The sequence below is a fragment of the Armigeres subalbatus genome, chromosome 3 (assembly GCF_024139115.2).
Source record: "Armigeres subalbatus isolate Guangzhou_Male chromosome 3, GZ_Asu_2, whole genome shotgun sequence".
NCBI classification, from domain to species: Eukaryota; Metazoa; Arthropoda; class Insecta; order Diptera; family Culicidae; genus Armigeres; species Armigeres subalbatus.
This window is the reverse complement of record NC_085141.1, coordinates 72,582,411-72,815,545: the sequence shown is the minus strand read 5'-3', so window position 1 is coordinate 72,815,545 and position 233,135 is coordinate 72,582,411. Positions and strand designations below refer to the sequence as shown.

Sequence of the window (233,135 nt, the reverse complement as noted above, 5' to 3'; positions counted from 1 at the left end):
TGCTATTACAATCATTTATATTTTGTTTAAATAAAGCTGTGTAATTGTAAAATTATTATACCTTGTTTAATGAATTCGAAATATCTGTTTTAAAAAAGTTTGATAACATTTTTCATTTAACGAATGCATTAAAAAATATTTCTGAAGCATCCAGTGCAATAGACCGTTCTCCACGGTAACGGCAGGATTTCACAGAAAATGTATGGGCTATCTGTCAAATCGTGCCATATCCTATCTTACTGCCTGGAAATTATTTTCACTTCCAGAAGCACAGCAATTTACCCTCCGACACGTCGCGTCGCCCAGCCAAAATTCACGACTACGAAGGTCAATGCTTCACGCACAGTCTGACAGTTCCTAATAAGATTTTACTGTGGAGGAACAAGAAGGGGTGATTGACGGCCATGTCTGACAGATTGCAATGAGATTTTGACATAAGAGTGAATTAGTTCGAATTCGCGAAGTTGGCAGCAAAAGCACGTGAGTAAGCTGTCAAAATGAAACAAAAAAACACCGATGAAAGTGCGAAAACAGTGCGAGGATCTTTCACACTCTACACGCTTAGTTAGAATAATCTAAAAGTCGGTAAAAAATACCGATAATCGAACTAAAGTGCACATACCTAAGATTTAGGTAATCATCGATTACCTAAAGTTAGGTAATGGTTGTAAACAAGAACTATCGTTAAAAATTACCGATTTTTGGACGTTACTTTTTACCGATAAATAGGTATATGTTGTTTGTTTTGGTTTCGTGAAAACGTTAAAAATTACCTATTATTAGGTTTTTATTCAGTGTTTTGTTAATAAGAAAAACAGTTCTTCCAAGCATTTCTTTTATTTTTAAATATGATGAATATGAGAGCTAGAGATGTACCAGTGCCAATGCTGGCGGCACATAGTTTCAGGAATGATATATTTGTTACATTATTATTTGTCTTAGAAAGCTTTCCTTACTTCGGAACTTATCACAACCATGGGCAAAGAAAATTCACAATCATATCAAATGTACCATATAGAAAAACACTTTGTAGTCCTTTACGTATAGAATCTTTTAGAATATTGGAGAATGATAAACACTCGTAGTATTCGAGAAAGATGTGTGCCGATGAAACGACGAGCTCGCAGGAAACGTTACAATAATTATGTACGCAGCAATCCTGCATAGATGGTGTTCGCATCAGATCCGGGTGGTACAACGGGAGATGCAGCGAGCTACGTGGGTATAAGATGCAAAAAACTTGGCGAGCGTGGTGCGCAACCGAGGATAAATGGATGTCCGCGAGCCGAATTTTTTGACATCAAATTGTTGATTCAGTGTTATCTGTAGAAATGGAAGTTCAATAAGTAATAAGTAATAAAAATCAATGCAAATTGCGCTATTAAAACAGACCTTATTGGGTTCGAATCCTGCTGCAGTCTAGGAGTTTTTCGGGTGGGAAATTTTCATGACTTTCCAGGGCCTTAGTGTTTTCGTGCTCACAGCTATAGATGTGCGCATGCTTGAACGGCCAACTAGAGGAACATGATGCCAGGAAACCATTCTCCGGATTCCTGCAAATATACGAAAGTTCCTGTATTAGCCTCGGAAATTGGCGCTTAACAATCGACCACTTACCGTCAATTTTCGATCTTAAATAAATTAGCCTGGCGAATACAGTAGCAGGAACGAGAAGTAGCGATTGCAGGAGATTTTATGGATCTGCACAACAAAGAGGCAGCAGAAAACAAAGGAAACACTTTTTTGACAAAGTCCAGAATTATTAAATTTTAGGTAAAAACTAACGTCATAATCTGAAATCGTCAAATACTCAAAAGTCGATAAAAACCAACGATTATTATCGTTAATTTTTATCGACATTTTCAGTAAACATCCACTACCTAATTTTAGGTAAAATAAAAATCTATTTTTAGGTAATCTCATCTAAGCGTGTAACTTTCACCTACACGGTTGGAAAAAAGTACCTAATTTTTGGTATTTTTTTCTCTTGCATCTCCCTCCCTGGTTATTTTTCTCTGCTATATCTTTCTTTCTGCTGGAAAATTCACCCATTTTGGGAGATTAAGTGGATCTACTCATTTAATTTTTCAGCAGAGAGAAAGAAATAGCAAAGAAAAAGTACCCATTAATGAGTAAACGAGTTTCTCCGCGAAATGCGTTATGCCAATGCGAGCAGTGAACAAAGTTCAAAATGCATACCGTGCGTAGCTCTCTCATTCTTTTATCGATCGACAATTTCAACGTCGATTAGAGGGATCGGCGATTCCAAACAAAAGATATTTTAATTAACAGATAAAGATTGTCGCTTCGGTTCCCTTTGTTCTGCTGTCCGAAAGATGTGTGGTACCTAACTGTCAAATCGTATGTATTTTTTCTTCATTGACATTTAGATGCCTTATCCTCGACAGCAAAACTTGTTCTGGACAGCGACGATAGCGACAATCTTTATCTGGTATCTTTTTTCCAAACCGACGTACAAAATGTTCGTTAAAACACAAACATTGCTAAAAAGTTCTTGTTTTGGGTAAAAGTACGATAGAGTAATGTTCCCGATAGTATGTTTTTAAACTGGTGCTTTCATAGATGGCAAAACGCTTCATCAAGATTCTTCTAATAGTAGTATTATAGCAGTTACGTTTACAAATCTAATTAAACGTCAAAAATAGGCTGAATAAATCGCAAGAATCGAATCGAAGAACATACGGGTTTATTAACATACGGATATTACGGAGAAAAAGAAAAATTTGGATAGCTCCGCGGAAATAACGCGCAGAGGGCAATCCCCGCATAGAACAAATCATGCATAGTGTGCGTTGTATTGAGCTCAAATTATTAAAACAAATCAATTGTCAATCCAATTATTTGAATGGCGTGCCCATAAACATGGAAAGACCATTTACCTATCAGTTCTCTGCCTAGCTGTAAACTAATTCAAAATACAAAGGACATCAATATCAATTTTAGAGTAGTTTAGTTCTTTATTGATGTTTTCTTCACAGACATTTTATTTCCAATGGTTCAGTTACTTATGGTTAGGAAATCAATGAAATATTTTACATAATCTCGAATTCATATCAAATTTGAAAGAATGTTCATATTACACATTCCAAAACGCTTACAGCGTTCGTAATAAATGGTTTGATCGGTGGCTTATTGGACCTGAGCTGACCTTCCATGTAGCCCAAAGGTGTCGTGTCGGCTCTGTTAAGAGACCCACCAATACCAAGATTTGGACTAGTGCGTTCTCAGCGAAATGCTATCGCTTTAGTTGAACCAGTTTTCAGATACATACAGAAACACATCCGAAGAGGTTTCCAGAGTCTAATTCTGCCACAAATCGCAGTGCTTATTCTGCTGACCCCTGAGACACACAAAATTACAAAGCTTTTCAACATTTCATTAGAATGTGTGTTTTCTGTTCAGTAAAGCATATTTTCTAGAAATGCCATAATTATAAATATAAACAAAACATCTCAAATATAGCATTAGTTGCTTTGATCACTAGCCTGGAAAATATTCATTGGAGGCGCTTTGGATTTTCCAGGATTCAAAATTTTTCTTGCAATGCGTAATTTCATTTCATTTATTTAGTCTACATCTATACAGATAACACTGAATCAACAATTTGACGCCACAATACACGGTTCGAGGCCGCATCTCTCCATCCTCGAATACGCCCCACGCTCGCCAAGTCGTTCTGCACCTGGTCTGCCCATCTCGCTCGCTGCGCTCCACGTCGTCTCGTACCTGCCGGATCGGAAGCGAACACCATCTTTGCAGGGTTGCTGTCCGGCATTCTTGCAGCATGCCCTGCCCATCGTACCCTTCCGGCTTTAGCTACCTTCTGGATACTGGGTTCGCCGTAGAGCTGGGCGAGCTCATGGTTCATTCTTCGCCGCCACACACCGTCTTCTTGCACACCGCCAAAGATGGTCCTAAGCACCGTCTCGAATACTCCAGTGCTTGCAAGTCCTCCTCGAGCATTGTCCATGTTTCATGTCCGTAGAGGGACTACCGGTCTTATTAACGTCTTGTACGCGGCACATTTGGTGCGGTGGCGAATCTTTTTCGACCGCAGTTTCTTCTGGAGCCCGTAGTAGGCCCGACTTCCACAGATGATGCGCCTTCGTATTTCACGACTAACGTTGTTGTCAGCCGTTAGCAGGATCGAGGTAGACGAATTCCTCGACCACCTCGAAGGTATCCCCGTCTATCATGCTTAACACTGCTTCCCAGGCGGACCCTGTCGCGCTCGGTTCCACCCACAAGCATGTACTTTGTCTTTGACGCATTCACCACCAGTCCAACTTTTGTTGCTTCACGTTTCAGGCGGGTGTACAGTTCTGCCACCTTTTGCAAATGTTCGGCCGACAATGTCCATGTCATCCGCGAAGCAAATAAATTGACTGGATCTGTTGAAAATCGTTCCCCAGCTGTTACGCAGCTCTCGCATTACACCTTCTAACGCAATGTTGAACAACAGGCACGAAAGTCCATCACCTTGTCTTAGTCCCCGGCGCGATTCGAACGAACTGGAGTGTTCGCCCGAGATCTTCACACAGTTTTGCACACCATCCACCGTTGCTTTGATCAGTCTGGTAAGCTTTCCAGGAAGCTGTTCTCGTCCATAATTTTCCATAGCTCTACGCGGTCTATACTGTCGTATGCCGCCTTGAAATCAACGAACAGATGGTGCGTTGGGACCTGGTATTCACGGCATTTTGAAGGATTTTGCCGCACAGTAAAGATCTGGTCCGTTGTCGAGGCGGCCGTCAACGAAGCCGGCTTGAGTAACTTCCACGAACTCGTTCACTAATGGTGACAGACGACGGAAGATGATCTGGGATATCACTTTGTAGGCGGTATTGGGATGGTGATCGCTCGAAAGTTCTCACACTCCAGTTTGTCGCCTTTCTTGTAGATGGGGCGCATATAACCCCTTCCTTCCACTCCTCCGGTAGCTGTTCGTTTTCCCAGATTCTGACTATCAGTTTGTGCAGGCAAGTGGCCAGCTTTTTCCGGGCCCATCTTGATGAGCTCAGCTCCGATACCATCCTTACCAGCTGCTTTATTGGTCTTTGGCTGTTGAATGGCATCCTGTAACTTCCCCTCAAGGTGGGGGCTGGTTGGCTTCCATCGTCCACAGAACTGACGTAGTCATCTCCTCCGCTGCCTTGACTTTGACTGCCTGTACTCTCAGCGCTATTCAGATGTTCCTCGTAGTGCTGCTTCCACCTTTCGATCACTACACGTTCGTCCGTCAAGATGCTCCCATCCTTATCCGGCACATTTCGGCTCGCGGCACGAAGCCTTTGCGGGATGCGTTGAGCTTCTGATAGAACTTGCGTGTATCTTGAGAACAAGCTGTTCCATCTCCTCGCACTCCGCTTCTTCCAGGCGGCGTTTCTTCTCCTGAAAAAGGCGGGTCTGCTGTCTCCGCTTCCGTCTATAACGTTCCACGTTCTGCCGGGTACCTTGCTGCAGCGCGACCGCCCGCGCTGCGTCCTTCTCCTCAGAATCTGTCTGCACTCTTCGTCAGACCAATCGTTCCGTCGACTTCGACCCATATACCCGACGTTGTTCTCCGCTGCGTCGTTAATGGCTGCTGACTGTATTCAGCAGTCCTCAAGAGGGAGCCCCATCAGGCTCACCCTCTTCCGGCAACGCTGCCTCGAGATGCTGCGCGTATGCAGTGGCGACATCAGGTTGCTTCAGTCGCTCTAGGTCGTACCGCGGCGGTCGTCGGTACCGAACATTGTTGATGACGGATAGTTTTGGAGCGCAGTTTAACCATCACCAGATAGTGGTCAGAGTCGATGTTTAGCGCCACGATATGTCCTGACGTCGATAATGTCGGAGAAGTGCCGTCCATCAATCAGAACGTGGTCGATTTGTGATTCTGTCTGCAGTGGCGATCTCCATGTGTACCGATACGGGAGGCTGTGTTGGAAGTAGGTGCTGCGAATGGCCACCATATTCTTGGAGGCGGCGAAATCAATTAGTCGTAGGCCGTTTTCGTTCGTCAGCCGGTGAGCGCTGAACTTTCCAATAGTCGGTCTAAACTCCTCCTCTTGGCCAACCTGAGCGTTCGTCTCCTGATGATTTTGACGTCGTGGCTTGAGCAGCTGTCATCGTACTCACGTTCAGCTGCGCGTAGAATGCGTCCTTATCATCATCAGTGCTTCCGGGTGTGGGCTATGGACGTTGATTATGCTGAAGTTGAAGAACCGGCCTTTGATCCTCAACCTGCACATTCTCTCGTTGATCGGCCACCACCCGATCACGCGCCTTTGCATGTCGCCCATCACTGCTGGCTGTTCCCAGCTCATGTGTGCTGCCGCAGCTCTGGTAGATGGTATGATTACCTCTAAACGTTCGCACCATTGATCCTTCAACAAACCTCCTGCAGCGCTACGATGCCGAATCCACGGTCCGCCAGGCACATCGGCGGTATGCGTGTGCTCCCGATGAAGTTGAGAGTTTGCAGTTCCACGAACCGGTTTCCAATCGCTAGTCCCTTTTCGTCGCGATGGTCTTCGCCGATGGTTCCGGTCCGTACTCTCTTGTTGATTGTTCGTTGCTTATGATTTTTTAAAGGCTGGCTTGCGGGCCTGACACAAACCCCTAAATTTCCGGAGGACCATTCCTCCTTATTTCCGGTGGACCATGGTGCACAGTTTCATAGGAGTCCCTCGCTGGCACTCGGACGATGATCAGCCGCCCCTAACATGGAGAACAGACGCTGTTGTGGGCCGATCCTGACATGGAGAACAGACGCTCAATAAGATTTGCACCTCCGGAAGGAGCAAACCCCCCTTCCCTGTCAGCCTTACGACCATAGTTCCACCGGGGTTGGTTACCCGATCTTCCCTAAGGTTGCTCATTATCCCGGCCAGCACCGCGAGAGGTAGGGATAAGGAGTTGCTGGGTAAGAGGCTAAGGACCGCGAGATGGGGTCTATTTTATTCCTTCAGGTACCCGAAGTACCAATGGTACGCTTTACCCAGCATTTGCCGTGCCTTGCAATGCGTAATACCATTACCTAATCTTATCTTCCGTACCTGTGTCACAGACTTGTTTACTCAAATTCATTCAAAAACATGTTTGTACAAATCTTTTCACTGGACTGGGTGTTTTTTTTAATTCAAAATTGAATAGAAACAGATTATAGTGTACTTTACTGACTATTTTTTTTCACAGTGCATCAAGCTTGACAGTTCAAGAATTGAAATTTTACAGTGTACTAGTTCGATTTTTGCTCGCTAGTAAGCGCTTATCGTGTCTCCGCAATATCAAAAGAGTCGGGTATCTTGTTGCTTATAGTCATCTTTGGCTTCATACTAACAAAAAAATAGCAGAAAAACCTGCCACTGTCGCCAAATGTGTAACTTGCTACTGCGCCAGGAAATCACCCGTTACGCGTCACTGCACTCGGCGGACGGTACGCCTTGCTCGGGTCACTGTTGAACTCTGACTGAGGGAGAGCGATGCTTGGCTGCTTGCTCATCATCAACACCAAGACGGTATATGATATAGCGTGGTATATAACAGGGCTGCCTCGCCCCACACAAAATCGACGCTTGAAACTTTGTTTACAAAATCACATACGTCCTTTTGAATAAGTACCCGAGAATAGACGTTGAAGCTGCACTCGCCATGTTGTGATAACTTTTTACTGTTATTTAATATAAAATAACTTTGGAACCGCGCCGTTATCACGTGCATAATCAGCGCTAGCGTCATAAAAAAATGCCACTGTGCGCTAGTGTCGTTATGCATGCAAGACCAAGAACATACCAGCGCCATCGTGTTGTCAAAATGAGATTGTGAGTTGCAATGTCGACGTCGATGGCGTTGAGGTTCGGTGTGCTTGGTTACACATGCTTTGCAAGAAATTTCAAGCCTCCATGTCTGTTCTCTGTGGTATATAGGGCACTGCACGGAAACATCTCTTTCTCTTTCTTTCTTCATAAATTTTGACGTTTACTGGCCTTGTTGTTTTCTATAATTTCTTTGCAGCGAGAAAGGGACAAAGCAGTCCGTGCAGTGCCCTATAGGGTGACTATCATCAAGTACAGAATGACAAAAAAAGCGCCCTCTTATTTCATACATATTCGCAGACCCACCGGCAGCTCTCCCGCTGACGACTGCATGCTGTGTAGGTAAACACAGCGAACGAACAAACGAAACGGAAAATGCGCGAGCCAAAATCACGTCAGTACGCGCTGCTATCACGAATTGTATAATGACTCGCACACTGCAGGCACTGCTTCTTTTATACACATAGAACATCTTGCGGTGGATCCGAAGGCCCGTGGCATCCCGCATAGTGAAAAACAGTTTGTTATACTGTTGTAAGTATTTAATTGATTTAAGAGATATTTTCACCATTTCTGTGATTGTTTATATATAGCTTGACAATAATGATTCTGAACGTGAGTACTATATATAACGCTGTCTTCACATCATAACTTACTGTCAATGTATAGCATAGTGTTGCAGATATGTTACTTATATTCGAAACATTCGTAATTTTGAAAAAAATACGATAATAAACCGTGTATCGACAATCTTACAGATAATGACATTATGAAATGTACAGTGCTTTGAACGCAAAAACCAGCAAACCAAAATCTAGCGTAACTGGTGGAAAAGTCCACCTTTATACATATTTATGGATCGATTTAGGTGAATAACTCATTTTGTACTCACAGCGTAAAATGTATATGTATATTTGAGAGGTTTTGACAAAACGCCATCTACGCAGTTCCAAGCGATAGTTTTTGTTTAAAATACCAATATTATACCAATATACCAATAAATACCATATGTTATTCGATATTCAATTTACCTGTTACGAATCATAGTGAGAACATTTTGTTATCATGATCCTTTGTTTCTGAAAACATGCAATGTGCAAAAAAAAAAAAATTGAATTTATTTTTTTCAATTCGTAATTTATGATGCGCACTTTCTATTTGTTACTCTAGACATATTAAACCCCTGACGTTGATAACTCTTCGGCTCTGTCTCATTTGGAGAATTAAACTTAAAAGTGACAGTTCGAAAATTAGCAAATAACCCAGTCATAAGAATGGCTGGTGCTACCCAGCAATTCCAATAAGACATCGATGCAAAATGATTCGATATCTGTCAAAAGTAATCTTGCTCTGCGAGCAGGGTTATTTGATAATTATTGAAATGTCACTTTTAAGTTTAATTTCAGTTTAATTCTCCAAATGAGACAGACCCTTCGTCATATAATCATAACAATGTCCAATGATACAAGTGATATACAAATACATCTGCTATCAATTAATGTAGACATTACCTAGCATATTTAAAACCTCAACTCAAAAGTATGACAAAAGGTGCAATAAAATAGTATGCGTGAATTGATGCAAACTGAAGTGCATCTGCAGCTAAATATGTTTCGTTTGTGAAAAACGGTCGCTTCGACGCCTCATCCAACGTTGGAAAACTTTGCGCAAAATCCTTAAAATGCCACCGAAAAGGACAAAGGAGCTTCCTACAAAGCGGGAGAATAGTAAGATCTATATTTATTTGTGTTTATGTTTTTATGAAAAACTTGTTACTTTGTTGTATTTAGGATCCCGTGGAAGCCAAAAACATGATATAAACAAAATGACGGCATACGAACTGAATTCTTCCGATTTGCGTTATTTGGTGAGTTAATTTTATTCAATTAAATATTCCTAGAACTACTGCAATTATTCCGCCTGCGTTATAACCCCGGTTATAGGCTCGAAAAACAAAGAAAGTCACTACAGATTCTTGCTATAATTTCCTTGTGCCACGAGAAACGTTCTGATATGGTAAAATTATGTCAAAGGGATGTTTGTTTAGAACCTATAACGGGAAATAAATATCCACCGTTCTATGCTTGATACAATGTCACTATCTGACATTCTAAAATATCGCAATTTTTACCATGATAAAGTCCCACTGTTCCGTAATATATTTCCATACCCTATCAAAGTAACTCATTTTTTAATTAACAATTATCGTATTATCAAAAATTTACAGCTACGAACAGCATTAGAGCGAGAAGGAGACAGATTCGACCCAAGTGGATATGCATACGTCACGGTGGGTGAGGGGTCAAATCCTGCAGCGCTAGAGTCTCAAGATCCCCTTGCATCCGAACATCCACCATTCGACGATAGGAAGAGTGCAGAAAAAGAAAAACAAGCAGCACATGGAGCAGGTACATCTGGACTAAGAGGATCTCAGAAAGGAAAAGATTTTCTTCAGTCGTCACTGCGCAATCATGACGAATGGATTGAAAACACGTATGCGACCGGTGAATCGATTCCTAAAAAAGAGGGAGGAACCTGCACATTTCTCGATGATCTTTCGCAACATATTTCCATTCCTATTGAGGACGAATCTGTTCCATGCAAACGCCTGAAGAGTAAGAAGGAGATCATACAAGAAGTGCCAATAACACCGAATCAAGATCCGTTAAAATTGGTGGCCCAGCCGCTTGGCGTTGATGAGTTACGTGCAATGGTGAGTAGAGAAAATCCAGACATTTTATTCTGTATATTATTTTCGAATAATTTCTTGTTTTAGTTGCAAGCTGCCCTGCAGCATCAAGAGGAAGTTTCAAAATCTGCGGAAAGACATACCCCTCCTTTCCCCATCGAAGCTGGTCATACACGATCCTTGGAAATAGTGCACCAGATGGACAAGGAGAACAGCAGTGTCATTGAACGAGAAACAGCTGACGCTTCGGCATCGAAACCCAATCCAGTCATTGATGAGTTCGGCGAACCAAACGCCGTAATCTTCAACATTGAAGAAGAGCACCTTGAAGATGACGATTCGCAAAACATCGCGGACGACCATGCTGAACATTCTGGTCAAATCAACACTCCGCTGGGGAGTCCAGCCGATCGATCTCCTTTGTCCGTGAGAAAGATATCTTCTGCCGGTGCTGCGACGAATGTACTGAATAAGTCACCAAACATCGATTATCCGTTTGCAGCGAGTGTTGAGGATGACAATTCTTGGAAAGTGAAATACAAAAAACTGGAAGGAAATTATAAAGAGCTATCAGATAAACATAAAAAATGTAAGCAAAAAATAGCAAAACTTGAGCAAGATAAGCTCACATCGGATGACTACGCTTTGCGAATTGGAAAGGAGCTTATGTTCATCAAGGACAAGCAGAAGATTCCCCAGGTATGTGAATAAGATTTTAAACTATTATTTGTTTTCTATAGCAGGAAATCCGAGTATGACGTTATATCTAGACCAACATTTGAAAAGGAAGTAATAGCCAAAATGTAAATATTCCAGTATTAGCCAAATTTGCAGACAAAACCTGAAATGACTACATTTTGGCAGTTACGCCCAGCTTTCAAATGTTGGTCCAAATACATTATATATTTAGGGTCTAAATTGTTTTGACAGAAAATACAATGGGCTTTTTCCCCTTAGGCTCGATGCCCACGTAGCGTCATTTCAACGCAGAGTGCACGTGGCGTCAAAAAGACGCAGGTGTGCACCGGGAAAAAGCGGTAACGCAGCGTCACCACGCCGATGCACACCAGCGTTATTTTAACGCTGCGTGCACGTGGCGTTGAAAAACCGCTACGTGGGCATCGGCCCTTAAAGGCACAATTTACCGAAGAAAACGGAATCCCGATCACGGTTAATGAACTGGATGAGATTAACAACCGTGCAGACACCGACAGCTTCTTTGTGGCTCTGCTGGTAACAAGACTGGTTGGTTCCGAAAAGCTCATAAAAATGAGTGCTACGGGTCAAGCAAGCCACCGATTCTCCAAACTCAAAAATATGGACGGTACCCCAATGTATCCCGCACAAGAGCGCATTGATCCTAAACTCGTTGAGTTCATCTGCAGTAAGTAGTTTCAATTATTGCTTATCGTGCTTATACGAATATGCATCTATGCAAATCTTTAAGCGATATTTTAAACAACTTTGCGTTTTTTTTTATATCGATCACTACTTTTTATCACTTGAAGTCAGATACTTTTCCAAGCGTTGATGAAACTTAAGTATTACCGTATTACACCATACACCGCAGGCTGAAATTTTAAACGCATATATAAATTTTATTTGTATTTCTTCTAAGAGTAGAGTCAATATAGATTAATCGATAAAGATGACTGTAATCGCATATTTGTCCCATCTTTGCTGGGTTTTCTATCCAATGGGACAAATATGCGATTACAAACTGATGTAATAGTAGAATAAGTATAATTTCGTAGCGGCTTTTCGCAAAGACATAAAAATTAAAATATTTTGATAATTTCAATAATATTGACGTTATTTTCAGATGAAGTTGCTGAGCGCACGGCGTTGAGAGTTGGTTCGGAAAATATTGCCACAACGTTCAGAGATGACTGTGGTTAAAAGGTACATTGCCCAGAAAATTGGTAATTTAAAAAAAGCTGCCGAAGTGCGCAGAGCTAGAAGTGACCATGGCCAACAAGAAGCGGCAAATATTCGGGTATAAGGTACAATTATTTACTTCTACTTCTTGAATTTTAATAACTGGCGTCTTGTTTTTGAGCCGGTGAGTTTTCTTTTTTACATGAGTTTATATGTAAATGAACTTCGTACGAAAATTTAATCTATCTTCTCTGAAGAGCAAAGAAAATCGTTCATTTTTTTGTAATGAGGATATTGAAATAAAAATAAATATGAAACTAAAACATAGAGTTATTTATCCAATGATCGACATAAGTATTAATTCCAAAATTTGTATATTTCAGGTACTTAGATGGTATATATAACATGATTTTCCCTTAAATAAAGTGATAATATAGCCTTGTCCCTTTATCTAAAGGATATGCTATGCAAACATGTTATATTTGCCAATCTTTAAGAAAAACCTTGTTTCTATGGCAAAATTATATAAAATGTACAAACATAACATAATAGCATCAGATATAGTTTTCAAATATATGAAAATAATACATAATATTGTTATTTTACCATAACTTGCCATTAATCAACTATTTCATATGAAGTCACGAATGTTGATTCATATTTATTGTTTAATTATTCCACAACTATCAGAGTTGAAGTAGCAGTCAAAAAATAATGATTTTAAACTGACTTTATCATATAGAGTCCAAGGAAAAATTTGTTCGCGAAAATGGCTATTTTTTATGGTAACCTAACTTAACAACCCGGATAAAAAATATCATTAAAATATCATAAATTTTATTGTTACAACACCATTTAAAACATAATTTTTACCATTGAATATAATGGAATTTTGACAATAAAATCACATGAGAAATAATGGTTTTCCACGATAAAATGAATGGTAAATGGGACTTTTACAATTAAAAAGGGGGGTTGTTATGTATCTTTACAATAAAAAAATCGAAAATTTTCCATACAAAATTCGGAGCAAAACAATTGATTTTACGGTTCTTCAATGGGATGATTTCGAGCGACAAAACAATAGAAAACATTGTGTTTTAAATGTTTTCAATTACTGTTTCTATTGTTTTACAATAGAAATACAACAGGATTTAGAATACATTATACTCCAATATTACACTGCCAAAAATATGTATATAAGATATATGTGTCGCCGTTATAAATTTTTGCAATAGCTCCACCCTAATATAATCGATATAGATCCACACATAAATTAAATAATTGCTAATTCGAGACCACACATAGAGTTTATTTGGATATATATTATTAGTAGTTCGCGTGGAGAATGATTATGTGTGCGCTGATATACATCATAAGTTAAATCTATGGATTTTTGCCAATAAATATGTGTGGATTTTTAGTAGTGTACAATAAAAATACAATACAATTAATTGTTTTACAAATTATTTTATTTTCCTCCGGTTGTTTAGCATATCTTTAGACGAATCCAGCGCACTACTTCCAAAGTTAAGTGGGTTGCCTGTATCTGGAGAAAAATCCAACATCGGTTTAAAAGGCGTACTAACTTTGTTCCGAATAGACAATACACATAGATATAAACCTGTGAAAAATGTAAATTATAAAAGAATGTCAGTTTTATTAGAAAAAAATACGTCGAGAAGAAAAGAAAAAATTACCTGCATCAGTTCTTATTATATCCCATTGGTGAGATTGGCCAATGGTAGCCACTGAACGATCTTCAATCAGTGACCAGCAAGCAGCAGTATTTTATTTATCATAAGCTTCATTTCTGTAAAGGAACAAGGATACATGTTACCAGGCATGTCATCAGATATTATGATGATAAAATTTTCATTTATTTTTTATTCGGGATGAACCACTGCGTTCATTATGTACATTGAACTTTTGTAGTATAAGATTACGATTACCGGTGGTGAGTATAAACCGTTTGTCAGCGCAGTATCATTACTTCCCAAGCAACCAGAAGTTCAGATTTTACTTAAATTTACTCTTAACCGAACTAATTGGTTCACTATGGTTCACATCAAGTTCCAAGCATCCTTAACGGAACTTTAAAGTTCACTTAAAGTTCCGTTACATACAAAAAAATACTTAAAATGAGAGCTGATTAAGCCAAAATAGCCCTTCTTATCCGAACTTCTGGTTGCTTGGGTTGACACTTTACCGGTCGCTACTAAACGCGCTGCTAAAACAGTAGCGCAGCTGACAGGTGACCAAATTGACCAAATAACAGCGCTACTATTTGATGAACTATCAAACGTCGAACGTCACCGATACGGAATGCAGCCACCGAAATGATAACCGAAAATACCGAAAATAGGGACCGATGCGAAAAAGAGTGACTAATCTAAAATGACAGTACAGTGAGAGTGATCAAAATACTCGCGCCCAGTAATGATGCTCTAACGCGCTTCAACACTTTAGATACTCACCACGGTACAGAAGCCATAGTGATCTACCGCTTTCCCAGCAGCAGAAACTGCAACGAAAAAAACACTTTCTGCACCATACTGTTCCATTATTTTCATCTCTTCACTAATTATAAACAAAACTGTACACGCTCAAATGAATCCAGCCATTCTCCGAGTAAAATTATAAGCAAAAGTTTTTGTTCCCTTTCATTTTTTTGAAATCAAATTTTTATTGCAAAACATTTCTAGACCTGCAACAAGACCTGCAATATGAAAATATATACTTGAGAATCGGTATAACATTTTTATTTATTTAACAAACAAAGCTATTGTAATTTTATTGTTTTCAATTGTTATTTCATCAATATAATAAATCCATGAAATATTCCAAAATTATATTAATTCAACAACATTAGACGGATTTCCAGATCATCCAAACCGAATACTTTTAAAAATTGTTTAGTTTTTGGATGAGCAATACTAAACATAAGCGAATAATAAAAATATAATAGAATATATCGGAAACATTTAAATATATTGTTATTTTAATGTGCGTACAATAAAGATCTTTTACAACCGTGAACATTTTACAATAAGCATACAATAGTTTGTATTGTTTGCCATACAATCTATAGGCGAATTTGAGTAAAGCTCATCGATCATTTCGACATCTGGTGGTCGTCACAAGAACCACGAAAAAAGTGTCGTTGGCCAAAAAAGTGCATTGGCAGCATACGGAGGGAGAACGATTTTCGCGTTTTCTGGTTAATACAACCATTTATGAAAGCTGAAATAGTCGCAAATTGGAAGAAAATTTTGTTTTCTTTGGGATGAGCTTTCATCCGGTGGGTGCTTGCATATGATTTTTCCGATTAAATAGCACATCTCTTGCAGTGCCTCCACCGCACTATCTTGGTTATGAATTCCCGGATTTTTAATTCGCGGCTTATTTGGGTGGGATTTGTCTTTAATAACTGCTTAAAGAATGTAAGAAGCCATTGCCAGTGGAAAACATGTGACAATATACCAAAAAGTGAAGTAAATTTTATGGAGAAATTTTGATTTTGAATGTAAATAAAGGCTTTTGACGACTTTTCTCTCAAACTCTCGCAGCGCACTCTAACACTGGATCCTTCTCGAATCCGCCTATTGTATTTCAATGGGTTATGTCATACAAGTTACTGTAAATTTTTATCCGGGAACCCCTTACCCATATGGTTATTGGGCCAATAATTATTTCTCTTAATGTCAAAACCATTCGTAGTAGTGTGGACATATGGTTAAGATTAACAATATAGGGATGGTTAAGACACATTTTCAAATGATTTTGGATATTATGGAATATAGCTCACATACCGTTCATGTTTATGCGGGATACTGCATTCTGATGTCCGTGTTATAAATAAATAAATAAAATAATATATAACCAATAACACCGAATGCACGGGATTCCTATAGGAATCCCGTGCATTCGGTGTTATTGGTTATATATTATTTTTTTATTGGCTTTGACAAGAATTGAAAATTTCAATAGCTTATCGTTGATAATCATTAATGATATTAGTGCTGTCCAATGAGCAGCTCGAAGTAGCTCGAAGTTGTTCCCGTCCTGCTCGTTCTTTTTTGTCAGCAAATGGGCAAGAGCAGGACAGGGAGAAAGTTCGAGCTACTTCAAGCTCTCATTGGACAGCACTATTGATGATTGATATCATTAATGACACCCAGTATAGTAAAGAAAGACGTAAGTCCTACGTCAAAAAAAAAATCGAACATAATTCAGGGGGGTAATATGCGGTGCATCGCGCCTCCTCTGCATGTAGTATGAAGCTGTATGAAGCAAATGAAAATAAACAATCCCACAACTTTTTCGTTAGTCAGCAGTAGTGTAGGTTAACCAATATCCTACAAGATTCCAGTTCGAAAAATGTTACACTTGCCAAGCGGGGTGGCCCAGGGTGGCCCGCCTTTCCCAAGCGGCGAGGCCCGGATAATACATCTTGGGTAGGCTTGATTTGTTCGTGGATGACAGGCTTACTCCCCCCCTGACATAATTGCCTAAATTACGGCTTTTGCAAATGCTTCATAGCGAATCAACCAACCACAACAAACTTACCTTATATGGTTCGATACACCATTTTTTTCCAAAAAACTTCTGAACGCAATGGTCGATTGTACTTTAAATTCAATAGTCATCAACTAGCAGAGCTTCCCAAACCTTTGGGTATGCGACCCACCTAGCAAAATTCTATATGTCTCGCGACCCACCTATGAAAAAATGCATTTTACCAAGTAGTATTAAGCGTTAATTGAATCAGAATGTCATCTGTTTCGGGTTCTTCCACATATAAAATATTTACGTTACCTTACATGTACAAATGCAAAACATGACGAACATGGTATTGTTTGTCAAAATGTTTGATATTTGACAGATATTTGTTAAGTTTGACGAGATGATTCGATTGGGTTCACCATGAGTCTCCGAGCCTTCTATAAAAAGTTCGATTTTGGAGTGAAATGGTAGCCTTTCTGGACAACTTTGTTGTGTAATACGAGATGACCGGGGTTCTGTCAAATCGCACCAGGCGCCAACAAAAAAAATCCAATTTTCTGCCCACACTGAAAACCAAAACTACCCAAAAGTGGGTTGTTTGCACACAAAACCGTGGTTTGGGCCAATAACCCAAATTTGAGTAAAATGACTTTTCTGGCACTAGGTATAGTTTGCCTTTAATCCCATGTAAACAATTTACCCAAAGCTGAGTTTAATTTATCCAAAGCGGACCTTAATCAACCCAAAATAGAGAATATTGAATATACTCAAATTTGGCTTATTGGGCTGAGCAACCTCGGTGAGGTGTTTGCATCTTGCTCTAGTTTTGATAGCAATCATTAGGTTCTGTAGCATGACGTCACGAATGAATTCGGTCCTCGTCGAATGAACTTTTTTGACAGTTCAGTAGTACTTTCCACTGACTCCGACAAGGGTCGAGTTCGTGATTGGTTGGCTGGCCCTGACTCCAACAAGAAGTACTACTAATCTGTCACCAGATTGAGGTTACGTACAGACGCTGCAGAACCTAATGGGAAAGAAAGGGAAAACTACCCAAATTTGGGTAAATTTTTTCTGCGATATTCTCATCAGTGCGTATATTGAACTCAAAGTTTGGGTTGATTTATCTGTCCGTGCAAGCTTACGTTTAGCAGACTCAATTGACCTTTCCCGTCAATTTTTTTTTCTCTCAATCGATTCTTTGGCTTATTTAAGGTGAACTTTCCCAAAGAACCCATATTTTTTGAAGCCTCTAACTATTTATGAAATCGAAAACAAAAACCGAAAAACCGATAATCTAAAATTTTTCGATAATCGTCTATTTTCCATCAACCTATTTCCTTAAAACATAAAATTGCTAAAACTAAATAACATCTTTTTTTATTTTTCGTTCGAAATTTTAAAACTGCTATGGAAAAGTTGACCTTGAGTAAATAAAAGAATCGATTGACCATTTTTTTTTTGCTGTAAACGATTTTTGATATTTTGGCGCTCGTTTTAAAAATTAAATCCATGTACAATTGTACGATTTGGTTAGATTGTCGCATTTCTTTATATTCGTGGATATATGTTTCGAAAAGTTCAGCTTCCGATCCAGGATAGCACCGAGGTACTGAACGTCATCTGACCAAGGAATTAGTTGAAAATAAAACCAGAAGAAAGGTTACAAAGGTGCGCACGAGACCTTATATATATATTTTTAAATTGATACTAATTTCTGATGACAGTTTCAAACCTTCAACTTTTACGCTCCCTCTGTGTTCAAATGCTCGGGTAGTGTCTGTAGCTCTACCTTTGTTACCTTGAGGGCCACTCCTTCCGGTAGATTTCGCTCAATATACTCTAGAAAGGTCTCCAACGTTGATCCGGTTAGCTTGTGGAAGTGCATAAATCGATAGTAGTTTCGGATTTCGTACTGCACCCGATGTTTCTTATAAACGTGCACAGATTTCAACAGGGTCAATCGATCTTTGACGGATTTTCGCAGCGCCCAGCTAAGAACACAGAATAATAATAACAATCAATAATCTAGCAGCTCCTAACAATATATATATATATATATATATATATATATATATATATATATATATATATATATATATATATATATATATATATATATATATATATATATATATATATATATATATATTCCTTTTCCTTGTCATAAGACGAGTTAGAGCAGTCTTATTTAATTCTACCGCTTATTGTAATTTCCGTCTTCAGTGTCCCGACTATAGACTTTAGAGCAAAAATGGAACCTAATTCGGGAGAATTTTGAACCCGTCAACATCGTGCCTATTCTGCGTCTTGAATGACTCGAGAATTGCCGATTTCGACACGTCTCACATTAGACGACAGTGTATTTAAATGAGAGGTATCGACAATGCTCACTTCATACGAAAATCTCATCCCGTACAAGATGCAGAATAGGCACGTGTTATGTAGTTGCAGAACCAAATAGGTATAATTTGACTACTCAATTAACCTTCTTTGTTTTACCCATAACTCTGTTAAACTATAAACTATTCCCAAGTAACCACCAAGCATCTTCTTCTTCTTATTATTGGCATTACATCCCCACAATGGGACAGAGCCGCCTCACAGCTTAGTGTTCATTAAGCACTTCCACAGTTATTAACTGCGAGGTTTCTGAGCCATTCGTATATCATGAGGCTCAGCATGGTTTTGCTTTGTAGCCGTGCGTCTTACCGCACGGCTAAGGAGGGCCACCAAGCATCTAATCAAACACAAAATACTAAATGCTTATGGCATTAGATCTGTAGTATAATAGTTTATAGTTTAACATAACTACGGGTAAAACAAAGAAGATTAATTGAGTAGTTAAATTATATTTGGTTCTGCAACTATGTACATAAAATAGGTGTGCCTATTCTGCATCATTGTACATACTAACTGATGGTCGTTGAAAATAAATAAACAATTACAACTATAAAACCAGGTATTATCCGTAACCTTATATACCAAATGATACTTACTGCTTTCCGACTTCGATGTCCAAGTGTTCCGCGGCGGTTTTGGCAAAATAGGCGTAGCTTTTCATAACCTCTGGATCTATACCTTTCATTTGAAGTTCCAGCCGACTGTAAAGTTTATCCGGCACCTCGGAATCGCCTGGTGTGGCCAAAGCAGAGCTCGGTGTTTGAACCGGCACCGATGCGGTCACTTGAGTCGAGCATAAGCGGGCTACAGCCGGCCATAAAGGTGCCGAACTCAGCCTCTGGTGCAGATGCAAAAGCTACAAGGCAATTGATTGGGTTATTAAACAATTTAGATTATTGACCATGCAACTTACTTTGAACATCTTAAAAGTAAAAATATTTTAATAATTGGATAGAAATTGATTATTTAACACGACCAGCAGAAAAACACGACTCTTCACGCTCTTCGCACGTCTTTTGAGTGAAAGAAGGAAAATGAATATGTGGAGCAAAATAAAATTATGATGACAGTTCGCATGCGATGTTTCTCCAGTATAAAATCATCGCATGTCACTGTACTGAAAAACGGAATACAGTTCTATTAAGGCCTATAATTAAATAACTACAATTATACAAAAATAGCATACTATTCAGTTCACACCACAAAGTCACCAATTGCACATTAATACCTGTAGATATATGATGTTTTTTTCTTAAAGAATGAAGTCGTAACTTCTATTTCTCATATCGGGATGAAAGTAACAGAGTGTACACATATAAATATACGCGCTTTTTTGCATTGCTCATGAACCGACTTGCATGCCGCGGTGCCAGCGCCAGGCGTGCCCATCATCAGGATGCCGTCAGGCAAAATAAACTTAGGCTGTTCCATTCAAATTCCAGTTGCATAAAATCTGCCACCAAAAATTACTGTGTAAATATGTTTATTTCACTTTTGACGACAACGACAAAGACTTACCCAAAGGTACTGGGTGTCAAATCAGAATCTAACATTGGGGTCCGTCACGAAATCATGCGTGAGATTTTGAACGCTATTAGAGCCTTTAAATTTCATTTATATATCAATCGAAATTATCATCCAACAGAAGTTTGTAGGAAATCGTCAATTCCAGCGTTTAATTAATGAGGTTTTGTTCAGGGGTTTCATTACACGGGACTGACACTTGTATTCCTCCACCACAGTTTGTTTCGTATAGTCAACATTAGAAATTCTGCCCTGACAGCCATAAGGATAATCACGGGGAGGAAAGAGATAGGTGCGTTCCACACTGACAGTTTCATAAACAAAACGCAGAAGAAAAGAGACTGTATACTACGAAAACACAACCAAAACATCAGGGGGGTTCATTACGCATCGGGTCCAAACTATATAAGTAGCACTCCAATTTTAGATCCATAATTTTGTATTACTCAGATCCACCCTAATACTCTGTAGAAGAAAATGCAAACCAATTGGAATTCAAGTGACGGGTCTGCGGTGTGAAAGATTTTGTTTCAAGTGTTTTTCAAGTTTACCGGTCCGAAAAAAAGTTTAAAAAGAACCACATATTCTGTTGGAATGAAGACAATTCGTATACCGTGCGTATGATGTAGGTTTTTCTTCCAAGAACCTTTGCGGAAAATGACCATAGATTGAAAAGTGCAAAGTTCATGTTAAAGAACAAGAAAGCGGCTGTGGAAAAGAACAACAATAACAAAAAATATCCCGAAGTTCTGTAAATGCTGTTTGTGCAATTTTACACAAGATGAAGAAGGTGTTTCCTCCACGATCACCATATTAATATGATCCGTGGCATCAGTGAGAGTGAAGGTATTTTATCTGTGAGCTGCTGGACTAATTTCAATCGAAATAATCGTTGATTGGATAATACTCTAATGATTACAACATGGGGCAAACCATCAGCAATTCTGGTAAGTAGTTTTTTCCGCTATCTAGGTATTCTATAGGTTTTTGTAAGAGCAAACAGCGACAAGATGAGATAGCCTTACATAATATTTTGTTACAGCATCCAGCATCCGATTAAAATTAAATAAGAATGTCACACAAAACCTAATTGCAAAAATGGATCAGGATCTTTCGTTTATCAAAAATCCAGTTGGAATGTTGTTTGAGGTCATTACCCTGCTGCATTGAGCAAACTTTTACGATCGATGCTCTATAGTTGTCATATAATTTTGCACTGTTAGATTTGCATATAACGTTTATCATATATTGAAAAATCTAGATACTATAGTTATATGCACCTCACAAGATACAATATTTTGATCGTCATGTTCATATTATGTGCAATATAGGGGAACTGTTTCATTTTCCATCTCACTGAACATAATATATTATAGTCATCTCATCGCAAAAAAACCCAACTTAATTCACCGAATAATGATATGTAGTGCCTTTCTCTCATTTAGCCAAGACACCAACCTTATATGGTGCTAATATGGTTAGATGTACCATTTTCTTTATAACTTTTGAGCGCAACGGTCGATCGTTATCAAATTCAATAGTGATCAACTAGGCTTTGCCCCCTGTCGAATGAAACTTGTTGCGAGCAAATCGGATAAGGATTACTATATGAAAAGTTGTCTAATGTTTTTCTACGCTTTTGTGCACACACATACACACGGACAGTCAGACATTTGCTCAGCTCGTCAAGCTGAATCAATTGGTATATAACACTATGGGTCACCGAGGCTTATATAAAAAGTTCGTTTCGTAGTGAAATGATAGCCTTTCGGTACAACTTTGTTGTACGAGAAAGGCAAAAAAGTGACAAAAAGAAAAAGAAAATAGTGACCAATACGGAAACGGGTGACGAAATTAAAATGACAGCGCTGCGCGGGTGAATGAAATGCTCGCGACGGATAATGATGCTCTGAGCATGATTGACCATTGACCGCCCAAGGTTGCCACTCCGTAATTGCCAGGTCAGCTGTAATTATACAGAGAACCAACAGATGAAGTTTGGGACAAACATAATCTTCAATGTGTAAGAACTGGTGACCCGAAAATAAGCAATACCAGCGCCGGCCGTGTCCAAATGCAGGTCAATTAAGGAATATAGGTAGGAAACTGTTGACGTGATACTCGCTTTGATAGAAGCCGGCGAGTCATCTGCACTTCCACCAGAAATCACTGGGATTTTGTATATATGGGGTAGGGAGTGTGGCAGATTTCGTTTTGGTAAACGGTCTGCCGTGTACACTTACAAAAAACTCCGCATTATATTCATGAGTTCACACATGGATTTTTGAAATGGGGGTACCGAAATGGATTTCATATTTTCGACACATATATTCCATGCGCCCACATGCATTGCATGAGTGTTCACACATACTATCCATGTGGGCCATAGTATCCATGTGTAAATTTGTATGCAATTAAGTATATGCCAAGCCGACGCATGATATGCAAATTTCAAAATACAAGAATTTTTGCCATGTCGATTTTCCTGAGTGTATAGCGTGTAGTTTTATTTAAAACAAAAAAAACGAACGAACGCTGATTATTTTAATTGTTGACCGCACTACACCACTGGATGCGAACTAAATTCTCTATTTCTGATCAATTTTCTCACCCGCACAATGCAGAACAAAATTTCGGTAACCGGCCGATTGTTTTGCTTTCCGCACAAAGCAGAACTGAATTTCGATGACCGGCTGATCGCTCTGCTAACTGTAGAAACCCGACTGGACAAGAAATAAACTTTCACTTTCTTATTTATTTACTCACCCGCGCAAAGCAGAACAAAATTACGGTGATCGGCCGATCGTTTTGCTTTCCGCACAAAGTAAAACTAAATTTGGACGACTGGCCGATCCGCTTACTGGAAAAACACGACTGGACATGAGCATTATGACCGCACAATTCGTAGTTGCTACTCCGTGATTGACTGAACTTGCGAAATTGTACAGAGAACACAATGAATGGGGCTTGGGATTAGCTACCCATTCTCAATGTACACGTTTCGGGAGCTCAAATATTTAAAGTCAATAACGGCGCCGGCCACGTCCTTACGGTCATATAGGAATGGAGGATTGTTAGTCCGACTCTCGTTGCTACTAGAGTTCGAGTATACCTCTGCATCTCCACGATTGTCTTGGGATAGGATATCGTCTTAGTTACAAAGGATAACTTATCTGGATTCACTTTGGTAAGCGATGCGATCTATGGGATGAGAAATAACACTAATACGAGTTAAAAGTTAACAAACATACACTCCCGGTGGCATATGAAAGCAAAGGAGATTCGCGTTTTGGACGACCGCACGGAAGCGTACTCTCTGTACTCACTTGCTCGATGGCTACAGCAAACTATTGAAGAACTCGCTTTTTTCGACCGCGCGCGATATACGCATGAGCCACTATCAAAAAAATGCACGCCAGAGCCACCCCGCATTCGCATAATCATGGACCATACGTAGACTGCATCTGTTATAATGGAAGAGAATAAGTGTTATTGTAGCGATGGTCTCACTAATAGTAGTTAACTATAAATGGACAGTCTCATATACTGTTTCAACAGTAGCTCAGATGGTAAACGGAAAAAAGAACATATGAGTAATGGGGGGTTAAGTATAATTAACATTAAAATCCGTTCGGTGTTTCGAACAAAATTTTCGATGTATCATACATCAGCTGGTAGATGTACAATTGAAGAACTATATAATTACACAATGTGGGCTCAAATTAGTATGGAAGAAACTTTTTTCAATTTTTTCGATGGGCCGCCCTCTGGTTCGATTCTATTTGATGCCCTGATGCTCTGGACAAAATTTCAGCCAAATCGATCAACGTTAGGGCGTTGCTAAACTTGTTGCAAGTTTATATGCAAAAATGTATGCGGAAACATCCAAACACAATGATTTGCAGTTAGGCGGCACGGTTGATCACTTCTTAAGAATAGCATAACTCATGATATTTTTGTGCAAAATATTGATACTGTCGTCTGATCTTTTATAGCATAGCATAGCATATCTGACCACACACTATCCTGGGTTGGCTGTCGATAGGGACGTTAGATGCGCCAGAAAAACAGCCTAGGCTTGGCATGTTTTTCATTCAAATATCCCTTTGTTCAACACCTGGCCAGATCCTCACGATCAGTGGGGATTCGGGTGAGAAGTGTTGATTAGATACCTACTTAAGAAGATGCGGAGAACTCGCGCGACATTCATAGGTGTCTGGAGTTGGAGTTTGGATATGGGTTATTAAGGGGTACTTTTTTTGGCGAAGAAGCGTAAATATTATAATTTTATTGGTATTGATATTGTAAAAGGTGATGTTTTGTTTTTGAATGTAATATGAATAAATAGATTTGCATTCATTTTGCAATCTGCAGCATATTTCTGAAATAATGAATTAGTAGTAATCTTAGACTTTGTAGTGTGATGCTGCTTCAGAATCTTCGTCCGCACCCAATGTTTCTGAAAGTGAAGATCAATAATTGTCATTTGGTTAGGTAAATCGTTAATGACAAGATGATTGTTTATGAATGCTTATGCGAGATTATTTAAAATATATGGAGCTCCGTGGTAATTTAAGAAAATGTATGGAAATATTAAGAATAAGTAGGGGAAATGACGGCTTTGGCAGGTTTTGTTCTATTATTGTCAGAGTGGTTTTTGTTGACCAAATTTTATGAAATTCGGCCACAATATTCTTTGATATGTAAAGAATGTTTAGGCCAAATTTGAGCATTGTAAAAAACCCCCCTGACAATAATAGAACAAAACCTGCTGAAGCCGTTATTTTCCCTTTAGAAGAAAAAAAAACGTTGAAATTTATGAAAATTAAAGGAGAGCAAATTGAACCTTGGTGTGAAACAAACTTTTCAACTGAAAAAGGAAATATAAACATTTAGATTGGGATTACATTATTTGAAAAATAGTTCACAGTGTCCCTGACCGAAGGACCTCAGCCTCAAGAAATCAGCGTCACCAGATCAGTCTAATTTATAGACGCTATTGAGTTCTCCAAGCGCAGTTTTTCGCACACTAACGTCACTGTATAGAATATATAAAGTAAAAGTGGGTGGTAATCTTGTTGCGGCAAAAATATCACGAATACTTTTGGAGGAAGACAGCACACATTGACAGGAATACAGCGAAGTCACGCACACCTCCATTCATTTGGAGAAGTCAATAGGTTCCATTGACGAGCTGAGGCGAAGGCGAGTGTAGCCAAACGAACTGTCAGTGTAGCCAAACGAGCATGACGTCACGATTGCAATCCAAGCAACGGAGCGTGTGACGTCATATTCACGTGGCACACTGTGAAAAAGTGGAAAAACACACTTAATCGAAATGACCCAACCGTTCCTGCGCTCGTCTATAAAACCTATAGTGTCTATAGTCTAATTTATATCCGCGGAATGAGCAAAGATAATTGAATTAAAAAGCGCTTGAAAAAAATAAAATGATAAAATATGAAGCATTTAATTATAAGGTTATGATAACTATGGATAAATAAAAATATGAAAATATTAGATTATGAGAAAAAAAAATTAAAATATATAAAAATATAAAATTATACATATCTGTGTAATTAAGTCATAGAAAATATAAATATATATAAAAAGGGGAATTCAAAAATTTAAAAAAGAAACAAAACAGAAATTAAAAAGTGTATCCAATCCTTCAGATCTCAAACTTTTGTGCTCTAACCGAAAGCGCGTACGGGCTGCAGCTAGCCAATCTTCTCACACTCCCGATCAACCAGGATTCAGACTGCTAACTACTAGGCTAGTGGAACAAACTTATTTCAAACTTAATTAACTTTCAACACATATTTTTTTAGATCTCTCCAATAAAAAAAATTAAGTGAGCATCAAATAAACGAATAGGTATGTTAAATACATAGTTAAATATAAATATACAAGATATATTTATTGCAGCACTCAGATTCAATGCGAATACTGTCGTCTGATCTTTTATCTTTTATATAAATCATGTCCATATCACATTCAATTCAATATCTCGCTATCTAATCAACATTTGATATTATTAAACTATTTTCGTCTATTCGGGTTCCTATCATCGTTCTACTAACGTCAGATAATATTCCTTATAATCACCGACCGGATGTGGATTTTTTTTTATCTGAGAAAGTTCGATGGTGATATCGGCCATAGGGCTTTTCATAATCCAACTAGGTGTGACATCGGCTCTTATTTTTGACCATATATCTTCAGAATTGAATTCTATTTACCCAACTAGGTCTAGTATTGCGTAGGTTCACGAAAAACCATTTTCCTTTTGATTTGCGTAAGTTTATTCTATCTTTCGGAAATTTATTAAAATTTCAAAAGCTTTCTAGAAATTTTAGGAATATTTGGCAATATATACTTTTACCTTACACGAATATACATTACAGAAATAATTGAGAAATTATTTATAAAGTGCATTACGATCAAACTTTATGATTTTGACCCCTGTCATTCTTCTCAAATCACTTAGCAAGACTCTGCTAAGAACCCAGAATATTTTGTGAATAGTCAAAAAAATACTCGAAGTTTCAAACATTCTTATGAGGATTTCCTGCAATCTACAATTCCTGAAATTCAAACTGTTATCCAAATGTAAAATATTGTACATTTTTTTTCCTAAGTAGAAAAGGGGCGCCCAATGAATATTTCGCCAAGAGCGTTGGGATTCCACGCTACGGCTGTGCCAACAAAACATCTATCTAGAATGATTCAATATCTGTTAAAGTAATGCTCTGCGGGCAGGGTTATTTGGAAATTATTGAACTGTCATTTTTAAGTTTAATTTGATTTTTATTCGCGAATCGGATCAAAGCCTTAGAGTAAAATCAGCAGTGATTCAAATCAAATCAATTCGTGTCAGTTTGAATATGAATCTGAAACATTAATTTTCCCGGCAGCTGTTCTAGATTTATTTTTTATACCAGTCAAATGTCAAAAAATAAAACTGGTATAACGCTCCGTTATATTTTCTGCAGATTCGATTGAATCACGAGATTCAAATATTTTTCAATTGTTTTGGTGTATGAATGCGTCATTTTATCTACGGATCAATCCACTTTGCAATTACGGCGCCTTTCTTGGCAGCAACATAATGATTTCATTTAATTAAAAATTTGAAAAACATGAATAAAACACTGCTGGGGAAACCAGCGAGTTTGTTCTATTTTGCTCGAGATTCAAACTAGAATAGTTGTCGAAAATTTAGAATGAAACTGAATCACTACTGATTTCACTCTTAAAAGCGACAGCACTCATAAGAATGGCGGGTTGGTGCTACTCAGCAATTCCAATAAGGATCTGTCTCATTTGGAGAATTAAACTTAAAAGTGACAGTTCGAAAATTAAAAAAATCATCCGGTCATAAGAATAGCTGGTGCTACCTAGCAATTCAAATAAGACATCGATGGAAAATGATTCGATATCTGTCAAAAGTAATCTTGCTCTGCGAGCAGGGTTATTCGATAATTGTTGAAATGTCACTTTCTAAGTTTAATTTCAATTTAATTCTCCAAATGAGACAGACCCTAAACCATGTTTATAGATTTGAGCAAACAACGATGACTAGTAGATAAAATGATCATATTCACCTGTTATAAGACTAGTTTAGTACTATTCCATTTAATTCCACCACGTTTTAATTTTTACAATGGCGTATTTCGACCTCAACTGCCGTCTTCAGTGTCAATGTACTTGACTTGAAGAAAACAATCGAAATTTACACTATTTATACTACGCGAGGTACCTAATCTAAGCTTATTTAACTACCTTATTGTACCATAATTACATTTACAATAATGTAATTGATGGTATGAGTAAATATCCCAAGTAACTACCAAGCATTAATTATTGCATGTAATCAATCACAGGGACTATGTCCAAGGGCTTGACGATCCCTCCCCAGGCCATCTGCGAGTTGTGGGGCTTGCCTAGGATGTGGTGGGGTTTGACATTGGGCCCTGTTAAACCTCTATAAAAAGCTGCATGTATCCGCAAGTAGGCCCCACCAAAGCGACCGTGTGCCGCTCAAAGCGCACAAGCCAAGTCCTGGTGTTAGGTGGGACGCTAAAAAGCCATGACACGACGGCCCTCCGACGAGACAGGAGGTTTGCACAGGCCCAATAAGCCGCCTGGAAAACCAATAATTACGAACAATATAAGAGATAATGCGACTCGATATAATCGGCAAAGACCTAGGCGACGAATAAAGGATCACGATTGGAAGCTTGGAACTGCAAGTCGCTAGGTTTCGCAGGTTGCGACAGGATAATCTACGATGAATTACATCCCCGCAACTTCGACGTCGTGGCGCTGCAGGAGATTTGCTGGACAGGACAAAAAGTGTGGAAAAGCGGGCATCGAGCGGCTACCTTCTATCAAAGCTGTGGCACCACCAACGAGCTGGGAACCGGCTTCATAGTGCTGGGTAAGATGCGCCAACGTGTGACTGGGTGGCAGCCAAGCAACGCAAGGATGAACAAGCTGAGGATTAAAGGCCGTTTCTTCAACTATAGCATCATCAACGTGCGTGCACTGCCCACACGAAGGGAGACCCGACGACGAGAAAGAAGTGTTCTATGCACAGCTGGAGCAGACATACGATGGATGCCCTGTGCGGGACGTCAAAATCGTCATCGGTGACATGAACGCACAGGTAGGCAGGGAGGAAATGTATAGACCGGTCATCGGACCGGATAGTCTGCACACCGTATCGAAAGACAACGGCCAACGATGCATAAACTTCGCAGCCTCCCGCGGAATGGTAGTCCGAAGTACCTTCTTTCCCCGCAAAAATATCCACAAGGCCACATGGAAATCACCTAACCAAGAAACGGAAAACCAAATCGACCACGTTCTAATCGACGGTAAATTCTTCTCCGACATAACGAACGTCCGCACTTACCGCAGTGCGACTATTGAATCCGACCACTACCTCGTTGCAGTATGCCTGTGCTCAAAACTCTCGACGGTGTACAACACGCGTCGGAGTCGGACGCCGCGGCTGAACATTGGGCGGCTACAAGACGGTAGACTAGCCCAAGAATACGCGCAGCAGCTGGAAGTGGCACTCCCAACGGAAGAGCAGCTAGGCGCAGCGTCTCTTGAAGATGGCTAGAGAGATATTCGATCCGCCATTGGTAGCACCGCAACCGCTGCACTTGGCACGGTGACCCCGGATCAGAGAAACGACTGGTATGAGGGCGAATGTGAGCAGTTAGTAGAAGAGAAGAATGGAGCATGGGCGAGATTACTGCAACACCGCACGAGGGCGAACGAGGCACGATATAAACAGGCGCGGAACAGGCAAAACTCGATTTTCAGGAGAAAAAAGCATCAGGAGGAAGATCGAGACCGTGAAGAGACGGAGCAACTGTACCGCGATAATAACACACGAAAGTTGAACCGTCCACGTAAGGGCCACGTGCCACAGCCTGATATGTGTAAGGACATAAACGGGAACCTTCTTACGAACGAGCGTGAGGTGATCCAAAGGTGGCGGCAGCACTACGAAGAACACCTGAATGGCGATGTGGCAGACGAAGATATCGGTATGGTGATGGACCTGGGGCAACGCGCGCAGGACATAATTCTACCGGCTCCGGATCTCCAGGAAATCCAGAAGGAGATTGGCCGGCTGAAGAACAACAAAGCCCCTGAGGTTGACCAACTACCAGGAGAGCTATTTAAACACGGTGGTGAGGCACTGGCTAGAGCGCTGCACTGGGTCATTACCAAGATTTGGGAGGAGGAAGTTTTGCCGCAGGAGTGGATGGAAGGTGTCGTGTGTCCCATCTACAAAAAGGGCGATAAGCTGGATTGTAGCAACTACCGCGCAATCACATTGCTGAACGCCGCCTACGAGGTACTCTCCCAAATTTTATGCCGTCGACTAGCACCAATTGCAAGGGAGTTCGTGGGGCAGTACCAGGCGGGTTTTATGGGCGAACGCTCCACCACAGACCAGGTGTTCGCCATTCGCCAAGTACTGCAGAAATGCCGCGAATACAACGTGCCCACACATCATCTATTCATCGACTTCATAGCCGCATATGATATAATCGATCGGGACCAGCTATGGCAGCTAATGCACGAGCACGGATTTCCGGATAAACTGACACGGTTGATCAAAGCGACGATGGATCGGGTGATGTGCGTAGTTCGAGTTTCAGGGGCATTCTCGAGTCCCTTCGAAACCCGCAGAGGGTTACGGCAGGGTGATGGTCTTTCGTGTCTGTTATTCAACATCGCTTTGGAAGAAGTAATACGAAGAGCAGGGATTAACACGAGTGGTACCATTTTCAATAAGTCCGTCCAGCTATTTGGCTTCGCCGACGACATAGATATTATGGCACGTAACTTTGAGAAGATGGAGGAAGCCTACATCAGACTGAAGAGGGAAGCCAAGCGGATCGGACTAGTCATCAACACGTCGAAGACGAAGTACATGATAGGAAGAGGCTCAAGAGAAGACAATGTGAGCCACCCACCGCGAGTTTGCATCGGTGGTGACGAAATCGAGGTGGTAGAAGAATTTGTGTACTTGGGCTCACTGGTGACTGCCGAAAATGATACCAGCAGAGAAATTCGGAGACGCATAGTGGCTGGAAACCGTACATACTTTGGACTCCGCAAGACGCTCAAATCGAATAGACTTCGCCGCCGTACCAAACTGACAATCTACAAAACGCTCATTAGACCGCTAGTCCTCTACGGACACGAGACCTGGACGATGCTCGTGGAGGACCAACGCGCACTGGGAGTTTTCGAAAGGAAAGTGCTGCGTACCATCTATGGTGGGGTGCAGATGGCGGACGGTACGTGGAGGAGGCGAATGAACCACGAGTTCTCAGCTGTTGGGAGAACCATCCATCGTTCACACCGCGAAAATCGGACGACTGCGGTGGGCCGGACAGGTAGCCAGAATGTCGGACAGTAACCCGGTGAAAATGGTTCTCGACAACGATCCGACGGGCACAAGAAGGCGAGGTGCGCAGCGGGCAAGGTGGATCGATCAGGTGGAAGATGACTTGCGGACCCTCCGTAGACTGCGTGGTTGGCGACGTGTAGCCATGGACCGAGCCGAATGGAGAAGACTCTTATATACCGCACAGGCCACTTCGGCCTTAGTCTGAATAAATAATAATAAATCAATCACAGATCCGCATATTAATTAATTGCTAATTGCGTTAGATCAGTTTTAACGATGTAAAGATGCATTTATTCATCAACTGTCCAGCAACGATACACTAGTTCAGCATTACGACTGCAGCGATGCACTACTTATGTTTTATTTCAACATGTCAAAGTGATGAAGCATTATTTCGGTCGTAAAAGCGCCCTTTTCCACTTTAAGTCAACTTTAATGGCTGTATTATTTGAAAGCATATATAGCTTCATGGTTACTTGGGTAAGGTGATTAAATAAGATTAGATCAGGTACCTGGCATAGTATAAATAGTTTAAACTGGGATTGTTGTTTTCAATTCAAGTCAAGTACGAGACACTGAAGACGGTTATACAATCAAGGTTGAAATACGTATCTGTAAATATTACAAAAGAGCCTAATAATTTTCCTATGATTATATTGTTCCTGATTTTCGAGTTGAAGGAAGTAAAAATAACATTTTTAAGCAAGGACATCTTGTTTACAATGCTTCAAAACTCTTTCACGAAGTAAAAATCTATGAAGATACGGTAATTGAGGGGGTTGAGGAGTTAGCAAGTGCTTACACTATTGTAGTTCCAGTGACCCGTTTCAGACTGCCTGGTATTTCATGAACAGTCCGAGGTCACTTTTGCACACAGTAAGCCCCTGTTTATGTGGGTCCTAAAATGAAGAATCGATATTCGATTTTCTTTCAGGGAACGATGAAGGTAATCATCCTGAACGCGTCAGTTTTTCTTTCGTCTCAAAAATCGAAATAAACATTGTTTAATTTAAATATAAAAAATAGATGAAAAATCCTTCCTCGATATTTTCGGTCTTGTTTGACGTACGGAATAATATGATTCAAATGCACTAGCAAAACACCGCAGGGCACTTGACTCAACCTTTAACAGTTAATATATGGGCCTGACGTTTTGGGCTGATGGTTCATTCGTTCTGAAATGTTGCACAGCCCAAAATTTGCCTTAAAATGTCTTAAACACAAAAATATTATTTTTACTGATTTAGAATTTTACCAGAATTTTTATAACATTGGTTCAAGTATTCATGACCGATGCACTATCGTTTGCAACCATAAACGAGGTAGGGCTTTAGGACCAATTTGGATAATTGATCCTTAAACAAACTTCCGGATTCTCTGATCCAGCGCGTATTAAGTAAGAAATTATATAATTATAACACTTTGCATTTGTTAAAATGAAAAAGAAGTAGAACCATTATGAAACAATCACACCAAATTTGTCCACTTGCGTAGAACTGTGCACACTCGATCCGTGTTGGGCCTGCGAATCTTGAATTAAAATCCGACGCATTATGACGAACATGGATGATTCTCTGCAATAATTTGAAATTTCACTTAACCCTTTCATGACGGATTTTGTCATATGCCCAGCGTTTTAGATTGGCTATGTAAAACCACAGAATATCTCTTTTCTTCCTCACTTTCTTCAGCAAAGTTGTTTACCATGATGTTGGTTTTGCAAATGTCAATGTTGTCAAAAGTAATCTTGCTCTGCGGGCAGGGTTATTTGGAAACTATTGAACTGTCATTTCTAAGTTTATTTGATTTTAATTCGCGATTTAAATACTAAAGCCTTAGAAATTTCAAACCAAAATCATCATAAGCGCTTGTAATGTGACAGATGACGGGAAGCCCGCTACATTTTATTTGGTCTCTTGAAAATGAAAATGCTTAGCTGTTTTTGCTTTCGCATGACGATTACGAAAACTATCAGTATGTAGCTCCAGTTGAATACCATAATTCTCGGCTACTTATTCAAAAGGACGTATGTGATTTTGTAAACAAAAATTCAAACGTCGATTTGTCCAATCTGATGGCACTCCCACGCAAACCATCACTACAGACAGGCAGGGGAAGCCTTCGGCTACCTGTTGGTGGTGCTGGTTTGCGTGGGAGTGTCATTAGATTGGACAAATCGACGTTTGAATCTTTGTTTACAAAATCACATACGTCCTTTTGAATAAGTACCCGAGAATTATTGTTTAGCTTTGGAATTATTGAACCGGGTATTGCCTACAGAGATGTCCTATACAGTTGGCAAAAAATCTGCTCTTTTATTTTTCACAATCAATTTTTAACAATCAAATAACAATCATTCAATGAGTGCTACTCATATATGGATATTTGAGTTTTCTATATGTCACTTCGATCTGTCAAAATAATAAACGCAAAGCCACGCGGGCGCGTACACAGTAAATACACTGGCGTGTAATACACGCCGGTGTATTTGCTGTGCGCGTGCCCGCGTGTATTTGGCGTGCACCATTTTGTCATATTAAAGTAACATTTTGAAAACTCAAATATTCATCTATTAGTTGCACTCACTGAATGAATGTTATTTGATTGTTAAAAATTGTGAAAAATAAAAGAGAAGATTTTTTGCCAACTGTGTAGGACATCTCTGATTGCCTATGCTAAACCGCGAACGATTTGACTTTCGAAATAATTCCTCAAGAAGGAACCAATCGAAATCCCCTTTGTTATTATCCTGATGATTCCTTCCTACTCTAAAGAGGGTGCACGCAGGTAAAGATATCCTTCGGTTTTATTTGAATCCGCGTCCGGTCGAATCGAGCGTGTGTGCTTTACACCTGTCACGGTGTGCTGTGCAAGAAACGAACTGAAAGCAGTCGGAATCGGAAAGGTTACAGCTTCTAAAGAGAAAATTGAGATAGGCAAAACGTAAACGAGACTGATGAAACAAGTGCACAGCAGTTTATCCTGTTGATGGCAGTAGAAGAGTTTGTTCGAATAAAGAGGAAATTTGTAGCAGATGGTTGTGACTTTCTCGATTTTTTCTCACGGGTTTTTAGTTTTGTAAAATGATTCCAAATTCTTATCCTTAGGGAGAAAATCTATGCACTAGGGCAGCCCCTCTATTTTGGTCCCCAATGTTTGTTAAGATACCAGTACACTCTTTGTCGTGATGGAAAGGTGCGTATGAAAATTACAGACCTCTCTCGATCCGTAAACCCTTACGTACTTAGTGTAAGATGTAAATTTACCAAAGTGGGATGGTACTCACTTAAATCTATACACCGACTTCGGCTGTGCAGATCGTTGTAGATCATTTTCACCGAGCTTCAGCTTATATAATGTGCTATGTTCCCGGGCAGAAGCCATGAACGGAATAACAAAACATGATATGGACTTGATTGATATAAGAGATAAAAGAACAAGCAACAATATCAAGAATTGGCACCGAAATATCATTTAAATATCAAGATATGAACAAGAGTTAACTAATGCCACATGATATTGATCACTTTTTACAAATAGCATTTTACATGATCTCCTCATGATATTGTAGTGCAAAATATTCATATTGTCGTCTGATCTTTTATCTCTTATATCAATGATGTTCATATCTCTTTTTGCAGTCTAATCAACATTTGATATTATTGAACTAGTAGACGTACTCGGGTTGCCCAACATTCAGCTCGGCATTCGATCGCTACCAAATTGCGGTAGGTTGTGCAAACCACTGCTAAGATTAGGCAAATCCACCGGCTTTATAGATTTATTGCCCATTGAATCCATTCGTGATCGGTTAGAAATTATTGAATATGGAAAAAGTAGGTATGTAGCTGACAGACAAGTTGACAGACAATTTCAATGAATCGCCTGCTTTGAGCGTGCTTACAGCGACACACTAGGAGTTAACTGTTTGAAATCAGTATGGCGAAAGGCATCTAAGGTTCGAATTCTCAAAATTAAGCACCTTAATCGAAAAAATATTTGGTAGACGTAGTAGCGGACACCATCCTTCATAACCGGTACCAAATCGTTTTTCATGAAAAGTTCATAATTTTGAGAAAACCCGCGTTAGATGTCTTTCGCCATACAAATTTCTGGCGGTTAACTCATGCTGGCTATTTGCGCATATACGATAGCGCCTGGATGTGAAAGCGGCGAGTAGAAAATCAGCCACTGCCAATAATTCATTAATACTTGATTAGGCGATACGTATTTTCACCCAATCATTAACACCGACCTCAGTGCTTCGTAATTAACTTGACTTCTGCAGATTTTCAGGGAAATTCTTACCCGTTAAGGAATACGGAGACCGGGTTCATTTAGAACACATTTGTTTCACTAAATTAGTGCTTACTTTTGTTGCTATGATTCTAACCTTTTGGTCTATGCGACCATCTGGGAAGAGCTCACCTGCGCGTTTAATTTCCTAAACTCTACTGGACACCACCGGCTGCTATCCTAAACTTGTAGCACGAAGTATAAAAGTGTACCGGCTAACAAAAGCATCGAACTAGATGCAAGCCTTTTGTCTTGCCAATTTCAGGTGTGCTGCTACTGTCGTCGGATCTTATTCCGTCAGGTATGCTGGAGCAAATTTTCTCACGCATTGCACCCTCAAAAGGGAAACCTCTCTAATGGTCATATCCCACGGTGACAGCGCTGGGAAACAATAATATTCTGCACATTCTTCATTAGTTTCGTTGGTCTTGAACAATATGTGTCCTATGGTTTCTTCCTCTTCCCAAGCATCGATAATCTTTTCTTGGCATACTTCGGCCGGGGGTCCAAACGAAGCTGAGCGAATTCGATTTCTTACACTAACTGTTAAGGACATGTGCTACAGGATCAGCGCATTGGTTTTTCAATATTTCGTCGTGTTTGGATGCTCACTTTGTAGCCGTCTTTACTCTTATCCTTGTGCTGCTTGTGCATCCTAAATACTATTGGGAAGAAGTAACATAACGATGGCCAGGTTGTGCCATAATTTGGATGTTTTGTGTTACTCTTGTACCGTGCCAGCTGTCTCTAGGATAACATGTACAGGAGTGGAATAAGATGATGGTGCGCATAGGGAGAAGAAAAATATCGGTCTCCCTGAAGACCGTCCCGTTGTGCAATAGAAACGACATATTGCGTAGGTAAATCGATTTTCCAAGTGTCTTCGGGCGTGATCAAGATGATAGTTTCGTTCCTATGTAGTATTGTAGTTCATATTTGTTGAAAAATAGAGAGAACATGGTAAGGTAATATTTTTGGGAGGATCAATTTAATTGAATCTGTCAAATATTGCTCGTTGAGTATTTACAAGTTGAGTTACAATTCTTAATAATTAAATTGCAGATTTAAAATCATGCACATAAGACGCGTTTTTTCTATTCCATCGTCAGAATTCGGAACTAGTTTGCGATTTGGGTGTAGCTTATTTTGTAAACAAATATTGTTTTATAAATTCCATAGAATGCAAGCGTTTTTCTCCTAAACTAATTTCCTTATCTTTTCTCAGGAAATGCTTGAATCAGCAGAAATTTGCTTTGCAATGTTTGTTTACAAAATCAGATTCGCCCAAATCACAAATACGTCCCGAACATCGTCCATATTTCAAAATGAATATTACGTTTTTTTACGAATCATTACGTTTATCTTCGTTCAAGTATCTTAATGAAGTACTAGATGAACCCTTTCTAGCGCGTCGTCTAGAAATAATTCTTAGAATACGTAGAGAATTCATTATTCTATCCATATGTACTCAAACATCGTTCGCAGTCACGCTTTGTCGGTGGTGCATTACCGAATCGGATGGCTGCCTGACCGACTGATAGCGGTAGGTCTCCTCCGAGACACGCACTTGGTCACGACCGTGACGATGATGTGTTAGGGTGATTTGGATAATGAAACAACACACAAAAAATGCTTGATGAAAAAAGGAAGTAGCCATACTTATGTTGAGTAGCTTCGAACGGCCAGGGGGATGTGGAGCGGAATCTAGGTGCAGTACCGAACTGATCAGATCAGCATAAAAAAGCCTGACATCAGGCACGCTTCTGTTTTGTGGCAATATAGGGGGCTCAATCTGTTGTTCCGGAGCGTCGGCTTTCTCCATATACAAGAGGAAATTAGCGGCTCCGAAGGCAGCCGGGTGAGGACAGACGTATGTGAGTACATAAATGGGCTCAAGAAGATAGCCCAAAACAAAGTGATCGTAAATAAACCGATGGCACGCGCACCGAACGGAAGTTGGCGTTTCCTTTCCATCCTCGTTCGCTTGGCTTATGGTGCGCTTCAAATATCGTCCCCATCACTATGTTGTCTGCATATGCTTGATGTGATCTTTGCTCCGATCGCCGTTCTCAAATGGCGATGGAAACAGGAGGGAGAGAGCATGATGAAAACTCAAAACAGTTTCCAGCCCTATACTGCTCAGGAACAGCATCTATCTGTCGGTAGCACGTATGACGCGTTTTCAGCATATGTTCATTGATCCTGTAAGAGATGACATCAGGACAGGACGTATGAGCGCAGAAGCTCCATTAGGGGAACATCCATTGTTTACGTCACGAAAAAGTGCTCATTTTCAACCCACACTTTTCGAACGAAATCTCCCAAAAAATATCTTCGATAGTCACTATTCTTCAAATTTCTTCCTTCTTCCTAAAACGTAATATGTGTATGTTCCTTGAATGATTAAGGACAAGAAGATTGAAGAACATATCATACATATGATCCGGACTGATGCAGGAGTGAAGCTTTGTGTAATAGCAATACGGTTTAAAAATTTAGCAAAAAATATCCAAATTTTGTTGCCTAATTCTTACATTTAAGAAACAGTTCAGGTGGCTTGTTATCTCTTGTAATATACACTTTGAGCTTAAACTAAATTGTTTATGGAGCCCCTGCCGTGTGAATTGAATTGGGGATTAAAGGTGTCAAAAAATTGTCCGTACAAAATATGCGCAATCAGTTATAAAATACATCATACCGTACCAGAGTTGTTGAACCCTTGATTAATTCCTGGTGAATCAAAGTTTTATACAGAGTGAATTTTATTTATGTCTGCATAGTTACCTTAAATAAAACTGCGGATTTTTATCGATTCCTAAGGGATAGGGAAGATCCATAAAGTACGTCACACAAAAAATGATAATTTTGTATCAATTCTATAAAAAAAATTGGAAGTATCGCCACGCTTCTCGAAAACCAGTCCTCCCCTTAAACGCGTGACGTACTTTGTGGATGAATTCTTATGCTCTCCAGTGGAGTACTTACACAGTACAATAATTTCCTTCTATCTTGAGCTAAGGCTGTATTTTAACCCTGAGGCAAATCCCTGCCAATTTCCCATAATATACTATTCGGAATTTTATCATTCTTTTTGGAATCCTTAAGTTCCGGTTTTAGTAAACAACACTTTCTTTTTTATGGATTATGGATGCGAAACTCTAATACCTCAAAATTCTTCTCGTTGTCTGATGGTTTAGTCATGTGATGTGTATTTATACTTGAAAATCGAAAAAATTCCCAATATTAAATGTAATTCAATGACAACCGTTTATCTCAACAAAAATGAAAAACACGTACATACTACATAGTTTGTCCCCATATTGTTCATCTAGATGTTTTTTTATTACGTAGCCAACGCTGATATCTCTATAGTAATTAAAGTAATTTATGTATTTCTAATATGTGGAAAACAAGTGTTCCAAACATTTTTCATTTCATTCGAATCGGAATAAGTGTGTGGTGATGGAACAAATTTGAATAAAAATCTATGTTCAAAAGAATTTCACTAGTTCCAATTTTGTCTTAAATTTCACCATGGCAGATACACATCTCTCAACTTTAAATACAAACTCATCCTCTGTAAGTATTATAAAACACAATCTGCAGTTCTTTCCGGTAATGCATCGGTTGTACATCGATAACGTGAACATATGGCACTACTTTGAATTCGTATCGATGAATGCCATTTTGACACCTTTTTTTCCTGCAAATCATCTCCCTGGCGCGTGGCATACGGTACTTTTTGTCGATATCCCTTGCATAAGGTAGAGTAGAAATAAAACCGCAAGACTTTTTCTTTCTTTTGCTTTCATTCTATTTTACCTTAGTTACCTGAGCCACACGTACAAAAGGATACGAATACGATCTGCTAGCTAGAGGGATGATACTTATCTTATATGATGAGTTTGCGAGCGCATTGATGCTTTTTCTAGCAATACAGCTTGCTTTCATGCGCGTATACGAAATACATACAAGGGGACCTAAACATACTTCCACAGAGAAGGAACATAATTTTGGACAATTTTATGATTATGTGATCTACCGGTCGGTTAAAAAATATGTCTTGGTTGGAATGGATATGCGTAAATACGTAAATACCCATCTGATTCAAATGTTTTATCAAATTTTGTCTCCTCAAGAAAACTGATCGAATTTCAATATACATTGCCTTATAATAGGAGATTTCTATTTTGAATATAATTAAATGCAGAAGACTGTAGGTTACATCCATAAAATTTGGATTCGAAAGGCTGTTTAAATGGGAATTTGCTTGAAAAGAATTAAATTGTGTTTAGGCTTTCCCACAACTGTCAAATTGTACTAAATTTCAATTTACAACCCTACCCTTTGTTTTTGATACCTATATAAATGGAACCAGTAATGACGCTTAGTTATGATGCATTTCGCGCCAAATCGGTTTTTCGAATTAGATACGATGGTCCCTACGACCAACCTTGGTAGCATGGTAAGTGTCTGGGAGCACGCGCACAGGATAGAAGTTTTCCAACTTCGGGCATCCAGGAAATTCTGGAGGAGAATGGCGGGCTGAAGCAACAAAGCTCCTGAGGGTTGACCAACGACCAGTAAAGCTACTCCAACGTGGTAGTGAGGCACTGCTGGCTAGCACACTGCGCTGAGTAAGGTGTCAGGCCATTAGGCCGAATGGTCATCAGGCCGAACGGTCATTAGGCCGAATGGCCATTAGGCCGAATTAGCAAAAAGAAGCAAGAAGTGAAAAATGAGAAGTTCTTTCTTCACCTTACCCCTTCTTCTTTCTTCCTTTCTTGCATCTTCCTTTTTCTTTCTTCCTTCTTCCTTATTCCTTCTTCGTTATTCCTTCTTCCTTCTTCCTTCTACCTTTTCCTTCTTCCTTCTTCTTTTTTCCTCCTTCCATCTTTCTTCTTCTCCCCTCTTTTCAACCTTTTTTCTTCTTCCTTCTTCTTTATTCTTTCTTCTTTCTTCCTTCTGCCTTCTTTTTCTTCTTTCTTTCTTCTTCCTTCTGCCTTCTTTCTTCTTTCTTCTTCCTCCTTCTCTCATACTTCTTCCTTCTTCTTTCTTCCCTCTTCCTTCTTCTTTCTTCCCTCTTTCTTCTACTTTCTTCTTTCTTCTTCCTTCCTTCTTCTTTCTCCCTTCTTCCTTCTCCCTTCTTTTTTCTTCCGTCTTCCGTCTTTCTTCTTCCTTCTTCCTTTTTCTTTTTCCTTCTTCTTTCTTCCTTCTTTCTTATTTCTTCTTCTTTCTTCCTTATTCCTTCTTCTTTCTTCTTTCTTCGTACTTCCTTCTTCTTTCTTCTTTCTTCCTTCTTCCTTCTTCCTCCTTTCTCTTTCCTTCATCCTTCTTCCTTCTTCGTTTTTCCTACTTCCTTCTTCCTTCTTGCTTTTTCCTTCTTCCGTCTTCCTTCTTCCTTCTTCATTCTTCTTTCTTCCTTCTTCCTTTTTTCTTCTTCCTTCTACCTTTTTCCTTCTTTCTTCTTCCTTCTTCCGTCTTCTTTTTTCTTTTTCCTCCTTTCTTCTTCCTTCTTCCTTCTTCCGTCTTCCTTCTTCCTTTTTCCTTATTCCTGCTTCCTTCTTCTCTCTTCCTTCTTCCTTCTTCCTTTCTACTTCTTCCTCATTGCGCACTACTCACTTCTCACTCCCCAGTTCTCATTCGGCCTAATGGCCATTCGGCCTAATGACCGTTCGGTCTAATGACCTAATTACCCAGCATCGTTGAGTAATACCCTACATTTGGGAGGAGGAGGTTTGGTCGCAGTATTGGATGGAAGGTGTCGTGTCTCTCATCACATTGCTGAACGCCTCCTTCAAGGTACTTTGTTTGCCATTTCAGGGACCACAAGCATTTTCGTCGAATTCAACCTGATTTTTTTGTTTTTTTTTTCAATCGGGATTGTTATTGCTGTCAACAGAGATTTTTGCCCTTTAAATAATAATTTTGGTTATATCAACAATCATGTTTTAAATATCAACTAGCAGTATTGTTAAGGTAACGTTTTGCCTTTCCCGTACAACAAAGTTGTACCGAAAGGCTATCAGACCCATAGTGTAATATACCAATCGACTCAGCTTGACGAACTGAGCAAACGTCTGTCTGGGCTGTCCTTCTGTCCGCACATGTGCCATAAAAACATTAGCCAATATTTAACATAGTAATTCTCAACCGATTCTCTCGCATCAAGTTGAAATCGACACAGAATGAAGCGTAGTTGATTACTATTGAATTTCATAACGATTGCACATTCAGAAAAATTCTAAATATTCAAATAGTTATGATACATAGTCAATAAGTCATAACATGCTATGAAATGCGTTGCCCATGCAAGCTCTTCTACTCGATTTAGTACACGACTTTAGTACAACAAATGAAACAAAAGATTTGATAGCATGCAAGTTACGATGCATAACGCCATAAACTTATTTTTGAAAATACACTCGCAAATAATTCAGCATTGCTATCCCCATTAATTGCTGTTTTGACCTCTCAATCTTTTCGCGATACATTTTATGATGAGTAAGAAAGGCATCATCACCACTACGTTGATTAATCTGGGTTTGTATTTTTAAAGTTAATCCTACAGAGTAGCCTGAGCTAGGTTTTATCTAATTAATAAATTCTGATTAAATCATCTAGCGGTAATATTGCTTTTCTTGCGCATTGTAAAAAAATGTTTTTTGGCCATAACTTTTGAACCTTTAGTCCGATCTGCCCCATTTTCAATAGGAAATTTGGGGACAGAATTCCGCGTCGAATGCAATTTATTGTAATCTGCTAATGATAAGTGCAAAAAAGTGACCTAGACTTCTTATTCGTTGTGCCTTTCTTGTACAACAAAGTTGTACCGAAAGGCTACATGATCACTCCAAAAACGAACTTTTGATAGGAGCCCCTGAGACCCATCATAGTGTTATATACCAATCGACTCAGCTCGACGAACTGAGGTGATGTCTGTATGTGCGTATGTGTTTGTGTATGTGTACAAATTTTGTAGACACACTTTTTAGAACTTTGCATTGCATTTGCATTTTTAGAACGTTGAACAACAAGTGAGCTCAAGAGCTACATAAAAAGTTTATATAGCAAAGTTGATTGGAAAAAGCTGCGCTACAACTTTGTAGAACATTTTATGTCAATATTCCGCAAAATTCAAAAAAAATAAAAATTTCACATTTTTATAAAATGGCCCACCCTATTTTTCGGTAACTCTATAATAAGGGCCCAAGTATCCAGAACAACTTTGTAGAACAAATTTTGTTTCTTAAATGTATGCTTCAGACCGAAAATGCATCTGTTATCGTAAATCTTGCAATACGATGATAATGATAAAACTTATAAAAAGTGTTAAAGCTGTAGATTTTAATTTTTCATGCCTCACGAATGTCATCTTTGACTTTTGGGGCTTTTCAAAACGCGTGTTTTTCTATAAGAATATCGTCTGTATTTTCTTCTGTTGTCGAGTTATTTTTTTTTAACTCTAAAAGTCACCTGAAGACGACTTTTTCGAGAAATCTAAAACAAAAAAAGTAGATCAAAAATACTGTTTTTTGAGGTTCACTCTAAGCCAATTAGGTTCAATTGCTCTAAATCAGCCAACTTAATAGCTACAGAAATTTTTTTTTAGCGAAATTGATTAGAATAAGCTACGCTACAAACTTTGTAGAACATAACATGTCAATATTCCGAGAAATAAAAAAAAAAATATTTTTTATATGATGGGCCACCCTATTTTTTGGTAGAACCATAAGGATTGCCTTACTATTTCAAACAATTTTGTAGAACAACAGTTTTTACTAAAAAATATGGTTTTGGCGTAAAATGCATCTTTCCGCGTAAATCTGCATCCTGGACCATAGTACATTGTTTGCTATTGAAAATTGGCCAGATCAGCCTATGGGATCAGTAGTTATGGCCAAAATACTATTTTTATGCCCAAAACACGCTAAAAAATACTCATTTATATATTTTTCGTATTGGATAACTCGTTTCTTCGGGATGCTGATGCCGGATTGAGGAGAACCCACATCAGCTAACACCTGATAATTATCCAAGCTGTGCTCTTGGTAGACGACTGAACCGATTGGGCGGTTCTGAACTCATGATGTGGGGTGTTGTTGCTCCTGATGAGACAGTTTTAATGTTTGCAAGTTTAGATGTTTGGCATTCAGGTCCCTGTCAGCTTGACGATGTCACCAGCTATGGTTTGAGTTGGGTAGTAAGCTGGGATGAGAGTAATGTTGTCGACAGAAGTGGTAACTACGACACCGATTGTGTCGATGACTTTACACTGGAATCTAGGCAGCTGCTGACAGTTGGTGTTCCTTTAAAAAGCTATGGTTACACCTCCTTTCCTAGTCGGCCATTCAAGTCCACGATTCGGAGTACCGAAATGGTAACATTCACCTCTGGTTTTAGATTTATTCGATAAAGAACGCCATATCGATGTCCTTGTGCTGTGGTGCTCGCGGCTAAACCGATGCAGTTGCCGCAGCGGCTGCGAGTCGCTTATTTGGTTCAAAGTTGCAAATCGCTCATCGGGAACATTGAACAAAGACAAGCCTTATAGATGGAACCCACGACCTCCTGCTTAAAAGGCAGTAGTCACCAAAGCACCGAGCTCTCTCACAAATGTTTTTTTTTTCAATTTTCAGAATTCTACGCTTTTATGCGTTTTTCTCTTTTTATGCGCTTTTTTTACGCAGATTTTAGAATATACGAGGTTTTTTTAAGCGGTCGTTGAGATTTACGCGGATGTGTCAAAAATGTTTTTTACGCAGTTAATGGTGTGCTTTATTTTAGTTGTATATTTTACTTTACATTACTTTTACTAGTAGGAATAGTTCTTATAATACTATACAACCAAGCATATTATTTATACATGTTTAATTCATGATTGTCATCGTCTCGTTAAATTTAAATAAGCTTGTCCCACTGTATTATATTCCTTAAATGCAGATAATAGACACGAATGAAAAGCACATTGATGCATATCTACCCCCAAGCAGCTGTTTATTTTGTCACACTGCGGTTTATTCGCATTTGCACTAACTAATAAAATAAACGAATAATAGCCAGCAGCAGACGGGTTCTTTGCATCTGTCTTTTCTCCCGGATCATTGAATAATAAAAAAATGTGCCTTCTATCTGTGTCGACGACATACCCCCACTAATATTCTCCCGCATACATATGGTAGGCAAGAGTTAACACATGCAGAGAATTTCACATTAATTTTGTCCAAGTCATATTCCATTGGAGGAAGAAAAAACGGCACGAATGCAAACCAACCGCGTCGTGCCACGCGAGTGATACTTTATCAAGAACAAAAGTATGTCGCTATTTTCCGGTATTTTCACTGGCACCATAAATGTGTACATATATACCAATGCAATGTTCGCATGCAGGAAGAGAAACAAGACCAGAACAAACCCAAACCCCATGGAGCGTTAAATGAAAGATTTTATTATTCTTATAGTACTGGCATAGGGAACAGGAACCCATGCAATCTGGAATCCCAAACATTTTGCCAACATGCCAACCCTTAATCTAAGATAAAAATGAAAGAAATGGAAATTTTCGACATTGCTTGGGCTTTTCAAGTCATCCGAATTGTGGACTTTTTGTACATTAATTTTTGGGCCTTTCTTAGTCTCGAGGTAAAATGTGCGGCTACAAAGCAAGACCATGCTGAAAGTGGCAGTTCGATTCCCCGTCCGGAATTGGAATTTTCTCGACTTCCCTGGGCATAAAAGTATCATCGTGTTAGCCTCATGATATACATTAATGCAAAAATGGTAACCAGGCTTAGAAACCTCGCAATTAACAACTGTGGACGTGCTTAATAAACAATAATTTGCGAGGCGGCAATGTCCCAGTGGGGGATGCAATGCCAATGAGAAGAAAAAGAAGAAGCAGTAGATTCTTTTTAGGACTTACACATTTGTATGGCTAGCACAACATGTCAAAGATTCAAATGCACTAGTAGGTTAGTTAGTTAGCATACTTTAATCCGAAAACACCACTAGTCAAAGTGTCCTTTTCCTTGGTTGGATAGATCCAGGATTTAAGTACTACAACTGTTGCACGCTACTCCATGCGCTACTAGTTGCTGTGCGCTATATCAATCTATATTACTCAGCGGACGCGATGGAAGGGCATGAAACTCATGAATAAGTTACTTATTATAGTCCTTTGGTGGATATGGCTGGGCGCATAACATACTTTATGCCCGACGTGGAGGGCGTCATGGTCGAGCGAAGGATGTTAGTAGGTGGTAGAACGCTATCTGAAACAACTTGATCGTAGGCTGATGTCTGTATTCGGGTGTAGGTTGCTGGCTTAGTGCTAATGGTTAAACTTGAATAATTTTGGTTACGTGTTTCTTTTGGAGTTATCTTAAAACCTTTAAAAATCCGACTATGTTATGTTATCCACATGTTAAACAAATAGAAAATAGTAACTTCGTGGTTAGCTTACTGAATATTATACTGCTACTGAGCAATGTGTCAGTTTATGAATTCGAAAATCGTATTAAAATAGAAAGGATGATTTCGATAATCTACTTTCACTTTCTTGTTGTTTATGAAATGAAATTTAATGCAGTGCGGATCTTATTGAAATTGCTTCCCTATTATCGAGGTCCTTAATTGTTTTATGAACAAGGTCTTTAATATTGGGTGCCCTCTTGCCTAGCGATTCGATGCCCAGCTACAAAGCAAGACCATACCGAGGGTGACTAGATTTGATTTCCGATCAATCTAGGAATTTTCGAATTGGAAATTGTCTCAACTTTCCTTGGCATACAATTATCATCGTGTTAGGAATCCAAAAATGGTAAACTTGGGCTCATAATTCTAGCAGTCAATAACTTTAGAATAATGAAGTGGATAATTAGTCCCAGTGGGAGATGTAATGCCAACAAAGAAGAAGAAGAGAAGGTATTTTAGCAAAATTACTTAATCATGTTTTATGTGCGAATCGGTTATTTTTGCGAAATAATATACAACTTACCAGCATTCCTTGTCCAAGGTAACTGAAAGAACACAATCAAGGTTCTTCTTCAGGTCAAACAACCTGATATTATATTAAGATGAAAAATCGTTGTTCAATAAAAGTACATTTGTTATTCCATGACCATTTGTCTACAGGTTCGTAAAATAGCGTGTGAGTGGTTGGTAGTGATTCAATTTCGGTCATCTGCTTCGTCTAGTTGCTCACGCACAACGATGCAGTGTGTATCGAGTTAATTACCATTGGGATCCTCTAATTTTTTTTTCATCTGTTAGGTTGAAAACAAAACCAAAGCGCAAAATAATGCCCAGCTAAAGACGAAACAGCTTGCACTCTTAATAAACCAAATTTCGTCTTTCGCCTTTGTTTCAAACAGTTCCCTTCCCGAACCGAATGACTGCACGCGGGGTGTAAATTTTCTTCAGCTGTTGTCTGCTGATAGTGGTGACGGGTGTTCGCTCGTGGGCAAACCAAAGGGACGAATTCCGAAACAGTAAGAAGAGTAAGAGTATGTAAGTAAGTAAGACAGTAAGAGTAAGAAGGGGAAAATTGTGTTCTGTGTTAAGCAGCAGCAAAGATTTTTTTTAGATAAATTTTTAAAAGAAATTGTTTGTTTATCAGTTTTTACTTTATAAAAAAATAAAATTCACAATAAAGAAAAATACCTACCTCGCTGTCTTTCTCGTATACTAAGTGCACAAATAGGTCAATAAGGAAGAAAGAAAGGCATTGGCCACAATATCAATCCAAAATCTTTTTTTTTTCGCCAGAAAAAGGTTAGGTATTTTTTTTTTGTTGTGTTCAGTATTTAGGATGCACTTTCAAAAAGTTTTTCAAATTTCTGTTCCTAAACTTTTTATTTTATAAATTATGACCCACTGTGCGCTACAGCATAGTGCATTTTGTTTTTGTTGTTTTTTTTTTTCATTTTTAACCCGATCCTGAAATAACTTTGCATATGCTTCCGATCTCTAGAAGGTGATGGCAGAACTTGTTTTTTGATTGGTCATTACCTACTTCGAGACGTGGTGGACAATGTGGCCAGCGAAGATCGTCGGAAGAGTACTCACTGCATATGGTGTTCCGATAAAAGTTGATTGATAAATGGTATCAGCCAGAAAGCGAACGGAGGTCGGAGAAAGAATGGCAATAATTGTCGGAAATTCGCGACAGGATTGAACGCACATGCTTCCGAGAAAACGGAAAGAAAAGATTATGCACTTAATAACTTAAAAAAATGAACAGTTATTTGAGCAAGCTGCTATCCATATATTTTCATGTCTGACAATGTTTCATTAGTTATTCATTTTAGCAGATGCATTCACAACACTGTTGGCCATTTCGTGCTTGTGAAAGCTGCTTGATAAGGTTGCTCGCTTCAAAAAATAAACACTAGTAAGATAATTAAAGAAGCAACCATTGATATGTACATCTAGTCTAAGCTAAATATTAGTAAGATAATGAAAGTAGTAGATCCGTTTGAACAGCACCCTTGTTGCTTCTATGTTGTACTACTAGGCCATATTCAAACTAGGCACTCTTCATCTAGGGTCTCCAGTTATCATTGCGAGCAAAGGCGAAGGATTGCCAATCCGAAGATGGCGAGTTAGATTCTCGGTTCGGTCCACTTCCTGGGTATAGTGTATCCATTGTGCTTGTCACACAAGATACAACCCGAGCAGGAGCGATGACGATAACAGAAAGTGGTACAGGTAATCTTCGATATAACGTACCCCCGATATAACGTACACTCGATATAAAGCCACTCGATATAGCGTACATTTTCCTCCGATATAACGTATACTTCGGAAAATAATTTTAATTTGGGTAGTTATTCCGAAATAATTTACGAAATTGTTATGATCATTTATGTGGGGATGACATCTTCATATGGAGCCTAATATTATCAGCTAGATGCATTATTATTACTGTTTTCTTCAGTTCACACGATCCTCAGAACTCTCCCGAAGTATTGGATAATATCGATAATAATGATGTTTTAAGCATGTTACATGGACCAATGTGTAGTTGATATTGGGCAAAAGTTCTGTCAAATTCAGAACTAATGTCGGGTTGGTTCCCGGTCTAATTCAGCCAATGTCGAGTATTGGTATTGTAGATTCAAGCTTGAAATGTTATTATGTAGATTATTTTTTATTAATCCTAGGGGAATTTTCTGGAGGAGCTCCCAAAAGATTTTCTGGCGAATTTTGTGGAAAAATCTGTGGAAGAATCTGATTGAACTCATGAAGGAATTGAAAAAAAAACTAAAGAAATTTTCGAAACGAATTCGCAAAGTAATTTCTGGAGGATTTTAGGAAGAATCACCAAACAATTTTTGAAGAAATACCTAGATTTCTTCAGGAATTCCTTCAGAAACTTCTTCAGGAACTCCTTCCAGAATTCCTTCTGGAATTGTTCCATCTAGAATTTCTCTTGGATTTCATTCGAAAATAGCCACAGGTAGTTGTTTTTTCGATAAATTCCCCAGTAATTTATTCTAAAATTCCTCCAAAAAATCCTTTGAATATAACTTCAAAATTTCCCGTAAGGATTTCTTCAAAACATCCTCCTGAAATGAATCCAGTAATTCCTTCAACAAATCTTCCGGGAATTTCTTCGAAATTTCCATAACACATTAGGTCAATACTTCCACATCTTCCTTTCTTTAATTTCTTTCAAAAGCATCCTAAGACCTCCGGAAATTGCTGCAAGAATTCCTTCGGCAAATCCTTGAGTAATAATTTCAGAAATTAGCCGAGGAATTCCTTTCAACATTCTAGAATAAAATTCAAAGAAACTCATGGGGAATTTATGTACACTGGATTTTGTTTTTACGCGATTTACATTTTCTCAATTTTCCACTCATCCTAAATGTTAAACGTATATTAATTATCATGTGATTTTTCTTTGATTTATTCTAGATTTTTTGAAACATGTTGCGATGAGTTTGGTGGCAAATTGAAGTCACACGATCAAAAATACGAGCGAAAAAAAATCGTGTATAAACAAAATCCTGTGTACTCCTGAAGGATTTTTAAAACGAACTCCTGGAGGAATTTCCGACATGCTCAGATTCTTCCAAGAATTTCTTTGGGCATTACTTCAATATTTCTTTCAGAAATTCCTCAAGGGATTTCTTAGAAAAATCCTCCCAAAACAACTTCGGAAATAAATCTAAAAATCCTGTTTAAATTCCTCCGGATGTTCCTTTTAAAATTGAAAGAATTAATTTTAAGAATTAGGGTAGAGAACTATTTGGGCAGTACCCCCTATTCCCGTCAGCAACGTTCATTACTCGAGCACATTACAACCGATTTACTTGTTTTTTAGTACGTGGTTAGTTTCCGTGGATATCTAGTGATGTACAAACAATCAAGCCATTTGGTTGGAACGCAGTCGAGTTATTAACGCAGGCCTGGTAGCGAGTCACTTTTCAGTGACTTGGTCACTATTTTGAGTCTAGTCACTAAAAAGTCGCTATTTGCATCCAAAAGTCACTAAAGTAACTATTTTTCGGAAAATGGTTGCATTGCCTATTGTAAAAAAGTTCAAAATAAAAATCCGATTCATGTCGACTATGATCTTTTTCTTCACGAATTAAATCTGTTAAAATGGTTGCGAATGGTTGACCTCAAGTATAGAGTACTGAATTGAGGAGTATTGAAACTAGAATAACGTCTGTTGATGATCGGTTATACCCTCCGGTGACAATAATAATGAACAGCCTCAGTTGCATCACATATGGCAATGATTCATTCATTCATTTATTTAGTTAACATCTAAACAGATAACACTGAATCAACAATTTGACGCCACAATGCACGGTTCGAGGCCGCATCTCTCCATCCTCGGATACGCCCCACGCTCGCCAAGTCGTTCTGCACCTGGTCTGCCCATCTCGCTCGCTGCGCTCCACGCCGTCTCGTACCTGCCGGATCGGAAGCGAACACCATCTTTGCAGGGTTGCTGTCCGGCATTCTTGCAACATGTCCTGCCCATCGTACCCTTCCGGCTTTAGCTACCTTCTGGATACTGGGTTCGCCGTAGAGCTGGGCGAGCTCATGGTTCATTCTTCGCCGCCACACACCGTCTTCTTGTACACCGCCAAAGATGGTCCTAAGCACCCGTCTCTCGAATACTCCGAGTGCTTGCAAGTCCTCCTCGAGCATTGTCCATGTTTCATGTCCGTAGAGGACTACCGGTCTTATTAACGTCTTGTACATGACACATTTGGTGCGGTGGCGAATCTTTTCGACCGCAGTTTCTTCTGGAGCCCGTAGTAGGCCCGACTTCCACAGATGATGCGCCTTCGTATTTCACGACTAACGTTGTTGTCAGCCGTTAGTAAGGATCCGAGGTAGACGAATTCCTCGACCACCTCGAAGGTATCCCCGTCTATCGTAACACTGCTTCCCAGGCGGGCCCTGTCGCGCTCGGTTCCGCCCACAAGCATGTACTTTGTCTTTGACGCATTCACCACCAGTCCAACTTTTGTTGCTTCACGTTTCAGGCGGGTGTACAATTCTGCCACCTTTGCAAATGTTCGGCCGACAATGTCCATGTCATCCGCGAAGCAAATAAATTGACTGGATCTGTTGAAAATCGTACCCCGGCTGCTACACCCGGCTCTCCGCATGACACCTTCTAGCGCAATGTTGAACAACAGGCACGAAAGTCCATCACCTTGTCTTAGTCCCCGGCGCGATTCGAACGAACTGGAGTGTTCGCCCGAAATCTTCACACAGTTTTGCACACCATCCACCGTTGCTTTGATCAGTCTGGTAAGCTTCCCAGGGAAGCTGTTCTCGTCCATAATTTTCCATAGCTCTACGCGGTCTATACTGTCGTATGCCGCCTTGAAATCTACGAACAGATGGTGCGTTGGGACCTGGTATTCACGGCATTTTTGAAGGATTTGCCGTACAGTAAAGATCTGGTCCGTTGTCGAGCGGCCGTCAACGAAGCCGGCTTGATAACTTCCCACGAACTCGTTCACTAATGGTGACAGACGACGGAAGATGATCTGGGATATCACTTTGTAGGCGGCATTAAGGATGGTGATCGCTCGAAAGTTCTCACACTCCAGTTTGTCGCCTTTCTTGTAGATGGGGCATATAACCCCTTCCTTCCACTCCTCCGGTAGCTGTTCGGTTTCCCAGATTCTGACTATCAGTTTGTGCTGGTGGGTGGCCAGCTTTTCCGGGCCTATCTTGATGAGCTCAGCTCCGATACCATCCTTACCAGCTGCTTTATTGGTCTTTAGCTGTTGAATGGCATCCTTAACTTCCCTCAAGGTGGGGGCTGGTTGGCTTCCATCGTCCGCTGAACTGACGTAGTCATCTCCTCTGCTGCCTTGACTTTCACTGCCTGTACTCTCAGCGCCATTCAGATGTTCCTCGTAGTGCTGCTTCCACCTTTCGATCACCACACGTTCGTCCGTCAAGATGCTCCCATCCTTATCCCGGCACATTTCGGCTCGCGGCACGAAGCCTTTGCGGGATGCGTTGAGCTTCTGATAGAACTTGCGTGTATCTTGAGAACGGCACAGCTGTTCCATCTCCTCGCACTCCGCTTCTTCCAGGCGGCGTTTCTTCTCCTGAAAAGGCGGGTCTGCTGTCTCCGCTTCCGTCTATAACGTTCCACGTTCTGCCGGGTACCTTGCTGCAGCGCGACCGCCCGCGCTGCGTCCTTCTCCTCCAGAATCTGTCTGCACTCTTCGTCGAACCAATCGTTCCGTCGACTTCGACCCATATACCCGACGTTGTTCTCCGCTGCGTCGTTAATGGCTGCTTTAACTGTACTCCAGCAGTCCTCAAGAGGGGCCCCATCGAGCTCACCCTCTTCCGGCAACGCTGCCTCGAGATGCTGCGCGTATGCAGTGGCGACATCAGGTTGCTTCAGTCGCTCTAGGTCGTACCGCGGCGGTCGTCGGTACCGAACATTGTTGATGACGGATAGTTTTGGGCGCAGTTTAACCATCACCAGATAGTGGTCAGAGTCGATGTTAGCGCCACGATATGTCCTGACGTCGATAATGTCGGAGAAGTGCCGTCCATCAATCAGAACGTGGTCGATTTGTGATTCTGTCTGCAGTGGTGATCTCCAGGTGTACCGATACGGGAGGCTGTGTTGGAAGTAGGTGCTACGAATGGCCATATTCTTGAAGGCGGCGAAATCAATTAGTCGTAGGCCGTTTTCGTTCGTCAGCCGGTGAGCGCTGAACTTTCCAATAGTCGGTCTAAACTCCTCCTCTTGGCCAACCTGAGCGTTCAAATCTCCTATGATGATTTTGACGTCGTGGCTTGGGCAGCTGTCGTACTCACGTTCCAGCTGCGCGTAGAATGCGTCTTTATCATCATCAGTGCTTCCGGAGTGTGGGCTATGGACGTTGATTATGCTGAAGTTGAAGAACCGGCCTTTGATCCTCAACCTGCACATTCTTTCATTGATCGGCCACCACCCGATCACGCGCCTTTGCATATCGCCCATCACTATGAAAGCTGTTCCCAGCTCGTGTGTGTTGCCGCAGCTCTGGTAGATGGTATGATTACCTCTAAACGTTCGCACCATTGATCCCTTCCAACAAACCTCCTGCAGCGCTACGATGCCGAATCCACGGTCCTTGAGCACATCGGCGAGTATGCGTGTGCTCCCGATGAAGTTGAGAGATTTGCAGTTCCACGAACCGAGTTTCCAATCGCTAGTCCCTTTTCGTCGCAGTGGTCTTCGCCGATGGTTCCGGTCCGTACTCTCTTGTTGATTGTTCGTTGCTTATGATTTTTAAAGGCTGGCTTGCAGGGCCTGACACCAAACCCCCTAAATTTCCGGAGGACCATTCCTCCTTATTTCCGGTGGACCATGGTGCACAGTTTCACTTCCCTCGCTGGCACTCGGACGATGATCAGCCGCTCCTAACATGGAGAACAGACGCTGTTGTGAGCCGATCCTGACATGGAGAACAGACGCTCAATAAGATTTGCACCTCCGGAGAGAAGCAAACCCCCCCTTCCCTGTCAGCATACGACCATAGTTCCCACCGGGGTTGGTTACCCGATCTTCCCTAAGGTTGCTCGTATCCCGGCCAGCACCGCGGGGAGGTAGGGATAGGAGTTGCTGGGTAAGAGGCTAAGGACCGCGAGATGGGGTCTATTTTATTCCTTCAGGTACGCGAAGTACCAATGGTACGCTTTACCCAGCATTTGCCGTGCCATATGGCAATGATATTTAATGTTTCACAACGTTAAGGAGAATAATGAGCGATAATGGCGTCGATGACAGAAAGTAGGTACATTATGATTGTTAAATCCGCCTTACGACCCTTCGGGATAAGTCTCGAAAAATAAATTGTAGAGCAAGTTATGTCAGAAGTAATTCAGGCACAAGTCCATGCTATATGGTGTTTTGACCGTCCATGAAGACAGGCTTTTCGAAAATGAGTTGCAGATCATATGCAGGAAGTCGTGATAGAAAAAAATGCTTGATAAATGGCTTCTTGAAAAAGAACAAGAAAATTAAACAACGCTGCTCATTTTTGCTAACGAAGGTGTTCATTTTTACTATAATTTAGTGCTCCTAACTCCGGTAAGATTTGTAAAGAACATGTGCGAATGAAAAAAGCTCGCGAAAACATCGCCTTAAAAAACTATCGTGGTGTAATTCAAAACTTTTTGATTGAAATTATTTTAGAAATATCACATTTTTATAAAATAGATTCTGTATATAAACAATTAAGAATAGATACCCAAAAACTAGTGTGGAGGTGAATGAATTGGTCGAATTTCTAAAATATCTATATAAATAAAAATGAATTTCTGTCTGTCTGACCCTTATAGCCTCGGAAACTACTGAATTGATCGGCATGAAAATTTGTAGAAGAGGTTTTATAGGCCGGGGAAGGCTCTTAAGATGGCTTGAGACCCCTCCCCCTTTCCAAAGAGGGGCTCCCATACAAACGAAACACCAATTTCTTTTATCACTTGAGAATTAATCAAGCAAATGGAAACACAACTTGCATGTGGTGGTTTTGTAAGGGAAGATATGTTCCTGTGGTGGTTCAAAACCCCTCCCCCTTCTGGAAAGGGGGGCACCCATACCAATGAAACAGGAATTTCTGCATTACTCGAGAACTAATCAGAGAATGAATCAAGTTTAGGCGAACAAAGTTCGTCGGGTGCTAGTCTAAAATAAAATAGGAAAGAAAATAAAGTTAGAATTTCTGGATTTCTAATAAGAGACCTAATAAGAGAGATTTTCAAAAAAAAATCCTCAGAATGCCACGTCGAGCTCAAAATCTTGAAAACTTCATTTAAACTTGCTATTGAACCATAGCTTAATAGCAGGTAAAATTGTATTTTTTTAATTTTTTTCATCAGGCGGGAACAAATTTTAATATCTTCTGTCACCATCCCTCGCTAAATTTTATTTGAGGGGAGGATTTCAAAATTTTACCGGCAAAAGTAGAGGGTTGTATCAAAGATACGATCGTAAATTGAACGTAGAATTACGTATAGTGCGACACTGGATGCGAAATTTGGAATCAACGACTGAGTTATTGGCTCGTACTTCCTGACCTCTTTTCGTGACGGTCCCAAATTTGAAACTTTGGAATGACTCCCCATCTTACCAAAGGACGTAGTTCATCGTCAAACTAATAAAATTTTGAACTTTCATCAAAAAATCTTTAAGAAAACTGATGAGTTTAGTTTTTCAATTTTATCAATTTATGCCTTTATTTTTTATTTCCCACCCCCTTCATTATCGATAGGTCAGTGAGACCTAAAACATAATGTTTATTCCGGCCTTATTGCAATTACTTTAATTTTGTAAAACAGATGGTTCTACCAAAGATTTATAAGCTTTGTGAGTTTAATTAGTTCACCGTCTAGGAATCAATTAGAACATTTTAATCTTTCTTTTGCTGTTATACAGAAAAATTTGAGCTCATATTAAAAAACTTTTTTTTATCAACATTATCTTGTGTAACAACTTGTAATTCACTACCCGTTCCTGTGACGCCGGGTAGATACCTTACGTGCGTTACTTGAGGGTTCTTTCTAAAATAACGCTAAATTTGGTGATTTGGGACCCCCACCCCCCCTCGTAACACTTTTTTTATGAAAGGTTTAATTTTTTGAATGGGTCGTAACACTCGGCTTGACCCCTTCCCTCTCCCTACAGCGTTACGTAATTTGTGAAAGGCCCCTAATATGATGCCTTAATATGATACCATGGTCACATTGCTAGCTTCTGGCTTATCCAACTAATACCATCATCAATATCCAACTCTGTGGTACTTATGAGAGTATCGCAGTCACTGGCCTCTTGCTTCCATCCTCTTCCTCCTCACGGTGAAGATAGGCGTGGCCAATAGCAGTAATATTCATGCTTTTGTTGTGTTTGCCTTTTCTTAATTTCTGATATCATTCCAGATAAGGATTTCAAAAATAAAACACTAGTTTGAAATCTACGAATTATATCATAACAATGCTAATGCAACTTGTAGCTCTATCCATGGTTTAAAACTTCCTGCAAAAGTCACTATTTGGTCACTTTTTCTGCAATTGAAAGTCACTATTTGGTCACTTTTTTGTCATCGTTGGTCATTGAAGTCACTATTTTGAACGGCATTCATCGCTACCATCCCTGTTAACGTTGCGGACGGGAATAGGAGGTGCTGCCCAAATGGTACCGCTCCCTACTTCAGAATCTATCTCAGGAGTTCCTTCGGGATTCAAAACTTCCTCCTGGATATCGGATTTTTTTTTAATCATTTAGAAAAACATTTACGAATTCCTTTAAAATTTTCTCTGGAAATACCTTTTGAAACACCTTCAGAAATATCCACGGAAATTTTTTTTGTAATTCTTTCGGATATTCCCTCGAAAAATCCCTGAGGGCAGCGGTTCTTAACCTTTTTCTTGAGAGGTACTCGTTTGAACTTTTGGATTCATTGAGGTACCCCCTATTTTTATCGTCGTAATGAAAATAAGCATAGCTAATAGTATATATGAAAGACGGACCTGAGAACTAAGTAAAGTGATAAATGGCTCTCCATCATCGAAAAAAGTTTTTTGAAATTGTTCCGTGAAATTTTCCAATTCAAATTGAGTTTATACATCAATCTTCCAAGCCTCTTGAAAGGACGCTTCCGAGTCTCTTGAAAGGAGGTCTTCGACCCTCTTGAAAGGAAGGCTTCTGAGAATCTTTGAAGTTGGCTTACAAGCCCCAAAAAGAGGCTTAGGAGTCTCTCGACATGCTTCTTGAAGTGGGCTTCCGAGCCTCTTGAAAGGAGGCTTCCGAACCCTTTGAAAGGAGGTCTCTAAGGCTCTTGAAAGGAGGCTTCCGAGCCTCTTGAAAGAAGGCTTCTGAGAATCTTGAAAGAAGGCTTCCAAGCCTCTTAAAAAGAGGCTTCCGAGACTCTTGAAAGGAGGCCTCTAAGCCATTCGGAAGAAGGCCTCTAAGACTTTTGAAACCCTAGCAGCAAAAATGATGCACATAGGCCATTGCAACTCATATGTGACCAGATTTAGTCACAATCAAGTTGCTGCAACCATTTCTGTCCAACTTGTGCTGCTTGGAAAAGAAACTTCCGATTATCTGGAAAGGAGGCTTTCGAACCTCCTGAAAGAAGGCTTTCGGCCGGAAAGGATGCTTCTAAGCCTTTCGAAAAAAGGCTTCTGAGGATCTTAAAAGAAGGCTTCCAAGGAGGCATCTGAACTATTTGGAATGGGCCTCTAAGGCTCTTGAAGAAGGCTTCTGAGTCTCTTGAAAGCCTCCTTTTTCGCCTTTCTTGAAAGGATGGTTCCACGCTTCAAGAAAGGGGCTTACGAGCCTATTGAAGGAAGGCTTCTGAAACTCTGGAAAGAAGGCTTCCGAGTCTCTTGAAGGGGGTCTCTGAACCATTTAGAAAGGACCTCTAAGAATCTTGAAAGGAGACCTCTGAGCCTTAATAATGAGAAGCATCCGAGCCTCTTGAAAGAAGGCTCTTTATATTCTTCACAGGAGGCTAAGAATCTTGAATGGAGGCTTCCAAGCCTTTTAAGAAAAGGCGTACGAGTCCATTAAAATGAGACTTCCGAGCGTCTTGAAGGCTTCTGATACTCTTGAAAGGAGGTCTCTAAGGCTCTTGTACAACACAAAGTTTTAGAATCAAAAGTTAAACAAATATAAAAACTTTATCAATAAGTTTTTATTGGAATTGTAATACATCCGCCATTACGAATTTTTGTCCGAGGTACCCTCAGGGGTACATGTATCCCAGTTTGAGAATTGCTGCCTTAGGGGATTCGTTCGGAAATTCCTTCACAGATTCCTATAGATTTTTTTTAGGTTTTGAAAATTCACGTAGGAATTTCTTCGGAAGATACTTGATTTTTTTTTGATTTTTTTTTAAGGAAATCCATTTACATTGACTAGGACATTCCTCAGTTTTACAGCAGGTCTTTCAAAAATTTCTTTGGAAATTCCTCTAGAATTTTCTTCCATTAGAATGTTTTTTTTGATTTTTTTTTTAATTCCTTTGGGAAATAATTTGGAAATACCATTCGGAATTTCTTGGGAAATCCCTTTCGGAAATCTTTGACTAGTTCGTTGAAAATTCCATCAAAAATTTCTTCAAACGTTCGATTTGAAATGCCTTCAAGGAAGTATTGAAATTTCTGGATGAATACTTCCAACAAAATATCGGATAGAATTCAGATATTTTGTATGGTTTTACTAAAGAAAGAAAATATAAAAGGAATTTCCTATGAAAAAATCTTACATTTCTCCAGAAACTTCTCTAGAAATTACTTCGGAAATTTCGCCAAGATCGATCAAAATTGGCGGGATATCAGATTTATTTTTCAGAATAATGTTGGCGTATATAATAAAATTTCGGAGAAAAAATTCAATTTGATGAGTTACATGCCCTATCGTGCCTATTGAAAACAATGATTTTCCTTAATAAAATTGACTCCCTTGCACCTATAGCAGTACAACTGTACCAATAGTGCCAAGTCTCATCAAAAATCAATGGATAGCACCACTATGGGAACCAACATTATTTTTTACCGTCACTTAAGGAACAATATACCCATTAGTGATCAAAGCAATATATAGTAGTTGTTGATGTTAAATAACATCAATCTCATTTTTGTTAGCAAATTTATTAGTTTATCTAATGGCTAAGATGTTAAAGCTGTATATTTCCCATTATTTGTTGGTTTTGAAAAATAAATCTTGTGAATCTGCTAATTCTTATTCTAGTTATTTTTGACATGTGATTGAATAAAGTATGATACGAATAATCAATGTTTAACCCTTTCAGATTCATGGGATCATTTATGACCTAATGCATCTAAACCAGATCCTAAAATATTCATCTTTATGAAGCAACTTCGGTCCGAGTTTTGACAAACATCGCATGATTATTCAAAACATAGAATGGCATAGTCAGGTGACTACTCCATCAACTCATTCATTCAACTGTCACTGAGTGTGCTTACTATGTGCAGAAAAAATACATAATTAGCATTGTTTAAATTGATGTTTACCGTTGTAAGTGCCTCGCGGATGAAAATCGGATTCAGTTCGTGTTCAAATTTCAGATAATTTAACAGTTTTTTTTCGTTGCTCAAAATTTCAATATGTATTGAACCATGTGCGTTATATCTCCTAGAAGTGGTGTAAAATGTCATTGGCATTCATTTGTATAATTTCCACAATTTTTTTTACGGAAGCTGAATATCAATTCATGATGTATGACTGACTTATAGCACTTAAATGTGTCTTCAACTTTGTCTAACAAGACATGTCAAGTGACACGTGACTAAAAAAGTTTTGAACAAATTAGTCAAATGACATGCAGATGACATTTTACAACACTGTCTCCTAGAAGGTCAAAAGACATCGGAAGAAAGTTTTGGGATATTATAGGTTATCCGAACTGCCGTTGAGTTCTGAACTTGCCGTCTTCAGCTGCGCATGCGGCTTATTTCGTTAATCAAAGTTTCGAAATGAATTCAACCGTGTTCATTACATCTCATGGAAGGTAAGATCAACGCTGAAATGTAGTCCCGTGATATTCTAGGTCATTCAAACCATTCTGGAGTCCAGGACTAGAGATCTAAGGTGCCTTTCACAAAATATGTAACGCTGTAGAGGAAGGGAGGGGGTCAAGCCGAGCGTTACGACCCACACAAAAAAAAACAAAAGTGTTACGAGGGGAGGGTGAGGGTTCAAATTTAGCGTTACGTAATTTTAGAAAGAACCCTAAAGCTGTTAAAAAAGCTTTTTTCGTTGCTCAAAGTTTCGATATGTATTCAACCATGGAGTTATCATAACGGTCATCTAAACAATTCTTGAGTTCGGGACTTGCGATCAACAATTGTGACAGTGGCGTTTTTCGTTACTCAATGTATCGGTAAGTCTTAAACCATATCGTAAGATAATTTAAGGATATTCTTGGGTATACAATCTGCTCTTGAATTCGGGACTTGAGATCTACAGCTGCTTATTCATAACTGAAAGTTTCGATATGCGATCAAAAATGTAGAGATAGCTTTTCCCTCTAATCAAATGTTCGATATGTATTCAATTCTTCTTCTTCTTCTTCTTCTTATTGGCATTACATCCCCATACTGGGACAGAGCCGCCTCGCAGCTTAGTGTTCATAAAGCACTTCCACAGTTATTAACTGCGAGGTTTCTAAGCCAAGTTACCATTTTTGCATTCGTATATCATGAGGCTAGCACGATGATACTTTTATGCCCATGGAAGTCGAGACAATTTCCAATCCGAAAATTGCCTAGACCGGCACTGGGAATCGAACTCAGCCACCCTCAGCATGGTCTTGCTTTGTAGCCGCGCGTCTTACCGCACGGCTAAGGAGGGCCCCTATGTATTCAATGTATTCAATTATATCCATTGATTTCCTGAGAGATGATCAGACATCGAAAAACAGTTTTGGAATAACGTCACCCAAACTGTCATTGAGTTCAGGACTTAAGCAGTGGAAGTAGCGTTTTTGTCACGAAAATTATCGAAATATATTCAAGCCTGTTCTTTACATCTTTTGGAAGGTAAAAAAGCACCGCTAGATAGTTCTGGGTCTCCAGTTAGCCTTGCAAGCAAAGGCGTAGGATTTCCGATTCGGAGATGGCGATTTTCGGTCCGGCCTAGGTTTTTTTTTCGGTGGAGATCATTCTCGACTCCGAGTTACGAAGTTAGTTGATCTTCCAGGAGACATAGCGAATGTAATTAAATGAACATCTAAATATTGAGTAACAAAAAAAGGTACTGTATGTGATGTAAATCGCTATGTTGGAACAATTTAAGGAGCACTTTAGTTAAATGGGTTTCATTTTATAATTAATTTACCCATCATTTATATGCATTACAGTCAAACACCCTGAGTAATCACCCTAGCGGCAATAGTGACTTTCTCGCTCATAATAAAAATAATATTTGGCTATAAATTCTTATCCCATTCCATGACACATTTTTAATAGGAAACAATGGGACAGAATTCCTCGTCGAATGCAACTTGTTGCAAGCAAATCGGCCAACGCTTAAATCCAAAAAGTGTGTGTACAATAACTATACATGCCCAACAAAACAAAAATATGGATTAAACTCATCATTTGAACAATTATGCCTAAATTATTATACTGCATAAAACATCATAAAAAAATAAGTTAGAGGATACCTACAGCGATATTGATTGATTTGTCAATAAAATGAGGGTGCCCACAACCGAATTCCGCAGCCTTTTTTGAATATGAAGAAGAACAATTTCGTGCCAAAGTTTTGCCTGGTGTTCATTCAAGCAAGTCAATTTGAATTAGATCCGATATTGTTTGCATACCCAATGTGATTCTGTTAAGTTTAAGTAGTAAGTAAGTAGCCTCCTCCCTTACTTCGTGCAATTTAATTGTATTACCCTTACTCCAGCCATTTGACCTAGCCTCCATCGTGAAAACACAAAGTTATGGTTCGGATTCAATATAGTTAGTGTTTGATTTTTTACAGGCTGATCAGGTATCTTTTTCGCATATGTAACTTGGCGTAACAATCCTGTAGTTGATAACTCGGTTTCGTGCAATACAGGCACAACTCAAAATCTGCAAAATTTAAGAAAAGACGTTTTAAATTTTTGAATCAAAAAATGAAACTTTTATTTTTTTTGTGAATTTTTCGACTTTTGCGGATCTTCCTGCATGTATTGATACAAAGAGTTTAGTTTCGAGTGTTTCAGCGATAAAACATAAAAAAATCGAATAATTCATGAATTTGTATGAACTTTTCGAAAGATGGTAAAGTTTTAAAATATACATAACTTTTGATATAATGTGAATTTCGACCTGGGTGTTTGTCAGGTGAAACATTTACTATTTTCCGAGCTTTGCCATCAAAATGATAAAAATGAAAATTTTTGAGCTGTGCCAATATTGTACGAAGCCGTCGAACTGTGGAAGTGCCTTATTAATGAATACTAAGCAGCAAGGCGACTGTCATCTTTTCATTTCACACTTGCTGCGGCGCAGCAAAGCTAAAATAAAAAGATGTCAGTTATTCGTTGCTTCTTTGTTGAGAATGATGCCTCTGAAAATGCGAGGTAAAAATTTCATCTTATCACAGAACGAATCTAAGTTGGTAAAATCTGGTTTCCAGAAATCTGCCTAAAATTTCAAGACTTATTGATAAAGCTTCGAGAGTGTAATCTCGAATCAATCAACTAACCTATGTATTTACTAACTATGATATTGTATGTCGCCACGACGACGCCTATTACGAATTTACGATTATGTATTTCTTAACACACAAAAAACTGAATTAGAGAAATATATTTAAATTGTTTCGAAAAAATGAATTCAAATTTTGGTTGCTTTGCGACTTGATTGAAAAACAACTTTTATTATTTAACAATTAGTCATCGGCGTGAAGAAATCGACGACGCGTCGACCCAAAATTCATCGGCGGCGGTGCACATGACTTGTTCTAAAAAGGCTTATCATGTGACTTATGTTGTACATCATGTGATTAAATATTTGTATTAAATCAACGCAGGAAGAAGCTAGCACTCAAGAAATTTCAATTTATTTCTACATATCTTGTGCTAATTATTACGATCTCGACCTGATGAAGGACTTTTTCGTACATGGAATTATCGAGTATTCATCATCCACCTTTTAAGGATGGTAAAATTGTTTGGAAAATGCAGAGTGACATTGATATTTTATTCATAGCCAAAACGTTACGTCAACTTAATTTAGTAATATGTATGATGATCTCGATTGATAGTCACAGTCAAGAAGTACAGAAATTCCACTGAATGTATTTGTCTGTCGTTATTCAAAGAGTGGATATTTCAACGTAGAAACTATAATACTGTGAAGTGCCTGATGTGCTTAGTGTTGCTATTTTGAAGCTTTCTTCTGAACTTTGAAAATCTATTTCGGACAACTTATCCATGAACCATGTGTTATTTTCTGTCAGAGTCATCACTTCATCTTTGGCATATCAACTCTAACACTTTATTATTTCTTGTCGTTCATTATGCTTCATGTTGCTGGATGACAGCCATTTTAGCCAATAACACAGTGTTTGAATCACCTATATATGTAAGTAGTAGTGAAAATGGGCTAATTTAATTATCATCTAAAAATGTGTCAATGGTCATGGTAAAAAAAATATTATCTTTTTTTCTTACTATTATCCCACATCTTGGCATGGAAACCTTACTGGTAATGAATAAAAGTTGCCAGCTCGCAGCAACGTCCTAATTGTGGGTTGTCGTACCAGTAAAAGAGAGATGAAGATTGTAGAAAATACATAGCTACCATATCTACATACAGTGCTGATTAGTTATCTAATTTCGCCCAAATTGTGTAAATATTTAAGCTGTTCCTATTTGCTTTAAGCCGCCTGCTCGATAAGAGAACCCACCGAGACAGCGGGTGTGCATTGATCGAACCGACGTAAACTCAGTGCAAGTTGTTAGTTTGAGGATCGCAAACTGTCACTATTCAAATATTTACAACCTCGTGGTAACGGCAGCTGCTCGGTTCCCTTCGCTGCTGATGTTCGTCTTATCTTTACGTAGGCAGTAAGTTGACCCACGCGACAGAATTTCCAATGTACCTTCCCCGTCTCCCAAACACCACTACTCCATTTACTCCACTTTTGAGGAGCCGACATGTGCCAACGCCAAGCTGCAACACTAATTTTGCCGCGACGCAATGTTTGAGTTTACGCCGAAACAAAACAAGTTTCAATCGAGTGGGTAGTTCTTCAATGACGTGGGACCGTTAATAATTTATCATTCCGGGCGCTACCTGCCGCTGCTGATAATAACCTACCAGGATGCGCAAGGTGCTTTCTTGATAGCTCGAACGGAACCTTGATGATCGCTTCACTTTATTTTGCACGATCCCAAAAATGTACCCATACGGGCAGTTGATAGCGCCGCGCTCTCTTCAAAATACGGCACAATCACCATCGTTTTACATGTAAAACATCTGCGGAGTGTATTCTGTCTACCTTCTGAAAGAGTGCAGTGCGCAGTTCGATGATGATTCGGATTTCTTCATAGGTTTTTATATATTCGTAAGACGGCAGTTGTTTTCGAGGAATAAGCTTCCAAACTAATATCAGCATCAACAGCGCTATAGTCACAAATAGTGGCAGCAGACGTGCGACTGCTCGTAAAATGCTGCTTTCTGATTGGTCAAAGTCGCGTGGCTGCCACAGCCAGCATAATTGTTTCGATGCGAAGCGGCCTGCTGCCGGCTGCTACGTCTCCGATGATCCTTTTTAGGTGATCCTCTTTGGGTTTTACGTTCCCTGCTTGCCGTTCCACATTCGCTTCCCATGCTGCATTCAGGTTGAACGATGGGTTCACTGTCGTTCGTGTTTTTAGGGTAATGCTTCGTGCATAGGATTTCTCTCATTGATGCACATTGCGCTATAGGTCGGACAAATTTTGAACATTTCGGCACGAATGCTTCCGTTTCTTAATTTAGCCTATTGAGCAAAATAACGATCGTATGAAGCTTATAGAATGTTTTTATATGTATAAATTTGTTTTTTTTAGCAATATCATTTTTCATAAAAATATGTTTGGCTAAGTTTTGCATTTTCAGTTTAATAAATAGTGGGATAATGGCGTGCGTTTGTGGCAATCAAATAATAAAATGTCTGTTTTTTTCTAATGACGATTGCCTGTGTTGCAATCACTTAACAAGGTGAAATCTGATCCGTGCAACTATTTATCCTGTCCCGTTAACACTCATTCTTACTGTGACGTTTGTTAATATGCAGAAATGATCCCGGTCGTCAGCAACAACGGATGTCTCACTAGTAATTCCTCACTTCCCGTAAGGACGTGGCCATTATTGATTCTTCAATGTTTTGAAGTCTCAATCTGTACAAATTGAGGATGGATAGTAAGGTGGACCACTCTTACATGAAAAAAATTCAAAATTTCAGCCAGATCCGTCAAGTCTTTCCACTTTTGTCTTTCTCGTACAACAAATTTGTACCGAAAGGTTAGTTTACATTAGAAATACATACTAGAATAAGAGATCGGCGAAGACGCCATCTTCTTTCCAATCGAACCGTCAAAAGAGGTCAAAAGCGGTACCAATTCGACTTGTTTACATTTTGCGTCCATAAGAAGCAAGCAAAAAGTTCAAGTGCTGCCAGTATTACTTTCACGATTTCATGCATTTTCATACATTGCCATTTCGGAAGTTTTTAACTCCGCCGGTCTCTGGTTATGGGGTTGCTAGTTTACCTCTAGGTAGTCATTTATTGCCTGATTTTCTCAAAATTGCACGCGGCGTACCCTTCAGGAAAGGTACCGCCGCACTTTGTGCACCCCGTTTACTTGATTCTTATGGGCGAATACCATTGCGGTGTATCGTTTGGCGCGGCCGTACCTTTCGACAGTCATTCGCCGCGTGAAGTTTTGTGCAAGTACCCATTTGGGAACATTACAAACGCCGCGCAGTGTATCATATCCAGAAAATCTGACAATAATTCCGCTCATTAGTGACATTTACTTTTTTAACATTATCACGAACAGGCTCCCGAAAACAGCGAGTTTTTGTCATTACAAACCAAAAAAAAAATACCTAGATGAAAAAAAACAAAAAAAAATTTTCCCACAAGACGAGCCAGCCTTGGGCTGAAAGTCTCGCTAATAAAGACATAAAAAAAATATTCCCCCGAGCCGAGGTAAAACGCCCCATCCAACAAATTCGCATACAAATCGATCGGAGAACGTAGTGAGCCCTAATATAGTTAATTTCAGTCAATTTTAAAACTAGTATCGAACAAACCAAGTAAATCGAAGCACATCGATCCGATTGATTCTGCATGTAGAATAGCTGGATGGCGCGTTTCCCCCAGCTGAAAACCCAACTTTTATTCCACATATTATAACTTTTTTAATATTTGACATAATCACTCGCGGTTTTCGGTAGCCTTTTTAAAATAATGTAAAGATTGTAAATGTCACTAATGAGCGGGATTGAATGACTACAGCGCCACCTAGTCGATTTTTCCCATATAAACTTCGTGCTCGTCGAGCATCCACTTAAGCTTGACGGATCTGGCTGAAATTTTTACAGTTGCAGTAGCTGGGAGCAAAAAGGTTTATTTATTATCAGGGGGTTTACGTCTCGAAATAATGATTTTGTATTTTTTCATATAAGTGTGGCCTAATGACCTTAATGGATAGGGCTAACCATCGATTGATCAAGAGGAGCAATTACAATGTGCAGCCATCAAGCAATTTTGGTATTCAACTTTCAATTATTGTTTGTGGCAGTGAATACACTGTTCAATTATTGTTTAGTGAATACAAATCATCAAGCAATAGCATACAAATGTCTACCAGTTTAGTTTTGTTCGAGTTTTAGGGTAAATATTCATTATTTGTATTATTCTATGTGGCAGAAGACTTAGATTACCAACATTTGGTATTTTACCCATTTCCACCATGATTTTTACAATTCGATCCAACAGAATTGACCATCCATTTTTTTAAGAACCCACAGTACCATAAATAAATTTTGTTATCCTTATTACTTTATTTCGCGAAGATTGAAAGCTGTTCACTTTAGCTTTTCAAAAAGATTCTGAAGGGTGTTACGATCAAAAAATGGTAGAACAAGAATGTGTTTTCCATAACCGAACTTCTGATAAAAGGTTCAGAGATTTTTTTAAACTATCATTTATTTGGAAGGCTCATTTGCCGTGAAGCGTTACGGAGCCGGAGTCATGTTTTTGTATACAGTTTTTCATAATTATTATACATTAATTTTAGTTTTGGGTTTTTCGCGGTTTGGTCGAGGTTAGGGAATACAATTATACAATAGGAAAGGAAGGGAATTTAGGGTGCTTAATTTATTACAATGCTGATTTTTACACAGTTGAAATCCTTGGCATTGTTTCACTTCTGTAACGAGACAAACATTTTTGGGAGACAGCAACGAGAGGAAGACATGCGAATGGGGTTCAACGGTACACAACAAGAGGAAGACATTCTAAAGGGATTACGACAGCTAAAGAGACGGGGGGAGGACGATTACAGTCTAACATCAGCAACTTTCAAAAATTGGTGGACAAGGGACATGTATTCGAGATCAAGACCCGCCAACACTTCCCTAATAGACTTTGGCTGCCTTCCTCGGACCCGAAGATGTTCAGTTAGCGCAGATCTGGGGCCACGAAGGTTCAGAGATCAATTGTGTTAAATTCCTATCGAGTCAACTAGATGTACTGACGTAGGCAGGTGGTGTCTGTCTATATGTATTAGAGTGGACTGAGTTAACTGAGTGTTATTTCAATAATTTTTCAAAATAATTAATCTTTAGGGGCTTTAGAGCTAATGGGAGCTATTCGTAATCATTTCACAAAGAAAAAAAAACTGACAAGAAGGAAGATGGGTTTTGCCCTTCGATAACCATAGGTTGTCCGGTAGTGCTGGCAGAAACATTGGTTTCTTGCGTATGGTTTGAACAATCAATTTTCGAAACGTAATAACATTTTTTGTAGACCTTCCAGCTACGTACCTTCTTCGGCAAAGTTTTTCGGCATCTTCCAGACTATATGCTAACGTATTGAGTCACGTGATTGATGATAAATTGAAACCGCTATGAGCAAAAATGAAAAAAAGTACGTTTTCCCATACTAATCTCCATGTAAATTAAAAACGCGATGCGGCATGCGAGGTCGCAACCAATCGAGCCCATATTTTGCACAGTTGATTGGGGTCCCAAAACGATTCAGAAAAACCTTGATCTCACTTGATGGGACGAAGTTTGCGTTTTTCCATACAACTGCGCTCCACTCTAATATGTATGTGGGTGCAAAAATACTCACTCATTTTTTAGGTACTTGTTCTCAACCAACCTGCTCGCAATTTGCATTATTTTGGTAATCCGTCCAATTGATTGCTTTGTTTTAGTAATTAGCCAGATAGGTCATTGCGTAGTCTTGTTGATCAGATTTCAAACAGAAAATTATGGCGCAAACTACATAGGTTCGTGTCTTGGCTAATTACGAGGAAAACAGATTCTTTACTACAAATCTATAGATCTTCTGAATTAGTTTTAGTTTTTAGTACATTGGAGAATTGTTCCCAATTCGATTTGTCTTGTGTACGTTTGCTCATACGCATGTATTACGCTTTGCTCCGGACGAAATTAGCGCGATCTTCAATAGTTTGCAGTAGCCATCGAGCAAACAAGTGCAGTGCGTGTTTTAGTCGTCGGGAAAATAATAAAATATCAATCTTGTGCTCGGTGGCTCACGCGCATATATTGCGCTATACTCCGGTCGAAACAAGCGCGATCTTCAATAGTTTGCGGTAGCCATCGAGCAAGTAAGTGCAGTGCGTGTTTTAGTCGTCGCGAAGATAGTAAATTATCTGTTTGGTGTTTGGTGGCTCATGCGCATAGTTTGTAGTAGCCATCGAGCAAGTGAGTATAAAGTGCTGCGCTTCCGTTCGGTCGTCCAAAACGCGATTCTCCTTAGTTTTCATATGCCACCGGTTGTGCATGTTTTGACTTTTTACTTGTCGCGATACAGCTTATCAGTGTTATTTCGCATCCCATAGATCTCATCGCTCACCGAAGTGAATCGAGATAAATTATCCTTTGTAACTAAAACGATATCCTATCCCAAAACAATCGTGAAGATGTAGAAGTATACTCGGTCTCTATTAGCAACGAGAGTCGGACTAACAATCCTTCCCTTCCTATATGATTGTGAGGACGTGGTCGGCGCCGTTATTGACTTTAAGTATTTGAGCTCCCGAATCGTGTACATTGAGAAAGGGTAGTTACTCCCAAGCTACATTTATTGTGTTCTCTCTACAATTTCGGTCCTAATGCTCATGCTCATTGGATAATTGTTCCCAATTCCATCATACCAAACATAATAATTTCATCGCGAAAGAAAGAAATACAGTATGTACCAATCTTGACGAATGCTTTTGGAATCATGCGATCAAGGTGGCCAAAAACCGGTACACTTCCCCTATTTGGTTAAAATCTATGGCTTTCAAGTGATCAAGCCATCTAAAAAATCAAGTCAATTTGAAATTCTGCCGAGTAGTACAAATAAGATAAATAAGACTAATAAGATAAATAAGACAAATATAATAAAAACAACAAAAAGACAAATAAGACCGGAAAAATACCGGTACTACAGTATTTGTATTGATGTTGGATTTTGATCTGAATAATTGGCTCCTTTTACCACAAATTTAGAATGACTTAAATGTACGCGAGCGGTAATGACCGCCAATTTACCTGCGGATTAGTTTCGAATTTAACATTCTTTCCAAAGTAGTAAATAAGAAGGTGTTGAGTGTAGACTAGACTAGACTAGTAGTAAATAAGAAGGTGTTGATGAAGTAGGTCCACACGAAAGATATTTTAGATAAAGATTGTCGTTTCGGTTCCCTTTGTTCTGCTGTCCGAAACATGTTTGGTACAGAGTTTTCAGTGGTGAAGTTGATAATAATTGAAAAATCACTATAATAAAGTTAAAAACATGTTGGATACACAGATAGAAAAATCCACTTAAATTTACGCTAAAAATCATGCACATAAATGGAACGCCATTATTAGCGTAATTCCATAAGGGATATAGCCTAAATGTATACAATATTCGACGTGAATTGTCAATATTGCATACAAGTTGTAAGCAATATTGTTAGCAAGAGGACAATTTCAGCGTAGAATAGCGTAAATTTTCACATGTCAAGTTTTACGCGCTGTTTATTTTTCATTACTTTTTTCTGTGTAGATAACTGTCAAATCGTATGGATTTTCCCTTTATTGACATTTAGCGCTTTATCCTCCCCAGAAAAAGATGTTCCGGACAACGACAATCTTTATCTTGTAATTAAAATATCGTTTATCCACACCTTCTTATTTACTTCATTGCTGAGAATACTCGGTACATCATATGTAGTAGACATCCACAAACGCCATATCAGAAATTATCCCACAGTCAAGTTGGTGTCCATTACAGCTCGCAGAAAATTACATTGGAAATTTTCAGAATTTTTAAACATTAATTTTCGACACATCTTTATTTTGAGGGGATGTATTATTTTATAGTAAATAGCGTTTGTAAGAACCATAAGTGTTGTGTCCAGTCTCGCGTCGCGTTTTGTGTATGTGAAATAGCATAACTTGGGAAATCATATGCAAAAGACCGTTGGTTTGAGAAACCGCATATGCGTGCATATTTTGGCCAAAATAATACTTCGAGATGTTTTAAAACTTTGCTGACAAAAGCACAACAAATACTGAGGCACACTAACTATGCATGAGCTAAAACACATACATAAGTAAAAAAAAACTTTGCTCTTGATCCTCTACGACAAACGTCTATCAATCAAATCCCTTAAACGTATCCATCTAAAACTTCATTCTTGGTCAACTGCTGCAGCGCCACTGTATTTATAGCACAAAGTTGGATTGCGATTCTATTTGGGCAAATTTAAATACAATTGCTATTTGCCATTGAATTGCTGAACTCAATTCTGAGCTTTTATGCAAGTTTATGAAAAAGTGGAAATATAATTCAAAATCGTGATTTTCTAGAAATATTTTGTCACTTTTAAGCATTTCTCCATAGACGAATTTAGCGCTAACCCTTGTATGGGGCTGGCAGCACCATCTCAGAATCGAATGAAACTTGGAGGGCATAAAGATATGCTATTTCTAAGCCACTCTGCATACTTAGTTTTTCAAATATTGTCAAAAATACCGGTACCAAATACCAATGAGAACCGGTATTTACGGTACCGAGGTACCAGTATTTTGGATAAAATATAAATATGTATTTATATTTTATCCAAAATACTAGTACCTCGGTACCGTAAATACTGGTTTTCATTGATACTTGGTACCGGTATTTTCGGTACCGAAAATCGCCGGTATTCCCGGTATTTTCGGTACCAGTACTACCAGTACCACAACCCTAATTTGGGCCGATGTCCACGTAGCGGTTTTTTAAGCTAAGTGCACGCTGTATCCGCGCAAGGTACCCAGCACCAAGTGGAGTTCGATATTTTGCCGCAAAATTGATCTTAGAAGATATAGTTCCGTTTTCCATCTCACTGAACATATATTCATCTCATCGCAAAAAAAAAAAAAGAAATTCTTTGCTTCTTGTTGTAAACATGCGTGGTCACTGCTAAAAAAATCACAAAAATTAGAAACGTATTTCTCTATTTTTTGCCTTTCTCGTATACAAAGTATACGTAAAGGCTATATGTTCGCTCCAAAAATGAACTTTTTATAGGAGGCCCGGAGACCCATAGTGTTATATACCGATCGACTCAGCTCGACGAATTGAGGTGATGTCTGTGTGTGTGTATGTCTGTGGACAAATAAATCTCACTCATTTTTAAGGTACTTATCCTTAACCGATTTGCTCGCAACAAGTTGCATTCGACGCAGAATCCTGTCCCATTGTCCCATCCTATTGAAAATTGGCCAGATCGGACTATGGGATCGGAAGTTATAGCCAAAATACTATTTTTATAATATACGAGAAAGGCTCCATACGCTAGGTGGATTAATCTGGGTTTTTTTACATAGAAAATAAAGAATAAGTTCCATAACATTAAAAATTATAATATTGCAAATTTTCAAACTTTAAATGTGGTGGTAAATCGGCATGAATAAACAATTTTGAAAACAAAATTCTAAAAAAATCAAAATTTTAACGCAGGCGGTAAGATCAATTTAAGAAAATGTTTTTGAGCAGTGAAAACAAAAATTTGGGTCTTAGAGGGTTAAAGAACATCATCAATAAAAGCCTGAAGCAATTCAAAGGGATCCTAGAGTAAGACAAGTTCCTTCGAGAAGTTGTGCTTCTGCTTTTTTCTATTCTATAAGAAATTTCTTGAAGTAATTGATTGATTGTCTTTATTAAAGAGACTTGCAGACCTAGGCTGGTTCATCTTTGGAAATTCTCTGTTCTAGAATATTGTCGATTCTAATTCCTTCGATTGTGACATGTGGCAAAACAGGGATTGATTCATACTGAACAAGACTAAGAACTTCCTAGTCCTCCCTCTGATAAAACAATCATAAAAATTGGCTGGTTTCTTGTTTAGATCCGCTAATATGATATTTTAGTATCAGTTCCTCAAACCGGGATAAAACCGGGAATCTGAAAATCGATTTTGAATGGACACCCTGGAATTCGCTTTTCAAATTTTCCATTCCATCTGGATGTTTCTCTTTATTAGCTCCCTTTTTAGTGAAGAACTTTTCAACATGATTCAAAATGACTCTAATGGAGACAAAGTATTACAAGCGGCAATGAAACGTTCTTCGTAATGTTTTATTACACGGAGAACCAGACAAATTTACCTTTATGTCCTTTTTAGATTGTGCTATATGAAATAGTCTAATATTCAAGCATTGTGATATTTAATTGTTGAGTGAGCTTGCTGTTTTCTCAAGATTATTTTTGAAAATATTAAACCGTATGCAAAGAAATTTACAGAATTCACACTTGCAGCCTTAGCTAATTGTGCACAGAAAAAAATAATGAAAAATAAACAGCGCGTAAAATATGACATGCGGAAATTTACGCTATTCTACGCTGAAATTGTCCTCTTCCTAACAAGATTGCTTACAAGTTGTATGCAATATTGACGATTCATGTCAAACATTGTATACATTCAGGCTATATCCCGTGTGGAATTACGCTAATAAATGCGTTCCGTTTATGTGCATGATTTTCAGCGTAAATTTCAGTGAATTTTTCTATCTGTTTCACAGATAGAAAAATCCACTGAACTTTACGCTAAAAATCATGCACATAAATGGAACACTATTATTTGCGTAATTCCACACAGGATATAGCCTAAATGTATACAATATTGGACGTGAATCACCAATATTGCATACCAGTTGTAAGCAATCTTGTTAGGAAGAGGACCATTTCAGCGAAGAATAGCGTAAATTTCCGCATGTCAAGTTCTACGCGCTGTTTATTTTTCATATTTTTTTTCTGTGTTGTGCAGAATTCCAAATTTCCCTAAGACAAAAAAATATGAGTACTTTTAGTATGTTGCCATTTTATTTTGGACTGCCTCCACAAGGTACCCTCTTAAATAGGCTAAACTAAATTTATACTCTCAATGGAACCCCCGATTGAATGTTCGCAAAACACCCAAAGAATAATGTGGATCTTCCATTACGCGAAAAGAGTTATTTTCGTATCATCGATAGATGAGCATTTCAATCAGTTTTTGATCTTCCTAGGTATACATCAAATGTTGTTTCTGTATTTATTCCATTGAGCTGCCTGACTTACCTGATTTTGCCAAAAACATCCCATAATTTACTCAACCTAAAACATGCTGAGGTGCATCTTGCGAAAACACGAACACAGTCCTCTACGTTCTTCTACCCTGTATGCACCCTTGGTTATCTCCTCATTGTCGTCCTGTTCCAGGCTTCTCTAATGGTAAAACGCATCGTAAACATATGTGCGACCCGAAATCGTCAATCGCTCCGATCTCTTCGATTCCTTTCCACAATACATAAGGGAACGAGCGTGGTCGCACGCCAGATGCACTTCTGTGTTTACCTTCTTGGGCTTTGGAAGCGTCGAGGAATCGATCACTTACCTTCCAGTCAGTGTTGCGATTCTTCTTGGTCCAACAGACGTACGGACATTGATACGTTTCGCGCGTTTAGTTCAATGCAGTAAAAAGGCACTGCACGACTACAATATTGTCCTCTGCATCGAGAGCAGCACGTTGTTTTTTTTTATGTTTTCTCGAACAGCTGTTTTGTCCAATGAAACGTGAGTGAGTGAGCGTTTTCGTTCCATTTCTAAAAACAAATCAAACCAAAAGCAAAAGGGAATAGATCAGGAATCATGTGCAGAGTTGCAATTGTTGACACTGTGGTAGCGCTACTGCAGCTTGTTTTCTGAAATGAAATTTAATATTTTTCCGATTCGTTCAGTTGATGGTGAAAATATATTTTCTTTGGAAACGCATTTATACTACTCTTCCAACTCTTTTCACAGGAAACTTTAGCTGGTTTGTTTTTCTGCCACTTTTTTTACAAGCTAGCAGTTCAAGTTGGTCTTTTTGGGCAACGAATGCGGATGTTCACACATAAACAATTCTGAAATATCATTGGTGGTGCGCTCAACCCGCGGATTCCAGATTTTATTCCAGTTTTGTTTATAGGAACCTTGCAAAATTTGTATAAAATTATGCCAAATTTACTAGATTCCAATCATTATATAAATTTATACATTATCTGCATAACTAAGTTGAATTTTTTCCATCAAAATTGTGCAGCCTTTTTGATATGCCAATGTTTTATACAGAATAGATTTTTTTGGGTTTGGAATTTTCTCGAAAATTATATGAATTGACTTTCATCACTCTTATGTAATGCATTTCTGTTAATGAACAACAATGCCCAAAATATACATCTGACCTTCATATACTCAATCCTTCAACCTTCTACTACAACTTGCATTATTCTATTTAAAACTTAAAAAATCAATCAACTTCGTCGTTCTCTATATTCATCCTTCGTAGGCTTTTAAAATTGCAATTGTTCCTCGCCACGGTCTCGATATCCGAAGCAAAAAATATTATTCAATCTACTTACGCTCTGCTTTTCAATTCTTCCAGTTTTCGCTTTTTCTGACGTTCACGTTTTTTTAACTTTGAGTTTTCAACATCATTTTTAAACTGACTACACCCATCTTCGTGGGAGCAACCCCGTACATGTCCTGATGACAAAACCGAACATATTTGATACGACTGAATGGTAGTGGGAAGCTGAAATTTTCTTTCCCAATAATAAGAACTACCTTTTTGAACTTTCCTAGAATAAATAATAGAACGCATCTTTGCTTTCCTTTTCGTTCGGTTTTACGATAGAATTTTCCCATGCTTTCCTAACATTGTTGTATACAGTTGGCAGCTAGGCCGGACCCATCATCTGGCGCTCGTTCAAGTTCCAAAAAATCTGGATAATAAATTTTACGGTTTAAATTTCCATAGAAACATACCTAATCATTAAGTCTGCTGTTCAACGTTGGAAAGTATTATAATAGGTATGCTAATCAACATGAAAATAGGATAAGAAAATATCGATTGGATAATTAGAGGACATGCAAACTTCCAAAGCGCCACATCTGGGGATTATTTTTCAGCCTGTGGTGAGAACCTCAAGGACGACAACACCTCCGCTCCGAGCTTTTGCAATATATGCAGATAAACATACCAAAAAATACGGTATGCAATAAAACAATACCTTGACCAAACTCCATCCTTTTAGGCTTCGTGCCGTTCTTGGTAGATTCAAAAGCGTGGTGCATTCATAATCTGTTCGGTGTGGTTGGGTGTATATGGAATTGAAATAATGTTTTTGACTTTCTCAAACTAACTGTATGTTGAGGCAATAAAACTGTTATTCACATGCAGTATTGGGCAAAAAATATACAAGTCCGGCCATTAAACGGTAAACATTTGAAGTGAAACTTGGTTTCCCACTTTTCTGATTCATTTACAAACTTTTCTGTTGTTTTCTGTTGTTCTCTTCAGCATTCTGTCTTGTAAATCTGCAATAATTCTGATGATATTTTGTCAAATCCAAGACTATCTATTAGAATAAATCATCAAATGATTTCCGTTTTCCGAATGGAAAGTGATTGCCGCTTCGTACTTTTAGTATACGAGAATAGTAAAAAAACACAATGGATTTCCGGACCTCCTATAAAAAGTTCGTTTTTGGATTAAACATTTCATGTGGAAATACTAAAACTACATGCCAAAAAATATGAATAATACATGAGACGTAATCGAAATAACTGACATATTGTGAACTTTGATAATGTTTCAGAATGAAATACAGAATCAATACAGTAATAAATTTAGAAGAAACACATTTAAAAGTTCCATCCTTATTACCTTTCGGGCCGCCGTAATTCTTGACGCCAGATGTGTTTGCATCTCATTATGGCGCGCTCCTTCGGATTCTTTGCATCCATCCCTACCGGACCGAGCGCATTAAAATGCGAAGAAAATGTGCATGCTTACTCACTCGCTGTAGAAAATGAAATCATTTGCATTCACGTCCCTTACCTTTACTTTTCCTTTTTGTGATGGATTGCAGAGCGATGGTAAAACAAGGAAATTCCCCTATCCCATCCGTTGTTAGCTGCAGGCAGAAATCAGTCATAAAGTAAAACGGCGCGACCAGATGTTTTCACACTAAATATAGGTTCTAGTTTATCCTATTTTCTTCGCTGACTATGCGCTATGGAGATAATTTCCTCGGTAAATAACGGTGAGGAGTAAGTAAATGCATTTTCCATACATCCTTTTGCAGAACCTCGAGGAGCAGAAAAAAGGCAATAGATTAGACAAAGTCAATATACACACGGAGAGTTCATCGCGTCGAAGGTCAATAAACCAGCACCAGAGAGGGGATGTTCATGCATTTGAACAGGATATTCGAGCGGGAAGAACACGACGACGAGGACAATGAGAACGTAGACTGCATCTGTGAGACCGGGGGTGGATTCGAAAGGAAATACTTCCGATTTTTTTACTCTTTGCTGCTGCTGCTGTTGCTTTATCCTACCTTGAAATTTCAGACAGGAAACGTATTTAATAAACGGGGACCGACTGCGTAGGGATCAGAAACGGAACCAAGGATGAAAAAAGCAGAAAACTAAGAAAATTCGTCTTCCTCTCGGCGTATTAATTTATAATTATGTAGGAATTTCATTCGTGGTGATGAATGGAAAACATATGTAGGAGGAAAAAGAATGAAATGGAAGTGGGACTAGCGAAGAATTAGCGATAGCATCTGGTAGGATTTTGGTAGAATATTTTCATATTTATTTCAGATGCACATTAAGGTTAAACGACAGAGCCAAATCCGCGGGTTTTGCTATTACAGGCCGGACTCGATTATCCGGAGTGTTGAAAAAAAAATCACTCCGGATAATCGAGCCATTTTTTGTTGTTGCTGAAATTTTAACTTTTGCTCAAATCTAGACCAACATTTGAAAAGGGCGTAACAACCAAAAATTATTCCTTCTGATTCTTCGTCCACATATAAAGCTTTATATGTAGAGGAAGAACAAGAAGGAATAAATTTTGGCTGTTACGCCCTTTTTAAATGTTGGTCTAGAAATAATCTTTATTTTGGTTATATAACATCTAATAAAATATCACCGTTGGTTCGTTCATGGATTCTGACTACCGCTAGAGGTCAGCGCCAATGCGAAAATCGTCGGCGGCAACGTTTGTCATAATTTTGGTTGGCGATGGCTTGGCGATTTTTTAAATTAATTTCGTAACGTAAAGTTTTTTTTTTCAGGATATTTTAAGACGTTAACGGGAGAATCCTTTTAATTTACCCGGAAAAATCTAATGAGCTGTCCCAGGAGATTCTTCCAAGTTTTTCGAATTTTCAACATGAATTGCTCTAAAGCAGCGGTTCTCAACCTTTTTCTTGAGAGGTACCCCTTCAAACTTTTACATTAATTGAGGTACCCCCTTTTGAAAGTAGGCTTCAAGTCTCTTGAAAGAATAATTCCGAGCCCTTTCAAGGGAGCTTCCGAGCCTCTTGGGAAGAGCTTCTGAATATCTTGAAAGAAGGCTTCCGTAGCTCTTGATAAGAGGCTTCTTAGCCTCTTGTAGAGAGGCTTTCGAGTCTCTTGAATGGCAGCTTTTGAGTCTCTTAAAATGAGGCTTCCTTTGCAGCTTGAAAGGGTGCTTCTGAACCTTTTGAAAGTATGCTTTCAACCCTCTTGGAAGAAGTCGAGCTTCTTGAAGGGAGGCTTCCGATTTACTTGAAAGTAGGTTTTTGAGACTCTATTAAGGACCCTTCCTAGCTTTTTGAAAAAAGGCTTTCTGTCCTATTAAAAGGAGGCTTCCGATCCTCCTGAAAGTAGGCTTCTGGGCCCCTTGAAAGCAGGCGTCCGGGCCTCTTGAAAGTAGGCGTCCGGGCCTCTTGAGAGGAGGCTTCAGAGCCTTTTGAAAGGAGACTTCTGAGCCTCTCGAAAGAAGGCTTCCGAGCCTCTTGAAAGGAGGCTTCCGAGCTTCTTGAAAGAAGGCTTCCGAGCCTCTTGAAAGAAGGCTTCCGAGCCTCTTGAAAGGAGGCTTCCGAGCCTCTTGAAAGGAGGCTTCCGAGCCTCTTGACAGGAGGCTTCCGAGCCTCTTGAAAGGAGGCTTCCGAGCCTCTTGAAAGGAGGCTTCCGAGCCTATTAAAAGGAGGCTTCCGAGCCTCTTGAAAGGAGGCTTCCAGGCCTCTTGAAGGAGGCTTCCAGGCCTCTTGAAAGGAGGCTTCCAGGCCTCTTGAAAGGAGGCTTGAGGCCTCTTGAAAGGAGGCTTCCAGGCCTCTTGAAAGGAGGCTTCCAGGCCTCTTGAAAGGAGGCTTCCGAGCCTCTTGAAGGAGGCTTCCGGGCCTCTTGAAGGAGGCTTCTGAGCCACTTGAAGGAGGCTTGAGCCTCTTGAAAGGAGGCTTCTGAGCCTCTTGAAGGAGGCTTCAGGCCTATTAAAGGAGGCTTCCAGGCCTCTTGAAGGAGGCTTCCGAGCCTCTTGAAAGGAGGCTTCCGAGCCTCTTGAAAGGAAGCTTCCGAGCCTCTTGAAAGGAGGCGTCCGAGCCTCTTGAAAAGAGGCTTCCGAGCCCCTTGAAAAGAGGCTTCCGAGCCCCTTGAAAGGAGGCTTCCGAGCCTCTTGAAAGGAGGCTTCTGAGCCACTTGAAGGGGGTTTCCAAGCCTCTGGAAAGGAGGCTTCCGAGCCCCTTGAAAGCAGGCTTCCGAGCCACTTGAAAGGAGGCTTCCGAGCCTCTTGAAAAAAGGCTTCCGAGCTTCTTGAAAGCAGGCTTCCAAGCCTCTTGAAAAGAGGCTTCCGAGCCTCTTAAAAGGAGGCTTCCGAGCCTTTTGAAATGAGGCCTCCGAGCCTCTTGAAAAGAGCCTTCCGAGCCTCTTGAAAAGAGCCTTCCGAGCCTCTTGAAAGGAGGCTTCATAGCCTCTTGAAATGAGGCTCCCAAGCCTCTTGAAGGAGGCTTCCGAGCCTCTTGAAAGGAGGCTTCCAAGCCTGTTGGAAGGAGGCTTCTGAGCCTCTTGAAAGGAGGCTTGAGCCTCTTGAAAGGAGGCTTGAGCTCTTGAAAGGAGGCTTGAGCCTCTTGAAGGAGGCTTCAGAGCCTCTTGAAAGGAGGCTTCAGAGCCTCTTGAAAGGAGGCTTTTGGGCCTCTTGAAAGGAGGCTTCCGGGCCTCTTGAAAAGAGGCTTCCGGGCCTTTTGAAGGGGTCTTCCGGGCCTCTTGAAAGGAGGCTTCCGAGCCTCTTGAAAGGAGGCTTCCGAGCCTCTTGAAAGGAGGCTTCCGAGCCTCTTGAAAGGAGGCTTCCGAGCCTCTTGAAAGGAGGCTTCCGAGCCTCTTGAAAGAAGGCTTCCGAGCCTCTTGAAAGGAGGCTTCCGTGCCTCTTGAAAGGAGGCTTCCGAGCCTCTTGAAAGGAGGCTTCCGAGGCTCTTGAAAGGAGGCTTCCGAGCTTCTTGAAAGGAGGCTTCCGAGCCTCTTGAAAGGAGGCATTCGTGCTGCTCTGAAGACGGCTTTCAATAAGCGTAGAAAGATCCTTCTAAACCTCTTGCAACGAAGCAACTGAACTTTTTTGAAAAAAAAAGCCTACATGCCTCTCAAACGGAGGCTTCCAAACCTTTAGATGCTAGATTTTAGTTCAAAAGCATGTTTCCAACATATTATTGAACATTTTGTTTAGATCAGATAGATTACATTAAAGATTTTTTAAATTTTCTGGTTTAACATTTATCCATTTGATCTATTGTTCCGCAGCCCTTCGTATTTTGTTCTAGTTGAAGAGACAAAGTTTTGAAATAAAAAAAAAATCACAATTATCAAAACTTCATCAATAAGCTCCGATTAGAATTGTAACACGTCCGCCATTAGGCATTTTTATCCGAGGTACCCCCCAGGGCCAGCGAAGGTACCCCCAGGGGTACATGTACCCCAGGTTGAGAACCGCTGCTCTAAAGTTTTACGGGAATTTCTTTGAAATTTTCACGGGAAATTGTTTAGGAGTTTGCCTTTGCCACCGGGTATGCATGCTTCGAATTTACAAGAATTTCCCTGTGATTTTTTTTTAAAGTTTCACAAAAACTTTTTTCCAACGGAATTTCAAACTGGATTTTTACGGAATTTCTTTAAATTTCTACGTGAAATTCCTTATGTTGTCTATTAGTAATTCTTCGGAAATTCTACGAGAATATTTTCAAAAGACGAAGGGTCGTTTGGTTGAAAGTCATTTGCCCGAATTTCACATGGCCGAATAATACGTTAAGCCGAGAGCTATCTAGCCGAATTCGATTTTTCCGATACGGTTATTATATGGAAAAGGGTTTGGCGGTACGACAAAACTAGTCATTTGACCTAAAAAGCCGTATGCCCTAACAGGTCGTTTGGTCGAATAGGCCTTGTCATCGAAAATTCCATTTGACCAAAACGGTAAATCAACAAAAAGGACAAATGTTATTCGGCTGATCGGATTATACGGCAAAAAACGTCGACCCGTTCAGTCAAACGGCATTTTCGAACAAATGAGCAGTCGGAGCAAAAGTCTTTTTCGGCCAAATTATCAGTTCGGCCGTATGATCTTCACCCGTACGTCGCAAACCGTTTTCGACCATATGTCACCTCGTCCGGCCAAGCAGCATTTTCGGTCAAACGATTTTTTTTCGGCAGCTCGAGCAAACAACACCATATGTTCATTTTGACATTATCGGCCATATGTCTATTTCGATCAAATGATTTTATGCCAGTTGAGTTTCGGATTAATGGCATATTCGGCCGCCCTTCCCCGTCAAAAGATTTGATTTCAACGTGAAATTCTGTGGATTTCAACAGGAAATCCTTGGAAATTTACGCAGGTAATTCTTCGAGATTGCCAAAGGAAAATCTTTATAATTTACCCGGGAAATTTCTGGAATTTGCATTGTTAGTGGCGTCAGTCGTTTAAGCGTATTTGCAAGCCATGGAGTTTGAGTTTGATTCCCGCCCTAGTAAGGAGAAAACATTTCGTGAAGCGGAAAACGCTTCACTTGTTCACTAGGTGCTGTGTGAATGTCTTGTCCGTTGTATAATGCTAAGTGTTAAGTATTCAGTCTGTGCGATAATGTGATAATGTATCACTTTATGAAGCCTTTTTCAGAATTAACTGGGATATTTATTTTTGTGTGGATGATCCGGACATTTTAGTTAATATTTTGAATAATCATTTTAATATGCTACATGACTTATTTTTTCCTTTACGCTCCCGTAAGTACCATAGGAATCCATGGTTTAATCATGACATAGAAAGGGCGATGATTGAGAGAGAAATAGCATATCGCGACTGGAAGCATTCCAAAATATGTGAAAATTATGTACGGTATAAAAGATTTTAGTGAATTCAATGATATCCAAAGCCAAAATAGCGTATGATCGCAGGAAATTGAACCTCAATCTTTCTTCTAAAGAGTTATGGAAGAATGTGAAGAACCTTGGGATTTCTGCTAAAGATTCCCCTAATGTCATTTCAAAACATCCTGTTAATGACATAAATGACTATTTCTCTTCAAATTTTACTGTTACTGGCCATGAAAGAATCATATATTCAATGAATAACGACGGGTTTAGTTTTCATCCTATTTTAGATGTTGAAATAGGTAATGCAATATTTAAAATTAAATCTAATGCTGTTGGTTTTGATTGCATACCTATTAATTTTATACGAATTATTACCCCTTATGCTTTACCTGTGTTTGAACATCTTTTCAATTCTATAATAGTAACTAGCAAGTTTACAGCGGGATGGAAAAGCACTAAGGTCATCCCTATTCACAAAAAAACGTTATGTTGATGCAATTACGAACTTAAGGCCTATAAGCCTACTACCAACTGTATCTAAAGTTTTTAAAAAACTACTCAAACCCCAGATATCTGAATACGTTGATAGAATGAATTACATTCATCCGTTTCAATCGGGCTTTGCGAGCCAGCATAGCACAGAGACTGCGATATTGAAAGTACATGACGATATCGCAAGATTTATTGATAGAAATGGAATTACTATATTGTTACTGATTGATTTTTCTAAGGCATTCGATCGTGTAGTTCATAGCAAATTAGTAAACAAGCTTATTTCTCTATATAACTTCTCAAATCACGCTGCAAAGTTAATGCTTAGTTACTTAAGCCATCGCAGACAAGCGGTATCCTCCAATGGTATCTTGTCCGATTTTAAAGCAACTATTTCAGGGGTACCACAAGGCTCGGTTTTTGGACCTCTGCTTTTTTCACTTTACATCAACGATCTTCCTAGTGTGTTGGAATACTGTACTGTACATCTTTTTGCTGATGACGTATAGGTTTATATTTCCAAACAAAATAATACTGAACTGTCTACCATTGGGGATTTAATGATCCGTGATCTTTGTAAACTAGTGCAATGGTCTAAGGAAAACCTTCTGCCAATCAACTCTGATAAAACAAAAGCAATGTTGATATCTAGGCGAAAAATTGCTCCACATCCTCCTAGAATACTTATTGATGACGTAGAAGTTATGTATGTGACTCGTGCCACTAGCTTGGGAATTGTTTTTACAAGTAGTTTAGATTGGGACTCCCACGTTAATACACAATGCTCCAAAATGTATGGCTGTTTCAAAGGCTGCACATTTGTAAATTTTTATAGATACCGGTCATGTATGAATATGTTTAAAATAATAAAAACTTCTACACCTCATTATATTTATGCAAAGCTTGAACCTTTGAGAGGAACTCGAACGAGAAGCTTTAGAGTGCCTCAACATAGCTCTTCGTACTACGGCCAATCGTTCTTTGTTAGGAGCATTGTAAGCTGGAATAGTTTGCCAACCTCCATTAAAATATCTCACTCCAAAAAACACTTCAAGAGAGATCTCCTGCAAAGTTTGCAGTAGCCGGGTTAATGCAGTTAAAGAGAACATAGAGAATCAGACCGCATCATGCTTTCGTACTGTGCGGTTCTTTTCTCTCTTTGCGGAAGGAAGTTTTTAATACTACCCGAAGCTATTTTAATTTCAACAGTGCTTCTCAGCGCTATTTGTACCCACTGATCCCGTTACGATCTTTGCAAGGACCCGTGCCTTCGTTTTACGTTGGACCCGTTTGCGGAAGTAAAATTCCGACAAGCGGTGGTAATCCTGCAGGGACACCGTTCTGGGAAAAAAAAACTCTTAGAAGGTCACGTCTTCACGCTCAGCAATGAGTATTAACAAAAACAAGAGGAAGGGGGAATCTCTGAATTCTCCACTTCCTTCAAAGAAACAAGGTTTCAACCGTCTTGCCCAAGCGCGGAAAAAATAGAAGGAAGCTGGAGACTTCAGGTATTCTTTCTAAATCTAACGTTGGCATTATTTCTTCTCCTATCGAACTGAGCAATCAGTTCGATTTGATTAAAGACGAATTTGAGGAAATCGAATCTACCTCTAGCCCAGGTGATTCGATTCATGCGAAGAAACAACGGATTCTCTGGTCAAAGATGGCGATCCTGTCTTTCTTGCTTTTAAGGTCACTCCTGATGGAATCCAAGTTCAAAAATGCTCGCGTTTTCGGGGGCACACCACTCGATACGGAAACAACGCACAACTGTCATTTTTATTCTTTCACGCATGCTGCGACGCAGCAAAGCTAAATCAACAAAAATGACAGTTGTGCGCCGCCTCTGAATCGAGTGGTGTGCCCCGAAAACGCGAGCACTTTGGAACTTGGATTCCGTCAGGAGTGACCTTAAATTCTACAAAAAGATCTTCCTAATTTTTAAGGAAATTTACTCTGAATTTCAACGGTAGTGTTGTCGAGATTTCGAAGAATATTCTTCAGTATTTTCATTAAAAGTTCTTAGTTTTTACGAAAAGCTTTTTCGATTCTTGAACAAAACAATGTAAGAAATTTTCAAGAAAAATAGATTTTTTACGAGAAATGTGATTTTTTCAATACATTTTACGACGCACAAGAAAGGCATCATCACCGTTAGGTGTATTAATCTGGGTTTTTAAAAGAATTTTCGTTAATTTCCAAAAGGGTTTCGAAGTGGGATCCATCTTTGAGATATTATTCTTAAAGTTGGTATTTCTCAGAATAGCGAAACGTTTTGCCTTTCTCGTACAACAAAGTTGTACCGAAAGGCTATCATTTCACTCCGAAAACGAACTTTTGATTAGATAATTATGATACGTTTCGGCTATGCAGTCTCAGTAATCAAACGATAATATTGATTTTATCCCAACGTTTCAAGTCTTCTTCAGGGGAAAGTCGGTGTTATCGTTTTTCGTTTGGTATTGGTTGAACATAAAATTGTAAGTTTAATTTGTAGCCCTACGGACTTTAATACTGATGTAGCGTTAGCGTTGTTACGGTATACTTCGTAGATTGGACACTAGTGATACTCATGTTTCTTATGGAATCCTTATCCAGATTGCTATCGGAGATCAAGGTGGGGAGTTACCCTTGATTCCAATCTAAGATAGAAATGGCATAAGCATGAGGATTACATGGTGACCAGCGAACCGGGAAAACCGGGAGAACCGGGAAAAAACCGGGAATTGAAAATCACCGGGAAAATGTCGGGAAATATGCGGGAAATTAAATAACCACCGGGAAAATTTTCAAATCTGCATTTGTCTCTTTGTAAAAAATTGTGCAGTAGTCTCAAACATCATTATTGGTCGACTCATTTACTCATTCCATTCTATTTCAAAGTTTTCAAATTTCTAAAGTAGATCATGTATTTATGAAGACCCTAGATACCCCATTCAATCGAGGATCAATCGTCACCAAAGATGAGTTATTAATTACAACTCCGGGTTACTTATACCCAGAACATGAGCAATAAACTTCGATTGCATCGATTTTTTTATATTAAATCTGATTTGAACTTTCATTAATTTTTAATTATCCATTCGATTTGTCCACTCGATTGTACAAATAAAAATATTTGGCATTCCTTCTCTTTTATTTCAAATATTGAAACTTTTCCAAGGCCATTCAAAAAAGCGTTTTTCCACCTCCATTTTCAACAATAATCTTGTATTCTACAAAAAAAAATCAAATTTGTCTTTCACGATCCTCATGATGCATCAAAGAGTTGAGACGATGGAAATTTGATTCACGGTTACACATTTTATTAATTCGTAACATCATATGAGGTTTAAGTTCGGTATTCTTGTTTACGGACGAACTATATTTACAAATTTTTTTATATTTTTCGATATTTTTATGCAGAATTATTCTATTATAGCAATGTCTAAATAATTTGCCATGAGTTCATACTTACTAGAATAAAAAAATCAAACTAATTAAGTAAAGAAATAGTATTATTTAGCCAGCAAAAATCACTCTTCTACATTTAATTTTGCAGTTGCAGTATAATTTTTTATATGGAAATTCTTTTCTATTTTTAATATTTATGAATTCGTGGGTTTTTGATTTTTTGTCTAATACTTATATTTTTTGTACCGGGAAATTTTCCATAATACCGGGAGAAAACCGGGAAATAACCGGGAATTTGAAATTCAAAATTCACTGGCCACCCTGGGATTACTACTCCCGGCCACGCCCATCTTTACCGTAACTAGGGATATGAAAGGAAATGTTGATGTAGAACTTACTTAACGAGAGGCCCCCGACTTGGCGACGCCCTCATAAGTTCTACGGAGTTGGTGGTTGGGTAGGATAAGGTAGGTCATGGAGGTTTGCCTCAAGCTGGCAATTCGACCCACAGACTATGTTCTTTACCTGTTTTTATTTAAACTCTTGCCAGCCGGCTGTCGAAAGAGTATGCTAATATCGATTTTATTTACAGTTTATTCTTTAAATAATTTACAGGCGATTTCTTAACCTCAATCTATCAACAACTATCCGTTGAACAAATCTAAATTTACCAAATTTGTACTTTCTGCTCAGTGAGCAAAACGATTTCTCTAGGTTCATCGAATACAAAAATCAACCATGCATTTTAAAGATAATTATACTAAACATTTTACAAAGTTTTATTTAAAGTATTTGACGAAGAAAACGACCTAAAAGGCTCAATAACCAAATATAGAAAAATGTTTGCCCAAACTCCTCCGTAATTAAAAATTTACGATGCAGCTAGTTGAAATTTAACTCAAAGATGCAATTGCTGCTTTAAAAATGTATGCCGAAGCGCAATAGCTATAGTCGCTCAAAAGGGGGTTGTCTCAAGTGTAACGACCCATACAAACCTTGCGGATAGTTCACACGAATGTGACATAGAGGGGTAGGGGGATTGAAAATAGCAAATTTTTGCGTTAGGTTATTAATGGATCTTCTCTTACAGGAGGAAAAGTATATGAAATGTTACTTTTATGAGTCATGTTACTCAGTACAATTAATTTACGATGGACCTACATCAGAGCAGGGCGCAACTAAAAAAAAAACATTCAATTCATCTAATCAAGTAAAATCAAGATTCTGGGATCCCGACCATGCGGAACTGGCCCAGCCAGCCGCGCCCATTATGTATGGAAATTAGTGTGGAAAACTATGCATTTCTGAATTTTTGCTCTTGGAGGTTAGGGCTGTTCGGGACCCCGAAAGGCTTTGAAAAGACATTGATTTGAAAAAAAAAATAACCCTACTCTTATATAGGTGTATTTGAAATATCAACTGCATAAAACACATTATTGGGTTGATCTCACCAAATTTTATTCCTTTCCAAAATCAGTCATTTTATGGTCCGACCACCAAGATCCAGGAAACTTATAGTAGTATGCACTTCACAGTAGCAGCACATAAATTTCTTCTAATCTAAATCTAATCGTCAAACCGCACGACACTTGAACACTATATGGTTTATCGGAATAATCGCAATCAGAAACGACAAAATATTTGCAAAACACAAATAAATGAAAAATGTAGGATTCTGAGCCAGCCGAATGTTCTGAAACCACGCACCTACGGACTTTAATACTGATGTACACCACAAACTTGACACTTACAATTTTATGTTCAACCAAAACCAAACGAAAAACGATAACACCGACTTTTCCCCTGAAGAAGACCCGAAAAGTGGTCGAAACGTTGGGATAAAATCTAAATTATCGTTTGATTACTGAGACTGCATAGCCGAAACGTATCATAATTACCCTGATCAGTCGAACTCCTATCATAATCTTTTGATTAGAGCTCGACGATTCAGCTCGACGAGCTGAACAAATGTCTGTCTGTCCGTGTGTGCGTATGTGTGTGTGTATGTGTGTGCACAAAATGCCATAAAAATCATTAGCCAATTTTTCACATAGTAACTCTTAACCGATTTTCTTGCAACAAGTTGCATCAGACAGAGACTAAAACGCTGTTGATCACTATTGAATTTCATAAAAAATGCTAATTGCAAAAAATAGATAATATTTAAATAATGATGAGACATAGTCACATAGAACAATAATGTGTTATAAAAAATGCCTTGCATCTATGAATATTTTTTAAGTTTATCCGTGGCTTGCTCCCAACAAGAGTTTCATCGTACTATGAAGATGCTCGAGTTACACGCATTTAGGCGTAAGTATGCTCTTCGTGCAGTTTCATAGTACTATGAAATTGTCCGAAAGTCAAAATTCGAACATAGGAAATTCGAGAAACTTTTTGCAGCACCATCTGTCGTCTACTAGTGTAAATTTTCTATCATAACATCAGATGGTGTAACTGTTTTGCCTTTCTTCTACATTATCGAGGTGTAAGCGTAAAGGCTACATTTATTACCTTTTAGCGCGAGACAGGCACCATCATCGCTAGGTGGATTAATCTGGGTTTTTTTAATTTCATTTTGCAAATATCGCTAAATAACTTTCAACGCGGGATCGCGAGTTTTTTGGCATTGCCTTCGCCTCACATGTTTGAGACAGATCAGTAGCTGAAGATCGTCCTCAATAATAATGGAGTTGAATTTAATTTCACATTTAGGAATTGCAATGCCTCTTGCTTCGACAATTAAATTTGTCAAAGATACGAGAGCATTATCAATATCACTTTTGGTATCTAGAGGAATATCAACCTCAAAATTTCTATCGATATACGCTTTATATAAATCCAAATCAGCTCTATGATTATTAAAAGTAGAGCTGATAGGATTATTAATGGTTTCTTGTGAGATTTTAAACGCCACAGGAAGGTAATCCGAGTCAAAGTCAGCAAGAGTTACCAATTGGCCACATAGCTGCCTTGAATCCTTTAAAACTAAATCAATTGTTGAAGGATTTCGACTGGAAAAAAACAAGTTGGTCCATTGGGATATTGAATAGTATATCCCGCAGAACAATCTTCAAAAAAAATTTTACCATTGAAATTGCTTTGAGCATTATTACATGAACGGTGTTTGGCTGTGGAGTCACCAATTATGAAAAAATTGGATTTGTTGCGAGTTAGAATTTGAAGATCAGCTCTCAACAAATTCCTTTTGCACTGGAAAGGCAATTAGGCAGCAATAAAATAGAATTGTCCAAAATTTATTTCAATAGAAACTCCCAAGGTTTAAAATGAAGAATTTAATTTATGTTTGATACGTCTATTAATGACAATGGCGACCCCACCACAGACGCTGCCAAGACGATCATTTCGGTAAATAAAATAACTTGGATCTCTTTTGCTGAAGCATCCACGTTTTAAATAAGTTTCAGTTATATCTAATGGCAATGTGCACATTATGAACTGTTAGGAAGTTGAATAATTATTTTTCCTTATCCTTCAAAGAACGGGCATTCCAATTAAAAATTAAAAATATTTGGATCCATTATAACGAAGTCCAATAACATTTTTTTAAGTAAATCTGATACCAACCTAAACAGCTTTTGGTATTTGCTTTGAACATTGCATCAATCATGTGATGCAATTTGTTCATTTAGAAAATCAAAATCGGAAGCAAACATGCTACCTGAATCGTCAGAGCGACAGTTTTTTTTTCGTTGAAGAATGGGTATGAAAATCATTCATCGTCGGTAAATTTTCAGAAACGAAATTTTACCTGCCTTCAGTGATGATTGCCTGATATGGATTAGATTGATATAAGAGATAAAAGAACAGATAACAATATCAAAAATTTGCACCAAAATATCATTTTAATGTCAAGGTAAGCTATGGATAAGAACAAACTAATGGCACATGATATTGATCACTTCTAACAAATAACATAACTTGAGCTCCTCATGATATTTCAGTGCAAATTATTGATATTGTCGTCTGATCTTTTATCTCTTATATCAATCATGTCCATATCTCATTTTGCTATCTTATCAACATTTGATATTATTGAGCTATTTTCGTCTACTCGGGTAGGTAGGCATGTTTGAAAAATTTGAATTCGAGGTACTGTTCGCTACCCGATGAGAGGTAGAAGCAAAATTTATTCGTTGATTGTAGTGGGTATGAAATGCTCTACCTACAAATTATTGCGGATTTTGAGCGTTTGTAATATTATTAATATTTATGCTTTTTAATATGTTAGAATTTTTCTTCAAAAACGAGAAGATTTTCCATGGTAATTTCGATGATTTTTCCGTGAAATTTCCGACGACGTTTCCGTGTAAATTTTGAAGATTATGCTGTGGAAATTTTAGAGATTTTTAGTGAAAACACCTAAGAATTTCCCGTGCAAATTCAGAAAAAAAATCCTAGGTCTATGTCAAATATTTGGAATTGGTTTATTCGGTATGTGCATGTGATATTTATCTGAATTTCCCCGAATAATGCTTCAGAATTTCAATAAGAATCTTTTTTAAAATTTCCGCTAAAATTCTTCTAAATTAAAAAAAAAATCCCATATTTGCAAGGAAAATTCTTCTGAATTTCCATGCGGAATTCGTCTGAATTCTTTGAATATCTTTTAAATTTGATCACTTTTGTATTATCGTATGACATTTTAAAACCGGCATTTTTATAAAATGTAACGATGGTATCGATCTTTTGTTTATGATACAAGCCACCTTAGAACTTTTCTTTGTCTTTATTAGCGAGACTTTCAGCCCTGAGCTGGCTCGTCTCCCGCTTAGAGCTAAAAGTATCGATAATAAATATCTTTATAATAAAAATCTTTTATACGATTATCGCATTTAATGGAATATCGATAATATGAAATATCGGAACGTCCCATATTGGAAACACATCAATGTATGAAATGAAATATTGTTTCAACACATGTACTATACCAATAACGAAATATATTTCAAATAAGTCAACAAACTCGTGGAAACCTTTCACGATCCATCAACATATCATTTCTCCAATCAACCTCGACCCCAATAAATCATCGAACCATACACCTTCTTGAGGTCGACGATTGAAGTTCCCAGAATGGGTACCCGTCCACTAGATTTGCGTCGAATTTCTCTGCCTAAACGGTTGCGCGACTAATGAGCACGTACTCGCAGTGTTCCGAGCATACTAAACAACGTTCCCACAATGGCTAGTCAATGTACGATTAGAGATTGTTACTCGTCAATGTGCTAGATTAACGCTGCAGTGGTTTTGAGGACAGTGATAGTGAAGTTTCTAGAGTTTTTATTATAGTTTCTAAAAGTCATTCTTACTCTATTTGTGTATTTAGAACGCGCCGCTGTACAAGAAATTCCGCACTTAGTTTATGTGTTGCAAATTTTTGACCAAGATTTTTTTAACATGTGTAACGCTGGCTCCGTACTTGTGGGCCATTCATAAAGTACGCCACGCGCTTAGGGGGGAGGGGGGGTTCCGAACAGCGTGACGACTCATACAAACATGTTAGAGGTTTAATACAAAAAGTGTGACGAAGGGGGGGGGGGGCGGGGTTGAAAATAGCCAAATTTTGCGTGACGTACTTTATGGATCTTCCCTTGGTGGCCTATGAACATGAATACCTACATCGCCTCCCACATTTCCTAGAAATAACACGCAACGTCAACACGTTCTTCAATTGCACACATTCTTTCCTCAATTCACACCATACCGCCATCAAGCGGTCGATCGGGGTCCCGCGAGTCTGTCCAACATTTTGGTTCAGGTTTCGAAAATCAATTATTTCCAATAACCACAGAGATGCCGTCGCCATGCATATTAGCTTCACTCATCGTGTAAATATGTGGTTGCCATTAGAGGTGTGGAATTAATTTCTCTCCCCAAAATCATTTCAAGCACTATTGGCTGTTAGCGCTATTGGGTTGTTAGTGTAATATCTTCACAAGCAAATGTATGAAACAGCAGTGATGCAAGGTGGGGTATCAGGGCATGTGACCCTTATTGTTGTTTCATTCCATGTATGCGACGCATCTTGTTATTCGTACTGAAACGCAATTAATTAATGTGATGAAAATGCTTCCAAGTTGAAATAATCTTTGATTTTTTACAAAAAAATGTTAAATTAGAGAAAGATAGAATTTAAATAAATATACTGTAATTATTCTCATATAGTACACCCAACCAGCGGATGGTAGATTTTAATACCGTTCTACATAAGAACCTTACAGAAACTTTATAAAATTTTGGCATATTCAATTGCATGAGATTTCAATTCAACCATTGTATTGAAATCTTACAATTTTGTGTAATTTAAATACAGTATCTGTACAGATTTGTATCCTTACAGATTTGTAAATGTCAAGCTTTTATACAATAATTGAAGATTTTCGTGCCCAATTGCACGTTTAATTGATGATTATTCTAATTTGTAGGTGCCACAGACTGACATACAAACAATCAGTAATCATCTCTTAGGTGATTTAATCTGGTTTATAAATTATGCATGGAAAGGCTATATCCCCCCTTTCTCTGAATTGTATCCGTCCCTGTACACATTAGTCACCAACCTATCGTCAAACTCATCGTTGCCTGTTGAGAAACGTACGCTAATTCCACAACTCGCTTTTTGAAACCACTCAACATATCTCAGCAACACGGAAAGACAGTGGGATATGGAAGAGACTTATTCCAAATTCTTCGTTGCGCCATCAATTTTATCGTTGCTGCGTCCACCTGAAACCGTAAGGGTCTAACCATGAATGAGAGGGATGATTCACTTTTAAACGATTGTTAATACTCTATTACTTAGGAACGGTGCGATGATCAGCGAGACCCACATTCGATACTCGCCTGTCACTGATGGTGGTGGTGGCATGGGGTACTTGGCCCGTGGGATTGCTTGAGCTTCTCCTTGATTGAGAAGAAGAAATGACGATAGGGTTGAGGTGGTAGTAGGTATCTCCTCTTGCTTTTTCCCACAGCTAGAAGAAGCGTACAAAGAGCTTGTAAACAATGAGCTGTATTTATGTTTCTCTAATAAATAAATAAAAGCACAGTATCACTGAGAACGTCCAAGACACATCTACTGGGCTGTACAACTGAGATGGGGAGACCCCTGCTTCATCTCACTTATGAAAATTCTCCAGTATGTATTTTCTGCTCCAAAGTTTTTCTCGCTCATTGAGTTGTGATTTGATAGAGTTGAGATTTTCAAGACCTGCATCGCCGAAGTTTGTCTCTTGTTTGGTTATGAACAGAGAGGGAGAAGAGAGCAATCGCTTTGAAACAGGCCCCCAATGAAATGCATCTAACCCAAATCTCACAAGTTTTATGTTACACAGTTTGGTCATTGATATGCGGTAATGATTTCTGCCATTGATTCTATCGTCATTTGGTAGTTTCCTCTCAAACAGTGTATTTTCGAATATTTGATTAAGAATTTCTGTTTACTTAAAATTCATTTCATCTCACTGTTGTGTCAAATCTCAGATCCATAATTTGACGTATGATGTATGTGTATCTGACTTTTTTAGTAAAAAAAACGGATTTGAGAAGAAATGTGAATGACACTTCTAAAAAAATCCTAGACCAACATTTAAAAAGGGCATAACAACCACAATTTATATGGTGACGAAGAATCAAATGTTGGTCTAGAAATGATAATTACAAATAATTTAAATCTTAAGGGTGCCAACATTGCATGGGCTCTTTTTTTTTTCGAGAAAAAACCCGTTTTCCTTGTCAAGTTTTGAGTATGTTTGAAACTTATTGATTTTTTTTTCGAGTTGTTTGAGCAAATTTTTTGTATCGCACTTTTTGAGAAAACTCTGTATTCCAAGAGTCCACCGAAAGTTGTTGGTTTCGGTTGAATGGTAACCAGAAAAAGTGTGAGAGAGCATGAAAGCACTTCTGCGGAATTTGCGATTGCTGGCCCGTGTCGGTTGTGGATGGAACTTAGTCATTTAACTTGGTCGAGTCGCACCACACCGTGAGCAGACGCTATTGCGATTGCAATCAAAGCCAATACTCCGTGTCGTGTGAATCAATTTCGCTGTGCCAAAAGGAAGTTGAGCGGGCCGCAATGTCTTGTTGTAGTTGAGCAAGTTCTGCTTGCGAAAGATAATGTTTTGCTGACAGAGGAAGGCAGTGCGGTTATGGCTAACAGCGAATGTAAGAGCCATGACGGGGCGGGAATGAATAGAAATAGTTACACAATGAGCGCAAGATCTGTATTCCTAATTCTGAATTGATTTCTCTGCATGATGGCGTCATCGATATCTAGTCTGAGCACGTCAGGCTCAGAAGATTCCATTCCTAAGTACATACATATTTTTTGCATTTTTATTTGTTTGTTGTGCCATCAAACTTGATTTTGGTCGAGATCTAGGGTTAAACTTAAAATTGACAGTTTGAAAATTATAAAATCACCCGGCCGGTGCTACCCAGTGCTACCCAGTAATTCCAATAAGACATCGATGAAAAATGATTCGATATCTATCAATAATTAAGTAATCTTGCTCTGCGAGCAGGGTTAAGGTTCCCCCAAACACACGCCCCCAAGCAGTCGCGATTCTATCGCTTGGCGACTGCGATTTTGTCGCCATTGGTATGGAAGGGTAAATGAAACACTGCCTGTAGCGACTAAGCGATAGAATCACGGCGACTAGGCGAGCCTTTATTCGATAATTCAAGCTCTATCTTGTAAAAGGGCGAATGTCGCAAGAGAGGATTCTCTTCGTCGACTTCCCCTCTTTTAAATAAAAGTGACAAGCAGTGGATTTCATCGCGGTTTATCACCTCAGAATGCAAGTTTTCATTGTTTTCTTTCGTTCTGAGGGGAAAAACCGCTACGAAATCATCTGCTTGTCACTTTATTTTAAAAGAGGGGAAGTCGGCGAAGAGAATTCTCTCTTGCTACATTCGCCCTTATTCCAGATAGAGCTTGAATTCAATTGGATTCTCTTCGTCGACTTTCCCTCTTTTAAATAAATGTGACAAGCAGAGGATTTCTTCAAGGTTTATCACCACATAATGCTACTTCTTACTGTTTTATATTGTTCTGAGATGATAAACCGCAAAGAAATCCGCTGCTTGTCACTTTTATTTAAAATAGGGGAAGTCGGTGAAGAGAATCCTCTCTTGCGTCATCCGCCCTTATTGCAGATAGAGCTTGTATTATTAAAATGTCACTTTTAAGTTCAAAATCACATTAATCCACCTAGCACGAACGACTATGCCATCGAACCGTCCTTAAAATATGATCTACGCAACGCACATCACTCGATCAATTGTGCCCTCTTGTACTAATCACCTCAGTTTGTCTCGAAATCCGTTTTCGTATAACTCCAATGAATGGACGACTATTTCAGCTCGTCTTTTGTGCTTGTACGAAAGGTACCGTTTTGATTCAAGTCACCTCATATCCCGAACACTTTTTTATGAATATAGAGTATCGGCAGGTATTCACGGCAGGCTTTTGCACACTCCTCTGAAGCCGCAATTGCATCTTTAAGTTCAATTCCAACTAGCTGCATCGTAATTTCTCGGTTACATAATGTTCGTATCTTTTGTTTTTAAGCCTGTTGCTGGAATTGTTCCCTGCCGGAAATACCATTCGTAACTCTATATATGAGGGGCCCTCTTTAGCCGTGCGGTAAGACGCGCGGCTACAAAGCAAGACCATGTTGAGGGTGGCTGGGTTCGATTCCCGGTGCCGGTCTTAAGAATTTTCGATTTGGAAATTGTCTCGACTTCCCTGGGCATAAAAGTATCAAAGTGTTAGCCTCATGATATACGAATGCTAAAATGGTAACTTGGCTTAGAAACCTCGCAGTCAATAACTGTGGAAGTGCTTAATGAACATTAAGCTGCGAGGCGGCTCTGTCCCAGTGTGGGGGATGTAATGCTAATAAGAAGAAGAAGAAGAATCCTATATATGAGGCTTTTTCAATGATGATTTTGTGATGAGTAGTGACATATAACTAAGAAGAAGAAGAAGAAGAATCCTATATATGAGGCTTTTTCAATGATGATTTTGTGATGAGTAGTGACATATAACTAAAATCAAAACGGTAATGGCTCAGAGTACCTTTTCTTGAATAATTTCGTTGGATTCATAGAATAGATCCCAAGTTTTTTTTTGTAATGGCTAGGGGAGGGCTGATTTTGCCTTCTCGAACACTAAGTGTATGTAAAGTCTATATGTTCGCCCCAAAGATGAACTTTTTAGAGGAAGAATTAGACTTACAGTGTTATAAATTTATCGACTCAGTTTAACGAATTGAGATGATGTCTGTGCGTGCGTGTTTGTATGTATGTGTGTGCGCAAAAACAAAAGAATAATATTTCTTATGGAACTGTTGTTTCTATCATTTTTGTTTCGTTAATTATGGTAAACCGTAGGTTCCTGATTGGTAAAGAGTAAGAGCAATGAGCATCCTGAGGAAGTGAAGTAAGGAAGTTAGTTTTGCAAAAAACGGATGCAAAGTTTTTAAATATTTTTTTCGTTCCATACAAATTGTATGGAAGTTCAAAAAATAACTGATTTTCTGTGAATTTTCACATTTTTGCCTTTCTCGTATACAAAGTATACGTAAAGGCTATATGTTCGCTCCGATTCCCGGTGCCGGTCTTAAGAATTTTCGATTTGGAAATTGTCTCGACTTCCCTGGGCATAAAAGTATCAAAGTGTTAGCCTCATGATATACGAATGCTAAAATGGTAACTTGGCTTAGAAACCTCGCAGTCAATAACTGTGGAAGTGCTTAATGAACATTAAGCTGCGAGGCGGCTCTGTCCCAGTGTGGGGGATGTAATGCCAATAAGAAGAAGAAGAAGAATCCTATATATGAGGCTTTTTCAATGATGATTTTGTGATGAGTAGTGACATATAACTAAAATCAAAACGGTAATGGCTCAGAGTACCTTTTCTTGAATAATTTCGTTGGATTCATAGAATAGATCCCAAGTTTTTTTTGTAATAGCTAGGGGAGGGCTGATTTTGCCTTCTCGAACACTAAGTGTATGTAAAGTCTATAAGTTCGCCCCAAAGATGAACTTTTTAGAGGAAGAAATTAGAATTAGACTTACAGTGTTATAAATTTATCGACTCAGTTTAACGAATTGAGATGATGTCTGTGCGTGCGTGTTTGTATGTATGTGTGTGCGCAAAAACAAAAGAATAATATTTCTTATGGAACTGTTGTTTCTATCATTTTTGTTTTGTTAATTATGGTAAACCGTAGGTTCCTGATTGGTAAAGAGTAAGAGCAATTAGCATCCTGAGGAAGTGAAGTAAGGAAGTTAGTTTTAAAATTTAGTTAGTTTTAAAATTTAGTTTAAAATAAAGTTTTTAAATATTTTTTTCGTTCCATACAAATTGTATGGAAGTTCAAAAAATAACTGATTTTCTGTGAATTTTCACATTTTTGCCTTTCTCGTATACAAAGTATACGTAAAGGCTATATGTTCGCTCCAAAAACGAACTTTTTATAGGCACTTATCCTTAACCGATTGGCTCGCAACAAGTTGCATTCGACGCGGAATATTGTCCCATTGTTTCGTATTGAAAATTGGCCTAATCGGACTATGGGCTTTGGAGTTATGACCAAAATATATTTTTTTACAAGAAAAAATCTCGTTCACTTTTTAGGTACTTATTCTTAGCTGATTTACTCGCAACAAGTTTCATTCGACGCAGAATCTTGTCCCATTGTTTCGTATTAAAAATTGGACAAAACGGACTATGAATTTCGAAGTTATCGCCAAAATTCATTTTTGTACATAAGAAACACATACACATGCTCACTCATTTTTCAGGCACTTATCTTTAATTTGCTCGCAACAAGTTGCATTCGACGCAGAACCCTGTCCCATTGTTTCCTATTGAAAATTAGCCTGATTGGACTATGGGCTCAGAAGTTATGGCCAAAATACTTTTTTTCATTCCAAAAGTGCGTAGAAATTACTCACTCGAAAAAAAAACGGGAAAGGTACCATCACCGCTAGGTGGATTAATCTGGGTTTTTACAAGTACGTACTAACTATATTATCATATTGCCGCAAAGCTCTAAAACTGAAGCATTTTTCGCTAATTATGAACCTAAATTTAGGCAAAATGTCACTGCGCGCCTGTTTATCGATTTCAAGACGGCATACGAGAGTATAGACAGGTAGATCTATAGAAAATCATGCACGAGAATTGATTTCCCGGTAACCTTACGTGACTGATAAAAGCAACAATCGATAGTGTGCAAAATTGTGTGAAGATTTCAAGCAACCATGACCTGCAAGTTGTCTGAGGGGATGTGATGGGGTTTGAATTTTCATAAAAATAACCGCAGGGTCCATGAGCGAATTATGTGACCCCTGATTCTATTGCGTTTTTGAAGCTATTCAGTAAATGTACTTCATGTATCAGGCATTCGAGACAACGTGTGGCTGAATAAAGTATTCAATTTTAAAAGTTGAATTAAGTAACCTTGTATTTTTTATGCTCTCCGCAACCCTTTCGTTTTCAAATAAGTTCCACTTATCTAGAGGTGGGAATTGGGAGCAGTAATGCCAACAATCCTTTATCACAATCAGGTCCTCTTCAAATGCAAAAAGCCATTGTGTGCGGCCTACCATGAAGCTTACGGCCTCTTCCGGGTTCTTCACTGTATATTATCTTAGCTCAACACACTCTTCCGGCATGCGGACAACGTGTTGAGCCTACCGTAGTCTGCCGTGTTGTAGAAGCTTAACAATATATATCCCTGCATACACCTGGTATAACATGTGATTCATGCGACGCCGCCAGATGCCATTCTCTGGTTCATAATAGGAAATTACTTCCCTATAGTCGACACTTCATTTGATTTTCATGTTCCGTTTCGGGATGTTTTTCTTCCCCATTGTGGACCCCCAAAAAATATTCCTATAATGGACACTCTCGTGTTTATTTTTTTACAAAATTGTAAACAATCATCTATTTTTACTTTCCTTATCATTTCCAATGCATGTAATCATGTCATTAGAATGTAACGTAGGTTCTCCCGATGGAATTTCATAGAAAAATGTTAATGCTCAAATAATGCAAATAGGGCTAAAGGGTCCACTACACCCAGTTCTTTTTTGACACGGGTGGGTTTTAGTCGATTAAATCCTTTAGCGTTAATGAAACTATGAGTTAACCCCATGAAAAAAATCACAAGCTGTGAAAAATCAGGTTAACCAGGAAATTGAAGAATACCAACCGTGTAAAAAAAATATTGGGTGTATTGGACATTGTACATTGACTTTTGGCTCTAGTTGAAGGTCGGGGTCAGATTTATGTGGGTAATTGTTTAAATAATCACTTTTACAGTAATTTATTAGTTTACAAAATTTAAATATATACCCACTGACTGATACTCAATCGAAAATTTTCAGTTTTCAGTCGAATATGAATATATCACGAAGTGAGGCTGACAAAGAAGGCCGATGGGCTTCACCAAACACATTCGATTATTTTAAGCTCTGCTAAGCAGACCACCACCTTATGTGTTTTCGTTTATTCATATATGTTTGACCTCATTTATTTAACCAGAGTTTAAAATCTGAGCATTTCAATATTTCAAACCAATGGTGCAAATATTTTCATCTTTTGATCTTCGGAGCAGTGATCTTTCCACTGAGTACATAAACAATGAACGATGTTCGTCGTGGAGAAAACTCGTTCACTGCGTTTGTTGCAGCAACAGCTTCACAACGTGAACCAAACTCGAATTGTGATGGCTATGAGGATCATTGTTTTAGAGCATTCTTTTGTTGGGTAGAATAACTATGCACTATGGAATTAGAATTGAACTCTCAATATTCGACATTTTACAATATTCGTCCAACGCAGATTGAAATAATCTCAATAGTAGTGCTTTCTGCGAAGCATCACATTTTATGCAATCTAATGTCAGCTTCATAAGTAATTTATTTTGCCCACATATTTTGTTCATGTCATTGATGGAATTCTGTAGAAATTGTTTCGTTTTGTTTGTCCTTTTGAATTTATGATTGTATGAGTCATGCAATAGCTAACTTTATCGACTGTTTACAACGTGCACACTTATTTTTTTTCGCCGAGATCTCAGTATTTTGTTTTGTTTATTTTCCTGAGGTGGGCACAGCCGAGTTTCTGCAAATTTGATTTTTGCCGAGAGCTCAGTAAAAGTGACGTTTCGCTTGCTGAGATATGGAAAATACGTTGCTGAGAATCAGTAATAAACGGTATTTTTTGCCGAAGTTCAGTTTTTAAATTTACTGAGGAACGGAAAATTATATAATTAGAAAATAATTTTGAATGGACACCTCGCACAATGCCAGTTGGTATAAAAGAACGCTCAATCCATTGCAAAACTTACACTCCACTGTGAAAATTTTATTCTCCACGTAATAATATACAGACTGAGGACCTGGCCTGGTTGGCTGGCACTGACTAGGAGAACGGAGAAAGATGACGGAGTCCGCCGTCGTCAGTTAGCTAGCGAAATATATGCATGGGAAAATACTTTAATGAACGAGTTAGAGGTGCAATCTGTGAAGTGATTGATTTTCAAACTTCGTCTTCTCGCTCCGCTAGAGAGCTCGTGCAGCCCCGGGACATTTTCAAACCCGTCGCCGTTGTCATAATATTCCGTGCGAGCGTGTCTCCACTTCACGACGTATTTGGGTGCTTTTTGAATAATTTCACTAAGCATCCATAAACCGAAAGTGCCATCCGACAAGATCTTTTCCCATGGCTCTAAGCGCAGCCGCAATCCAGTATAATCGCTCAGTTCGACTTCCAGGAACCAATATGAAATTTACCAGCCGCGTCAACTTGGGTAACGATCTTTACCACGATCGTGCAATTTCGAACAATATCAAATCGATCTCGGTCGTTTGGGATCTGTTTTGTGTCAAACAGCCAGATCCTCATCCGCATGATCCCGTCTGATTGTGTGCGAATGTATATGACTCAACTTTTGACGTAGTCATTTCCAGCCGCTGCACCACGACGATACGAGTTGTAGATCTAGGGAGAGGTCTCTCTCGTCCGATAATTGATGGCAAGTCGCGATATTTGCAGCTTGGACGCAGTTCATTCGAACTTGTTCCACCAGACGATAGATACACTCGGCAGGGAGAGTGAGACTACCTGATCAAAGACTACCCCGTAAAACAGCCCCCGACGGACGATCCGACCCGACCAATGATTATGTAAGATGATTAGTTTGTGTACATGAGCGAAGAGTTTGGTTCCCACGCGCTCGAAACTTGGATCACTTGGTGGTTGCAATCTGTGTGCCGCCGAGATTGAACTAAGGCTAAGGTACGGTAAGAGGTGTGTAGGTAGAGTACCAACCGTGAAGTTGTTTTTATTTATTCCGCACCGCGATCTGCTACTGCGCCTCACTGTGGTACGATGGCTACCCTTTATCTGATGACTGACTGGTGTTATTTTCGCCCGCTCACTCGTTTTTATTGGTGAAATTGGTTTTCATTACCTGTCAATTAAACGAACGTCGTGCTGAAGGTCTTTGTTTTAAGCTACGTGTGGATGGGCCGCTCGTATGAATATGGATTTGTGCGAGTTCGCCTCTGTTCATATATGCAATGCTTGCCGGAAGGTACACGGTGAGATGTTTCTTCAATCTTGCGGAAAAAATATACAAAAATAGTTATAATTGGTTACAAAACACAAGAACGTTGAATTTTATATTTTGTAATATTTCAATATGTGCACTAGATTGTGCTAAACATATTTCTACATTAAAAAAAAATTAGTCAGCTTTAATGCTGGATCTAATTAGGTACATATTTGAGAGTTTCGTTGATTATATTAAAATAATCACAAAATGCTTTCATATGCAAAGAATGGTCAGTCCAAATTTTAAAACATTTGGTCACAACAAAATAAAATGCTGGAGGTCCACTTAAACAATTATATGCACTCAATCTTGATGCTGTCACGTGTCACATTGATACACTATGTCTTGACTAATAGTAAAATTTTCAGCCCGGAGATTTTCTTCCGACAGGACAAGAAATTGAACGTACCACCCTTGCTTGGTAATATTTAAATTTTACATTTGGTTTGGTTTGAATTTTTTCTCTCCAAATTTAAGAGTTGTAATGTATACGAAGCGAAATAATATTGCAAATATTATTATCATAGGTTTGAGTAACCTTTAAAATTTTGTTGTTTACGAATGCTAATTTTTGCCATTCGAATTGTGCGAATGAAAGTCTGTGCGACGAAGACGGTGAGATATCTTCAACTGATAAATTGACTCTGAAACAGCGGAGGCACTGGTGAGGCGAGAGTGATTGAGCTACAAATGATTCTTTAATTGGTCTTGATTTGATTTATAGCGTTTCGTGCAAACATTGTAGTATCTACTCGTGGGTAGTGAATTGTGCATGCATGTGGGATCAACTGAATCTGTCAAAATTTGACAGAAGGTGCTGCCATTGCTGCTCGATAATTGCTGTCGAAACTATATGTGGGATGATCGAGATTATATTGCGTTTGAGGGAACATTAATATTTTATGTTCAAAGCGCTCGTGAAAAAACTATTATTAAAAACCCAGATCAATCCACCTAGCGTTGATGGTGCCTTTCTCGCGCATTCAAAAAATAAGAAAAACACATAAGAGTGGTCGAAATAGCACTTTAGGGGGATAGATTTTACTTTTTCCATCAATTCATATGCGTTTGCGGCCATTTGAATGCATTGCTGCAAACTTTGAAAAAAAAATTTTTTTTCGTTTTTGAATTTTTTTTTGTTCCCAAGAAAAACAATGTTTTTTTAATCACTTTGGAACGAAATGACCGATCGGGCCAATTTTCAATAGGAAACAACTAGACCGCAATCCGCGTCGACTGCAACTTGTTCCGAACAAATCGTATAATTCTAAGTACCAAAAAGTGTGTCTCACATTGTGTACACACACACACACACACACACACACACACACACACACACACACACACACACACACACACACACACACACACACACACACACACACACACACAATTCTTAATGTAATATCGAACAAAAAAAATGACTCCATGGTTTTCAAGGCTTTGGTCAATTTTGATAAAATCAAATATTTTTTTAAATTAACTCGATTGCTTGCGCGGGAGACTTATTCTAGACATGAAATTGTGAAACCGTCTAAGACGAATTAAGTACTGTCCATTTAATTCCACCAGTTAATTTTCGTTATCTTTGCAGATACGTATTTCGACCACAACTGTGCGGTCGTCTTCAGTGTCTTGTACTTGACTCGACTCGACGTAACTTTTTATGAAATTGTGGTTTTTTAATCTTATCAACCAATTTTTTCCAAACAAAAATAGCCCAAATATCATTACAAATTAATAGCCAAATATCATTACTAATTATCTAAGATTGAAACTTGCTCATCATTCGACCCATTAACTACCTATTAACATACCGCAAACTATATTTTCCGGAACCCTAGAGTGAATCCGTGTATAGTTAGATTTCCCAACCTTTAGCTGCCGGCACCGTCGGAACTGGAAAGAAATCGTGAGAATCCAAAAAACTCGTCATCGTAACTGTATTTCAGTGCTAAATTGCTTCCCCGAGTCATCTTCAGAGCAGGGCTGAGCGTACTGCTCAGCAATTGCAGCAGCACCGTGCACGAGTTCACTTATTACCTATCGGTGGTGGCTGGCCTGGCGCTGCAATGCAAACCGTACCTACATTAGGCACACCACCAATGAATTTATTGATGCTTGCAAAGGGAAATCGAGCGAAGAAGCTCCCATGACCTTTGGCGTTCAGCGAAGATCACTGGAACTGGGACTGAGCTCAGAAAGGACTTGGAATCAGATGGCGTTTGAAGTCCGTTAGTCGAAAGTGAGTCAAATAGTTTACAATGAATTTTCTTTTACATCACAATGTTTTTTGCCTCTCTCGTTCAAAAAAGCTTTTTTAACCGCAGTTCATTTAGGCGTCATTCAATAAAGTTGAACGCTCGTCTTAGGGTGGCTCAAATTAGTATGGGAAAAACTTTGTTCAATTTTTTTGATGGGCCGCTCTCTTATCCGGTTCTATTTGATGCCCTGATGCTCTGGACAAAATTTCAGCCAAATCGGTCAACGTTTAAGCGGTGCTAAACTCGTTGGAAGTTTATATGGAAAAATGTATGCAGAAACATCCAAAAACAGTAAATTGCAGCTGTACTACACAACTTACCATGAAGAATTTGGAGAATTTAATACAGAATGTTATGCAGAAAACCGCGAGAAGATTCGAGTTTGCCCGGCTAAGTTATTAGCATTTATCTGCAGTGGGGTTTGAGCAAATTTCGTTTCTTTTACCTTTGAAAAGAAATAAATTCACCCCTAGAACACTCCAGTAAAATGCTAGTATCTTTGCGTAATAAACTCTAATCTTCTCGCGGTTTTCAGCATAACATTCTGTATTTTATTTTACAACAACTGAATGAGTATCATGGTTCTTGATCGTAAATTGTGCCGTCCAACTGCAAATTACTGTTTTTGGATGTTTCTGCATACATTTTCCATATAAACTTCTAACGAGTTTAGCACTTCCCAAACGTTGACCGATTTGGCTGAAATTTCGTCCAGAGCATCAGGGCATCAAATAGAATCGAATAAGAGGACGGCCCATCAAAAAATTTGAAAAAGTGTTTTTTGAGCCACCCTACTCGTCCTATTAAAATCCAAATTTTATAACAAAAGTGGTGTTACTAAGCTCAAACAGGAAAATCAGCCAAGACTATCGCGTTTGAAATTTAATAACTAAAAATTGCTAAACAATTTCTCATTGTTATTTAAAACATAAGTTTTGACTTTTTCCAGCTTGATGGTGGGGTATTATTGATTCTAGGGCTTTGAAAAGCATTCACACAAAGATGTTTACTTGTTTTGGAATTTTACCCCATTAAATTTCACGAACCACGTTCACAATTCACGTTTTTTTTTGTGACAATCTCTGAACCATATAAGTACTCCCGCTATTGGTGTATGTATTTACGTTCATCTTGGTTACTCATCAGAAATCCCTTTGTATATGCTTAACTTTATTTAGGGGAAACGACGGGTTTGGCTGGTTTTGTTCTATTATTGTCAGGGGGTTTTCTATAACTAATTATGCTCAAATTTGGCCTAAGCATTTTTTGGATATCAAAGAATATTGTGGCCAAATTTATTGAAATTTGGTCCAAAAAAACCCTGACAATAATAGAACAAAACCTACCGTAATTTCCCCTACAAGTTAGAACTTATTATCATGGAATCGGATATCGACAGGTATTTCCGGCAGGCTGTTGCGCTTCGACACGCCCCTCTAAAGCCGAAATTGCATATTTAGGTTCAATTCCATAGGGCTGCGAAATGGTGAATTGACATCCGGGAAGGGGCGCCTAACATAGCTCTGGTCCTCACAAGTTCCAATACTCACGCTTCCACGGGTCTTCCGATGACAATTGACCGCCAGCTAAGGGTTGCGTACTTAGCTGGTAGTGCAGCCTGGGCACTGTTGTCCTTCTGACATCAGCTAGAGTGGTAGGGTGCGTCCAGTGGGGTCTGCCTAGGATGTGGTGGGGTTCGACAGTGGGCTCTGTTGAACTTCTATAAAAAGCTGCATGTGTCCCCAAGCAGGCCCTATCAAAGCGACCGTGTGCCGCTCAAAGCGCACTAGCCTAGTCCTGGTGTTGGGTGGGACTTTAAACAAATTTGACCCGACTGACCGAGCGTCTGTTCACCAAGGAGGTGCGGCTCCAACAGCGTCTGTTCTGGCATCCAGCGGCTGAGTATGAAATGCTATTCCCCGGAAGCTATACCTAAGATGGCAGCCCCATCCCGGTGGATAGGGAACCTTGGGCCAACAATCTACTGTTTCCGTAACATCAATTTGTTCGAGAATCCGATAATGAAAGAATACGGACTGATTTTACGGCGACGACTCTTAGCGCGAAACAACGGACACGAATAGGAACATGGAACGTTTTAACCCTAGCCCAGGGTAAATTGGCACAACTTGCCAATGAGGCACGCCGGATGAAGCTTGAGATCCTGGGACTGAGTGAAGTCCGTTGGCCAAACTTTGGAGAACACAGAACGCCGTCGGGACAAGTTCTGCTATACTCTGGTTTACGAGGTGAACACGCTCACCGGCATCGCGGAGTTGGCTTCCTACTAAGCGCTCAGGCACACTCTGCGCTTATGAAGTGGGAACCTATAAGTGAAAGGATAATCGTTGCCAGATTTAGAACACGGGTCCGGAACCTTACTATAATCCAATGTTATGCGCCAGCCGATCTGCAAGACAAAGAGAACTTCTACAGTCAACTCAATGCCGTCGTAGATAGAATTCCGAAGGGTGATATCAAGATCTGTTTGGGCGACTTCAATGCGAAGATCGGATCCGACAACTCGAACCATGAGCGCATTATGGGACGCCGTGGTCTCGGAGAGATGAGCGAAAACGGAGAGCTGTTCGCAGAATTTTGTGGTAATAACGACATGGTGATCGGGGGATCGCTCTTCCCTCATCGACCGGTTCACAAGGTCACGTGGGTCTCCCGTGACGGCTTTACAAAAAATCAAATCGACCACATCTGCATCAGCCGAAAACTGGAAACGGAGCCTTCTTGATGTACGGAATAAACGTAGTGCCGATATCGCGTCTGATCATCACCTCCTCATCGGCGAAATACGCCTGCGCATTGCGCGGATTCGTCGGCAGGAGGAAAGAGTTGGACGACGATTCAACACACGCCGACTGGAAGATGCCACGGTGAAACGGTCCTTCGTTGAAGAACTGGAGACGCGTGCTGCAGATATTCCGGAAGGTGGCAGCGTGGAAGACCAATGGACCGCCATCAAGAATGCCTTCATCATCACCAGCGATAATAATCTGGGCGAACTACGCACCCAGAGAAAACAATGGATCACCGATGAGACCTGGAGAAAGATAGAGGAGCGAAGAGAAGCCAAAGCCGCGATAGAGCGATCGAAAACCAGAGGAGCCAAAGTCTTAGCCCGTCAACGATACGCGGCTCTTGAGAAGGAAGTAAAACGCTCATGTCGACGGGACAAGCGAACGTGGGCAGACTCTCTGGCCGACGAAGGAGAGAGAGCCGCCGCAACCGGGGACATTCGCCTCCTCTACGATATCTCACGACGCTTAAGCGGGGCGAAGATGAATGCACCGATGCCTGTGAAAGACGCAAATGATCAGTTATTGACCGACCCAACTGACCAGCTGAAACGCTGGTTCGAGCACTTCGAACAACTTTTTCAAGTACCAGCCAGGCCATCACCACCTCGGCATGATCTGCCTAGGATCCGACGTATAACACGCGTCAATACCGAAGCTCCATCACTGCTAGAGATTCAAACAGCCATCCAAAGCATGAAATCGAATAAATCCCCAGGGGTCGACCGCATATCAGCCGAGATGCTCAAAGCTGACCCCATGACATCCGCTCAACTACTGCATCGTTTATTTCGTAATATCTGGGACACCGCAACTTTCCCGGTCGACTGGATGCAAGGTATCTTAGTGAAGGTGCCCAAAAAGGGTGACCTGACTGTATGCGATAACTGGCGAGGCATTATGTTGCTGTGTACCGTTCTCAAAGTTCTGTGCAAAATTATCCTAGCGATGCGATGCGACTCTCCGGCGGCAGCAAGCCGGATTCCGTGCCGAAAGATCCTGTGTGGACCATATTGTCACGCTCCGCATAATTCTGGAGCAGGTCAACGAATTCCAAGAGTCCCTTTACTTGGTATTCATTGACTACGAAAAAGCTTTCGACCGCCTCAATCACGAGAATATGTGGGGCGCCCTGAGACGCAAGGGAGTTCCTGAGAAAATCATCGGCCTCATCGAGGCACAGTACGAGGCCTTCTCGTGTAGAGTGCTGCACAATGGGGTCTTGTCCGACCCTATCCGGGTCGTAGCTGGTGTGAGGCAAGGATGTATTCTATCACCGTTACTGTTCCTCATCGTAATCGACGAGATTTTGGTAGATGCGATTGACCGTGGACCAAACCGCGGGCTGTTATGGCAGCCTATAACCATGGAGCTCCTAAATGACTTCGAATTGGCGGATGATGTTGCATTCCTCGCGCAACGGTGCTCTGATATGCAGAGTAAGCTCAACGATCTTGCCGAGCGCTCCTCTTCGGCAGATTTAGTCATCAACGTCAACAAAACCAAATCGTTGGATGTAAACACGGTGACTCCTTCCAGTTTCACAGTAGCCGGGCAATCAGTGGAGAATGTTGAAAGCTTCCAATATCTTGGTAGCCAAATGCCGTCATACGGAGGTAATAATCGACATAGATCGACATAGGCGCACGGATCAAGAAAGCAAGGACTGCCTTTGTGAGTTTAAGAAATATCTGGAAAAACAGGCAGATAAGTGAACGCACCAAAATACGAATTTTCAACTCTAACGTGAAATCTGTGCTGTTAGCCGCTAGCGAAACATGGTGTGTATCAGTGGAGAACACTCAACGGCTGCAGGTGTTCATTAACAGATGCCTGCGGTATATAATTCGGGCCTGGTGGCCTCACAACTGGATCTCAAACAACGAGCTCCATCGTCGTTGTCACCAGAGGCCGATAGCAACAGAAATTCGGGATCGGAAGTGGGGCTGGGTCGGCCACACTCTACGTAGGGGCGGAAACGAAATCTGTAAACAAGCATTAGACTGGAACCCAGCGGGACATCGCAGCAGAGGCAGACCCAGAGGCTCATGGCGGCGAAGCCTTAATAAAGAAATAAATGAAGTCGGCCGAAATCTAACCTGGCAACAGGCTAAAGTGATAGCCGGGCAACGCTCAGGATGGAGATCTTTCAAGTTGGCCCTTTGCACCACCGGAGGTGTACAGGATCCATGAGTAAGTAAGTAAGTCCATTAATCTATTTTAGATCAATAACAGAGGTTGCTCAAATAGTCATCGTTCAGGCCTGATCCAAATAGCTTTTATGAAAAGTCCACCCTTATAATTTATTATTTAACTTTAATAATTTATTATTTAAATTTATCACCTAAATGTATGAAAATTATCTAGTGGAAGCAATCCAAACTGAATCGAAAGACCTAAATGGGCCACAGTTCAACAAACAATCATCAACAAATTTCAACTTGCAACCAAAAACTTAATATTTTAAGGCTTATTTCAAGAAAACGTCGAATACTACGATTGAAAGTGCCACAAACAAGATTCTGTAGCTAAAGTTTAAAAACCATTCCATGAACTTCCATTTGATGATGGGCTCATAAAGACATTGGCACTTAGGTGGTCAAATTATTGAGCATGTTGAGAGAATGATAGTGGATAAAAGCATAATATGGTCTACCGCATGTAAGAAGGTGACGTTGGTAAAACGTTACTCCATACTACACAATCATGACGCTCTCCTAGAAAATTTAAAGTAATTTGATAAAAATAGACAGAATCAAGAGGATCACATCAATCAGACGGTTTCAAAATAATTCTTCAAAACTTTTCAACAATCTTTGTATTATCTACAGAAGACAAAGACAATGCTTCGTTCAATTATATTTGCAACCGTGAGATATTTGTTGTGAACTTTTCAAACTGCGACTATTTGCATATTTACTCTACAAGCGAAATTGTAGTCATGTTAACAGTTGGTTATGTTTATCTCTAGACATTGCCTACTTATATTTTGTTTAAACCAAAAACATTAAAAACCGGCAATGTTTCAGTATTACATTCGCTGCTTTGATTTTTTGTAGATTTATTAGAGTGATTTTGTATAAAATAAGTTCATCACTAAACATTCCTTTTGATGTTTACAAAACAATTTTATCAGTAAATATTCTGGTTGATGTTTGAGAATTTTGTCCAGAAATTATTCAGTGAGATACACTGGATTCTGTTTTCAAACGATTTACATTTTCTCAATTTTTAATTCATCCTAAATGTTTAACGGATAATAATAACCATGTGATTTTTCTTTGAATTATTTTGAAATTTTGAACATGATGCAAAGACTTTAATGGCCCTTTGCACGATCAAAATTACCACAAAAAAAATCGTTTAAAAACAGTATTCTGTGTACTTTGGAATGTCTTCTGAAAATAATTATAATTATTTCTTTCTCAAAATTTTCCAAATTACTTCAAAACTCTCCCTGAAAAATAAAAAAAATGTTCAGTAGTTTTTTTTTTTCAAAAAACTTTATAGATTGTATGGTAAAATTAGAATGTATTTGTGAAGGGATTCATACAAAAAATATGCCAAGGAATCTTCAAACATTTAATTGAACTTCCTGTAAAAAAAAACAATGCTGTAATTCCAAAACGATTGATCAGCTTTGGAAGTTTTGGCAAATAACTAAAACTCGATAAAATAAATGGAATAGATGTAGCTCACCCTAGCATTTGAGGCTAGTTATGCCACTTCTTCTCCGAAGGACCTGAGCATATTCAAACCAAAATATTTAAAGTATCGCTGTGGTTATAATGTTTTCCTGGACTTATTGTAAGTGCTGAATGGATTTGTGTGAGATTGTAGGAATTGAATTCTTGAATATCTGTAAGATTGCAAGCAGTAAATGATGATTATCAGAAATCCATACACCCCACAGAAAGTGAATAAGCATTCTTATTCGTAAGTATGCTTCAGAGACAGTTTTTTTGGCGTTTCCGATAATGCCCGCAAATCAGTAAGGATTTTTTTACGGAATTTATAGGATTTCTAGAAGCTCCCACGATTGTTTGTAAAGAGTTCCAAAGTCTGGTCAATAGATAAGATAGGTACAAGATTTCACATAAATTTCCAGAAAGAATATGAAATTTCAACGATTTGAAAAAGTAGCCGTGGAGGTCTATTGCGATTCTAAAGAAACCGTGAGAATTCTCGAAGGTTGATGAGGGCACCAGAAAGTTTATAACATTATTTGGAGCCAATTTTGGAGAGATGTGTGTAATGCTGAATTATAATAACCTTTCGGGAGCTCTGCGCATTTACTAGAATCTTTGTAAACGACCAGAATTACCTACAATTTATTACAAAAGCCTAATGTTCTGCTTCTACAAGTGAATAGGCTTCTAATAACTCAGGAACTCGTTTGGTCTTCAAGGATTTAAACATGCAGGGATTTTCATATGCTTAAGAATTTGAAAAAAAAATCATACCTGGAATTTTTCGAGAAATTACTGGAAAGTCAGGGAATTTTATTTTCAAATTTGAGTCGACACCCTGCTTTGAAATTGAATTCCAACGCGATTCACCTTAAGTCGAGTCAACTGACAAGCGACAAGTAAAGACAGTTGACTCACTAAGAAGCTGTAAATAATTTTCTTATTGATAGCAAGGGGAATAAGGGGATATAGACATGGGCGCCCTCCTTATCCTAGCGGTAAGATGCGCGGCTATAAAGCAAGACCATGCTGAGGGTGGCTGGGTTCGATTTCCGGTGCCGGTCTAGGCAATTTTCTGGTTAGAATTCGTCTCGACTTCCCTGGGCATAAAAGTATCATCGTGTTGGCCTCATGATATACGAATGCAAAAATGGTAACTTGGCTTAGAAACCTCATAGTTAATAACTGTGGAAGTGCTGAATGAACACTAAGCAGCGCGAGGCGGCAATGTCCCAGTGGAGGATGTAATGCCAAAAAGAAGAATAAAAAGAAGACATGGGTGAACGTACTCGTGGCGACTCGAGGTTTAATTTTACATTTTTCTAGGACGGACGGAGTTGGAATTAGAGTTAAGGTACTTTAGCTGCTCATCCGGATATTTTGCGACATGAAAAGTGTTTGCAATAAGAAATTCCGATGCAATTGATGTTTCTAAATTTTATAATAGATTAATAATGATAGTAGGGTATTAGTTCCATTATTAATGACATGCTCCTAACATCAATTCGTAAAACAGACAATTTTGAGTTGATTTGAGTCGTTTTTTGTTGTTATCTGGCGTGCACACTGCTGAAAAAAACACAAAAATGATAAACAAAACAATTTGCGCTCCAATTCTTTGTTTTCGAATGTTATGGATTTGGATACATGGTATGAAATCAAGAAGCAGTTCCTTTATAAGATAAACTGAACAATTGTAATATCATACATTATCGATTTATACATACTTTTTAATCGTAATCAACCTTTTCCCTTGGGGTTGAATCAGCGAACTTCATCCTGTACACATTTTAATGGATGTGAATATGCTTCTTCTTCTTCTTCTTCTTCAATGGCTCTACATTCTAACTGGAACTTGGCCTGCTTTTCAACTTAGTATTATATTAGCATTTCATTACCCAGACAACCAGAATGCATGCATAATAGAATTGTTTTTCTGTTATGCGATGCCTATGCGCACAAATTTCATCGCTTACCAATCGCGAAAACACTTTTTACGTACAAAAGTGGAGGCGATATAAGTGTATTTCTTATCCGACGTTGCACGGAAGTGTATGCGATGTGCACGATTTTTATGCGAGTTTGTTCGTTATGCATTGCGATGTAGTTTGTGATAACAAACTCTGTTTGACAGATAATCCGATTTCATGTGAGTTTGATTGCAGGAATATGCGATGTCAACAAATGAAGCTGGAATAAACTCGTAAAATAGCCTACTGTGCGGGAAAATTTATAAATAAACTGATGAGCTTTGCACAACAATGCGAATCTGATGAAACTTGGATCGGTAAACGATTTTGATCGAGCATTCTTATGCGATGTGTGGTTGTCTGGGTAGTTATTAATTGAAAGCTTTTCTATGCCCGCCATTGCACAAGTATGTATCTTGTGTGGCAAGTACAATGGATACACTATGCCCAGGGAATCGATAATGTTTCCAACCCGATAACATCCTAGACCGGACCGAGAATCGAACTCGCCATCTCCGGATTGGCAATCCTACGCCTTTGCTCGCAAGACTACTGGAGATGTGAATATGCATTCTTACTGAAAGGCAAATTTGGAAAATAAATTTCAAAACGTGAAGCATATCTATAATCTATATCTGTTGTACTCTGTGAATATATTGGATTTGATTCACTTTTTCTTCTTCTTCTTCTTCCGCTAAGGCTTTACATTTCAACTAGAGCTGGACCTGCTTTTCAACCTGCTTTCAGCGATTCAAATATGACGTCCACTACTTTTTGAGATTTCTTTTGTATACCTAGTATATGTAGTGTCACAACATCTTAGAGCCCCTCCCCCCCTGAAACCTGTGACATCATTGTTGAACGACCCCTTAGTATTCTACTAGCTTTTCCTCAGTGAACGCTTTCTATGCCCGCCATTGCATGAGTATGTATCTTGTGTGGCAAGTACAATGGATTCACACTGCCCAGGGAGGGAGTCGAGAATGTTTCCCATCAGAAAACATCCTAGACCGGACCGAGAATCGAACTCGCAATCTCCGGATTGGCAATCCTTCTGCCTTTGCTTACAAAGCTAACTGGAGTATTTGATTCACTTAAGCTTGAATTAACTACGATGTATTAATACAGGTCACAATATAATGGGCTTCACCTTCAATTATCACAGCACTATTTTTATGAATAACAAATTACAAGCGCAAATCATGTGGTTTTACTTGATAAGGTTACTGAAGGTAACGGTTGGAGTAGAGGATCAACGATGGGGGTAGGGCTAGTTGGAACATGGAACCTTACATGATCCCCCGATGTTCACACGACATTTTGAACTTGTTCGTTTAGGTATTTTCTCTTTGGACTGTGTGATGCGCGGAATACAAGCTGGGAAGTACTCTCTCCAGCGGGAACCTCTTTTTTTTCTCATGACAAAGTGATACGATGGTTTGCTTGCCGCTGTCGAGGGGGGTTTATGATGGGCTCTTCCAAAGCCAACCGCGCGCGATCTATATGGGGAATCTTTCTGCGTTCGCGCACCTACGGTCTCTTGTCGTCTAATGTTGTTTTCGTCTTTCTTTTTTGGGATGCACTTCTCCGGTAGGACCGATCCTAGGGATGGGATACAGGAAGGAGGAAGGACGAAACGGTGGAAACCGAGCAGATGGAAGCATGAGTGAGCATATGCAACCAGCCGGCCACAGCTTGCGCTCTTGGGTATCTACTTTTGTACATAAGCGTCGTTTTCGTCGTCATTGGGAAAGAGCAAGGGAGATAGATGAACCGGGTGAAGCATAATGCTACGGTTCGAGTCGAAATACGCAAGAGAGTTGTGTTTCGATCATCAGTTCTGAGCAAGCCGTCCAACGGTAAAGACCTACTATTCTTTCCGTCTCTCCGACTAGTTGGGTTGTGAGGGAATTTAGTTTATAAGTTGCAAATAGTTGTATCCTGCGACACGCAGTTTATCAAGGACTTTGTGCACGATCGTAGAAGAAAGTGATTGTGCTCCGGAAGTTGTTTATCAGTTCGTGAGCTTATCATCGAGAGCAAGTGAATGTGCATTTAGTGATTAGAGTACTGACTGTGGGAACATCAGTATACGCGAAACTATTTATCGTCATAAAGGAATACATGGAATAACAAGAAGCCCCAAAGAGTACACAGAAATCGTGAAGGAAGAGTTAAAAGAAAGTCGTGGAAAAACAAAACGCAAGACGAACGATCGATTGATCGTGTGTGCGAACGTGCGCGAGCCCTCTCTCCCCCGCGAGTTTTGCCCCAAAGGAGTTTCTGTGGGAACCTTGCAGGAAAAGAAACTGTTATGTGTGATTAATTCAGTCGCGGAACGCGAACAGTGTGTGTGAGATATAGTGCCTGAAGCGCCCAGTTCTTCCTCTCGGACACTAACTAGGCCCCCATATCTTTGGCCCCTATGGGTGTATTGAACGTCGTGATCGGTTCCGGTGCCGGTGCAGCAGTCGAGTGCCAGCCGAGTTGCAAGAAGACCAACGACAACATCTTCTCGCCCATCAAGAACAAGATGAAAGTCCTGAAGAAGATCAAAAAACGGATGGGACTAGGTTAGTAGCTTTGATTTACTGGTAGCTCATGCATTGCATCGCTGCAACGGCAGCTGCAATTTTTGTGGCTTGCGCCTCTTATGTCAACGGTGTGTAACGAACTTTTCTTCCCCTCTATCGTGCTGCCGGTTCTAGTTCGTTAACTGTCTGGCTATGTTGGTTGGTTTTCCAAGGGGCGGGCGAGGTACGCGGCGAAAGGGCCGTCATTCATACTTATCGGAGCGAGTAGTTCCCCCTTTGATGGGTGTTCGCTCGGTTGTAACATTATTGCGCGCTTGAGCGTTGTATGCTTTTTCCCGTTGGATTCGGTTGCCACCATTACCTTTACCCAGCATGTTTGAAGGTAAAAGGGGTATACTACATTTTTACGAATAATTGTCCTATGTTACTGCAAATGAACAAAATGATAGTATTGATGAAAAACCATAGATAAGCCTGATATCTATGCATATCATTATTAAAGACATGCAGAAATTTGAAAAATTCTCAATTGATTCTTAATGTTTTAAGCAATCATTGAACAATTATGCGTAGCATGGCCGAGTAGCTGACGTGCGAAGACAATTTCAACTAGAAAATGGGATTTTAGCACAAATAACTTGACTAGATGAAATACATTTTAAAGTGTCTATGAACTATAATTCATTAACTGCAAAACTTTGTTTCTTTCAACTTTCAATTAGTTTTTAGTCATTTATCAGAAATACAATCTAAAGAATACAAACTATCTATGTCATTCTTCCAACTGTTTTTTTTTTTTTGCATCCTGCTTTGTTTCTGGGCCGGACGTTAAACGCTTCCAAGCGCACGTTAGTCCGAGATAAATAAAAAAACCTTTGGCTCGGCGAGACTTGATTCCGGTCCCGGATGACGACACCGCCATTCCTGGTTGTTTGTAAAGTGGACGACGAGGTCGTCGCCATCCTCCAGCTCCAGTCTCGGTCCTAATCGCCGCCATTCAGCTCAATTCATTCGACGACTTACGATCATTGGAGTTTCTCAACCATGCTTCCTTCCTCACTTCAGCGCCCTCTCAAGCTCAAGGAATATCTCCATCAAAATTCCTCCCAGCGTCGCCACCGTCACTGAACTCTGCTGAATAATAATAATATCAAATAATTAATTCGCTCATGCGATGTGATATAAAATTGTTTTCTTCAACTTGTCGCTCTTCGCTTTCTGCTCCGGTTCAGCTCAGCTCAGTTTGTTTCCCGGTATGTGCGCCTCCGTTTCACATCAAATTTTTATTGCATTTCTACTGGAACCGACGGCGACTTGGAGGATGACAACAGGGCGAAGACTATCGGCGACGACCAGCAAGCAGAACTAACGGTGGGAACCTCGATCGTCTTCGTCATTCAATCTGATTATTATTCCGACACCGAAGCACTCTACAGTTCTTGTAACAAGGTTAGCTACCTGCCATTTGGCCATTTGGCCGAGCAGTGAGAAAGTGCATCCTCGGAGCAATCGCCATAAGGCGAAATGTCGCACGCGTGCCTGCTAGCCGCCGATCTGACGCGACAGTGGCGGCGACTTAAACGCGTGGCGCGCAATCGTTTGGGCAACCCAGTAATGATGGTAAACGCAACCAATGCGACTTTAATTTCTTTTCTTTGATTGGCGTTTTCATCCAATAATAAAGCTCTGCTCCACGCGGATCCATCATACTTACCAAAAGGAAATTGGAATTAGTTTTTCCTCTTTTATAATCGGTAACTTTCTCCGTACTCGGTCTGCGAGACGCAGATGTTTACGTTGAAGATGCAGTGGTTCCTTGCTGTTACATGCGATCGAACGATCTTTCCGATCGTCGCTCTTCACGTTAATTTTATATTTCCCGAATTCCAACCCCTAAGAGATGATGGAAAAGCCAGCTGTCCACAAACATCGGAAGACAGACTTCCTTTTGCCCTGGAGGGGTTCCGAATAGAGAAGGGAATCTATAGATGAAGAAGAAACGTAAAAGGCGTCCCTTCGTCGTCTATGCGATTTTTTCTTTTCGCCTTGCTTGGATAGTGACTGGCAGTCTCTTGGTTGGTTTCGGATATTTACATTTTCAATCAACATCTGTCTCGGTTCTCGGTTTGCCCAGTGTGAACTATTCTCCAAAGGGATTTTTGCGTAATGGATTTCGTCTTTTGGGAAGAACGTGAGGGCGTAATGGGAATAATTGCATTGGATCACGAGGGTAAAGATGCGAAAAAGTACAGATGTATGTAATTAGAGAATGTCTATCAATACTTTTGGGATTTGTCGGAGTTAAAAGAGTCTTAAAATTTAGAACGTGTCTGTGACCGAACCGCGATATGTTTGCGTTTTGTTACCGTCAAATAGCATCGATGATGGTTGATTCTTATCGTTCCTATCATATGACCGCAACGACGAAGAAGACGACGGCGACGGAAGCTATTAAGATATAATTGAATGAAAGCCAACGGTTCAAGCGTTAAGCACGTGTGATGTTCATACCGCAAGAACTAAATGACGACAAGGGGAAATGAGTAAACGCACACTTGAGCTGTCGTTCGGTACGTACTCAATCGACTTGCGGCGGATGTTGAAAAAAAAAATGGAATTTGAATCCGCTTGTTGAGGGTCGGTGCCAGCACTTACAACATAGGTCAAAGGAAATCGGAAGTAGCATTTCCGATCCTTCAGCATTCTCCTCTTGCTTCTCTGTTTTAGAGATTGCAGATCTGTCTTAGTTTCCTACATTTGAAATCATATCACCTGCCTTTAGCAGTCTAATAATGTCTGTATTTTTCCTTTTTTTACAGTTCCTCGCAATGCATCGTCCTGTCCGGGTCCAAACAATCTACCGCCGCTGCAGTTCCACAATGTGCATGGCGATAACATTAGGATCTCACGCGATGGTACCGTAGCTCGACGATATGAATCCTTCTGCAAGGGAATCGCATTCAGTGCTCGACCTGTGCGGGTCAACGAGCGAGTTTGCGTTAAATTTATCGACATCTCGAATAACTGGAGTGGAGTGATTCGTTTCGGGTTCACCTGCAATGACCCAGCCACACTACGTGGCAATTTGCCAAAGTATGCATGCCCTGATCTGACCAACAAACCCGGATTCTGGGCCAAAGCACTCAACGAGCGATACTGTTATCGTAATAACGTACTGTTCTACTATGTCACACCCTCCGGAGATGTTCACTTTGGCATTAATGGAGAAGAAAAGGGGGTGTTCATCACCGATGTTGATTCTCGTGGTCCATTGTGGGCCGTAATTGACGTCTACGGCAACTCCACGGCTATTGAGTTCCTAGATTCGCGTATTTACATGTTCCAGCAACAACAACACCATCAGCAGCAACAACAGCACCAACATCATCACCATCATAACCAACAGCAATCCTGCGGTCGTCGATCTGCCGATCAAGAAATCGTACCTCAGTTGGAATCTCTCAGTATCAATCAACACAACCAGCAGCTGCTGGAAGAACGTCCAGTTCCTATGCCGTCAGTAATCAGCTCAGCCGCCCAGCGTTACAACAGTCCGGCACCAGGACTACTACCTCTTCCGTTCCATCCAATCCGAGGTCGTAATATTAAGTTCTCGCCTGACCGTACCGTAGCAACTCGTGCCGAAACGGAATTTTGTCAAGGATACGTATTCACCCCCCGTCCCATTAAGATTGGCGAAAAGCTAATAATACAAATCTTAAAGACCGACACCATGTTTGTCGGCTCTCTGGCACTCGGGCTTACGTCGTGTGATCCAGCCAACCTACAGCTTTCCGATCTACCGGACGACTCTGATTTGTTATTAGATCGTCCAGAATACTGGGTCGTCAGCAAAGATGTCGCTTCCACGCTGGTCCGTGGAGACGAATTATGCTTCTCGATTTCGGCAAATGGTGAAGTTTCTATCAGCAAGAATGGCGGCGCCCCATCTGTGATCATGCATATCGATCAAAGTCTACAGATGTGGGCTTTCCTGGACGTCTACGGATCAACTCAAAGCGTTCGCCTATTCAGCCACGCTATTGCTACTCCCATCGCGGCTGCTTCCTGTTCGGCTCTGTATCCAGAATCCCGAGCAATGACAGCTTCGACCAGCCAACGTAGTTTACAGGTTCAATCCACATGCCAACAAGCTCAGCCAACAGCCACTATTCGGCCTGATATGATTCAAATTAACCCCGGTGGAACCGTCCTGGTGGTAAATCTGCCCCCAACGGACATCATCTCACCCGCCTCCTCGCAACCTTCGGTCCAACAAGCCCAAGCCACCATCGTGTCCCGTGGTCTTCCGAGTTCTGCTTCAACGCTGTCAGTCCCGCTCTCAACTTTATCGTTGTCCTCGCACTCCGGTTCAACTGGAACGGGTGAAATCCTTCCGGCTTACAATTACACTGAGGTAAATAGCTATGTCATATTCATTTCACTGTAGAAGAAGATTTACAATGTTCGATAAGCATTTATTTGTTATTACACGTTTCATATAACTTTAAATATCGAATGAAATTGAACGTTTTGTTTCGAACATGAAAATGTCGACTTTCTGTTAGTTTAGTAATATCTCTATATTCAACGATCTAATCATAAATTTATTCTTCCGCTCTTTTTGCAGCCCATGCCCGCCTACAACAATGCATCCAACTATAACACCCTTGCGGCTGCTGCCGCAGCAGTCACCAACAATGCCCCCTCCTGCCAGTCTAGCAGTTCCTGTTCCTCAACGCCCGTGCCAACCCCGTCCATCGGAGTGAACCCTCCGATCTACAGTTCGACCGGGGTAGACTGTACCATTTGCTTCGAGAAGCCGATCGACTCGGTCCTATACATGTGTGGTCACATGTGCATGTGCTATGATTGTGCGATTAAACAGTGGCGCGGCATCGGAGGTGGACACTGTCCGCTATGTCGTGCTGTCATTCGCGACGTGATTCGCACCTACAAATCCTAAACTCGTGCGGAATCCATTGCGAGTTGGTGACATTTGCCGGCACCGTTAATTATCAGTCAGTCACGATACCAAAAATACTTACCTTTCATTCAATATGAATGACGGGAAGGAGGCATAACAAGTATATATGTGATTTATAATCCAAAAACTTTACAAAAAGATTCAAGCGGAACTCGGTAAGCGAACCATCTGTGGACTTTCGGAAAAATTCTGGTCATACTAAAACACTTATATTTTATGCAAGTAAATTATCAAGTAGTCAAAATTAGTGGGTGGGAAAAAGGAAGCCAAGATGTAGTGCAAGATGGGAATTGTAGCCCTACAAATGGGTTTTGTTTAGTTTCGTTTTCTGTCGAAATCGTTGACGAATGCATTATCTAGTTTGTAAGGTATCTGTTTTTCATATAGGGAGATAATAAACACTAATCAAACCAAAAATTGAAAATTTGCATAGTCGTTATTAGAACAAGCAACAAAAGTTGCAATCAGAAGGTCAGTAATTGGAAGATTGCCAAAAAAGTACATTACTTCCTAGTTTGAAACGCATAAAATAAATGAACAATGTAGTAAAATGATGAGTGAGAAATCGCATAGCAATGAGAAGTGAAATCAAATTATTCTTCACTGCTTAAACCTTATCAAAAACAGTTTATTTTCCCAATCTAGATTTTCATTATGCAAAATTGAACAAGCCTATATCTAATCTGCAAAATTGATACTTTCTAGTCAAGATAAAAATGAATTATATTGTAGCAGAGAGCGATAACCCCAAAGGAATACTTACTTTAAGAACCCCCTGGTGAGGAATTGAGACTGTGCTCTGCCGTTTTTGCTACAGACCTCCCAGGGCACTTATTTATTATTTTGCGTCCATTTCTATCTACACAATGATAACTTATCTCTCAATCTTGAATCTCCTATCAGCATTGTATAACAAATATACAAATTTAGATATAGATACAATATCAAAGGACAAAACATAGTTGACAAAAGTCAATAAATAAGCCAGCAGTGAAGATTAAAAGCATATACCAATAGTAGGTATCTTTCGTATGAACAAACTTTATTCGATAAAACAATATTATGTATAGTAGGATTAGGAATGCAACAGGAGACAGATAGTTGACACATTCTATTAATTTATTGTTATGAACGCATTTACAGTTAGGAAAAAACAAACATATTTTTAAAAAGTTAGCTGAATAACAACAATCAAGATAATACATTGTCTTGACAGTGCTAAAATGAACTTACAAACGAGTAGAATCATTTCGTCAGATATCACAGACCTGTTCCTTATAAACCTTCAGCGTCTGCGCTCATGAGACCAGTGGTTCACTACGTAACGGACATGAGATTTGGGACGTGTTCGAGTAGTACTTGCAAGCATTAGGAGTTTTCAAGTGACGCTTGTCCAACTCCACAGCGAACCCTGTTTTCAGAAGCTGGCTTGAATTGGAAGGAAACGATCGATAGGCAGGCCATGTTGAAAATGCAAGACAGCAACCCTGCAAAGATGGTGGTCGCTCCAGATTCGGCTGGTATAAGAAGGCGTGGAGCCCAGCGAGCTAGGTGGATAGATTAGCTGCAAATCGACTTGGCGATTGTTGGGCGTAAAGGGATGTGGCTGCGAATAGAGTAGTGTGGCGTCAAATAGTTGATTCAGTATAATTCCAACTTTGCTCAAAAGTCTCATGCCGATTTGGGTCAAATGGGGGTAAGAATAGGTCATTGTTTTAACTACTAAGAATGCTTGTAGAATAGATTGAATGTATTTGAGGGATAGAAGACTAAAATATAAGAGACCTTTTAGAACGATTTTGTTATCCGACCTCCAGTCTGTCGGTGAGAGCGATTACCCATTATCTTCGGAAATAAGCTTAGTATTGCCTTACGTTACAGATAAATTGATTAAATAACTCACTTTTATATATTTGTACATACTGTAACATTTGAGGGGGTTAGAAGCAGAGGGGTGTAAGTGACTTTTTCGCCAAATATGAGTTGACAATAGCTAAAAGTCTTTGACCTGATTCAACTCATTGCTGTCCACAAACTACGTAGACCAAAATATCACATTTTAAAACCCCTCCCTCCCCCCTAGTAGACTTTCGTAGACTTTTCCGAAAATTGCCTAAACCGGCACCAGGAATCGAACCCAGCCACTCTCAGCATGGTCTTGCTTTGTAGCCGCGGGTCTTACCGCATGGCTAAGGAGGGTCCCTACAAAATATGATATGTGATTGGAAAAATGTGGAAATCAACCACGTTTAAGCAATTCAGCTATTCAAATCCATTTCAGTATGTAGGTAAATATTCCAATAAAATTAGAATTTCAAACGTAACAAAATCCAACAAAACAAAATTCAATTTAAAACAAAATCTAATTTAATCCTCTGTCCACTACTCCTGAAACCAAATCTCATCCAAATCTCGTCCAAAAATACAAAACAAATTTTTTTTCAGGAATGTATGAAACAAATTTCGTTTGTTTGAGAAACTACTTTGAAGAACAATCATGAAGAACTGCTTGCAGTTTTCGCATTGCAAGTGCCCCAGGGTGTTGCGTTTTGCCAAAAACTATTGATCTGCATCGAAGAAATCGAAAGATTCGGTGCCAATTTATTAAAAACAGTTTTTGTTGTTTTATAGAAATTGTGTAAAATGGATATATGCAGTTTCTCAAACAAATGATTTAATTCTTCACGCAGGTTCAAATTCAAAGGAAACCGAAGAATTTTCAGAATTGCGATAAATTTCGAGTTGAAATTCCTAGAATGTCAAGTCTACATTCCAATAAGTTTCCCGTGGTAATTTTTATAGAATTTCCCAATTAAGAAGCTTTAAAGTTTCCCAGTAATACTCTAAAGAACTCTCCGTGAAAACTCCGACGCTTTTCTTGAAAATTCCATGCAATATCCCGTTGAAATCTCAAGAATTTCCTTCCAAATTCCAAAAATATTCCTTAGTAATTAATAATTCTTAGTAATTCTTAGTAATTTTCCGTGAAAATTTAGAATTATTTCCCGAGGTAATATTAAGTTTTAACGGACATTCCGAAATATTTCCCATGGAATTTTAAAATACGATATTTTTAAATTTACTTTGCAAATATGGAGCAATTTTCTTAGAAACTTTGAAAAAATCTTATGGACATTCCAAAGAGTGAGAACTCGATAAATTTTTGGTGAGAAATTCAAATATTTTCTCATGGATATTGTCAACATTTTCTTTAGAAATTCCGAAGATTTTCCATGGATAATTTCAAAGAATTCCTCGCGAAAATTCCGAAGAATTCCAGAAATTAGAAAAAAAAATTCCCGTGGCTTCCCAAAAAAAAAATTCCCAAAAAATAGAAATTCTGAGGGGTTTCTCGCGGAAATTTCGGAGAATTCCCCACACAAGCTCGAAAGAATGTCTTTTGGAAATTCAAATGACTTTTTCTTGGATATTCCAAAATGCTTTCTTCGTAAATTCCAAAGAATTTTTCGTTGAAGTACAACATAATTTCCCTTGAAAATTCTAAAGAGATACTTTTTTTAACTTATCTTTATTTCAAGGCTCAAGCGCCAGTAGGCATTACGGAGCCGTTATTTTATTGATTTTACAACCATGATTGTCGTCTTAATGTATAATATTAGTCTTGGGGAGCCGAAAGACTCGCGGCTTGGTCGAGGTTAAGGAGTACAAGAAAAAAAAATGGATGGGATGGGGCCTAGGTGGCGATGTTGTGGCACGTTCATTGATGATTGACGAGGTGTAGACAGGGATAAACTGTAATGATACAAACAAACAATTTTTCGAGCGAAGCGGGTGGGAACAAGGTGGACATTGACATTGATTTGTTTAAAGAAATTATACACAAGGACCATGTAGTCTAGGTCAAGCTTACCCAACACATCTCTGAGGTCTTCCTTTTCTGGTTCCCCTCGGGCCCGGAGGGATGCACATAAATCGGACCTGGCAACATCGTATTTAGGACAGCTCCAGACAACGTGGTTGATGTCTTGGTAACCTGCACCGCAGTCGCATCGATTGCTGTCGGCGAGCCCTATTCGATAGGAGTGTGCGTTTAAAGAGTAGTGATTGGACATTAGGCGACACATTACCTTGATAAAGTCTCGACTAATTGCCAATCCCTTGAACCAAGGTTTCTTCGATACATGTGGGAGAATAGAATGTAACCATCTACCCAAATCTCCTTCATCCCATTTTCGTTGCCAACTGACCAAAGCGTGATGACGAGCAATTGTGAAAAATTCGTTAAAGGCGATTTTGCGCTCATAAATATCGCCTTCCATAGCGCCCACCTTGGCAAGTGAGTCCGCTTTCTCGTTACCCGGAATCGAGCAATGTGAAGGGACCCATACAAAGGTGATAGTGTAAAAGCGATTTGAGAGAGCACTCAATATGGTTCGTATTTCACTCAGGAAATACGGTGAGTGCTGCACCGGCCTCATTGAACGGATAGCCTCTAAAGAACTGAGACTATCCGTAAAAATGAAATATTTATCAGAGGGAAGAGAGGCGATTCGCTCTAATGCATAGTGTATAGCAGCTAATTCTGCGATATATTCGGAACAAGGGTTTTGAAGTTTATGAGCGGCGCTATGAAGATTGTTAAAGACACCGAAACCAGTGGATTCATTTGATTTTGACCCGTCGGTGAAAAACCTTTTATTACAACTAACATGGCCGTACTTGCTTGTAAAAATTGGTGGTATGCACTCCGATCGGTGTGGATCTGATATTCCCTGGATCTCTTGTTTCATGGTCAGATCAAAAACTACAGTAGAACTGGAGGAGTCCAGGAAGCAACCACGATTGGGAACATTCAAAGAAGGACCAATCTCCAGGCTCATGTAGCAGTAGTACACTGTCATAAATTTTGATTGGAAGTTTCGTTCGATTAGTTTCTCAAAATTCTCAATTACCAATGGGTTTAAAACCTCACACCGGATGAGGAACCTGAACGACAATTCCACGAAACGATCTGATAAAGGAAGTACTCCCGCAAGTACCTCTAGACTCATTGTATGAGTCGAGTTCATACAACCCAACGCGATACGGAGACAACGATACTGGATACGTTGGAGTTTTAACAGGTGCGTTTGCGCGATGGATTGGAAACAACAATTCGATAACCGACAGAATCGTTGTACGATAAAGCTTTATCAGATCTTCCGGGTGGGCTCCTCACCATGTTCCGGTTACAGTCCGCATGAAGTTGATTCGTTGTTGGCATTTCTGATACAGATGTCTAATGTGCTTTCCCCAGGTGCCTTTCGAGTCGAACCAGACCCCTAAATATTTATGTGAAAGGCCTTGAGCTATTTTCTTACCCTCAAGGTGAAGCTCTATTTTTTCCGGCTTATGCTTCCTAGAAAAGACAATCAGCTCAGTTTTCTCCGGAGAGAATTCGATACCTAGCCGAATAGCCCAAGTAGACAAATTGTCTAAAGTATCTTGCAATGGTCCTTGCAGATCGTCCGCCGCTGTTCCTGTAAAGGAGACGACGGCGTCATCCGCAAGCTGTCTAAGCGTGCAATTTTCCATGAGACATCCATCGATATCTCTGACGTAAAAGTTGTAAAGAAGGGGGCTTAGGCATGAGCCCTGGGGGAGACCCATGTAACTAATTCTTGAAGTTGTCGAGTTTCCATGAGAAAAGCTCATATGTTTCTCAGACAACAAATTATACAAATAGTTGTTCAATATTGGTGAAAGTCCACACTCGTGGAGTTTGTCTGAAAGGACGTCAACGCAAACTGAGTCAAAAGCCCCCTTAATGTCCAAGAAAACTGAACCCATTTGCGCTTTTTGAGAATAGGTCAGTTGGATCTCTGTAATAAGCAGCGCAAGACAGTCGTTCGTTCCCTTGCCTCTGCGGAATCCAAATTGAGTATCTGATAGAAAGCCGTTCGATTCAACCCATTTGTCGAGCCGATTAAGAATCATCTTCTCAAACAGCTTCCGTATACACGACAACATCGCGATTGGCCGGTACGAATTGTGATCCGACACAGGTTTCTCCGGTTTCTTTATGGCGATCACTCTTACCTGTCTCCATTTATCTGGAACGATGTTGCTTTCCAGGAATAGATTGTATAAGTTCAACGATCGCCTCTTCGCGACGTCTGGGAGGTTTTTAAGCAGGTTGAACTTAATACCATCCATTCCAGGGGCAGAATTGTTACAAGAAAGGAGAGCAAGCGAGAACTCGGCCATCAAAAACGGACTATCCATTTCGCTTCGACCGCGTGTTACGTCACGCACGAATCCTTGTATAGGAACGGAATCCGGGCACACCTTTTTGGCGAATGCAATTATCCATCTGGATGAGCTTTCTCTATCTTCGTTAACCGCCGACGCGTTTCGCATTCTTTTACCGACGGTTCAGAGAGTTGTCATCGACGTTTCTCGCGATAGGCCATCAACAAAATGACGCCAGTACCCTCGTTTCTTGGCATTTACGAGGCTCTAGAATTTTCGTTCAAGAGAGATATACCGATCATAATTATCCCGCGAACCCCGCTTCCGATAATCCTTGAACGCGTCAGATTTTTCACGATATACTCTAGTACACTCGGCATCCCACCAGAGAGGAGATGGAGGACGTCGACGCGCTTGCGATCCCGGTATAGGTCTACGCTGCGCATGTAGCGCGCTGTTATGAATCAAACCGGCGATATATCGGTATTCTTCCAACGGAGGAAGTACCTCGACTAATTGTTCACCATCGATGATCGCTTCTGCATATTTTCCCCAGTCAATGTGCTTTGTGAGGTCGTATGCATTGCAAATCTGATGAGTCTGACGCGATCCATTGGTAATTGAGATTTCGATAGGCAAGTGATCACTACCATGGGGATCCTGAATCACTTTCCACGTACAATCCAATGTTAGTGAAATCGAACAGATTGAGAGGTCAATTCTACTTTCGAGTCCTGAAGATGCTACACGTGTTGCTTCCCCATTATTCAAATATGTCAAATTGAAGTAGTCACACATGTCATAAATCAAGGATGAACGGTTGTCATCGGTAAGCTCCCCCCAGGCTGTACCGTGTGAGTTAAAATCTCCTAGGATCAACCGTGGCTCAGGCATTGCTGAGCAAATAGCCGTAAGGTCTCTGTGTCGAACAGAAGCATTCGGCGGTATGTACACAGAGGCTATGCTTAAGCTTTTACCTTGTATGGTGACATGGCAAGCGACTACTTCAGTACCTATCATCGGGGGAAGATCAATTCTATAAAAGGAGTGGAGCTTGTTGATCCCCAAGAGCACCCCTCCATATCCATCGCCCCGATCTCGGCGAATAATATTGGAATCGTGGAAAGTAAGGTTTTTATCTGAAGTAAGCCATGTTTCACTAAGAGCAAATGCATCACAACACGAAGTGTGAACTAAATATTCAAATGCAGGTAAATTTTTAATGATGCTTCTACAGTTCCACTGCAGGACTACGATCTTATCCCCGACCTCGTTGGTTAAATTAGCCATCAAGGGATAAGATCGAATCAAGAACAGGCCATTTTGACATTAGTTGCTTCAATAAATGTTTCACCAGTGAGATTATCATATTGATGGTGTTTTTTAGATGTTCCTGGAAGTGATGGAAATTCGCCAGCCACAAACTTGAACCCCAATGATGAAATTTTCGGGGGTTTTCCACCACTTACTGATTTTCCAGGGGAAGATAGGATTCCCTGTTGATTGACTGGGACTTTTAGAGTAGTTTCATGTGTTAGAGGTTTATTTCTCATTCTCTTCCTCTTTGTACCTGTTTCAATCACAGTGTAATCCTCACCGTCCCCAGAGTCAGAACCTTGATCATCGAGGGGCAGGGAAGAGTAGAGATTGTCGTTAACAATAGGTTGGGTTGATCGCCAGCTGGCTTGGCGATTTTTTCAGCATTTCTGCATAAGATCGCCGTGATCGCTGTTGATGAATGGATCGCAGCTGATGTTTTCCCCGCTCTATGAACCGAGGGCGGGTGGACAGATCATGTGGAGCTTCACCGCAGCAGGTACATTTCTGCTCCGTGCTGCAGGGACCCTCTTGATGTTGTTCACCGCACTTACTGCAGAGCGGTTTGTTGCAGCAGTAAGTTTCGGTGTGTCCAATCTGCTGGCATTTGGTGCAGTGCATTACACTCGGTACATAGAGTCGCACAGGTAATCGAAGTTTCCCGATCACGAGATAGTCTGGCAAAGCCGATCCGGAGAAGGTTACTCGATACGAATCTGAAGTTTTTTTAGTGCCATCAGATGACACGCGGTTCATTTGTCTTACATCAATCACTTGGACAGCTGGGACGGCCCTATTCTTGAACCCACCAGCGCCAAGAGACTTGATGTCAGCACAGGACAGATACGGCTCGGTAACCACTCCGGCTACTTCGACTTCTCGACTCGGAATGTATACGTGGTATTCCCTCAAAAAGAGCTCGCAGGCAGCAATCTTATTTGCCTGTTCCCGATCACTAACTGTGATCCGCAACTTATTACGGCTCGGTGCATTCACCTCTTCTATGCCCCGAAACGACTTTGCCAGGTCTTTTGCGATTTGCAATTTGTTCAGCGGTTTGCCTTTGGGCCGGAAGAAAACCAGAAAGGGACCTTTCGATCCGCATGGGTATGCTTTCAGGCGGGGGGTAGCAGAAGTAGAGAGAGAAGGGGTGCTTTCATTTCGTGTCATAGTGGAACTGGTATCCATGAGTTCAGGGAAAACAGTTGTAGGGGTGCCAGTTGAGAGTTTTGGGACAATATTAGGTTGGATACCGTTTCGCTGCACCACTGAGGATAGCGGAGATGCTGTTTGTTGATCTAGATTGGTCTCCGATGATGTGAAAAGATGTTCGATCAAATTCTCGTAGGATGGAGAATCTATGGACTCATTGTCGGAGATCACAAATTTGGTTATCTCCCCCGCCTGTGTCATTTTCTTCCATACGGTCGTGTTATGGGTGAAAACAATATTTCAAGGAGGGAAGAAAAGTAGTTAAGAAGCAGTGAAAATGCTAGGTTGAGCAATTTCCACTCAGAAGAATGAATCTTCTAATAAATGTAATGTGAAAGAAGAAAATGATTTGAAATTAATAAAAACGAAAAAAAAAGATATAGGGGAAAATACCTATTCTTGGCAGTCTAAGACATTCGCCAAATTGAATGATAAAAATAATGAATAATTACACTAAAACACAAGTACAGTTTAACTGGTATACATTTATATGCTCTTTCTTTGATGATTGGTGTTCACTAAATATAACAACTTTTACCACAAACTCAGTAAATTTAATATAAAGTAACAGGTCAACGTTTCTTCTGTTGGCATAGCAATTTCTATTATCAACAATGAGTTTGCTCCCTTTAGCAACTAGACATGGAAGTAGAAAACTGGTAATGTATTGGTGCCAAATGCTGTTTGTTTATATCCTCCAGTAGTAAAATCCATTCATATTTATCGGCCGCACGCTCATCTCGTTTCACTCAATTTTGGAACAAATTTTAATAATAATTATCAAAACTGGCTTAAAACAAAACATGAATATTTAGCCTTGGCATCAATTTTATGTCATGTAGACAGATAGGCAAAAGCATTTAAACACATTGTAAATTAGTTTTCACTTCATTAAGACACAGGTCAGATGAAGGTGATCAAGCAAATAAATAAATAAATAAATAAATAAATAAAACAAATTCAACCCTTATGCGGCCAACAAGAAACAGACGTGAATGGCAGATAGGGTACCCGTGTACCCAGATATTGACATTTTTATAACTTTTACCATTGTTAACCTATTTGAATAATGTTGACCATTTTGGAGAAGGGATCTTAAATGCTTTTTGTCCGCTGCCAAGATTTACATCTTTTGTCTTTTGTAATGCCTTAGAGTCTTAAGCAAAAGTCTATCAACCAGTTTCAAATATACAACTTGCTCTTTGCGGTGCTTACATGATATGTTTGCTTCATCAAAAAAAAATCATGGTGTTTGTGTACAAGACACGACCGCTCGACGTAAACTACGTAAAACCAAATCTATACACATAAAAATGAATTTTTGTCTGTCTGCCCTTATAGACTAGGAAACGGCATGAACATTTGTATGTAGAGGTTTTTGGGAACGATGAAGATTCTTATGATGGTATTAGCCCCTTCTCTTCTGGAAGGGGGACTCCCATACAAATGAAGTACAAATTTCTGCTTTAATCGAGAATTAATCTAAAAAATGGAATCCAAATTTGCTAATTTCGAATATTTAACCTTTTAAATAATGTAAAAAATATATAATTAATAAATTTTAGGTGAAACGAAGCTCGTCGGTTCTAGTAGTATAGTATATTAACAATATATTACACCTCGTGAGTCTTCATATGTTGAATAATGGGCAGCACTGTCCTATCCAGCCGCTGGAGCCACCCCATTCTTACACCACGTTTCACAGTTGAAGAATAGATAATACCCTAAAAGTAGGCAATTATTTATGGCTGAAATGCGCTATGCAGGAATGGGAATGGTTTTGTTTTTTTTAGATGAGCTTGGAAAGTATTGATATTGCAAAAGGAAAACGGTCCTGTCAGCCACATAAGGGTTAAAATACTACGGCGTTGCTATCACTTTTGATATAATGGTCAGCGTAAAAATCTGAATGGAAGCGTTTGTATTTTAACACTTTTTTGTCTGTATTTTTGATAAAATCAAATCACATAGAATTGAGCGTGGTATCTTTTTAGCGTGTGTTTGATATGCTCACAAACACATTCTCTCGCTCTATTCCGAGGTGTGCTGCTGTCAAAGAAAACGAACAGTCCTGATTTTATTTAGTTAAATATAGAGCAAATATTGCATAAATTTGCTCTTTGTGGTGATAATCAAGTGGTGATAGAGTGTAAAAAGTAGTCTACGTACTTAATTTGTCGTGCCATACGCAATAAAGAGGAGAAACAGGCGATCCAAAAAAGTAAGTACCAGTTTGCTTTTCGTGCGCTGCTTTCTTTGGAAATGCAATAATGGCAAGGATTTCGTAGATGCAAATTTGTTTCGGTGATTAATTCCTGAAATATTGCTACTTTTATACAAACAACTTATTCAAATGGAAGCTTAGACTTGAAATTGTGTGATTGAATCAAAATTATGTTTATAAATAGAGTATGTTTGCTGGAAAACGCAAATATTGTTGAGGGTGCCAACAACTGTCGCACCCTGCCAATGCCGTATTCTACCCTAAATGTAAAAGAGTAACAGCGAAAAAGGTAATATGTCGAGAAAAAAAAATAACAAAAAAAAAAAATAATAATAAAAAAAATTATTTATTGATGGTTTGAATTTACGATATTAAATTCTAATACTAATAATAATACGAGAAAAAAAAAAGAAGAATGTTATCCAAACGAAAAGTGGAAATAATGCAGAAGCGAAAACAACAAAATAAAGTGGCTGTACAACTATTGTCGGATTACCCCTACGACAGACAGCAGCAGAATACACTCAGAAATTAATAAATACTATATAGATTAAAAGTCTATTCGCCTAATTGACCCCGCATTAGTTTAAACTTGGTCAATACTCACATAGTATAAATTCAATTTATTAGCGCATAGTATAACTTTCCAGTATATGAAAATAGTATAATGATGTTTTAATGATTTTGGTTTTGTTTTTGATCTGTCAGAAACATTAAATAAAAAATCCATTTCATTTTATTTTAATAAAATTTCAGTTTTATTATATTTTATTCATAAAAAGCATAAGTTAATGAGTCCCATAATATTTTAACGGAAGTGCCTAATATTGATCAGCAGATTCGACGATTATGACAAAGTTGTGCACTTAAATTGCACATGCTGAAATCGTTTCACAACGAGGACATTCACCAGCTCAATCGTATTCCCGAAACTCAGCAGCGATCAATCATATGGACTCAAAAATGGCAGCATAATGCGGCACCTCGAGCTGCTTCGAATCCTTACTTCCCTCCGCCATTCGCAGAATCTCCTCTTGCTCCGGTGTTTATGCTTGGCCAAGACTTTTTCCTCCGTCGCCTTGCTTAGTGGAATTGTACGTCTGGGTAAATCGCTTTAGATACCCAGTATCCTTGAGTCGTGGTACATCGCAGACAATTTTGACCATGAATCATTTCCCTTGAGTATACAGCGCATTACCGTATAGAATTTTTTCCTGTTTTTGTCTCGGTTCTGCTCCAGTTCCAGTGCCGTCGGTTTGAAGTAACATTCTAAGTCCTCTGACTCTCGCTCTACCCGATCAGGTTAGGTTTTGCCTGCGTCCGTTTAATCTATTCCGCCGCCCGCAGGCTTTTGCGGTGGCCTATGCCACTTGTTGAACCTCTCCGTGTTGGTCAAGGTGATAATCATTGGATTCATTACTGCAGCGACTAATAAATACGATCATTTCAGGTTTCGTCCTGTCGCAACTCGTGTGCTGAAAACTTTGGCCTAGAAGCACCTGCGAAAGGAAAATATTTCATGTTTAATTAACACAATCAACATAGTTTGCAACAGAATGATATCGATAAACTTACGTTTGAATATTTGAATATTATTCGCCAAACGCTGCAGAACCTTAATTTTATTGAACGAACATAAAGCCTCGCAGAAAAATGCCACTAAACTTTTCAGAGAAAACTTAATACAATTTTAAATTTTCAAGCACAAATCAGACATAGCATAAATTTTAATCTTTTATAGTATACTTTTTATACTATGCTATGTTTAAAAGCGACAAATCACAAAAATGATTAAAATTTAAACTGTTTTTGTTTATTCTTAATTCTGAGTGTAGTTAACCAAAAAATGTGCTCGTTTTACCTATTCCTTTGCTACGGCAGGCGGCTATCAACTGCACTGTAGGTACGGCTTCTACTCGGCTTCACCGTTGTAGCGTCAATGCGGTTCGCCTTTGCTCTCTGCTGACTCAATGGGACCGTTGAACAAAGCGTGGCCCACAGCAGGGTTGTTGTTGTTGGTATGTATTGATGCCGAAATCCAACCACGATGCCAAATCTTGTCCTGGATTTGGAGCAGGATCTATACAGCCGTGTCGGGGACTCGGCCAGGACACGGTGCTTCCCGGTCGGGAGATAGACGCGCGTGAAAAAAACCCGGTGCAAAACCGTATAACAGCGGAAAAAACACTTGGGAAAATCACTATGCAGAGCACAGGCAAAACGATCCGGCTGGCTCGAGCGTATGACTGGGAATGAAAAGAGATATGTACTTGTAGTTTGAAATCCTTGATAGTTTTAAGCTGTAGTTTAGATTATTACTCCAGTGAAGTTCATTAGATTTTTCAGGAGAAACTCAAGAGATTATTTCGGTAGTCTTGCAAAAAAAAATTCTTTAAAAAAATCAAACAATTCGCGAAGTCGAAGCAAAATTCTTCACACAAACAATGACAGTTCTTTATGGGTTTTTACAGTAGAGCAACAGAGGGGAGGAGATGGCGGCCATGTTTCACTCAAACTCTGACAGATAGCAATGGGGTTTCCAATAGACTTTAAGTTTTTAAATGCGGATTCCTTCCATGGTAAACACCGATCATAGCCCTTTTTATGGAACCCCCACGGCGGTTGTGACTCAGCACGCTAGCCCAGTTATCGAATAGGAAAAAACACCATTATTTCATTTTTCAAAAACATATATTTCTGTACTGCTTTGCGTGTGTTTTTTCTTCATTGGAACAATTGCATTCGTTACATTCCTTTTTCTTAAATAGGTAACATTTACATTTCTGAATGTACACAATTCTCAGTCACTTCTGTGATTATCCTTCCGCCAGGATCAGTTTTCTCGTTTTTTTTATTCTTCTAGATTATATCGAACAATTTATGCTTAACCAAACTGTACATATTATATTTTATGAAAATAAATATCCTATTATTACGCTTTCTTTCCTCAAACTCTATTCGTTTCGCACCGCTATCCGTTTTATATAATCTTAGCCGCCAATCGAAGATAATTTTAAACTGTCTTCTGTAGTTCTATAGTTTTGTTTGTAATGTCTTTGTTTTACACCTCCAATGTATAGACGAATCTTTATTATAACTAGCAATATAAGCCAATGACTGCTTCTGGTGTGCTAAAATAACACTACTGTTTCATACTCTGTTGTTTCGCTTTAGAGATATACGTTGGTGGGAGAAAATTCCTGGTAATTTGCTGCGGATCCTTATTCTTCATTAGTTCCATTTCGCTTTTCGTGATCTTTCTTGGCTGAGGTTGACCTTTGGAATTTTAAGCTAATCCTTGCACAGGTACATCGAAACTATTGTATTTGCTCTTACGTTGTAACAACACATTGGGTTGTTTGCATTTAAAACTTCGATTATTACCGCTGAACTATTTTGCTTGCTAATATGTTGGCTTATGGTTTCGATAATATACATATGTTTGGCCAATTGCTTGTAGAATGGTACTATATTGAGAACATTTTTGGATCGATAGTACAATTAGTACAAAAATACAATGGTTAAAACAGATGAGTCTCAGAGTTCCTTGATTTCCTAATTAGTAAATGATGAATTTCCGTACACAAATAATTGCAAACATGAGATAAAGTGTAAATATACTATTTCTAGAATCATTCTATTAAATTTGTTCAAATTTATTTGTCAAAAACGAAAAAAAAAACATGAAAACATTTGAATTCGGATTTTTCCATGATAAACTAAAATTATGAAGAAGCCGAAATAAATACCACATACTGCCTATTATTAAACAATGTTTTGGAGTGGACGTTTTTGGGAAAATTGATAATTGCCCAGAATAAAGACAACTTTTTATATAGCTTTGATTTTTATCTGTGGCCAAAAACCATGAAATCCTGAAGCTCTTCATCTTATTTTGAGCACATAACAGAATACTGAGACCTCAAATAAAAAAGGATTTTTTTATTATTTAGTGAAGATCCGTTAGGTACGTCACACAAATCTAATTCAGCCCCAATTTTCCCCTTGTCATTCTTCATGTCCTAACACTCCGAAAGCGTGACGTACTTTGTGTGAAAAATAATGGTGAAAAAACAACTTTTGCCATTCAGAATCATAATACCTGATTTTACAGTTCGTGTAAAAGTGATAATACGGGCTACTTTTCAATACCAATGAAATGGTTGCTTAATGGATTTTATGCAACTCATTTGGTCATTTAAGCAATCATTTCATTAGTATGGAAAAGTAGTCCGTTAATAAATACCTTCGCAAAATTAGCCTACTGCGTTAGAAAAACGAACTGAAAGTGCAAGCAAAGTGCCGCAAAATTCCACTCTCAGTGGGTGAGCTCAGTGGAATCTTAATACCGTCAGGAACGTGCCCGAGTAAATGAAAGATAAATTAACTATCGAACGTGCGATTTGAAAAAAGTAGGCATATAACCTTCACCATAATATGTATGCTTGAAAATGAATAAAGAAAAGCTGGTTAAGCAATTTACCAAGACTATTTCGCATTATGATGGAATATATTTTTCAAATAATTAAAATATAAAAACTATATAGAAGAACTGTTCCGTTTTCCATTTTACTGCACATATATTCATCTCATCGCAAAACTAACAAATACAGCACCAATCTCGTCGCTTCTTTTTGCTAACACGCGTGCTCACTGCTGAAAAAACCACAAAAATAAGAAACAAACCAAATTCCTTTTTATTGCCATAAAATGGTATGGAAATAGGAGCTATGGGATGAAGTGCCGAACCGTTCCCCTATCAATATAGTTTGAAGTGTTTACTTTGTTGTACAATAACTTTAATTAAATTTTATTCTACTCCCAACGAATTTATGTTTTTTTTTCAGCAAAGTTGAAAATTAAATATCGTTATCATAATATCCGAATTTAAAGGTTTGACGAAATTGTTTTTATGCAAGAAAATCGCACAACGTCTTACTAGTTTTTAGACTGGAAACCATTCACATTCGAATTCATTCATGTGCAAAGCTTTGTTCGAAAACATACATTTCTTTGAGTTTTATTTTCGACGGTTAGGTACCTAGTTATTATACGACTGAATGTAACTTGTCGAGCTTGGGTTGGTAATTGACAGTCAGTGACATACTATTTTAAAGATACATCAATCTTGTTCATATTATTTTTTCGGTAATTACCAAAAAAGCGGTAGTTCTTTTCCTTGACGTTAAACTTCAATATTTTATCTAAAAGTTAATGAAAAAAATTGTTCTTGAAATTTTAGATAGCATAAATGCGAATGTCATATTTCTGGAGTAAACCTGTCATCCACGAACAAAACAAATCTTTGTCGAAGACGCCAAGTTCACAATTCCATTACTTTTGGAGATTTATTACTTTTATGCCAACAAGTTTTGAACATATTCACCATATAAGCATACAGACCTATGGAGACGCATGGTGCATTGTTTCATCAACTTCTAGTGACTAATCTTTTTGTTCAAAAATTAAAGGTATGTAATATTCTGTATACCAGTGAGAGCATAATTGCAATGGGCCCTCCTTAGCCGTGCGGTAAGATGCGCGGCTACAAAGCAAGACCATGCTGAGGGTGGCTGGGTTCGATTCCCGGTGCCGGTCTAGACAATTTTCGGATTGGAAATTGTCTCGACTTCCCTGGGCATAAAAGTATCATCGTGTTATCCTCATGATAAGGTACACCGGGGCAAGTTGAAACGGTTTTTTCAAAGTTGAAATTCGAAGTGCTGTAAAAAAATCACCATTTGGTATATTTTGAATCCGTTTACGGTGTTTGCTAGTTCGGGCCAAACATTATACATAAAAAATTAGCAACCTTAACAAACTTGTTTATAAATATTTTTTATATTTAAATTATTTTTTTATATGCATCGTTCCAACTTTCCCCGCGAATCGGGGCAAGTTGAAACACTGTGTTATATTCAGACGTAAGCTAATTTTGCCGTATTAATAACAAAATATATGTACTCAGTGACACTCATAAAGCACGAGGATGTAAAGGTGACTTTAAAACTGCCAGGATTCGCATAAGAATCCCATGTAAGGTTTTGACGATTTTAATTTTCTTTCGCTGAAAATTGTCTCTTGTTTAAGAAAAACTGATGAAATAGTAGGCTTCGTTCTCGAAATTTGAAAACAAATCCCACTTTTATATCTTTGACACAAATCCCACTTTTATATCTTTGTTGTCTCATCTTGATATTTACTCGCATAAAAATTAGATTCCAGATTTTGATAGGTACTCTTTTACACAAAAAACAAACTTATGGTCCATTTAGTTGACCCAGAGCAATAAATACGGATAAAGAATTTTTTGTCAATAATTTGGAAAGATACCAATTTTTTTCAATTTATCATTTTTTTTGTATTACTTTATGTAAAACAAGTTTGATAAATTCAACTGCAAATTACTCAAGTCAGCGAAAATGACATGGGACTCTTATGCGAATAAGGGCAGTGTACAACAAAGCCACAAGCGTATTTTCAGAGACCAAATTCTGGAGAACGCACTTCACTGAAAATTTATCAAATTGATTTCCTCCTACTGGTGACCACTTGGATTACTATTCAGGATGCTTCATTAAATATTTGGTTCACTTGTATATTGCGCAGTTGATTAATTCGATTGTGGCTTCTTCACAAATGCACATTAACTAACCAGCCATCATATCTCTCATAAACTCTCATTTTATTTTTCTGAGAGTCATTGCTCGTAGATTAAGAATCTCAAAACTGCAGTTTAAGCATGACCCCTTTTCATTCTAGTGGAGATTGGAGGAGGGTTGCATTCATGACGGAATGGGCGGACATTTATTAAATTTATGTTCAGAAGTTTGCATATTTTTATAAATTTGTGTTTTTTGAATGTATGTTTTTTGAAACCATGCTGAATTCTGGAAAAAAAAACTTTTAATTGCAAGGGTGACGTTTTGAATTGTTGTTTCAACTTGCCCCGCACCACGCATTTCTATTTGCCCCGATGAGTTGAACATGCAGAGCAATATCAAACAACCAAAATACAAAAATTAAAACGGGTCTTTCATCGATTTTTCATAATCATTATGCTTATTCAACATTGAATGATTACCTACCGTGAAAATTTGATGAAAAAACTTTTCCAAACATTGTTTTGAGACCTGTTTCATTGGCACGTCAAATAGTTGTTTTGGATTTTGCAAAGGGCGAAAAATAAACAATGGCAGGGATTTCCTTTGAAAGCTGCAATCTTTCGGGAATGGCAGTCAGAAGGTGCGTTTAGACGAGTAGTTTGTTGAAAAAAAATATCAGAGCATTCGGTCTTTTCCTATCTGAATTACAGCTTCCGTTTCAACTTACCCCGCATTTCAACTTGCCCCGGTGTACCCCGGTGATTGATGTGCTGAGCTGACATATTAGCGTCAGTAGCTATCAAATGAAATTTACTCATGGAGCGTCCACATATTACGTAACGCTTAGAGGGGGCAGGGGGGGGGGGGGTTGAGCAAAGTGTGACGATCCATACACAATTTTCAGATGTTTCATACAAAAAGTGTGATATAGGGAGGAGGGGGGTTTGAAAATGTCCAATTTTTGTGTTACGTTATTAATGGATCTCCCCTCACAAGATTCTGATTTTGGTTTTTTTGCCTTTTGTGAAAATAAATCGGCTCTTTTTAGAATCACCATCTATTCAAGAGAAGGTTGAGCCGAGATGAAGTTTCTTCAAACTGCAAAACCACGGCATACAAAAAACAAGGCAGACCCAGAACGAGTTTGAACATTCACTTTGAATGTATGTGTATGTGACGTCACTAATATCTCCGCGTAAGTTGAACCGAGACGATGTTCTATGGTCTCAGCATGCTTACTTTTGTACTTCAACATGTGGCGATAAAATATGCGTCACAGTGTCATTTTTCTTACAAGCCTACCCTGGTGAAAACATAATCGCTTGGTGACGGCAGAAAGTTGCGTTTGTAGCGTTTCAGTCGCAAATCATCGAGTGGCTGAAGTTGGCACCACTTTCGCTCAAGTGACATTTTCTCGCAAGATTCAGATTCAGCGCATTATTGGGAATAAATCGATCCTTTTTCGGATCACCATCATATACCAGACAAAGTTGAAGAAATTTTCTCTAAAATACAAAACAAAACAATTTCTCTAAATTAGAAAACACAGAGAATTCACGTTTAGTTAAAAAACGTTTTTTTTCTCTTATAATAATTCATACAGCAAAGCCACCTGGTACGACTGCAGTTCAACCGCAACGATGAATTAGCATTAGATCAGCGTCAGTAAACATATTCAGAATTGAAAATTAAATTTCACTTTACGTAATCCTACGTCCAATTATATAGAGGTTGTTCCTCGGATACAACCTTCTACTTTTTTTTTATCAAAACGGCTCAGATCGGACCACTATTTCAATCCTTTTTTCTGAAAAAAATGAGGTGAAAAAAAATCATAAAATGTTATACCTCGTCAAAGATTGACACCTGAGGGGTCACTCATGGACCCCAATGAACGAAAAAACCCAGATTTATCCACCTAGCATTGGTGGTGCCTTTCTCGTGCATTATAAAAATGAGAAAAACACATAAGAGAGACAAAAATAGCACTTTAGGGGGATAGATTTTACTATTTCCATCAATTCATATCTATTTGCGGTCATTTGAATTGCATTGCAGCAGTTTCCGTAAATTTTTCTTTCGTTAATGATTTTTGTTTCCAAGAGGCGAACTTTGGCCAAAAAAAAACAAAGTTTCTTCAATAACACTGGAACGCAATGGCCGATCAAGACAATTTTTAACAAGCCGATCGAGCCAATCAACAACTAGACCACATTCCGCGTCGATCGAAACTTGTTGCGACCAAATCGGATAATGCTTAGCTTAGCTTAGCTTGACTGACTGTTCCCATCATAGTTGCTAGTCGTGATTGGCCGAGAAACAACAAATAATAGAATAATTTTCTGGGGACTAGAAAGCTATTCTCACTGTACATGTTTCAGAGTTTCTTTAATTCAAGACCAATAACGATGCCGGCCACGTCGTCACAGTCAATTAGGATAAGGGGAGGAAAACTAGTTCGACACTCATTGCTACTGCACTGAGGAATGCTCTGCATCTCAATGAGCGCACTGGAAAGGAATAGATAGTATGTCGCCATATTCATAATGATACAAAAAAGGAAAAGCAACGCATGTCTAACGTATTTTCCCGAAGACTGATTCGATATCTTAACTACTCCGCGACGACTAAAACACGCACTGCGCTCGCATGCTCGATGGTTACTGCAAACTATCGAAGATCGCGCTTGTTTCGACCTGAGCAAAGCGCAATACATGCGCTTGAGCCACCGAACACCAGATAGATAATTTGTCATTTTCCCAACAACTAGTGCGACCAAATCGAATATTGCTTAGTACCAAAAGTGTGTCTTCTATTTTGTAAACATACACACACATACAGACATGACTATAGCAGAACGATTTTTGTCGGAAAACTTTTTCGATATTTTTTTATACGACGTAGGTGGGTGTACCAATTGTCGCCATACATAAGAAAAACTGTTTTTTTAAATAAGTAAAAGGGATGCGGGTTGACTTTATATATCAAGCGAAAGGTTTTACTTCCTGCTCCTTAGAACAGCTGTGAAAACCATAAAAAAATTTGTTATAATCCTCAAAATTGATTAATCTATAATAGGAACACATGCACCAGTTGTGGCACTATTCTTAATTTTGGTTCCTTATTTGGCAAATCCCTTAGTTTTCCTATGGGATTGGCCAAATAGGGACCACTAGTGCAACAACTGGTGCAAACTACGTCAAAAATTAGGCAAAATCAATTTTTACAATTATGCTTTGCTTGTTTTGGAGGAGATCAAAGGTGTTATCGTATCATATGAATATGCTTTACCGATCTGAACTTGTTTTGTGGTGATTTGATTGGCCATTTCGCATATAAAGCACCTGTGCGACAACTGGTGCTATAGCAACAACTGGTACATCTAGCCTATTGGATTTAAAACTCGGGGTAGCATTTTCGATGAATAAAAAAATCAGTTAATTTGCTTCGTTCGAGAATATGTGTGCGAAATATAATTTTGCAAGGTAAACTCTGCGGTATTTAGTTCAATAAAAGTAATTTGCCGTGATTAGGCATAGTTGCCCGAGCAGTACACATGTTGTACATAGATCACAGTAGCTTATGTGTGACCCGATTTAGTCACAATTATGTTGCTGTAACCAGTTTCATTAGACTTGTGCTCCTTGGGTGCCATATGTCGGTTTGTTACGGTCCCATTCCCACTGTTGAAATTAAATATTGTCAAACAAAATAGTAAAGGAGAAAGTTAACCATAAATGACGAAAACCTCATTAATAAAGACAATAAAAAAAAAACCGTAAATGATTGTTGATTTTGATTTGTTTTATTTGTAAAATTAAATTTTTCCTTGCTAATGTTTCATTCTTTAGTTTATTTTACATGCATGAATGCTGTCAACCGAAGCTGCACGACTATCCGAGACAATGTGAATCCATGAAAGCTGGCAAGTTAAGTTTACCATTAGTGAACCCGTGTGTTATCACCAAATAAATCGAAATCATAAAAATAATCTGAAAATTACCCCAAAACCAAAGATTCTGCCTTACCTACCATCACTGCTCCAAGTTATCTGAATGAACAAGTCAACATTAACATACGATTTGCTTATTTAAAGAAGAGAGTCTCGGAATTAACGCATCAGATCGTTACCTTGATTCAGTTGCTAAAAAGTTATTTGTGAAGTAGATTTTTGGCTTAAGAATGATCTATGCTTCAGACATTTTTAACTTATAATATTTTCCATAAAATTATGCGAGTATGAAGATAATCAATTTACTTATAAACAAATTAAGCTTATATCATCCCGAAGGGCCAACGTTTAATTGCATGGTGATGTCAGTTTCAACGGAGAGTTTTTGTTTTCGGCAGACTTATAATTTCTGGTGCGTCACCATACATAATAAGAATACTAGTGGAGAATATTTGCAGAATTTCAGTTTAAAGATCCATAATATCTTGCTTTGATTAGATATATTTTGGTAGGGCTTTATACTGCCGATACTCGCCTATTAGTTCTTTATGTACATTTTTCTTGTGCCGTACCGAGTATCAATCAAACATTTCTAAAGCCATTTAAGGTGACTCGAGGAGGCACTACACACCGTGTAATTTTTCCTATTTTTTGTCTCTTTCTAGCATTGCTACCTCGTAATTTTGGAGCGGCGTTTTTCGGTTTTCAGTTGTTCGATGTAACTGTAAATGTATCAGCATGTAGATTGCGAGTATGCCCGCGCCGGTGATACTTTTTCAATATCATATTTGTTGTAGAAAAAAAATTAAGGATTCAATGAAGAACATGATGACGATTTGATGATTGTTTGTGCTTCCCGTATCACCTTAACTAATGACTAATATTGGTACACTTGATAGCTCAGTAAGGGCAGTATAAAACATTCCTAAACTATGTGCACACCATTAAAACGCTTTTATGCTGTGCATTATTATCTAAATACTACAAAAGGTACGAAAATGCACAGATAGAACCTCAATTAAAACACATTTAGGCGAGTTTACTTGCCGATGTTTCGCAAATTACAATTAACTTGGCTAAATGTTATTATGGTTTGCAATTACCCAGAGAGAGTTCAGTAGTGCTGTATTTTTTTGCTAGTAGACTTATATAATTGGTGTTTGTTTTGCTTAATTTTCAATTTGAATACTAAGTAGTTAAATTGATTGAAGTTAGATTCAAATACTACGTCTGAGACAAACTATAAAATTAATGCGCGAAATATCAACTTCTCATTTCTGATAGTATGTGGTTCTCAAAAGATATGAGGATAATTGAATTAGTATTCTCAATAAAGATCTTGACACTATATCGTCAAATAAAACACCTTAAAAATTAATCCACTAACCATGTTTGGCGATTATGTAATGAAACATTCCCTTGATTTGGTAAGTGAGATGTTTAATGCTTATCATGTATTTCTTGCCAGCTCAATCCACTATTCATGCTAGCTATTCACCCTAGGATAATTATTTTTGTCAAAACGATTGTCTATTGTCAACTAACTCCTTGGTTACTAAGAATATATTATCTAGTTTCGAAAAATAAAGTAATAAAATTCCGTTGTTTTGTTAAAGTTTGCAGTTTTGCTCTAAAACCTACTTTAAATATTTTACCTCAGTACCAACTAAGTACTGATGGAATGTTCTTTTACATGGCTATCAATTTGATCAACCACTATGTTATAAGCTTAGCTCATCAAGTTTTTCTATAGACTAAAATTTTCAACTGTTCCTAGTTCTATTGTTATGTCTGTTAAGTTTTATGCATTTTCTGTTATCTGTTACATGGCATTTATAATACTTTATTCACTATTCTTAATGTTGTCATGATAAAGCATTAAAAGGATTGTATCACAAAACAACTTACCAAATTATTTACGGTTATTTTATTTACAATATTATATTATTCATTTATAACATAATATTGCTTTGATTTGTATGGAACATGATATGAAATTTCAAAATTATATTTTTGTATAATCATTTGTTTTGGGTTGATTATTGAAAAACAAAGTGTGTGAACGAAATAGATACGTATCAGTGAATCGAGGTCATAATGCATTTTTGAGCGAGCACGGTAAATGTTATGCTTAATTCTGCTTGATGCACCTAATCTCATCTTGAGTATTTTCCTGCCTACAAATGAATCAAAGAAAAACGGTCCAAGTCCTTCTTCGGTGCAGCAAACACGCTGTCGGAGGACGGTCATCAAAGGCAGGTGTCGAACATTTGCAGAGATTTTGTAACCACATCGTCCTTGAGACAGGCCTCCAGAAACTCTTCCATCGTTATGATTCCATCCTGATTCAGGTCCAGCTTCCGAAAAACGCAGTCCACCTGACAAGAACAAACCAGTTAAAAAATGTAGGCCCCATTTGCTACAGATATTGTTCTAACCTGTTCCCGTGCTTTTACTTCGTCCTCTGGGTGGTTGGGCCTCCGGCCCATCAGCTCGTGTACTGCCATCACGATCTCGCCTAGCTCCGCTCGGCTGATGCAGCCGTCATTATTAATGTCGTACAGACGGAACGTCCATCGTAACCGTTCGTATACGGAGCCTCGTAGCAGTGTTGATAGAGTTACTAGAAGATCCTGTCGGAAGATAGCAAAGAAGAGATTTTCCGTGAATCTCGTGAAAATGCATGAAATGTGTTCAGCGAAGAAGATTACACGTTCCCTCTCTATCCCCACATAATTATGGAAAACTTAACGACTTTGCTGACATAGTAAAACGTAAGTTAGTGCCAGTAGGGTGTTTTGCCTCACAAAAATGTTAGGTGTTTTATCTAAATGCAACAATGATTATTTTGACACTTTTTTTCACCTAAACTTCACACATTTCACAGAGGAGGCAGAGTCAATGTTGGTCCAACATGTTCCAACATGCGTAATTCGGGTTTTAAGTACGCATTTGCAGTGTTGTGCTGAATCATTATCAGACGATAATGATTACAATTTTCATGTGAAAACTTTTCACGTGAAAACAGTAGGCGAGTTGTCGCCGGCGACAACTTCTCAAATTATGTACTCAAACGATAATAAACTCAGAATTTTCATTCAAACATTAATCTTTACTATGATCAGCTAATTGTCAACAGTCCAGTTATATCTTCTATTTGGCGTTATGGTTTCATGGTAGTAAGGAAAAAGTGTTCAAAATGTAACGGTAAGTGCTTCAAATCAAGATACGATTTTCAAACGATTCTTAATCGCTGGCGAGTTTTTATCACGTGATAATTTAAAAGTAAGATCGCGGGTGAGTTTGATCATCCTCGATTTTTTGAAAATTTGATTTTTCCCAACCCTGCGCATTTGTTAACCTTTGAATTCTGATTTTCCTGAATCGGGGATCTCCTTTAGTTTCTGGTGTGCATCATTACTTTTCAAAACGAGAATTAGATACAATTATGGAAGATCCGTCAAGTCAACCAACAAACTGTTGAATGAAAGTTCTCAATAATTATTATATAAGAAGAAGTACGCCGCGAGTAGTTTTTTTTATTTTATTTTATTTTATTGATGTATAAGGGGGCCGGGGGCCAAGTCACCGATGTGAATTTGAAATTCATATCGTCCATGATACACCAGGGACTAAAGGATAAGGCTTCACAACATCTTTACCCATGGGGGTTTTAAGTTTTGCGGGATATACTGCTAGTATATCACTGCCTTAGGAGTATGGGCAGGTTGGGGATATTTTTATGATGAATATTAAAGCTGTGGAGAGATGTCGGTTATAATATTTGATTATATGAATTAACTTTGATTCCAATTATAAATCACAAAGAGCTTCCCTTATATTTAGGCGGTTAAACAAATCTCGCTTAACTTTTCAAAAGGACCTAAGTAACATTTTTTTTCGTGAATTAATTGGAGTACTGCAATCGAAAGCTTTCATGTTTTTCTGTTGATTGCGTTATTCAAATTAATTCATGAAAAAAATGTTACTTAGGTCCTATTGAAAAGTTAAGCGAGAAATGTGTTTGTTAGTATGTCGTGTTGATATCTGTATTCTTCCAGTTAAATTGGTCTGATGTTACAAATTTTAGTTGTCCAGCAAGGTAACCCTTACAAATCCTTACTCCTAAATGATCAGTCTATTCGTCATTAATCTGCTGTTAAGGCCTGATCTAAACAGTTCTTATAAAAAGTCTCTTTCAATATTGTTCGGAGTATTCAGTGTGAGTGGTATTGTTTCGAAGTAGTTTTCTCATCAATAGCGTTTAAGTAATGTCCCCATCAAACAAATAAAGGTTTAAAAGTTTGTTCAAAATCTTAATTTTCAATCGCGAGTCAGTGTTAATACAATTATGTTGATGTGTATATGGTATAGGAATTGCGATACATCTCGTTAAATTTGAATTGCTGACTATATTTCAAATAAACACCTTTAATGAAAACGTATTTTGAAACTAAAATATCGTATTACAATTTGATGAATATCAATAATCGTCCAAAGTTATGAAAATTATCTAGTGAAAGCAGTCGAAACTGAATCGAAAAGCCAAAATGGGCCACAGTTCAGAACCGTTCACCAAACAATCTTAAAAAATTTGAGCCTGCTATTTTAACAACTACATATCTTGAAGAATCATGTTCCAAGAAAACGCCTGATACTATCTTTGTGGACTTATGACGGCCTTGCATAGCATCATCATTGTCTCGGAACTAGATTCAGTCAGTAAAAATTTCAAACCATTTCGTGAGCTTCCATTTGATGATGGGCTTAAAAGACATTGATTGATCCTCCTCACGACCTTATAGCCTATTCAGATTACGCCATTAATGACATAATAATTGGCGTTTCAGGGTAAATACGCTTTATGATGTCATTATTTACGTAATATTCCATACATTTTGCGCTGTCAAAAGATACCCGCTAAAAAGAATTTATTACGAACAATTATTACGAGAGAGCTTTCGTTCTAACTGGAATGCAGGGAGAAATTCAACAAAACAAAACTGACAAGCGTCACGCTCTCTTTGCCAGAGAGAAAAATCTCTCTGTTTTCATTTCGTTTCGTAGTTGATAGTCATGCTCTTTCTGTCGCAGCAGGGTCGAATGCATGTTAGATGAAAATCTTCTGAGCGCTGAAGAATAACTCGGATTGTGATGGTTTTGTGGAAAGCATTTTATATGATGAAAAATAATGATGATAATTATTTATTCTCCACTTATTCAACATGAATTGTTTAAAAAACAGATGCTCTTTAGAATTAACATGAAGTATTTAACTTAAACTTAGATTTAATAGAACAAACCGAATAAATTTTCAAAGTTCCAGGGCCAATGCGGAAGACAATTTAAAACGTAGGAATGGTTGTAAAACGAATATATTTGATGAATAAACATGATTTTTTCATAAATTGTTTCAATTCTGCTCCTTGAATGGCTTAATATACTTTGGATTTCAACATTTTTCACGTGGGACAACTGTACGATTTGAATGGGATGTATATATAAAGTAGAATAACCTTAAATAAAACATGGATTGGTAATGCATTAATTCATCCAAAATCCAGTTTAAATTATATCACATTCACACGATTCGATTTTGTTAGAAGCTGTATCATTGATTGTCGAGTAGAACGCAAAGGTTCAGTTTCCATTTTTGAAAAAAAATAAATTGCTGAGTTGCCCTTTATACATGGAGATACTGGTGGAAATATATTTTAGTTCGATAATATTTCTTGAAAATTGGTCCAATCGTCCTTTTTTTATTTATTTGTGAGAATTCCCAAAAGTATCTAAATTTTTCTATCAAATCTCCGTTCGATCATAGTACAGAATCAAAATACTTTTTAAACTTAAAAATAAATTGAGGAATAGTCTGATTCCCGGAATAACGGCGCACCCAACTAATGAATGTAGCTTCGCTCATTATCCTTAATGAGAGCTTCAAATATTCTTCGAAAATCCCTTTTCATATTTTTTTTTATATTTTTTTTCGTAGAAACTTTGTTCAGAAAAAAATGTTCGATTGTCGCCACACAAATGCTTGATTTCTCAAATTAAATTTTAAAACTCTCCTTGAATTCAACCCTGTATTAGCGTGCAAATGAGGAAACATGGAAACGTCAAGATATATTATCTTGCTGCAGTCTGAACACCTCGTAATAATTGGATACCCTCTCACTTAACAAAGTCATAAATAGCCCAATCTGAATAGGCTATTAGGTGGTCAAACTATTAGTCATGTAGATAAAAGGATAGTGGATGAAAGGATCATATGGTCTATTCTCATGCACATAGGTGGCTAAGGTCTCAGTTAAACGTGACTCTATCTCTTGTTTTACCGTCTAGCGCTGATCATGAGTTCATTCCCTATCGGTCATTTACTGTGTTATAAGGTAGTCAACTAATTTTATTTGTCTTTCAGAATACACTTAGTCACGTTTCCTATGTTCTTCAATCTTTCTTTACATTGGAGTATGTATTATTTTTCCTAACCCGAAAAATGAAGAACGAAACAGGTTTGTTTGATGTGCAGTGAAAGTAAGAGTAAAATAACAAAGATTACTGAGAAGAAATAACGGATACAATCACCATATATAATGAAAAATTAGTAAATCTGCAGTATCTACTTTCACTACTTACTGTATACTGAACTATGAACTACAATTGGTGCAATGGATGATCGTTTGCTTCCCAGTCTTTTGTGTTAGTATTTTGTTAGTTAAGACTGGTACTAGACCCTGCCGGAACCTCCGCAGCATATACTCAAGAATATGTTGTTAGATCATGCGACACCTTCTCTAAGCATTTGCAAGGAGGTATGATATATCAAGTGTTTAATTATTTTCTATATATTGGCAAAAAATACTCGACGCGTTTCTGTTAAATTGAAATGTTACCGGGTTTAAAGTACGTACTTCAGTACTGCTTAACAGTGTAAACGTACTCGGATGCAATTAAATTCATCTCGTTTTCGTCTAACGGTAATGTGTTGAGTACTAATAATACTAGCAATGTGTACTATAAAAGAACAAATTATTTCACAATTTTAACAATATGCAGACACTTGACTTATCAACGTTGACCCCATCATCCAGGAACAGGGGATAGGGACAGTACGCCGCGAGTAGTTATTATTATTTTATTATTTATTCAGACTAAGGCTGATCGTTGTTGAGAACCATTTTCACCGGGTTACTGTCCGACATTCTGGCTACGTGCTCGGCCCACCGTAGTCGTCCGATTTTCGCGGTGTGCTCATGCAACTCGTTGTTCATTCGCCTCCTCCACGTGCATACGTAGAGGATTACCGCTCTAATGAGCGTTTTGTAGATTGTCAGTTTGGTACTGCGGCGAACTCTATTCGATCAGAACGTTTTGCGGAGTCCAAAGTGCGTACGATTTCCAGCCACTATGCGTCTCCAAATTTCTCTGCTGGTATCATTTTCGGCAGTCTCCAGTGAGCCCAAGTACACAAATTCTTCTACCACCTCGATTTCGTTACCACCGATGCAAACTCGTGGTGAGTGGCTCACATTGTCTTCTCTTGAACCTCTTCCTATCATGTACTTCGTCTTCGACGTGTTGTTAGTGTTGTTAGTGACTAGTCCGATCCGCTTGGCTTTCCTCTTCAGTCTGATGTAGGCTTCCTCCATTTTCTCAAAGTTACGTGCTATAATATCTATGTCTCAGAGGGGTCCCGTAGCGTAGTTGGCTACACGTTCGCCTTTCAAGCGAATGGTCATGGGTTCGATTCCCAGCCCCTCCACCAAAACCCTCGTCAGTCGCCGGATGCGCAGCCTATGCGGTGGCGTATTGGGGTGCACGCCTCACCGTCACGGCTGCCTGATGACGACTGACAACTTGTTCTTCTCGGAGGCATTCCTCCAAACGTTACCCGGATGAATGGCAACCGAACAATGCAACGATCATTGGATACATGACATGGACAAAACGAACACAATGGACTCACGACGAGATGGACCAGGAACGACAACAAAAATGAATAATGGAAAAATCTAAAAATAGATTCTGTGTAGATTCTGGCTGCAGAATACCACAGTAGATCTCGGCACAGTAGTGGTTAAGTAACACAGAGTGCCTACCAAATAAATAAAGGAATAAAAAAATATATATCTATGTCGTTGGCGAAACCAAATAACTGGACTTACTTACTTACTTATGGATCCTGTACACCTCCGGTGGTGCAAAGGGCCGACTTGAAAGAACTCCATCCTCAGCGTTGCCCGGCTATCGCTTTAACCTATTGCCAGGTTAGATTTCGGTCGACTTCTTTTATTTCTTTATTGAGGCCTCACCGCCATGAGTCTCTGGGTCTGCCTCTGCTGCGATGTCCAGCTGGGTTCCAGTCTAATGCTTGTTTACAGATTTCGTTTCCACCCCTAAGTAGAGTGTGGCCGACCCAGCCCCACTTCCGATCCCGAATTTCTGTTACTATCGGGCTCTGGTCCCAACGACGATGGAGCTCGTTGTTTGAGATCCTGTTGTGAGGCCACCAACCCCGAATTATATACCGCAGGCATCTGTTGATGAACACCTGCAGCCGTTGAGTGTTATCCACTAATACACACCATGTTTCGCTAGCGTATAACAGCACAGATTTCACGTTAGAGTTGAAAATTCGTATTTTGGTGCATTTACTTATCTGCCTGTTTTTCCAGATTTCCTTAAACTCGCAAAGGCAGCCCTTGCTTTCTTGATCCGTGCGCCTATGTCGATCTTGGTACCGCCGTCTGACGCCTTTTAGCTACCAAGATATTGGAAGCTTTCAACATTATCCACTGGTTGCCCGGCTACTGTGAAACTGGAAGGAGTCACCGTGTTTACATCCAACGATTTGGTTTTGTTGACGTTGATGACTAAACCTGCCGAAGAGGAGCGCTCGGCAAGGTTGTTGAGCTTACTCTGCATATCAGAGCGCCGTTGCGCGAGGAGTGCAACGTCATCAGCCAATTCGAAGTCGTTTAGGTGCTCCATGATTATAGGCTGCCATAACAGCCCGCGGTTTGGTTCACGGTCAATCGCATCTACCAGAATCTCGTCGATTACGATGAGGAACAGTAACGGTGATAGAATACATCCTTGCTTCACACCAGATACGACCCGGATAGGGTCGGATAGGACCCCATTGTGCAACACTCTACACGAAAAGGCCTCGTACTGTGCTTTGATGAGGCCGATGATTTTCTTAGGAACCTCTTTGCGGCTCAGGGCGCCCCACATATTCTCGTGATTGAGACAGTCGAAAGCTTTTTCGTAGTCAATGAATACCAAGTAAAGGGACTCTTGGGCTAAGATAATTTTGCATAGAACTTTGAGAACGGTACACAGCAAGATAATGCCTCGCCAGTTATCGCATACAGTCAGGTCACCCTTTTTGGGCACCTTCACTAAGATACCTTGCATCCAGTCGACCGGTAAAGTTGCGGTGTCCCAGATATTACGAAATAAACAATGCAGTAGTTGACCGGAAGTCATGGGGTCAGCTTTGAGCATCTCGGCTGATATGCGATCGACCCCTGGGGCTTTATTCGATTTCATGCTTTGGATGGCTGTTTGAATCTCTAACAGTGATGGAGCTTCGGTATTGACGCGTGTTATACGTCGGATCCTAGGCAGATCATGCCGAGGTGGTGATGGCCTGGCTGGCACTTGAAAAAGTTGTTCGAAGTGCTCGAACCAGCGTTTCAGCTGGTCAGTTGGGTCGGTCAATAACTGATCATTCGCGTCTTTCACAGGCATCGTTGCATTGATGTTCGCCCCGCTTAAGCGTCGTGAGATATCGTAGAGGAGGCGAATGTCCCCGGTTGCGGCGGCTCTCTCTCCTTCGTCGCTCAGAGAGTCTGCCCACGCTCGCTTGTCCCGTCGACATGAGCGTTTTACTTCCTTCTCAAGAGCCGAGTATCGTTGACGAGGTAAGACTTTGGCTCATCTGGTTTTTGATCGCTCTATCGCGGCTTTGGCTTCTCTTCGCTCCTCTATCTTTCTCCAGGTCTCATCGGTGATCCATTGTTTTCTCTGGGTGCGCAGTACGCCCAGATTGTTATCACTGGTAGCGATGAAGGCATTTTTGATGGCGGTCTTCCACGCTGCCACCTTCCGGAATATCTGCAGCACGCGTCTCCAGTTCTTCAACGAAGGACCGTTTCACCGTGGCATCTTCCAGTCGACGTGTGTTGAATCATCGTACAAATCTCTCTTTCTGCCGACGAATGCCCCTGAAACTCGAACAACGCACATCACCCGATCCATCGTCGCTTTGATCAACCGTGTCAGTTTATCCGGAAATCCGTGTTCGTGCATTAGCTGCCATAGCTGGTTCCGAACGATTGTATCATATGCGGCTTTGAAGTCGATGAATAGATGATGTGTGGGCACATTGTATTCGCGGCATTTTAGCAGTACTTGGCGAATGGCGAACACCTGGTCTGTGGTGGAGCGTTCGCCCATAAAACCCGCCTGGTACTGCCCCACGAACTCCCTTGCAATTGGTGCTAGTCGACGGCATAAAATTTTCGAGAGTACCTTGTAGGCGGCGTTCAGCAATGTGACTGCGCGGTAGTTGCTACAATCCAGCTTATCGCCCTTTTTGTACATGGGAAACACGTCACCTTCCATCCACTCCTGCGGCAAAACTTCCTCCTCCCAAATTTTGGTAATGACCCAGTGCAGCGCTCTAGCCAGTGCCTCACCGCCGTGTTTAAATAGCTCTCCTGGTAGTTGGTCAACCCCAGGGGCTTTGTTGTTCTTCAGCCGGCCAATCTCCTCCTGGATTTCCTGGAGATCCGGAGCCGGTAAAATTATGACCTTCGCGCGTTCTCCCAGGTTAATCACCATACCGCCATATTCGTCTGCCACTTGGCCCTCACGTGAACGGTTCAACTCCTCATAGAACTTTCGTTTGTTATTAGCGCGGTACAGTTGCTCCGTCTCTTCACGATCTCGATCTTCCTGCTGGCGCTTTTTCCTCCGGAAAATCAAGTTTTGTCTGTTCCGTGCCCGTTTATATCGTGCCTCGTTCGCTCTCGTGCGGTGTTGCAGCAATCTCACCCATTCTACATTCTTCTCTTCCACTTACTGCTCACATTCACCGTCATACCGTTTCTCTGATCCGGAGGCATCGTGCCTAGTGCAGCGGTAGTGGTGCTTCCAATGGCGGATCGAATATCTCTTCAGCCATCTTCAAAAGACGCCGCGCCTAGCTGCTCTTCCGTTGGGAGTATCACTTCCAGCTGCTGCGCGTATCCTTGGGCTAGTCTACCGTCTTGTAGCCGCCCAATGTTAAGCCGCGGCGTTCGGCTTCGACGCGTGTTGTACACCGTCGAGAGTTTTGAGCGCAGGCATACTGCAACGAGGTGGTGGTCGGATTTAATATTCGCACTGCGGTAAGTGCAGACCTTCGTGATTTCGGAGAAGAGTGTACCGTCGATTAGAACGTGGTCGATTTGGTTTTCCGTTTCTTGATTAGGTAATCTCCATGTGGCCTTGTGGATATTTTTGCGGAGAAAGAAGGTGCTTTGGACTACCATTCCGCGGGAGGCTGCGAAGTTTATGCATCGTTGGCCGTTATCATTCGATACGGTGTGCAGACTATCCGGTCCTATGACCGATCTATACATTTTCTTTCTCACGTCACCGATGACGATTTTTACGTTCCGCAGTGGACATCCATCGTATGTCTGCTCCAGATGTTCATAGAACGCTTCTTTCTCGTCGTCGGGACTCCTTTCGTGTGGGCTGTGCACGTTGATGATGCTATAGTTGAAGAATCGGCTTTTTATCCTCAGCTTGCACATCCTTGCGTTGATTGGCTGCCACCCAATCAAAAGTTGGCACCTCGTTGGTGGTGCAACAGCTTGGATGGAAGGTAGCCGTCCGATGCCCGCTTTTCCACACTTTCTGTCCTGTCCAGCAAATCTCTTGCAGCTTCCGGAGGTCGAAGTTGCGGGGATGTAGTTCATCGTAGATCATCCTGTCGCAACCTGCGAAGCCTTGCGACGTGCAGTTCCATGTTCCAAGCTTCTAATCGTGATCCTTTATTCGTCGCCTAGGTATTTGCCGATTATATCGAGTCGCATTATCTCTTATATTGTTCGTAATGATTGGTTTTCCAGGCGGCTCATTATGCCTGCGCAAACCTCCTGTCTCGTCGGAGGGCCGTCGTGTCAGGTCTGTTTTGTGTCCCATCTGACACCAGGACTTGGGCTTGTGCGCTTTGAGCGGCACACGGTCGCTTTGGTGGGGCTTACTTGCGGATACATGCAGCTTTTTATAGGAGTATAACAGGGCCCAGTGTCAAACCTCATCACATCTTAGGCAAGTCGCACAACTCGTAGATGGCCTGGGGAGGTATCGTCAAGCCGTTGGACATAGTCCCTGCTGCCCCTAGTTGTTAGGATTTATCAATTAAAAGCTGGACCCTCCGTTGACTGCGTGACGATAATAATAATAAAGTTATTAGCTATAGGTGTAAACTACAAATACCCACTTATTCTCTACACTGTATTTCTTACAAACTTTTTACAATCAACGCTCAAACCACTTCTCTTTTTACAAGCAGTAAACCATATAACTGATGTGGCAAAAAAGCTTTGAAAGCACCACGCAGCTAGGTTTTGCATTCAAACATAAATATTTCCTTCAGTCTTCCTACGCACGCACGACAGCATTTTCGCGTGACAATCGGAAAAATACGAAACAGACAGGCAGGAAACCTAGCTGCCTATTACCCGTTCATATATCGAGTATCAACAGGGTTGTGGATTTTCTGCCATCATTATCGTCCATGCCGGCGCGGCGTCGTAGATGTGGCATTATTGCTAGAGCAAAGTGTTTGCAAGCTGCCGCTTCATAGAAGTGAGTAGTCTGATATGCATCCATAGCATGGAAACCGAAGTAAGGAAAACCTGAGAAAGTCCGTTCAAAACGTCTATGAAACTCTCAAAGAACGGTTTTGCGCATAAATACCATTTTCCCCCGTTCACGTTGACATGGTGCGAGTTGCCGCCAAAGAATCACGCTATTAACCATGAAATATGGCACCAACCAACCATGCGTTTTCTCCATCGATTCAAGGGTTAGTGTTTGGTAAAATGCAGAGAACAGTGGTTCGGCTAAGAAAACATTTTGAGGATTCAATTTGGATTGCTAAAATTTAGCGTTAAAGTGGCTTGTAGAATTATGCTCCGTAGAATTTTGAGAGAAAAAAACCGCGTAATTTGAAACTCGATTAAAACATAGGTAACAATCCGATGAAAAAAGTGAAACAATCTAATTACACGCATATATAAAGAAATGAATATTTACCTTTGAATTTATTATAGAGTTCCTGCTCCTTGAATTCATAACATGTACCCACATCAAAAACAAAACAAATTGGTGCCAATTGCTCTGATTCTCATTTTCCTGTTTTTTTTTCAGCGGTGAACATGCATGATTAAAATTACGCAAATCATTTTCTATTCTGAGAATGGCATGAATATAGGAGCATGTTATTAATAACAGAACAAATGCCCTAATACTATAGTTCTGTTCCAAAACCAGTACAGCAAATACTTAAAATAAATGTTAGTGATAATCTAGGCTAGGGTTGAGACCACTTTGACACCGGTAAGAATTTATTCTTTTAAACACACAAGAAGCCAAATTTATCGTTGTTATTTTGGGAGCAGTTTCATCGTACCTCGGTCAAAGTTCCGCATAATTACCCGTAAAATTTAATATGTTCAAGTTCAATTGACAGTTTTTGGATAATGTGTATTTTTAAACTTCATTTTTCAAAGTTATACCAATTTATGCAGCCTTACAAATATTTTTATATATTTTTTGGGCCAAAATCTATACAGAATGCTTGCTAGTTTCATTAGTTTTGGATGATTTTATTTTAAATACATTCTGCTTTGTGGACGATTTCGGCATTAACTGTATCCGTTCCAGAAAGCTTGAACCATAACATTTCCAGACTATAAAAGAACAAGGGCGAGTTATTCATCTCATTATTTTCAAATGGAACTGCAGTTAATTCTTGAACTTTTTTCAATCAATTTATCTCAAAATGTAAAAAAAAATCATTATCACTTACCCGAAAAGTAATGGATCCATTACAATTAACATCAAACGCTTTGAACACATAGTGTGCATAAAGGCTGGAATCTGAAACGAATCAGGTTGTCAGTTCATATTGAATATGTAACTTCAATTCGAGTGCCACTAAACAACATAAAATATACTCACTTCCATGAGGGAAAAATTTTGCATAAATGTCCTTAAAGCTATCCTCGTGCACCACACCATCGGGACATTCCTATAAGTAGAAAAGAAGAGGACAAAATTAGAATTGTTTAACATAATGTTTGTGTTAATTGAAGAACACACTGTGTGGCGCATTCACAAAACATTCACCGATTTCATCATTACATGAGTTTAGTAACAATACTATATTGCAACAGGTAAGCTTATCAAAATAGTTGGCTAAGCAGCTAAGCTATAATTATGAGATAATAATCATTGTCAGATTCAGAATAAGGGTCTGGAACCTCACGATAATCCAATGTTATAGACCGCCGCTTAGGCTGACCATACGTACCGTATTTAACGGGACAGTCCCGTTTTTAGACCTGATTGTGCTGTCCCGTCGTAATCTAAAAAATCCTCAATTTGTCCCGTATTTTTATTGATTCTTTCAAAGAGCTCCAAAATATTATTCAAACAAATTCATTATTTTAGGCAATTAAAGTTCCTTTTCGATTATTCTTTTTGAATCTTCTGAAGTAGGAAATTCATTTTTTTTTTGTTCATGGGAACAAAATTAATAGACAAGATTCCCAACACTAATAAAAATCCACACATTTTTATTGGCAAAAATCTAAAGAAATTTCCAAATAAATTTATGTGTGCGTTAATAACCACCCGCTATAGGAGAATCCACATAAAGGTTACTAGTTAATAATGGTTATGTGTGTTTCCACATATATGCTATGCGAATGCACATAGCCGTTATGTGGGAAATGCTTTAGTCAAAATTTATGTGTGCCACACATAATGGATATGATTAGATTTTTGTCAGTGAAGGTGTGAGGCTACTTTAAGCATCATTTAAATCATTTCGATAAAAAAAAACGTGAATAGATAAGATTTAACATTTGCAGGGTTGTTACGGAGATTCTGAAATATTTTCCGCGCCAAATCCGCGTTGACTAAAATCAAATCCGCGCCATTTCCGCGCGACATGAAATCCATTTCGCGCCAAATCCGCGCGACCCAGAACTAAATTTTAAGCAAATACACGTGAAATATCAATTTTGGTTTCCACAATCTACTAAACGTCTTCTCTTCGAGGTCGTTTTTTAATATTCCTGATTTAAAATATGATTAAAAGCTTCAATTTTGCACATGTTTGTACCAAATTGAAAATTGGACTAAGGAAATCGCAGTTAATTTAACAATCCCCACCGACCATCTAAGTTTTCAGTTTTAAATGAGATTGTCAGTGGAATTCGGCACAAAGATGCAGATGATAATTGATGAATAGATGAACTTAGGCAAATAACAAAAAATCTGCCGAAAACGGCAATTTCTTATGAAGGAATAAATTATGAAACTTTCTTGTAATTATAAAATTGCGTAGAGCTTCGACTGTTTCCGAGAATATCTGTCGAAATTCATCCTGGTATTCTTGCCCAAGTTCCCCAGGGAACTTATGCGGAAATTCATTCTGGAATTTTGTTATGAATTGAATATAATAATTTGATGAAAATTCCAGCAACTTATTCAAAAACAACCTACAGAAAATCTTTAGAGACTACATGCGGACATCCCTTCATTAATTCCTGTGTAAAACGGTTTGGTAATTCATGCAGAAATTGACTGCGGGTGACTTGCTGCGTAAAAACTTCTGAAAAACCCTTCGTCAAATTCGAGGCACAATTTGTTAGATTTTTTTACAGATATTTATGTGATTACCGCTAACAAAATGTTTGAGAAAATCGCAACGTGAATTCTTGCGGAAATTTCTCTGGTAATCTGGGGAAAAAATCTTCCGGAAATACATTCCTTCATGAATTCCTGTGGTTTGGAAATTTCTGAAGACTTCCTTTGGTGAATGCCGGTGAACAACATTCCAACAACATCCCAAATCCTTTCGTAAATTCAAGGCAACATTACACTAATTGCTGCGGTCAGCGCTGCAAGAATTTACGCAGAAATTCCCCATTTTTTATAATTTAACGGATTCTAAATGCTGCAGAAATCCTCTTTAGGCTGTAGAGGTTTCGTAATTTTTCTATGTGTATTCCTGTGAATCATCGGAGTTATCCGAAAATATTGCAAAAATACTCATGAGATTGCCGCATTTTTACAGGAATATCTTTTTCTCCTTTTAATTTCAAATTTCTGCGGAAGCACTTACTTGACTCAAATTAGTGCGAGTTGGCTCTTATTTCGGACGGCAGAACGATCGCGCCATTTGCCGAAATTTTGTGTTTTGCTTTGCGCGGCCGTCAGTGCCTGTTTTGTCGTGTTTCTGCTCAGTAAGCAGATAGTTCGCGCGGCCGAGTTAGTAAACAATTGGTGCGTGATCGGACGTGTTTCAGGTAGGATTTAGAACATTCGTGAAATCCGAGTTTTTGGTTCTTATTTTAATGTTCGGTGAATAAGTGTGCGGTTGAACGTGTTTTGTATATAATGCGATATAATGTATATAATGTATATAATGCGGTTACTTTGTCCTCCTTTGGACGTTTCGTAAGTAAATTGATGACTATATTTTAATATTTTTTCAGCATATACTGTTATTGACAAACGCTCTATATTGTCGAATAGCTCCCTATTATTCAACTTACCCACTAACACAAATTTTCCTTCCCGAGACATCTATGAAGGTAGTATGGGTTCCCTGCATCTTCACTAGTAGATGTTGAACTAACATTCCTTCCCTTCCCTCCGTGATTATAAGGACGTGGCCAGGTATACAACTGCTACTGTATAGGAAAAGGTACTAATCCCAAGTACCAATTTGCGACAATATACAGTAGATTGCTCAATTGAGCATTGTATAGCCACCCACGATTTGTACAATCACATATGCTATGCGCTATGCTAAGCACTTACTTGACTCAAATTCCGAACGTGACTAATATTCCAAACACTCGTTTTATAAGGGCCATTTTCGTGTATTTTTATCCATAGGAGCTTGAATTCGTTTGTAATCCTCATACTCAGTTCGGAAAACCGATGAAAATTATAGTGTTAGGGCGCTAAAACGCCAGTGTTCAGAATATGAGTCATGTTCGGGATTTGAGTCAAAACGCTAACGAAAATGAAGCCCATCTAGATAGACCATAAAACAAATTTTCAAATGAACGTCCAGAGAATCCTGAGATCTAGCATTTTATTTATTAAATTATCATCTTAAACTAAATCCGTGCGAAGTCCAAATCCGCAAAAACCGCGAAATCCGCGAAAATCGCGAAATTCGCGTAGTCGGAACAACCCTGCATTTGTTCTCATGCGCCAACAATATTCATGGAAATAATTAAAATTACATTTTCTTGTTTGGATTTTTGTTATTCTTATCTGCAGATTTTTTCCCACTTATATTCATGATAACGAGATTTTTGCAAAACCTTAGGCAGAGTACTTTGACTATTGTTTGTTATTTTCAATTGTTCAGAATTGGAAAAGTTTTTGATATTGGTCTAAAATAAAATCCTAAAAGTAGATCGAAATAAAATGTCAAACTTCTACTTTATTTTAAATAGGGGGAATGACGGCATTGGCATGTTTTGTTCTATTATTGTCAGGGAATTTTTTTATGACTGATTATGCTCAAATTTGGCCTAAACATTCTTTGCATATCAAAGAATATTGTGGCCAAATTTCATAAAATTTGGTCGACAAAAACCCCCTGACAATAATAGAACAAAACCTGCCAAAGCCGCCTTTTCCCCTATTGAAAATTGCGTAATTTTTTTGTTCCTTTGTGTTTTTGTCCGCGTTCCTTTGAAGAGTGAAATATTTGTAGTTGCGTATTTTTCTACAACTAACTTAATTCAATAGAATGTTATGGTAGTGAATGACTCTAAAATATTTCTGATTTCCTAAACCAAAAATGAAAATTAAGCTCATAAATTTTGAAATTTCCACAACATCACAAGGTTTATTGGGATGTCCCGTTTTGCAAGCGCGTTTGTCCCGTTTTTTCACCTAAATGATCTGGTCAGCCTAGACGCTTTGCGAGTAAAGGCGTAGGATTGCCAATCCGCAGATGGCGAGTTCCCGACTCCGTGCGCATAGTGTATCTATTGCAGAGCATTGCAGAGCATCACTAATGCTAATAGATTTAATCATGATTAATGAATAATAAAGACAGGAACACCGTCTTCGACCAGAGGTCGTACAGACTGAACACTTAACACATCGACAACGGACAGGACACATAACACTCGGTGGACCGGTCACGAAAAGTTTCCTCCTTACCGGGGCGGGAATCGAATCCACGCTTTATAACCCTTGCGTCTAGACGATTGAGTTCGCTAACCGCACGGCCACGAAGCCCACATTTAAAGATTATTCATTAAACATATATTCATACAAAAAATATGATTTAACCATGGAGCACCTTTGTAGCGACCCTAAACGCCATGCAATAATCATCATTTTTCTTCTATATTTAAAGTATGTCATATAAACGAACAAAAGGAAAGATTGGACAGGTTGGAACCTGTCCATTTATGTTTATCAAATAGCAACCGCTGTTGAAAATAAACAACGGATATTTAAGTATAAGCAAAACTTGGCGAATAAGCTGGCCTAGAAATAGTAGCTGACTCAATTGTTAAATAATTGTTTATTTAGAGAGTACGAATGCTCTCGGAGCAGAATGTCACATGAGAGTAAATGTAGGTAGCATGCAACATTCTGCAACATTATTGAAAATGAGAGAAAAATTGTAAACAATAGCCAGTAATTATAAATAACGTTTTTGTAAATAAAGAAGAGGGTCGGATTTTGGACTTGGAGTAAGCAAGTCATATCAGAACTGTTCAAGTGTTTTATTTTTCAAATTGTGATGACTGTTTTTCCCGAAAACTAACCGCTCGAGCTCGTGCAATTGGTGACAGCGGTAACCGCTAAAATTTGGCAATGGAAACGCCGTTTCGAACAGTCTAGTAGTTATAAAAAAATCGAGAAGACAGAATGGTTGAATTTCAAAGTGAAAAAGTTCAAAAAAAAAAAACTTAGTGAAATGAAATTCACATCCAAAATGTGTAAAAAGTGAAGAAAACTATGATTGTGCACATCAGAATAAAAACTTTAAATGTGCGAAAAAGGACAAAAAAAATCAGCCATAATGAACAAAAAACTCGGACAAATTAATTAAATTCCCTGGAGCATCGGAGCAGTAAAAAAAAAAGTGGTATAGGTGAGTACATGAATTTCGGGCTTTTCGAAGCATTTACATGTAATAATAAAACATTTTTATTTATAAATACCATAATACAAGTATCCTCAACACATTATTTACTACTAAATACTCACACTCAATAGATGCCAAGCCCAGAGTATCCGATTGAAAGTTGGTATTAAGTCCAGGACTAAAATTGAAAAGTGAAATTATTTACACGATACAGAGATGAGTATAAACGTATAGTGAGTGAGTATAAACCTATCACGGATACTTGGTTACCGCACAACAGGAAACACTGCGGTAAAGCACTAGAATTTGTCCACGATTAAACGGTCTCTGTTCGTTTTCGCATAACTCGAAGACGTCTTGATGGATTTTCCGGTGAAAACTAAAATTAAGATACCCATGGCATTCACATATGTTCACCTGCAATAAATTAATTATCACTATATATTTACCTTCCACGACGATGTTCTACACTGGACACTGGATGACACACTTTTTTCGGTAACTCTCTCGGCACTGTTTTCAATACGACCCGCGAACGAACTGAACGAACGACCCGCGAACGGACTGAGTACATTTTGATGCGTCGGCAATTAGTCGTCCAAACCGCGGACGAGCAGATAGGCGCACGGTAATGGGCGCGTTTCCAATGCAATGCATTGGATATGATTACACGTCTACGTACGGGAGCTTTTAATTTGAATGAAGTAATGTATGCAACAGCAGTACAGTAATTGCCAGCAATATGCGTTCGCAGGATTTGTGTTCTTACAAACAAGTTTATTCAATTTAACACCTCAATGTCACAATTAATTGATTCTTGATTAAATACTTTGGTTCGGTACAAAACGGAAGGTAAAATGGAGTTTTCACAAATAACAGCACTCCAATGTATACCCGTATATGATGGAAATCCAGAAGAGCTGGAACCATTCATTTTACAATTGGAATTATTTGCATCTCAGTTAGAAGGACACGATCAAACTCCGCTATTGAATGTTATATGGATGAAATTGAAAGGTAAGGCTCTTCGAAAAATTTCGAATTTAATTGCCCCTACTTGGACAGAAGTGAAAGCTAATTTACAACGAGAATTTAAGTTTCAGAAAAGCGTTAGTGCTCTAATGAAAGATATTGAAACACTTTTACAGAAACCAAACGAATCGTTTGATGAATATAAAGCGAGAGGAGAAGAATTGTATAAATGGATAGAAAATGAAGGGCCGTTTGGGTTATCATCTTTGCGAAAACATTTCTTAGGGGACTTCGAAACAAGGATCTAGCCCATGCAGGAATATTCCAGAGAGAAAAATCATTTCCAGAGTTACTTATCTGGTTAAAAAACGAGTGGGACGATAGAAATGAAATTGAAGAGATCAACGTAAGAGTGGAAATATTGAACAAGGCTATGGAAGACAATCTTAATCAAATCTCTAACGAGGGACATAGAAAAAACTTGAATGGTAAAGAATGTCAAAATGATTTTTCACACGCATATGTTCAAAGGATTACATCTAACACGAAACAAAAAAACTGATCAATGGGGGTTTCGAATATTGCGTCCGAACACCCCGACAAATAGATAATAAACCAATTAGACGCTATAACACTAATATTGCTAAATATAATAATGTGGATAATAATAACAATAAATTTAAAGTTTATAGGGAAAATTCCAATAATTCACGTTCAAATAAGATGGAAGAAAACTCCTCTACAAGTATGCACAAGCTTAATATTTGCATTCCGGCACATGAAAGGGTGCCAATTATACGTACGAGCGATAATCAATTTTTATTGGCCCTCAAAGCATTGGGCAATCCCAATCGTAAAATGAAGTTTTTGATAGATACTGGTGCTTGTTGTAACTTAATGAGATGGGACGTAGCTGCTAATATGGGGCAAACTGAAGTAAATTTGTCCGAAAAATTAAATATGACTGGATTCAATTCAACGCAAACGTTAACATTAGGATCAGTAGAAATAAATATGATAATGGGGAATTCGCAATATAAAATTAAATTCCATTTAATAAAAGAATTATGTGTACCGGGAATTATAGGAGCAGAATTCCTTAAGCAACATACATTATATATTGATCAGCAATTTGCGTATATCATTTTGCGCAAACCAGATATTATTGTGAACACTACTAAAAATAAATCAAAAAGGAGAATAAATGGCGTCAACACATTAGCTGGAAAAATCAGTGAAGGAAACACAAGTAATCGGAATTACGTATTATTTAGTGACATGGCTTGTCAAACAGAGACAACAGATAACGAAGATTTTGCATTTAAAGAAGCTGAACATATTATTGACAAAGGATGTCGAACAAATAATCAAACTATTGATACAGATCATTTTCCTAAGGATACTTATATGAAACAACATACGGATTTAAATTGTTTTGCAGAAAATAATTATGACAAACAGGAACAAACCAACCAACTCAAAGACAATTATTCGCTTAAGGTTCAAGAAAACCAGGAATTAGACGAAATGAAAAATGAAGGTATTAGATACCCCATAGAATTTACCTACGATCATCGATTCTGTTTGGAACTTGCCACACTTGAAAATCCAAACGAATTAACAAAATATCTTTTAGATACTGGGGCTCAAATGAATATAATCAGTGCCAAAAGAGCAATCAGAGTAGGGGCAAAATCCATTAATACGAAAGATCAAATGACAGTTCAAGGAGTGACTAAAAATTCGATTTTATCAATAGGATCTATTTGGATACATTTGAAGATTGGAGAGAAAATATTTCCCACAAAATTTTATGTGGTTAAAAATCTAACCGTCCCGGCAATAATTGGAGCGAATTTTATCAAAAAACACGTTCATGCCATCGAAAATAATTTTAAAATTGGAATTTTCAAAACTAATGCAGAGGCTAAGAAGCCATATATGGAAAATAATCGAATACGATGGAACATAGTAGACTACGTCTTAAGGGATATTGAAGACCAAGACAGTTTAAAGAAACATGTTGATGAAGATGAAGAAGAACCAGAGGAACCAGATCCAGATGATATATACACAGACGAAGAAGAATACTTTGCGAATACTATTGTGAATAACGACCTTGCCAAACTTAACAGAAAAATGGGAGAAGTTTTTACATCAGAGGCTATGGTAGATGAACCATCCGAGGAAATTTATGGGTTCGAAAATTTAGATCAAAAACTGGATTGCAGCCTTGTAGAAAACAACATTCATGAACAATTGCACGGAAATATTAGAACAAGTGAATTAATGAAATTACTAGAAATGAAACATTTGAAAACAGATGATTTTAATACAATGGCCCAAATTATGGTTAATTACCAAGATGTGTTTTTTCTCCAAGGAGATCACCTTACAGTAACAAATGCGGCTGTTCATGAGATCGAGACTACAACTAATGTTCCAATCAACAAACGACAATATCGATTCCCAGAGAAAACCAAAATTCAAATCAATAAAGAGATAGAGGAAATGGAGCGGCAAGGTATCATTAGACCGAGTAAAAGTCCATGGAATGCACCAGTCTTGTGTATTCCGAAGAAAGACTTGGATACAGACGGCAATAAGAAATATCGCATTGTAGTAGACTTCAGAGCTCTAAATCTTATCACAAAACCTTTGTATACCCAATTCCATAATTGACGAAATTTTAGATAGCCTTGGTGATAGCAAATACTTTTCAACAATCGATTTGAAATCAGGATTTTATCAGGTTGCTATTCATCCGAAAGACGCTCCAAAAACAGCTTTCTCCACCCCAACAGGACATTTCGAATTTACGAGAATGCCTATGGGACTCAGAAATAGCCCATCAACATTTCAAAGATTGATGAACACTGTGTTATACGAACTAAGAGGCATAAAAGCATTCGTTTATTTAGATGACATAATAGTTTCAGGAAGTACAATTGAAGAACACAACAAAAACTTGTCAAAGGTATTGGGGCTCTTCGTAAGCATAATTTGAAAATTGAACCATCAAAATGCCAAATTTTAAGGACAGAATTAAAATTTTTGGGACACATCGTGAATAAAAGCGGAATTCATCCTGTAACGGACAATATAACAGCAATTCAAAAATGCCAACACCAAAAACAGTAAAAGATGTTCGTTCGTTTCTAGGAACAGTTAATTTCTATGGAAAATTCATACCAAGAATAGCCGAAATACGAAAACCATTAAATGATTTACTCAGGAAAAACGTAAAGTTTAATTGGACCAACGAATGCCAACAAGCATTTTCAAAACTGAAAAACTTTCTAACTTCAGATACCTTATTAGTAAGGCCGAATTACAATGATACATTTGTTTTAACTACAGACGCTAGTGATTATGCGATCAGAGCAGTACTTTCAAATGAAAATCTATAAACATACCTATTGCATTCGCCAGTAGGAGTCTTGTTGGCGCTGAACGTAAATATCATACAATTGAGAAGGAATTACTTTCAATCGTATTGGCGGTAAACTATTTTAAACATTATATTTATCAACAGCGGTTTATAGTCTACACTGATCATAGACCACTGATTTCGCTATGGCACTTGAAGGAAACCTCTCCAACCTTGACCAGATTAAGATTGAAATTGCAGGGATTGGAAATTGATGTTCGATACAAACAAGGAAAGGATAACGTTGTAGCGGACTTCTTATCTAGACTGCAGCAGCCGGATAATGAGAAGGAAAGTAGCCCAAACCATATTGCAGTCGTTACCAGACGACAAAGAAGGCAAATACAACAGCAAGAAAAGGAAAAGACCAATCATGACAATGCAAACACAAAAGCCTTCAATGGAAAAACGAGTAAAAATTGGAGCGCAGATATGGATGGACTGGATAACATTGATTTAAGCTTCAACATAGATGACGATCAATGTCATGAGAATGTATACGAAGAATTTGAAAACGCTGAACGAGATGGTAAAATTGATTTCAAATTTTTGAACTTTTCTAAAGAAATAATTCCAGAAAATAAAATTGATGCAACGTTTGTTATTCTTAACAGCAGATCAGCATACAAAGAGTTGAGCGAATTGGCTAAGCTGCCTCATGGCCTGAAAGATTATTTGAATGGAAACATATTTTCAATACCAGATCACAAAATGTGGGGCATTATATTGAACGGAACCAAGCAATCAAAAGAAGACCCGAAAACATTATTTCAGGAATTGACGAATGGATTTAGCAAACATCCAGTATTCGCAAATGAAGCGAAAAATATTCAAATAATTTCGTTTAGAAACCTCCAAGCTCCTATATATGCAAACATGCTACGATTTATTGCAGAAAAATTAAATAAGAAATTCACGTTGTTTGTCCCAAACAAAGAGAGGATGTGGGTGCCACATGAAGAAAGAGATACAGTACTTAAGGAATTTCACGACTGCCCATTGGGGGACATGTTGGGGTAAACGTATGTTTCAGCGGATAAGCCCAATGTTCATGTGGGAAAATATGCGAAAAGATATTGAAAACTATGTAAAGCAGTGTGACTCTTGCCAAAAGAACAAAATTAGTGCCTCAAACAAAATTCCAATGAAGATTACCACTACATCTACTGAACCATTCGATAAAATATTTATGGATATTGTAGTACTACCTGAATCTAATAATGGCAACAAATATGGCCTGGTCATACAGGATGACTTAACCAGATATCTTACAGTTGCGGCAATGGAAAATCAAGAAAGCGAAACTGTAGCGAAAACTTTCGTAGATAACTTTATTTGTAAATTTGGAACACCCAAGGAACTAGTAACAGATCAAGGTGCAAATTTCGTGAGCAACCTCATGAAAAATGTTTGTAAAGTCTTAAAAATAAAAAAGATAACAACAACAGCATATCATCCTCAGGCAAATCTTGTGGAACGATCCAACAGAGAATTAAAAATTTACTTACGCCAATTTATAGGAGGAGATCCACAAACCTGGGATAGGCTTTTACCCCATTTTACATTCCAGTACAACACTACAATTAATTCATCGACTGGTTTCACGCCTTTCGAATTACTCTATGGCAGAAAAGCAAGAATACCTAATTCAATATACAGAATGAGAGATATGGAATTTACCTATGGAGACTATTCCAACGAATTGAAAGTCACTCTAAAATATATTCACGACACGGCTAGAGAAAACTTGATAGTATCGAAGGAGAAACGGAAGGAATATTTCGACAAAACAGCTAAAGATTGGCAACCAATGTGGGGAGATATGGTTTTAGTGAAAGCCAACCCCACAGGTACAGGACAGAAATTGCAATCTTTATGGAGAGGTCCATATGAAGTAGTTAGTCTTCCAAGTGCACAAACTACAATAATCAAAAACGGGAAAAGACTTGAAAAAGTGCATAATAACAGACTAAAGAAATACAACGACTGAAAAGTAAAGCTTAGTATCGAGCATGGTGAGTCTACATAGTAGGCTTAAGGATTATCATTATAAAGATTAGCATAAGTAATGTAAATAGATAGAACATAGTTAGTTAAAATAAGTTTTAAACTTAGTTAGAATAAGTATTGATTTAAGTTCTGTACATAATATATTGACTTTTTTTTTATATTTTTACATTTTAATTTACATTATACAAGTTATATATACAATCAATAAGTACGATTTAGCAAATGAATATAAATATAATAAATTTAAAACAATATGAAATCTAGTTAAGCGCATAACTATTATAATTGGAGACAAACTAAAATATTAGCAAGCATGAAGAAAAAAAAACATTCATTTAAATAGTATACAAAATAGTCAATAAATTCAACTAAAATAAGTACAAAGAATGGAATGATCTATACGTTTACATTTTTAAGGCGTATATTATATGTTTTAATACAACGGATGAAGAAGGTAACTAGCATAAACAGTATAGTCAACGCATTAATATTTAAATTTAACGAACCTACATTTACAAGTATAACAACAGCATTGCCGGAAAGCTGTGTAACACGAATCAACTATTACTTCTATGGAAGCTTGTAAAAGCTATTGGGAAAATTATGGGAAAATACAAAACATTAACACGATCGAGAATATAAATGGGACACCCGCTGGGGTCTAAAACAGGGGCACTATGGGAGAACACAAAAAAAAAGAATGATAAATCCAATACGGATGAAAATGGGTAACCTGCTGGGGTCTAAAACAGAACAACTATGGGAAAATATGAAAGAAGGGAAAATGATGGAAAATAAAAAGGCAACATGTAATGGGATATAAAATATATATCGTTGAATAGCTGAAATACAAAATGGTATGGAAAAAGAATTTCTATGAAAAGTTTAATTGATTCGTTGCGAGAAAAATTAAAATGCAAAGATAAAACAGTAATTTAAACAGAATGATTTATTACAAACGTATTTACAACTGATGATAAGTTAGAAAGCCTTTTTAAAAGATAATGGATGGCCATCCAGAATGAAACAGATAATAATATATGTAAGAATATGAGATCAACTTGAAGATAAACCTTAATATAAATATCAAAATTATTATATGGTAGACATATGCTAAAAAAAAAAGAATTATGAGGAACTAGAAGTTGAATTACAGGTATGAGAAGACAACAAGTAAATTTAAAAAAATATATATGTAATATGGAAGAAGCCGAATAAATTATAATCGATGGAAATTCGTAAAGTTTGTAAGTATAACGGAAATGTAAAAATATGATTCTAGAAGAACGATATATGAAAGTGATTTTTTTTAAACTAATTAATATGAGTATGAGAAACTAGTTTTGGGTACCGAGAGAGATTTGCGCGATGGAATCTCTTGTATTAAACATATCATTAAGAAAGAATATGTGACAGAGTATGACAACAAATGAAAAATTTTGTTTGAGTGCTTGATAGTATGAAGGTGAACAGTTATTTGAATGGACAAGAGGAGACGTCCTCGGAATGTGTGAATATGGCTCTTGTTGTATGAATGATTGATTGAATATGTAACAAATAGTGACTGAGAAAATGAACAAAACGAAAATCATGAAATATGTGAGAAGAGACAATGTGGTTAAAATGGGGATGAAAAAATTCAAATTGGAGCGAATCTAAGTGAAATCTAGGGAAAATCAATATCAAATTGAATTTAAAAAAAAGGGCATTAGACAATTGAAAAATTTGAGAATTGAAATTAAAAAAAAAAGGTAAAGCAAATAAATGAAAAGGTAATCATGGTTATACTAAATAACATTTTTTAAATTACTATAGTAAGACTCGTGAAAAGAAAGAGAATTTTGAAATGGTTGATATTATTATAAGTATCGAGGTATTACAAACAAGCTGAGTTACTGTTAAATTAACCAAAAATAATAATCTGAGAATTTTGCTTTTTGTTCAAATATGCTTTATGTTAAATTATTGCCTAAATATGAAATATAAACTAAACACGAGGTCTAAGTCTCATTTCAGAAACACGCCAAAAGCCAGAAACGGTGGAGGGGAGCAGTTGCAGCAATTAACCATCAAGGCCAACCTAAACAAAAAACCAATAAGGTATAATATGTAATATGTGGCAGAAAGTATTTCGCAGAAAATTATATTATCTTTAGATATATCTGTACAAAAACCTGCAGAATACATTCTTTGCTTCAACTCAATTTTTTTCACGGGGGATAATTCAGCGAGAATAACATAATCAGATGAAGTAATACAATCAATTATTTTTTTTATTATCGAACGATAAATTCAAAAGGAGGCAAGGCCCAATAAGTAGAATCAAATTCATAAAAATAGTAACATAGCACTGAAGATGTAATCATTATCCGGTAATCAAAAAAAAAAAACCAAAAAACAGTGTAGAGTAGTAAAAGACAGTAAAATAGTTCACAATTATTTTCCAAATGTAAATGTGCACAATAACTTACTCGAGAGGCAAACGGGCGAAAGAACATCCAGCGAAGACGAACAGACAACATCCGATGGCGAAGGAAGACATCGAGAATCGAACGAAGGAAGACATCGTGTATCGAGAAATACATACCAGAGTTAATTGGTATCACCAGAACGACAGGTCATACGGAAGGTTGAAGATAAAGAGTGTGGGGTATCAAGACGGATTCAACAGGACGAAATCTTTGGAGGAACATCAGGAGTAGAAATTTTCGGAGGAACATTAGGAAAAGGTGAATTATACAAGGCGATATGAAAGAAGATTTAACCAGGCGAAATAACACAATAACTCCGAGATAAGCAGAAACAGAAAAACCATGAAGACTAAACTCCCACGATAGAAGACAAGTTATGAAGAGGATCAACCCAAGGCGAAATATCAAACGAGCAAAATTTTATCAATAACAACTAATTTGCATCACACAACAAAAGATGCGAATGTCTCACAACAAAACTGAGCAGCGTATACACGGCAATTCACCACAACTTACGTATCAACGGAGAATCAACTGAAAACTATTGGAGATACACTATAATAGCTACACATTTTTGCTATAAGGCAAGCAGGAAATTCATGAACTACAACCAGAGGAAAGCAACATATACATTCGGAGATGGCACGTCAAATTATTACTAGTGAACGGTACGATCAAATTTTACGCACCCAGCAAACGATAGACATCATATATCAAAAACTTCACCACGGAGATCCAATATTACGTTACAAGTTCAAACAACCAAGCAACATACCAGGAGTATACCCTGCACTCGGAATCTGAAACCGACCAAGTGATCTACACGAGATATGATGAAGAAACGAGCATCAGCAAGCAGACGCTAGGCGAGTTAAGAAGGCATCATCAGGTAAGACACTCTCGAGGAAGTATATGTGTAGAGGGATTAAGCGAAAATATTACAAAAAAAGTTATAGCAAAATTAATTTGAGGAATCAGAAAATTGCACGAAAATAGTATCAAGGAATTTCAAAGATATACACTGCTTGAAAATTTGTATTTTTTAATGATCAGAGGACAACTTTTGAATATTTCATGAATATGTTTGAACTATAGCTTCAGGAGAACCGTAAAGTTTTGAAACGAAACCATCAACTATCCACTTGAAATGATAATTTACAATTCTAATTTCAAGCTCAGTGGGATTGGAAGAGATGTAGCGACCCTAAACGCCATGCAATAATCATCATTTTTCTTCTATATTTAAAGTATGTCATATAAACGAACAAAAGGAAAGATTGGACAGGTTGGAACCTGTCCATTTATGTTTATCAAATAGCAACCGCTGTTGAAAATAAACAACGGATATTTAAGTATAAGCAAAACTTGGCGAATAAGCTGGCCTAGAAATAGTAGCTGACTCAATTGTTAAATAATTGTTTATTTAGAGAGTACGAATGCTCTCGGAGCAGAATGTCACATGAGAGTAAATGTAGGTAGCATGCAACATTCTGCAACATTATTGAAAATGAGAGAAAAATTGTAAACAATAGCCAGTAATTATAAATAACGTTTTTGTAAATAAAGAAGAGGGTCGGATTTTGGACTTGGAGTAAGCAAGTCATATCAGAACTGTTCAAGTGTTTTATTTTTCAAATTGTGATGACTGTTTTTCCCGAAAACTAACCGCTCGAGCTCGTGCACCTTATCGACTTCGAATTGGATGATGACGTTGCACTCCTCGCGCAACGGCGCTCTGATATGCAGAGTAAGCTCAACGACCTTGCCGAGCGCTCCTCTTCGGCAGGTTTAGTCATCAACATCAACAAAACCAAATCGTTGGATGTAAACACGGTGACTCCTTCCAGTTTTAAAAAAGCCGGGCAACTAGTGGAGAATGTTGAAAGCTTCCAATATCTTGGTAGCCAAATGGCGTCAGACGGCGGTACCAAGATCGACATAGGCGCACGGATCAAGAAAGCAAGGGCTGCCTTTGCGAGCTTAAGAAATATTTGGAAAAACAGGCAGATAAGTGAACGCACCAAAATACGAATTATCAACTCTAACGTGAAATCTGTGCTGTTATACGCTAGCGAAACATGCTGTGTATCAGTGGAGAACACGCAATGGCTGCAGGTGTTCATTAACACTCCTCCGACCGTGCCTCCCAAACAGTCGGAACGCTATTTTGAAATCGCTATATCTCAGCCGTTGGTGAACTGATTTGAACAATTTTGGGACTCACAAATTTTCCCGTCCATCAAGATTTGTCTGAGATGTTGAGACCTCCGATCGGACCAAAAATAACCTCTGTGGACCTCCAAACGTCGGAGCAAGTCGTGATTTTCATACAAATTTCGTGGTTGGTGCTCACCAGCTTGATGTTCATGCTAATATTAGTAAGATACTTCGAAATCCGTGAGATTTAGAAAGTTGCCGTCTTCTACAATTTTGTTCGGGAGGTTGAAACCAAACTGTCGCAGATCATATTATTTTGGAACTCGTCCGCTTGGCGGCGCTAGTGTATATGGCAATACTCCGTCAGTCAAATATTTCGGAATCCGTAGGATTTAGAAAGCTGCCGTCTTCTACAATTTTGTTCAGAAGACCAAAACCGTACTGTCGCAGATCATATTATTTTGGAACTCGTCCGCTTGGCGGCGCTAGTGTATATGGCAATACTCCGTCAGTCAAATATTTCGGAATCCGTAGGATTTAGAAAGCTGCCGTCTTCTACAATTTTGTTCAGAAGACCAAAACCGTACTGTCGCAGATCATATTATTTTGGAACTCGTCCGCTTGGCGGCGCTAGTGTATATGGCAATACTCTGTCAGTCAAATATTTCGGAATCCTTAGGATTTAGAAAGCTGCCGTCTTCTACAATTTTGTTCAGAAGACCAAAACCGTACTGTCGCAGATCATATTATTTTGGAACTCGTCCGCTTGGCGGCGCTAGTGTATATGGCAATACTCCGTCAGTCAAATATTTCGGAATTCTTAGGATTTAGAAAGCTGCCGTCTTCTACAATTTTGTTCAGAAGACCAAAACCGTACTGTCGCAGATCATATTATTTTGGAACTCGTCCGCTTGGCGGCGCTAGTGTATATGGCAATACTCCGTCAGTCAAATATTTCGGAATCCTTAGGATTTAGAAAGCTGCCGTCTTCTACAATTTTGTTCAGAAGACCAAAACCGTACCGTCGCAGATCATATTATTTTGGAACTCGTCCGCTTGGCGGCGCTAGTGTATATGGCAATACTCCGTCAGTCAAATATTTCGGAATCCGTAGGATTTAGAAAGCTGCCGTCTTCTACAATTTTGTTCAGAAGACCAAAACCGTACTGTCGCAGATAATATTATTTTGGAACTCGTCCGCTTGGCGGCGCTAGTGTATATGGCAATACTCCGTCAGTCAAATATTTCGGAATCCGAAAGATTAAGAAAATGCCGTTTTCTTCAATTTTGTTCAGGAGGCCAAAGCCATACTGTCGCAGATCATATTATTTTGGAACTCGTCCGCTTAGCGGCGCTAGTGTATATGACAATACTCGTTGCGTCAAATATTTCGGAATCCGAAAGATTTAGAAAATGCCGTTTTCTACAAATTTGTTCAGGAGGCCATAACCATTTTGTCGCAGATCATATTATTTTGAAACTCGTCCGCTTGGCGGCGCTAGTTTATATGGGAATACTCGGTCAGTCGAATATTTCGGAATCCGTAGGATTTACAAAGTGGCTGTCTTCTACATATTTGTTTAGAACCATACTGTATCAGTTAATATTATTTCGGGACTCATCCGCTTGGTGGCGCTGATTTATATGGTTTATGCATAGTTGATACATTGTCTTGGAAACTGGAAGACTTGGAAAAAAGTCTGTCTTCTTCAAACTTTTATGGGAACTCCTGGAGGAACTTCCGGAGGAACTTCCGGAGGAGTTACTGGAGGAACTTCCGGAGGAATTCCTGGAGGAACTTCCGGAGGAATTCCTGGAGGAACTTCCGGAGGAATTACTGGAGGAACTTCCGGAGGAATTACTGGAGGAACTTCCGGAGGAATTACTGGAGGAACTTCCGGAGGAATTACTGGAGGAACTTCCGGAGGAATTCCTGGAGGAACTTCCGGAGGAATTCCTGGAGGAACTTCCGGAGGAATTCCTGGAGGAACTTCCGGAGGAATTCCTGGAGGAACTTCCGGAGGAATTCTTGGAGGAACTTCCGGAGGAATTCCTGGAGGAACTTCCGGAGGAATTCCTGGAGGAACTTCCGGAGGAATTCCTGGAGGAACTTCCGGAGGAATTCCTGGAGGAACTTCCGGAGGAATTCCTGGAGGAACTTCCGGAGGAACTTCCGGAGGAATTCCTGGAGGAACTTCCGGAGGAATTCCTGGAGGAACTTCCGGAGGAATTCCTGGAGGAACTTCCGGAGGAATTCCTGGAGGAACTTCCGGAGGAATTCCTGGAGGAACTTCCGGAGGAATTCCTGGAGGAACTTCCGGAGGAATTCCTGGAGGAACTTCCGGAGGAATTCCTGGAGGAACTTCCGGAGGAATTCCTGGAGGAACTTCCGGAGGAATTCCTGGAAGAACTTCCGGAGGAATTCCTGGAGGAACTTCCGGAGGAACTTCCGGAGGAATTCCTGGAGGAACTTCCAGAGGAATTCCTGGAGGAACTTCCGGAGGAATTCCTGGAGGAACTTCCGGAGGAATTCCTGGAGGAACTTCCGGAGGAATTCCTGGAGGAACTTCCGGAGGAATTCCTGGAGGAACTTCCGGAGGAATTCCTGGAGGAACTTCCGGAGGAATTCCTGGAGGAACTTCCGGAGGAATTCCTGGAGGAACTTCCGGAGGAATTCCTGGAGGAACTTCCGGAGGAATTCCTGGAGGAACTTCCGGAGGAATTCCTGGAGGAACTTCCGGAGGAATTCCTGGAGGAACTTCCGGAGGAATTCCTAGAGGAACTTCCGGAGGAATTCCTAGAGGAACTTCCGGAGGAATTCCTGGAGGAACTTCCGGAGGAATTCCTGGAGGAACTTCCGGAGGAATTCCTGGAGGAACTTCCGGAGGAATTCCTGGAGGAACTTCCGGAGGAATTCCTGGAGGAGCTTCCGGAGGAATTCCTGAAGGAACTTCCGGAGGAATTCCTGAAGGAACTTCCGGAGGAATTCCTGAAGGAACTTCCGGAGGAATTCCTGAAGGAACTTCCGGAGGAATTCCTGAAGGAACTTCCGGAGGAATTCCTAGAGGAACTTCCGGAGGAATTCCTAGAGGAACTTCCTAGAGGAACTTCCGGAGGAATTCCTAGAGGAACTTCCGGAGGAATTCCTAGAGGAACTTCCGGAGGAATTCCTAGAGGAACTTCCGGAGGAATTCCTAGAGGAACTTCCGGAGGAATTCCTAGAGGAACTTCCGGAGGAATTCCTAGAGGAACTTCCGGAGGAATTCCTAGAGGAACTTCCGGAGGAATTCCTAGAGGAACTTCCGGAGGAATTCCTGGAGGAACTTCCGGAGGAATTCCTGGAGGAACTTCCGGAGGAATTCCTAGAGGAACTTCCGGAGGAATTCCTAGAGGAACTTCCGGAGGAATTCCTAGAGGAACTTCCGGAGGAATTCCTAGAGGAACTTCCGGAGGAATTCCTAGAGGAACTTCCGGAGGAATTCCTAGAGGAACTTCCGGAGGAATTCCTAGAGGAACTTTCGGAGGAATTCCTAGAGGAACTTTCGGAGGAATTCCTAGAGGAACTTCCGGAGGAATTCCTAGAGGAACTTCCGGGGGAATTCCTGGGGGAACTTCCGGGGGAATTCCTGGGGGAACTTCCGGGGGAATTCCTGGGGAACTTCCGGGGGAATTCCTGGGGAACTTCCGAGGAATTCCTGGGGAACTTCCGGAGGAATTCCTGGGGGAACTTCCGGAGGAATTCCTGGGGGAACTTCCGGAGGAATTCCTGGGGGAACTTCCGGAGGAATTCTTGGAGGAATTTCCGGAGGAATTCCTGGAGGAACTTCCGGAGGAATTCCTGGAGGAACTTCCGGAGGAATTCCTGGAGGAACTTCCGGAGGAATTCCTGGGGGAACTTCCGGAGGAATTCCTGGGGGAACTTCCGGAGGAATTCCTGGGGGAACTTCCGGAGGAATTCCTGGGGGAACTTCCAGAGGAATTCCTGGGGGAACTTCCGGAGGAATTCCTGGGGGAACTTCCGGAGGAATTCCTGGGGGAACTTCCGGAGGAATTCCTGGGGGAACTTCCGGAGGAATTCCTGGGGGAACTTTCGGAGGAATTCCTGGAGGAACTTCCAGAGGATTCCCGAAGGAACTTCCGGAGGATTCCCGAAGGAACTTCCGGAGGATTCCCGAAGGAACTACGGGAGAAATTCCTGGAAGAAATTCCGGAGGAAGTCCTGGAGGAACTTCCGGAGAAAATCCTGGATGAACTCCCGGAGGAATTTCTGGAGGAACCCCCGGAGGAATTCCTGGAGGAACTTCCGGAGGAATTCCTGGAGGAACTTCCGAAGGAATTCTTGGAGGAACTTCCGGAGGAATTCCTGGAGGAACTTCCGGAGGAATTCCTGGAGGAACTTCCGGAGGAATTCCTGGAGGAACTTCCGGAGGAATTCCTGGAGGAACTTCCGGAGGAATTCCTGGAGGAACTTCCGGAGGAATTCCTGGAGGAACTTCCGGAGGAATTCCTGGAGGAACTTCCGAGGAATTCCTGGAGGAACTTCCGGAGGAATTCCTGGAGGAACTTCCGGAGGAATTCCTGGATGAACTTCCGGAGGAATTCTTCAAGTAACTTCCGGAGGAATTCCTGGAGTTACTTCCGGAGGAATGCCTAGAGAAACTTCCGAGGAATTCCTAGAGGAACTTTCGGAGGAGTTTCTGAAGGAACTTCCGGAGGAATTCCTAGAAGAACTTCCGGAGGAATTCCTAGAGGAACTTCCGGAGGAATTCCTAGAGGAACTTCCGGAGGAATTCCTGGCGGAACTTCCGGAGGAATTACTGGAGGAACTTACGAAAGAATTCCTGAAGGAACTTTCGAGGAATTCCTGGAGGAACATTCGAAGGAATTCCTGGAGGAACTTCCGAAGGAATTCCTGGAGGAACTTCCGGAGGAATTCCTGGAGGAACTTCCGGAGGAATTCCTGGAGGAACTTCCGGAGGAATTCCTGGAGGAACTTCCGGAGGAATTCCTGGAGGAACTTCCGGAGGAATTCCTGGAGGAACTTCCGGAGGAATTCCTGGAGGAACTTCCGGAGGAATTCCTGGAGGAACTTCCGGAGGAATTCCTGGAGGAACTTCCGGAGGAATTCCTGGAGGAACTTCCGGAGGAATTCCTGGAGGAACTTCCGGAGGAATTCCTGGAGGAACTTCCGGAGGAATTCCTGGAGGAACTTCCGGAGGAATTCCTGGAGGAACTTCCGGAGGAATTCCTGGAGGAACTTCCAGAGGAATTCCTGGAGGAACTTCCGGAGGAATTCCTGGAGGAACTTCCGGAGGAATTCCTGGAGGAACTTCCGGAGGAATTCCTGGAGGAACTTCCGAGGAATTCCTGGAGGAACTTCCGGAGGAATTCCTGGAGGAACTTCCGGAGGAATTCCTGGAGGAACTTCCGGAGGAATTCCTGGAGGAACTTCCGGAGGAATTCCTGGAGGAACTTCCGGAGGAATTCCTGGAGGAACTTCCGGAGGAATTCCTGGAGGAACTTCCGAGGAATTCCTGGAGGAACTTCCGGAGGAATTCCTGGAGGAACTTCCGGAGGAATTCCTGGAGGAACTTCCGGAGGAATTCCTGGAGGAACTTCCGGAGGAATTCCTGGAGGAACTTCCGGAGGAATTCCTGGAGGAACTTCCGGAGGAATTCCTGGAGGAACTTCCGGAGGAATTCCTGGAGGAACTTCCGAGGAATTCCTGGAGGAACTTCCGGAGGAATTCCTGGAGGAACTTCGGAGGAATTCCTGGAGGAACTTCCGGAGGAATTCCTGGAGGAACTTCCGGAGGAATTCCTGGAGGAACTTCCGGAGGAATTCCTGGAGGAACTTCCGGAGGAATTCCTGGAGGAACTTCCGGAGGAATTCCTGGAGGAACTTCCGGAGGAATTCCTGGAGGAACGTTCGGAGGAATTCCTGGAGGAACTTCCGGAGGAATTCCTGGAGGAACTTCCGGAGGAATTCCTGGAGGAACTTCCGGAGGAATTCCTAGAGGAACTTCCGGAGGAATTCCTAGAGGAACTTCCGGAGGAATTCCTGAAGGAACTTCCGGAGGAATTCCTAGAGGAACTTCCGGAGGAATTCCTGGAGGAACTTCCGGAGGAATTCCTGGAGGAACTTCCGGAGGAATTCCTGGAGGAACTTCCGGAGGAATTCCTGGAGGAACTTCCGGAGGACTTCCTGCAGCAACTTCCGGAGGAATTCCTAGAGGAACTTCCGGAGGAATTCCTGGAGGAACTTCCGGAGGAATTCCTAGAGGAACTTCCGGAGGAATTCCTAGAGGAACTTCCGGAGGAATTCCTAGAGGAACTTCCGGAGGAATTCCTAGAGGAACTTCCGGAGGAATTCCTAGAGGAACTTCCGGAGGAATTCCTAGAGGAACTTCCGGAGGAATTCCTAGAGGAACTTCCGGAGGAATTCCTAGAGGAACTTCCGGAGGAACTTCCGGAGGAATTCCTGGAGGAACTTCCGGAGGAACTTCCGGAGGAATTCCTAGAGGAACTTCCGGAGGAACTTCCGGAGGAATTCCTGGAGGAACTTCCGGAGGAACTTCCGGAGGAATTCCTGGAGGAACTTCCGGAGGAATTCCTGGAGGAACTTCCGGAGGAATTCCTGGAGGAAATTTCGGAGGAAATCCTAGTGGAACTTCTGTAGGAAATCCTAGAGGAACTTCCTGAGGACTTCCTATAAGAACTTCCGGAGGAATTTCTAGATGAACTTCTGAGGAATTCCTAGAGGAACTTCCGGAGGAATTCCTAGAGGAACTTCCGGAGGAATTCCTAGAGGAACTTCCGGAGGAATTCCTAGAGGAACTTCCGGAGGAATTCATAGAGGAACTTCCGGAGGAATTCCTAGAGGAACTTCCGGAGGAATTCCTAGAGGAACTTCCGGAGGAATTCCTAGAGGAACTTCCGGAGGAATTCCTAGAGGAACTTCCGGAGGAATTCCTAGAGGAACTTCCGGAGGAATTCCTAGAGGAACTTCCGGAGGAATTCCTAGAGGAACTTCCGGAGGAATTCCTAGAGGAACTTCCGGAGGAATTCCTAGAGGAACTTCCGGAGGAATTCCTAGAGGAACTTCCGGAGGAATTCCTAGAGGAACTTCCGGAGGAACTTCCGGAGGAATTCCTAGAGGAACTTCCGGAGGAACTTCCGGAGGAATTCCTAGAGGAACTTCCGGAGGAATTCCTAGAGGAACTTCCGGAGGAATTCCTAGAGGAACTTCCGGAGGAATTCCTAGAGGAACTTCCGGAGGAATTCCTAGAGGAACTTCCGGAGGAATTCCTAGAGGAACTTCCTGAGGAATTCCTAGAGGAACTTCCGGAGGAATTCCTAGAGGAACTTCCGGAGGAATTCCTAGAGGAACTTCCGGAGGAATTCCTAGAGGAACTTCCGGAGGAATTCCTAGAGGAACTTCCGGGGGAATTCCTGGGGGAACTTCCGGGGGAATTCCTGGGGGAACTTCCGGGGGAATTCCTGGGGGAACTTCCGGAGGAATTCTTGGAGGAACTTCCGGAGGAATTCCTGGGGGAACTTCCGGAGGAATTCCTGGGGGAACTTCCGGAGGAATTCCTGGGGGAACTTCCGGAGGAATTCCTGGGGGAACTTTCGGAGGAATTCCTGGAGGAACTTCCAGAGGATTCCCGAAGGAACTTCCGGAGGATTCCCGAAGGAACTTCCGGAGGATTCCCGAAGGAACTACCGGAGAAATTCCTGGAAGAACTTCCGGAGGAAGTCCTGGAGGAACTTCCGGAGAAATTCCTGGAGGAACTCCCGGAGGAATTTCTGGAGGAACCCCCGGAGGAATTCCTGGAGGAACTTCCGGAGGAATTCCTGGAGGAACTTCCGGAGGAATTCCTGGAAGAACTTCCGAAAGAATTCCGACGGCAGCTTTCTAAATCTTTCGGATTCCGAAATATTTGACTCAACTAGCTTTCTTATATACACTAGCGCCGCCAAGCGGACGAGTTCAAAAATAATATGATCTGCGACAGTATAGTTTTGGCCTTCTGAGCATATTTGTTGAAGACGGTAGCTTTCTAAATCCTACGGACTCCGAAATATTTGACCCAACGAGTATTGCCATATACACTAGCGCCGCCAAACGGACGAGTTCCAAAATTATGTAATCTGCGACAGTATAGTTTTGGTCTTCTGAACAAATTTGTTGAAGACGGCAGCTTTCTAAATCCTACGGACTCCGAAATATTTGACCCAACGAGTATTGCCATATACACTAGCGCCGCCAAGCGGACGAGTTCCAAAATAATATGATCTGCGACAGTATGGTTTTGGCCTCCTGAACAAAATTGTAGAAGACGGCAGCTTTCTAAATCTTATGGATTTCAAAATATTTGACCCAACGAGCTTTCTCATATACACTAGCGCCGCCAAGCTGGCGGTTTTGGCCTCCTGAAAAAAAATTATAGAAGACGGCAGCTTTCTGAATCTTACGGATTCCGAAATATTTGACCCAACTAGCTTTCTTATATACACTAGCACCGCCAAGTGGACGAGTTCTAAAATAATATGATCTGCGACAGTATGGATCTGACCTCCTGAACAAAATTTTTGAAGACGGCAGCTTTCTAAATCTTACGGATACCGAAATATTTGACCCATCTAGCTTTCTCATATACACTAGCGCCGCGAAGCGGACATGTTCCAAAATAATAAGGTTTGCGACAGTATGTTTTTGGAGTCCTAAACAAAATTGTAGAAGACGGCAGCTTTCTCAGTCTATCGGATTCCGAAATATTTAACTCAACTTGCTTTCCTATATACACTAGCGCCGCCAAGTGGACAAGTTCCAAAATAATATGATCTGCGACAGTATGGATCTGACCTCTTGAATAAAATTGTAGAAGACGGCAGCTTTCTAAATCCTACGGATTCCGAAATATTTGACACAACTAGCTTTATCCTATAAACTAGCGCCGCGAAGCTGACGAGTTCCAAAATAATATGATCTGCGACAATATATTTTTGAGTCCTAAACAAAATTGTAGAAGACGGCAGCTTTCTAAATCTTTTGGATTTTGAAATATTTGACTCAATGAGCTTTCTTATATACACTAGCGCCGCCAAGCGGACGAATTTCAAAATAATATGATCTGCGACAGTATGGTTTTGGCCTCCTGAACAAATTTGTAGAAGACTGCAGCTTTCCAAATCCTACGGACTCCGAAATATTTGACCCAACGAGTATTCCCATATACACTAGCGCCGCTAAGCGGACGAGTTCCAAAATAATAAGATCTGCGACAGTACGATTTTGGTCTTCTGAACAAAATTGTAGAAGACGGCAGCTTCCTAAATCCTACGGATTCCGAAATATTTGACTGACGGAGTATTGCCATATACACTAGCGCCGCCAAGCGGACGAGTTCCAAAATAATATGATCTGCGACAGTACGGTTTTGGTCTTCTGAACAAAATTGTAGAAGTCGGCAGCTTTCTATGTCCTACGGATTCCGAAATATTTGACTGACGGAGTATTCCCATATACACTAGCGCCGCCAAGCGGACGAGTTCCAAAATAATATGATCTGCGACAGTTTGGTTTCAACCTCCCGAACAAAATTGTAGAAGACGGCAACTTTCTAAATCTCACGGATTACGAAGTATCTTACTAATATTAGCATGAACATCAAGCTGGTGAGCACCAACCACGAAATTTGTATGAAAATCACGACTTGCTCCGACGTTTGGAGGTCCACAGAGGTTATTTTTGGTCCGATCGGAGGTCTCAACATCTCAGACAAATCTTGATGGACGGGAAAATTTGTGAGTCCCAAAATTATTCAAATCGGTTCACTAACGGCTGAGATATAGCGATTTGAAAATAGTGTCTTTCGAGGCATGGTCGTTCGTGTAAGTAAAACCTATCACGGTCGGAGGAGTGTTAATAGATCGTTGTCACCAGAGGTCGATAGCAACAGAAATTCGGGATCGGAAGTGGGTCTGGGTCGGTCACACTTTACGTAGGGGCGGAAACGAAATCTGTAAACAAGCATTAGACTGGAACCCAGCGGGACATCGCAGCAGAGGCAGACCCAGAGGCTCATGGCGGCGAAGCCTCAATAAAGAAATAAAAGAAGTCGACCGAAATCTAACCTGGCAACAGGTTAAAGCGATAGCCGGGTAACGCTCAGGGTGGAGATCTTTCAAGTCGGCCCTTTACACCACCGGAGGTGTACAGGATCCATAAGTAAGTAAGTAAGACAAAATAATAAATAATGAACAATTTTTGTATAAAAATAACAGAAACATATTTTTGTACTTTGCTATGGTTATGTATGCATCAAATTAAATGAAAAAGAGCTTCATTTTTAGCGATTAAGATTGAACATTTTATATAAATTTGTTGGTCGTCACTACAGGCGCCATTTTGACTGTTTTCATAACCCACTTGCTAAGAACGTCTGTCAAAATATTTAAGCATTTTTAGGTGAAAATTTGCCCTGAATTTGAAACAAAGCAGCATAACAAGATATAACAGGTAACATTGTAGTGTATTACCTAATCGTTGTATGTATTTTATCGATATAAAATGCTGGAAAGTGAAAAAGATTTTGACCGGAATAAGGGTACATTTAAATCAACTCGTTCCTTACTCCGTTCAATGAGTTTGGAGGATGGATTCCGAAAATTTCACTCGTGGGAATATAATCTATGAGTAAAAAAAGGTACATAGTAGGGGAAGGTGGTCGGTTTTCGGCACCTTTTTGTTTTTGGTCCATAACTTTCGTCCAATTGCACAATGTGGTGATATTTGCATACCAATGGAGGCCAATAGACATAAGCTGGAGAGATTTGTTTCATTTCATCCATTGGAAATTTTATATTAACAATTTTGTTTAGCGTTGTCGGTTTCGGCACCCTAAAAAAACACTCAAAATAAAAAACAATGAAGTGGGAGCGTTTTGGCTGGAAAGATCAAGATTTATTGTGTCAATAGCAATGGAATTTATTACATTTAAGTACATTATACACATTTTATCAAGATTTTAAAAATTGCTAGTTTTGCTAACAAATTGGCTAATAGCCTGAAATTAGGCAACAAACTGATAATTTCCCTTGATAATCAACTGGGTGCCATCAACCGAAATAAGTAACCCTTTTGGAAAGTGAAAACAATAAAAAAAACCGCTGTGGCATTCAATTATGAATCACAAAATTGCTTTTAAATGCGTAATGCGCTAACTATTTTGATCGGCACGGCAAATGCTGGGTAAAGCGTACCATTGGTACTTCGCGTACCTGAAGGAATAAAATAGACCCCATCTCGCGGTCCTTAGCCTCTTACCCAGCAACTCCTATCCCTACCTCCCCGCGGTGCTGGCCGGGATACGAGCAACCTTAGGGAAGATCGGGTAACCAACCCCGGTGGGAACTATGGTCGTATGCTGACAGGGAAGGGGGGGTTGCTCCTCTCCGGAGGTGCAAATCTTATTGAGCGTCTGTTCTCCATGTCAGGATCGGCTCACAACAGCGTCTGTTCTCCATGTTAGGGGCGGCTGATCATCGTCCGAGTGCCAGCGAAGGACTCTAAGTGAAACTGTGCACCATGGTCCACCGAAAATAAGGAGGAATGGTCCTCCGGGAATTTAGGGGCTTTGGTGTCAGGCCCTGCAAGCCAGCCTTTAAAAAATCATAAGCAACGAACAATCAACAAGAGAGTACGGACCGGAACCATCGGCGAAGACCACTGCGACGAAAAGGGACTAGCGATTGGAAACTCGGTTCGTGGAACTGCAAATCTCTCAACTTCATCGGAGCACACGCATACTCGCCGATGTGCTCAAGGACCGTGGATTCGGCATCGTAGCGCTGCAGGAGGTTTGTTGGAAGGGATCAATGGTGCGAACGTTTAGAGGTAATCATACCATCTACCAGAGCTGCGGCAACACACATGAGCTGGGAACAGCTTTCATAGTGATGGGCGATATGCAAAGGCGCGTGATCGGGTGGTGGCCGATCAATGAAAGAATGTGCAGGTTGAGGATCAAAGGCCGGTTCTTCAACTTCAGCATAATCAACGTCCATAGCCCACACTCCGGAAGCACTGATGATGATAAGGACGCATTCTACGCGCTGCTGGAACGTGAGTACGACAGCTGCCCAAGCCACGACGTCAAAATCATCATAGGAGATTTGAACGCTCAGGTTGGCCAAGAGGAGGAGTTTAGACCGACTATTGGAAAGTTCAGCGCTCACCGGCTGACGAACGAAAACGGCCTACGACTAATTGATTTCGCCGCCTCCAAGAATATGGCCATTCGTAGCACCTACTTCCAACACAGCCTCCCGTATCGGTACACCTGGAGATCACCACTGCAGACAGAATCACAAATCGACCACGTTCTGATTGATGGACGGCACTTCTCCGACATTATCGACGTCAGGACATATCGTGGCGCTAACATCGACTCTGACCACTATCTGGTGATGGTTAAACTGCGCCCAAAACTATCCGTCATCAACAATGTTCGGTACCGACGACCGCCGCGGTACGACCTAGAGCGACTGAAGCAACCTGATGTCGCCACTGCATACGCGCAGCATCTCGAGGCAGCGTTGCCGGAAGAGGGTGAGCTCGATGGGGCCCTCTTGAGGACTGCTGGAGTACAGTTAAAGCAGCCATTAACGACGCAGCGGAGAACAACGTCGGGTATATGGGTCGAAGTCGACGGAACGATTGGTTCTGACGAAGAGTGCAGACAGATTCTGGAGGAGAAGGACGCAGCGCGGGCGGTCGCGCTGCAGCAAGGTACCCGGCAGAACGTGGAACGTTATAGACGGAAGCGGAGACAGCAGACCCGCCTTTTCAGGAGAAGAAACGCCGCCTGGAAGAAGCGGAGTGCGAGGAGATGGAACAGCTGTGCCGTTCTCAAGATACACGCAAGTTCTATCAGAAGCTCAACGCATCCCGCAAAGGCTTCGTGCCGCGAGCCGAAATGTGCCGGGATAAGGATGGGAGCATCTTGACGGACGAACGTGTGGTGATCGAAAGGTGGAAGCAGCACTACGAGGAACATCTGAATAGCGCTGAGAGTACAGGCAGTGAAAGTCAAGGCAGCGGAGGAGATGACCACGTCAGTTCAGCGGACGATGGAAGCCAACCAGCCCCCACCTTGAGGGAAGTTAAGGATGCCATTCAACAGCTAAAGACCAATAAAGCAGCTGGTAAGGATGGTATCGGAGCTGAGCTCATCAAGATGGGCCCGGAAAAGCTGGCCACTTGCCTGCACAAACTGATAGTCAGAATCTGGGAAACCGAACAGCTACCGGAGGAGTGGAAGGAAGGGGTTATATGCCCCATCTACAAGAAAGGCGACAAACTGGAGTGTGAGAACTTTCGAGCGATCACCATCCTTAATGCCGCCTACAAAGTGATATCCCAGATCATCTTCCGTCGTCTGTCACCATTAGTGAACGAGTTCGTGGGAAGTTATCAAGCCGGCTTCGTTGACGGCCGCTCGACAACGGACCAGATCTTTACTGTACGGCAAATCCTTCAAAAATGCCGTGAATACCAGGTCCCAACGCACCATCTGTTCGTTGATTTCAAGGCGGCATACGACAGTATAGACCGCGTAGAGCTATGGAAAATTATGGACGAGAACAGCTTCCCTGGGAAGCTTACCAGACTGATCAAAGCAACGGTGGATGGTGTGCAAAACTGTGTGAAGATTTCGGGCGAACACTCCAGTTCGTTCGAATCGCGCCGGGGACTAAGACAAGGTGATGGACTTTCGTGCCTGTTGTTCAACATTGTGCTAGAAGGTGTCATGCGGAGAGCCGGGTGTAACAGCCGGGTACGATTTTCAACAGATCCAGTCAATTTATTTGCTTCGCGGATGACATGGACATTGTCGGCCGAACATTTGCAAAGGTGGCAGAACTGTACACCCGCCTGAAACGTGAAGCAACAAAAGTTGGACTGGTGGTGAATGCGTCAAAGACAAAGTACATGCTTGTGGGCGGAACCGAGCGCGACAGGGCCCGCCTGGGAAGCAGTGTTACGATAAACGGGGATACCTTCGAGGTGGTCGAGGAATTCGTCTACCTCGGATCCTTGCTAACGGCTGACAACAACGTTAGTCGTGAAATACGAAGGCGCATCATCTGTGGAAGTCGGGCCTACTACGGGCTCCAGAAGAAACTGCGGTCGAAAAAGATTCGCCACCGCACCAAATGTGTCATGTACAAGACGCTAATAAGACCGGTTGTCCTCTACGGACATGAAACATGGACAATGCTCGAGGAGGACTTGCAAGCACTCGGAGTATTCGAGAGACGGGTGCTTAGGACCATCTTTGGCGGTGTGCAAGAACACGGTGTGTGGCGGCGAAGAATGAACCATGAGCTCGCCCAACTCTACGGCGAACCCAGTATCCAGAAGGTAGCTAAAGCCGGAAGGGTACGATGGGCAGGACATGTTGCAAGAATGCCGGACAGCAACCCTGCAAAGATGGTGTTCGCTTCCGATCCGGCAGGTACGAGACGGCGTGGAGCGCAGCGAGCGAGATGGGCAGACCAGGTGCAGAACGACTTGGCGAGCGTGGGGCGTATCCGAGGATGGAGAGATGCGGCCTCGAACCGTGCATTGTGGCGTCAAATTGTTGATTCAGTGTTATCTGTTTAGATGTTAACTAAATAAATGAAATAAATGAATTTTGATCATTTTACTTCGGTTTATAACACTAAGTAAATGACAAAAAAACTTTAGAGTGGGGTTTCACTTGGCAAAAAAGTGTTTTCTCTGTAAAACGGAACAAAAACTTCTATATGTTCGGAAATGGACTCAACAAGATCGTGCTTACATAGCATACGTATGGCAAATGTTAGAATGACCACATATGTTTTCTGTCAAAAGTTACGACGGGGTGCCGACAACCGACCAGTGCCGGCTACCGAATGATGAACTTTAGAAGTTTTATCCTGCAAGCAGTCAAACTAAAAGGAACTCCTATTACGACTCTACCTCAGACTCTACGCCAAACGGTTATGGGTACGTTTTTCACTTGTCATAAGACGAGTTTGTACCATCCCATTTAATTCCACCACTTGATTGTATCTTGACAGATACGTATATCGACCTCAACAGTAAGGTCTTCTTCAGTGTCTCGTACTTGACTCGACTTGGTACGAGACACTGAAGACGGCCTTACTGTTGAGGTCGAAATACATATCTATCAAGTGGTGGAATTAAATGAGATGGTACAAACTCGTCTTATGATGACAAGTGAAGAAATTCCACTAAATAGCTCAAAATAATTTTCATAACAAAACGTTTTTCAACTTATGCCGGGAAAACGCAGTTTTTTCAGTTGATGATGAATGACGAATGATGCTGGGTCATTAGGCCGAATGGTTATTAGGCCGAATGGTCATTAGGCCGAATGGCCATTAGGCCGAATGAGAACTGGAGAGTGATAAGTGAGTAGGGTGAAGTGAGGAAGAGGTAGAACGGAAGAAGAAAAAAGGAAATAGGAGGAAGAAGTAAAAAGGAATACAGAAGAAGGGAGACGGAAAAAGGAAGAAAGAAGTAGGAAGAAGGAAAAAGAAGAAAGAAGGAAGGAAACGGAAGAATGAAGAAGGAAGAAAGTAGAAGGAAGAAAGTAGAAGGAAGAGGGAAGAAGAAAGAAGGAAGAAGGAAACAGGAAGAAGGAAGAAGGATGAAGGAAGAAGGAAGAAGGAATGATTAATTATTTTAGAGCGTCTTAGGGGAAATGCTACAAGGTTAAAAGACTATTATTCTTCCATTTACTTCCACTATTAACTTTTTTATGTATCAACAATCAGATACGCATTTCGTTTCCTACTTGGAAACTTCTTCAGTGGTCGATAACAAACACTGAAGAAGTTTCCAAGTAGGAAACGAAATGCGTATCTGATTGTTGATACATAAAAAAGTTAATAGTGGAAGTAAATGGAAGAATAATAGTCTTTTAACCCAGGAAGAAGGAAGATGGAAGAAGGAAAAAGGAAGAAAGAAGAAGGAAGAAGGAAGAACGAAGAAGGAAGTAGGAAGAAGGAAGAAGGAAGAAGAAAGAAGAAAAATGAAAAAGGAAGAAAGAAGAAGGAAGAAGTAAGAAGGAAGAAGGAAGAAGGAAGAAGGAAGAAGGAAGAAGGAAGAAGGAAGAAGGAAGAAGGAAGAAGGAAGAAGGAAGAAGGAAAAAGAAGAAAGAAGAAGGAAGAAGGAAAAAGAAGAAAGAATGAAGAAGGAAGAAGGAAGAAGGAAGAAGGAAGAAGGAAAGAGGAAGAAGGAAGAAAGAAGAAGGAAGAAGGAAGAAGGAAGAAGGAAGAAGGGAGATGGAAGAATTAAAAAGGAAGAAGTGAAAAGAAAGAAGGAAAAAGGAAGAAGGAAAAGGAAGAAGAAAAAAGGGAAAAGGAAGGAAGAAGGAAAAAGGAAGAAGAAAGAAAGAAGAAGGAAGAAGGAAGAAGAAGGAAAAAGGAAGAAGGTAGAAGGAAGAAAGAAGAAGGAAGAAGGAGAAAGGAAGAAGGAAGAAAAAAGAAGGAAGAAGGAAGACTGATAAAGAAAGAAGGAAGAAGAAAGAAGGAAGAAGGAAGAAGGAAAAAGGAAGAAGGAAGAAGGAAGAAGAAAGAAGAAAGAAGGAAGAAGGAGAATGGAAGAAGGAAAAAAGAAGAAGGAAGAAGGAAGAAGGAAGAATGAAGATGGAAGAATAAACAAGGTAGATGGTAGGTAGACAAGGTAGATGGAAGATGGAAGATGGAAGAAGGAAGAAGCCAGATAGAAGAAGAAATATGCAAGAAGGGAGAAGAAAGAAGGGGTAAGGTGAAGAAAGAACTTCTCATTTTTCTCTTTTTGCTAATTCGGCCTAATGGCCATTCGGTCTAATGACCGTTCGGCCTAATGACCATGCGGCCTAATAACCTTCGGCCTAACGTCCTTCGGCCTAATGGCCTGACACCATGACGAATTATCAAGTGGTTGCTGGAAAATGTTAGGAAAGGGTTTCCGAAGAACACGGACAGTTTCAAACAGCACAACCCATTTTATTGTGGCGTTCCTGTTCTTAAAGCTTTATCCGGATATGTATTTCTTGGCGAGTTTCGAGTCCACTATCAAAATACTGCCGTCTCTGAGCTACAAATGAGATTATATTTTACCGAAATCCGTGAATACTTTGTAGAAGTAGGGTTTTCCGGTGTTTCAAAGAATACTGAACAATTTCAATTTCAATTTCAATTTCAATTTGAACGAAACAGTGATACGAACAGTGTAAATACGTGGAGGATAAAGTGGAAAATTCCGATAGAGAATCGTATTTGTCCTTATCTGTAGTTCCTAATGCTACTGGGCAGCTAATATTAATGCTCATGTTGAACTCGAATTATAAGTGAAACAAACGAAAAAAATACCCAATGTTGCTAAACTAAGGAAATATCATTCATTGTATTTAAAATTTGGAAGAAAATAATATAGTTTTTTATTTGCAATAATAAGGAATGAAAATATGAATTTGTGAGAAAAATTATGTTTGATATTAACATCTCCGAAATGAAAAGTTTTTCGGGTGATTGGAATTAGGAACACGAATAAGCGGAACTACGAACAATGCCATTTCAGATGATTTGAATTAGGACCACAGAATCGCTCAAGTTTGTTTTGACTATTGGAACCTAAGTTTATGAATGCATCCTAGCATATTGTATATAGAAAATGACACTATGTAGCGAAATTGCAGCTTCAAAATACTTAACGGCTATCTTTTAGAGTTTTTAGACAAAGTTCATCGTCTTAGGTGAACGGAATAAGGGCACAGCTCGGTACCACCTGAATTTTCTTTGTTTTTTGTGACCTTTTTTATGGGGTTAACTCATAGTTTCATTAACGCTAAAGGTCGTAATCAACTAAAACCCACCCGTGTAAAAAAGAACTGGGTGTCCACAGTTACGGTCTATCGATAACAAAAGTTCTGGAACAACCGGGAGTACAAATACATCTACCAGATGGCTTACTACTAATTCAACAGTTCGAATTATACAGGTTTTTGAATAAATTCAAAATAATTCATATTTGCAATTCGCGCGCGATATTCACCCTTTTGTAGGCTAAGATTTAAGGAAATGTTCAGAATTAAACTAGGTCAATAAAACGTCATTACAATGATTTCTGTTTGAAAGGCTTAAACATTTAATATCACTAATTGCATTGTAATGGAATTACAGCCATACTTTGTACTAAAAGCGTAAAACATGTCGTACTCATAATTTGAAACATACAATAGGACTCAGATGAATAAGTATCAAAATTATAATGATTTAGCTCAAACGGGGCTACTGTCCGTTTAACCACCATCACTCCATGTCGACACGGAGATCAAATACATCAATCAAGCGTCTTGGCATTTCTGAAGGTAAATTTAATTTCCCTTTCCACGTCCTTCTCATAAATTTTCATAACTTCAGAAATAACATAAGTACATCGATTCTGAACATTTGTTTAACTATGTGTAATATGAGACTTATGCTCAGTAATATATCCATCCTGTTATACACTGAGACAACACACGAAGTTTTGCACTCTCGCAATGGGAAAGTTGACCGGTGCTTCGTTCACCGTCTCCTATCTTGATATTCCTTTTAATTAGTAAACTTTGGCCATTAACGAAATATGTGCCCAGGCTATTATTTACGACTTGCCACATCCTACGCTCAAATATTGGAACGTACCGTTTTGAAGCCGCGATACATGACTCGTATCTCCTGGCGGGTAAACTTAGTTAACCTACAGAGGTCCTCTAGCGCCACTGGGATGGGCTTGGGCGCCCGAGTTGGTTCCAACTCATACACGACCTCCTCGATGGGGCTGTCCGGTGGGGTTGCCATTTTCGCATTGACTAGATCGCCCCTCTGTTTCTGCCGTCAGAACTAACTACTATTGCTGCCAACACCCTCACCAACAACCGATTCCTGTTTGTTTCCGGTGAGTTTAATTGAGTTTTTCGATGAAAAGGGTTGCACTGCTACTGCCGGTGCATGTGCAGGATTGCATTATCTGGGTGCTGCTTGATTTCTGTATGAAATGAGCGTAGGCGAATGTGTTAACTTTCTACATGAGGAAGCTTGTTTAATGGGTTCAAAAAGTTATTCTTCAATTCTTGTTACTCTGTGTTCGTTGGGCTCTATGTAGGCATTCGGTGGTTACGATGGTTGTTACGCGTTGATTGAGATTCCGGCAAGCAGAAGCGAATTCTGCGGTTCGACAACTGAAGGTTTGAGCATTTAGGTGTTGGTGGTTCTTGTGATGGAGAATTGACGGTTGTTGATATTGATTGGCTGATGAATCTGGAAGGAAAACAAAACAAAGTGCAAAATGTTAGATATTCAGAATTTGAATTATTTATTTTACCTGAAACAAAAAAATGAAAAAGAAATTACTGTTCATCTCGTTCATCGCCTCGAAGTCATGTATGGTATGGTCGTAAAACTGTGACTCTTAATAAATGTTATAAGTTGGTGAATCAAATGGTATTTTGAAAAGGTGGTATATTTAATTCCTGGTTTATTCTAAATAATATACGGAGATGAAAATTTTCTCTATTTACTTAGACTTACAATGGTGCTCACGCTGGCTTAAGTAGGAGCAAGTAAAATGAACATGCCGGTAAAGTGAACAGTTGGCTATGTTTAGTAGAGGTGAGCGCAGTTGTATGGAAAAACGCAAACTTCATCCAATCAAGTGAGATTGAGGTTTTTCTGAATCTTTTTGGGATCACAATCAACTATGTAAAATATGGGCTCGATTGATTGCGTCCTCGCTTTCCGCATCGCGTTTTAAATCTATATGGAGAAATGGGAAAACGTACTTTTTTGGATTTTTGCTCTTAGCGGCTTCAATTTATCGTCAATTACGCGACTCAATACGTTAGCATATAGTCTGAAATATCCCAAAATAATTTGCCGAAGAAGGTACGTAGCTGGAAGGTCTACAAAAAATGTTTTTACGCTTCGAAAATTGATTGTTCAAACCATATATGGAAGAAATCAATGTTTCTGCCAGAATTATGGTTGTCAGAGGACAAAACGCATCTTCCTTCTTGTCAGAATTTTAAATTTGAGAAATGATTCCGAATAACTACCATCAGCTTCAAAGCCCTATAAGATTAATAATTTTGAAATAACACTCAGTTAAATTATTGGTCCATGTAGTTCGGCAGTGCTGGCAGAATAAACGATTTTTTGCATATGGTTTAAAAACCAATCTTCGAAGCGTTAAAACAATAGAGGTAATAAACTATAGAGAAACATTGTCGCTGTCGTCACTGGCGAAACATCTTTTGCTGGCGAGGATAGGGCACTAAACGTCAACGAAGGAAAAATCAGTACATTTTGACAGATAGGTACCCAACATGTTTGAGAACGATAACAAAGGGAACCGCAGCGACAATCGTCCTCTATAGTTTATTACCTCTATTGCAGAGCGTTAATGAATAAAGCTTCTAATAAATGATTAAATTTGTTATGATTAAATCATTCAACTCTATGATTAAAGATTATGAATAATGATTTATTCGTTTTTGACAATGATTAACGATTATGATTAACGATTAAATTAATGTTCGACAATGATTAACGATTATGATTAATGAATAAAATGTTTGGAATGTGATTAACGATTACCAATCATGATTAAATGTTGATACAATATGTGTATGATTTATGATTAACGATCGATATGATTAATGATTAATGATTATGAATAATCAAATTGAATGATTTGCATAGTGATCAAAAAGCAAGTAACCTTTCCTCCAAATTGGGTATAAAAAGTATATGATTATGATTAAAGATTAATGAATAAAAGCGATGTATCTAATGATTAAAATTGATGATTAATGAATAAAATCAAAACAATTATGAATATGATTAGTGATAATTGATTAAATGTAAAATTCTATGATTATCGATTAGTGATTAATGATTAAATCATATTTTTTGTATGATTATGATTAATGAATAATGATTAAATAACCCATTATTCATTAATCATGATTAAATCTATGATTAATCACTAATGCTCTGCTCTATTGTTAAAACTTTTTGGTGGACGTTCCAGCAACGTACCTTCTTTCGGCAAAGTTTTACGACATCCTTTGGGTTATATTTTAACGCCACTTGGTTAACGATGAACTGAAACATCTAAAAGTAAAATGCAAAAATACGTAAAATATTATGAAAATTGGCCACGACGGAGTTCATAAATGAATGTAAAATTCGGTAACAGAATGTGCACCAGTTCATAGTTCTGTGATGTAAATGATAATATCATTGAAATTTCAATTCAGTAGGGTATCTGTTCCATTAATAATAACATGCCCCTGTATCAATGACATTCGCAAAACAGGCAATTTAGGATCAATTTGTTTCGTGTGTCTCGAATCTACTGTTCAATATAGCGCTCGAGGGATCGATTAGGAGAGCTGGTGTGCTACTGGCCGTTTTGAAGATCTATCGTTGTTATGGTCTGTAGTCATCTGTCCAAGCACATCGCAGCTTTCTTTTAGCTTTTAGAAAATTTCTATGAAAGTCTGCAATCGTGTCATTCCACCAATATACGGGTTTTCGTTCATCCTTATGTTGGGTTTTCTTTAGCATGGCCATCCATCTCTCATTTCCTCTCCACACAGGTCTAACTTGTTAATCATACAGTCACTTTGAGTAGTTCTGAGCGGAGTTCATTCAGCACTTCCATAGTATGTATTCAAATGTGAAGTTTTTAAGCCTAGCAACCATCTTAACATTCGTATATCATGAAGCTTACACAATGATACTTTTGTGCCAAAAAAAAAGTTGAGTAAATTTCGTGCCGAAGTTCAGTTCTGAAATTTACTGAGCTACAGCGGTATCCGATTTTGCGGAGCTCGAGAAAGAAAAACTTAGCGTAAACCCTTCTAGTAAGGAAAGACCCTTAGCGTTGGTGAAGTGACTGCCCCATTTAACTGCTTATCACCTGCGTGCCCGCATAGCTCTTTTGTAAACGAATATCTGTGTTCTGGATCTCAACTCCATACTGATCTTTCAATGTTTCGACCAGGTCACCGGCTTCAGTTATTTCATCCAAACCTTACATGGATGATTTCAACTGAGTATAGGGCTCCAGCATGAATCCCATCAACCAGCCCCTCTATAGACAAGTTTTTGTACGCAGAGCTCTTCTGAGCAGGATCCCAAAAATTATCTCGCCGCTACTTCCTCTGCCGCCTGCTTTACGGCTCTCTTCGTTTTCCTTTTCGCCTTTTTAGGGATAACAATCAAGGAAGGTCGATGGGACTGCTACACGTATCGTTTTTGGAGCTGCATCCTGCACAACCTTACTAAACTTTAAAAATCACACCACCATCTCTTTCTAATCAATAAGGAGGCGTACCTCACGTTCCACCTTCTTTACTCAACATTAGAAGAGACTTCCACTGCTGCCTAGCCACTGCAACTTAGTCGCAGAGAATTTGCGAGGGCGAGTTTGAGATTCTTGCTGAATTCACCTCTCTGCATGGTTGGTCAGAGCGTTTTTCATGAACCTAATCAGAGTGGCTTCGTTCATTTTCGAGTCTGCGGGCACTTTCTCTGACCTCCCATTTTTTTCTCCATCGTTCATCGGTGGACTCGGGGCAGACTATGCTAGCCCATCCTATGTAAGGGCCATCTCACTGTGGTTGTGAAGAAAATCAACATAAAAGATCTTTCGGGTTGCCAAAGGGTTGGAGGTACTTCCAGCTGACTCGATTCGCAAATCTTACAATATTCTTTACAATGCTCCATTGTCAGTCGTAACGCATACCGACACTATGCCGGTGACAACACAAGGCAGTCAATGTCAACGCAGGAAGAAGCATCACAACTTTGAGTTTTGGAAATGATAGCGAAATTGTAAAAGTGTCAGAACATGCAGCCTTCAGATACGCGGAATAGAACAATTGGCCACAGACCAATCGCTTTTTGCTGCGTCAGATGCGTTCTACTTAATATCATGGACATGCAATAAAAAAAACAGCACTAAAAAGGCTTCAGTACAGAAATGTTGTTTTGCTGAATCTAACTGGTTTGTGAATTGTTATGAACTTGAGTTCTACTTTCATGAATAAAGTATGGCAAAGTATGGTAAATTTAGTTTTATTTTTATTAATATTAAAAGAATACTGATTAAAGTAATATTCTAAGATAAGAAGTAAATACAAAAAGAAATGATAAAATTAAGAACATAAAAAAATGAAAAAAAGGAAAAGCAAAAAAAAAAAAAATAGAAAATCAAAAAAAAATAGTAATGAATTATTGAAAAACCCTGATTAATCCATCTAGCGGTGTTGGTGCCTTTCTCGTGCAAAAAAAAATACTTAAAAATATAGTATTTTGGCCATTACTTCTGATCCCATAGTCCAATCTGGCCAATTTTCAATAACAAACAATGGGACAGGATTCTCAGTCGAATGAAACTTGTTGCGGCCATTGCTAAGTTCCAAAAAGTGTGTCTACAAAATTTTGTACACATACACACATACACACACACATACATACATACACACAAAGGTTGAAGTTCCCGGTGGGCGTGGTAATCGTTGGCTTCGCTGACGATATTACGCTGGAGGTCTACGGCGAATCGATCGAAGAGGTGGAGTTGACTGCAGCCCACTCGATCGCAATTGTGGAGGAGTGGATGAGTTCCAGGAAGTTAGAACTGGCTCACCACAAGACTGAGGTGGTTTTTGTTAACAACCGAAAGTCGGAGCAGCAAGCGGTGATAAGGGCAGGCAACTGCACGATCACCTCTGAACGCTCAATCAAACTCTTGGGGGTAATAATCGACGATAAGCTCACCTTTGGTAGCCACGTCAATTACGCCTGCAAGCGTGCCTCCACAGCTATAGTGGCATTGTCCCGGATGATGTCCAATAGCTCTGCGGTTTATGCCAGCAAGCGCAAGCTTCTGGCTAGCGTTGCTCTGTCCATACTGAGGTATGGGGGCCAGCTTGGGGCACGGCCCTGCGTATTAACTGCTACAGAACGAAGTTAGAAAGTACGTATAGGCTCATGTGCCTAAGAGTTGCGAGCGCGTACCGTACCGTGTCGCACGATGCACTCTGCGTCATCACCGGTATGATGCCTATTGACATCGTTATCGGTGAAGACATAGAGTGCTTTGAAATGCGCGGCACGAGAGGCATCCGCAGGACTGTCAGGTTGGCCTCAATGGTCAAATGGCAGCGTGCGTGGGACAGTTCCACTAAGGATAGATGGACACATAGGTTGATACCGGAGATAGGTACGTGGGTCAAGAGGCGCCATGGGGAAATCACTTTCCACCTGACCCAGGTCCTTACAGGCCATGGTTGCTTCAGACAGTACCTACACCGGTTCGGACACTCGGCCTCCCCCGAGTGTCCGGTGTGCGTTGGTTTAGAGGAAACGGCGGAACACGTGTTGTTCGTGTGCCCGCGTTTTCGCACAATGCGTGACCACATGCTTGCCACATGTGGTCTGGACACTACCCCGGACAACCTAGTTCGGAGGATGTGTAAAGATGAAGTTGGCTGGAACGCCGTTTTATCGGCTATCGTCCAAATCGTCTCGGAGCTACACAGAAGGTGGCGCGTGGACTCGAGGGATGGCTAGTTCAGGTGCAAATAAGAGGTGGTCCAAGGGTTCGGAGTCGGCTTCATGGGTCATACCGGTGCCCTGTGGTCGAACTCGATCCTTTTATCGAACAAGTGGCCGCGTGAAAAACAACATGGTATCGTCGCTTTCGCGGCGTCGGTCAACCGGGCGGGTTCCGAGCCCGAGGACGGAAAGGGGTCCTCGTCAAGGCTGGGGCAGGCGTAGGCACCGCGTCGGCAAGTCCCTCTGTGTGCTGGCGAATAGGCCCTATCGCAGAAAGGTCAATTTGGGGTGCACGCGGCATCATCATTCTTGATACCAGTCGTGCAGAGGGAAGCAGGCGCGAAGTCGACCCTGCCCACCTTCGGAGGACATAGGGCGTGGTAAGGCCACCTGGAAAGCCGGCAATGCGCTGGCACGATACCATGGTGTTATTCTAAAAAAGCGAGTCACGATGTTCGATGCTGCAAGGACACGCAGCTAACCTCGAGGGTGCGTCATGCACTGGCCCCCCTTTGAAGCATTACTTTCTGGTTGTACCGAAGGGACGATGGGCTTGGCGGCAATGGAAACGGTTTAGCTGGTCGGGGACGCAGTCCTGCCTCCCTCATTGGAGGTGGCCCCTAACCCAGCACTTCCTGGTCAACCCAGGATGTCTGTTGAGCAGATTCCCCCTCCATTGTTTAGGAAGAAAAAAAAAAAAACATACACACAAACAGACATCACCTCAATTCGTCGAGTTGAGTCGATCGGTATATAACACTATGGGTCTCCGAGCCTTCTATCAAAAGTTTGGTTTTGGAGTGATCATATAGCCTTTACGTATACTTAGTATACGAGAAAGGCAAAAAAAAGTTAAGTAAGAATGGTTGGAACACCCTTTGGATGAATAAAATTCTTTTATATAAAAAGATTTGAAAAAAATATGAGAAAAAAAACTTTGCTTCTATATAACGTAACAAAAATAAAATTGAGTTACGTTATATCGAGGTATGACTGTATCTGAATAAATCTCTACAAATATTGCTAATTTAAAAGTAAATCCAAAAAGTGAAAACAAAATAAAAGTAAATTGATCAGGGAGAGGTTGCTGTTAAAACATACCAGTGGGTTTAACCATTGCGAAGCGGTAATGTTTGCTAGCCAAATGTTGAATTTAATAATTTTGGCTCCGTTATGCTTCTTCACATCTGAGCCTTTGAAAGGTTCAAAAGAAAAGAATAGAAGAATATGAAGAATGGTTAAAAAATGAATGAAAGACTCAACTTGAGAGTTACTCGTGACTGGCGGCTGGTATATGCAGGTTCCATTTTTTAAGGAAAAAAAAGTTGTTCGAGACCCCTCTGTAGATTTTTTTAAAAAAAATACCCATGAAATGAAAGATAAGAAGCTATATTTTCACGTTGTTAAAATTTTAGCCATTGCCATTTTTTGTGATAATATTGTTCTACCAAGCACGCCGTGAGCCATGTAAACAGTTTTTAGATTGTTGTCGAGTGAAAAATAATTAGTTTAGAAAAAATAGTTTAAGCCCTTTTAGTGGAATGTATTCAACCGTCTAAGAGTTGGGAGATATTTTCTGTGTACAGTGCTATTTTCTATCTTTTTATTCTACAGTAGGTCCACATGTTTTGTCTTGTGTTTTGTTATTTACAAACGTCGCATCGGATTCACGGATTTTCAGATTAATAAAGTGCATAATAAACACATAAATTGACAATTTCGTTCTATTACAACACTGCGTATCGCCTGAATAAAAACGTTTCTTTTATGTAATAATTTATGTAATAATGATTTATGTAATAATTTGTGTTCTAAACAGAGAACTATTCATTCGAAACGTGAATAAAGATTTGCTTATCATTTTCACCTAAAACATTTGATACAAAAGTAAGCCAATAGAAAACAATACAACAGCAAATTAAACAATAGATCGGCTGTTGTCTTGTTTTCATATCTGCTTTGTACTATTCCTTTTAATTCCACTACTTTATTGTACCCTTGACAGATACGTATTTCGACCTCAACAATAAGGCCGTCCTCAGTGTCTCGTACTTGACTTTACTCAACCGAGTCGTGTACGAGACACTGAGGACGACCTTACTGTTTAGCTGAGAGAGAGAAGCCAGCTCACTGACAGATCGTTTATTTACTATGTCTTCTTCTTCTTTATTTGTGTGGAAACCGTTAAAACTCGGCAAATCGAAGTAACATTTTATAACGTCGGAAGCAACATTTTTCACTCCAATAAAAACTTGTTTGAATTAGCTGATTTTAATGGTTATGAACTTCCTAACGTGGAACAAAACCGATTTCTCATAGTACGGGATCATTCACATGGATAATTACGGGTTCAATTCACTGTAGCAAATATAAGAAAAGTTGCAAACATAAATTGCCAAATAAATAATTTTGATTACGACCATTTGAAGTTGCATCGCAGTGTTTACTTTTTCGGTTCGCAGTGACTGGATCGCGGTGACATTAGGATGAATGTAAATAAAGCGAGCTGTCTTCTCTCTCTCAGCTGTTTAGGTCAAAATATGCATCTGTCAAAGGTACAATAAAGTAGTGGAATCAAATGGAGTAGTACAAACTCGTCTTATGACAAGTAAATACATTCCACTAAAAGCATAAAATAATTTTCATAACAATCTCTTTCTTGTTGCAAAAACCTCCATCCATGATTTTAAAATACTACGACTAGGGGATTAAATGAACATTATATCTACATTCTTCAAATTAGTTTTGAGCATGAGCATTATGACCGCACAATTCGTAGTTGCTACTCCGTGATTGACTGAAGTCAAGACGAAATTGTACAGAGAACACAATGAATGGGGCTTGGGATTAGCTACCCATTCTCAATGTACACGTTTCGGGAGCTCAAATATTTAAAGTCAATAATGGCGCCGGCCACGTCCTTATGGTCATATAGAAAGGGAAGGATTGTTAGTCCGACTCTCGTTGCTACTAGAGACCGAGTATACCTCTGCATCTCCATGATTGTCTTGGGATAGGATATCATTTTAGTTACAAAGGAATTTTATCTGGATTCACTTTGGTAAGCGATGCGATCTATGGGATGGTAAGTAACACTAATACGCTGTTTCACGACGAGTGTAAAAGGTAAAACATGCACGCCCGGTGGCATATAAAAACTGAGGAGATTCGCGTTTTGAACGACCGAACGGAAGAGCAGCACTCTGTACTCACTTGTTCGATGGCCACAGCAAACTATTGAAGATCGCGCTTGTTTCGACCGGTGCAAGGCGCAATACATGCGCATGAGCCACTGAATATAAGATAGGGGGAAAGACGGCCTTGGCAGGTTTTGTTCTATTATTGGCAGGGGGTTTTTTGTCGACCAAATTTTATGAAATTTGGCCACAATGTTCTTTGATATGCAAATAATGTTTAGACCAAATTTGAGCATAGTCAGTCATAAAAACCCCCCTGCCAATAATAGAACAAAACCTGCCAAAGCCGTCATTCCCCCTAGATATTTTAAATCTTTCCCGACGACTAAAACACGCACTGCACTTACTTGTTCGATTGCTACTTCAAACTACTGAAGATTGCGCTTCTACTGAAGAAACACGATTGGACAAGAGACAAACTTTCACTTTCCGATTTATTCACTCACCCGCGCAAAGCAGAACAAAATAACGGCGACCGGCCGATCGTTTTGCCATCTTCACAAAGCAAAACTTGGGGCCCTCCTTAGCCGTGCGGTAAGACGCGCGGCTACAAAGCAATACCATGCTGAGGGTGGCTGGGTTCGATTCCCGGTGCCGGTCTAGACAATTTTCGGATTGGAAATTGTTTCGACTTCCCTGGGCATAAAAGTATCATCGTGTTAGCCTCATGATATACGAATGCAAAAATGGTAACTTGGCTTAGAAACCTCGCAGTTAATAACTGTGGAAGTGCTTAATGAACACTAAGCTGCGAGGCGGCTCTGTCCCAGTGTGGGGATGTAATGCCAATAAGAAGAAGAAGAAGAACAAAGCAAAACTAAATTTCGACGACCGGCCGATCCGCTTACTGGAGAAACAGGACTCTACATTCTTCAAAGGGAAGATCCATAAAGTACGTCAAGCAAAGATTGGCAATTTTCAACCCCCCCTCCCCCCTTCGTCACGCTTTTTGTAACAAACCTTTAATATTTTTGTATGGATAGTCACGTTGCTCTGAACCCCCCCTCCCTCCTAAAGGCGTGACGTACTTTGTGAATGGGCCCAAATTTGTTTTGTTCGACAAAGCAAAATAAGTCCCACTTGCCCCTTTTCGCTGAACTAGCGTTTTTTTTAGGTCCCGCTTGCCCCGGGGTACCTTACTTAGTAAATGAGAAAGGCAAATAGATGGGTTTATTTGTTTAAAATTCAAGTCTGAGAATATCTGCACTAAACTACGTAAGGCCCGTATGCCTTAAACTCAATTTTCCTGCTTGATTAGGTATACTACTTCTTTCATTGTCTAAATGTCATTTCTCCACAGCGAACTAGAATTTTTGAACGTTTTTATTTAGGTATCTATAAATCATCCTAGAACCGATTCAGGGGTAGCGGTGGGCTGGTTGGGCTTTCACTTGCAAAGTTATCAGGATAGAATGGACGTCCTTGATACGTCGTTCCAGCTATTATGGTATTGCCCCGGAAGGACGAGCAAGGTAGCACCATGTTATCTGTACAAATGTCAGAACCGGAATAATATCACATCCTAAACTGAACGTCGCGTGAAGGAATGGCTCCAAAGATTTAATTTTCTTCGTTATAGTCCCGACTTGGAGGTAAATGGGGCACAAAAGAAGGCGAACGAATGAACAGAGCACCATCCCTGCTACAGACCAACATCGTGTGACTCAGTGGAAATTGTAATTTAAAACTAAAATGCCATAAACGTGCCAGGCTAGGCAATGAGCCAAATGGAGGGCAGAACGCGTATGGAACATAAATGAAATGAAGAAGCCAAGCTGTCTGCCAAGATAACGGGTTGGAAGGTAAGAACATAGGATGGTTATCGATTGCATGGTTCAAGTAGAAGGTGATAAAAAAAATTCTAAAGATATCACATTTGGTGCACGAGTATGGCCCAAGCCTATTAGGTATGCATATATCGGATTTCCTATAACGGCTTATGGAGTAAATGTTCCATGGAAATGGTATGCAACGTTTACCATTCGTTGAATGGCACTAAAAACGCTTTTGCAATTCTGAATAATAAATCGTGATAAATTTTTTTAGCCGATCATGTATTCTTTCAGATCTTTGTAAAAAATGTTATTATGATACGTAATAGTTATTATTGCATTTATGTATTAAGATGCAAAAACCATGATTTTTTTTGAGCGAACTATAAAACCAATTATTAACGGCAATGCGCAACTAGAATACGCATATGAAGTTATTTAGATCGTAGTAAATCTAGCCCCATTATATTACTAAAAGAAACTGCATTTTTTCGCATATAATGTAGTAACCTTTATAATTCCGTCATAAAACGTGTTAGTGTCATTACGTGGTAGAAGGCATTTCTCACGTGCAGAAGTGAAGGAATAAAACCATTCCCGAGATTTCAAATATTTAATAGCTGCACTAAAGTTTATTCCCTTTTTCCCGAGCATTCTTGCTAAAAACTTTATCCTTTCATTTTAGTGACAGTAAAAGGTTTTCAGAAGGCTTGGTAACATCTTATTTCAAGCATGATTAGGATAGTTTGCTTGTGATATGCTTCCAAAAAGTTCTGTCTCACATGCAAAGGCTCCTTTACGATTATGAGTCAGGAGTTAGGACATAAATATCTCGCTCCATGCCATTTTAACCTTTGGGTATCACCCGACTAAACGCGATATTTTTGGAGAAATTGATTTACCCGATAAAGCCAAGTTTCAATTCTTGGTGGTAATAAACCAGCTGTGACAAAAATCCATTAATAATGGGTCATTATTCCGAGGGAGGAAGTTACAGAAAAGCGAGTTTTGCTGTTTCACCATTATTTGCTTTTCCATTCGTAATAAACATCACAACGAAAGCTGAGCTAGAAAAATCGTCGGAGCTCATCGACGTTTGGGGAAGGACAATAAGCAATAATGCGTCTCCATTGGAGGGGTACGTACAATTTTTTCTTCTGAGTAATTTTATATGAACTTGAAAATAGGATTGCCAATCCGCAGATGGCGAGTTCGATTCTCGGTCCGGTCTAGGATGTTTTCGGGTTGGAAACTTTCTCGACACTCTGGTCATAGTGTATCCATTGTACTTGCCACACAAGATACATATTCATGCAATAGATGCATGAGTATTGCACGGCCAAGTGCAAACCCGTGAAATCCGTGGAGTCGACTGAGGCTCAAGTATTCGCGGGCACGTCGGGGGTTACTGCTCCAACGGAGCAGACATAAAAACGGGGGAGAAAGTCTCCAGGGGATGAGCTCCCTGGGGGACGCTTCAAAACGCGGAGGGTTACTACCCCGAACAAGGGTAGTGGGACTGGGAAGCTGTACCCCGCCCAGGTACCGCCAAAACCAGGGGAGGAAGGACTTGGAAAGGTCCGTCCACCCAGGAAAGACGGTGGTTAGGGGTTACGGCAGACTGAAAGCTCTCAGCCTCCCCAGACCAGGGAAATAGAGGGGAAGGGATGACGCCTCCTGGACCCTGGTAAAGAACAAGAGGAAACCGAAGACGTCAAGGGCCGAAAAGAAGGCCCAGGCGAATGAGGGTAGCAAGAAGTCTAGGGTAGGCGCCAATCGCTCCAGGGGCGATGCCCTAGTCATCAAGACGGACGAGGCTAAGTACTCGGACGTCTTGAAGGCGATAAGAAGTGACGTCAAGCTGAAGCGGGGCGTCTCGCAAAAGGGCGCCCCCTACAAGAAGTTGGCGGAGGAAGTCCTAGGCGAGACGGTCAAGGTGAGGGCACTCACGACGGAGGTGAATCTAAGGGTTAAAGACCTGGACGAGATCACCAATGTCGAAGAGCTCGTCACAGCACTGCGGCGACAGTGTGAAGTGGAGACGCCCACCGCAGCCGTTCGGCTACGGAAAGGTCCGGCAGGGACGCAGCACACTGGTTCAGAAGCCCCCAAAACGTGCGTTTTTTTAGTTTTCGACCTGAAAACTACATTTTAGAGTCATGTTCTCTTCAGAAGAGTTGAAGGATATTTCTTGCGCTTTTTTTTGATAAGAAAATATCAATGATCTATCCACCTTGAAGGGCGGTATGAAATAAAAAAATTACGCAGATAAACAAAAGCAGTGGTTGTCCTCTGCAATGTTATAAAGCATGTGAATTGGAACATCTTTTCTGAAGACACCATATTGGACAAACGGTTTTGTAACGAATTAGAGCACATTTTGTATGAATGACCCCCAAAAATCATATTTTGAGCATAACTTTTTTGAAAATGATTTTACCACTATGGTTTATTCTAGAAAGTTGTGCATAATGACAAAAAACATGTTTGTCTAGAAGACTACTTTGATCTATCTTGAAACCTGTCAAAGTTATAAAGGAATGTTTACGTAACAGTTGTAGGAATGTTTATGTAACAGTTGTACTGAAAAACGTACATTAAGGACTATTTTAAGTTGATTCAAAACAATAGTGGAACACGACGGAACAAAACAAAACATTGTGCATTCGGTAGCTTAAAACCGAATCTTTCAGATGGTGGCTGTTTGGCTTGCCGCCTCTTGCCGCTTTTCATGGTGTGTTGATGTGAAAATTGACTATTTTTTATAAAGATTCCTTAATAACTTTGACAGGTTTCAAGATAGATCAAAGTAGTCTTCTAGACAAACATGTTTTTTGTCATTATGCACAACTTTATTTATACAAACATTTACATTTATACAAAATGTGCTCTAATTCGTTACAAAACCGTTTGTCCAATATGGTGTCTTCAGAAAAGATGTTCCAATTCACATGCTTTATAACATTGCAGAGGACAACCACTGCTTTTGTTTATCTGCGTAAATTTTTTATTTCATACCGCCCTTCAAGGTGGATAGATCATTGATATTTTCTTATTAAAAGAAAGCCCAAGAAATATCCTTCAACTGTTCTGAAGACAACATGGCTCTAAAATGTTGTTTTCAGGTCGAAAACTAAAAAACGCACGTTTTGCGGGCTTCTGAACCAGTGTGCGCAGGTAGCATTGGTTCGGCTATCTGCAGCTGACGCCTCCAAGGTAGCCAAGTTAGGGAGCGTCAAGGTGGGATGGTTCGTGTGCCCTGTGGGCATAAACGAGCCACTCAAAGTTTGCTTCAAGTGCCTAGAACCGGGGCACAAGCAATGGGACTGCAAAGGCCCTGACAGAAGCAAGCTCTGCCGACGCTGCGGATTGGAGGGATATAAGGCACAATGCTGCACAAACCCTCCCAAGTGTTGGATTTGTTCCAGCAAAGCTGTGAACAGCAAGCACCTCATGGGGGGGTTCGAAGTGCCCGGCGTTTAAACGTGCTGCAAAATCACAGTGCAGGTAACGCAGCTAAACCTGAACCACTGTGATGCAGCCCAGCAACTGCTCTGTCAGACAGTTGCTGAATGGGGGACGGATATCGCCATCATAGCGGATCCTTACCGGGTATCCGCCAGGAACGGTAACTGGGTCAACGATGGGTCTAAAATGGCGGCGATATGGATAACGGGGAAATACCCAGTCCAAGAGTTGGTGTCTTCGTGGTCACTCGAGGGCTTCGTCATTGCCAAAGTCAACGGGGTCTTCTTTTACAGCTGCTATGCGCCTCTTAGATGGTCGATTGAGCAGTTCGGTCGTATGCTGGATTGTTTGACGGCTAACTTGATGGGGCGTAGGCCGGTGGTGATAGCGGGGGACTTCAATGCTTGAGCCTTGGAATGGGGAAGTCGTTCCACGAATCAACGGGGCAGAATCTGCTGGAATCACTGGCCATGTTGGATGTGGACTTGGCCAATGTCGGTACCAAAAGTACTTAAAGCTGGAACGGGCCGAGTCGATTACCGACTTTACGTTCTGGAGCCATGGCCAAACGAGTAGTTCGAACTGGAGGGTAGATGATGGCTACACTCACAGCGACCACCTGGCGGTTCGCTACAGTATCGACTATACGACCAGCATTCAGCGTACGGAAGAAGGAGCTATGCCTAGCCCTCGTATGTGGAAGACATCGTACATCGACGACGAGGTGTTTAAGGAAGCGCTCTGCCGCGAGCACCATACTCTCGGTCTGAGCGACGAGCAGCTGTAACAGTACTCTCGCGTGGATGTGATGCCACCATGCCTAGGAAAGTCCACCCTAGGAATGGGAGGCCAGCTTACTGGTGGACTCAAGCAATTGCGAACCTGCGCCGCGCCTGCCTACGGGGACGGAGGCGGATGCAGCGAGCACGCATAGAAGAGGAGCGTGTTGAACGACGGGTGGCGTTCGTGGCGGCTAGAGCCGCTCTGAAGACTGAGATTAGATCAAGTAAAAAAGCCGTAATGGCCAAGACACGTGGGGCGATGGCCCCTACAGAGCGGTCTCCAGAGATGCCGGAGAGGATCATTGCGGGGCTCTTCCCACGCCATGACCCAAGTCCCTGGCCTCACTTTGTGGAGCTGCCAGGGGCCAGGGTGGCCGACGAGGGAAGAGTAAATGTGGCGGAACTTGCGAGGATTGCACAGTCCCTTAGTGTAGGTAAGGGGCCAGGACCGGATGGTATTCCGAACCTGGCCATCAAAGCGGCCATTGCTGAGTCTCTAGAGATGTTCAGATCTGTCATGCAGAGATGCCTGGACGAGGGAGTCTTCCCTGAAGCATGGAAAAGGCAGGGCTTGGTCCTAATGTCAAAGGCGGAAAAACCACCGGGGGCTCACCTTTGGTAGCCACGTCAATTACGCCTGGAAGCGTGCCTCCACAGCTATAGTGGCATTGTCCCGGGTGATGCCCAATTGCTCTGCGGTTAATGCCAGCAAGCGCAAGCTTCTGGCTAGTGTCGCTCTGTCCATACTGAGGTATGGGGGGCCAGCTTGGGGCACGGCCCTGCGTATTAACTGCTACAGAACGAAGTTAGAAAGTACGTATAGACTTATGTGCCTAAGAGTTGCGAGTGGGTACCGTACCGTGTCGCACGATGCACTTTGCGTCAATACCGGTATGATACCTATTGACATCGTTATCGGTGAAGACATAGAGTGCTTCGAAATGCGCGGCACGGGAGGCATCCGTAGGACTGTCAGGTTGGCCTCAATGGTCAAATGGCCGCGTGCGTGGGAAAGTTCCACTAAGAGTAGATAGACACATAGGTTGATACCGGAGATAGATACGTGGGTCAAGAGGCGCCATGGGGAAATCACTTTCTACCCGACCCAGGTCCTTACAGGCCATGGTTGCTTCAGACAGTATCTACACCGGTTCGGACACTCAGCCTCGCCCGAGTGTCCGGTGTGCGCAGGTTTAGAAGAAACGGCGGAACACGTGTTGTTCGTGTGCCCCATTTTCGTACAATGTGTGACCACATGCTTGCTACATGTGGTCTGGACACTACCCCGGACAACCCAGTCCGGAGGATATGTAAAGATGAAGTTGGCTGGAACGCCGTTTTATCGGCTATCGTCAAATCGTCTCGGAGCTACACAGAAGGTGGCGCGTGGACTCGAGGAATGTTCAATCAAAGGTAATTGCCTATTTCCGGGGATAAAACCACCCGACTTGGACGTTAGTACCGTTGCTGATGAAGAATGTGTATAGCCGCCAGACATTCTAAATACTCACGCTCCTCTAATGTGGACGTGTACAATACACATGTGGAAGTATTGGCTTGATAAATGGATTGCGAGTGATTTGACTATGCGTCCAATTTGGGAATCTCGAGCTCGTTCAGTAGCCGCTAGGTTGCGAAGGCCGACGGAGGTCCTTCGTAGCTTAGTTGGTTAAAGCACCAGTCTAGCGTACTGTAGGGTCATGGGTTCGAGTCCCATCGAAGGGAAAGTGGTTACCTCCAATACATTTTTCAAATCAATATCTTCCACATAACGTACATATTCACATATGAGTTTTCATAACTCGAGGAATGGTTAGTTCAGGCGCAAAGAGAGGTGGTCCAAGGGTTCGGAGTCGGCTTCATAGGTCATACCGGTGCCCTGTGGTCGAACTCGACCCTTTTATCGAACAAGTGACCGCGCGAAGAACAACATGGTATCGTCGCTTTCACGGCTTCGGTCAACCGGGCGGGTTCCGAGCCCGAGGACGGAAAGGGGTCCTCGTCAAGGCTGGGGCAGGCGTAGGCACCGCGTCGGCAAGTCCATCTGTGTGCTGGCGAATAGGCCCTATCGCAGAAAGGTCAATTTGAAGTGCACGGGGCATCATCATTCTTGATACCAGTCGTGCAGGCGCGAAGTCGACCCTTCCCACCTTCCGAGGACATAGGGCGTAGTAACGCCACATGGAAAGCCGACAATGCGCTGGCACGATACCATGGTGTTCTTCTGAAAAAGCTAGTCGTGTTCGGTGCTGCAACCTCGAGGGTGCAGATTCCCCCTCCATTGCTTAGGAAGAAAAAACACAAACACACACAGTAAGTGTAAGTGTAAGTGCACAGTAAGTGCTGTGCGTGTGTGCGTGTTTAGTCGGAAATAATAAAATATCTATTTAGAAACTAGTGCGATCTTCAATACTTTGCATTAACCATCGAGCAAGTAAGTACAGTGCGTGCTTTAGTCGTCGCGAAAATAATAAAATATCTATTTTGTGATCGATGGCTCATGCGTATTCAACAGTTTGCAAAATTGTCCATGTTTTTCAAATCGACAAAACCAACCTAATTTCTTTGCTAGTAAGGTTGTACGTTTGGCTTTCCATTGGTACAGAAATTTCGGCCTAAGGTTAACAAAACCTTTTCCCCTCTATATAATTTGTTATGGTCAATGTAAATATTTTCTATCATGGATTAAAAATATTAGAAATTCCACATGTTTTTTTCGAGTTTGGCTACATCTTCATTATGGAAATATGACAATCCAGTAGTGTTGGATTGGATGGGACTTTATCGACTATGAATTGTGTTTCCATATTTATTTACAAGCATATTGAATCAATTTGTTACGCAAATTTACCCGGAAAGTTCGTTATGTTCGCATTTCCCCCTAGTCATATAAAGCTAGAATCAAAATACATAAAAAGAACGTGGTTAGCACTGCTATTTACCGATCGCGTGCCCTGTAGCCTTTTCCGTTCGATCCAATTTGGATCCGGTCCGTTCAATCATAATCATAAATTAATTAGAAGGGCTAAATAGCACACAACGCACATTGGCCCACCCACCACGATTGTCTAAGATTGTTATTTTCGTCTATTATGTTCCGTCTCGGTCAATGGTTGATGGGCGGAAGTCGATTATGTCGTTTACACTTTGACTGCCCATCAAAAAGGCATTTGCTATAAACGCAGTGAGAAGGATACGACAAACTGCAGACCTACTCAGTAATACCCAAGGAACATTCCCCAGTTGGGTCATTGTCGCCTCAAACCTAGTGTTCATTTTCCGATTCCACTGATAACTGATAACTGTGATGTCTGGGCTTTCATTTATGCATTTTCCACTATATGAACGCCTCTAAAGGCCTCAGAATCGGAAGTGCGTCAATGTTTACCATTTTCACAGAGTCATTAAAATTTGTCAACGGTCGACGACATAATACGGACCACTTCCACTACATGTGGTTGCCACTGCTCTGGAATAGATAATTCTGGGAGTGGTATTATATAACGAACAGTTTTGAATATTCTATGAAGCCAATTTCCAAGGAATCAAGTAAATATTCATATTAGTTTATCAGCGCGTGTTGAAACGGTTGAAACGTGCCATCGCCTAACACACCTGTTCGTTTAGGGCATCGGTTCTCAACCTTTTTCTTGGGTGGTATACCTAAAAACTTTTGCATTGCTTGTGGTAACTCCCTGAGACAAGACTTGCAAAGGCAATTCTTCTTTTACCTTGTTTCGAATCTTGTTCTTCTTTTCACCACAAACATTTTAATTTGGAGTTTGGAATAAAGTTCAAAACTAAAAAAAAAATCCAAGATTAAAAAAAAAATGTTTTTGAATCCAATCTCGTGATTCTAATAGGAAATAGGAAATTGTAATATATAAACAATACTTTCTGTAGCGCAAAGCTTCAAAGCAGATCACGCTAGAGGTTTCTGGATTCAGTTCCAGTTCTGAGCTTGTACATCCGAAGCATTTTTTTTGGGGTGGAGTCAATGAATCAACAATCAGCACGTTTGAGCGTATGAACGCTACCGTGGTGCATCGAAACCCGTACATTTAAGCACTTCAGTAGGGGAGACTGGGTAGACTTGATCCCCTTATCTAATTTCCGATGTATCACAGCCAAAAATAAATAAACATACGCGATTTCCACACAGACTCTCTAAGAAATATAGTATTTAACTTTACTGATGTATGATAGTCCTTAAATTATTGTTGTTATTGATACACAATCGATTTTTTAGAGTGTTGTAAAAAATCTACTTTTAAAATATTCGGGGGAAATTGATCCCTCTCCAAGAACTTGCTTTGATAAAATTAGAAAGGTGCCCTCAGATTATTTAAATATTTTTCCTTCAAAATACGCGCAATTTTCGAATTGCTGTGCGTATACATGAACGATTTTTGTTATTGAATTCTACAGCACATGCAATTTTAAAATTTGGGGAGACTTGATCCGCATTTTATGATATCTATGCAATAAATAATTCTTCCTGACAAGCCCTTCATCAAATCTGTCAAATCTACAAAAAATTAGCCTACTTTCCATTTCAATGGCCAGAAAGCTTTCTGTCAAGCATAGGATCAAGATAAGATAAATGATTCATACATTAATTCCCTCAAACCCCCTTTATTTTATTAACTTCGTGAGATAGTGTGTTCGGTCCCCCACGGTACATAACCCTTCATACACACAGTAAATCTTGGTAGTTAAATATTGATTCCGCCCCCAGATAAATAAACAAGTTGACGCTATGTTTGAGCGTGTATTGAATCATTTGACGAACCAACTTGATTCTATGCTCCCGTGTTTTACGGACTCGACAAATGATACAATTATCAACTAGCAAATAGAGCAAATGACCCGATGAAATAAGTGTGCAGAACATTCCGTGAAGCTTATCATCTGTTCGATTTTAATACGTCAACTGAATCTTTTAAACAACGCTTGAGGATGTCACGATTATTTCATTAATTAACAATATTTAATTATTAATTTCATTAAGACCAAGATGTCAGATGGAAGAAATTATAATAAATAAATAAATAAACAAGTCAATAAACGGTCAAACATTGTATTTACGTGTCTATTGTCCTGGAGGTGTAGTCAACAGATTTTAACGTATGTATGAGGGGTAACATGTTGAATTACGAGAACTTGCAATCCTACTATTTCCACCCTTATTATACCCTTACTATAGTTTTTGTTGGTAGCCAGTGCAGTTTTTAAATTAAACTCCTTTGCTGCGGAAACGCCCACATTAAGTTACAATACTTCCCTCACAATTCATAAATAAAGAAAAAGAGAAACAACGATGCCCAGCAGTATCGCGCACACCGTAGTTGGTTGAAAACACGTTGGCAAACGAGCGTCTATTGTCATTGAAGAAGCAAACCCGCATCAATACGACAAATAAGCGTACACGTTTGTGATCCAAAAGCTCAAGTCAAGTTCAAGTCCCACCGACAGCCGAATACGTTTTAGTAATGTTTTATAAAAAACACTTTTGATGGCAAACTCAACTATGTATGTATATCGAAATTTAACTTCTTTTGTGACAGAAGAAAATTTCCGACTTCCCTCACAAATCATAAATCAAGAAAAATTGAATTACAACGTGATCTCGTGGCGATGAATTTTACTGCTAAGTGTTTCATGTGTTATATCTGTTTGTCTGTGGAGTTATATTCCATTACGAATTTGCAATAAATTTAGCAAAGTAACAGATATAATGGAACAGAACAGCCCTACATAATACCAACAGAGATTTTTGACGGATAGTCGGCACATGACTGAGCTTTTTTTCGAGACAATCTGGCTCCTGTTGAATTAAGAAAGCACAATTCCATCTGTATCCTAACTTATCTGGCCCTATTTCCTTCGAACATCCCAACCAATCCAACACCTCACTTCATGCTAAAAAAAAGGATTTGGCTTTTTGCTTGGGATGGTAAGTTGTCTCGCAGCAGCATCCCTCTGTCCAAACATTCCTACACAGTTATATAGTATGCGAATTCAGTCTGCCGGATACACACAATTCAGTCATAAAAGGTCAGATGGCCAGTCATGAGCAAACATTCGACGTGGGATTGTAGATTGTATCCTTAGATTAAATCCCAATTCGCTGATTGAAGCAAGAACGTCCCGTGGTACCTACCTACTAACCGAAAACAACTGAATGAGGCATTGCCCATTGAGAGGGAGGACGATGGAGGTGGATGATTACATTGAACGTTTTATGAGGAATGAAACGTGGAAAATGCAAATCGACTGAAAGGACCGAAATAATGACGTGGCAAATTAGCGAAAAAAAAACTCGTTACTGCTTGTTCGGCGGTACAATAGTAATAAATGGATACGCGCGGTTATGGTTCAGGATATTCCTGAATGTTTTTCAAGTAAATCTCTATTTCGGATAATACAAAGAAACAAGTTAACAATAGTATAGTCACTGGCGGATTTGGCATCTTGGACTTTTGTAATCAACGGCCCCACTCTATTTTTAATGCAAAAGAGAAGGTTTATTTTAGCCGCAGTTATTTTAAGATATGAATAGAAAGTTGTCAATTGTCATTGAATTGTATCTCACTTCAAAGAAAATGCAGTTCAAATCAACTCTTCCGTTTCAAATGAGGGTTCTGAGAAGAATCGATTTACGCTTCTTGAGACCTTGTTGAGCATTTACAACTACTAACAGCAACCAAACGAATGTCCGAATCATGCAAGAATATTTCACTTTTCTTATCAGATTTTTCTTAATCCCCTATTATATACAAACAAGTTAAATTATTGAGAGAAGTTTTCACCACATTACAAAGCAAAATGTAATGGTGACTGTCGAAATTGGATGGCGTTGTTCTTGAACTCTGTGGCGGCTGTTGGGAAATAGATGCGACAGAAAAGTATACACAACGATGCGCTTTTCCAAATATTGAGCACAATCCAGCAATAAAATTACTTTACATTGTAAAATGGTTACAGACGCTACCACGGCGATCAAATTCACTGCAGTAGCATCCGCCGACGCACATAGGGGTATTTTGCCAATCTAGCCGGAATAAAGTTGATTTTAAAAAAATGGCTTTTTCGTAGTGTAAAAATATGAAAAAAAATAGCTGAATAGTGTGGGACCTGCTATCTGTATAAATTTTCTAGTTTACAATTATATTTTGACATCTACGCTCTTTGAAACTTTGCGGTTTTTAACTAACATTTTTATTTTTGCGGCTTGCTTTTTGATAGCATGAAATAATTGTTTCGGTGTTCATTCTGTATAACCTTAATTCACATTATTTCCACGGACGGTGACAATGGTGGTGATATAGTAATCCATACATATTTAATTCATAGAAAAAATCGATTGTTGTGAGATATATGGAGCAATCAATGGTTCAGAAAAATATATTAAGCTGGTTGTTGTTACTTTTGAGTAAAAAAAAGATGAACAACTCACAATTTCTTTGGTCTTACATTTCGTTATTCGGCGATATTCGGTAATATTTCAGTACATAGCCGCTAGATATACATCCATATTTTGTAATCCTCCAATAAAATCTTGCGCAAATTTGCGCCATTTTGAAATCGGGGTCTCGAAAGTTGTGATACAATTTGAGATTTTTCTGTGAAATTCAAGTTATTTCCAGGTGCGATAAACTTACCATCCCACTTTCTACGCGTATAGATGTCGACTAACTATATGATAGTATATAACAAAATATTTCTCATATTTACGAGATTCTAATCATCCGTATTACGCTTGGGGAACATGGGATAAAACGACTCATAATTTATAACGACTGGAAGGAATGTATCTGTGACTATCGATTATTCACAACTTTAATGTTAAATTCACTTTATAAATCCAATACAATACAAGTCTTTCTGTTACTATTTGGAAAGTTGCTAAAGGGCGTCCAGGAAGGTTGTGATTTGCGAATGACTCCAAAACAATTATATAGAATAAAAGGATAAAAACAAAATTATCATACAATGTACTGAGACGTTAAGCAAAACATGATTGAATTGAATAATAAAGTACACTCAAGGCCTTCTTCCTTTTTCCATCTTCCTCCTTTTTTCTATTTTCTTCTTCCGTTCTACTTCTTCTTCACTTCGCACTTATCATTTCCCAGTTCTCATTCGTCCTAATGACCGTTCGACCTAATGACCATTCGGCCTAATGGCTTTCGACCTAATGACCTTCGGCCTAACGGCCTTCGACCTAATGACCCAGCATCCTTACACACATATTATCTCGCATACTCACTCACTCACTTTGTCACCTATTGATCAATTCGTCCGTTTTTTTATTCTTACTCAAATGATCATTAATTTGTTTTCTCGCTTACTCACTTCCCACTCATTCACTCACTTACTAATTAATTAATTTGCTCACTGACCCAATCAGTCACTCACGGCTTCACACGCTTACTTCCTCACTAATTTATTAACTAGTCCTTTTACTAACTCACTCAATCCCTCATTCCCCTTGTTCATTAAATTTTTCTCACTCTCAAGTTTTCCGCATCATCTGATTAACTCTTCACTCACTCACCTATTCACGGACTTACTTCACTCACTTACTCATTCACTCATTTACTCTCTTACTAACTTACTTATTCATACACTCACTTATTCACTCACTCATTAACTTACTCAATCACTTACTGACTCACTCACTCACATTTACTCACTCACATACTCTTAATTACTTCCCCATTCACTCACCTACTCACTCTCTCATTTACTCACTCGCGTACTTACTCACTCACTCATTTACTCACTCGCTTACTCACTCACTCACTCACTTAAGCAGTCACTCATTCTCTCATACGATTATATCTTCATTTATTGGTTTATCGCGTTCGTTTACTTATTTATTCACACGCTAATGAACGATAGTCTTTCCATTCATTTGTTCGCTTACTCACTTACTTACTTGCTGACTCACTTATTCACTCACTCACTCACTTGTTTAATCACCTTCTTACTCACTGAGTTACTCACTTACTCACTCACCCGCGCACGTGGGAAATCTGCACACCCTCATCAACTAGCATTTTTATCGGATTCTACATACGGTCACATATTTATTATACGGTGCACTGGGGTCGCTTTTTACGCAATTTGTTTTTGGTTGTTTTTGGCACTTGGAACTAATATAGCTTCATGTTTACCGCTCGAAAAATCAAGGAAAAATTAGGTGAAAATGAAAAAGTCGTAGAATTTCAGGTGCCCGAAAAATTGATGAAAATCAACCGCGTAAAAAGTGAGCTCGGTGTATATGAAGGTCATGTTATCCTTAAAACTGTTTTTATATCACAATAACCAAAAAACAAAGTAATCTGAGTGGTTTCAACAAATAAAATAGTTTATTCCGACTAGATTGGGCGTCGGCGGTGGTTGCTGCAGAAATCTCCTTGTCGGTGAGAGCAGTACTGAAGCGAAATATTCTCGTATAGGGTAACGGTACCAATAGTGGAGGTATTAGTAGATCGACAAAAGTAAATATTTTTTAAAAATTGATAATTATGGAAAATTTACAGCTTTAATATCTTAATCAATAGATAAACTAATAAATTTGCAAACAAAAATGAGATAGATGTCATTTAACATCAACATTTACCAAATATTGCTTGCACCACTATGGGTACACTGTTCCTTTAGCGGCGGTAAAAATTAATTTTGGTTCCCATAGTGGTGCTATTCATTGGTTTCTTATGAGACTCGCCACTATTGGTACAGTTGCACCACTATAGGTGCAAGGGAGTCAATTTTGTTAAGGAAAATCATTGTTTTCAATAGTTTTTCAAGCAAAATCTTAAGATAAGTTGCATTTAACAGGATATTTAAAGCACGACGCATTAAATGAAACCATCGTAAAGTGTATAAATATGATGAATCTCATTAAAACCCCACTACCTCCACTATTGGTGCTACCTCAACTAAGGGTACGGTTACCCTACTGATAGTATACGCATCGGTCCTTTTTCAGGGCAATCTTTTAATAAAGAAGGTTTTATTTGCTGTATTGGAAATTGTCGCACCAGTGAAATTTTCTCGCAAAATTCTTACTTCCGTTTTACTGCTGTTGGTGATGGGGAATTTTTGCCAGTGGCGGCCGTTGAGGGGTAATTGCAGCAGAGAATTTTTCGCAAAGATGACATCTGTAGCAAGTAAGCGGTAAATCATTGAATGGCTGTCGTCGGTGACAGCAGTGTAATGTTTTATCTCATTTTTCACTCGCTGCCGACAAATCTGCTCTACTAAGATTTTTAAACAAATTCTTTTGAATGCTGATGAAAACCGCACAATGATTTTCAGCAAAACCGCAAACACGCGCGGGAGAGCAGCTTTTTGAATTTACTTGAGACGAGAACAGATTATGATTATTTATGGTTGAAATTCGCGATTGTGTCATGTATACAACCTAATATTCATATGATATTATGATTATCATTGCACTAAGAGGTTTTACGTAGTTTACGTCGAACGGTCGTGTCTTGTACACAACCTTTCTAATTTTTTGCGGTGAAAACTCGATCCCCAAATGTCTGGCCCAAACAGTCAGATTATCTAGGGTACTTTGCAATGGTCCTTGCAAGACAGCTGCACATAGACCTCTTGAAGAGACCACGGAATCATCTGCAAGTTGTCTGAGCGTGCATTGTCCTTCCAAACAATTGTCAATATCTTTCACATAGAAATTATAAAGCAAGAGACTTAAACATGAGCCTTGGGGGTGGCCCATGTAGCTATTTCTGGAAATTGTCAGACTGCCGAGTGTGAAGTTCATTTGTTTTTCTGACAACAAATTGTACAAGAAATTATTCAAAATAACGGGTAATCCACTACTGTGCAGATGGTCTGACAGTACTTCTATGGAAACTGAATCAAAAGCGCCCTTAATATCCAAGAATACTGAAGCCAATTGATCCTTGTGCACAAAGGCCAGCTGTGTATCTGAAAAGAGCATCGCTAGACAATCGTGTGTTCCTTTTCCTTTACAAAATCCAAACTGAGTATTTGAGAGTCATGCATTTTGTTCAACCCAATAGTCGATTCTTGAAAGGATAATTTTCTCCAATAGTTTTCTGATGCAAGATAGCATGGCAATTGAGCGGTATGGATTGTGATTGAGCTCTGGATTCCTAGGCTTCTGAATAGCTATTACTTTGACCTGTCGCAATTCAGGAGGAACAATGTTGTACTCCATGAAACAGTGGTACAGGTCAAGTAATCGTCTTTTTGCGATATCTGGAAGATCTTTAAGTAGATAGAATTTGATGTTATCGCAGAGTTATTCGATGAAAGAAGAGACATAGATAATTCCAGCATTGAGAATGGTTCACCCAAAGAACCGGGATCAGTGATTGGTTCTCGAAATAGCGGTTCTGCTGGTACGGAATTTTTTGCGAAATTGAATATTCATCGATTCGAGTATTTTTCACTCTCGTTGGTGGAGATGCGGTTCCGCATGTTGCGGGCCGTTTTCCAAAGTGTTGTCATTGAGGTTTCTCGTGATAGTCCCTCGACAAAATGTCGCCAGTAGCTACGTTTTTTAGCCTTAAGAAGATTTTTTAGCTTTCTTTCAAGTCTCAATTCATTCATTTATTTAGTCTACATCTAAACAGATAACACTGAATCAACAATTTGATGCCACAATACACGGTTCGAGGCCGCATCTCTCCATCCTCGAATACGCCCCACGCTGGCCAAGTCGTTTTGCACCTGGTCTGCCCATCTCGCACGCTGCGCTCCACGCCGTCTCGTACCTGCCGGATCGGAAGCGAACACCATCTTTGCAGGGTTGCTGTCCGGCATTTTTGAAACATGTCCTGCCCATCGTACCCTTACGGCTTTAGCTACCTTCTGGATACTGGGTTCGCCGTAGAGTTGAGCGAGCTCGTGGTTCATTCTTCGCAGCCACACACCGACTTCTTGCAGACCGCCAAAGATGGTTCTAAGCACCCGTCTCTCGAATACTCCGAGTGCTTGCAAGTCCTCCTCGAGCATTGTCCATGTTTCATGTCCGTAGAGGACAACCGGTCTTATAAGCGTCTTGTACATGACACATTTGGTGCGGTGGCGAATCTTCCAAAGATGATGCGCCTTCGTATTTCACGACTAACATTGTTATCAGCCGTTAGTAAGGATCCGAGGTAGACGAATTCCTCAACCACCTCTAAGGTATCCCCGTCTATCGTAACACTGCTTCCCAGACGGGCCATGTCGCACTCGGTTCCACCCACAAGCATGTACTTTGTCTTTGACGCATTCACCACCAGTCCAACTTTTGTTGCTTCACGTTTCAGGCGGGTGTACAGTTCTGCCACCTTTGCAAATGTTCGGCCGACAATGTCCATTGTCCATGTCATCCGCGAAACAAATAAATTGACTGGATCTGTTCAAAATCGTACCCCGGCTGTTACAACGGGCTCTCCGCATGACACCTTCTAGCGCAATGTTGAACAATAGGCACGAAAGTCCATCACCTTGTCTTAGTCCCCGGCGTGATTCGAACGAACTGGAGTGTTCGCCCGAAATCTTCACACAGTTTCGCACACCATCCACCGTTGCTTTGATCAGTCTGGTAAGCTTCCCAGGGAAGCTGTTCTCGTTCACAATTTTCCATAGCTCTACGCGGTCTATACTGTCGTATGCCGCTTTGAAATCAACGAACAGATGGTGCGTTGGGAACTGGTATGCACGGCATTTTTGAAGGATTTTCCGTACAGTTAAGATCTGGTCCGTTGTCGAGCGGCCGTTAACGAAGCCGGCTTGATAACTTCCCACGAACTCATTCACTAATGGTGACAGACGACGGAAGATGATCTGGGATATCACTTTGTAGGCGGCATTAAGGATGGTGATCGCACGAAAGTTCTCACACTCCAGCTTGTCGCCTTTCTTGTAGATGGGGCATATAACCCCTTCCTTCCACTCCTCCGGTAGCTGTTCAGTTTTCCAGATTCTGACTATCAATTTGTGCAGGCAAGTGGCCAGCTTTTCCGGGCCCATCTTGATGAGCTCAGCTCCGATACCATCCTTACCAGCTGCTTTATTGGGGTTTAGCTGTTGGATGGCATCCTTAACTTCCCTCAAGGTGGGGCCTGGTTGGCTTCCATCGTCCGCTGAACTGACGTAGTCATCTCCTCCGCTGCCTTGACTTTTACTGCCTTTACTCTCAGCGCCATTCAAATGTTCCTCGTAGTGCTGCTTCCACCGGCCTTTGATCCGGCCTTTGATCCTCAACCTGCACATTCTTTCATTGATCGGCCACCACCCGATCACGCGCCTTTGCATATCGCCCATCACTATGAAAGCTGTTCCCAGCTCGTGTGTGTTGCCGCAGCTCTGGTAGATAATATGATTACCTCTAAACGTTCGCACCATTGATCCCTTCCAACAAAACTCCTGCAGCGCTACGATGTCGAATTCACGGTCCTTGAGCACATCGGCGAGTATGCGTGTGCTCCCGATGAAGTTGAGAGATTTGCAGTTCCACGCACCGAGATTCCAATCGCTAGTCCCTTTTCGGCGCAGTGATCTTCGCCGTTGGTTCCGGTCCGTACTCTCTTGGTAATTGATCGTTGCTTATGTTTTTTTAAAGGCTGGCTTGCAGGGGCTGATACCCCCTAAATTTCCGGAGGACCATTAGTTACCCGATCTTCCCTAAGGTTGCTCGTATCCCGGCCAGCACCACGGGGAGGTAGGGATAGGAGTTGCTGGGTAAGAGGCTAAGGACCGCGAGATGGGGTCTATTTTATTCCTTCGGGTACACGAAGTACCAATATGGTACGCTTTACTCAGCATTTGCCGTGCCCAAGTCTCAAATACTCTTCAAAAAGCTCGGACCTTCCGTGTTTACGGAAGGCCTTGAAGGCATCAGATTTCTCAGAATACAACTTGGTACATTCATCATCCCATCCAGGAGTGGCTGGTCTTCTTATGACAGATGTACTTGGAACGCATCGTTTCTGAGCTTCTAGTGCGCTTTTACGAACCAATTCTATAAGGAATTGATACTCATCCAGTGGCGGAAGATTATCAGTTGATTCAATACCAATATTTACCGCCGATGCAAATTTTTGCCAGTCAATGTTCTTCGTCAGGTCGAAAGGAACGTTAACTGGCTCAGGTTGTTGGTAGCCACTTTTGATTGAGGTGTTAATCGGCATATGGTCACTACCATGGGGATCTTGGATTACCTTCAACGAACAATCTAATGATAGTGAACTTGAGCATGAAGAATGAGTAATACGGCTTCGTTGACCATTAGGTCCTATTCGAGTTACTTCACCAGTGTTCAAAATATTCAAGTTGAATCGTCACACAAATCATAGAAAATAGGCGCTCTATAATCGTCATACGTTTCGCCCCAAAATACAATGTCCCTTCATATCACAACCGGAATTGTGAATCAAAAACTTGAACACGTCCAATTTATTTTTTAGACTATGACAGTTCCACTGCAGCACAGTGATTATATCTTGTATGGCCGTATTATCCATCGAAAGATACAATTTCTGCAAGAAGGGTCCATGAAACAGTCAATTGCTTCAGATAATTTTCTACTGTTGGAATAAAGAGGTCAATGATTGACCTCAATGAATCCGGAATATTGAAAAGATTCAATGGAGATGTAATCATAATAGTCACTTACTTGAACGGCAGCTGAAAAAGCAGTCGTTGCGGTGGCAGTGTGGGATGTGTCTATTAGCATTAGCATTAGCTAGCATTGAGCAGTTCGCACAAATTCGTAGGTGGTACAAGCCAAGACTATTGTATGAGAGAAGCATTATTTTTATCCGTTACCTCAGATATTGATTTGGGACTAATCACTATCTCTTAGATGGAAGCATTGCACTATCCAATAGTCGAGATCTCTCCTGGCCACGTCCTTGCGAATGCTGAGGAAGGGGAAGGATGATTAGTTGGACACCTACTTAAGAAAGATGCAGAGAACTCTACGACCTCTCATAGATGCCACGGGAGGTTTTGGGATTGTGTGGAAGGTTGTAACAGTAGGAATCGTTTTGGTAGAACGTGAAACACAGAAATAACTAAGATAGAAATACAAAGTAGGAAAGGGACGAGCCTGGAATTGAACCCACGACCTCCTGCTTATAAGGCAGAAGCGGAAGCCACTAGACCACCGAGCTCGTTCGGTGGCAGTGGGGGATGTGTCTTGCGCTTTACCCATTTCCGCATAAGACAGCGCTATACCAATGAGCGCTTCACTTTTTGGGTGCGCTTTTTGTACACCGGGCATTCTTGCAAACCATGGGTAGGATCCATGCCACAATAAGCACATTTCGACACTGTTGTTTCATAAGGGCGAATGTCGCAAACGTAAACAATGCCTTTTCATGCAAATTCCTCAACAACCAGGACCGCTCCCAGCTAACAACTACTTGGAAGTGGTGGCGCTCCGCGCCTTCTATAGAACGGCAGTGAAAAATACCACCAGAAGTTTCTAATCTTTCTGAATTCAGCAGAAGTCAATGTTTACGTTTGCGACTTTCGCCCTTTTGAAACAACAATGTCGATTTTGTTGCTTCTTGCTGGCAGGACTCTTTCCGATGTCTTTCGAAACATTTACCACAACGTGGCTTGTTCTCACCAAATTCGGCACTGTGACCACGTTGTTTGCAGTTGGTACAATTAAATACCCTTGGCACAAAAAGACGCACTGGAAACAACATATTCTCTATATTGACATATTTTGGGAGCATCGAACCGGCGAACCTGACTTAGAATATACCTTTTTGCCATCCAGCGTGGCTGCTGAATGCAATTCCTTGCAGTCCAGAATATCCACGGTAGATTGCAGGGCGTTCTTCAGGTAACCCTTACCTGCAAGCACATCCTTGCAAGTCAGGATCGCTGCGTTGATTACACCTTCTATCTCGACCACCCGCGAGGGGACATATACTAAATATTCAATATTGTACGCCCTATCGCCAGCAATTTTGTAGGTGCGGTGATGCGTAGTTTGTTTCTTTTTGATCTGGTTAAAATCAAGCTTCGGAAAACGACGCGTCAAATCTCGTTTAATGCCGAGAAAGTCTAGGCTTTTCACTTTCTGCCGAAAGTAAACAACCCAAGGACCAGGCGAAGATGCCTGGTAAAATCGCGTGCGAGCACCATCTTTTGGTAGCACATTGCCTCCGACAGTCTCTATCTCCATTCTCACCTCGAAAGGTGGAAGGATTATATGCTAATGCTAAGTAACTATTAACTAATTGGAAAAAAAAAACTTATAAAAAAACGAATTCAAATTATTCTAATCGAGCCCAATCGATTGGAAAAACAATAAAACGCTCTTTGCCACTTAGTTGTGCCGGCTGCTGTAGGTAGCAACTAACACTAACAATAGTCTGCTTTACTAGCGTCGCCAGAAGCAGCTACTTCCCTCACCGACAGCGATCGCCTTGGATCCGTAGGTAGGAACAGCACCGCACAATAGAATGGATCTCGCATTACCGAACACAATCCGCGATGAGATACAGCACTCACGTCTGGCTCGTTCAAACTATCAGCACGAAATGCATTAATGTCTTAGCTATATCGTGTAACAGGTAAATAATATGGTGATATTTCGTTGCCGACAAACTCATAAGGTAACACATCTTTTAGTTGGAATCCAGTGAACCTTACATAACATTACCGGGGTGGGAATCGAAACCACACTCTTAAATCCGTACTGAAATGCTTATAGACGACTGACGCCGCTAACCGCTCGGCCATGAAACCCACAAATTACATTCGACGATGTTAATTATAGAAAACATCAACGCTAATAATTTTCATCAGAGTTTTTCTTTGAAGCTTTAGTAAAATTGAAAACTTCATCGATAGTGTTATTTTTACTAAAAAGCTCTAATATGTCCATTTGCCATAAGATGAGTTTGTACTTTTGCATTACCCTCCCCCACTTGATTGCAACTACACAGATGTGTATTTTGACCACAACAGTAAGCCGTTTTCAGTGCCTCGTACATGACTCAATTTCCAATGTCTAGCATATTAAGCAATTTCCATAAACACTCTCACGCTTTTTTACGATATTGTTCTTAATTGTATTGTATTTATGATATACTAGCAGACCCGACGAACTTCGTTTCGCCTAAAATTGATTTATTCGTTTCGCCTAAAATTGATTAGATCTCGACTTTTGTGTTTAATTTGTATGGGAACCCCCCTTTCCAAAGCGGGGAGGGGTCTCAAACCATCTTAAGAACCTTTCCCGGCCCCAAAAACCTCTGCATACAAATTTTCACGCCGATTGGTTCAGTAGTTTCCGAGTCTATAAGGGTCAGACAGACAGAAATTCATTTTTATGTATATAGATAGAAGATTAAGATTATTATTGCAGTGATGCAATAAAAAATAATTACAAACAAGCTTCAATTGCGTGTTTCCTTCCATTGCGCCTGAAGAGTGTAATACTTTATATCCTGCCAGGACGGTTACTGTTCTTGCCCACCAAAGCACGAAGAAGGCCACTAACGATAACATCCTATCCTTGAGCAGAGAACTTTCCGCGCTTATTTCCTGATCAAGTGGCTGGCTGACGGGTGCCTTAAAAGTGTTTCCACCCTTCTACTCTGCACAAGGAAACCGGTTGTAAAATGTTTTCTGACACGAGAGGCGTTCCACCATCGCATCATCGTCCAGTACACAAATGAGATTCTGACACATGTTCGTTCGGAGAACAGCCCATCATTGAAGCTCGAATGCTTCTGTTGATATGAGCAAACCAAGGGTTTATGATGGGTGGCGATGGTTGCCGCCACTAATTCCGTGCGGCTAGAGTCAAGTAATGACGTCGGGCTATTTTTAGTGCGGTGCTTGAACAAAAACACAGTGGCAGAAGCCGGAGAAACCAAGTGAGCTATAGTGCGTGGCTCCGGCATAGTACATAGGTAGTCAAGAAGCGGTGGAAAGCGGAAAGGATGAGATGAGTGCTCTCTGTGCTTCTAAAAGTTGGCTCGAGTCGAGAGTTCTTAATCCGGATTATTCTAACGGTACGATAAGGCTATTCATTATATTTGCTCTTTTCAAATAGAGCGTGGATTATCCCGCACGCTTGTGGCAGGATAACCTTTTTTATATAAATTACTGTTACAAGTGAGAAAATGAAAGAATTTATGAAATAAAAGAAGCTCACGTAATGAGAGCTACATCCAAGTTTTTCATGCGGTTATTTTATACCTTTCAAATATTCTCGTTATTCCTTTTTTAAATTGGAAAAAATATACATTTTGGCTCAAAAAGGCTTCAATATTTTTAAAATATGATAGTATATTGTATACAATATATAGTATGTTGGACATGGTTTTTGACGTTCGGGTCGGGTTCTTTTTTGGAAAATTAGAACAATGCCGGGTTCTAGTCGATTACTAGTTTAAGAAATAAAGTATTGAATATTTTTTTATCCGCTTCTGGTGATTTTAAGGCTTGTTCATTGTGTGGGTCTATATCCTTTTGAGTGTAATGAGAAATATAAAATATCTAGTTTGAGTTTTCCGCCAAAAAATTTGTTCGGGTCCAGCTCGGGTTTGAGACTGCAAACAATTTCGGGTACGGGTCGGGTTCGGGTTTGATAGGATTTTGCATTCCGGGTTCGGGTCGGGTCCGGGTTTGAAAGGAATTTCTAAATCGGGTTCGGGTCGGGTTCGGACAAAATATGAAACCCGACCATTTCTAGCGATAACCATACCCTGAACGCCTGCGGGTTGGACGTCCCCATGGCCTTATATGTTAAATGCAACCAAAGCCACTCACCGACAAGCTAGTCCTGGAAGTGTACTTCCCTGATTCAGTTCCATTATACAAAACGGATGAATTTGGTGAGATTGTTTCAATATATTTATACTATGATATCAATTAAAAAAAAAACAACAGCAGCACTGGATTTCAAATCCGGAAGTTTGTTTATGAATCCTTTATCCATTTGATAATGATAGCATAAATGGGCGGGGCTTATTGTGAGGAAAATGACCTCGGATTGGTTATGGAATACCAGGCAGTCTGAAATGGGTTACTGGAACTGGACATATTGCTTGCCAAATCCATGCTTTATTACAGAATTAATAAACTGGCTTGTCAGAATCATTGATATACTTACTTCACCAGCTCGGATGGTGTAGAGCTTCCGTCTATACGGCTCACGCTAAAAATGAACTACTCAAAATTGAGTCGATCCGACTCATTTTCATTAAAAACGGGACAACTCAAAATTTGAGTAAAAGATACTACTTCAATAAAATGATGATTGCACTTAAACTAGGAGTCCGTTTGTCGTAAAATGCACTTAGATAGATAGATAAACTTGATTCGCATCTGTCGTATTAAAAATTGATGGAAGGCCAAGCTTAACTTTCGCGAAATCATCATTTTATTGAAGTAGTATCTTTTACTCAAATTTTGAGTTGTCCCGTTTTTAATGAAAATGAGTCGGATTCGACTCAATTTTGAGTAGTTCATTTTTAGCGTGCTATTTAAAAACTTATAAGCATTGAAGTAACACTATATGGCCGATTTGGCGAAATATAGTGCTTATTGGTTACTTGGACGTAGTTCATTTTGTGCCTTGCGGTATGGAACAATTGGCAAATAAATTGAATTGCGTTTTGGTTGAGGCTATTAGTGGCTTCCAAAAATCTGTTGGTCAAGAGTTGGAAAATATGAAATGTTCATTTTTTCAATTTAATTCGAATAAAAGTTTGGCTGCAATGAATGTAATGCATGGTACTTCAAGCCCGGCCTCAGAGCCAGGTCAGACTCCCAGACCTAAAAAGCGTAAAGTTCAGGATGATGTTAATGAAGCGTCAGAGAATTTGTTGACTGAGAATGTTAGTTTCGCGGATGTTGTAAAAAGAAATCTGGGAATAAAGTTAAAATTAGTAATAAAATCGCTGTTTCACAGGAAGCGAAAACTAAACGTAAAGGCTCGTCCGGTTATTGTGATTAAACCAAAAGAGTCCAACCAGAGTAGTGATGCTACTCGGAAATTTTTGAACGATAAATTAGATCCAAAACACACAAAATCAGTAACTTTAGGGACGGGAAAGACGGCTCTATTATTGCTGAGTGTGCAACAGGATACAATGTAAATGTTGTGAAAGATGGCATTCAAAGTGATCTGGGTGAAAGCTACAATGCTGTTGTTCCCACTTCGGTGCCAAGGCTTAAAGTGATGGGCATGTGCGATAAATTATCCTCCGATGACTTCATCGAGATTTTAAAAAATCAAAATGAAGACATCGCTATAAATGAAGTAAAGGTTATCAGGACGTACGAAAATCCACGTTTCAAGTACAACAAATACAATGTTGTCATTGAAGTCGATAAGGATACTCATAGTTGCTTGCTGACCGCGAAGAAAGTGAATATAAGGTTTGATCGGTGCCTTGTAGTTTCCGAAGTTAGTGTTCTAAGATGCTTCCAATGTGGAGAATTTGGACACATGAGTACGGAATGCAAGAATAGTATTGCGTGTTCTAAGTGCAGTGAAGGTCACAAAACATCTGATTGCACGTCAACTGCTTTGAAATGTATCAATTGTTTGAAAATGAATAAAGAACGTAAAATGAATCTGGACGTAAACCACGGAGCATTTAGTACTGAGTGTAAAGTATATAAAAGGTTATTTGATCGTAAAAAGAGCAGCTTACGTTTCAATGAATAGCAACCAAGTTCCAGTAGAAATGTGAATAATTTAGATATTTTGTATTTGAATATTGCTGGTTTGTCTACAAACTACGTTGCACTACGTAAGATTGTAGAAGATAAACGTCCACTTTTAGTATTTCTATCTGAAACTCATATTGTTAACTTAGAAGCATTTGATCAATATAGTATTCCGGGATATAGTGTTGCTGCTTGTCTATCACATTCGAGACACACCGGCGGAGTTGCTATTTATGTCAAAGAATCAGTTCAGTTCAAGCTTCAATTGAACGAAGTTTGCGATGGCAATTGGTTCTTAGGCATTGCAGTTATACGTGGCATGAAGTTGGGTAATTACGGTATTTTATATCACTCTCCCAGTGCTAATGACCAGCATTTTTTGGAAATTTTTGAAAACTGGTTAGAGTTGTTTATGGATCCTAGTAAATTAAATGTTATTGCTGGCGATTTTAATATCAATTGGTGTGACGATTCAAATTCGAATCATTTGAAGCGATTAGTTGACTTTTTTAATTTAAAACAAAAAGTAAATGAGTATACGCGTATTTCTCGGCACAGTAGAACTTTGATTGATCATGTTTACTCTAACTTTGATTCTGTCACTAGTGTTACGAATTGTGATTTAAAAGTAACCGATCATGAAACACTAGTCATTAGCATTACAGATGACAGTAGTAATAATAACGATTTGGTAAAACTTAAGTGCTGGAGAAAATATTCGAAACAAGCAATTACGAGCCATATCGAAACAAAGGTGGATTTTCAAGAAAATACTGGTAATTTAGATCGAAGAGCAGCTGTTATCACGAGCGTCTTACAATCCTGTACCAATCAATTAGTTGAACAGAAATTAGTAACTTTGAATAATTCAAACAGCTGGTACAATCTAGATCTTTTACGTCTTAAACGTAAAAGAGATAAGTTGTACAAAAAATGTCGTAAAAGTAATAATGAAAATCATTGGAATAGGTACCAGGTTGCGCGGAATAAATATTCGCAATGTTTAAAGCATACTCGATGCGAATATATTCAGAGGAAAATTTATCAGCATCAAAACAACAGCAAAGAGTTATGGAAAATATTAAAATCTTTGTTAAAACCTAGTTCTTGTAAACCACGATCCATAACTTTTAATGGCACATTAGAAGAATCAGAAGAAGTAATTGCGTCTAAATTTAATGATTATTTTGTCGACAGTGTTTCAACCATTAACCGATCTATCGAGTTAGTGGATGAACCTGACGAAATAAAACAACCAGTCAACAGTAACTTGAGATTCGAAAGTTTTCACCCCATAACATTTCAAGAACTTGAAACGATTTGTTTTAATTTAGGAAAAACGGCTGGTATTGATAATGTTAATGCTAAAATTATACAAGATTGCTTTCATGTCATCGGACACAACCTGCTGGACCTGATAAATGAATCATTGCAAACTGGGCACGTGCCGCAAGTTTGGAAGGAATCGTTAGTGATTCCAATTCAAAAGTTGCTGGAACGATTAAAGCCGAAGAGTTTCGTCCCATCAACATGTTGCACACAGTAGAGAAAATTTTAGAACTTGTTGTGAAAGGCCAGCTACTTATGTATTTAAATAGTAATAGCTTGTTAATACCGGAACAATCGGGATACCGGAGGGTCACTCCTGCGAAACCGCTTTGAACTTGGTATTAGCTAAATGGAAAGAAAGCATAGAGCGTAAAGATACGATTGTTGCTGTGTTCTTGGATCTGAAACGCGCTTTTGAGACAATTTCTAGGCCCTTATTGTTGAAAACTATAGAGCGCTTTGGAATTTCGGGTTCTGCATACAATTGGTTTAAAAGCTATTTGTCTGACAGAACTCAACGGACTGCTTTTAATGATTCTGTATCTAATCCCGTGGAGAACACCCACCCTTTTGTTTATTATGTATATAAATGACATGCGACGGGTTTTACGTTTTTGTGATATAAACTTATTCGCAGATGATACTGTGTTATTCATTGCAGCTAGAGACTTAGAAGATGCGATTGAACGCTTGAATGAAGACTTGCATTCTTTAAGTAGATGGTTGAAGTACAAACAGTTAAAATTGAATATTAGTAAAACAAAGTATATGATTATTTCGCGAAATCGTTCAATAGATAATGTCTCTGTGAAAATTGATGACGAGACACTTGATCGCGTACGGGAAATTAAATATCTTGGCGTGATTATTGATGATAAATTGAAATTTGACCAACACATTGACAATGTCATCAAGAAAATAGCCAAGAAGTATGGAATCCTCTGTCGACTGAAAAACGAATTAAATATTGCTAGCAAAATACAGTTGTACAAATCAATCATCTCTCCTCACTTGGACTTTTGTCCTTCCATTTTGTTTTTAGCAAATCAGACACAAATATCGAGATTGCAGCGTTTGCAGAATAAGATTATGCGTTTGATTTTGAGATGTAACAGATTCACTTCCTCAACTTTTTTTGTTGGATGCTTTGCAGTGGCTCTCGGTGAAGCAAAAGCATTGTGTATTTAACAATGGTGTTCTTTTTTAAAGTAATTAACGGATTGCTGCCTCGATATTTGTGTGGTCGAATGGAAAGAGGAAGTGAAATGCATAGATATAACACTAGAAACGCGGAAGATCTAAGAACACCGTACTTTGTGCATGGAGCTTCACAAAATTCTTTGTTTTTAAAGGTATCAATTATTGCAAATCGATGCGGACACATATCAAACGTGCAACTACACTATCACAGTTTAAGAGACTTTGTGTTTCACGTAAAGCTGCCTTTTAAGCAGCTACTTAGTTGACTTTTATAATTCAATAAATTTTGTATCTTGACGAAGTTTGACCTACGGATTGTTTGTTTGGACAATTGTATTTTTTATTTATTGAGGCACTGATAAACTGTTTTGTTCGCCTCGATGATGATGATGGATTTTATATATATTGACGTAATTGTAATTTGACCTTTTTTGTGTAGTCTACAAAGTTTGAGTCGCGCGCGCAAAGCAGATATGGATGATTTTAAAAATTTATGTACAGACTTGCGCATTTTCAACTGTTTGAATGATTCTTCGGATTAGTAATGGGCTATCTGGTAGAGTTTTGTTCCCGTGGTTGATACCGAAACTTTTGATATCGACGGAGCGGTAACACAAGTTTTAGTTTTGTTGACGACTTAGATTATTAATTTTATTGATGCTTACGAGTGATAAACGTTAAGTGGTCTTGTATAAACATGAAACGCGATTCTTGGTGGAACTTTTGAAATCTGTGCGAGAGGTATCACAAGTTTTGCATTTTAGTATAAACTCGAAGTATCACTACCGATGCTTATGAGAATCTGTAGATGAAAACAACAGTTTTTTTCTTAATTTACCTTTTTTGCTGGATAGTAATGAAAAGTTATGTAATTCATATCTGTGATGGTAATCAGATCGTTTTTGTTTTTTGCAAATCTGATTAAATTGTTATTATACCATTCAATTAATTATCTTAAAGATAAATCGTCTAGCTCAAACCTTTGTAGGGGTATGTGGCGGGACCATCATCATCATCATCATCATCATCATCATCATCATCACCTTGCTCGGTCGACTTTATTATTCGATGTTCTCAGAATTTTCCACATTTTGAGCCGACGGAGTATTTTTACGGGAAAAGCTAGAACGAGTTTCGGGTCGAGCATATGGTTCATAGGTCCAAAATTTGTCATGTCCTGAAATGAAAATTCCTCCTCTTCCGAATCGCATAACAAACTGCTCCGATGCTCTTATTTTCCATTTTTGCCATCTGACTTAGTGAATGTTGGGAATAGTGCACCATTTGTGCAAGATCTGATTTCACAAATCAAGAAAAAAAAACCTTCGCATTTCAACAAAAACTTAATCAAATGGTACTTATATTTCTCTATTTCTTTATTTATATTGCATCCAACGTACCTACAACTAACCTACATTGAGCCCCTTAAAATTAAAGTAACAATAAAATCAAGATTAATCGAAACAGGGTACATTAGATCACGATACAATTCTTCATCAACAAAATCAACAGAAAATAAAACATGACTAACAACATTTTTAGCATAGTAAACAATTTACAAAGACTCGAAACAAGAACGTTCGATAAATAGAAATTACAGCATATTAATTGACATTTTTATCGGTTGGTTTCCATGTATCATTCATTCGATTCACAAACTCACGACACTTTATTGTCTTAGGCCATGTCGATGCACCCAATGCTATTGGCTTCAAGTCTAAACTCAATACCACTTTAAACGACACGTCTTCCCATGTATTAGTGTTTTGGTTTCTAGGTACAAGTTTCACTACATTAGGGTCTCGCCGACATTTCTCACCAACACAAACGCAGGTTCGTGGTTGCAAACAATCCCATTTGATTTTGCCGTGACAGCTGCTCGTGGTTGCAAACAAACCGAGTAAAAGTGTGAGTGAAACGTGCGTGTACGTACACGATCGCTGAAAGCCTAATACATCACGATTCACGACATCGGGATAACGGAACGTCCAGAGAGTTAGATACCATTGTACTAATGTCTTCATCAGTAGCGTTCTTGTCAATATTGGTAAGATACAATGCAATGCAAACGTGTTATATTCGAACGTTCCCTCTGGATTCATCGATTCGGTTTGTTTTGATCCACACGAGGTCTCATCTTCATTCGTTCCATCGTGCAGTTACGTGACTATTAATGGCAGCAAAAGACTGTGCTTGTGTTTGCTATGTGCAATAAGGTAGACCACTCTTATATGGAAACAATTTTTTCGAGACGTATACCCCCTGAAAATGAAGTTTTTCGCTCCCTACTGTAAAAATTTCAGCCAGATCCGTGAAGTCTAAGTGGATGCTTAACGAGCGTGAAGTTTATATGGGAAAAATCGATTCAATATATTGGAAAATGCAGACATTCCACTTTTTTACCTCTAGGTGGCGCTGTGGTAATTTAATTCCGCTCATTAGTGACATTTACTATCTTTACATTATTACGTACAGGGAATCATTTTTTTTGGAATGCGCACGCGAAACAAGCGACAAAAGAGAACCAACGACAAAGCTTTGTTTTTGTCGGAGATAATAATGATAAAGATCCGAACATTTTTGTCAGCAACAAAAAAGAAGACAATCTTGTTGCTAACTTTTCATCCCGTTATTTTGCATTATTTCTAGAGCAAATTTCGGTTTTATGCTATCACAGTTTCTGGTTTTATGGAAATATTCTTGAATCGACAATGATTACAAAATTAGCATCGTAGTTTGGGAAATATCAGATCATGCAAGGCAAATGATTCTTGTCATACTGTGTTCGGCTTCTGATAAAGGTTTGTCGCTAGGTGCGTTTGTCAGTAACAAACTCTGTTGATGACAAAGAGTATATTGTTAGGCGTTGCTCGAATATTGATTCCCTGATTACGTAGTAACAAGTTGTTCGAATAAATTGTTTGAAGAAATCCTAACTTGCAAATTTATGATTCAAACAAAGATTCAGCTTCTGATTTTTAAGAATTTAACGGTAAGTCGCACATTGGTAATTATATTACTTAAATATCCAGGGGAATATTTAAGAGAAATAATAAAATAATAAATTAGCATTGATTTGTAATAAATTCAAGAATTTTATAGAACAACGACTTCCAGGGGAATCAGTGTTTTTATGCACTTAAAAGCTCAAAAATCAAAAATCAGTTTGTCTAGTTTTTCATTCTTTTCTGCTATTTTAGATGTTTTCATAGCCCGCAGTGGTCGTAGGGTATCAGTGGTCGCATTTCTTTTTTCTAGTTGGAACTGTTTTGGAACGCTGTAAAACGGAGGACTTCCTCTTTCAAATGCGTATACGACTTATTGTGCCGTTTGGTATAATTAATGGCTTATATGGTCGTTTGAAATAATTCTGCCTTCTTTATGTCATGGGCTGTTCTTTGGGTCATTTATGTATAACGTCCATTATGCCTAACGGATACACCCCATTCACATAATACTTGCTCACATAAAACAAAACGTTTCTTTGGGCAAGATTTTCGAACCCCCTTGAATGCCTTTGTTATATCTTAACATGAAAAAAATGCTAAGGTAACAAACTTTTTATATGCAAGTTGAAGTCTGTAATCTTTCCCGTATGCCGATTGTAATCCCAATCGCTGATGTTTTCTAAAAACCAGCCCTACCGTCCTGCTTAGTCAAGCTTAGTCTACAACCAAGAACCTTTTTTCAAATGCAAAATTTTTTTCTCGTCTATTTGAGCGATTTGCGTTAATGTGCGTACAAAAAATAGTGTGCGATACGGCCGCACACTTTCACAGTCTCTTAAAATCTATGGTCACTATCAACTCCCCCAAAGCCAACATTTTGCGCTCCCGCAGGTGCGGACTCGCACTGCTTGCGCCCTCTTAACTCTCAGTTGGGCACTGGTGGTCACTATCAACTCCCCCAAAGCCAACATTTTGCGCTCCCGCAGGTGCGGACTCGCACTGCTTGCGCCCCCCTAACTCTCAGTTGGGCACTGGTGGTTACTATCAACTCCCCCAAAGCCAACATTTTGCGCTCCCGCAGGTGCGGACTCGCACTGCTTGCGCCCTCTTAACTCTCAGTTGGGCACTGGTGGTCACTATCAACTCCCCCAAAGCCAACATTTTGCGCTCCCGCAGGTGCAGATTTGCTATATCAGCGCTCAGAGGGGTCTCGGTTAGACATGACAAGTGTCTAATTGTTCCCCTAAAATCTCAATTTACTATCATCTGAAAGCATTTTCTTTTTTGTGATACTTGAGTTATTCAGCCCTACC

General features: G+C 39.8%; 4 protein-coding genes and 3 long non-coding RNA genes across 11 annotated transcripts in view; 2 read left to right on the top strand and 5 right to left on the bottom strand.

Moving 5' to 3' along the window:
- Positions 1-718: 718 nt before the first annotated feature.
- LOC134226375 (uncharacterized) lies at positions 719-1,740 on the bottom strand. Its single transcript, XR_009983461.1, has 3 exons — positions 1,618-1,740; positions 1,393-1,553; positions 719-1,323 (listed from the first exon to the last, which is right to left on the bottom strand). It is a non-coding gene; the product is annotated as an uncharacterized LOC134226375 (long non-coding RNA).
- Positions 1,741-9,276: 7,536 nt separating this feature from the next.
- Positions 9,277-12,888, top strand: LOC134219894 (uncharacterized). Of its 3 annotated transcripts, none has more exons than XM_062698791.1 (5): positions 9,277-9,547; positions 9,611-9,687; positions 10,048-10,533; positions 10,597-11,208; positions 12,332-12,888. In XM_062698791.1, the coding sequence occupies exons 1-5, from the start codon at positions 9,502-9,504 to the stop codon at positions 12,356-12,358; spliced, it is 1,248 nt and encodes a 415-aa protein (XP_062554775.1). In that variant the 5' UTR covers positions 9,277-9,501; the 3' UTR covers positions 12,359-12,888. The 3 variants fall into 3 exon arrangements, with proteins under 3 accessions (XP_062554775.1, XP_062554774.1, XP_062554776.1); XM_062698790.1 differs by lacking the exon at positions 12,332-12,888 and adding an exon at positions 11,644-11,957; XM_062698792.1 differs by lacking the exon at positions 12,332-12,888 and adding an exon at positions 11,440-11,782.
- Positions 12,889-13,841: 953 nt separating this feature from the next.
- Positions 13,842-15,149, bottom strand: LOC134221139 (uncharacterized). The gene is made up of 3 exons (XR_009982229.1): positions 14,865-15,149; positions 14,088-14,200; positions 13,842-14,011 (listed from the first exon to the last, which is right to left on the bottom strand). It is a non-coding gene; the product is annotated as an uncharacterized LOC134221139 (long non-coding RNA).
- A 3,403-nt stretch (positions 15,150-18,552) lies between these two features.
- Positions 18,553-20,319, bottom strand: LOC134219430 (small ribosomal subunit protein uS10m-like). Its single transcript, XM_062698166.1, has 3 exons — positions 20,210-20,319; positions 19,893-20,152; positions 18,553-18,887 (listed from the first exon to the last, which is right to left on the bottom strand). The coding sequence occupies exons 1-3, from the start codon at positions 20,216-20,218 to the stop codon at positions 18,638-18,640; spliced, it is 519 nt and encodes a 172-aa protein (XP_062554150.1). The 5' UTR covers positions 20,219-20,319; the 3' UTR covers positions 18,553-18,637.
- A 979-nt stretch (positions 20,320-21,298) lies between these two features.
- On the top strand, positions 21,299-121,024 carry LOC134226407 (protein neuralized-like). Of its 2 annotated transcripts, none has more exons than XM_062707169.1 (3): positions 21,299-21,767; positions 117,629-119,226; positions 119,440-121,024. In XM_062707169.1, exons 1-3 carry the CDS (start codon positions 21,743-21,745, stop codon positions 119,773-119,775), a joined length of 1,959 nt encoding a protein of 652 aa, XP_062563153.1. In that variant the 5' UTR covers positions 21,299-21,742; the 3' UTR covers positions 119,776-121,024. The 2 variants fall into 2 exon arrangements, with proteins under 2 accessions (XP_062563153.1, XP_062563152.1); XM_062707168.1 differs by lacking the exon at positions 21,299-21,767 and adding an exon at positions 114,099-114,848.
- A 21,782-nt stretch (positions 121,025-142,806) lies between these two features.
- LOC134220447 (Kv channel-interacting protein 1-like) overlaps positions 142,807-233,135 on the bottom strand; it is a 100,576-nt gene continuing 10,247 nt past the window's right edge. Inside the window, exons 3-8 of one of the 2 annotated variants that reach the window (XM_062699503.1) lie at positions 190,934-191,113; positions 190,499-190,841; positions 155,549-155,618; positions 155,397-155,467; positions 143,737-143,931; positions 142,807-143,676 (exon numbers count right to left, since the gene is read on the bottom strand). In XM_062699503.1, the coding sequence (XP_062555487.1) occupies positions 143,548-143,676; positions 143,737-143,931; positions 155,397-155,467; positions 155,549-155,618; positions 190,499-190,654 (621 nt within the window). In that variant the 5' untranslated portion in view covers positions 190,655-190,841; positions 190,934-191,113 and the 3' untranslated portion in view covers positions 142,807-143,547. Of the gene's footprint in view, positions 143,677-143,736; positions 143,932-155,396; positions 155,468-155,548; positions 155,619-190,498; positions 191,114-233,135 lie in introns of both variants that reach the window. The other variant, XM_062699502.1, reaches the window with a different exon arrangement.
- Positions 160,457-161,400, bottom strand: LOC134226536 (uncharacterized). Its single transcript, XR_009983500.1, has 3 exons — positions 161,180-161,400; positions 160,980-161,109; positions 160,457-160,908 (listed from the first exon to the last, which is right to left on the bottom strand). It is a non-coding gene; the product is annotated as an uncharacterized LOC134226536 (long non-coding RNA).

Coding starts and splice junctions, on each gene's coding strand:
- LOC134219894 (XM_062698790.1), top strand. CDS start 9,502: ATGCCACCGAAAAGGACAAAGGAGCTTCCTACAAAGCGGGAGAATA. Junction 9,548..9,610: donor TCCTACAAAGCGGGAGAATA/GTAAGATCTATA, acceptor TGTTGTATTTAG/GATCCCGTGGAAGCCAAAAA. Junction 11,209..11,643: donor ACAAGCAGAAGATTCCCCAG/GTATGTGAATAA, acceptor CGGCCCTTAAAG/GCACAATTTACCGAAGAAAA.
- LOC134219430 (XM_062698166.1), bottom strand. Junction 18,888..19,892: donor GACATCGAAGTCGGAAAGCA/GTAAGTATCATT, acceptor CTGTGTTCTTAG/CTGGGCGCTGCGAAAATCCG.
- LOC134226407 (XM_062707168.1), top strand. CDS start 114,701: ATGGGTGTATTGAACGTCGTGATCGGTTCCGGTGCCGGTGCAGCAGTC. Junction 114,849..117,628: donor CAAAAAACGGATGGGACTAG/GTTAGTAGCTTT, acceptor CTTTTTTTACAG/TTCCTCGCAATGCATCGTCC. Junction 119,227..119,439: donor CGGCTTACAATTACACTGAG/GTAAATAGCTAT, acceptor CTCTTTTTGCAG/CCCATGCCCGCCTACAACAA.